The sequence below is a fragment of the Myodes glareolus genome, chromosome 16 (genome assembly GCF_982192425.1).
Source record: "Myodes glareolus chromosome 16, mMyoGla1.1, whole genome shotgun sequence".
Taxonomy (NCBI): Eukaryota; Metazoa; Chordata; class Mammalia; order Rodentia; family Cricetidae; genus Myodes; species Myodes glareolus.
This window is the reverse complement of record NC_142041.1, coordinates 58,639,225-58,927,582: the sequence shown is the minus strand read 5'-3', so window position 1 is coordinate 58,927,582 and position 288,358 is coordinate 58,639,225. Positions and strand designations below refer to the sequence as shown.

The following is a 288,358-nucleotide window of genomic DNA, read 5'->3' as shown; positions in this document are numbered from 1 at the left end:
TATGCCCTTCACCTGCGACTCAGCCAGCTGGCTGCAAGTACAAAGGTCGTGCCCGATGAGCTTTGGAACTGCCAGCACCAACAACAGGGAGATGCATGGAGGCCTGGAGCTCCTCTGGAAACCTGTCATTATTGAATAGGGTGAGCCCTAGGCCCTAGGCCAGCTGGCCCCCAGCATGGAGCTGCCGAGGCTGCAGTCTGTGCTGTTAGCTTTGCTGGGAGCCGGAGCTCTCGGGGCAGTGGTGCTAACCACAGCCCAGAATCTCAACATTTGTGCCTGTTGAGACTCATGGTAACTGGCACTGAGGACAGGGTGGTGTGCAGCAGCCTGGAACTTCCTCGGAAACATGCCATTACTGAAGTGGGCTGGTTCTAGCTCACCGGCTGGTTGGTCCCCAGCATGGAACTGCTTCAGCTGCCACCCATAATACTTGCCCACCTGCAGGCTTCAAGCACAGAGATCGAGCCAGGGAGACTTGGGGAGGCAGTCACTGAGGGTGGGGAGGTGTGTGGGAGCCAGGAGTTCACACAGAACCTGTCCCTGATGTCCTGCCTCGCTACTATAGCACCCTGACTCTGGGCAACAGCAGAATATCCAAGATGAGTCTCAGGAATGGTCCAGTATTCATGGTGCTTCAGAAAACAAAAACATTGAACCAGACCAATGACCCATTGCAATAAATACTTGCTTGTAAATTGTTTGGGCAATATACGCACACACACACACACACACACACACACACACACACACACACACACTATGTGACACACTGCGGTTTCCAGTGCCACTGCCACAAATGAGTATGTGATGGAGAGGTGGGAAGGATGAAGGAATGGAGTGCTGAGTGGAGAGAGAGGGAAACTATTGACACCATGGCGGTGACAGGCGTGAGAGAAGGCCGAGATGCCCTTGCTGAGCAGGGCTGACAGGATGATGAGAAACAGCCTGGAGCTTGTGTCGGCTGAACCCCTGAACATGCTGCCCAGCCTGACAGCGGCCCTGGTTCTGAGCAACAATGGAATGTCTGAGGTGAAGAACAGTTCATTTTCTGGGCTGGACCTCCTCAAAGACTTCTATGGCCCATGCTGCCTCTCGGGGTCATGTTGATATCTGTGGCCTGCTGCCCCAAGCTGAGGTTCATGTGGATGTTTGTGGTCCTGCAGAATCCAGGGGTTGTGTTGCGGTCAGTGGTCCACGTTACCATCAAAGACCATTTGGTTGTCTGTGGTTTGTGCAGCCGCCTGAATCCATGTTGATGTCCATGGGCCACGCTGCTGTCAAGCGCCACGTTGATGTGAGTGGCCCGAGCAGTCACCTGTGGCCATGTCTGGGTCTGTGGTCCTACTGCAGCTGGGGAGCGTGTTGGTGTCTGTGGCCCACGTTATCACCAAAGGGCATTCAGATGTCCATGGCCTGTGAAGCCACCTGAAACCATGTTGATGTCTGTGGGCTCGGCTACCACTGGAGACCATAGTGGTGTTGTGGCCTGTGTTGCACCAGACGCCATGTTGGTGTCCTTGGCCTGGGCTGCCACCAAGAGCTATGATGGTGTTAGTGGTCCATGCTTTGGCAGAGGGCTGCGGTGATGCCCAGGGTCTGTACTGCCACTGGAGACCATGCTTTGGTTCACGGCATGTGCTGACGCTGGAGACCATGTGGTTGTCCATGGTCCACGCTGTTGCCAGAAGCCATATGGAAGTTCATGATCTTTGCTCCTACTGTCTATAAAGGGCAAGGAAGCTACCTTCACAGTGGCGTTGATGACTGCAGACTCAGTTAAGAAAGGGGGGCTTAGAAGGCTTCTGTGAAAACCCCTACACCATTCCCCCCAAGAAGTCGCAGCCAATACAGAAAGTCATCGAAGAGAACTCTTAAAAATTGTGATAAGGATGCTAAGTGTCACTCTCCTCAACTAATGGCTTCTGGTGGGGGTGTGGCTGGGGAAGGACTTTAGTTTACTTTAAGGGCTGGCCACTGGGAGTTTGACCATGCTCCAGTGAGTATATGGGTAATCAAACTGAACTTTCCCCCCTCCTCCACCTCCTCCTCCTCCTCCACCACTTCCTCCTCTTCTTTTTCCTCTTCTTTTTCCTCTTCCTCCTCTTCCTCCTCCTCCTCCTCCTCCTCCTCCTCCTCCTCCTCCTCCTCTTCTTCTTCTTCTTCTTCTTCTTCTTCTTCTTCTTCTTCTTCTTCTTCTTCCCCTTCTTCTTCCTTTTCTTCTTCCTCTCTCCCTCCTCCCTCCCTCCTCCCCCATGTGTGGGAGGTCACAAGGGTGGAGGGGCAGACCTGGGAGGACTGGGAGGTGGCAGTGACAGAGAACTTTATGTGAAGCTCCCGAATAATCAGTACAAATATTATGTAAAATAAAAAACAAGAGAGAGTTTATTTTGCTTCACAGTTTGAGGGTACAGTCTGTCATGGTGGAGAAGGCACGGCAACAGGAGTGTGAGGTGCCTGGCCACACAGTATCCATAATCAGGATGCAGAAAGAGACGAATGCTGGTAATCAGCTCACTTGACCTCAGCCCATAGGATGGCGCTAGCCAGACATCAGCCCATAGAAAAACACTAGTCAGACCTCAGCCCATAGGATGGCACTAGCCAGACCCAGCCTAAGCGCCACATTCATGTTTTCCCCTGGCTGCTAATCCTTTGTAGACACCCTCGCAAAGTTTTCCAGAGGTTTGTTTCATGCTTTCCAATGCTGGAGGTAGAAGATGAAGAAGGGACTAAGTTTCACTATCTTTTCTTTGAAATTATAGATTACCCAAGGACACGAAGTGCACGGGGTAGGAGGACCATATGCGGCAGGGCTGCTACTTGGCTGGTGGCCAGGCCTGATGCTGGTGGAACCTCCAAGAGAGAAGGAGTCTTGTATCCTGGGATGGCAGTCGCTGTTCCCAAGATCCACCTAGACTAAAGAGCGGGGCCAGGCTGGAAATGAGAGCAGGCCATGTGATGGGAATGGGAAGAAGGGGCTGAAAAGCAGGAATTATTGGGCATGGTTAGCCCTGTACTCCTGTCAGGATGTAGAATGTCCTAGAAGGCATTTTGATTGTACGCAATATTTATGACATATATTTGGTGTCTCCGATTTAAAAAAAAAATAAAAGATTGGCCCATTGCCAACTTACAGGTGATAGAAAGTGAAAATAATAAAAGTGATTGTACATTATTCTCCTGTCTATATTAAAATCAGCCAGGTTTTCTGCTTTATCATTGAGAATATAGCCAAATAATTGACTTGTGATGAGAAAGATTGTGTCTGTGTGTTTAAGTTGTTCATGCATGTGTGTGTGGTGAATGTTCTTTATTTTGGAGGAACGTGGCCTTGTTATACTTTAACTGTTCTGGGGTAACTTCTATTTTTTCATTATAGCAGATGGGAAATTGGCCCTCGAGCATTTTGTGGTAGCTGATAAGCTGATTAATTCTCAGTGGGATGTTGTATGCTAATTAAAGCATTATTTCTATTGGCGGGGAAAGCAGTGTGTTGCTATATATGATTTTCCGAGCACTAATGGAACTAGAAGTTTGGTCATTCCTCTGTCAGATGCTCTGAGTAATAGAAGAGATTGCTCACAAACAACGGAATTCTAGAATTCTGAAGAGATTGCCCACAAACAACGGAATACTAGAATTCTGAAGAGACTGCCCACAAACAACAGGATTCTAGAATTCTGAAGAGATTGCCCACAAACAACGGAATTCTAGAATTCTGTGATTGATTTATCCTGAAGACGTCTTAGGACAGGCGCTCTGCCACTAGCAAACACTGGGGTCCCTGAGGACTCCGATGGCCGCTCTAGGGTGGGAACTGAGAAGCTGCATTCCTAGTGAGAGACTAAGGGCACAGAGGCCAGAGCATGACAGCCACACCCAGGCTTCATCTGTTTGGCAATGGCAGAGTCGTCCTGCTATCTAGAGTGGCTAAGCAGCGGGGCTACATGGTGACAGAGGGAACCCATTTTAGTGCAGCTGGCAGGTGGCAACCGTGTACGTGGCGCTGTGGAGAACCACGTCAAAAGGCCGAATTTTAAAGGAGTTTTCTGGGGAACGGGGTTTGTTTTCATTTCGCCAACTCCATTTCTCTTATGCGCACTAAAACTCCCAAAAGGAGAATAGGCTCACTGTGTCACGATCTGCAGGGATGGGGGTTATGAAAAAAAAAACACAAGGGGGACGCCTTGTAGTAGAGGCCAGCGACGACCTCAGGGGGCAAATGCTCTCTCTTGACAATGGCTTGGGCCTAGAACCTGAGGCTAGAAGGCATTGGACATGTTCGAACTCACCAGAAAGGAGTATAGTCTTGAGGTAGAAAATGGCAGGAGTGGAGACGGAGAAGGCGACAGAAGAATACGACTCACTCTTGAGAAACAGTGCCCCAATCAAAAAGTGCATAAAGTGCTGTGTCAACAACATTAAACCTCAAACCCCGATACAGATGACTGGGGTGCCTATTTCTCATCAAAGCTGACCTGACCTCCAGGTTCTCCCAGCATCCCTCAGTCCCTACCTGTTACAGGTATGGCTCGCATACTCTCCCCTCTCCTCTCTCTCCTAAACTTTTCCAGACCTGGGCCTGGGCTGCCCTTCCCCCAGAGGCTCTTGCTGATATAATCCAGACGTTTTGATTACAGGACTCTTTTGTACCTTTCCCCTCTTGGCTGCTGTACCTGGTCCCTCCCCTCTCTTCTGTTCCTGCTCTACTTCCCTCATGGCCCAGCTCAGTCTGGTCGTGTCCTCTCTGGACTTCCAGATGTCCCTGCCTCTGGCTATCCTCTCCCTTGTATCTACAATAAACCTGCTCCTCCTCCATACCTAGGAGAAACCATGTCCTCTCCTTTCCTTTTAATTTTATTTTTCATTCAGGCAACATCGTTTTTATTCATCTCCTTGTATTAAGTCTATCAAAAACTGCTGTCATAAAATACTCAAGGCTGGATAATTTATGAAGATGATAATGTTTCAATTTAACTGACAGTTTCAGCAGCTGAAAATCCATGCAGTATGTATTTCTCAGCCTCTGGCAAGAACCTCCTTGGCTTGTCACCCCAAGGTTGAGAGAGTCATGGTGGATAGAGTGTGTGGGGGAGGGAGATCTCTCATGGTGATCCACAGACCAGAAGGAAATCGAAATCCCACAAGAGCTGTGTGGATTCCTTCTGAGGGCAATGGCCCACATGACTTAAAAACCTTCCACTCCCACCTCAAAACTGTCCCAACACCTTGTTTGTTTGTTTCTTTGTTTTGTTTTGTTTTTCGATATAGGGTTTCTCTGTGTAACAGCTTTGTCTGTCCTAGAACTCACTTAGTAGACCAGGTTGGCCTCGAACCCATGGAGATCCACCTGCCTCTGCCTCCTGAGTGCTGGGATTAAAAGCATGTGCCAGTACTGTCTGGCTCTAAATAAATAGAGTCTTTATTTTTTTAAAAAAGACTTATTTATTTTCATATTTTATGTATATGAGTGTTCTATCTGTATATACACCTGCAAGCCAGAAGAGGGCATCAGATCCTGTGATAGATGGTTCTGAGCTGCCATGTGGTTGCTGGGAACTGAACTCAGTACCTCTGGAAGAGCAGCCAGTGATCTTAACTGCTGAGCCATCTCTCCAGCCCCCAACACTTCTTAAGATCACCACACTGGGGACCTGGATTCCAACACAGGGAACCATGGAGACATCCTGTATCAAAGCCACAGAATCTTTACTGCACGGATATCACTTTAATCTAAGATATTTACTTTTCTCAAATGTCTGTGACCATGAAGCTTTTAGTCCCACCTCCACCTCAGAAGCTGGTGTCCTTTGAAACCCACTTGGGAACATCTTGGTCTAGTGGGCCACTATCAAGTGACCTGGGTGACAGCTGAACAGCAAGGACCTGAGTTTGTAGGACTAGGTTTTGGGCTGTGCTCTGATGTCAGAGCATTGTGAACAATGGCTACTGATTTTTGCCCACCTCTTTGTTACTTTGGGTGAGCTTGTCTAGAGAGGAAACCCTGGCAGAGGTGAGGAGAACCACGTTCATCGGAGGCTTCCTTGGAGATTATCTATAGTTTGCAAATGAATTCTTCCCAGACAAGTAATTAAAATAAAATCTGTTGGCGGGTATGGAACTCTAAGTCATGAGATTGTTGGTGAAGGCAATGAGGAACAGATCAAGAGTCAGTTCTGGGGCGATGCGCGGTGTGGGGAAGTGTCGTCACACAGACTTCCGGTGTCATGAGGCTCCTAGCTGACGGGAGCACAGACAGTGGAGCGCCCGGCAGCGCCATTTTTCTCCTTCCTCTGTGCTCACAGCAGACTTTCTTTTTTCCTTTTCCTTTCCTCTTTTTGGGGTGGAGGTGATGGGTTTAGGGTATCACATAGCTAAGGATAACCTCGAAGACCTTATCTTCCTGCCTCCACCTCACCAGTGCTGGTTGGCACACCCAGTGATCTCTGTGGAAGTTTTTGGAAGCAGAAAATTAATATTAAATAAAATAAAAAAATAATAAACTCTCGGATGTTAGTGTTTTGCCAGCTGGGGTTTCTTTAAATTGGTATTTTCTGGCTTCATTTGCCTCAGATACAAGGGGATGGGTGTGTGGGTGTGTGGTGGGGGAGGACACGGCGATATTAGTTAATGATTTAAATTTAAAGCACTTGTATTTGACAGTCTGCACCTTGATACATTGGCAATAGAATTTCATTCAAAGTGTGGTTGGGACCTGAGGGGACCAAGGGCAGCTCACGTAGCTGACCTGAATCAGAACGGCTCATGGGTCTGAGGTTTCCTCTCGTCATCTTGATGAGCGTGAGAATTGCCTGCCAAGTTAGGTTAAAAACCACCCAAGAGGAATCCCCTCTCTCTACTCCAGAGGGGAGAAGGCAGAAAGGCCGACACACAGGCTTTCCCTTCTCTACTTCTTGCTCACTGTTATTTGCACTGCCCTGTCCTTCCCACCACCATGGCCAAAGGCAGCTGTGGCCGTGAGCAAGAGTGAATCCAGTTGATCAGAGAGCTGTGGGTTCAGTGAGACCCTGTCTCAAAAAATAAGGTGAGGGACGTCCAAAAAGATACTCAAACTGAACGTCAGTCCTCCGCAAGGACACACATGGACACCCACACACCACACACATGCAGAACACACCGTGGCTGGACCCTGAGGAGCCACATCTAAGCTGTCTTATGGCCTCCATATGTGCACACACACATATGAATGGACCAAAACAAGATCTAGAATGGAGGTGGAAAAAATGAAAAATATATTGGAGATTGTGTGTGGGCTTGTGTGTTTGCGTTACTCGAATTTAAAAACAAACAGAAAGATAATGGAGATAGCTCATGTGACTTCTTGGTCTCATTACTTAAAAAATTGTATACTTTCTCTCTTCTAAGTGTCTCTCACACCCATCCTTCATCCCAGCTCAGCTCCGATCTTACTACTTCATACCTGGCCCATTGGACTCTCTTGTCTTTTGCTTTCCTTTATGTATATATTTTTAATTTTTTTAAAAAAATTAAAATAAATGACATCATCACTTCTCCCTTTCCCTTTATGTCTCTTCTCCTACCTGAGATTCTTCCTCTCAGATGCACGGCTTCTTTTTCTCTGTTGCGATTGGATCTATATGTGTAAATGCATAGACATACATACACAGCTTACTGAGTCCATTTGGCATTGCTTCCCTGCGTATGATTTCAGGACTGTCCACTTGGTATTGGATAACCAGCTGAGGGCTCGTCCTGGGGACGACTAAGTCGCCCTCTTTCAGCAGGTGTTAGCTGCCTGTAGTTCTTTGTCTAGGGAGGTAGTTCCATGAGAGTTCCCCCTTAACGTTAGCTTGTCTGTCTATTGGTGGTGCCATTGTTCAGGCCCTGTTTCGGCAATTCTATTGCTGAGGGATTATGGGTAAAATTTCCTATTATTTCTAGGAGACAGTCTCACAGCAGACTTCCTGGTCTTCTGGCTCTTACAGTCTTCTGCCCCCTCTTCTGAGCTGTCTCCTGAGGCCAAGGTGCAATAGCTATGTTTTAAGTGTATCCACTGGGCCTGGGATTCTGTCCCATTGTCGGCTATTCTTTGCATTTTGACCAGTCATGGTGTTCCATAAAGGTTGCAAAGAGAGCTACACTTAACTGTGGGTATAAGTCTAAGTGCTAAGGATACAGTTTGGAAGAATTTAGCTTTAGTAAAGGGGTAATCTTTTCCTGCTATAGTTTTTATATGACCATCTTTACTTTCATAATGCTTTGTGCCCAAATCTTATCCATCCTTCACGCTCTTGCTAAGATCTTCAAGCTGCTTTTTGAAATCTTCATAGCGTTTCTTTCCTGGCAAATTGCAGAAGCATTGATCTGTTTCAATCAGCCATTAAGCTCATGCACGCCTGTGATTTTCTGTCATCTAAATACTATTTTATTATTCCATACCTTTTAATATTTTATATGCCTGCTTCCTCCCTCTAACTAGACTGTAGTGTTTCTGACAAGGCTCACCTTTACTAACACCCAAATGCTTTGTGGAAGGAGAGAGTCAATCAATGGAATTCTTGATAGCCTAACAAAACTTTTTCTATTTTGTTTTGTTTTAAAAATTGTGAAGACAGAATCTTGCTTTACATACTTTTCTTCTTGACTTTATTTCTGACCTTTGCACGTATGCTGCTGTTTATCCTGACAATCTGGGCTTATTTTAATAGCCAAATCAATGTTTGCTTGACAGCCCTCCAAGGCAAGCCTTTGGAAATTGACTTACTAGGGAAGGTCATCACATTCATCACATTGTTGAACATTTTTTTTTAAGGCAGGGTTTCTCTGTGTAGCCCTGGCTACCCTGGAACTATCTCTGTAGACCAGGCTGGCCTTGAACTCAGAGATCTCCTCGCCTCTGCCTCCTGAGTGATTAAAGATGAGTATCACCACCTTCCAGCTTGAGTGATGGATTTTTTTTTTAAGTGAAGTAAACTCCAGTTAGGAAGTTTTCAGTGACAGGGCTTCTGTGTTAATGACCTGTTACTGTCCTGCTGGGTATGAGCTCCTGCGGGAAGTTGTTGTTTCTTGTGTCCCCTGAGTCCCCTGTCCCTAACGGCCTTTGGTACAAGGTGGCTGCTTACCATGTGTCAGGAGAAACTGCGTTGAGTGGCAGCGTAGGCATGAGAAGAGACAAGCACTTCAGGCCAGCTGCCTACTGTATCAAATATGTATCCTGATTGAAATAGTTTTTGTCTTCAGTAAGCAAAGCATAACAGATAGCACCTATAGTTTAACAACTTGTTATTTCCAAAATATATCACTTCTCACTCGACTCAAACATGTGTTGGACTTCCCCAGTTTACACACGCTGTGAAACTGCTTCTGTTCTGATTTTATGGAGGTTTCGGTTTTTTTTTTTTCTCTGTTTCTGCGACAGATCATGGTGTCTTAGTTTCTTGTCTGTTGCTGTGGTGAAATACTCTGGCAAAAGCAACTTAAGGGTGAAGGGTTTGCTTTGATCCATAGTTCAAAGGGCATAGTGCATCGTGGCTGAGAACTCCATGCGGCAGCAGCTTGAAGCACTTTGTCCCATATCTACAAGCAGGAAGCAGAGAGAGATGAATGTATGCCGCTGCTCAGCTCTCTTTTTCCATTTAGTCCAGATGCCAGCCCAGACACTGGTATTTCTCACAGCAGGTGGGTTTTTCCTTTTATCCTGGTTTCTTTGTAGGGATGCTGACCTTGCCATACATCGCCTAACCTCAGCTGCTCTCTACTGTGCTGTAAGACTCATGACCCTCTCAATCACATCTTTCAGGCTTTGAACACCACTACCACTGGATACCACTGCCAGGCTCTACTGCCAGACTGACATGTATCCTGGACCTCTTGGACCACAGTTGTGTGGTGCCTGGGGAAACTCTTCCACAGGCAGCTGGTTTGAAGAACTGAGAACCCCTTCTATATCAGTTTAGGCTCTCTCCCTTTGAATGAATTGAGTCTTCAGTGGTTCTGATCTCTTTAACAATTATAGCTGCTTTCTCAGCACCATCATGAATTCCCTCCTGTCTTAATATTTCCTCCACCAAAAAATTAATCCATTATCTTTAATTTCAACTTCACTTAAGTTCTCAGGACACAAGCAAAATGAAGCCAGATTCTTGGACAAAATATCACATAAATGGTTCCAGACCAAGTTCCTGATAGAGTTTTTGTTTCCCTCTGAATTCTCACGAACCTGGCCTGCATTGTCTACATTTCTTTCAGCATTTTTGTCTTTACACTCCCACCAGGATGGCTCTTTAAATCATTACACTTGTAAAAGGGGGGAAATTGAATTCCAGAACACATTTGTTTTAAAGATTTTAGACTAAAGGACTGTAGACCTGACTTCATGCTATTATACAGTCTAGGCAGCCTTGTTAATTATGATGGTATATATATATAATCCCATGACATATTGAAGGCTATCTGTGAAGCTAATGGTTTCTTTTAAGCTCAGTGGTTGAACACAACTCAGTCAAAATTATCAGGGTTGGGGGCTGGAGAGATGGCTCAGTGGTTAAGAGTACTGCTTGCTCTCCCAAAGGTTCCTGAGTTCAATTCACAGCAACCACATGGTGGTTCACAACCACCTGTAATGAGATCTGGTGCCCTCTTCTGGCCTGTAAGCATTCATGCATGCAGATCACTGTATACTTAAATAAATAAATCTTAAAAAAAAAGGACTGTGGTCAACAACTATTTTTTTAAAAAAAGTATCAGGGTTTGGGTCTTCAGTGCCTCCCAAAGGCCATGTGTTAAAGGTTTGGTCATCAGCCTATGGTAGCGTTGGGGGAAAGTGGACCTTTGAGGAGGTAGAATGAGTGGAGGAAGTGAGGTCCTTGTAGGTGTGCCCTTTAGTAACCTCCGACCTCCTTCCTCTTTCCCTTCTCTCCTCCCTCCTCTCCTATTGCTTCCCAGCTTCCCCAAGACTGATCAGCTTGCTTCCCACCCACTCCCCACCAAGAGATTCTGCTTCACTACAGCCTCAAAAGCAATGGAGCCAACTGACCATAAACCTAAACCTCTGAAGTTGTGAGGCAAAATTATTCTCTTCTCTTTCAGCCACTGATAGGCGCTTAGGCTTAATCCGTATTTTGTCTCATGAATCATGCTGCAATGAGCATGGCATTTTACCTGTCATAGTGATTTTAAAGCCAATGGATTTATATTCAGTATTTCAGTATTGTGATTATTAAGTGTGGTGATCTGAAATAAAATGCCTCCACAGGAAGGTGGCGCTATTAGGAGATGTGGCCTTGCTGGAGCAAGTATGGCATTGTTGGAGGAAGTGTGTCACTGTGGAGGTGGGTTTGAGGACCCTATATGTTCAAGCTACGTCCAGTAATACAGTTTGCCTCTTGTTGCTTTTGGATTAAGATGAAGAATTCTCCAGCACCATGTCTACCTGCACACCACCAGACTCCCAGTCACCATGTTCCCCGCCGTGATGACAATGGGCTAAACCTCTGAACTGCAAGCCTCTGCCTCAGTTAAATGGTTTCCTTGATAAGAGTTGCCATGGTCATGGGGTCTCTTCACAGCAATAGAAACCCTGACGAAGACACCAAGTCATATAATTATTCTGTTTGGATTTGCTGAGGACTCTCTGTACTGTTTTCCATAATAGCGATATTAACTTCAGTCGTTGCCAGTGGTGCACACGGACTCCTTCTCCGTAGCCTTCTGGATATGTTTTCTTGCCGTCGTATGTGTCTCTGTGAATACTTGATAGCTTATGAAAAGGTCATTTGATTTAAACACTTTTTTTGTTACATTTATTTAACTATGTGTGTGCTTCTTTATGTATTGTAGGTGCACATGTGTGTGTCAGAGGATAGCATGAACGAGTGAGTCACTTCCCTCCTTTTTGCGGGGCTAAGGAATTGAATTCAGATCAGCAGGCTGGACAAAGCGTCTTTACCTGTGAAACCACCCATTGGCCCACTTTCTTCTTTTGGTATTTTATTTTGCATTTATTATTTGGTGGGTCTATGTACATGTGTGGGTGTGTGAGTTTGCATATGCCACTATGCATGTGGAGACCAGAGGATAGCCTGTGGAATTGGTTCTTGACTTCCAGCATGTATGTGACTTTTGGGTATTAATTCAGGTTGTTGAGCATAGAAGCATCTTGAGCCATCTTGCTGTCCTAGGCCTTCCTTTTTGTGGGTGTGGATAATCGGCTGCTTTCAGAATTTCTTTCTGATGAGCACATTACTGAAACTCCTCTCACTGAGCAGTGATGATGCATGACAGCTATAAAGAGCTGGTGCAGACATTAGTTAAATGTTGCTTTTAAGCACTGAAGCCTGCCATGCAGAGTTTAGAATTATTTTTTATTTTTTATTTTTCTTCTGACACAGGATCTCACTATGTAGCCCTGGCTTTCCTGGAACTCATTATGTAGAGAAGGCTGACGTCGAAGTCAAAGAGATCTGCCTGCCTCTGCCTCCCACCATGCCCAGCTTAGAATTATTATTATTTTTTGAGTCAGGGTTCCTTTGTGCAGCCTTGATGATCCTAGAACTAACTCTGTAGACTAGGCTGTCCCCCATCTCACAGAGATTCGCCTGCCTCTGCCTTCCAAGTGCTGGGATTAAAGGTGTGTGCCACCATTGCCCGACTAGAATTATTTTTTAAAGCCTCATAGTAGGTTTTTCCCTACCCTTTGGCACCATACTTGTCATTGATGAGATGCACTGAAAGTAGTTGAAGGAAACTATCTAAATTGTAGAGTTAATAAAATAAGGATTGTCTGTGTGTTGAGAATGGATTAAAATGGTAGCGGCTCTACTTTGGTCAGTGATGTCGCTTGATTCAGGCCATTCTTGGTGCTTCTTCCCAAGAGCAATTCTGGTGTTTGCAGTTGACATTTCTACATGCTAGCTCCTTAGGTACTTTTAGAACTGCTAAATTCCCATTTTGAACTGTTAAATATTACATGACAGCTCTATTCTCTCTAGCCAGTTCTCAGAATCAATGCTTTGTCAAGTGAGACTATTCTAGAAGTGTCCCTGAGAGCTCGACAAGGCATATGCGTAAACAGGAAAAGGCAACATCACAAATTCACAGGAACATCCAAAGATGACGTTGCTGTGAAGATTATAACTGTTTCCGTGATAATTCAAATAATTCTGTATAAAAGACAATGGCTTAGTGTTGAGATTCCTTATTTGTTACTTGCCCATTACACAGATTGCTTATTTGCCCATTGTATAGATTGCTCTCTTCCTATCGGTAGAACACTAAGGGTAGGTTAATTGTTTTTTATAATTTGATTTTTATATTTATTAGTTTAAGGTTTCTCTCACTCATGATTTATTCATATCACACAGAAGGCTATCTGGCAAAATGTAAATGCTTTGACTTAGACAGAGAATGGGTTATACCCATGCCTTATTAATATTGGGACGGGGTATATATTCATTAGTGTTTCAAAGGTCGGATTCTTTTATAAAGTAATAAGCAATTAAAGTCATCTTTTAAGTACTGTGCCATGATTGGTTGTTGTATTAAAAAATATATGTTTATAGAGGGCCAGCACAGTGGCTCGGGGATAAAATGATTGGTCCCCAGGACTCACATGGTGAAAGAGAGAACTGGCTCTTGAATGTTGTGCCCTGTCTTCCATATGTTCATGATGGAATGTGTGCGCCTACACACACACACACACACACACACACACACACTGAATAAATAAATGTGATATAAAAAATTAAAAATGTTTATAAAAATAAAACATAGGAACTGCAGTGAAGACACTTAGTATGTGTTCATTACTGCCTTGCCTTTCCCTCTGTCTTTAAGCCTGTCTTCAGTTACTAAGAGAAGGAAGCAGTGTGTAGCAATGACCACTGGGCACCTTACGTTGTCAGTTAGTCAATATGCCAGCTGTTTTTCTTGATGCTCCCACAAAAACAGGGAAGTCACAGTTTATTTTGGTTCACAGTTTGAGGGGTCACGGTTGCCATGGTGGGGAAGGCTCGGGTGGATCATGAAGTGGCTGGTCCTGCCGCACCTTTAGTTAAAAGCAGAGAGAGCTGCTGGTGCTCTCTTCCCTTTGTTCTTAAGTCTGGGATCTCATTCCCTGGGATGATAGCACCCTCATTCAACCTGAGACTTCCCTTCTCAATTAATCGCCTTTGAAAAATGCCCCCAGAGGTGTGTCTCCCAGTGATTCTAAATTCTGTCAAACTGTCAATCAAGATTAACCATCACAAGTAGAGGGGCTGGAGAGATGACTCAGGGATTAAGAGCACTGGCTACTCTTCCAGCCCAGGTTCAATTCCTAGCACCCACATGGTCACTCAGGATCATCTATAATTCTAGTTTCAGGGTATCTGATGCCCTCTTCTAGACTCACCGAGCACTGTGCTCACAGACATCCATGCAGGCAAAATACCCCACATATAAAAAAATAGAATTAAAAATAAAACAAAACAAAAACCCAGAGGCAACCCAAATATGCCCAAATAAATTCTTTTTAACTGTGAAATTCAGTTGCTGGTCCTCAAATGTTTATGGTTATCTCTTAGTGCAAAGTCCATCTATGCAACTGTAAGAGGCCCCTCCCCACACTTTAACAGTTCTAAAACTGTTTAAAAGCCCCAGATCCAAAGTCTTTTCTGAGACTGAAGGCAATCATTTAGCTATGAACCCTGTTTTAAATTTTAGCCATTATGGTGACAGTAGGTTGGTGTGTGTGTGTGTGTGTGTGTGTGTGTGTGTGTATATCTGAACCTAGGCAAGTATATTACCACTGAGCTAAATCCTTAGCCCACAAACAAACAAACAAGAGACAGGTCCCATGCTTCTAACACACATTGGTACAGAGCAGAAATTCTCAGTAAAACAGGAGGGATGCGAGGAGAGCAAAGACTGAACCAAAACAACAATCAAAACCCAGCAGGCAGGCAAAATGCCAAATCCTCCAGCTCCATTATCTACCATCTGGCACTGGGCATTGTATGAGCTCCAACAGACCTGGGTATCCCTGTTTCTCAATTCTGCTGTTTATAACACACTGAACTCTCTGGAGTTGGTTCTAATCTGGGCGTGTGGTTCCCTCAGTGGATAGCCCCTGGTCCCGGCACATCCAGCATCCTGGGGTTTTCATTGCAATTTAGGTTTCCCCTTCACAACTTAATGCAATGGCTGCTGGGGCTTCCCTGCAGGGAATTCAACCCTGCTACACATTGCCTGACTCCAGCAGCTTTCTGGAATCCTGGTGAAAACCCCCCATGACCCTGTAGGTCTTGAATTTGTGTGCCTGTAAAATTACATGGACAATGGAGTCCCACTGCCCGCTAGCCCTAAGGCCTCTACCATGGTTCTGTGTGTTTTATGTTCGAACAGGGAACTCTTTCAGTGGTATTCTCAGTCTGGGTTCTCTAATTTTTTTTCCTGAAAATTTGCATTTTCGGAAGTTGCAGCTTGAGCTGGTGGTGATACACATGTTTAATCCTAACACTACGGAGGCAGAGGCAGGTGGATCTCTGAGTTCAAGGCCAACCTGGTCCACAGAGATAGTTCCAGGACAGCCAGGACTATTGCATAGAGAAATCCTGTTTCAAAAAAGTGTGTGTGTGTGTGTGTGTGTGTGTGTGAGAGAGAGAGAGAGAGAGATATGCAGCCTTCGTTGAATGGGATCTCAGGCCACCTTTCTCATTCTCTCAGTGAAGAATGTATTTCTCTTAATAGCACTGATTTTTTTTTAACAGTTACAGCTTCTTTGACACATCTGCTGTGTTTGTATCTTTAAACTCGCTCACACCCCTTTCCTTGCCAAGCTTCCCATTCCTCCTCTGAATTCTCCTATTAACTACAATAACACTGAACAATAATCATGCCACAGCCCAAATATTATGATGTTTTGACGTCTCTTCTGCCAGACTACTCAGTGCATTGCTTTGGAATTCAGCTTCACTCCGATTTTCAGAGCACAAGAACACAGCCGCTTCCTTTGCCAGAACGTAGCCCGAGTGGCTTCCCGCTTAGTTCAGAATGCGCTTGTTGCCTCCTGAAGTCTCAGAACTGGTCTCCGTCTGTCTGCTTTTCTCTAGCTTTCCACACTCCCACTGGAATGGGCATTGAAACTCTGTTTACAGGATTCTAGGGCTTCTCTAGTCTAAAATTTCAAAAGCATTGCCAGAATATTCCTGCAAGCCAGCTCTGAAGATGCAGGAACCCCACGGTCAGGCCTATTACGGAAGTCGCCTCACTCCTCCCTCAGTCTCGCTTCCAGTTCCCCGCAGTAGTTGTTTTCCTTGGTGCTAGGACAAAGCACCCGAGCAAAGTTGCTTTAGAGAGGGTTGATCTGGCTTCAGTCCGCAATGACGCGGCAGCACGGAAGGAGTGTGAGGTCACCTCGTGTCACAGTCGGGGAGCAGAGAAGGACGAGCTCTGGTGCTCAGCCTTTTCTCTTTCATTTTATTTAGCATGGGATCCCCCGTCAATGGGATGACGCCTTCCACGTTAGGGAGAGGTCTTCCCTCATCACCGCCTGTCTGAGAGGTGCCCTCATCGACGTGCACAGAAGCATGGCTCCTAGGTGATTTCAAATCTAGTCGACAGAGAGGACTGACCGCTGCTTCTTGCTTTATGCTTAGATGTAGTGAGGTGTGATTTCCAGCACATAGTAGGGTCGATCAATCAACTTTAAGGCTAGCATTTGGTGTATTTTCCAGCACATAGTAGGGACTATCAACTTTAAGGCTAGCATTTGGTGTGTTTTGGCAGATGTTTACAGTCATGCAGTTGGCACCACTATCAGAATACAAGAAGTTTTGATCATGCCCAACATTAGCTTGGGTCTTTACCCAGCATCTTTTCTTCTTCTGCCCCTGACGATTACTTGAGAGGCCGTCTAGCACCAGTGATGTCAACATGTACGTTAATCCCTTTTGGGTGACTGAAGGATGGAATTGCCAACTCTTAGATGGCAAATCTATGTTTATCTTGAATACATCCACCGTATATCCCCCAATGTGACTGTACGATTTTGTATTCCCAGGAGCAGCATGTGAAAGTTTCAGGGTATTAAATTAAATTAACATTGTATTTTATTAATCAGTTTTATTTAATTTTATTTTAATTATTTGGTTATTTAATTAACAACCACACCTAGGCAAGTATATTACCACTAGGTTAAACCCTTAACCCACAAGTTGAAAGAACTATTTTATATGTCTCATGGGCATAAATCTTTTGCCAAACATATATCTTATGTATATTTTCTCCTAAATTGTGGTCCAGTGTTCAAAAAAAAATGATTTTGGAACTGGAGCTAAGAGTTCAGCAGTTAAGAGTATGTAATGCTTTTTCAGAGGATTTGAAATTAACAATAAATCTGAAAAATAATTAAAAAATAACAATAGGTTAAAAAAGGAGTTTTAGGTTCACACAAAGTTTGGAGAAGGGCACAGGGTTTCCCGCCTTCTCCGTGCTCCCAAGCACAGCTCTCCCCATCATCAGCTCGCGCCAGAGTGGGAGGTTTGTTAGAACTGCTAGGCCCATCCATGTATCCTTGGCTCCACTAAGTATAGCAGGAAGAGAACAGCAGCTGCCTGCCCCCAATCCATGTGTCAGTTGTCTGACACTTACATCCCCTCTGCAATGACGCTGATTACGATGAGGTTTATCACCTCAAAGGCCACGATTGGACTTCAGTGGTGGGAGCAGAGTATTAGACAGAAACAACACAAAAATGGAGATCGAAGCAGGATGGACTCTTAAAGGAAAGGAGCGCACTCCCTTTAACATTTGTGAGAGGGGCTTTGTTCAGAATGATAAAGAGGCGGCAGAAAGGCGGCTCAGTGGTCAAGGTCACTGGCTGTTCGTCCAGAGGACTCAGGTTCAATTTTCAGCACTGATATGAGAGTTACAACATCTGTAATTTCAGGTCCAGGTGATGCAGAGTCTCTTTTGGCCCCTACAGGCAGCAGCCATGCATATGGGACACAGGCATACATGCACATGAGAAACTTTTAAACATGAAATAAGATTTAAAAAAATTCTAGGGAGGAGTGAGAATAAGAGAATTGGATGTGAGGAATCTGAACCAGCACCCCAGGCTCACAAATTCTTCTTTTAGGAAAAGACTTTATTATCTGTAATGCTTAACCTAGTGTTGCATTGACTTTTACTGGGGAGATATAAGCAAATATCCAATCACCCCAGATGGGCACCAACTGTTGATCAAGATAAAATTTCCCGCTGAGTTTTTTTGGTTTTCTTTCTTATTATGGGCATTTTTCACGGCTTCCTGCAGCTTTCTCTGGGACAGAGAGTCAATAAGCAGTCTATGCTATTTATGGTACCTGGCTACCCCATGTAAATCACATGGTGTGACCCCAACTAGCTATACCATTGTAAAGTTCCACCCCTGAAAAGACTGTGATTGATGGAAACTGCCCCATGGAATTCAGCCTTTAATCAACCTTTACTTGCTTTTCCCAGGATCACTTGTGGTGGGGTGGGGAGAGTTATAGCTAGAATTCCAGGTAGGGTTTTCTGATCCTCCCCTGGGAGAGTCTATGGCTCGATTACCATTGTTAAAGACTTGGTTACTGATCTAGTAGCCCAGTCTAGTTGCCATGGCAGCAGGAACAAAGTCCAAGAACAGCATCTTGTTATGACCAGAGCAAAAAGCTCCAATCAAAGTGTAGGTATGTCGTGTAACTACTGGTTGATTAGTGGCTAGGAAATAAGGTGTTTTGTGTAATTGGAAATTCTGGTTATTAGAAAATCAGATATGTAATTTCCACATTCATAGACTTTGACCATGAAATGACCCTATATATGCCATTATTTGTTGTCATCATCTTTGGTGGCTCTGAGAATACTCTAAAGTCACTTACAGACCTAGCCTATAGCTGTGGAATCAGACATGACAATAGAAGTCATAGTAATAGCAATCACTGCTATAGCTGATGCTGACTGAGCACTTAGAGAGTGTTCAGGGCCTTCTCTGCATTATCTAATTTTCTTGCCTCGGTAACTGCTGTAAGTGTGAAAAATGGTCTTGCTTTTTAAATCTAAGGTAGTTAAGGTAGTTAATCCAACTAACTCGTTTTTTTCCTGAACCTTTCCCTTTGCACTGATTAGCCAATCACATTGGTGGAAATCAACCTTCTATCAATGGGATAAGACCCAGTTCGCCAATATCAGGGACGAAATGGGAGCTATGTTGCCCATGGAGGTGTTGCGAGTCCAGTGTGAGTCCTGTCACACCCTTTTTACAAAAAGAGTTGCCTTGCAGACCACTGTTGCTTTGTTTTTGTGTTCTTTGTGTTTCGTGTGACACAGAATTTATTCTTTTATTTCTTCCTTCTTTCTTCTATTTCTCTCTCTCTCTCTCTCTCTCTCTCTCTCTCTCTCTCTCTCTCTCTTTCTGAGATAGGCTTTCTCTATGTAGCCCTGGCTGTTTTGGAACTCACTTTGTAGACAAAGTTGACTTCAAACTCACAGAGATCCACCTGCCCCTTCCTCCTGAGTGCTGGAATTAAAGGTGTGCACCACCACCACCCAGCTAGTCTTTGATTCTAACAGAAGCATTATGAGCTCCTATCAATAGACAAGGAAGCACAGCAGTGAGATTGAGTAAGTTTTTTTCTGGGGTCACAGAACTAGTCCCCCAAGAGACCTACATGGTCATCTTAGATGTACCTGAACATCTGAATTCACACTAGTCTGAATTCTTATGAGCCATTTCAATATTGGGTTGAGTGGTCTTTGACCATAGAACACTGAACATTGTTTTAATCATGACTGTTTTGAGACATGCATCTCAAGCTGGCTGTGAACTTGCTGTGTGTTCAAGGGTGAACTTGAGATTGAACTCAGAGCTCTGCACATGGTAGGCAAGCATCTATCAACTGAGCTCTTTCTCATCCCCCCCCCTTTTTTTAAAAATAAAATCCCAGTCTGGTCACTTGCCATATTTCCTTTACTGTATCACCAGGAAACTCTAAAAAAAGCTAGGCATATTAGACTAAGTAATCTGTGTCTAAAAAAATCTTTCTCATTGTTAGATGACTTGCAAAGTGAAGTGTTTATGAAGGAAAACGCGTTAAACTGGAGTAATTAAAGCACCGTTCACATGTTGTTCTGAAGATTACCCAAGAAGATACATTTGAAGTTGTCAATATTGTATTGTATAATAATAAAGGTCCAACATTGTCTTATAGAATTATATTGCCATCCTTCCAATAACTGTAGATTTTGACTACTAACAGTATATGACATCACTCCACTTGTGCCTAGGTGTTACCATGGAGATGGTGCTTCCTCAAGTGCCCAAAGAGATGGCTGTGTCACTCCGCTTGTTTACCTGGAAAGTGCTTCCTGGCAGTGACTTAATCATCCCAGGAGATAAATTAAACACCTGGCTGCGCTGCTGAGTCTTCCCTGTAATTACTGGAGAAATGTCACGCAACATACTTTCAATGTGTTTTTCAGATAATGTGTCTTTTCCTGCCATCCTGTGGCAGGCAATTAGTAATAAAAACTGAAGATGGAAATCTGAATGAGCTTCCTTTTCATTGAGGATGCTCTTATGATTTCCTCTGCTCACAGTTCCAAAAATATTTAGAAAACTTCAACTCATGTTTTCTTGAGTCATAGACACCTGTATGCTATTCATATGAGTGTGTCTGTTAGTCTGTGTGTGTGTGTGCATGAGTGTATCTGTTAGTCTGTGTGCCTGTGTTTGTGTGCATGCGTGTGTCTGTATGTCTGCGTGTTTGTATCATTGTATATCTTTGTGTGTCTATGTCCGTGTGTGTACATGTGTGTGTCTGTTAGTCTGTGTGTGTGTGCATGTGTGTGTATGTCTGCGTGTTCATGTCTGTGTCTGTGTGTGTGCCCTACTTCCAGACAAGGATATGAGCACCGTGCTACTGCACCAGCACCACGCCTGCTGCCGTGCTCCCTGCCCTGACGTGAAATGGACTCACCATCTGGAACACTAGGCTCCATCTAACTCTTCATTCTCTATGTTGCCTTGGTCACAGCGTCTTCTCACAATAACAGAAAAGTGACTGAGACAGCCAGTGTGCTGCCTGCCTCGTGAGTATGGGGTGCTAGGGGTGAATCCCAGGACTTGAGTGTGCTAGGCAAGCACACTAGCAGCTGAGCTACACCAAGACAGGAACTGATCGTTGGACTCTCTAAACTGGGAAGAATAACTTCTTGTTAGTGTTGGATGGCATAAATGATGTGTGCAGCACAGTTTCTGAAGCCAGTCTTTAATAACAGTCATGCTACATATTACTCCGACATGATTATAGTTCAACTAAAATAATACTTGATATAATACCCTTATAAATTGGATGTTTGAGAAATTGCTATCCCTGTAAATATCGACTTAACAAACAAATTTTATTTTTGTATAAATTGTCTTTCATGTTTACTTTCACAACTTCCTTGGAGGCAGGGTCTTACTATGCAGCTTAGGCTGGCCATATACGCTGTAGAGCTGGCCTTCCTGAGTGCAGGGAATACACACACCATTGTGCCTGGCCACACAAATCAATTTTTATTCTGCATGAGCTTGCCTGTTAAAAAACATAACATGTAAGCTACATGTGGGGGCATGAACCTTTGGCCCCAGTGTTCTGGAGGCAGAGGCAGGTGGATCTCTGTGAGTTCAAGGCCAGTGTGATCTACATACTGAATTTCAGGTTTGCCAAGGCTATATGTAGTGAAACTCCGTCTAAAAACATTTTTTTTAAAAATAGAAAAGTGACTTTTTGAGAAATGCATGTAATGGAAGCTCACTCAAACCTCTCTGTGACTTGTAACTCTGTTGAAGGAAAAATTGAAAAGATTTTATGTGGAAACAGCTTCTACCTAGAACACAGCAAACAATGACTGCTGTTCTTCCTTATAAAGGACTACACGTGCTTTCTATAAAAGGCTAGACAGTAACTGTTTTAGGCTGTGTGAATACCCCATTTCTGTCACGACTCCTCAATTCTGCTGTTGTGATAGGAGAACCGGACTCCAGTATGCAAATGAGTTTGTATAACTGCATTCTGACACAACTCTATTTACTGAATCTGTCCGGTGCTTTGCCGCCCCCTGATTTGTGTACCAGCTTGACCCAAGAGAAGGCACTGTGACCATTAAGTAGATAGGGGAACTTGGAGGATTGCTTTCCAAATGCTGTCTGCTCATTTCCCAGGGCTAGGCTCATGCCACCGTGTGTCACCTTGTGCCTCTGTAGGATGCTGCCGACAGAGGGACAGGTTAAAAAACGGCACTGAGCTGACAGTCTTCCTATGAACGGAAGCATTTCATGGTTGAACAAATAAAATATTAACTCCAAAAACTGGTTTTTCTTTTCTTAATTGGAAAAAATGGAAATTATGAAAAATAATGGACACACCAAAAGACTCCCATTAAGGTTGTACTACCTATGGGTGCGAATTCCTGAAGGGAAGCTGTCTTTGTAGGGCGATCAGCTGTTGAAACTGAAGAGATGTGGAGAGGCTGGAGTGCGGCCAGTCCAGAGACTAATTACAATTGATCCTGGGCCATCTTTAGCCTAGCCATTACTTGTCTCCCTCTAGGTTGAGCATAATATCCTGCTAAACATTCTGTCCAACAGATTTTAAAAAGCTTTTTGAATGTATTAACTTAACAAAACCCTGGCTCCCCCCACCCTTATCACAGGGTTAGAGTTGTGTCTGACAGCAGCTGAGGCCAATAGCGGAGCTTTCCCCTTTTGCTATCAGTCCCTGCCTTGTATACAGCAGTGTATTGGAAAGGTGTCTTGATTTAAGGATTTCTTTGTCCTGTTACCATAAATAAACAGAACTGCTTCCATGTTGGAACATGGAACATGGAGTAGCCTGGATCCATGATCATTTACTTTTGTTTGACTTCTGAATAACCTGTCTCTTAAGCCCTTCGAGGTGGGAGCGGTGTTTTTGGTTGACATACCCAAGCTATTAAATTTGAACAAATGAGAGTATTCTGTCTAGTTTTAAAAATTACTTTTACATACCAGAAAATTTATTTCACTCTGTGTACATAATTCAGTAATTTTTTTTTGTGGGGAAGGGATGTGGATTTATAGAACTGTGCAATCTTGACCAGAATCCACTTTTAGAACTCTTACTTTATTCCTTCTAAAGTAAAAGTCACATAAAATAGGGAGGGCTTGGCAGCTAAGAGCCCTGCTCTTCCAGGGACCCACATTAATACCCGGCACCCACACTGTGTCTCACAGCTGTCTATAACTCTAGTTCCAGGAAATCCGATGTCCTTTTCTGGCCTCCTCAGGCACTGTACCCACGTGGTGTCCAGCCATACCATACTGGCAAACACCCATGCATAAAATCAAATGAAAGAAAAGAGAAAAAAGTTTTAAAAGTTGACATAGAATAAAGTGTATATAATTACATATACAGTCTGAAAGGATTTAGCACTCCCCCAGCTCACTGAAATGACCTGTGATCATAGCTAGTGCCATGGAATCTTCTTTGTGCATCTTTGTAACATAGTCCCCAGGCAGGAACAGATTTGCCATTCTTACCAGGAACTGGATGGCATTATCTAGAATTTCCTAATGTAAATCATGTAGCTTGTGTTTTTAAAATGTCTTTCTTTCCCTTACCTTGGAGTTTATCCAGGTTTTAGTGTGCACCACTAATTCATTTCCTTGTGTTGATAGCCAGCATTCTCGTGTAAGAAAGCAGTGTGATTTTTCTGCTCCCTTTGAGGTAGACACTTAGGCTGTTTCTAGTTTTACTGACTACAGATCGAGTGTGTCTATTCTGCCTTTGTGGGCACATACACTTTCATCTCTTGTGTGAATACACCCAAGAGTACCATATATATTAGGTGTGTGTTTAGTTCATTAGGACTTTACCAAAATGTTTTCCAAAACAACTGTACCATTTTATATTCTTGCCAGCAGTGTGTGAGAATTCTGGTGACTTGAGTACTTTGAGAATTAGCCATCTGAATAGGTGTCTGGTAGTATTTAATTGTGGTTTTAATGTGTTGTGCTATTTGAACAAGGCTTGTGTAGAATCAAGAATTGAGGTGCTACTTGGGGAAGCTTAGGAGGTGGAGGCTTCTGGAGGAGGTACATCACCAGGCTTTGAGGTTTACAACCCCACCCCACTTCATTCTTTCCCTCGGCTTTGTTCTTGTGGTTGAAGAACTGAGGTCTGAGCTTCCTGCCTTGCCTCCCCTGGGAGGGACTTTGTTTTGGGGGCCATAAGTTCTTCCATCTATATGTTTCCTTAGTTATGGTGTATTATTGCAGCAATGTAAAAGAAAATGGTAAGAGTCTGAACATTTTCGCATGCTTGTTTGCCATCCACGGGTCTTCTCTGGAAAAGTGTCCACTCAGATGTATTTCCCCCAGTTGTCTTCTAGACTCAGGACGTCCTGGGCTTCACAATCAGGTCTATGATCTGTCTTGGTGTTACATGTGGAGAGCTACTGGCCTCAGTCTTGTTTCTTGAGAATACTGTCCCCTTCCCAGGGAATTTCATTTGTGCCCTGACGAAAAGCCAGTGGTGTCCATGTTTATGTTCATCTGCGTCTCAATTTCATTTTCCACCTCTTTACTTTATCTGTCTTGGTATGGGTCAGTATGAAACTGACCCAAGAGTGACATCTAGAAGTCTTGGCATTAGGCTGTCTATGTTCTCCACCCAAATTGCTGGACATCCTTTGTTCTTTGTATTTTATTTTATACAAATTTAAGAATGAGTTCATCAGTTTCTGCAAAAACCTTGTTGGAATTTTGACTAGAATCACATTGCATGCATTTGCCAATTTTGGGAGAATTGATAATTTCACAATATTGAATGTCCCAAGACAGGAATCAGGTATACATCTTTTACACTTTATTGAATCTTTAAGTTCTTTCAACGTGTTTTTACATTTTTAACCCAAAGCTATTGTATGTTTTATCTGATTTATCTCTATGTTAGATGTATTTATATTTACATATTTCTAAAGTTTAAAAATTTTTATTTAATAATATTATTATGTATGTTTATATATGGTGTATGTGTGTGTGTGTGTGTAGGTACAGGAAAGCCAGGTATGCATGTGGAGGTCAGAGGACAAGTTTCAGGAGATGTTTCTCTCCTTCCACTTTGGCTTTGAGCAGGATTTCTCTGGTTTCTGCCTTTCTGTGTAATTCAGGTCAGGTCACAGCTTCCAGACTCCTGGCTCTGCTTCCCACCTCACTGTCGAGTGCTGGGATTATAAAACCCTGCTACTGCATCTGACCAGGGATTGAACTCAACTCACCAGGCTGATGTAGTGTGTAATGTTACCTAGTGAACCATCTCATCAGCCCCTCCATGTCTATGTATGCATACATATATTTATATAGATACATACATGTAACACACATATATATATGTACCAATATACTTGGAACCTTTATATTTTTGATGCTTTTATAATAGTATTGTGAGTGCCCAATCATATATATATATGTGTATTTATACACACACAGTTGATTTAAATGTTCATCTTGTATCTTTTGCACTTCTCAAACTTACTAATTAGCTCTATGAACTTTGTTTTAAACATATAGTTTTTTATTTAAACATGTATTTTTGCAAAAATGCGATTACACTGTCAATGTATTATGTATTCTTTATTTTCTCTCAAACATTAGAGTCAAGTATTTTCCCAAGGCATAAAACTTTTCATAAATATTAAAATTAATAGCCACACTGTGTCTTCACACTTCGTTAGTCTCCCTGTTACTACTGCTATCTCTGTTTTTCTGATATACAGAATGTACTGATGAATATTGTCTTCAGGCATGGATGGATGTCAGTTGGCAGAGTGCTTGTCGAGCATGCCTGAAACCTGGTTTCAATCCCCAGCACTGCAAGAAGCAAGCAGGAGGATAAAGACTGCAAAGCTGTCTTTAACTCTCCAATGAGTTGAAATGCATGCTCACTTGGAAACCGTGAGCTCTGTCTCCAAAACACAAATGATAGATCTATGTATTTATGTCTATGTCTGTATGTATAAATATGTTAAAAGCCTGATTGCACAAGCCGTCACCAGTATCCTGTAAGAATGACCAGTCCACTGACATCTGTGAGCTGCCTCAATCCTGACCTATTCTATGCTTTGCTGGCTACTGACTAGCTTCACACTTTACTGTCTGCATTTTCTATTTCTTTGGTAACTTGTGACGGTCCATGTTTTTCACTAGTGTTTTGATTAGCTTCGTGCGGTTTCTTTTCGAAGTATCAGAGGATTCATTCTTAACTTTTTATAAACTTGTTGAATTTCCTTCCTACTTGTTTCCTGACAGCCATCCTTGGAGTCTGTCCTGAGGCACTGAGAGTGCACACTCACAAGTGGCCTTCATGATGCTTTGAAGTCACAGCACAAATGTGACTTAATGTTTGAATGGCTTCCTTCTAGGCCCCAGAGATGAATTAAGGGCAAATGGATTCTTTTGTATGCACTTGTACATTCTCTTTGAGGGGACAAGTTATACTCTAAATCATTTTCAGATTTCTTTGAGAATATTTCTATAGGGTTCTCGATATGAGTCGGTGGTTGCTGCTGGAAGGAAAGGCGAGGAGTCTATTTAAGGCCTTTGCCTCGCTCCTTCATGACCCAAGATGCTCCCTAGACGCCCCGGCGAGTGATAGACTGCTCCCTGACTGCTGTGGCAGCTGGTCTTTTGCTGTCAAATCTCTGTCAAAGTAATTTAATCTTTTAAAAGGAAAAAAACCTCTTCTCAAAATAACTGAGAATAAAGGACCCTTATCCCTATGCTGGTGGACGGAAGTAATGAGGGAAGGGGTGTTTTCTTTAAGTCTGGTGCCCTGGTACAATAAAGTGTGCTGGCAGTCTCCCAGGAGCTTGCGTGCAATTGGAATGAGAGTTGGTATCACTGGTGCACTACTGCAGTGGTGTGTGGACTAACTTTCATGTCTCTCATCCTCAGTAGTTGCGTCCCCATGCATGTGCAAGAGGTGGTTTCCCGTCACTGTGTCCCATGCTGGCTTTACTAGGCATTTGAGGACAGCAGGCATGTACATAGAACACAAGCCTGTGGCCTGGTTCTAGGTGCAAGCCCAGTTTCCGAGCCTGGACCTAATTCACATTCATAGTTAGTTCAATGGCGGCATTGGTTCCTGGGGCTAGTGATGGGGCAACTGAGAATGTGCGTCCTGGTCCAGCGGGAACACAGGTAGCTATTATACACAAAGAGTGATGAAAAGCTGGAGGCAGAGAACGATATCAGAAGTTGATAAGTGAAAACTCAAGTCTAGATGCTGCTGCAGCAATCCAGTCCCATTGCAAGAAGGCTGCGAGACCCCAAGAGAACCCCAACAAAGGAAGGCAGTGAACTGCGAGTGAGCCTGGCGAAGGTAATGTGAGGACTTTGTGACTTTAAACCACAGGGATCAACTTTGTGAGTCTCAGACTCTGGGGTGAGAGGAGAGATAGAGGCTCACAAGGATAGACGGGGTCCTCAGAGAGCCAGCACACGGCTGTTCAGATTCTGTTGTAAGGATGAGGCTCACAAGGATAGACAGGGTTCTTGGGGAGCCAGCACTCGGCTGTTCAGATTCTGTTGTAAGATGAGGCTTCAGCTGCTTTTGTCTATTCACTCGAGATACACGGCTTGCATCTCTGTCTCTATTCAACAAATCTTCATCAGTTTAGGGACGGCAGTCCTCAGCCCTTGATAACGAGGCAATGAAGAATAGCCCCTGGTCCCACAGACCTGACACACGGCGAGAGAGGTGGGTGGTAAGAGATCAATGAGTGCACACATGTGGTTGCGTGAGTGCTGATGGTAGCTCCAACAGTGAGGGCAACCAAAAGTCCCGATGGCAGGTGCGGAACTCTGTGTGTAGACCCGTGGGGAGCCATGGCTACTCTGGGGAATAGTGTTTCAGCAAGGTTCTGGAAGAAGTCTGAAAACTGGGCCACATGGCCACAGAGGGACCCTGTGGAGAGAAAAGAGCATCTGACTGTACCCAAGGCCTGGGCACAGCAGGATGAGATGCCCAGAGAGATCTCTGACACACAAGGTACTCTGGATTTTCAGAATTCCACTGACTGCATCAGGAGAGACCTAGCAAGGCAGGAAACAGACATGGAGATGCCCTTGACTATGCCTGCTGGCCCCTCCTAGGAGCTGCATCTGCTCTCCGTGTCCCAAAGGAAGGGACTTACTCCTTCAAAGCCAACGGGGCTGGAATTTTCACAGGACGCTGTGCACTGTGCAGTGGTACTGTGGGAGAAGCCAGCGCTGTCGCTAGCAGGTCTCACTGTCCTTGGGGAAGCGGAGCTGGCAGCTTGTGCTCACACAGGTGCCTGTGCACTGAGGCCCAAGGATGGGACCAGGGTATAGGCAGCGATGCCCATTCTCCTCCATCTTTCATTTGAGATTTTGAAATGCTTTAGCTCATTCTTTAAGATGGATAAGCAACATTCTTTTTTTTAATTAACTCAACAAACATTTATTTCCTCACTATGCATTATAGGACAGTCCAGAAGCACAAACTCTATGAACAACTGCTGTTTTAAGGACTCTTACACTCTCATGGGAATCCTAATACAGTGCAACACTGAGCTACACAAGATCATGGGGTAGTAAGAAACAGCCCTCCCAAATCCCAGGGACTTAATACTACAAAAATTTGTTTCAAGTTCATATTCCACATCAAAGGAAAGTAGGAATCCTCTTCTTAGGTAATTAGGGATCATGCCTTTACAAGCTTCATGTCCTCATGTGATCCCCACCATGGAAGGTTGCACTCTGACTTTTAAGAGATAACACTTCAGGAAGTATAGAAAGTAGAACCCCAAAAGGAAAGATGGAATGTTCACGAACAGGCTATGCAACCACATGTGTAAGCAGACAAGTACAAAGCAGAGAATGGACATGCTATCAGCACTAGGAGATGCGGGTAGTGGTGCGTGTTTAAATGCAGGCTTGTACAGGGCACTGGTAAATGATGACATGAATGGAGCCTCCTGTCTGGGCATTTACTATCGAACCATAACTCAGAGTGTTGCCTTGGCAATCTCTTTACCCACAAAGCCCCCTAGAATCCCTGGACCTCTCAGGAATCCTTCTTGCATTGCTCATGGCATTCATTCTACCCCTGCCTGCTCAGTGATTTCTTTGGAATTTATTTGTTCTGAAAGAGTACAGTTTTCATATGCCTATCTCCTTCCTTCCTTCCTCCTCCCTTCCCTCCCTCCCTCCTTCCTTCCTTCCTTATTTATTTATAAAACAACCTTTTCTCATTTTACATACCAATCCCAGTTTCTACTCTCTCCCCTTCTCTCAATGTCCCCACCTTTTCCCCACCCACCCCTCATCCAGAGGATAAACCTTTCCCATGGGGAGTCCACAAAGTCTGGTGCATCACTTTGAGGCAGGACCAAGGCCCTTCACACTATATCTAGGTTGAGCAAGGTATCCCTCCAAAGAGAATGGGCTCCAAAAAGCCAGTTCATGCACTAGGGATAAAACCTGGTCCCACTGCCAGTGGCCACACAGACTACCCCAAACCACACAACTGTCACCCACAGTCCAAATACCTAGTTTTGTCCTATGCAGGTTCCCCCACTGTCAGTCTGGAGTCAGTGAGCTCCCACTAGCTCAGGTCAGCTGTTTCTGTGGGTATCCCCATCATGGTGTTGACCCCTTTGCTCATATTATCACTCCTCCCTATCTTTGACTGGACTCTGGGAGCTTGTCCCAGTGATAAACAAACAATGGTCTAGTCCATTTACCCCTAGATCTTTTACTTATTTCCAGTTTTAGCTGCTATAAGTAAAGTACCATGGATTCCCACAGCTTCTTGAACACACTTCTAGACATCTCTGTGCATTTGCCCATGCAGGTGGCTCTGCTTGCATCCTGAGATGGTTATACCAAAAACCATCTTTTCCCCCAAACAATCACCTTTCTCCTTTGTCTAATTACCACATATCCTTCCTCCCCATCAGTCCATAGCATATTGTTGAACTCCCATCAATTTATTGTCCTTGAATCAGTTTTATCTGTTTCTTCACTGAGGACCCTTTGTCGGTCGTATTACCTTTGCAATGGCCCTGACTTGCCCAAGTGACTTGTCACAGAGTGATTGAAGGAGTGACTTGGTATCTAGGCTGTGAAGTCAGAAAGACAGTAACTTTGGAGGCTGTCTTCCTTGGTTGTGCTTAGGCTACCCAGTTTCCCACATCCCATGAGGCTCATGGCTGGCTGGCCAACTGCTGTTAGGAATTCTGGAATCGCTTCTTGTGATTCAGGATGGGGCATAGAAGCTGGAGGATCCAACTGGGACAATAGAATTTAAAAGGCTACACTCTAGAGTGAGAATCGACTCCCCAGAGGTATGATGTCTGCAACCCTCTCGAATGGCTTTTATGATGAAAGAGGAATATCTTTGACTTCTTGAAACGGAAGTGGCAGCTTCACAGGGGTTGAGGAAATGCGGAGGGAGTGGCCACAGGCACTTTCACCTCCTCTCTCTAGTCTCTGTTGAGGTCTCTCTGGTTACTTAGAGCTGATGAACAGTGTCCTGGTTTGTCTAGTGCCAGTGGTTCCTTTTCAGAGCCCTTGGGTTTAGAAGTTACCCGTTCCCCTAATGGGATGGTATGAGAGAGAATCATCCCTCTAATTAACCAGGTAGGCCATGTGTGAAGTTACCTGCTAAGACATCACTCTACCTTCCACACAGGAAATGTTTTAGAGAAGGTAACATCCAGACTCTGGCATGGTTATCCTGCTTTAATCCAAACTTAGAGTGCACAGAAAGATGAGCAGAAAATGTGAAGAATGTCGTTTGGCAAAGCAAGAAGTGTGAGCTGATTTAAAGTTGACAGGTAGCTGAGGAAGAAATAGAGATAATTATTAAAAGGATTTGCACAATTAAAGGTAATCCTTGCCTTATTTGGCACTGGGATAATAGGATAAGTACCTGGAGGGGAAGACCGCACTCATGAAAAACTCCAGCATGCAATAATATCACCCATTTGGAAAACTTACATTTAAGAAGAAAGTGCTTGAAAAGCAGAGGCCTAAATAGGTAGGGCAGGGTCTCCTTGTCCCAGCAAGACCACCTACAGCAATGTTCCTCAGCTACAGCCACCCAGACTCTCTACGACCCTGCAATTGTGGAGAAAAGGGGCCAGGTTACATCTTGTACTTATAGCAAAATTTGATGTCATCTCCACTGTACTACTTGCTTTGAAGTCATGCAGAATGCAAGAGGTATAGGGTTATAGAAACTTGTACCAAGGTTTCAGAACGGTCCTGAAGCCAGCAAATGTGTCACAGGGTTAGCTTTTCTGCAATCGAGGAGGCCCTGAAGGCCACTCCACGATACTGTGACGATGAAGCCTAACTTGTCATGGAGATCCTATGACGCTGGTGATGCCAGGACTGTGAGATGTCATCCAAGGAAAGCTAAAGTTCTGAAACGTTGCCAGCCTAAGAGAGAGGACACGTGCAGTAGGCAACATTGATTGTACAGACTGGTACCTGAGACTTTTAAACTCAAATGCTTCCATCAGAGACCTCAGATGCTAGACATGGAGCTAGAGGGTGCTGTTGGAACTATAGGACTGGCACTTTTAAAGTTAGGCTGGATGCATTTTGCGTTATGAGATGGCTGTGAGCCTATGGAAATGACTGGAATGACTGATTGGAATATAACATGTCTCCCACAGGCTCATGTGTTGAAATTTGCTCTCCAGCTAGCGAGGCTATTTCGGGAAGTTTCTGAAATAGGAGGTGGAACCTTGACAGAGGGAATGGGTTACAAGAGGGCAGTATCAATGACCGTACCTCGGTCTCCTTTGGAGTTCTCTTGGTCTCCTGATCCACATGAGTAGTCATAGTTACACACTTTCACAGCTGTGAACTTTGTCATGATAGACTGGATCCACTCTAGCCGCAAACCAAGTAAAATCCTTCCTTGGAAAAGGTCTGTCAGACATTTGACCATGACAGCAACAAGGAATGTACACAAAAAAGTCAAAGAGGACAGGTTGCAATCGAGGCTAAATCTGTCCAGGAGAATGTTAAATGTGTGAGGATTGGTGAGCGGGCTTCAGAAAAGCAGTTCATATGATATAGTGTAAAAAAGCAGAAATAAAATGATCAGGTGGAAAATAACTTAAGAACAAAGCGAAACTATAAAGTCTGAAGGTAAAAAAAAAAAACACAAAACAAAACATGGGGACACAGACAAGTGCCAGAACCACTGGGAAGAAGCAAACAACAGGACAATTAGGAAGGTTTTGTTGGGTCAAGCTTCCCCTTGTCCTTACTCAACCTGCTAGAATGTCCAAGGAGGCTGTTGGAGAGCTTGGCAGTTGAGGGTGGCCTTTCCAGTCCTTCCGCATCACCATTGGTTCCCTAGCTCCACAAAAGACCAGAGAGGGTTTTGAATATGGTTGGGAACTGGAGGGCATGATTTTTTTGTTGGTGCTTCAGTCGCACACATATGACAAAGCATCAAATAGACGAATCCCGTTTTCTGAAGAACAACCTTAACGACCCGCCTGTGAATCAAAGTAGTACCCATGAGGGAACATCAAATGCAGTGTGGCACAGCCATATGATGGCACCAGTTAGCTACATCAAATGTTATCGACCAGACATGTGAGATATTTATATGAGAAACATAAATAATAGCTACATTATAAATCTCCAGATGAAGAACGGAAGCACCATTAGTGAAATCTTATCGTTATATGATGATTCCGTAAAATGAGCGCTGTGATTTCTATTTGTAGTGGTGTAAAAGGTGGGAGAAGGTACTGAGTTACCATCCTGGTCCTGTCTGTGACTTTCTGTAAGAGTGACAAAGTCAAAGTTTATTTAGGTGTGGATAACAAAATAGAGTGAAGCCATCTTGGTCACTTTCTGGTAAAGATGTGCTGTTTAAAAACCATATGTATATAAACATCGTCTCTATGGTGGATGCCAAGGAGCAACAGTGATGGGAACAAACAACGCTTGCCTCCAGTGTTTCTTCCTCACGCCTGGTGTGCACCTGTGACCTAAAAATGTCTATAGATTTGTCCCCAAGGATGGAGTCTGAGTAGCGGGAAATGCATGAGAAGTATCTCTAGAGTCTTTAGTGACTTTTAAGAAATTCCATATTCCACCTCAAGATTTCCAACCTGGCATTTTAGAAGTGACAATAGAAATATGGAAAAAGTGGACCAGAGGCAGGAATAGTGGCATGCACCTGTAGCTCCATAACCTGGAGGCTAATGCAGCAAGAGGAGCCCAAGTTTAGGGCTAGCCTGGTGTAGTTCCCTGTCTCAAAAAACCCAGAAAAAGGATACTAATAGCATTGTTCTCCCTCCCTCCCTCCTTCCCTCCTTCTCTCTCTCTCTCTCTCTCTCTCTCTCTCTCTCTCTCTCTCTCTCTCTGTTACAATCCATCTTGACAGTAAAAGTTTTTTGACTCCAGCAACTGCCTTTCTGACCTGTGTAAAATAAGACGCCCTCACCCTGCTCTTCAGACGAGTTCTAACAAACTAGTTTCTGGTCCATCTGTGGTTGATGCTTCCCGCTTGTACTTTCTGAATGATGTCATGTAAACTAGCAGTGAACCAAAGGCATCCTAAAATCTCATTTGATTCTAAAATTAGCAAAAATGTTAATAGGTGGTGAGCACTTGGGCAGTGCCCGCTAGTTACCTGCTCTTTGAACTGCATCCAGTCTTCAGGACAACTCTGCCTTCCAGATTTGCCATCTTGCTAGAATATTCCAGCTGTGACAAATGAGACCCACTGTTTTTCCACTTGGAGGATCGCTCCTCTGCCTCTTCCTTTCATGTCCCATGGCTAGCCAAAAATGGCCTTATTAACTAGCCCGGGTCTGTACTTTCAAACTTTGAATTTGAATCTCTCACCTAGGACCCTGTTTGAAACCGTGATGGAAATTTTTAAGTCATAAAAAAGATATGAAAGTAGAGGAGGGGCTGGGTGGGAAGAGGAGGGGATCAGCATGAAGGGAATATGAAGCAGTAAGGGCTGTGATATGATAAAAATGCATCATAGGTATGGAAATGCCACGATGAAACCCGTTATCACAGACCAGAAGTATATGTTAATAAACCAGAAAGTTGAATTTAGTGGTTCTAGGGAGTGGCCTGGATACTCATATTAAAAGTCAAAACAGATGTAACCGCAAAAGTTCGCTAAGTGATTCTGACGCTGTAGAAAGGCAGCAGGAGACAGTGCCTTAAAGGGCAAAGTTTGAAGCCCAATGTCAGCGAGAACATCTCAGAAGACGGGCACGGGACCTAGCTATGACATATTTGGTGTGATGATAAGGTCCGAGAACTTTCAGCTCTTGTGTAACGTTGTCTACCTGATGTCTTTCCCCTTCTGTCTCCTCAGCCATCATGTACGTCATGGGAGCACTTGGCCCCGCAGTAGGATATTTACTAGGCGGGCTACTCATTGGTTTCTATGTCGATCCCAGAAATCCTGTTCTCCTTGATCAGAACGACCCTCGTTTCATCGGAAACTGGTGAGTGGTGTCTCCATTTTGGACAGTCAGTACTACTTTGCAGTTACAATTTTCCCAGTGAAGAAGACGAAAAACTGTAGCTAGGCATTACCTGTAACAGATGGTAGGCAGGGTGATTTCCTCCACAAACAGCCATTTCCTTGTCCCCAGAGCTTATGACTCTGGGACCAGCTGTGGTGAGGGGACTTTGCAGAGATGATCAAGTTAAGGATTTGGAGAAGGGGAGAGTATCTTAGGTGAAGAGATGAGGTAAGGAGCTGGATTCAGAGATCTGCTGACTGAAGTGGAGATCGCGGAAGTTCACTAAGAAGGTAGGGGAAGGCTATGAGCAAAATAAGGCGGGCTGCAGGCCCAGTGGGGGGGAAGACGGGGCGGGGTGGGGAGAGAGAGAGGGAGGAGACGGATTCTTCTCTAGCTAGGACTTCAGATGGTGTGTGTAGAAGTCTTGAGGCCCAGAGTGAGGAGCTGAGTCCGTGTGTAGCTGGAGTCGATGCGCTTGTGTTGTGCGGGTCAGTTCGTGTGGGATAACTTTTTATAGCAGCCACAGGAAATCAACACAGAGGTGTTTTGGGCCACTGTGTCTTAAGCAGAGTGCAGGAAGAGGGCTTCTGTGACCCTGAGGGGACTTTCCGAAAAGGTCTCTTTAACTCTGTCTTCCATCTTCTTTTTTGTGCTTTAGAGGAAAAAAAAAAAACCTTTCTGTCCTACTTAGGTTTTTGTTGGTGTGATAAAACACTGACCAAAACCAACTGGCGGGAACAAAGGGTACGCCAGTTTGCAGAGTACAGCCCATTACCAAGGCAAGCTAAGGAAGCTTAACCGGAGCTTGAAGCAAAAGCCACAGAGGAATGCTGCTTGCTGACCTGCTCTTTGTAGCTTGCTCGGCTTGCATCCTTAAGTAACTTAGGGCCATCTGCCCAGGGTGGAGCCACCCACAGCGGGCTGGGTCCTCTCACATGCATCACAAATGGAGAAACTACGCACAGACTTACCCATACCAGTGTGGTGGAGGCAATTTCCCAGCTGAGATTCCTGCTTTCCCGATGACCCTGGCTGGCATGAAGTTGACAAGAACTTAGAATTGCATGTCCTCCCTGGCTCAGATCTCCAGCCCCGCTTTCCCCTTGCTCCACTGGACAGATCTTTTCTCTTTGGAAATAGTTTGTGTCCCGACATGTGCTGTACATTTAGCCTGTCTCTCACTTGCTAGGCTGTAAGAGTCCTGCCGCAGCAGCGATGCTCACAATGCCGGGGAATTTTAGCATGGTGTGGTATACTGTTTGTGTTCTTGCCAGGTGAATAGTTCTTCGTAGTCCTCAACTGGCAGGAAACAGGTTATTTCTTCGTGACAACAGAGCCACTGACAGAAAATATTGGTGTCCCGAATTCATGTTGCTGGGTCAGTAGCAGGTATATAGTGACAGATTTTCATTTTGTGGCAAACAACTTTTCAGTACTAGAAATTACATGTGTCACACAATTCCTTTCAGGAGAGGGGCTTAGAGTGCTTTATCCTGTTTTATTGTAAGATAAGAACCCTTTAATTCTGTGATTGGTGGGAAATATACTTAACACAAACTTCTAGAAAGTTAACTGATATTAATGAGGCAGTTTGACAGTTCTGACTTTTATCCTATCCCACACTGAAGCTAGACAGGCTAACACCCAGGTGAGCTTGGTCTGTAGAGTGTTTGAGTCATACAAAGAGGAGAACTCTTGTCAGATGGGGTTTTGAGTTCTTGACTGATAGTGAAAATTTTGATCTCAGCTGTTTTCATCGAGGTTCTAGAATGAGTCAGAATCAAAATTGCTTGTCATCATTTGAAAAGGAATTCCTAAAGTAGGCTGATGAACATCCAGTGTGTTCCCAGCATCCTCCTTAGATATCCTGAGATGAGTGTGGTAGGAATGGAGCCTAGGGATGGGAAGACAGAAGCACCAACGGACGGGCAAGGGGTAGGGAGGATGGCAGAAGCTCTCATCTGACCTGTGCCTCGGGCTGTTGTTTATCAGTTTTCTAGTGGACGGGCATTTACTCAACTGGTGGTTAATGGTTCAATGTGGAGCACGGACCCTAATGTTGCATTTTGCTAGTGTGCTCCACATAGCTATGTGGACTTGGGGGAATTTCTCTGTGCCTTGGTTGTAGGGTTGTTGTTAGGAATGAGTTGACTATGAAGAGCTCTGAGTTTATCCTGTTTTGCCTTTGTAGCAAGTCCTAGCCTTCAGTTGTTTTGTTTTTGTTTTTGTTTTGTTTTTTGCAGTTCAATAGGGGATTCAGTGAAGGGTCTCACACATACCCAACAAGTGCTCTATCTCTATGATACACCTCTTCTAGATTTTTCTTTCTTATTTTAATTATTTCTTTGAGCTCACCAAGTTGCTCAGGCTGGCCTTGACCTTGCAGTCCTCTGCCTCTGCCTCCTAAGTAGTTAGTTAGGATTATGGACTTGCACCACCTGACCAAGGCATCTTCAGGGCTTTAAATTTTACCAATAGTTAGATAATTATATCTAACCACTAATGGCTTAATCCTAATTCTATAAATTATTGTCAGTTTAGAGTTAGCTGAGTCTGTTTAAAAATGAATTTGAATGTTTTTCTGTTCAGTAGTCTTGCTGGTAATTGTTTCTCATTGAATGCAATACCCAGCACCAAAGGTAGATTTTCATTAAATAGAGGATGAAGGAGTGAAGGGTGAAATTATGGCGGTATTTATTAGACACTCAATGTGTGTCAAGTGTTATACTAAAACTTTACACATATACTCGTTTAAGCCTTTTAACAATCAAATGTAGCTTTTAACATCGTGCCCATTTTATAGGAGAAGAAATTAATATTTGGGGAAGTGAATTACTTGCAGAAAGCCTCTGTGCAGCAGGCTGGGTTAAGGAACTGAGAAGGGCAGAGCTGTCGTTGACTGCCTACTTTTTGACGGGGTTGAGTAATGGTTCATGAAAGGGGTTTAGATACCTGGGCCTTTCAGTGTTGACTGTGATTGAGGTCTCTTCCTAGTGTATGCTGTACATTCCCCTGTCATCTCTTCTCTCAGAGTCCTCCTCAGCAGGGCCTCAGTGGCTTCCATTATCTCGTGCTTCATAAGGCTATTTCTTGAAGCTAGTGAGGACTCTAACTGGTTTGCTTTGCTTTGAATTGATCACACGCTGTCCCGCTTTTATTTGCTTGAGGTAATGCTTCCCTTCTTTGCAGCTGTTACAGCGTATCTCGAGAATTGGAAAAAATAGCTCAGTGGGCAAGGTGCTTGCTCTGCAAGCCTGGCCACCAGAGTCCACTGCCCAGAGCCCATGTGAAGGCTGAAGGGGAAAACCGATTCCGCAGAGCTGTCCTCTGACCCCCACACATATAATGTGGCAAGCACACTACCCCCCACATCAAAACACACTTGTAGTAAATAAACATCTTAAAACATCTGAAAAAGAGCATAGCAATTTCATGCTTGCATGAAATTCTGTATCATCACAGGCTGGGTGAAGGTTGAAGATCTAGTCTGAGTGCAGATCTACATTAAAAAACAGAACCAACGTAATTACTGCTCATTAAAACATAAAACATTAAACATCAAACATAAAACATTAAAACATAAAAATCAGAACCGAAGTAGCTACTGCATATTAGGTCTGGTGTAAGGATCATCTTTAAATTTGAGGACTCTCAGAAGCATTTTTTTACCCCCTTTCCAGACGAGAAATTCAACTAGGAGAAGTAAAATAAGTCCCCAAGATCTCATAGTTAGCAAGTGGTAAAGACAGAATCCAAACCCGGATGTGTCTAAACCGCAGCTCATGAATATCCTGACTCTCCTGCCTGCCCTCTCAAGGATGGAGGGTGCAGGGCTGAGATAGTGAAGCAGCTTGGGGACTCTAATTCCAGGGGGTAATGGGGAATGATTGACGAGGGCCCATAAGCATCCAGGCTCTGAAGGAGACATGTTGACCTAGCTATGGTCCCCAACACTGATACCTGCCACCTTTGTAAATCCACTTCTTTCAATTTATGTATTGGGCAAAATTTTTGAATATCTAACCTGTCCCAAACACTAGATAACACATCTTCTAGGAAGCTTGCTGGAACACAAACTACAAAATAGAATTCAACGCTCAGTTGTCTATCTTCTTGCGCTTCTTGGTGGGTGTTTCTTATATCTTTGGCTTACAGTAGTCTTAAGTTCTTGATGACAAAGACCAACTATGAATGTCTTGCTGTCTATTATATCAGTTAAATACTGTGAGGACTGGATAAGTGGGGGGGGGGTGCGAGCAATACATTCTTAAGTACTTGTAAAAATATGGAAGCCCCATCAGCAATCAGAAATACACTGCACATAAAGTTAGGGTGTAGCTTCAATCTCCATCACAAAATGACCATCAAACAAAGTACATTTGACAAGAGCTATTTGCTTTCTTTCAGTTATATTGCTCTTCATAGCAGGTGAGGTAATCTATTATTTTTTTCTAATAAATTTATTGTAGCCAGGTATGGTGACTCATGCCTGTCATCTTGGTATTGGGCTGTAAAGGAAGGAAGGTGAGACAGTCAAGGTCACCCTGAAATAATAATCGGTTGAGGTCAGTTGGGATTACATGAGACTCAGGCTCAAACAAAGAAAAAGAAAAAAACTAATGAAATGCATTCTCTAGCAGAACTGATTGTACGCAGATTTCTTGAATGGCATTCTAACCAAGTTGCTGAATATAATAGTCACTAAAATCCGCGTATAACTATGAATTTTTCCATTCATGCCACAGGAAGGCAAATTACCTTGATTTTCTCAGTTGGTTCAATTTTCTTCTGCCTTATACTTGACGAAGGTGCAATGATGTCTTTGCAGTGTTATCACGACAAACCCATCTTTATGATTTGTTCTTGCTCCAGACCGAAGCCAAAAATGCTACTCACATTTCCCAATTTTTTAGGTGGAGTGGATTCCTCCTTTGTGCCATGGCAATGTTTCTTGTGATATTCCCAATGTTTACTTTTCCAAAAAAGCTTCCGCCTCGGCACAAGAAAAAGAAAAAGAAAAAATTTTCTGCTGACGTCGTTAGCGACGATGATGTCATCAAGGAGAAATCAAACATGAGTGAACAAGTGAACAAAAAGCTTTCCTCAATGGGCTTTGGAAGGAATGTCAGAGGTAAAGTATATCTCTTAAGTAAATATATGCATGGTACTTTAGGCCAGCGCTCTGCCAAGTGTGGGTCCCAAGAAGCTCAATGAGAGAGGGCAATGCTGGGATCTTGAGTGTGATGGTCAACGGGGCCCCGAAATAGGAACTGTGTGGCCCCACACCAGGGTCGCTCACAGATATCTGCTGATGGCTGGTTAAATTTGAAAGGAAATACTGCAAATATCACTTCAGAAATTTGAGAGAATGGCCTCTTTGAGAGGAGGTGGGAGACAGTGACAAATAAGAACGAAGCAAAATGTCACACACACACACACACACACACACACACACACACACACACACTGAAACCCATTATATTGTAAGCCAACTTTAAAAAAGAAATTTAAGGGAATAATTTTATCGATTAAATTTGACAGTAGTAATTAAAAGTTAGGCTTATGTTTTCCAAGTCTTTAAAGTGATGGTTGGCATGAAGACCAGAGTCCGTTTCTGGATTCTATGTTGGAAGAAGAGACACACTCCCAAAGAAAGTCCTCCAACCTCAACACACATGTGGTGACACAAGCCTGGCATTCATGCACACACATGGTACACACTTATACACACTGATGATGAGAAAACCAAAATGAAACTCCAGAACAAACAAACAAGTTTCTAACAATTTATTTGAGTGTGTTTTGCAAACTTATTGGATGGTAACAGATGAAATAATATAAGAAATGGCCCACCCTGCAGGATGTTTGAACATCACTGCTTCAGGTCGTGAGGATACCCGTATCTGGATGTAGCCTTTGCTGCAATTACGGATGTCTGATTACTAACACTGTGATTGCATTGTGTAAAGGATGGTTTGTTTTAGGGGAGCAGTATGGTATTATGAGGAGATCCTTATGCAAGTGTGAAAATCCACTAGAAGGAAATATTCTTCCTTAGTAACTGTGTCAATTGTCCCTGTGTAGCTGTCTTGGAGAAAGGATGTCTGTGGGATGGACTGTCTTGCTTTTCCATTTTTATTTCTCTTAAAAAACAATGAGTTTAGCATTCAGCACACCTGTAATCCCAGAACTTGGGAGACAGGGGGCGGATTTCTGTAAGGCAGAGTCAGACAGGCAGATTTCTGTCAATTTGAGATTAGCATGGTGTATATAAGGAGTTGGAGGCCAGCCAGAGCTGGAAGGTGTGACTCTGTCTCAAACAGGAAGTGCTGATACTAGAAATAATAATAATAATAATAATAGAGGTCATTAAAGATAGATTAAACATTCTAAAATCTAAACATCTTAAATTGTTCCTAAGTATGTAATCTTTGTTCTGTTGAATGACAGCAAGTCCCCTTGTTTAAGAAAACTACAGTGACTCCCATTGTTTGTTTCCAGTTTCATTTCCTGAATTCTCAGAGTTAATATTTATATAAATTATAGAGTATGCGGTTTATCAGATGCTCATGATGAAATAACTGTGGCATTTTGACCAGTGAGACAGAGGTATAAGATGAAATTACTAATACATCACAGAGCTGTCACTACAGTCTCAGAAGGATGATGATGATGATGTTGTGTGTGTGTGTGTGTGTGTGTGTCTGTGTCTGTGTGTCTGTGTGTGCTTGTGCATGCGCATGCGTGCACCTGTATGGGTACAGATAACTTTGGAGTCCCTCTCCTGGAGTTGAAGTTAGAAGTGATTGTGGGATGCCAGATGTGGGTACTGGCAACTGAACTTGGGACCTCTACAAGATCAGTCTACACCCTTAACCACTGAGCCATCTTTCCAGCCCCCACAATTTATTTTACAGCTGAATTGAGATGAAGTTGGTGTTAAATAATTTAAGACATATAAATATATTTAGAATTTTAATTTGGAGAAATACAAAATAGACTCAAGGGAAGAGATGGAGGCATGGTTAGAGATATTGATACTTTGTAAATTAGGACTTCAAAGTGAAATATACGAATTGAACGGTAAAAGGAGATATTGATATCAAATCCATACAACTGCTGAAGTTCTTTCTAAAGATCTATCTGTTATATTTTATGTATACGCGTGTTTGCCTACATGCATGTCTGTACATCACTTGCATGCCTGGTGCCTGCAGAGGCCAGAAGAGAGTGCCAGATCCCCTGTGACTGAAATAACAGGTTATTGTAGGCTGCTCTGTGGGTACTGGGGAACAAAGCCAGGTCTTCTACAAGAGCAGAAAGTGCTTTTAATGGCTGAGTCATTTCTCCACTCCCGAAGGCTTTTTCTAGATACTTTGGTCGCCCTTTCTTTTCATGGCTCTCTGCCATATTCCCTGCCCAGTGCTTCTCAAAATGTCTAGTGCTTTTTCCGAGGGGTTCTACTATCATATAGAAATGAGAAGAATCCATTCTGAGATTTAAGACTTATTTATGGAAATTTAAATGCTAGTTTTTTTTTTAATTTTTAAAACAATCTTATTTTACTTACCAATCCCAGTTCCCTCTCTCTCCTGTCCTCCTGCTCCCCCCATCTTCTCCCCACCCCACCCCCATCCTTTCCTCAGAGTGGGTGAGGCCTCCCATGGGGAGTCAACAAAATCTGTGGATACCCACACCCGATCCAGGTGCGCGCCTTCCCGAACTCGGGCCCACGAGAATGGACGATTGTCCTGAGGGTTTAAAACAGACACACACAAAAAAGAGACCTTTGCTCATTTACCAAGAGTAAATGGCCACTTTATTAAACTCAAGTCGGATATTTATAGAAGTGGGCAAGCGGGATCAGAAAGGGCAAGGCCTCCTCCCAACAGAAGCAGGAAGGAGAATAAAGGCCCTGACGCCTCAGGCAGAATCAGCTGGGGGAGTCCAGGCTATGGGCCCACTGCTAGAACCTTGAATACAGGTGGAATCACCATAACAAAGAGAGCCAGGTTCTTGCTAAGCTATCCCCTCAAGCCAGTGCTAGTGCAGAATCTCCAGGGAGCCGGAGGTCACACGGTCCTGCGAATCGCCAGGAGAAGGGAAAAAGACCTTGGTAGCTACATCTGTCACATCATTTGAGGCAGGATCAAGGTCCTCTCCCATATATCTAGGCTGGGCAAGTTCTCCATCCATAGGGAATGGCCTCCAAAGAGCCAGTTCATGCACTAGGGATAAACACTGGTTCCACTCCTAGTGACCACAAACTACCCAGGCCATACAACTGTTACCCACATTCAGAGGGCCTAGTTCAGTCTCATGCAGCATCCCCAGCTGTCAGTCCAGAGTCAGTGAGCTCCCACTAGCTCAGGTCAGCTGTTTCTGTGGGTTTTCCCATCATGGTATTGGCCCCTTTGCTTGTAATATCGCTCCTCCCTCACTATGGCTGGACTCCAGAAGTTTGCCCACTGATTAGCTGTGCATCCCTGTATATGCTACTTTTTAGTTTCTTGAATTGCAAGGGATTGTGGGTTTCTAGCTTTTCCACATTGGTGTGGATCACCACACACACACACACACACACACACACACACACACACACACACGTAGGGGCGAATAAGAGGAGTCTGAGCATGTTGGATAGTTGGTTTATGAAATCAGTGTTCAGTCTGATTTTCTTGCTCATATTTCTGGCACATTCTCCTTTTCACTTCCTTTCTGGACTGTGATGGATGATCCCACTCTTCTGTAAATCTGGGGCACCCTGACAACTCATTGCTCTACTTGTACAAAATGGATTCTCCAGCTGACTGTAGATTGGAAGTTCATGATGGCATCTCATGTAGCTGGCCATAGACAAATTAGATAAGCTGGCCTTGGACCTCTCTTTCTCCTGTCTCAACCTCTGAAGATTCAGATCTGGGCACATGTCACCACACCCTACCTAGTTTACTTTATCTTGCTAAACAGAAACACTGCTTTAATGGGATATACTGAAAATCTTTTGCTAAAAATGTCTTAAAACGTACTGAAGATATTGGAACACTATTCCATTAGGGTATTTAAATCAATTTATTTGATCACACACATTGATATTCCTTAGTGTTTTTACAACAAGGCAACTGTTGGAAGTGACATTCTGATAATTTATTCGGCTTTCAGGGGATAAAGGACACCTCTGGGGATAAACTCGGCTTGGCGTGGTTTACATTACAGAGCCAAGGCTCATGGTGAAAGTCTTGCATTATGGACAGTTTAGATTTCATTCTGAGTTAAATCTGTGTTTGAGTTCCACACTCTCTTTTGTTTGCTGGAACAGGTTTTCCTTTTGTCTTTAGTTTTTCTGTGTTCATCAATACCAGCTCCTTTCAAGAGGAGCAAGATAGCTTAGCCATCGATTTGTACTCCCTTAAAAAGAAAACGATTTGGGCTTTACAGAATGGTATCTTTCGCTTTTTTATTTGGAGGCAGGGTCTTGCTGTGTCATCCAAGCTGGCTTTGAACCACTGAGTTCAAGCGACCCTCTTGCTTCAGTTCCCCAGGTACCAGGGACTGCGGGGCCATGCCGTCACTCCTGGTTAGCGTGATGGCCCTCTTAGCGGGGCTCTTGCTGAGAAGCTAGAAGAAAATCCACTGGACTTTCTACTTTCTGCTTCCCCTCTCTGATACAGATATTGGGAAAATCTGACTCACGTTTCTAGGGCCTTATAAATTATGTAGAGCGAGGCTGCTGTACAACACCGCAAAGAGGAATGCCAAATTGTCAGTGTGTCTGCGTTACCTTTCCGCAAGGAGATTAACATTGATTCCATCAAAATCCTGACAAAAATAAACACTTGAAATATTTAAGTGGATCAGCTTTCCTGTGGTTTGTGGCTTAGAATTTTAAAGTCTTCCCCATTTAACTCAACATTTTTTTTTAAAAAAATGGTGGCAGCTTATTTTCCTTTATGCCCATTTTTAGTCTTGTTTGGCATTATTATAAGTACAAAATAGAATTTCTTTTGGCTAGAACTTTGTCTGTGGTGGTATGCAATATGTTTATAAACATAACCAAATAGCCAAGTTATTCTGAGTTGATTTTAAAAGATTATTGAAAGTTACAAATTGTTTCGATTTTTATTACTAATTTCAGTCATTAAATGATAATGTTAGGGTCTGGGGAGATGGCTCAGTCAGTGAAGAGTCTGCCGGGTAAGTAGGAGGACCAGAGTTTCGATCCCCAGAATCTGTAAAATTCTAGTGTGTCAGTGAACACTCAGAACCCCAGTGCTCCGGGTGTGGGGTAGGACTGGGGTGAGGATAAGCAGGTCCCGTAGAAGGTGCCAGACTGGTTGTGGCTGCTGTGAAATGAGTGAGCAATGTCTGCAGACTTTGCTGGGAAAGACTGGAGAAGCACAAAGTGGGTACATTGAGAACCACATGAAGGCTAGGGTGTGCCTAGCAGTGGAATGCCTGCCTAACACACGCGAGGCTCTGGATCTGGTACCCGGCACCACAAAAGAACCATAAAGGGGGGGAGGGGAGGGCTGAGAATGGCTGAGGGTGGGAAGAAGCAGGAAAGACCCAGACAGGCCTCCTGCACCCTGTGGAGGTGGGTGCAACCCACGTAGAGAACGGAGTACAGAGGACAGATGTGTTTGGAAAGGCCAAATAGGTTTCCTGTGTGCAGCACATTGGGCATCTGTGGTAGACACCTGGGTGGTAAAGCTTGGGAGGTTTGAGAGTGTGAGAGTGTGTGTGTGTGTGTGTGTGTGTGCGCGCGCGCGCGCGCGTGCCCGCCCGCATGTTGGTCTTATTGTGGGGCACCTGCCCGTAGGCATCCCAGACTTTCTTGGAATTCCTCCGTCCCAGGAAGCTACCAAAAACATCCCCAGAAAGCAGGTCTGGTAGGTAAAGGAGTGGGATGGGAGGAGGGGCCCGAGGAGAAAGCTGTGGACAGAGCTCAGGTGAGGTTCACCCAGAACACAAGGGAAAGACAGCCTGGTACATTGGCGCCTGCCTCTCCCCTGCCTGCTTAGGCTGCCAGAGGAATCTGGTAAAGGTAACTCCTCAGCCCCCAGCCCCCACCCGCTCCCGTCACACTCGTAAGAAAGCCACCAGCCCCGGAGGACTTGGTGGATCTCATCTATGGCTATGGTTTCCGTCCCATCTCCTTTCAGTCTCATTTACAAACGTGATTCAATCGCATCAGACTCATCGCTGGCCCAGCTGCATGCTGACCTCTGCGGCTGCCGGTCCTGTTCTAGGAACGCCACCCTCACAGCCCCCCTCCCCCGTTTTACTTCAGAATGCTTCTCAGTGAGGCCCTCCTTAATCTATTTTTTAAAAAATCTCCAAGCCCTCTCCCCTTTTAATGTTTCTGAGCTCCCACCCTCCTTTATTTCCCCTTCAGCTCTCATCACTGGCCCGTGCTGCACAGGTACCCTGAGTAGCTGTGGGAGACTGGCTTCAGGAACACCCAAGACTCTTACATAAAAAAGCGCAATTCTTTGCCACACCCATTTTGACACCCTCCTATAGACCTTCGATTGTCTCTAGATCGCTGACAACACTCTTCGCAGCATAAAGGCCCTGTGAATAGGCTACATTGCTTTGTTTATGAACCATGACAAGGGAAGTCCCCACATGCTCAGGAAGGATGGAATTCTTCCTGTTCGTTTTGATCTGTGGTTGGGTGAGATCACAGGTGCAGAACCCACCATAATTCAGGGGTCACTGGAACTTCCTTGTGTCTTTACTTTGCTGTCTCCCCAGTGAGAAGTCAGCCCTACCAAGGCAAGAATTCTCCTCCCTCATCACACATATTGCTGAGTTAACCCCACCAGATTGACCTCAGCAACTATTTAATGAATGAATGATTGTTCAACTTAGCATTTATTTTAAGGTTGGAAACATTCAGACTTACCAAAGTGGATCTCTATCATTTCTTATTATATCTCAACACATAAATTAAGTGGGGTACTTCCTAAAAGCCATGGCTATTTGGTAAGGACACAATAAAGTATCAGGGACCTCCATATGATCACCGAATTTATCATTAGCAACAAGTGACCCCAGATCTTGTCTTACACTTTCCATGTTTGTGTTGAGCTTTTTAGGCTTTCTGTGGATTCTGTTATCCACACGTTGGCGCCATATGTAACATGAGGGCCGGCTTGTTGGGGTTTCCGTCCCACCCGGTACCCCAACAGCCGGCAAATCCCAAAGAGAAATTACACACAGGACTCCATAAGGTTATAAACTGATTGGCCCTTTAGGTCAGGCTACTTATTAGATCTTGTAACTTATATTAATCCATTATCATTATCTATGTTAGCCATAATGGCTCAGTACCTTTCTCAGTGTGACAGCTTACATGTTGCCTCTTCGGTGGTCTGCGCAGGAGTGGCAGAGGAACCTCCTTGCTTCCCAGAATTCTCCTGTTCTCATTGTATCACCTCTACTTCCTGTCTGGTTTTCCCGCCTATACTGCCTGCCTGGCCAATCAGCGTTTTATTAAAATATGATTGACAGAATACAGACAATTCTCCCGCATCATTGAGCCTTGCCTTATAAAGTCACTGATATTGAGGGCTCCTTCTAGTAGGAGGTTATAGGATGAAAATTGTATTGTCAGGGATGAGAATGTAGCTCAGTAGCAGAAATGCCTGCTTAGCTGTTCAAGGCCCTGGGTTCCATCCACAGCAACACACACACGCACACACACACACACACACCTCTTAAAAATAATTCTCCGTACACTTAAATGAGTTAGTTGTTGAATGAGAGGAAGAGAGGAAGGTCACTTCTGTCACAGATGATGTGGGGATGATGGCGTCTCTGTTACTTTTATCATGGCTGTGACCAAATACCTGACAAGAAGAAGCAACTTGAAGAAAATAGGGCTTAATTTTGACTCATCATCTGCAGGGCTGCCGTCTATTATGGCGGCAAAGGCAGGGCCGCGGGGGCATGAGCCAGCTGATCATATGACACTCGTCGTCAGGAAGCAGAGAAAAAACTGGTTCAGACTGTACTGGCTTTTGTGTCCCTCCCTCCCCCTGCACACTGCTTTGTCTCTCCCCAGCCCATGGGATGGTCCCTTCCTCATTCAGGATGGGTCTCCTCATGTCGCTTAAACCTCTCTGGGAACAGCCTCATGGACAAGCTTTAGGTGGTTTTCTAGGTTAAGTTTAAATCAGTCATGTGGACAGCAGTGACCGACCATTACAGATAGGCAGGGAGATGCAGTCGGGGCTCAGGATCAGGTGAGAGGTACAAGAATTAGCAGAAAAGGGCAAAATCGAACTTGATTTTCCAGAGACTATCCGACTGTAGTGTGTGTGGCCTTTCCTAGTGTTGTGAAGAAAGTAGAGCAGTAGAATGTCAAGCCAAGGTTTCGGTCATGGCCCTCTTGTGTGTGGGGTTCACTGGACTGCACAGTTAAAGGTGCAAAGCCTAAAACTATGGTCGAACCCTTTCTTCTCTATCATCATTCAGAATATCTGTACATTAAAATCACTTTAGAGCAGCTTTGTTGAACATGCCTTCATGAAATCTCCTGGCTCCCTCTTTGACAAGTTCTAGATGTATGACACTTTGTTCCTTATTTCAAATTCACTTATCATTAATGTACTTTTAAATTCACTGATAGATCAAAAACACTGGTGGAGACACTAGCCAGCATCAGACTTACCTTGCAGTATGAGACAAATATTATCTCTACTTCCTACACACTGTCCTTGAAATCAATGACCCCATGGGGTCCCCCAAAAGAAGACCCCACAAAAGCCAATGCCCCTGAAAACATGGGCTGCCGTACCTTGCAGAGCCCTTAGGCATGGAGGTCAGCAGGTTGACCAGGAGGCAGAAATAGGAGTGAGGCCTGAAGTTGGAGCAGAACTGTTTGCTACTGGGATTCCTTTGGGAAAGTAAAATTTTAAAAAGATGTTGAAAGAATAAAACTGACGGGTTATATTTAGTTTTAGAAAAAGATGCTAGAGAAATGTTGACCTGGAAGCTGAATGTCAACAGGAGGGAACAAACATACAAGCAGCTCACAGGGAGTGAATTTTCTCGCAGAAACAACAACAGGAACAAACTAACAAACACCAGGATGTGAAGGGAGGTTAAACTATGCAGAAACAAGCATTGACTAATTAGCGTTTGTTCTCATGAATCCAAATCTTGAAGAAAATGCCAAACTAAATTATGGATTGTCTAGTGATTCTGACTAGCATATCAAAATCCCAGGGCTGCTGCTTAGAGAGGTGCTTACAACTGGGGCTCATAAAAAACTTCTCCCTATCTATGGGCTGTATAAACAAAATGCTGTGTTCATGAATACTGTGTTCTCTGAATAGCATTTCAATTATTTGTTAATGGAATTTTTAATTGCAATCTTATCTAAATCTGCTAGGGATTTTTAAGCCTTCTTCTGTCTTTTTAAAATTAGTTTTGTAGGTTAGTATAGAAAGTGATGGGTTTCTCCAGCTTTAAGAGTTCCGCCCTCCAGATGACTATGGACCAGCCTTTCTTAGCTCTCAGTGTGCTCCACTGCACCTCAGACCCCTTCACCTTACCATGCATGCTCTCTGAACTCACCGTTCTCCACAAGGAAACGGTCCATCCGTGTCATTCATTTCATTTTCTCAGACACAGATGTTTTTAGTGTACATTGCTCTTGTAATGTAATAAAGCATACAAATGAATGAATGCATTCTAAGGATGTTTTAGTGCTGTGGGCAAACGATAAAAACCACTGTGACTTCAGCAGAGATAGTGACTGCGAGAGATCTTTAATACAACACACACCCATAGTTCTCTCGAGAAAGGGGTCTATTTCTCACTAGGATTAAACTCTCAGTAAGCACCTCTCTTTTCCCCTTGGAAAGACAGTTGTACCCTTTTTCTTTGCTGCAGATGATGGTCATTTGCAGCCTGCTGCTTTCAAACATTAGTCAGACAGACGCTTCAGACCATAGTCGTACTTAAAACACTTATATGCGCTAGAGCATTCTTGCCTAATGGTCGGGTCATGGCAAGCATGCCAATGTCTGTTATCCACAAGGCTTCAGAGAAGAATCAGCTGAAGTCCCAGCTGCACTGGGACTGAGCAGAACCACCTCGTTCCCTGAAACTGATCAGAACCAGCTGTAGTCCCACCTGCACTGGGGATGTTCAGAACCAGCTGTAGTCCCACTTGCACGGGAACTGAGCAGAACCAGCTGTAGTCCACCTACCCTGGGACTGATAAGTCTCTCATAAATAATGTCCCTTATCAATTTCCCCCAAGAACCCCCTCATATCACAGATCTCAGCTTTCCTAAAACTTTGACTAGAGATTTGCTAGGCTGTTGAGAGGAACCCCATCAGGTTCATTTCAGAGTATCCCTTTTGTGAGGAGAAGACAATTGCTCTGTTTGTCTGGATGTGTGTAGTGGTGGGACCAGCCGTACTGCCATTGGCTAAGGTTTGGAAGAAACAAAGGACCTGCCAACACCAACACCATTAATATGTTTTTTACAAGTGTTTTCTTTTTTTCTTCTCTTCTTTCTTTCTTTTTTTGACAGAAAACAAACCAACAAGAAAACCAAAAGAAAAACAGTCTCACTAGATAACCCTGACTGACCTAGAACTCAATATTAGATCAGACTGATCTCAGATTCACAGAGATCTACCTGTCACTATCTTCCAAGTGCTGGGATTCAAGGCATTTACCACCAGGCCTGGCTGCAAGTGTTTCTTAAGTATTGTCCACTTTCTGTTACATTTGCTTGAGTTTTGCCTTACATTTTTCTTCCTACATTACTTCTATATAATACAGAAGGTATCTCCTGGCTTTAGTGTTGGCTTCTCCTTAACACTGAATTTGGCTTGGTGGTAGACACTTTTCTTTACCTGCTGGGTTGTCTTGTCAGCCCTGAACTTGAAAAATTTCATAGTATCAAATGATCAGACACCAGATCATCATTATCATTACTCAGTATCTCTCTCTCATGATCTTAACGACATCTTTGATTGCATAATAACACATTTTACATGACACTGAGGAATGAATCTAAAATAAATTCTGGAGCATTAGAAATGAAGTAGATGCTGGGTTGCACATCCATAGATTGAGCAATTTCTTGTTCAGTTCACTCATTAAAGCTATGCTTTTGAAATAGTTTTGGGCATGCACATAAAGCCTAAAAAAAGGCACACAGAGTCCTGATTACTTGGTGCACTGTGTTGAGTCTCCAATAATTACAGTAATCACCCTGGAAGTTGGAGACATGCTTGGCCACTCCCCATACTCCCCTGTGTTTTTTCTAAGCTCAAAGACTCTGTTCTGCATGACCACTGAGCAACCATCAAAAATCAGAAATGCACAGTGAGTTATTCCCATTGTCTAAGACAGTCCTGTCTTCCCAAAGATGCCCTTTATGTTCAAGGCCCAATTCAGAATCACATGTATTTAGTTTTGGGGTCTTCTTCAGTTTCGGGCAGATCCTCATCTGTCTGATCTTGACCTTTTCTCAAAATCATAGGCAAAAGTTATCTTCACAGATGATTCCTTAGCTGGGGTTTGACACTGTCTTCTGATTTATGTACTCTTTAAGGTTTAGCACACCAATGATGCTATGCTCATTACACCCTAACTAGTCAGATAGTGTCAATTTGTCCAATAATCTAGTAGGTTAGCTATTTAATCCCTGGATGAGGTTGCATTTTCTAGGTTACTCCATCCAAAAGTTAACTAGTAGACTGCAATAAAACCAATAAATAATATACAAATGCTTTATGGGGGAATATTTTGAGGCTATGTAAGATCAACAAACTGCCACTCTTCCCAGCCATTATGCTTTGTGACGTCACCATGATCATCAAACCAATGATCATGGAAATACTGTTTCTAGAGGACACACGGGGTTGATTCCGCCATGATGTGTTCAACAGCTCATCTGTACATGATTTCATTTTTAAACGTTTGTATGTAATGACTGCTGTTGATTCGTTAATTTTGAGGTCATGCCACATGCCTGTAATTGGTGCCTCGTATCAGCATCTCTGATGTGTGTATTTCTTCTGAGCTCAATCATCACAGTCAGCTGTAGTACCACAGACAACCACGGGAGGGCTAGGTATTTTACCTTTAATGTGTTGGAGGTGAAGTCTTGCTGTATTAACAAGGTTGCTCCTCCACCAGTGGTTCTTGCACTTTCACCTCCAAAGGACTGGCACTGTAGTCATGTGCCACCAATGCTTGCTATTAGGAACCTTTTAAATAAGTGAAACCACCAGCAAGAAGCACAGTGAGAAAAGTATGACAAAGGCGCAGTTTATCATGGCAGAGCTACAGGAAGGAGACAGACCGTGTTTGCCACCTCTGCCAGTGAAGGAGACACAAGGGTCTCCTATGGGATGACGCAAGGGTCTCCTGCTGAGTGTGGCTGTGAACGAGCTTCAGATAGTAACTTTAGGCTTACAAGTACATTTTAGCAAATAGCTAAATTGACTAGTAAAATAATCCACAGATAATGAAGATTGGATGCATATTGTTTCTGTTCGATTTTCACATAATTCTTTTAGCATCCATTAAGTTCAAAGTTGGGGAATCTGTCCATTGGAGTGATTTTTGTCACTTTTTTCTTCAATAAGATTATCTGAGTTCATTTTGTATTTTCTCTCATCTAACTCTGAAGTCAGACTTTTTTTTGTTCCTTTCATTAGAAAATGACTTTTAGAAACCAAGAGATGCAAACTGGGTAGGCTCATTCCTACTGTGTGTATCATATTGCGATAACTCTAAAGAATAGCACATACACACCTGAACACGCATATACTTGTATGTCTGTTTGTAAGCATCTATCTGCTTCCTGTCAGTCAACCTATCATATTATTTACCTGTTATATGTCATCTTCCAATCAACTTGTCTATTATATCTATCTGTCATTTATCTATAATATATATCTGCCTATCTGCCTGCCTATCTATCTATCTATCTATCTATCTATCTATCTATCTATCTATCTATCTATCTATCTATTCATTATCATCTAATGTATTTCTCATTTTTCTATGTATCTGTTCATCTAACTGGCTCATATGGGCACATTCAGTTCTAATCTAGCAGCTATCTGGTTCTTCTTTCCACAATGCTCCTTTCCTGGCAGTTACATGTCAGATTTCCTTTGCTCTTTGATGTAATTATTAGCTTAGTCCCTATATGTGAGAAACACTCAGTGGCACCAGCCCAAAATTTAGCCCTAAATTCTTTGACTCCTTCAGGGCATTTGGACAGAAAACTAAGCCTCAGTCAATGGATATGGAGGGTGAAAGATTCATTGGAAATCTGAACTGTGTTGATTCGACTTAAATATCAACCACCTTTGGCTTTATTTATTTATTCAGTAACTTTCAATGAGACGAGAGAACATTCATATTTATTTTACCCTTATTCATATTCATCTTACCCTGGATGCTAAAAAAACATTTTACCAAACCAAATGTCTCTAAAAGAAAAATCGTTGTAGGGGCTAGAGAGACGACTCAGTGGATTATGAGTATATGCAGCTCTTGCAGAGGACCAGAATTCGGTTCCCAGTATCTGTATTAACAAGGGTCTATAACTCCAGATCCAAGAAATCCTGATACCTGTGGTCTCCAAGGGCACTTTGTACTCATGCATATCTACCTATACATAAATATACCATATACACATAATAAAAATATATTATAAAAAGATAAACCATCTTGAGGTGAGGAATATGACTTAAAATATTCATGTGATACAAATATTATTTTCCTCTTTTTCCAGATGTTTTAAGTTCAATATTTTGCCTTTTAATATGCCAGCTAAACTTAATTTGAATCTTTGAATATTGATAATCTCAACTTATCAACTTTGAAATTTTGGATATGACATTTTAACTTAACATTTACAGGAAAAATCTGAAATAGTTTGGTTGTTTTTCTCTGGTGTGTGTATCCACATTAAAGGTCAGGTCTGCATATTAGCTTTTCCTTAAGGTCTTAAACCTCACAAGATTAGGTAAGACCTGAAACATTACATTTAATTTTATTTTGAAATGACATGAGCAAAAACTCTCTATTTTTTAAGTTTTAGATTTTGGTAAGTGGGAGGTTATGAATTATAGTGTCAATAAAAGTTGAATAATTATAACAGAATAACTTTACTATGTTGTAACCGAAGGGAAAAATATTTTCCAAGATGGTCTTCATGGAGGCACAGCAATTATGCAGATGTGCATCCATTCATTCTATAAAAATGAAAAGTACAGAAACTGATTGGCTACAGAGTTTCCATTTATTTCTCTTTCAACTTTTGTCATGATTGTACAACTTAAGAATTTGGTGTTAGTGTATTGTGAAATCATCACTTGATCTCCTATGAACGTATTCTTTTGGCTTGTTTTATTTTTACTCAAATACAACTATATACACATTTAGGTAGCTTGCTGTACTTATCTATATAATACTTCTGTAACTCTTTTGTCCATACAGATGCTTCACTTTTAATGACCACCTCGTATTCAGTTATGTGGCTGAACCAGTTTGTTTGAGCATTGCGCATCGGTAGTGATTTAACCATCCACATTCTATATTATAAATGATGTTGTATCCGCAGCCCATTCTGCTAAGTAAATACCTAGACTTAAGGATGAGATCTTCCTCCCTAAGATGCTGCTTAGTGGGTTCCAAGGCTCGTCTCTGTGCTCTTTCATTTTAGGATAACATGGCCTTTTGTTCTTCAGTCCAAAGTGCCTGACATGATGTTCTCAATTTTTTTTTTTGTTGCCATTTCTTTAGTTTTGATTATTTTCTGTTTCATAAACAAGGCTGAAAGTTCAGATGCACAACATCATCTATCTGTTGATCTTCTTTGGGCATCTGAGGTGTGGCACCAAAAACATACCAACTTTGAAATGCACCTTGGGCTTAAGAGATGGTTCCGCTTTCAAGAGTGCCTGAGGCTTTCCTGAGGACCCAAGTTCAGTTCCCAGCTCTCACTTTGGGTGACTCACAATCACCAGTAACTCCAGCTCCAGGGGAGCTAGTACCCTGTCCTGGCTTTCTAGTGCACCCACAATACCTTTATGCATACGTGAACTTTCTCTCTCTTTCACACACACACACACACACACACACACACACACACACACAGAGTAAACAATAAATTGAATTTTAAAAAGAGAAATACATCTTTTCAGGATGGCGGTAGCTGGGTGAACTGGAAATTATAATGTAGGATTAGACCACAGGTAATTTTCATACTGAAGACCTTATATGGTCTTAACGGAGAATGTATTTTAACTAACAAAAATGTAAATAATTTTATAGACTGGATGCTGTTTATGAAGACATTTGTGTCTGGGTATGATTTTAGATGCTATTTCCTTCATTATCCTGGTTGAGAATTAAAGAAACCCAACTCTAAGAACAGGAGTGGTGTCAAGCATCATCAGAAGTGGGGCATGGTGGTGCATGCCCTTAATCCTAGCACTTGGGGGAGGCAGGGGCAGGCGGATCTCTGTGAGTTCGAGGCCAGCCTGCTATCGAGTGAGTTCCAGGACAGCCAAGGTGACACAGAGAAACCCTGCCTCCAAAAAACACCAAAACACAAAAAATGAAAAACAACAACAACAACAACAACAACAAAGCACCATCAGAGCTTTTGTCTGCTCCCTGAGGACGATTTTCAGTTCATAAGAAAAAAAAAAGTTCAATTTTCTTTTGTTTCTCATCCATTGCTTATAACATTCATGTATCATTTTTGTCATTTTGTAGACCTCCCAAGAGCAGCTGTCAGGATCTTAAGCAACATGACATTCCTTTTTGTGAGTCTGTCATACACAGCTGAGAGCGCCATTGTCACCGCTTTCATTACCTTCATCCCCAAGTTCATCGAGTCCCAGTTTGGCATCCCCGCTTCCAGTGCCAGCATCTACACTGGTAAGGACTGCCACAGGGCTCCTCCAGCACGTGGTCGTTGTGTCTCTAGGCTGAAGTGGGGAGGAAGTGCAGGCTCACTCCCAGTGTTCACCAGGTGCGCTGCCAGCTCCTGCTGCCCCCAAGTCGGTGAAGGAAAGCCAGGGATGTGCTTTCTGAGATTCTGATTGTATTCGTGTGATACATTTCCTAGCTGTACTTTGAAAGGGTAGAATATTACATATTTATGGATTTGTGGACCTCAGTTAAAATGAAATAAACTGTGAGCTTCACATTTGGATTAGTGTTGATCTTCTTGTGAGTGGACATGGGTCTTAAAATGTTACGTGAAGCTGATGATGTAAAGTCCAAGTCAGTTCCATGGGATCAGAATTTTCCATTCATAAATCTGAATAGATTTCAGTAGGATTACTAGAAATGCATGGTGTTTAAAAGGATGTTTTATGTACTTTATTTTAGATGTTTTATGTCTAGTCAAACAGAGATTTTAGACATCTTTGGTATGTATATTTTCAGGACTTAGCATTCAAATCATATTTGATAGTAAATATGATGGTAATGTAGGAAAACTAGCTCTCAACTATTGGGGAAATTACAGTGTTAAGTCATATTCTAAATCCTTCCTTAGTGATTTCAAAGATGGCCAATCTGCAGAAAGCTTTATTTTTCAATAAAGGGTAATTATTTTTGAATAATAGTAAATTTTTCCATAGCTTTATTTTCCACATTTTCCTATTTCTATGAGCTTGAATTATCTAAAAATGAACAGAAGAAAATATCACTGTAACAAGAGCAATTGATTTGAAATATCTGTGGGCTTGACTGGCAACCAGCCTGTTTGCTTCTTCTTGTATATAGAACTATAGGCGTAAAAATCAGTTGCGTGCCCATGGCTGCAAATTGTTTAATAAATAATATATGGCTACATAGGGTGAAAATGTTTGCTTTCTCTAAAACTGCTCTCCTGTGTCGATGGTGACATTCCCAGATCACATTTCTGTCAGGTTGGCTAACAGAAAGTGGAAGCCCCTCATTCTTAGGTTAACTCTTGCGCAGGGTCTTCTCTGAACAGGGATCCCTGGGCAGGGGAACCTGGAGATGCTGGACTGGACTCCAAGTGAAGAGTACTTTCACACATTCTCTAGGCTTACTTCCGATATGAAAAGGTGTGACTAGGAAGCTGGTTGTAACCCAGCAAATCTGGGGCTTCCTGTGCTAAAGAAAGTGCTACAGGGTCCTCAACACAGGCCTTCTTTTTAGGTCACCGTCCCTATGTCAGCTTGCACCGTGAGCCTCTCAGAGGCTGTGTTTCTCCAGGCTTATTTGACTATGAAGCTCAACTTTTTATTTACTCATCAAGATACACATCTTTATTTATTTATTTAATTTTTTAATTTGTGTATGTGTGTGACATTATCTCAGTATTTTATTTCATTTCTTTTCAAACTGATCTCACTGTGAAACCTGGGATGATCTGGAATTTGGGATCCCACTGCCTCGGTCTCTACATGCAGAGATTATCTACGTGAGCCATTATATCTCACAGAAACCTGTCTTTCCGACGAACAGTTTTCCTTTGGTTAAATGCGGGGATTCGGTCATGGGGATTCAATCGAATTCCAGCCACACTAAACCGTCCAGAGCTGTCTAGGTCATCCCGTGGCCGCCACGTGCAGTTTTCACGGCAGGGCTCCAGGGCAGGGCAGCTGAAGGGGCTGTGGACGGATGGGGCCATCTCTGAGTACGGGTCGAGCAGAGACTAACTAGACAACTCTTTGAGGAAAACTGGAGGAAGAAGTTCAGTGGGATCTGAAGGTTTGGGTGTGGCATTCCCCAGCGACAGGGTCGAGACGCCTGTGTAAATGAGGCTGTGTCCCCCTTAGCCCACGCTAGAACTCCGGGATGAGAGAAGGCACGTGACAAGGTGAGATTCCATTCTGGTTGCAGCATTCATCAGGATCCGTCCGTTGTCACCAACAGTTCTGTGTTTCAAAACCTCGGTCAGGGCTTCTCGGTTTCATAGTCCGCTGTGCTTTCCAGTGACTCCAGCACTCGCGCTGGACTGTTGTCGTTTGATTCGAAGACAAGAAGTAAATTCAGGAACAATGCCGGCTGGGCGAGAGCAGAGGGTGCCTCATTAGGCTACAGTGAGATTAAAAGCATAATAATTTCTTTAAAACTCTTCTTGAGGTTTTGCCTTGTTTTAAATCAGTTCCTTCTTACCCGTGCAGATCGAAGTGGAGAATTAAGAACTTTTTCTGGGCGGGGGGCGGGGGGAGGGGGGAGGGGGGAGAAAGACAAGAAAAAAGATTTTTACAATAGTGTGAATTTCGTAAGTGACAGTTTCTTTTTTTAAAAAAAATTAAGTTCTTTTTTCATCATTGATTGAACTCAAGGGCATCATATATGCTGAATGTTCTCCACCACTGAGCTACACCCCCAGACATACTATTTATTTTTGAAAAATTATTTGAATAATTGTCTCAGCCCAAGCAATTTCTTGTGTTGTTATCAGGTCAAAAACTGTTCCAGACACAATCCAGAAGCTGGGTCTGTGAAAACGGGCTCGTTGATGTTGTCTTTCGACACGAGCCCTGGATGGCACTCTGTGTCTTGGAGAGGACAGTGAGATATAAAGACTCAAGCCAGCGTTCCCATTGCTTCTGGATCTGATAGGAGAGACGAAACCTATGAACTGAGTTAGAAAGGGCTCCTCAGGAACTGATTGTACAGAATGGTAGCTACAGTTAACATTTCATATATACTTAAATATTGCTCAAAGGACATTTTAAATGTTCTCATTACAAAAGAACACCACGGGCTGATGGATATGTTATTTTATTTAATAACTATGCAATATGTACATATATGAGTGTATCACATTGTACCACATATATAATTTTTTATCAATCAAAATCAAATAATTGAAAATAAACCTCCCCCCAAGCTGCTTTGATAATAGAAGATTTTGGTTCCAGAGATTATTTTGGCTGGTAAGGTAATGGTATTTGAGTGTTCAAAATATCTTTAAACAGGCTCTCTCTCTCTCTCTCTCTCTCTCTCTCTCTCTCTCTCCTCTCTCTCTCTCTCTCTCTCTCTCTCAACAGTCAAAATTGTCTGTCTGGAGTCAGAGGAGCAGAATGAGTCAGGCAGGATGATGGAGGGTGGGGGAGAGAATAAGATAAGGCTGGTTTAGTGGGAAAAAATAAGGAAGAAAGAAAACAAGAACAGTTCATGGGCAGGTTTAACAGAGGAGTCAGCCAGCCAGCCAGGCAGATATGGCGATGATCTCTGGCATTGGGACCTGGACGATTTCTCTTCGAGACTAGCACTGCTTAGCTTCACAACAGTCACCCCGGAGGTGACACCCATGTGTCCAGGCACGGGTGACGATGTCAGTCCCTGACGCGAGTGTCAGCACAACACTCCGCTCAGTCCATTCCAGTCTTGTGTGGGTTTCTATCCAGAGCAGGTCTGGGCCTCAGGGCCCATGCCCTGTGTACTCAGTCTCCTTGCTAACCCAGTCAGAGTCACACTGCTTGAATAAATAAAATATTATGAAGTTGATGTTTTGGTGAGAAGAATCATGAAATGTCAGTTGGACAGTGTGGCCCTGAGTCCTTTCCCTACTTGTCTCTGGCTGTGCGACCTCGGGCAGACCATTTGCCTCCCGTTTACAGTAGGATCTCTCTTGTGTCAGGAGGACCAAGCACACTACTGCAGCTCTCTCTCTAGTGAGGTGACTTCAGACAGGTTCACAATGCAGTGGAAACTCACAGCTCTGTCCCAGTACAGGAAAGTAAATGACCGTTTACTGATTGCAGCTTACACGTATAGCTCTATAAATTGAACAGGTCTGAGCTCGAAACTGCTGCAGTAATGATTATGAAACATCTATTGACATCTATTGATTTTTTCCCCTTGTAAAAAAATGTTTAAATGACTTAAAGCTAGCATAAAGAATAATGGACTCTGTTGTGGCATTTTTATATATAGGTGTCAAGCTTGGTTCTACTTTGTCCTTCTCCTCCACTACCCCCAGTTGTTTTCCCATCTTCTTGAGTCCTCCTTTTGCTGGTGACTTCACTTTGAATAGACTCCCCCCTTCCGTTTTCATGTCACGAGTGTCTGCATTTTATATATAGGTGTCATGCTTGGTTCTACTTTGTCCTTCTCCACTACCCCCAGTTGCTTTCCCATCTTCTTGAGTCCTCCTTTTGCTGGTGACTTCACTTTGAATAGACTCCCCTCTTCCGTTTTCATGTCAGGAGCGTCTGCAGCTTCCTGGTCCCGCCCTGTGAGTTCTTCCTTCTCTCTCATGTTCTCACTCCTCATTTCATGGCCTACACATGACATTGATTGTTTTCAAAGTATGAGACACTAAGCTTCTCATATGAGTGGCATAGTCTAGTTCATGTTATTAAAGTCTATTCTGTAGATGTTAATTATGCTCATTTTTCTAAAGGAGGAAGCAACATCCGGTAGGCTAACTAACCCACTTAAAGGCAAATAAATGCTAGAGTCGTGTGTTTCTTGAGACTATAGTTGTTCCACTGTCAAACTGAAGCAGTAGGAGACGCAGTGCCATTGTCATTGTGTTCATTCAGATTTTCACCATTCTGACATGTTCCTATGCTGTTCTGCCTCTGCCCCGCTCTGCAGGAGCCCTTGCTGCTGAACTGGCTCAGTAGATTTGTTTTTGTAGCATGGTGAACTTTCTGTGTCACCTTTGCCTGGGATCCTGCCCTTCGGGGGACACAGTGACAAAAAGACACAAATGCATGCTGCACATAGACTTGGAGAATTGTTCTGCCTGTTCAGTCTAAGATAATCAAATCCTCTTCTGCAGAAAGGGGATTAGGTTAGGATATTATTATCATTATCATTGTTATTATTATCATTATCATTTTGCTTTTCTGTGCATCTTAGTTACTGTCTTATAGTTTTGTGGCTGAAAATGTAAGGCAGTGCCCCAGAGCTTGGACCACAGCTTTTGACAATTGCCACATCTTAGATGTAGGGGCAGTGTGAACCTGTTACGACTTATATTATCCTTTTGTGTGCAATTGCAGTCTTTCTAAAACTCCGTGTTATAAAGATAGCTAAAAATTCAGCTTTGGGGTAGTTTTAGATCAGCATAGAATAGACTTTCTTTTTAATTCTGATGTTAAGTTTTAAATACGAATAGAGTGTGGATGGCCTCAGAAGCCTCCCCATTGTCAAGGTTAGGCAACGGCATTGGCATTGCCATAGAAAGCCTAGCTGTTAGCACCTAGGAACCCCTGAGAGAAGGGAGGGGACATGCTTGCAAATCAGCTTTCTGTGGCAGCTGCTGCAGTCTGCCCTCTGCTAACACTTCAGCCCATGTGGAAACGAATATGGGCTGTTAGAGACAGAAAAGCAGTTATAGACTCTGTGTCTTTTGAGATATTCATGACACCAAGATATATTTATCTTTAGTGCTCAAAAAATTTTTTAAGTTTTATTATTCTGTAGTGTGTGTGTGTGTGTGTGTGTGTGTGAGAGAGAGAGAGAGAGAGAGAGAGAGAGAGAGAGACTAAGAATGCTCGCATATCATGACTCATGTGTTTGCAAGTTAGAGGACAACCTTTTACAGTTGTTTCTTTCCTACCATCTTTATATGAGTTTGGGGGATTGAACTCAGGCCGATCCACAATCAGGCCTGGCTAGTAAGCCTTTCTCCCCACTGAACCATTTCACTGGCTTCAGGAGGGTTTCTGTAAAAGGTCACAGTGGAAAACACCAAGATACTCTTTCTCTTCTCTTTCTCGTTAGTCAGTTAATCAAGGAAATGTCTGCATACTACCACATGGCAGGCCATGTGACAGATGCTTAGCCAGTGCACAAAGAACCGCAGTGAAACAGGTGTTTGCTAGAAATGACTCAGCAAACCCTCGCGGTGTGCAGACAAGGTCATGTTGGTGGGGGAAGGATGGTGGCAGCAGTAAGCATGTGCCCCTGGCAGCCCATCCTACAGTAAAAGCCTGCTTCCGGCTGGTCCCACTTTCTCACATTGACATCTCCCCGTTGGCATCTGTGTGGAACACCTGGCAGCCATAGTCCAAAGGGTGTCTTGACTGAAATGTTTTATATTTAAAAATACTCGCTAAATTCTGAACTAATGCAAGTTTTCTATATTTTTTTTCATTCCCTGGGTCCCTTCTGTATAATAAACTTCAACAACAGAGCTCTCCAGAGATCTTAGGAAGTCAGAGAATAAACCGTGTGAAAACTCATCAGGCCGTGACCACACAGCTGGCCTGCAGGAGGCAGTGTTGTGTTTCAGTGGCCAGGTAGCAAACAGAAACAGCCAAGGAGCAGGGTCCCAGTGTCCCCTCCCAGGGCACACAGCACTGCTTTGCCCTCCTTCTACCTGGCTCCATATCTTAAACGTTCTGAGACCTCCCAATCGCACCAGAGATTGGTGACCATGCCTTCACCGTGTGCACATCAGCGGACATGTTGATCTGCCTGAACCAGGGGCCCTTTCCCTCTGGGTCTATTGTATAGAAAGCAATAACGTGAACTGGAATGAACTCTATGATTCTTTTTGCTTTAAAAATTTTAGATTAAATAATTTTTCTAAGGCCACCAGATAAACAATTTGTGTGCCATATGGATGGTTGCTCACACATTTCTCAGAAAGTTATATTGCTATCTTATAGGGGAATTTATTAACTAATTCGTCACTCTGGCCTTGATGGTACTGTCACGGCCCACACACTGTGGCTGTGACTAGCTTCCCTTTGCAGTGGGTGTTCCCATATCATCCACAGACCCCACCTGGATCCTGTTAAACACCCCCATTGTAAAAACTGAGTTTCATTCCTGGGGTTTCTATAAAGATACATAGGATTATTTTATCCTCCCATATTTGGTACATAATATATGCTCAGCAAACTATTTTTCTTCTATTTATATTCTGCCATTTATGTTTCCATTAGAAGACATCATTGGATTTTCTAATGCCAAACAATTATACTAATCTAACTTAAAGTAGTGAACTGAAGCTTTTTGACGCAAGGTCTCACTATGTAGCCCTGGATGGCTCGGCATTTCTATGGTCCAAGCTGTTTCTAACTGATGCCGATCCTCTTCCCTCAACTTCCCGAGTGCCATAGTGTTTGGCTTTTGTGCATGTTTTTAAATAATCTTACCCCCAGCCAAGTAGGAAGGTGCACAGGCAAATTAAGCTGGAAAAGGGAAGAGCTTTAATCTTTGTATGCATGCCAGGGAGTGAATCTAGTCCTCTGTGCATACCTGAAGATTATTTAAATTTTTTTAAGATTTAAATTTTTTATGTTTATAGGCATTTTTTCTGTTTGTATAAGTCTATGCACCATGAGTACCTGGTGTCCTCGGAGTCCAGAAGAGGTGTCCCACTCCCTGAAGCTGGAGTTACAAATGATTACGAACCACCAAGTGAGGGCTGGCAATTGAACCTAGGCTCTCTGGAACAGCAGCCAGTGCTCTTAACTGCTAAGCCATCTCTCCAGCTTCTATTATTTTATTTTTAAATTTTGATCTTTAGACCAAGAAACATAGAGCAGCAGGCATCATCAATGGTGGGAGACAGCAAGGCATTTTGGGAGGATGCTCATGCTTACAGTGAATTATGGTTCTCTCTGTGTGTCTCTGATTGCTCTTCATGAGGTCATCAGCTGCAGCATCCTGTGCAGCCCGATTAACAAATTACCAATTTAATATTTGTCTCTGTGTGTTCCTTTCTCTGTATTACTCAATTTTGGAGCCAAATCTTGCAATGCTGGCAGAGTTATGCAGTGACCAGCAAATTAAATTAATATTACTGTGGAAGCTCCTGATCGCCTGTTTGATGTGCTCTGGTGGCATTGCAGTGGTCTTCATGGTCTCCGGCTGTGTAATCTTTGGGCACCAAGCAGACCTCAGCACAACTCCAGTGGTCTTCATGGTCTCCGGCATGACAAAGATAGCTTTTGTCTTGTGTATTCCCAGCCCAAACCTGGGGCTCTCAAGGAATCTTGGTCTCTTTTGAAGAAAGTGGTATTTGAAAACCACCATCTATCAAGTCTCTTCATTGCTACAAGACTGTTATATATATATGGGCATATATAATTAAAAAGAAAAGAACTGAGGATGTGGCTCAGATTTTAGAGTGCTTGGCCGGATTCAATCCCCAGTATCATATAAACTGGGTGTGTGGCCCATGCTTGCCATACTATGCCTTAGATTTCATAATGACAACAAAGGGGTCAGAAGTTTAAAGTCAGCTTGGAGTATACGAAACTTTAACTCAAAGCAATAACAACCAAAGAAGAGATGAAATCGGACTGGAGAGGTGGCTCAGAGGTTAAGAGCACTGACTGCTCTTCTAGAGGTCCTGAGTTCAATTCCCAGCAACCACATGGTGGCTCACAACCATCTGTAATGAGATTTGGTGCCCTCTACTAGTTTATAGGATAAATGTAGGTAGAATACTGTATGCATAATAAATAAATCTAAAAAGAAGAAGAGATGAAATCATTTTTCCTTATCTATTCTGAGGTTATGGAGAGCTATTATTTTACTTCTTTGATAGCCATAATGGTTAATGTTGTCAACTCAAGGGATCTAGAATCAGAAAGGAGATAAACCTCTGTGCATCCTTGTGAATGGTTCTTAAAATCATTGGGGAAGTAATTGGGGAAGGAAGCCCCACCTTAATTACCTTGGGTTGCACAGTTTCTTGGGCTGTGATCCTGGACTTATTAGAAGGAGAAATGCGAGCCTGTCATAAATATTCATCTTCCTCTGCTGGTAGACATGTGACCAGTTGCCTCAGGCTCCTGCCTGGTGACTTCCCTGACACAGTGAACTGTACCCTCAGCTTGTGACCCAGCATAACTCCTTCCTTAAGTTGATTTTGTCAGTTAGTTCATCGCAGAATTGATGTGATCCAGTATCATACTGTATATAACATATATACAGTATTAGATAATACCATATTAACTAACATGTATATAACTATATATATTATATGTGGTATATATGGTGTTTATTGTACTGCAATGCCTTCCTCTATGCTGGAAAATCATCTTCCGTAAGGACTTTAACACCATCACTCTATCGAAGTGTGTGTGCACACATGTGTAGTAGTTCAAGCACCAACTCTCAGTTTGAGAAACAATGGAAAACCAGCTGAAGCTTTGAGGATCCTCCAGCTTATTTGGATTTTGAGGGCTCCTCCCATGGATGCGTAACACAGTGCCATAATTTGGCTTAAATAGTCCTTCTTTGGTTATGTTTCTCATATTGTGAGTCTTCTGTTTCTAGCTTTGAGAGACGACATTCTTTTTGTGTTTTGAATCACAGAAAGTATTGAATGATTTAAAAATAAAAGTCATACAACAAAGTATATTCAGAGAAGCTTTGGTTTCATCCTGGTTCCCTTCGATTCCTTTCTCCCTCAAAAGCTATTTTTACTGGTTTAACCTTCTTTTGTTTTTGTTTGATTACATATAGTTTTTCCTATATGTAAATTATTAATAAATATGCATGATTGTACTACAGTATGTATATCATTTTATTTACTTTTTAAGATTATAATATAATTATATTATTTCCCATTTTTCTACCTCAAAAACTCCCCTTCCCCTCTCCTTACTCTATTTCAAATTCATGGCCTCTTTATTCACTAATTGTTGTTACATGCATATATACTCATCCATATATATGCAGAAATATATATGTGTGTATATATATATATTCATTCATTACTAAATATAAACTGCTCAGTCTGTATGATGTTACCCATATGAATGTTTTCAGGTCTAACTACTTATTATTGAATAATAAGCTGGTGTGCTCTTCCATGGAGAAGACTATTTCTCCCACTCTTAGCATTTCTTAGTTGTCTGTAGCTCTTTGTGTAGGGTTGAGGCCTCCTGTGCTTTTCCTGTCCACTTCGGCACACCTAGTGCTGTCATCCTTGTTCAACTTAGATTTAGGCAGTCATGCTAGTGAGACTTTATGGGTGTAGCTTATGACATTATGAGGAGATACAATCTCACAACAAATTCCCCAGTCTTCTGGTTCCTAAGACTTTCTGCCTCTTCTTTTGCAATGTTGCTTGAAGTCTGGGAGTTGTTTTGTAGATGTTTTAATTGGGAGTGTGTTCCACAATTCTTCATTTTGATTGGGTGTGGTTTTGCATTGTAACATCCATCCATTGCAAAGAGGAGTTTCCTTTTTGAGGGTGAGGACTACATGTATCTGGGGTTATAAGGGCAAATATTCAGAATGTAGTTAGGAGTTATGTTGTTTTAGTGATGAGGTAGGTATAGGTTCTCTTCTAAGACCCATTACTTCACGAGCTCTGGGTGGTTGGCTTTGTTTCCAGTACCAGGAATGGTTTCCCACTTCGGGAGCAAGTCTGAGTCTAGTTAGAGAGCTGTTGGTTATTGCCAAAGTGTGTATGCCATTAATGCACCATAATGGCCATTATTGTGAGTCATAGGGGTCAGACTGCATAGGACTGTTGGTTGTTTCCCTCCTTTGGAAGCTTGAACGCGCATCATTTTTGATATTTATGTTAGCATGCAAAATACTGGGTTTCACTATCACATTTTCATAATTTGTCATTTTACTTTGGTTTCATCCACCCTACCTGCCTTTCCCAGCCTTTCCATTCCCCTCTTTCTGGTTCCCCCAAATGTCCTCCCCTCTAGGTTTTTCCTCTCTCCCTTCTCTTAGGGCCTCTTTCCCTCTTCCCATGATCCCCTTTCTACTTTCATTAAGCACATACAGAAGACTAGAGTAAGAAAGAAGGTGGAGGACAGAGTGTAATATCCCAGTTGTAGACAAGTTTAAAAAAGAAGCAGGAGCTTATCGAAACATCCATAGCTCACAAAGCGCTGGCCTTCCAGGACTAAAGACTAGCTGTTCCCACTTCCAGCCCATCCACCATCTCTCATTTCCTCAGAAGTGATTTCTGCTAACACATGAAAGTCACATCCAAAGCTAATGAGTACCTTGGCTCTTAAGTGTAGACAGGAAATGCTTATCACCACACAGACAGGAAATTTGTTACTCTTTTTATATAAATAATAAAACATGTGATAAGCCATTATTAGAAGGTGAAGTAAAGTCCTTTTGTAACCTGAACCATCGTAGAGCGGACCACAGAAAAATCCCTTTGCTGGCATACTCAGTTTCTGCTCGTGGTGTTTCTTCTATCAGCCAGAGGCAAAGCATTGCTGTCTTTAGCTATGCTATTGTTAAACCAGGTAGATTTCAGCATAACAGATTCACGTCCTTGTACTGAAAGTCCTCTCATAACTCTATTTGAAGAAAGATGGCTATAATTTGTGTTTGATCTTTAGACACAGTGTAGGTGTAGATTTCTCTTGTAGGGTACTTAGTATTTATTTTGTTAGTTTTATACAGAGTAACAGTAACATCTTCCCTAAAATTATTTAAAATGTTTATTATGGAAATACTAAATTCTTTAGAAGATACCAAAAGTTGAATAGATGCCGCTGTGGCATGGACTTTTTTTTTAAATGAGTCGTTATGTAGCCCTGACTAACTTGCTATGCACCATCACCAACAGCAATGGCATAAACGTATTTAACCTTTTTATTGCAGCATTTATTTTTCCATAAATACCTACATTATTAAAAATAATAATTTGTAAGTTTCGAAAAGAATTTGGGGTGCTAGGTGAAAAATTATTCTAAAATCCTTTTGTTTTTGACATAGATTTTAGATGACTTGATTGTACATCAGGTTTCTATAACTAAAAATTTTTTTCTTTCACTAATTAAATTGAGTACATATTCCTAGAGAAAACAATAATAAAATGCTTGAAAAATATCACCAAGAGAATGAACAAAGCTTCATGATTTAAACATGTGGTAATGTATGTGCTAGCCTCCCATGATGCAGAAAACATACTAGATTTACAGTCACAGTCTTGGAAAGTCAGGTGTGAAGGCCTGGGCCTGTAATCTTAGCACCCAGGAGCCTGAGGCAGGAAGCTCCCAAGGTCTCGGCCAGTCTGGGCTACACACGCAGATCTGCCCCCCTTTTCTTCAGGTAGAATCAGAACACTTGAGAGCTTAGCTGTGGCATTCATGAGTTATTGACGGAAGAGTCTAGTGCCCTGTTCAGCCTACTGCATGTTTTTATGAAGCAAACTTTATTAGAATGTAGTTCTGCCCCCATGGGCACATGGCTATAACTGCTTTCCCGCTACAGCAGCAGAGACAGTTAGCAAAGCACACATCTGGGTCCTGCTCTAGGAGAAAGAAGAGTAGTCGTCAGAGGGTAGGAAATGATCTTTCTTATCACTTCCTTCCAAAGTCTGTGATTAAAAACAAACAGAAGCAAACAAGAGGAGCTGGAGAGATGGCTCTGCAGTTAAGAGCACTGGCTGCTCTTCCAAAGGACTTAGGCTTGATTGTGAGCACCTACATGGCAGCTCACAACTCTCTCTACCAGGTCCAGGGGAGTCAATGCTCTCTTCTGGCCTCTGAGGGCAACACAGGCACATGGGTCACAGACATTCATGCAGGCAAAACCCCATCATCTTCATCATCATCATAGTAGTGGTAGTGATGATAAATAAACCAATAGTATGTATGAACAATAAGAACCAAAAGTCAACAAATTAAAAGAATAAAAAATTCCTGAGCCAGTTCCCCTGATGTGGGAATGGTTTTTCAAAGGCTACACGCTGAAGGCGAGCCTCTGTCTTGTTTTCTCCACTGGACAGAAGCGTGAGCTGCCTCTGGAAATCCTTCTCTTTGTTCTGCCCACTTTCCTGCCTCCCAGGTTCCGGGCAACTCTGAGCTGTCAGTAACCCATCTCTCTCTTCAGTTGTGGAAGCAGTGTGTCTGGCAGTTGCCTTGCAGCCTTCATTTTGGTCAAAATGAAGATGTGTAAAGACCCAAGCTCTCTTTGATCCTCCTGAAGGCTCCTCTGCCAGCATTGGGGAGGAGCACTGGGGTTGTTGGTGAATCAGTGACTGTCACACTGTGAGCCCAAACGTTGGCGTTTAGTTGGGGGATAATTACACCAACAGCCTGCCCTCTACTTTATTCCTTTGTTGGTTCCCCTATGTCTCTGAGATTAGATGTAAAGTCTTCATTGCATTTACTTTATTTTTAGTTATCTAAGCTGTATTTTCACATTCCAAAGAGAAGGTATGTCTGAAAAATACATGATCTTTACTATTCAAAACTCAGGATAGAGGAGGTCTGAGCAATAATGAGAGAAGAGCACTGGGTAATTAGCGAGGATTGCAGATGTGTCTGCAAGGGTGCCTGGCAACCACGTTCTGACTCTGTTCTGATGCTTTCTGACCAATCGTTACTCTCTGTAAGACTGACTGATTCATTAGTATGTGAAACACATGTTCTCATCGATGTAAAGCTGTTGTTCTCTATGGATGAATGCTCAGACCATGAAGTTACTAGAGTAAGCTTCTGTTCTTAATCAACTTTATTATTAGAAATCTTTAGTGTAGTTTTTATTGTCTGATATAATTATGCATGGCTCAAACAAAACTACATTTTTCGAATAAACAATCCACCTGGGCAGTGGTGGTGCACATCTTTAATTCCAGCACTCAGGGAGGCAGAGGCAGACAAAACTCTAAGTCGGAGACTAGCCTAGTCTACAGAGCGACTCCCAGGTCATCCAGGGCCGCACAGAGAAATTCTGTCTTGAAATCCAACCAACCAGACAAACACTCTCCCCTCAAAATATCCAGTTCAGCATGTAGCTGCCGGGTCTGGTTTTTATCCCATCTGTTACTGCCTTGCCCTTCTTATGCTTTCTGGTTTGGATCATTGCATTAGAACAAAGAAAGAGGAGTGATTTGTTTAAAGGTTCCTTTAAGTTATAAAATTTTCTGAGTTTTGGTGCCTCTGGGTTCTATTCATGGATAGATAAGTTAAGTGTGTAACTGAGGTATGACTTAATCCTCGTGAAAACCGAGTTAAGATCAGTGTATAAGTGTGTAAGTGAGGTGTGAATTAATCCTCGTTTTAGGTGAAGACTGCTCGTTTGTTTCCCAACTGCCCAGACCAAAAATAATCAAGCAGGAACTGTATTAATCAAAACACTGTTTGGCCTATTAGCTTAGAATTCTTATTAAGTAACTCTTATATCTTAAATTAACCCATTCCTATTATTTTGTATTTTACCACGAACCTCGTGGTTTACCAGTAAGGTTTCGGCTAGTGTTTGTCACCTTTGGCAGCTCCATGGTATCTCCTTGACTCCACCTACTTTCTCCCAGTATTCAATTTAGTTTTCCCGCCTAGCCCTGTCATAGGCCCAAGCAGCTTTTTTATTCATTAACCAATAAAAAAATACATATACAGAAGGACTTCCACATCATCTCATGAATACTGAGGAAAGACAAGTATATAAGTGTACAAGTGAGGTGTGACTTAATCCTGTGAATACTGAGATAAGATCAGAGTGTAAGTGTGTAAGTGTGTAAGTGAGGTTTGACAGTCCTCGTGAATACTGAGGTGAGATCTGTGTGTAAGTGTGTAAGTGTATAAGTGAGGTGTGACAATCCTTGTGAATACTGAGGTAAGATCAGTGCATATAAGTGAGGTGTGACAGACCTCGTGAATACTGAGGTAAGATCAGTGTATAAGTGAGGTGTGACAGTCTCGTGAATACTGAGGTAAGATCAGTGTATAAGTGAGGTGTGACAGTCTCGTGAATACTGAAGTAAGATCAGCGTATAAGTGTGTAAGTGTGTAAGTGAGGTATGACTTGATCCTGATAAACACTGCCCTCCCTTTATTACATTACTTTGGCTCAAATGACCCTCTGTCGATAAGACCTTGTCCCACTTAAAAATGCCACTGTTCCCTACACACTTTGTTCCTCTTTATACACTGAGAATAATTTTCACTGTGATTCTTTTTCCCTTCTATCACTTGGGTAATTTGCTTAGTTATTAGTTTCTTGTTTTCCACATTAGACGGTAAATTCAACATGGGCCAGAACCCATGATAGTTTTATTCACTATGTGTCTTCAGTTGAGAAGAGTCTCCATTGCACGGTTGGTTCGATAAAGGGTTTCTAGTAAATATTTGAATGCTAGATTATTTATTGAATTTATTAAGGAACTAAATTAAAAATTATGTTCCTGTAAGTTTCCTAAAAATTATACTTAATAATATTCTTGCAAACAATGCACAAATATTTTTTTTGGTAAAGTTCTGCTTAAGTAGTTTGGAGATTGAAGACACCCTGTGATAAAGGGAATCTATGGAAGAACACAGCTAGCATGCCTTGTAGTAATTGAAAGACACCTTCCTCCTTGGGTCAGGACAAAGATATATAAAACTTTCCTATTGCCCTGGAGGTTCTCGTCGGATCACTGTGTAGGAAGGGAAATAATGGCCATTCATGTCAGGAAGGAAGAATGAGAAGGGCTCTCCTCACACGTTACGTATTTTTCATGGAGAAAATCCCAAAACATTCATTAGAAAAACTTCCCTAATCGAACGACTGAGTGTGCTCAGAAGAACTGCAAAATAGAAGATAACGATACCACAACCAACTGTATTTTTATACATCAGCAATGATCCCAGAACAAGCTAAGGAAACAGTTCCATTAACACTGGCAGCAAGAGAATGAGAGTCTTAGGAATTTAACAAACTTGTGCAAAGCTTGTATTCTGAAAGCTATAAAATATTGTTTAAGGACAAGCTCATTAGAAGAGGATTTTACTTACGTGGAGGAGTAACTAAAAAATATTGTCATGCAAAATGATACCTACCGTCAACCATAGTTACAACAATACATCAGATTCTGAAAATTGTGGGGTAGACCGTGTGCTCTCAGCACAAAAATGGTGTGCGTTGAATAATGCATGCCAATTAGCTTAATTTAATCACTGAGCAAAATATACATATTTCAAGACAACATGTTATACATGATAAATGTATACAACTTAGTCTACTAGAAGATTAATGAGATTAATGAGAAACTATACCTTAGGGGAAATATACTTTATGCTCAAGGACTGGAAGAATTGATATTATTCAGTTGTCAATATTTTTCAAATTGATGGATAGATTCAGTGCAAACTACATTAAAAAATATCCAATGGTCAAAATGGTATGAAACTACTGGCTTAAAAGAGATAAAAGTATTATGGAAATAGAATTGGGAACCCAGAAATAAGCTTACATACTTACGATCAGTAGAGTATTTTCATGTGCTGTGTATGTTCATGTGTGTTCACATTTGTGTGAGTGCACATGCATGTGTGTACTTGAGTGTGCTGGCTAGAGGTTGATGTGTGTGTGTGTGTGTGTGTGTGTGTGTGTGTGTGTGTCTTACTGTCCTCTCTCTGCTTTGTTTACTAAGGCAAGGTCTCTCACTGAACCTAGAGTTTGCTCATTGGATAGTCTAACTCAGTGGTTCTCAACCATCCTAATGCTGCAACCCTTCAATACAGCTCCTCATGTTGTGATGACCTCCAGTCATAAACTTACTTCCATTGCTGCTTCATAACTCCAATTTTGAGTTACAGTGTAAACATTTTTTGGACATAGAGTTTTTTCAAAGGGGTCATGATCTACAGTTGAGAATCACTGGTCGAAGGGTCAGCTTTCCCTGGGGATCCTGTATTCCTGATCTCTGGGATTACAGGTTTACTACCATGCCTGCCTAGCTTTTATATGGGTGTGAGAGATCTGAGCTCCAGCCCTTGGCTTTGTGTGGCAAGTAATTTACCCACTGAGCTATTTGCTCAAGGCCAGTCTACAGGCTGGTCAGAGCATCAAGATTATTCAATGAGAGGTATGAATAATCATTCTCACAAGTCACTCTGGGACAAGCAGGTAGGTACCTGAGGGAGAATTAAATTTACCTTTCATAACATATTCAATAAGTGCAAAATGGATCAAAGTGTAATATACAAGACTTACAATATCCCTAGAAATAAGCCGACACACAAATCATTGTGTTCTTAGACTAAACAATGTAGGCAATAGGGAAAAACAAACAAATTGGATTTTATCAGTATTAAAAACTTTTGTATCAAAGGACAACATCAAGAAAGTAAAATAGATACCCCATAGAATAAAGAAAAATATTTGCAAATCATATATCTGCTAAGGCAGCTGTGTCTATAATAGTTAAAAACCTATGGATCGATAATAAAAGGAAAAATATGCCAACTTTAAGAAATGGGGAAAAGATAAATAGACATTTCTCCAGAGAAGGTATCCAAACGGCCCAAACAAGCAGAGGAAAAGGCATCTGATGTAATTAGTTACCAGAGGAATGCAAACCAATCTGCAGAAAGTTACTATGAGACTCTGTCATTTGCACTTGTTTGGCCACAATCAGATATTGCCTTTAAAAACCTTTGGTAACAATGTGGAGGAATGGAATCCTTACGCATTGTTGATGGGAACATCAAATCACGTAGCCACTTTGGAGAACAGTTCAATGTATCTTAAGCATATGATCTGGACATTCCACTCCTAGGCATGCTTCCAAAGAAATGAAACTTACAGCCACATAGGCAAGGCATTCTATATGAATTCGCACAACACTATTCATAATATCCCCAGTGTGGGCATAACCCACACAATCTGTGAGTCCATCACCTGATGTATGAACAAAGAACAAGGTATGAATCCAATGCAGTGTCATTTGGCCCTCAGCAGAAATGAAGAGTGAAGCCATGCTCTAACATGGACAAGCCTTGAAAACACACAAAAGTGGCAGGAGACTGGGACATGTTTTATGTGACTCCATTTGGACCAGCTAGGGAAACCTGTGGAACCAGTCAGGAATTTTCTGTGTAGGGAAAGTTGGGAGGAGGTCATCATGATGGTCGCTCTTCTCAGTGGGAAAGCTCTGGGAGTGGCGGGATTTGAGCAACAATGAGCAGAGAACAGCTGGAAGTTGCTGAGAGAAAACAGACCTTTTCTGAAGGGCCTCCAAGGGGGACTTTGCGTTTGGCACAGGCCCAGATCTGTGCCACGAACAGGAACTGAGTGTGGACACCTAATGCTGACTTCTTCGCTTGCAGCTTATTTTTGGTAGCTGAAAACGTTAATGAGATCCCACTGCTGTCCTGTGAGTTTCCTCTACAAAAGGCCCAGGTCTGCCCCCCACCTCTGTGGTAATTCGCTTAAGGCGCTTTCCCCTCCTGTTTCCCAGAGCCAGAAGATGAAAAGCTATCTAAGCATTTTCCCGTTGATCTCTGTGGTTATGTGGTATTGACACAGACATCTCTGCTAGGCTTGAAAGCCATAAAAGATGAAACGATATCAATTTGATTTTGGAGTCCCTGTCACGACACAGATGGGCATTGGTGCTCATGCACCGATTTGGCTGAGTTCATCAGAAACCTGGAGTGAAAAGTGTGATTGTTCTCTCTGAATGTTGCTTTTAATCACCTTTCCTCCAGCACCTAAGACTTCAAATCCTTAAGATTAGGCTGCTGTGTTTCTCTCAGGGCTCCCTGTGTTGGCATAGCTGATGCTGTGTGATGAGATCAGTGGGGCCTATGAGGCCTACGTATGGACCACATATAGGATCTAACCTGAAGGCAGTGTGGAGACAAGATTTTTGAAAGCGTTTATTAATCATTCCAGCAAGGTCATACTAGAATTCAAAAACTTTCTCTATTGTTTTGGTTCGGTGATTCCATTTGAGCTATGCAGTAGCTGCTACATGACAGAAAGTAGAGGCCCCTGAGGACTTCTTCGAACACTGTATTCTCAGACTAAGAGCTCTAGAGGGGAAACTGAGTCAGCAGCTTGACAGTGGCCATGTGCCAGGCTGCTGTTCTGTCAGGAAAAGTCTCAGAAAAATCCATAAAAGTTCCTGTGTGGCCCCACTCTGCCTACAGGCCTCTCTTTCTGTACCTGAATCTTGTACCATACCAGTTTTATACAAAGAGAGAGAGAGAGAGAGAGAGAGAGAGAGAGAGAGAGAGAGAGAAGAGAGAGAGGGAGAGGAAGGAAGGGAGAGAGACAGAGATACACACAATCCCTCTTAGTATGAAGTCCACAGCGATTTGAAGTTATGTCATAGAATATGATGGGTGGAAAGAAATATTTTTTTCCTCTGTCTTAAAACAGTCACACAATTCTAAGGGAAGGGATTCTGTTAATTAATTCCAGTGCCACACCCAGCTGCTTGCCTTTGAAAGGGTTCCTGAGACAGTGAAGATGAGACATTCCAAACTGAAAGAGATGCAGGTGTCTTACATGGTTATTCTGTAGACTGATGCACAGTTTAGGGCAAGGTGAACTTACTGTGTTTTCTATTCTTGGACCATTTAATAGCTGCCAGCATTTGAGTTTTGGATTTTTAAATTAATCTCTTTAGTTGTTCTGCCCTGATGGTAATGGATACTTGCTCTCTAAAAGAAAATGTTTGTAAAAGATGGTGGGAACATTAAACAATAATTTATTCTGGGCCAGAGGCAAGAGGAAGGCTTTTATTTTTGTGCTATAAAATTAGAAGCACAGGCTTTTAATTTTTTATAAAGCTAAGTAAATTTAATTGATTTGTCTGCACTACCATTCCAAAAGTGTGGTGTGGACACAATACTCTCTTCCTCCCTAAGACCCCTGTACAGAGGGTAGTGTGGTGTGGACACAATCCTCTCTTCCTCCCTAAGACCCCTGTACAGAGGGTAGTGTGGTGTGGACACAATCCTCTCTTCCTCCCTAAGACCCCTGTACAGAGGGTAGTGTGGTATGGACACAATTCTCTCTTCCTCCCTAAGACCCGTACACAGTGGGTAGTGTGGTGTGGAGACAATCCTCTCTTCCTCCCTGTCTAAGACCCATGCATAGTGGGATGCTGTGTTAGTTACTTCCTGTCTCTGTGCTAAAATACTACGAGCAAAGCAGTTTACAGAAGAGTTTCTTCTGTCTTACGGTTCCCAAAGGATAAGAGTCCATGAAATCAGAGCGGAAGCATGACAGCAAGCTGGCATTCACATCTCAGTCATGAGTATGATGGAGAGAGAGCACACTGGGCATGGTGTGAGGCTTTGAACTCTCAAAGCTTGCCGCCAGTGACACACTTCCTCTCTCAAGGCTGCACCTCCGAAACCTCCCTAAAAGCTCCACCAACTGGAAACCAAGTGTCCAAATGCCTGAGACTATGGGGGACATTCTCAAACTCCCACAGATGCCCATGAAGTGGAGCCACCGAGGGAGGAAAACACTTCTAATTAAACTGAACCCTGAACATGAGTTTCTTCTCTTTATAAGACGTACTCTGATTCTGCCTGTTGAAATCCACAAAAGGTTGAGAGTGAAATGAATTGCTATAGAAAAGGTAGTTATCATAATACCTGACAGGTAATTGGCATCAGTGTGTGTGTGTGTGTGTGTGTGTGTGTGAGAGAGAGAGAGAGAGAGAGAGAGAGAGAGAGAGAGAGAGAGAGAGAGAGAGAGTGATATGGGAGGTCCTTCTGTATATGTGTTGCTTATATTGGTTAATGAATAAGGAAACTGTTTTGAGCCTATAGCAGGGTAGAACAGAGCTATGCAGGGAAAACTAAACTGAATACTGGGAGAAAGAAGGCAGAGTCAAAAAGAAGCCAAGTAGCTCTGCCAGAGACAGAAGCCAGACAGAACCTTGCCAGTAGGCCACAACCACGTGCTGATACACAGATTAATAGAAATGGGTTAAATTAAGATGTAAGAGCTAGCCAATAAGAAGCTAGCGCTATTAGGGCAAGTAGTGATTTAGTTTCTGTGTAGTTATTTCAGGGATGAGCAGTTGGGAACAAACAAGCAACCTCCAACCTTAGGAAAGACAGAAACAAACACAGTAGGCAGTAGTCAGTATGATGCCGGGGCTAGTGTCATGCGTTGTAGAAACACATCATTCCTAATTCAGTGACAGCACAGCAGAGCTCTCTGAGGGGTGAACTGTTGCCTCCTTTTCCCCTCTTTCCTTCAGTTCAGGGTTCTGTGGATGCTAGGAAGGCTCTCAGCATAGGCATATTTTATGTGTCCATTTACAACTCTAGCTAACAGTGGCATCAAGAGGAAAAGTTCATCTAGTTTCTGAAACATTTGGAGATTAAGTGACTCGTTTTTTCATGGAGTTGCAGCTCTAACTTTATAAGAGCAAGGGAGATCATACCCTGAGTAAAAACGTCAAGATCTGCTTGGGGAGAGTGGTACCTGACATTGGAGGAGGAAAGGAAGCAGAGCAATTAATGCATCAGTTTCCTTTAAAGATGAATATTCCAAAGATTTCCACCTAAAAATGGTAGGGCATTCCTAGAACGCTTATCCCAAGGCAGAATCTTCTGCTGTGTCAACGCTGAGCACCTTAGTGGTATGTATTATGATATTACATATATGTTACAGACATGTATTGGAGTATTACATACATGTATCAGATATGTGCTATAATATTACATATATGTACAGATAAGTATGTGAGTGTTATAATTAAGGACACATATGGCTAAGTATCAAAGGTTTATTAAAAATCATGTACAAGCTTATGTTGGGCCACATAGGTTGCTTAAATTCAGTCTTATTCATCAAAATTTGCCCAATTAATCCTTGTATGTTTGTGCAAATGTATCCAGTTCATTAATATTAAGTGTATCGCAGCAATATTCACAATTTTAAAAGTGGTAGTGATGATGGGCTGGTGAAATGGCTTGGCAGCTAAAGGTGTTTGTAAATGGCAGCCTAAGGACCTGAGTTTGATCACTGGGACCCATGTGGTGGGTAAGGAGAATCAGCATCCACAGTTGTCCTCAGACCTCCACATGTGCCCTGCGGCATGCACACACACACACACACACACACACACACACACACACACACAGGCACACAAATATAATAACATTATTTTTCTGTTTGTTTTTAGGGACAGGGTGTTGCTGTAGCTTTGGAACCTGTTCTGGAACTAGCTCTTGTAGACCAGGTTGGCCTTGAATTCACAGAGATCCGCCTGCCTCTGCCTCTGCCTCTTGAGTGCTGGGATTAAAGGCATGCACCACTGCCACCCCAGCTAATATCATTATTTTAAGTAATGGTGGTGGTAACAACAGCCCAGTGTTTACTGAGTGCATATGGTGGGCCAGACTCCGTTCTCTGGACTTATTATGTCCTAACTCATTTGCTCCTTACTGTTCTGTGATGATGGTATTATTAGTGTGCACACTTGACGGGAGGAGAAAAATCTGAGTTCTGGAAACGCTGCAAAATTTACCAAGGACATACATCTTGCAGGTGACGGGGCAGGATTTTGTCTTATTTGGACTACTCAGACACCAGCAATTGCATGGATCTCTTTCACCTGAACTTAGGTCTTTGGATCCTGGGCTGGGAACAAGCAGCATTTCCATTCTGCCCTTTTTCCTCTCCTGCAAGCATGCTAGAGATGTTCACATCTCTGCAGAGACTGAAGCACTCCCACCCTACCCACGGCACACATGCACACTATGATACCCCGAGTTCTAGGGATCATGGTCCCTAGGGAGTGCTTGAATCAGAAGCTTAAGGACCACAGAACGGTCCCCTTGAGGGCTAGACGAGAGGCAGTGTCAGGCAGAGGCTACCTCTGGGGCACTGTGGAGCACAGTTGGCTCTTTGAGGTCTCAGGAAAAAGAAGGAGGGTGCTAGAAAAGACCATGAAATCACGTTCAGACAGCTGGTAGCAGGACAATAACTTCGCCTTAGAGGACCTGCTTTTGTATTTCACCTCACGTAGAGAATAGAACCATTAGAGAGACCAAGATGGTGGTGTGGTGGTGATGGAGGAACTGGGCCACCAGCCCCAAGATAGTCCAGACATAGTTACTTAGAAGTGCCTGGAAATGATTCTCACATGAAATGCGGACCCCTGCGTGCTCACGATTAGTTGGTTACTTTCAGTCCTACTACGACATTTTTCTCCCCTGGCTTTCCTCTTGCCTCTGTCTGGTTTTCAGCTTTCTCTATGGGCTCACCTCTTCATCATAACCCATTAACCATGGTTCTTTCTTCTTCTCTCACTGCGTCATCTGAGAACATCCTCCCTCTCAGATTGAACTCTACCAGAAATATCTCAGCATGGCTCTGCTTACAGCTCCTGGTGCCCCATGGGAGGCCTCCACCTCCTTCTTCTTCGGGCCCCTCACACTCCTGTCTGCAGCAGAGATTGCTGAACTGTTGTCTATACATTGTCCTTCTCTCCGGGTCCCTGTTCTACTGAGTTTCAGACACTAGCTTTCCTGCTCTCCCCAGCCTCTTCATTTAATTTACTGTGCTGTCAGTGCGGTGCTTCCCTGCGGCTATCCCGGGCCCTTGCAATCACCCTTCTGACCACTCCAGACTCTAGTTCTCACCCCTTCAAGGCTATCTTGCATCTCACTTCAGCAATGGTCTTCACCACACAGAACTCTCACCCGACCCAACTCAGAATTCCCCGGTGGCCTCTCATTGCTCGGATGTATAATCTGACCTCTTCTCCTGGTCTCTTAGGGTCTCATTTTTCCTAGGCTCTCTTCCTGCACCCCATCACCTCCCACCATCTTGCATTGCACACTCTTGGCATTTTTGAAGTGCCGTGAATACCCAATGCCATGACCTCGTGCCTTCAGGTGTATTTCCTTTTTCAGATGTTTGCTCTGTGCTGGTCCATTAGATACATTCGACCACTTCTAGTGAATACCTGCTGAAAACTGCCTCGTGAGAGCTCGCTCTGGTCTCTCCCAGGGGAGACTCAGCTCACCCCTTCCCTGTGTTTTCCTAGCACCTTGTAGAATTATTTTACTGAGATTTTCTATTAGCCTGTATGTCTCTCATTTAGTTTGTAAAGGTGGGGGTGACGTATTCTGTGTCTTTATTTTTTCATTGTTTAAAATAAAGATTCAATTTATTATTAGTTTTGAAGTGTCTTCATTCACTCATGTGAATGCCGATGGCCCTGGTGGTCCGCAGGGCCAGTTCTTCCTGGACTAGGGTTACAGGTGGTTGTGGGGCTGTCCATTGCTGGGAATTGAACTTGGGTCCTCTGTAAGAAGAGTACGTGCTCTTAACAGCTGAGCCATCTCTCCAATCCCATGTCTTTATTTTTCTACAATGAAATATCATGCTTCCATATAGTTCAGTGGTCACAATTTTAGAGAAAAGGAATAAGCGTAAGACTTGCTTGGTCTATTCAGGCTGATGTAACAGGACTACCATGCACGGAGTGGTTTGTGAGCAGGAGGGACGGGTTTCTCACAGTTCTAGAAGTAAGGAGTCCAAAATCAAGGGGCTGGTGGATTTGGTGTCTGGTGAAGGTCTGTTTCTCACAGACGGGACATTTGCACTACACGCTTATATGATGGAGAGAACAGGGCATGCTCAGGTCTCTTGAGTTAGAACACTAATCCTGTTCGTGAGGTGTCCACTCTCTGAATGCCAACCCTTTGGGGGTTAGGATTTTAGCCTATGGGTTCAGGGAGATGTAAGTACTCACGCCGTGGCAGTAACCATGGCCTACTCTATGGAACGGAGCGTTTTCAGGAGTTCAGGAGTGCCTCTGTCCTGAACCTCTCATAGCCCAGCTACCTTTGCTTTCACGGCAATGACCTTTTCTTTATATTGATACCTCCTGTGTGCGCATCCTCGAACATCAAGTTTTGTTCACCTGGTTCTTGAACTTGATGCAGGTGTGAGCATGTGCACATTTTGTTGTGTTTTTTTCCTTGTGTCATCCTTGTAAAAGTTATTCATTTTATGTGTGTTTGGTTACACGGCTTCCTTTGTGTTGCTGTGTGTTGTATAGCCGTGCTTTGTGACGGGAATATTCCATGAATAATGTGTCCGTTGTGGGATATTTTCAGCTGAGGTCTATTAGGGTGGCTTGTGCGCACCATGGATTTCTTTGAGGGTATGAATCTTGGAAGGACCTGCCTGTTGCAGGGTGTGTTTACCTTCAGTTCTTCCGTGTCATGAAGAACTGCTTTTCAAAGTTGGCCCTACTGCTTCTAGTCCTCCACTGTTGAGAGTTCCCAGCACTTTTATCTTGACCAGCCTGTGGCATGGCCAAACTTTAAAATATTCACCTTCCGACTGGGATGTGGTGGAAGTTCACTGTGGTTTTAGCCTACGTTTCTTCATTTGCTTAGAACATTTGGATTTTCTCTTTGGTGAAGGGCCAATTCAGATTTTGTCCGCCTTTCTCGTGAATTATTTGTTTTGATGCTATTGCTTTGTAAAAGTACTCTTTGTATCTTCTGGATTCGAAAGTTGTAAGCCATAAAGTCACACACTGAATATTTGTGGACTAGAGTAGGTCTTATTCTTTACCCTGGAACTAACGAGCAAACAGAAGCAGAACAATTACAGGAAGCAAACTCCAGTGGATGCTAGCACACACTAACGCCCTCTTCCTCCCCTCTTCAGGTGTCATCATTGTCCCCAGCGCTGGTGTTGGCATCGTCCTGGGAGGCTACATCATAAAAAAGTTGAAGCTTGGTGCGAGAGAATCCGCTAAACTAGCAATGATCTGCAGCGGGGTGTCTTTGCTGTGCTTCTCAACCCTGTTTATTGTGGGATGTGAAAGCATTAACCTTGGAGGCATAAACATCCCGTATACGACAGGGTAAGTACCTCTGCAGAGCATCCTGCATCCGCAGGCTTGAAGCGCCCAGCTCTGTATGGTTCATACCTGGCCCAGTCTCTCCCTCCCACCTGCTTTATGTGCTTTGCCCCTCCGCTGGAACTCAGGCTCCTAGAGGGTGGGTGCCACAGGGTGTCACCTTTGTCTGTGTCCCTTTTGATCCTCACAGGGTGGCCTCCAGGGCATTGTAATTACAGACAATGAGAGGATGCTTATTGTATTAAATAAAATGGGGTTTTTTTTGTTTTGTTTTTTGTTTTTCCTTAAGTGAGTATTCTTAATGGCTGGAGAGGTAGCTCAGTCAAATGCTTGTCCTGCAAGCATGAGGAACTAAGTTTGATCTCTGGAAACCATGTAAAAATGCCAGATGTGATGGTGCACACCTACCATTCCTGTGCTGGGGAGGTCGATGTAAGCAGACGCCTGTGACCGGCCAGCAAGTCTAGAGTAATTGGTGGGCCCCAGGCTGGTGGGAGACTGCTTCAAAAACCCAGGTGGAAAGTTCCTAAGGAGCAGCGTCTGAGCGTGTGTGCACACGCATCTGTACATACATGCACACACGTTAACCTGAACCTTCACCCTCACCAAAACCTCATCGAATTTATGAAATACAATTTGCTATGGCAAGTTTTGCTTTCACTCGAGTCCTCCATCCACCCACTACTTCTCCTTTCTCCAAATTAAAGCAAACCGGGTGATACATTTTTTTTCTTTCATTAGCTTTTCACAGAATGCATTTCCATTATGTTCCCCCTCCCCCAGCCCCCTCACACCCTCCTCATCCCCGTACTCACCCTACTCCATGCTTTCTCTTTAAAAATCAAAACAAAACAATAAGACACAAATACCAGAACAAAGCAAAAATCTCACAAAAAATAAAAACCATGGAATCCAGTTTATGTTGTCCAACTCCTGGGTATGGGGCTTGTCCTGGATTGGAGCTGGCACACCCAGTGAGACTTCCCTGGAGAAAGCTGCTCTCCTCCTCCCAGCAGGTAGCAACTACAGATAGCTTCTTGGTTTGGGATGGAACTATGTACACTTCCTCTTCTCGGTATTGGGATTTTGTCTACTTTGTGTGTGCTGTAATAACTTCTGTGAGTTCATATGTGTGTAATCCTGTTGTGTTGGAAGGATGCTATTTATTTAGAGTATTCATCAACTTCTGGATCTTAAACTTTTCCTGCCTCCTCTTCCATATACATCCCTGAGCCTCCAGGGCAGGGTTTGATGAAGACATTCCATTTAGGACTGAGTGCTTCAGAGTTTCTCACTCTCTGCACACTGTCCAGTTGTGAGTCTCTGTGTTCTTATCTATTGCAAGAAGGAACTTCTCTGCTGAGGGCTGGGCAATACACTGTTGTAACATGAGGGCCGGCTTGTTGGGGTTTCTGTCCCTCCCCCAACAGCCGGCAAGCAACAAAGAAAATCACACACAAGACTCCATAAGGTTACAAACTGATTGGCTCATTAGGTCAGGCTTCTTGTTAACTCTTATAACTTATATTAACCCATTATTCTCATCTATGTTAGCCATATGGCTCTGTACCTTTTTCAGCTGGGCAGGTTACATGCTGTCTCTTCGGTGGTCTGCACAGGAATGCTGAGGGAGTTTCCTCCTCCCTAGTCTTATCCTATTCTCATTGCCCCACCTCTACTTCCTGTCTGGTTGACCCGCCTATACTTCCTGCCTGGCCAATCAGCGTTTTATTAAAATACATGATTGACAGAAAACAGATAATTCTCCTGCACCACACTGTTATATGGATATTGCAGTCTATCATTTGGATTCGTTATACTGTTATTTTCCTTTAGCAGAATAACAGTAGTTAATTTCCCTTAGGTCTATGACCTATCTAGTGTCAGGTTCTTGGGCACATTAGCAGTGATGGGAATGGGATCCTTCTCATGGAGTAGGCCTTAAAATCCAATTTTAAAAAGTGGTTGGTTACTCCCACAACATCTGTGTCACTATTGTGCCTCAAGCTCACAGAGACCCTCTCTCTGCTTCTGCCTCCCAAGTACTGGATTATAGATGTGTTTAACCACACCTGATCAATATTTTCATTTGATTTTATGTATTCTTCCAAAATTTCTCTATGCATAACACTAAGAACATGTGTTTTGATTTTTTTTTACTGTTTTATACTTAAAACATAGCTTTGACAATAGATTTTCTAAGCTTTGTTATTATGTGCCAATATGTTTGAAATTTTTTTCTCTACTTCGGGGCCTCACATATTTCATTGGCTTTAAAGGTTCCTCCCCCTATTTACTTACAGTGAACTTTCCAGACTGACTGAACCCAGGCTATCCTTTCTCAGGGTGTGTCTGTTTCCTCCGCCACCCTCAATGCAAGAATGAGAGGGTTAGTCTGGTGGCCAGCATCTAGAACAGGCATATAGTGTCTTGAATTTCTGACAATTTTCCTCAGAGAAAAGCTTTGTGATGACCTTCTTTCTGGGATCTGAAGTGGAGCTGGTGGTAAGAGTACAGATGAGAGTTCATTCATGGCTTATCTCCCTGGGTGGGGGCCCACTGTGTTCCCCTCTACAGGTCAGTTTTGCTCCCAGCACGTTTGATGACTTTGAACTTAGAGTCTGGCAGAAATTCCTGTAAATCAGCAGCCAGTCTGTCTGTCACTGCTGTCTGCTTGCAATTGTCATGACGCTTGGTGTCACTCTTTCTATTTCTTCAGTACCATCTATGTGGCTTTATTTTTTAATTCTAGTGCACTTTTGTTTTAAATGTATTTTTAGAAGATCTGGAAGCCAGACTTTGTATCCTACCTGCTTTGGAACTAACGGTCCTCCCAAGTATTCTGAAATCCTTTGAATGCCACTGTCCTGCCAGCCCAAACCGACTGCTCCTAGGTCCCCAGCAATGCCAGGGGACGTTATGTAATTGTGCTGATTGGCTTCATAACATATTTATGAGTTCCAACCTTAGCAGGTCCTCATCTTTGCCAAATAATCCATTTTCTTAGGCACAGTCAGCTAACTTTTCAACACTTGTAATGATGCTTCCTTTTTCGCCTTTTAATCCCTTTCCTCCAGTCCTTGTAGCTTCTCTTCAATTTGCTTTTGTTAGTGGGCAACCAGCTCCATGTCAGGTAGGAAATGAGTTTCTACCTACTTTCCTTGAGAACTGTCTCATCTATAACAGCATTCTTTTCAAAGGCAAGTGTAACTTTCACTGCTTTCCAGCTGTGTGACACCCCACCAACACACACACACACACACACACACATACACAAACACACACACACATACACAAACACACACACAAACACACACACACATACACAAACACACACACACATACATAAACACACACACAAACACACACACATACACAAACACACACACATACACAAACACACACACACACAAACACACACACACAAACACACACACACACACACACACACACACACACACACGACCCAGTGTTGCTGTGCCTTCACTTCCTCCTGCAGAAAGTTGATGAAAATGTCAATCTCAGCATGTCGAAAAATTAAAATAACACAGAAGGGAGAAAGTGAGATGTCACCTCCTCCCATTTCCAGCCTCCAGCTTGGAGCATTCAGCTATTGTTAAACAAATGCTGGTTGTCCTTACAGGGTATTTAAGACTCACTTTTTCTTACATAGAGTGAAGCGCTTAGTGTGTTTCCTTCTTGCTTCTGTTCTGTTTTCTTGAGATCCTGCTAAGCAGCTGCATTTACTCTTCTCGAATGCAGGTGGATGCCAGGCCCCTGCCTGTGCATAGGCATATTACTCTGGGCTGCTGAATTTAGCGGCAACGCCATGTGAACATACATCTTAGCTTCTCAGTCCATGATGTGTGGTACCCCTCATCTGACTGTGTTCAGTCAAGAATGAGCATCCTATTCAGGGGCACTGGGCACTGCAGCAGGGACCCAGGATCCCAACACTTGGACACTGACTTTAATGACATTTGTGAATTAATGAAAGAACCCCCCCCCAACTTTTCATGGAGAATTTCTTTGGCTTTCCATATGTTTCTAGGAAGATACTCCAAGAACGGGTTAGACCAAACAGTTTTGAGTGGCAGTGCCTCTTCGGCATAACACTTTCAGAGCTTTCAGAGGTAAAGTGAGACCATTATTATCTTGGATAGTTTTCTTCCTCAAAGATACAACCCACTCAAAGATGTGTGGTTGGCTACCTCAGTAACATTAGTTTTCTATCTGTTCTTTAGACTTACACATCTTTCTCTTTCTTTTAAAATTTATTATTTATTTATTTTAGATCCCAACCGCAGTTCCCTTCCCTCCTCTTCTCCTCCCCCCTCAATCAAACCGTCTGTTTCTGTTCAGAAAGAACAGGGCTCCCATGACACATCTTTCTCTTTTAAAGATGGGATCTCTTTGTGAAGCCCCAGCTTGTCTGTAACATACTTTGGAGACCGGGCTGACCTTGAACTCACATAGATCCCCTCACCTCTGCCTCCCCAGTGCTAGGATTAAAGGTTGCACCATCATGCCCAGCACACACTGTAGTGTTTTATTTTATAAAGTAAGTAGAGGGATAAATAAAGGCGAGGACACTCAGACCTTTAAGTGATGGGTGGAGAGTGTGGCCCAGCAGAGCTCACAGTATGCCCTCAAGTCTAGCGTTAACTCTAGTGTTAAAGTGATCTAACTCTAATAAAGAATGAGGGAAATGTAACGGGACCTTCGGATTAAGGCATTGATGCGCTTTCCCTGTGAAAGGTCCCGGGAGCTGCAGCTGCTAGCCCGATCCATTCCCAGGTCAAGCCGTTACATCCCCAACCCCACAGTTTTCCTGCAGTTTAATTAAACAATTGCCCTCTGTAGCTCGTGACTTGCGTTCTTCACAGATGAGTCTTAATCATCTTATAGTCCAAAGAGTTGGCATTTATCATCGTAATCATGATTAAGACTTAAATAAACGCATTGTGTAATGAGATTGACCACCTTCCCCCCACTCTACCTTCAGTTAGCTTCTAAAAGTTGACTAATCTGATGGCCAGCTCCATTTCCAACCACTACTGTCTCTCGAGACGTCAGTTAACAGCTCTGGCTTTAGTTCCTTTGGCCTGTCGGGTGTCACCACTTTGAGCTTGCAGTCAAACCTGTTACATCATCTTCATGTCCTCTTTGATCTTGTGACTTCAGTGACTGGGTGAAACTAGCGGTGTTCTAGCGGTGTCTTCTTGAGCTACCAAGGTCTGGAAAAGGGCAGGTCCCTGTTTGTGGCAGTGACAGCTGAACAGGACATCTTAGAAGAGAAGTAGGTGGCGCCTTGTTTGAGGGTAGCAGTCTATGCTCTGGTGAATGAATGCCAATCAAACAAGACATTCTTCTTAGAAATAATTTTTTTTATTTTTATTTCATCTTATTCTCATTCTCTCTCTCTCTCTCTCTCTCTCTCTCTCTCTCTCTCTCTCTCTCTCCCCTCTTTCTCCATATAGGTCTGTTGGGTATATATTATGGCTTCCAGTTTAATGTTTTTATGGGATTCCTAAATGCGTGAGCAAGCAGTTCTCTGTCTCTTGCACCTTTTCTTGGGTTCTTTTCCTTCTGTTTGTTTGTTTTGACCTGTTCTGATGGGCTAAGCTTTCATTGTGCTCTTTTTTATTTTATAATCATATTTTAGATGCCTGTTTATTTTTTAATGAAGAATAGAAAAGGGGTGGATCCAGATGGGAGGGGAGGTGGGGGAACTTGGAGAAGTAGAAGGAGGGGAAACTATAATCAGGATATGTTATGTGAGGAAAAAAAATTCTATTTTAAATAAGGAGAGAAAGAAAAAGATTCTTAGCAAATTAGCCCAATGCAGAAGACAAGCCATGCTGGCCGCCTTTTCTTCTAATCCATGGTGACCTTTCCTCTGAATGACTCTCTCTCATGAGTACCTACTTCCTTTCATGATAATTGTGTTGGTTGCCTTAATGAATTTCCTGTTTTCTTTTTAAAAGTATTCTTATTGTTGCTGCTACTATTTCTGCTGTTGTTATTGGAGACATGATTTCACTCTCTTGTCCCAACTGACCTGGAAATTGCTATGTAGACCATGTTGGCACTGAACTCACCACTCCTGTCTCCTGGGTGCTAATATTTAAAAGGTTTATTTCACACTTCATGTATACATGTCTATGTCAGTACACGTCACTGTGCGTGGGTGCTTTGGTAAGTGTGAGAGGTGGCCGTTAGCTGCCTGGTGGGGGTGCTGGGAACTAAACATGGGTCTCTGGATGAGCAGCAGTGGTTCTTAACTTCAGATCCACCTCGCTAGACCCCTAAATTTATTTTTTCTTAGAGTATTTTACTATTATATTATTTCTTTGAAATAGAGGCCAAGAGAAAAACAGATATAACGAGCAAGATAGGCCTGACAGGAAAGGTCTTGTCTATGTGTTTAAAGCGTATGTTGATGTTTGCTTAGGGTTACTCCTCTTGAGTGGACATTCTCTTAAGTGACAGGCACTTGTTTAATTTTTTTTTTAATTTTGTTTTTCAAGACAAAATTTCTCTGTGTAACAGTCCTGACTGCCCTGAAACTCACTCTGTAGACCAGGCTGCCTTCGATCTCACAGAGATCCACCTACCTCAACCTCTCAAGTCCTGGGATTAAAGGTGTGTGCCACCACCGCCGGGCTTTTGACAGGCATTTGTAATGTGTGGCTGTTATCCATGAAGGCAGAGCAGGCTGTCAGAGGGAAAATGCCAAGAACTTCTAAATAGCAGCACTAGCAGCTGCTGCTCTGGTATTGAAGCCTGTCAGTTTTAGTGACTAAGCACACCCTTTCGACAGGCTCCTCTTTCTTGTCGTGGCTTGCAGTTTAGTTCCTGAAATCTTGGTGAGGTGACTGTACTATCCTTCATACTTCTGCATGTCTATAGCTAACACGGTACTGGGCTTCTACAGCCCCCGCTTCATCACATACAGAATGTGCTGATTGGTTTGAAGTCTCATCTGCAGCACCACTGACATTTGGGTTAGGTTGTTCCTTTTTGTGGAAGGTGGAAGCTGTCTCAAACGTTGTACGGTGTCTGGAGGCATCCTTGTATAACACGAACAGATGTTCACAGCACCCCTTAGTTAGAGCAACGCAAACTACCTTCCAACACTGACAAATGTCCCCTGGGTGGGAAAACAAGATTGTCCCTGTTGGTAACCACTCATTTGGAATGACATTGAGGGTGTATTCAAATATTAAAATGTCTTAAGACTAAGAGTTTGTAAGTATAATGATTGTGTCTTGAGATAATTTCTTATGTGGAGGACAGAATTTATTTGACTTTTGCTTTGTCCGGGAGTTTTCCTGATACAACTGTAGCGTTGCTTTGAATTTGGTTCTTCACCCATCAAAGCTATCAAAGTGTGAGAAGCCGTAGACTAGAGAGTGTATATGTTAAGTTTGTAGAGCAGTGCGTGCGGCTGGGCTGGGCTGTGTTACTGGATAAGCTGTGCTAGCACGGTCCCCGAAGAAAGTCCAGACACGTCACAGGTGAACAATGGATGAACAATGGATGAAGGGACAGACACATGGAACATCTGCTCCTGCTGACATATTTAGCTCTAGGAATGGCGTTTTACCAGTACTGCGTAAGAATGGTAGCAAAGCGTCAAGTGAGGCTGTCTTGGTTCTGAGCTTTTTAGAGCCAATCTCGTTCTTCTGTGCTCCCCCAACCTGCCTGTCCCGCTTTCACTGCTGTTTTAGACCATCCCCCCCATCTCCATGCCTTTTCATGTCATATTTCTCCCCATGGTTTGAAAGGATTTCCCTCGAGCTTTCCTATTGCATCTTTTCTCTCTATTTGGCACTGCGGCTTCATGGGGAAACACGTCCATTATGTTTGACTGTGAATTGCATCTGGGTATTTCTAGTGATTTCTGCTCTTTTCTTTTGTTGTTTCTGTCAAACTAGTGACAGAGTCCCTAGCCAGTCACCTTTAAGAATCTCTTCCTCTTGGTGTCCTAGAGTTATTCTATTCCTTTGGTAGATTATTCTAGAACAAGTCAAGTCTTTAATAGACAGAACCTACACTGGCACCTGGGGCTGGTGGATGGATTTTATGTCCATGTGCTCACAATGATTTTAAAGATTCGGTAATGAAACATATTTTCTCTATTTTATGGTTCAAAAACTCAATCAATTTTAAGACAAAAGCTATGGTAATTAGCTGATTGATTCATAATGTAATATATATGTGTATTGAAATAGCACACATATACCATAAATTTGTATAAGTATTATATATAAATAAAAATAAACAAAGATGAGTATTGGCTTAGTGCTAGAGTTCAGACATTATACATGAATTGCTGGGCTTAATCCCTAGCAGGTACCAAAATCAAATCAAATGAAATGAATCATGATACATACTTGTTAAGACTCAGAGCCTAGTGTTTCCCAGTGAGGAGTTTTATGAGAGTCCAAGTCACTAGACTCAGACCTGAGGTCAGTCTCTCGAATCGAGGTGGACAGTGGGATTGAGTTAGGATAGACAATTTGATTTTAAATCAATTCCATCTATTCTAATGAAAACAGAAATATTTTCTCTATATTTTGTTACAAGTTTATGGAAATAGCTCTGGAGGGTAACTACTTCATGGTACCATAAGTTTGATTGTTGGGAATGATATCTCTAAATTAAATTCACTTGCTATCAAGAATGTTCTTTTTGTTTCATTCTCAGTCTTGTTTGATTTTTTTCATTCTCTCTCTCTCTCTCTCAGACCTTCTCTGACCATGCCCCATAGGAATCTGACAGGAAGCTGCAATGTTAATTGTGGTTGTAAAATACACGAATACGAGCCAGTCTGTGGATCAGATGGAATCACGTACTTCAACCCATGCCTGGCTGGCTGTGTTAACAGTGGCAATCTTAGCACCGGGGTGAGTATACTCCATAAGTCTCTCTCCTACTGTTAATACACCATCACGAGATAAGGACAGGATGGGACTCACATGCACCCATGCTGACTTCAATTTCCCTTGAACATGAGGCTCCAAATAGCTCTCCAAGCGCCTCTGAAAAGCTCCTCATGAGAGGCAAACTGTGTGGGGCTATCACTGCTGTGGGGGGTGCTGGGAGAATCTGGGTGTAGAGCTCTGGTCCTCATCAGCTGGCTCCTACTTGACATTCCAGGCCAGCTCAGGGAAACTTGATACGGCTGGACTCCGGGTTTCCCGTTTTTTCCTCTGGCAGGGTCTTTGTACTGGATGTGAAGGTCAAGGTGACCAGTGTTTGTGCTGTGGAGGCTGGCTCTCTAACAGGTGTCTGTCAAGATGGGTGATGCCTATTTTTCATAAGACTATCTGGCAGTTCACCCCCTACACCCCTGCTCCTTAACTTTCAGAGTAAAGATATTTCTGTCAGCTGAAGAATGGTCTATTCTGAGAATTCTCTTCCCCGTGAATTATAAATAGGCTTTAATACTGTGGGAGAAGGCTTTTATATTTTACTCTATTCTTTACTGAGCCCAATTTGGCTGTTGGCATGAGAACAGATTGGAGGTGATTGCCCCAATTTGAAGGTTAAAATGCGATTTGCCTGTTCTGTGTAGTCTCTAGAGACTACACCGTTGACCTAGAATTTAGGTACCCCTTTGTTCTCTGAGTTTGAAACCAGAGAATAAATAGGAAATTATGCTTTCAGGTTCCCTGTGGCTTACTTGGTGAACTCTGGAGTATGACCCTGCTGAACCCATGAGATTGTTTCTTTGGAATGATCCATGCGGTGTTGTATGGCACTGAGTAAGATCTCCTGGGCCCACTTTTTTTTATTAGAAAGACTGGAAGTCCTTCCTGCTTACATGGCCAACGCCCCACCAACCTCTTCTTAGTCCTGTTTTAAGTAAGCAGTCACCATGCAAACTAGTTCAGCTAATTTCCATTTAGTAAAAAGTAAGACACCAGCTAGACAAAGATATGGTTGACCACGTTAGCCTTTGTTAGCTTGTTTGAGTCCTGACTAGACCACACCAAGAGGAGTTTCATTTTCATCATTGTGTTTGGGAAGTCTGGGAAGTTAATGGAGATGATTTAGTCTTCTCTGCTCCTCTAGTGCAGTATCATGTATCAATAGGGTCTCATAGATATGTGTTGGGGAAAATGACCAAGGGAGACTGAAAATGACAAAGGGAGACTGGAGTCTGTCAGAGTCTGGAGCACTGGGCTGCGGCTACAGTACAAGATGAAGGGATGCAAACTTCCACACACACACACACGGAGACTGCTAGCCTGTTGAAGGGAATGACAGGGTGTTTAAACTGGGGCAGCCAGAGGAAAGGTCATCATCGGCACTTGTAGGAGATTCTTCTATCTATGTGTTGCTTTCATTGGTTGAATAAAGAAACTGCCTTGGCCTTTTGATAGGGCAGCACTTAGATAAGTGGAGTAGACAGAACTGAATGCTGGGAAGAAGAACAATGTGGCAGACACCATGGTTCTCCTGCCCTAGACGGATACTTGGTTAGACTCATGCCAGTAAGCCACTGTCAAGTGGTGATACACATTAGTGGAGATGGCTTAAACTAATACGTGAGAGTTAGCCAATAAGAGGCTGGAAATAATGGGCCAGGCAGTGATTTAATTAATACAATTTCTGTGTGATTATTTTGGGTGTAAACTAGTGGGGTAGGAAAAACAGGCCCGCTCCTCCTGATACAGGCACTGAAGCCACCGTTCCTAGGCCACAGCACTCTGCTTGTTAGAAGCCATCACACATGTGATGGAGTTTAACAGATGTCTACTTTAGGCCTCACTGTGTGCTCAGACTCGTGCTAGGTACCTTGGTGACCACGAATAAAAATCAAGCTGGCTCTGTTCTTGAAACCTCTCTAACAAGAGAGTCTACAGGTTCAACAGCCATGGGAGTCGTGTATATTTATGATCCCAGATGAGCACATGGCATGCCAATGTCACAGAATTGAGTGTTTAAAGCTTCTCGGGGAAGTTTAGGTTTAAACTTTGACTAGCAGGTTTTGATATAATTAAGGCCAACTTTGACCCTTTTTTGCTGTTAAGAAAAGTAGTGTTTCGCGTGCAATACTGTGCGTTTAATTTCATATAGTTCCTTTTCAGCACTTTTACTTTGTCAGCATTCCATCTCCGGGTTTTAGTTTTGATTGACATACAGCTTATTGTTTGCTCCTTAGGTTCGCAATTATACAGAGTGCGCCTGCGTCCAAAGCCGACAAGTGATCACCCCACCCACGGTGGGCCAGCGCAGCCAGCTCCGTGTGGTCATCGTGAAAACTTATCTCAATGAGAACGGCTATGCTGTGTCCGGGAAGTGCAAACGCACCTGCAACACCCTCATCCCCTTCTTGGTCTTCCTGTTCATAGTTACCTTCATCACAGCCTGCGCCCAACCGTCAGCCATCATAGTGACACTCAGGTGAGAAAGCACCCGCAAGCGAGCACTGCAGACGGCGTACTGCAGGGGGACCAAAGCGAAGCAAACTGTGGGATGGTGAGAGTAGCTTGCAGGAGGGTGCCCCACCTTTCCTGCTAGGCTTCTGGGAGAGCTTTGACATCAGAGAGAAAAAGATGGCTGACACATTGCCTACTCTAGAATTTCCTTTTGTCAGCTGGGCTTGATTCCTATTTTTATCAAACTTTCTTCCCAGTGCTTTTAGTGTCTGAAGTCTTTGTGCTATGAGGTTAGATAACTTGAGTTGAAAGCCATCTCTATGTTAGCTCCAAGAAGCCAGACCCTCGTGGAGGGTGGAAACGGTTTGGCAAAGTGGCTAGATTGTGAATATTGCAAAGGGTTTTGTCTCCGGCCTCATGGATAGTTAATACTGCACCTCTGGGATCGATGAGGAATTATGCTGGGTTTGCATTTCAAAATGCTGAGTTCATTAATTTTACTGTTGTATAAAGTCCTGGAGCTGAATCAAGGACAGATGAGGCTTGGAAATGTGAACTTCCAGTGGTCAGGCTGCGCTTTCATTGCTGGATTGCAGATCCTGGTTTCCCCGAAGAGAACACGGGAGGCACTTTTGTTCTGTTGAATTCAAATCTACTTGTTATTCCTTGCATTAAAGGCTGTGGTGGACAGAGAGGGTACTGTGGCAAAGGTAAAACCCTGTGGGTTAGAGGGGAGCATGGGCGTGGCCCTAGGACAACATGAGGAAGGGAGTCAGTCCTTGCTCTTCCTCCTGACTTTTCCAAGGTCACCGTGCTGGATTCCTGGCCAGGAGCACCATGCTTGCTGAGAGGGCATAGCCTGTACCCTTCACACACTCTGGCTTCTTCTCTCTGGATGCCGAGATAGACATTTCCTGAATGGAAGAAGCAGGGCATGGAATGCCTAGTGGTTTACTCACTGTCGGTAGATGTTGATGGCCTAACCATGCATTCAGAGCTGGGAAATTGCTGGAAGACATAGAGAATATGAGGAAAAGACAGTGAGGGCCCTGGGCCTGGAAATATTTCCCATCCATGCCTAAATCCTCTGTGAATGAAATGAAAAGCATAAGGCACTTCATCCTGTAGAAATTGTGTGAAACATCTCACTCTTTCTCCTCTGTGATTCTATAGGAAGCCTTAAATAGACTGTATAAGGGCCACTCGCTTTACCAATGCTCAGAAGTGTTTCAGCTTGGCAATTTATGAGTTTTCTTCTAACACCAAATCTCTAAAGAAGGGTCTTTTAACCTCTGATAATTTCAAAATTAATAGGTTCCAATCTTTCTACCACATGGGAATTTCTTAGAACATCAATTTTATTTTGGTGGGGGATATGATTTGGATAAGCTTACTTCTCTGACTTTTCATTTATATGTATGTACATATGTGTGTGTACATTTCTGTTTTTACTTTGTCTTAGTTGGGGTTTCTACTGTGGTGATGAAACACCAGGGCTATAAACAAGAGGGGAAGAAATGGTTTATTTGGCTCCCACTTCTGCATTATAGTTCATCTTTGGAGGCAGTCAGGATAGAACCTCAAACAGGGCAGGGACCTGGAGGCAGGAGCTGATGCAGAGGCCATGGAGTGTGCTGCTTCCTGGCTTGCTACTCATGGCCTATTCACCCTGCCTTCTCACAGAACCCAGGACCACCGACCCAGGGATGGCACTACCCACCATGGGCCGGGTCCTCTTGTATCAATCATCAATTCAGAAAACGTCCTACAACCGGATCTTATGAAAACATTTTCTTAATTGAGATTCCCCCACTTTCAGATAATTCTAACTGGTATCGAGTTGACCAAAAATTAGCCAGGACATAACCCACATCATCTTGGAGGAGTTATAAGAATGATTTTCATTGGGTACACCTTCAATTCTGGAACATTCTGACAGAGGGAGAGAATAAGATTGCAATGGATAGGACAAATGTTTACAATATGTTCTTAGTAGAGGGGATTTCAGGGGGCTTATTTAAAGGAACTTCCATCTCTTTAGCCAGGAGCCTGGTTCCTCCTCCACTATTCATTTAGAAATGGAATTAATCAGTCTCTGGTGGAAACATGTGTCATCTGTGATGCACCCAGGGAGTCTGGGTTGGTGACTTAGTACATCATGGTGGACTAAATATTTTGGGAAAGGTTCTTATGGCTATGCCTAAGGCAGACTCGATTTTACTGGCATTTTCTTCGCACCACTGTTTTGAACCATTTTTTCCTTCTCCTTCTCTCTAGGTCCGTGGAAGATGAGGAAAGGCCCTTTGCGCTGGGAATGCAGTTTGTTTTGTTGCGAACACTTGGTATGTCCCCAAATTCCCAAGTGTGCCCTTCACCCGTCTTTGCAGCAGGCAATGCTAGGGTTCTTTAAAAATGCAAACTGAGTCATTGGTGCTGAGGAGCATAGGACTGGACAGGTTTGTGGTTGAGAAGACACTTACACTTCCTCCTTATTAGATTTGAACTAAAAGTTGACAAGGTCATTGGACGAAACAATAGAAAATGGATTTTAGGTTAGTTTCTTTTTGACTCTGAATACAAACTTGTACAAAATTCCCCCAGAGTTTTATACAGTAAAAAAAAAATATGAAGTCAAGAAATTTTTAATGAGTTGACTATCTTGGCCTTCTTGTCTTTTGATGCCTTTTGACACAAACGTGAGAGAAACTGGGGTGCCTATTACTTATGATGCCTTACTTGTGATATTGCTTTCGGGTAATTTTATCGGGTTGATTGAAGTGTATACTTGTAGAGTGTGCTGAGAAAAAGATCTTAAAAAGTGAAAAAGAGAGGTCACAAAAGTACAGAGAGACCACACACACCAGCAAGGAAAGCTCCAAGTGTCAGTGTGGACAGAGCACATGAGGAAAACACAGCAGTCCTTGAAACCTTGGGACCCTGAATGGGAAACAGCCCCGGAGGCTGCCCACTGCCTGTCGGTTAGGCAGTCCCTCATCTGCATCCTCAAGCTAATTTCCCCTTACAGTCTGTCCTGTCAGCTGTGTTTCCCCTGGCTAATCGTACCATTGTCCGTGGGTCAAGGGAAAAAGAACTGGTTTGTTTTTTAACTCACAGTTTGGTTTTGAAGGGTGACATATCTGTAAAGGACACCTTCCTCCCCTTCTAGGCCTCTGCACTCCCTGGAATTGTTTGTAGTGAGTCAGGGTTGATGACTACAATACCCTTCAGCAGGGAAAAGTCCCTGGTGTGGTTTGTTGTTTGGTGCAGGCAGGACTTTGAAGGTCTTTGAAGATTCTACTGTTAAAAGTATGCTGATTCAAGAGGATTCGGATCCAATCGCACACAGTTAAGAATTAGGCCTTGTGCTTTTCGCTATAGACTAAAAAGTGCGGCTTGTGTTGTTGCTTAGGGTTTTGCCTTTATTTACTAATTTATTTATTTTTGATTAGGTTTTGCTATGTGTCAGCCCTCTGTGTATGGCCTGGGATTTCCTAGGTACACCTCATACTTACAGTGATTTTTCTGCCTCCTCCTCCCAAATGCTGAGATCACAGTTGTGGATCACACGCCTGGTTTAAAAAGATATTTTCAAAGACATGAATTGGTCAATCAAAGTGACGACTGAGTTGAAAAAGAGGGGGAAAAAAGTCCTTATTTTGGCTCAGCTGGGTTATTTGACATGAATCTGGGTGAAGGAGAGCCACCTGCAGAACGGTTAGTAAGCCAGGGAAGAGCGACACCTGGCGCCTGCTGCTCAGCTCAGCTTTGTCTTCATGTGTATCGGGGTGCAGAAATGTAGTTAATCTAACCACCCGCATTTGATTTTCCCCAAAGTTCAAAGCAGAAGACTCCTTAGTCCTTCCCGAAAGTGGCCAGTTAATCTGACCAGCAGGTTTTGTTTTCAAGATTTATTTTTATTATTTTTAACTATGTGCATTTATGTGTGTCTGTGCATGGGACAGGTGCCAAGGAGGCCAGAGGCATCAGGTGCTCTGGAGTTGGAGCGAGGGTGGTTGTGAGCTGCCTATGTGGGTACTGGGTACCTAACACATAACTCTGAAAATCAGTCAATTCTCTTAACCACTGAGCAATCAATCTCTCCAGACCCTAGATCTCATGTTCAATAAGTAGAAATTACTTTAAAGCATCCCATTCACAAAATCAGAGCTACTAGATATCTCTCTCTCTCTCTCTCTCTCTCTCTCTCTCTCTCTCTCTCTCTCTCTCCCTCTCTCTCCGAGATGGGGTTTCTCTGTGTAGCCTTTGCTATCCTGGAACTTGCTCTGTAGACCAGGCTGGCTTCCAGCTCACAGAGATCCTCCCGCCTCTACCTCCTGAGCGCTGGGATTAACGGCGTGTGTGCCATCACTGCGTGTGAGCCATCACCACCTGGCCCTTTATGTCCTTTCTCACTTCATCCCTCTTTCTTCCCTTCCCTCCTTCCTTCCCTGCTTCCTTCCCTTACCTCTGTACACTGAGCAGTCATGGGCTGTCACACAATTCTTAGGGTGCACAGCACGAAAAGGAGTAGGTGCTGTGTCAAGGACTTTATGGGGTGAGAAGTGGCAGAGGCTTTAAGCCAGTGCTCTTTGGTAGTTGAAAAAGCAGCAGTACATACAAGACACAGTGCAGCAGAGAGAGCTGTCCTTGCGACCCAGGGGTTGAAGGGAGAAATGGCCAGCCGTTAGCCAGATGAATGAGTTAGAGGTGGGGGCACATTTTTTGGCGAAGGGTGTGAGGGTTTCTAGCTAGTTAAGCTTGCTTTCTTTTGTAGTGGGAAGAGGCGTCTGTTACACACAGCCCAGACAGCAGAGCTTCTGCCCCTCCCCGATCTTTGAGAAGCTTCGGAGATGGACTGTAGGCCACAGTTATCTCCACACACCGAATACCTTGGTGACGTCCCCATTTGAAGTGGGGCTTGTCAGCTGCAGTGGGGCTCAGGGGAAGTTGCAGCTCCACGCAGTATCTTTTAGTAGCCCGCCAAGCTCACTGCGCTACAGCAAAGCCTTTCAGGGCGAGTCAGTAGGAAGTTCAGCAGAGCTATAAGCAGACATGCGATCATACTTGAGCATGGCCCATGTTAGCGGGAGGCGCTTAGGACAAAGACAGTCGGCAGGCAGGTGTGGTCCTGGACTTCTCAGGAGAGAGTTGCAATCTAATGTCTTACCAGTAGCCAAATATCCAATTTTGGTGTTTTGTGAACTTACTGTGTTTAAGAACTTTTAAGAAACTTTTTTAAAAAGTTTTTTTTTTTCAGTAAATGAGATCAGAGGGTGGTTTCTGAAGTGTATTGAATGGGATTATAGGCTGATTAGACAAAACTCCAGGTCACGGGGTTGAAAACCCTCATTAGACTGGATGTCATGGAGTTAAGATGTTTTCTGACTATAAACAAGGTCATTGAGATCTTGTCTGTGATATTCTCAAACAAACAAACAAAAAACAGGTGTTCAATTGAGAAAGAGGGAAGTTCCTTTACATGAAGGCCCTTTGCATGCCTTATTGCTATTTTAACATTCTTTTTTGAAATACCTCTATATAAGCGAATATTATCTTTATGTAGAAAATCCTTATAGTTTATTTTGTTAATTGTGCTGAGGTTCTTTATGTGTTGACATTTAGAGATCTTCCTAATTGTTTCTTTACTTTATTTATATATTTATTGTTATAGGGTCTGACTACATAATCCCCATGGGCCTGGAACTTACTATGTAGACAAGGCTAGTCTTGAGTTCACAGAGATCCTCTTGCCTCTGACTCTGAGTGCCGGGATTAAAGACATGTGCATCCACACATGGTTCTATCGTCTTTTTTGAAACATGGTTTCCCTGAACCTGAACTAGTTGAATATTTTGGCTGCACTTGCTGGCCAGGGAGCCCTCAGGGAATCTGCCTGCCTCTTGCTTTCAGCTCTGGGGTGTTAGATAAAAGTTGTCATGAGAAGCTTTTTAGTTTTTTAATGTGGGTTCCAGAGATCTAAATTTCTGTCCTCATAAATACTCAGCATGCCCTTTATCCACCGAGCCACCTTCCCAGCCCTTTGTGCTGAAATTCTTGACTCTAAGCTTCAAGAGACTTAGACCAGACCCCAGTGCAAAGGGCTTCTGTTCATTCCCACGTCCCCTTAACATTCCACATCCTGCTCCAGCCTGACTTAAGGGGAACAAGAACCAATTTTAAGTTTGAAAATATTTCATGTTGGCCATAGACAGTTCTTTCAACTCTACTGAAGTCTCACTGTCAAAATTGTATCTAAAGTGTTCAGTGTAAGGACTTGGTAACCATAGAAAGCAATAGTTATTTTTAACAACCTAAACAGCACTAAGGCAGTCTGAGCTGTCAAGCGGAAGAAGCTAAGTACTTGCTGTTTATTTTCATAAGTTGCAATTAAATACAATTCACTGCAATTAGATGAAAAATGTCTTTAAGAAAATTCCAGGGCTGGAGAGATGGCTCAGAGGATAAGAGCACTGGCTGCTCTTCCAGAGGTCCTGAGTTCAGTTCCCAGCAACCACATGGTGGCTCACAGCCATCTATAATGAGATCTGGTGCCCTCTTCTGGCCTGCAGGAATACATGCAGGCAGAACACTGTATACATAATAAGTAAAAAAAATAAAGAAATTTAAAAAAAAAAAAAAGAAAACTCCATTAAACAAGAATCATTCTCGGCATCGGACAAACCTTGCTAATGACAAATCTGTTTTCTCCTATGGAATGTGCTATATCTTCGTGTTTCTCTTTCTTCCCATGGCTGCAGCGTACATTCCTACTCCGATTTACTTTGGAGCTGTGATTGACACCACCTGTATGCTCTGGCAGCAAGAATGTGGAGTGCAGGGGTCTTGCTGGGAGTACAACGTGACGTCGTTCCGTTTCGTCTACTTTGGTTTGGCGGCTGGCCTCAAATTTGTGGGCTTTATTTTTATTTTCCTGGCCTGGTACTCTATCAAATACAAAGAAGATGAACTGCAGAGGCGGAGGTGCAGAGAATTCCCGCTGAGCACTGTGAGTGGGGTAGTGGGCCAGGCCAACCAAGCGGAGAAATACGCCCGGACTACATCCTGCCCAGCCTTCAGCACCCAAGCGGAATTTCATGAAGAAACTGGCCTGCCAAAGGGATTCCCGGGCACTACACAGACCTATCCTGGGCCTTTCCCAGAAGCAATAAGTTGGTCTGCAGATCCGGGGCTGAACGAGAGTCCCAGTTCTGCTCTGTAGCATCCCTGCGGAAGCCTGGAAAAGGAAAACCTGTTTTGTTGGTTGAGTTGAATATGGCGAGTTGAGAAACACCTGTGCCTTCTTACTTTCTTTTTTTTTAAAAAAAACCTCTACAGACACAATCCTCAAACCAACAAAACTCAGTCTACACGGCCACTGTTGATTGAGGGCTGGATACCTCAACAAGACTGACAGCTTTCCCCTCTCTTTTTCCAGGGTGGAGCTTAGATACGTCGGTTACCACTTTCGCTGGGTTCACTTCATGCTCCTGTATGGTAGAAGCCTGAGGCCCGTGGCGAACCATGGGCCAGGCTGTGACCACGCATATCATTAGCTTACCCTCCAGAGGAAGGTGAGCTGGACCATGACTTTGCATTGGCAAGGCGGAGTTTTTAGGTTTGAGCACCTACCGTGTGGGTTCCGCTCCAAAGCACAATTTGCCTCAACTATGCAATCTGATCGTAACAATAGAAGTGTGGCGTGCCCCTTTGGCTTTCACAGAATAAAGCAGATGTTTTTGATAAGTGGAAGCTGAATGTTCCCTAAAGCGCTGTTAATAGCATTTTAAGCCATAGCAGACTTATCAATCAGGTAGAAAAAATTTCAAATGCTTCAAAGAACTGTATGCCACAAGGTAATGAATGACAACCAATTTCCTAAGATCTGTTTTTCTTCTTAGTCTGTTTACTCCATCATAAGGTAGATCAAGAGGCTGCTGAATCATACATCTGATAGCTTGACTATTTAAACTACAGTATTCTTTCATAAGGGGCTTTAAAACTAGTGTGCTAAACAATATGGTTAGAACCTATAATTTGAGATGCTTCATAAGGAAGGAAACGGCTTTCCCATCTGAGGAAGTGACTGTCAAAACCCAGCTATGAAGGACCCACTAAACGTTGCTAAGAGTTACTACTATCTTGACATTCAAAGTAGTGGATAAAGGAATTCCCGGGGTAAGATTGAGTCCCTTCTGGGGATTTATTTCATGATAGCCTCAACATACTGGCAAGTCTCTACTGTTTTTTTTTGGATAGAAAATGATCGTGGTTGCTTCAGAAAATGAGTACTTCAGTCAGGGAAGCTGTACCTGGGATATTACAGTCACTGCTGAGGAGATGAGAGATTTGTTAACGGAACACAACATGTGATCCTACGTTAAGTAATGAGTTTGAATGGTAAAGCAAATGAGTCTACCGTACTGAATCCTCTTTCTCCACGTTAGCCTCAATTCACGATCCTCCTTGCATCTCTGTGCTCATATTCGTTCTGTGGTGATCCTGAGAAAGGACATTTCCCTTCCGAAAGACACCCTGGGTTCTTTGACAGTTGTTCATTGACAACGCTGTCGCTTGTCTTTGGCATTGCTCGGTTGCTTTCTGTATGGGTCTTAAGACAGAGGTCTCTTGACGGTCTTTGAGCTGCAGGGGACCAAAAGGCCCAATGTGTCATAAAGCTGAGACCTCTCTGTCAGCATCTCATGCCATGTAAGGAGAACTTGGGAAACGTTTCCTTGTCTGGAAGAGAGGTGGCTAGCAGACTGACTATGAGTCAGGCCTTTGCACCGACGTTCTTGATGGGCCACACAAGTAGACTTGTAGGGATATTCCTAGGTATATATATGACTTCCTGTCATCCTTGTAGCAAGGGCACTATTCAAGTGATTTTCTGGAGACATGGAATTTGTGGAGGGGGCATTCACTATCAGGCTGAATAATGTATATAAAATAGAGTTAGTGACCAGGTGGGAAGGACTTCGCTTGGAATCCTGGTCTTGGCTGTTAGGGAGGTGTGCAGCCGTGCTTAGCTTAGTGTATCAGATTTTGTCTGGTGTAACAAACATTAAAGGATTTCATAAAATAGCGCAGATTTCCCGAGGGTGTCCTCTAGGGACTCAGTGTCCCTCTTTGCCATCGTAGGCCTTTAGAAGGGATAGTTTCCTTTAATGTTGATGCTGAGATTTGTAGATTTGGGAGTGGTAGTGCTTGCTTTATTTTTCTGTGATAATTAAGATTTACTTAAGAGACTTCTGGTGGAACCGGTCCTGGTTTGGCATTAGGGTGAATGGATTCACCAGGGATAATTTGAAAGGCCCTCATTCCTTTCTTCCTTGGATTCAGTTCAGCAATTGCTGCCTGGGCACCAGTCATGTGTTGATACACTTACTGCTCTTTGGGATGCTGAGGCCAGAATGCAGAGACGGTGACCTGAGATGCGCATGCCCGTTTGTGAATAGTTGCTCCTGATACTGTGAATGCGCTGTTGCTGAACGTGGAGTGAGTTGTGACGTCAGAAGGGAATGAAGTTCTGGGTAGTTAGCAATTAAAGGTTGCTCTCCAAATGTTTTAGACTCTGGTCGCGTCGTCAGAACATTACATAGCCAAGGAGTTGACTATTTCGTAGTTAGCACCATTCGGTCGTACAATAGAAGAGGTCTTCTGTGTTTCTGGTACCCTGGCTGGTCACTTCGAGCCACAGCTCCTAACAAGAACTTTAATTGCTGCTCTTGGAGCAGAGGCTTTGAATCACTTGTTTTGACAAAAGGACTCCTTGCTCTCCCTTCAGCTCTATGAATTAATGTGTTGTTTCGCTTTAATATGCAAATATAATATCCAGATCATTGATTTAGAAACTCCCAAGGGCCAAGGGAAGAGGGTGTTGGAGAACATATTTTGATTTTCTTCCTTCGTGTGATGTCTTGTTCCTTGGAGGTGGAGTTAATGCTTAAAAAAAAAAGTGGTCAAAGTCCTTGGGAACACTGTGGGGATGGGGAGAAGGGGTGGTGCGGAAACAGACTAACACTTGGTGTGGTGGCTGTTTCCAGAATAGTTTCCCAACATTCAGCATCCATTGCGTTTCTCTCTTCAAGAACACGCAAACACACTTCTCTTCCGTGGTGCTGGCTTGAGCTCAGGGCCTTGCATACGCTACGCACGTGTTCTTCCTTGAGTAGCGCCCCAGCCTTCTCTGGAGTGGATTTTTGTCCGTTTGTTTGTTTTGTAAACGGATTTGAACCTGAGGCTCAGAATGTTAAAGTCAGTCACTTAGGATGGCGTCAAGGGGCAGCGACAGGCTGGGGCAGCGACAGACTGAGACAGCTCTCTCTGACTAAACTGTTGGCTTCTTACGAGATTGAACACAGGTCACCACAAACAAAAGGAAAATGTAAAGTAGGTGAGCACATGCCACTTTCTGATGTACTACTGTTTTGGAACACTAGGGACATTCTTCAAAATAGAGACATTTCCTTGTATAAGTAGAAAAAAAGCATAGCACATACCTGTGGGAGCCATCCACACTCAATGTTTCACTAGATTTTTCAAGGTAAATTTCATTTATGTAGCCAAGTATGATATTAAAATCATTTATTATAACATACCTCAAATGTTTATTTATAGGTTGTGTTTAATTGAGAACACATCCAGTTTTGGTATTAATTAGGATCTTAGCAGAATTTCCTGAAGTGAATTTTTTATGAAAAAAAAAAAAGCTTAGTTTTGATCAATTGTATCTCAGCTTTGGGGTTATTTATACTTTTCTCTCGTCAGTAGATTAACACTTCTGCTTGTAGACAACTATGAGTTTTCAGATTATTAACAAAGACTCAAAAAGAACATAGGAAATATACACAAGCCACCGACCCCGTCTGTTACCTCAAGTGACCGTGGCAGTACCCGTATCCTTGCACTCAGGGAACTAACACCGCAGAAGTTGCTACAGAGTAGGGCTCCCGAGGGTCTCAGGAATCCTACATTTCACCAACCCACCAGAATTTCCTGTGTGGTCCACAATTCCAGCTCAATCTTTATTGAACTTATAACCAGGAGGTGTCTTTTATTTTTTGAGGCTGCTTTGTAGACCCCTTTGTGCACCAAGGAACAGCCGCACAGTGTGGAGGGACCCAGAGGCCCTGTGGGAACTCTCCCGTGAGCCCCAGAGCAAGGCAAGCGCTTGCCTAGGGTGCGTGCGTGTCCCTGTCCCAAAGGTGCAGAATGTGATTTGCTGCATAGGTACATGCTGAGTATTCTAAGTAGCAGATAGAAACCCCAATACTGTAACCCCCAGAATAGCCTGGAAGGCAGTCTCAGTAATCTGCTCTCCAGACTTGTGAGGAATCTCTCACGTCTGTGTTTTCTCTTCCACAGTTGGGGGTGGGAGGTGGCTGACAGGAGAGGCTAGTAGCCGGGTGCATTTTGTCACCCCCGTCCTCTTTAGTCATTTTTAATGGTAGCCCTGGTCTACTCTTCCGCCAGAAGTGAAGAGGATGCTGCCAGTTTTGTCTGTCCCAGACTTCCTGCGGCATTGCAATCAGATTTGTGTTGGTCGGAAGAGGTTTAATTTAAGCACTTCATTTTTACTCAGCCTTAAGGAAGGTCAAAGGTGACCAGAAGCTCACCTTATCGCTGTTGGCGTTGACAACATTAAAAGCAAAATGCCTTGGTGCTAAAGTATTAAGAGATGCATGTTTCTCTCTGAATTCAGTGTTTCGACGACAAGGGGCTGCATGTGCTTTGTGTTTGGAAACCTGGGGCTTCCCCCAGAGAACAAGCCCCCTCGGCTCTCATTGCCACAGCCCACCAACTCTACACTGCAAAAATGAGAAGCCTATGGGAGAATCCTTTCCTACGGAAAAGTCAGTGCTTTTGATATTTAGTTTAGCAAGAACAAACAGATGCTAAAAGTAATTTCAGAGAGATAAAAACCTATTTAGATAGTCTTCTATCTTCTCCAGGAAGCTTTAAGCCCTGTGAGCTATTTTTTTTTTTTTTTTTGCATTGGGGTTCAATGCTCTCGTCTTTTACTGGTAGTTTACTGTACCTGTCAAAAGTTAAGAAAAACTGAGGTAATGGTAAGGGTGCATTAAACAAAACGAAAGGGTCAGGCTTGGCAGTGGGCATTTTTCATAAAATATATACCTCTACCCCAAACCCAAATGTTAATCTAGGAGCATGAAGCCCAAGTCAGCCTTTAACTTTGTAGGATAAGGAAACGTGAAGCCGTGGCAAACGCATTAGGATATCTGCAGAGTGATGTATGTGTGTGTCTGTCTGTACCCGTCTGTCCATCTGTCCGTCTGTGTGTTTCTTTTTAGAGGCAAGTCTGTGATGAAAGGTTGCTTTCAGTTATTATGTAGAGTTTGATTTTGTGGTTTTTTTGAACCAATATTTATTTGGAAACCTGTTATGGTAATGTCAAGGGGTGTATGACTTATTTCTTTATGTTTAATGAAACTGACTGTCAAAGAACTAATGAACCTGGGTTTACAACACCATGAATACTTGATCATTGAAAATAAAAAAAGGTGGAAAAAAAATAAAGCGTGCTGGATCGAAGTTAGGTTGTCTCTCAATTTTGTGTTGCTTGAAGTGAAGCAATGATGCCTGAGTGACCCACAAGCCAGCTCTTCGCCTGATAACTGACTGCATTTGGAGGCAGAATATTCTACATAGAAACTATTAAGACTGCTGTTTAAAGAGCAGTTTCCATGGACTTCCTAAGGGTAATCATAGGTGGTTCATCGCTTGTTCCAGTGCATAACAGATGTTTAGACGGCAGCACTCTATGCTGGCATGTGTCTGGATAGTAGAGGATGCTTCCCCCTCACTCGGCAAGGTCACAGCACACAGACCTAAGGCTTCTGCACACCCACATCCAGGCGGGGCTGTAGGGCAAAGGCCTCTCCTTGAACCCGCACCATGAGGAACTTTATGGCTGTTCTGGTTTGCTGGGTTGAGGCAAGAACAGTCGGAAGAATGCGTGATCCGGAAGGAACACACATCACTGGCTTGCGTCCCTGGCCCACGTTAGTCCCATGGGTTTGTCTAACTTCCTGGGCTCCAGAGAAGAAGGTAGGAGCAAAGGCGAGCATTTTCTGGCTATCGTGGCCACAGGAGTTGGCTGTGACGAGTGGTTCTCAAAGGTGCCCGGCTTGTTCTTTTACAGATTTGCAAATACAAGGAAAGCTTCAAGTGCAGGAAGGAATGATTCCCCAAGGTGAGATGATCAAACCTTTGCCAAGAAATTAGCTAGAACACCCCACCCCCACTCCATGCGCTGCTTTCGAATGACAACCCCACCCTGTGTTCCAAAAATAGTCTGGAGCCAGTGTCTGGCACAGAATCCGTGCTCAGACTTCACCTGGGTGGAATTTAAAACATAATGTATGTACGTGTTAAAAATTTTCATCCCCTGGGGTATGACAAACCACTAATGTGAGGCCCCTGGAACGTTGGGCTGTAACCTGGAATTGGGAGCAGAATGATCCCTGTCACCCCTAAATTGTATTTTTGTCAACATGTTTTATCCCACCACAGAATTAAAATTAGAATGGAAAAAAGTCTTGTTCATCCCCACATAATCATCAGACTAAGTTATGGAGGCCCCAGTATGCTAGGCAATGATTAAAGCGGAGTAACTGGGATGTCTCTTGACTCAAACACTTACTGTTTTTTTATGTTGGAAACATTCAAACCCATCTCTTCCAGGTATTTGAAAAAGACAATTCAGTGTCAAATAGCTACCGTACCTTACTTCGGAATGTTGGCAGCTGTTCCTGAAACTAATTAAGCATCTCCTCCTCATCCTCCCCGCCCCACACCCCTCCCAGCCTCTGCTCATCCCTTTTTGAGGCTCTACTTTTTACCAGATCAAAAGCTCCAGCTTCCACACCCGAGTGGGAGCATTGCGCTCCTTGTCTCTCTCTGCGTCTGGCACCGGATTACACTTAACATACTGTCCTCTGGGTCCAGCCAAACACTGGTTCGGGTGTCTCTCCTGGCTGACAAGAGTTTTCCAGATGCACTGGCATCTGAAACTTCTGGGTGAGAGGCGGAAGGAGGTGAAAGCGACGTGAAAATAGCAGCGTGAGTCACGGGCTGAAGCCCGAGGATATATTTAGTCCGCCTCGATCACTCTTGCTGGGAGAAGAGGACTGTCCCATTTTGCATTCCCCCTCCATGCTTTCTGGCACCCTAACAGGGTCAGTCAGAAGTGATGGGAAGAAGGGCAGGAGTGGCTGGCACATGAATATGTGTGCCGACTGGGGGGGGGGGGGTCCTTCCTGCCTGCCTACCATTGCACATCCATCAAGAAAATCACTCACACAAGAGTGAACGATGCTACCTCCCCCTTAAGCTAGTAAATGTGAAATGTGACCAAAGATATTGCTTCTACTGGGTTTCCTAGCCCCCATACCAGGGAAGGTCCCGAGCTCTCAGGCTCAGAATTCATACCCTCTCTCCCCTCCCACAACGCACAGACCCAGTGAAGCAGGCTCAGGGATTTAGTGGAACTAATTCTGTTCTAATAGCTTGTGGCAGCTGGTTAAAATGACCGTGGTGTGTGCAGAGCGAGGCAAGAGGATTTCTCCACAGTTACATAAACTTTCTGTAACACACACACATGCACTTGCAAACACATACAAACACACATGCGCACGCACAAGCACACAGGCACACACATGTTTGGCTTTAAAACGTGAGCTGTAGGAAAGGGTGAAGGGCTAGAGACTTTGGTCACTTCATTTCCTTGCTTTAACTCCAGGTTTTAAGAGCTTCTGAGAAAGCTTCTGGTTTCTTTTCTGGCTGTAAGGTTGTCAGCAAACCAGAGATGGTATTGGTGGCTTCAGTACATATGTGCTAAAGAAACACTTTTAATTGCACAAAGTCCTAGTGAAGTTAGGCGACCACACTCCCTTTGATTGCAAATGCCAGCATTTGACGCAGTTCCGATTTATGACCCCAACATGAAACAGTAGAGAGCTAAAACCGCACTTGGATCTACTGGAATGACTGAGAGCTCAGGCCCCAAGGAAAGGGCAAACATGCCATGGATCACGATATTTTGTAAATGCTTATACATGAGAGCAAGTATCAGGATAAATTGTCATTTTGCAGGGGAGGGCAGTGAAGACACGTTTAGCTGTACTCGAGTGCCATCTAGTGTTAATTATGGAAAACACATGCTCTGCTTCTATGCTCCTGCCTTCAGAGGAGGGCCGGTTCCCACATGGATGATCTGGGACCTTTCTTCTTCTGCTGAAAGCTACTAGTGAACTGGTTCCACTTAATTCTTGAATCTGCCTGGTTGGGCCTATGTGGTGGGAGAGGGGAGGGGAGGGAGGGTAGAGATTTCTAGCCTGAGAGTTTGGGACGTTTTTGGTATGAGGGCTAGGACACCCAGTAAACAGCAATATTTTGGGTCATAGTTCACATTTCTCAGATTCAGATCGAGGCATCAATCAGCTTCAGGGGTCTCTGCACACAGTCTCTGTGTGATGTTTCTACAGCAACAGGGAGCATCTGAATTTTAAAGGACATTCGCTGTACATGTTTTGTACAACATCATACATGTCATGGCAAAGTCCTCAGCAACACAGTTTAGAGAAAGATCGGCTCACTACGCCGAGGAATGACGTCACACTACGGGTGTTTCTTGAGTGTTGGATGGGTTGGGAGGTGGGAGAAGCCACAGGTGGGCTTAGGGGGCCGCTGTAGCTCTTAACAGCGGTTTTGTGGGTCACGGGGGACCACAAAGACCCAGGGTGGAGCACACGAAGTTTTGCTTGGGGATTTACTTGCCACCCAAAGATATGTTGCCTTCAAAATTCGACTCCATTGGGAAACTGAACAGTGGCTACACCCCAGCCCTGCTCACTCCCATTTTAGAGAAGAACAGGAGTAGCCTCAGGTATGGTCTAAGTGTGGTGCTGTTTCTTTCTACTCAGATGCCAACGCCTGTCAGGTGGCATCTGTCAGGGGAAGTAGCAGCTGAGCTGGGGCTCCCAAGGCCACAGACGCTCAGCAGAGAGTCCTGACATTTCCCCTGGACAGTTGGGGAAAAGAAAACACATACACCGAGCAGCTGCCATTGCTAACCCAAAGCCCTTGCTTATTTCTACAAAACAGTCATCTTAGAAAGGCGGATAGTACTTCCCTATGCTCACAGAAATCATGAAAAATAGACTTCAAAATGAATTTAGGGTGCCAGGAGCCCTCAAACTCACCATGAAGTGAAGGATGACCTTGAACTTCTCTTCCTGTCTTGGATGCAGGTGTGCATGGCAGGTGTGCAGTGCCACGCCATCTGTGCAGCACTAGAGATCTGCCCCAGGGTTGTGCAGGCTTGCCATGCACTCTACCACTTGCGCGGTACCCTCCCACCCCAGCCCCAGCCCTGGCCCTGGTCCCAGTGCAGTTTAGGTGTCCTTGAACATCCTGATCACTCCTGTTCTTACCCAATAGGGCTGTTTCAAATGGGGTCCTGCTATGGCTTTTCTCATCTGTGACTGCATGGATGTATGCTGGGAACGCTCGTATGCTGCACATGTGAAGAAGCAGAGAGCCTCTGACCCTCTTTCTTCATTGTCTTAGTCCATGGCAAGCAGGAATGGACCATGGCGGTCCGCCCAGTCCTTCTGCTGCCATCTTCCTCACAGATCAAAAGATCTGACCCCAGGCAGCCAGCCTCTAAGGGTTCTTCTGTCCTTGAAACAGGTTCGGAACACAGTTCTGGAGACATACGACCTTTTTGCATGGTTTGGACTGCATAAATATTCATTGAATTGTACCCAAGCCGAGTTGGTTTTTTTGTTTTGTTTTGATTTCAACATGTGACCTGGGAACATTTTACCGGAAAGAAAGAAGAAAGGCACATAGGCAGGCTCTCTGCATATGTGGAAACTTTAAAAAAAAAAAGTTGGAGGGCAAGCAGAATGATAATTACTGCAGACTGGGAAGGTCTCTTAGGATGGAGTGAGGTCAAAGGGAGAGTTGGCCAGGACATGCATGAGTAAAAATATCACACTGGATCTCTTTCATATACACAACTTATTGAGTTATTTAAAGAAGAAGCACGGGACAGAGATGTGTTTTTGAACACTGTGCCCTCCAAACTTGTTAGCTCTTTATGATGCTGTGTGTGTGTGCCTCAAGGACCGATGGGCAAGTCTTTCAATGCTTTGCTATGGTCCTCCTTTCTTTTAACCGCTAATCTAGACATTTCACAGATTCTTAGTTTCTTCTCTGAAGGCCATTCCAAGCAACCTTCTACGCAAGCATTTGGGATTTATCAGTAACAAACACAGGAGGTCTTCCGGGCAGTCAGGTTTGCCTCAAAGCTCGGGGCTCCCTCCAAATTCTAAGGCGCTGCTCACGGGTGAGCCTTCTTGCTTTTAGAAAAGTCTATCTGTGCCACCCAGGACCAGTGAGGGCATTTGCAAAGCCTCATGGGGGATTATCAATGTGGGGCCCCTTGCCTAAAAGTTAATCAGTATTTTTCTATGATGAAGATGGACTCGGGGCTCTTGCAGCTTCTCAGGTTATGTACAGAAGTGTTCTGCCTCAACCTCCTGGACTTCAAGGAGGCAAATCCGCAAAGGTCCTTACAGAGAACGGTCTACAATGCATGGGTCTGGGGGTAATTTGACAAGTATCACTAGCACTTAGTCATGTAAGGTGAGAACTAGACTCAAGTTAACTTGTAAGGAGTGTGTGGCCCACAAAAGCTGACTTAAGGTTACTTACTTCTCTGAAACGGGTAAAATGTTTCAACACCTTTTATTCAAGAAATGTTGCTTCTAGACTTTCCTGAAGCCAGAATTGTTCTATAAAAGTATCACAGAGCATTACATAGGATTTTCAAAAAAAAAAAAAACATAGTATGCTTCTTAATATCTTGAAATCCCTTTACAAAGCACATCATCCAGGACCATAAATATGTTTATTCTTTCAGTTGGCAGCTGCCAGCCACATCTGATAAACAGCTAGTTAGGTTTAGCCTATGCACAGACTATGATGAAGACTTAAAGTTACCAAGGATTCAACTATGTCACATGAAATTTTCTTGAAAAGTGTTTACCTCAAACACTTAAGGAAAAGACAATGTATCTCCATGTTTGAATTCTTGAAAAGTAAAAAGGGAATTACTGTCAAGCTAAACAACAGCAGCAACAAGAAGACCTTGAGAAGTGGAAAAGGTCGATCAAATGAGGTAATCCTTCAACTGGTCTCTAAAAGTCCAAGAGAGACAGGATGATATCCAGAGTACAGATTTTCAAAAGCAGTTTTGAACTATGTCTTTTGGAAAACCCAGAGTTTGCTGACAGTTTTAAAAATATTCACCTACCACAATGTTCATAAAACAAACCTTCTCTACGGTGGGTTTAAGTGTTACAGCATTCATGATTTCAGTTTAGCAAAACTGTCTTGGAGAAAGTCAAAACTGCACACATTTCCCCAACGCTTAAGCTTATTAACCAATCCAAGAAAAAAAAATTAAAATAAAGTGGTCTTTGCCCTGTCCCTTCTTTTAAAATTTAGTGGTATTGAGCACACAGTAAGCACAGAGAGAGAGCAGGTAATTTTTGTCTTGTTTATTACTTTTTCACTTATTTTATTTTTTAACCACCAATATTGTGAGTCATGCCTTTCTGCTAATCAATCTTAGCGCGTCGAGGTATAAAATACATGCAATGTTTTCTCAAAAAAAGCATACATTAAACAATATGTCATCCATACTGTGTGTCATTGCTGGGAGTCTATTCTTTTGTCCTACAATAGGACAAACAGTGTGATTCTGACAAGCCCACTAGAAAAAAAAAACCAAAAAAAAAAAAAAACCAAAACAAAACACTAGCATCCAAGAAGACACAGTATTCCAAACTCAAAGTGCAAAAATCACTGAACCAAAGATGATGATGTCGAAAAATTCCAGTGGTTAGAAACTAATCCAAACTTCATGATGCAGGCAGGGAAGGTGTGTTGACAGACTCACCAAGGGTGTCAAGCTTTCCAAACTTACAAAGGCACAATCCTAGCCATTTTGACCGGATAGACTTTATATACGCAAGTCCCTACAATATTCAAAAGATAATACTGTTTTAGTACCAAAAAACAAAGCAACAAAACAGAAAATGCGCCCCACCGTTCTCTTCTTGGGAAAACCGTGAGTTCCAGGCAGTCCATGTGTGAGCATTTTCCACACGTGTGCCCACGGATTTCTGCTGCGCACATGTACCCAGGGGAGTCCCGAATGTTGGCAGTTACGATTGCCGCCACTAGTTTACTAATAAAAACATAGAAAGGTTTGGGCAACATTTCATCTAATCAGAGGGGAGAGGGGAGGAGGCACTGCCTTCTAGGTTCGGCACCCGCTCCTTTGTGCCATTCTTCTGTATCTTGGTCAGTGTTCCCTCTGTGTGGCTGGAGTGAACAGGCTGCTCCACACTGGACACACTGAACACTCGATGGACATTAGTTCTGCCAGAAGGAACACAAAGATGCCACTGATCTTCCGGCTCCACATCCTGGGGACGTTCTCGTTGACGTCGGCTGTAGGGCTGCAGCCTGCCATGAGACCGGAACACCAGCTCTGTCCTGCCATTGCCACTGATGTCACCTTCAGGATAGCGGATTTCTTCCCATCCCGTCGGGTTTTCAGTTCTACTTTTTCTCCAGTGTTCAGAATTCAAATGGTTCACTTCCGGAATGTCATTATTCCATTCAAGTCTTCTCTCTGGACTTAAAGTTGGTCTGTTCAAATGCAGGGTTTGGAGGTTGACTGGCAAGGTCAAGGGAGGCGCTTCCCCAACCACGTGACTTGGGTCTTCACCTGACTCTGCAGAGGCCATCTCTGCTGACACCAAGAGCTCAACAGAGGTGACTGAGAAGCCACTGCTTTGAGCAGCTGGAGTCCCATTTGCTTTGTTTTGCTCGGAGTGAGGGTTCAGCGGTGCAAATGTTCTGTCTACAGCCTTCAGGTAACTAGTCCAGTCCTCCAGACTGAGTCTAGGGTTATGTCTGTACTCACTGGTGTCGTCATCCACACCGGATAACTCCTCCAGGCCTTGCCAGTTGGTGTCTGAAGCAATGCTGGGCTGACTAACCTTCCCATCCATCCCATAATTGTCCTCTGTGAAAAGAGAAACCAAGGGACCTCATTAGGGCAACAAAATGATGTTGACTCAATTGGATGAGCAATGTAATTGTTTTACAGATTAATTTGAAATGCAATAACGAAAAGTATTCTCTCCTAGTATTGGTATGTTGAGGAGTGATCTTTACATGCAAAGGTGGCTGAATGACAGAATTGGAAAAGGAGGTGACTGGGAATGGAAGTCAGTTGGCAAAGTGTTTTGTAGCATGCACAAAAGTCTGGGTTTGATCCCTAGACCACATAAAACCAGATACACACCTGTAATCACAGCACTCAAGAGGCAGATGCAGGAGAATGAGAATTTCAAGGCTATCCTTGGCTACACAGAGAGTTCGAGGTCAACCTCAATACATGAAATATCATCTTTAAAGCCAAAATTGGAAAAACTATCCAGCAACTGAAAACCTCTGCCAAATAAGCATGCCTAGTGGGGAAATGACACTTCTGCCCGATGAAGAGACTGAGCCTGCTCACCTGGGTCCCTAGCTGTCCAATGGGAGAACAGTTACAGGACAAAGCCATTTCTACTCATTGGCTTCCAAGAAATTGATAGCCTACAAGGTATTTTAAATTAGTAGGCAAATACTTAGGGCAATATCTGCATTTTATAGTCCTTGGTACTCAGTGCAAAATCGATTTTGAATGTAAATACAACTAACTCAGACATATTTCTGCAGTTATAAGACTCTTCACAGACGTCTGCTTCCAGGGAGTCTCTGAGCAAGAGGGTTTCTTGCGTGCGCATAGCATACCAGCTTTCCCTGACTCCACTGTGCTCAGATGAAATCTAGGAAAAGGCACCCCAGACTGGTGAAACGAATTCCTCACAGCTATGCAGCAAAAAGGAAAGTCAGAAGGCTACACAAAACCCACACCTTTGGAAGAACTGTAAGAGAGACGGCTGGGATCTTCAGGTTACCTGTAAGCTGGAAAGAAAAGAAGGATTACCCAAGAATGAACACCCACCCATCTCCCGCCCCCAGAGTTTGTGCACCACACTCTGGCACCAGCCTTGGGGGAAGAGTAGGGCAGAGAAGTGAGGGCAGAACTCAAGGTTGATTTGAAGTTGCCTGGAAAGAAATGTCATCCTCACATGTGAGACACTGTCAAGAGTCCAGGTGAGTCAGGGCCCTGATGGCAAGGGAGGGTGCTGGGAGGGGCTCAAGCTGGCAGTCTCTGTAAAGCGTGATCCAGGGAGAGAGGAAACAAAGAGAGGAAAAAGGATGCTTCCAGGAAGCTGGTGCGAGAGGAATGGGGCAGCAAAAGAGAAGGCATTTCGCGTCCAATGGAGGGCACGTGACTTCCCCCACCCCCAGCTCCAAGTAGTTAAATGGTAAGAATATTGTATATATTGGGTCATACTGACAAGAAAGATGCCCTTTAAACCAGAAATCTCATAAACTCTACAAATTAATGAGGTAAGAGCAAACTTGATCTACACACAAATACTCTAAAAGAAAAATATTTCTAAAAGAAATAAGAATAAACAATAGCATCTTGATAAAAGTGTCCCTGCCCAAGTCAGCCACACTGCAGCAGTGTGGTCAATCAAGCATCCGAGGATGCGAAACTGTCTTGGGTAAGAAAATAGTTTGTACTAAGAGTCTTATAGTCAGCCAAGCTCTCCTTCAGGTCCCAAGGCTGCAGAAAAACAGTCTGACACCACAAGAAAACAAGAGCGACCAATTAAAAGGAATGTAACCCTTGCTAAGTTTCAGAGGGGGAAAAAGAGCAACTATCTTCATGAGAAAGGAGTGACGGGAGACGCAAGGTGAAACACCTGGGCACGTACTAAAAGAAGCCCCGCCCCCAAGACCAATCAGATGGACTGGAATAGGTACGAGGACTTCCTGGAACATCATTGGCATCACTGAGGGGCCCTTTAGGTGAGCCTCCGTGAGGTACTAGCCATGTGTATGACAGGAGTGGACGGGGCACGGGCTGTAGTAATGTGGAGATGGTCCAAATCTAAACGTACTATCCTCACACGCCTTCCGTCAGGGGTGATGATGAGAGCTTTCCTATAGCCCACCAGAAGTGAAAAGGATGTAGATGGTGGTGGGGAACATTTCCCCAGGGAAGGCTCTGTGCACCTGGACTACATAGGGGTCACGGTGCTTCTTGGGTCTGGACAGTAACAGATTCTCGAGACTGGGCTCTGCAGTTCCAGCGCTAGATGAAATGTTCAAAAACATCATCAAAGGTTTGAAACAGGGACTGGAGAGATGGCTCAGCAGTTAAGAGCGCTTCCAGAGGTCCTGAGTTCAATTCCCAGCAACCATATATGATGAGATCTGGTGCCCCCTTCTGGTCTCCTGCAGGCACACATGCAAGCAGAACACTATACATAATAAATAAAGAAATCTTTTTTTTAAAGTTTGAAACAGAAGATATTGACCAATTTGAACTGCTGAGTGACATATTTTCACACCCATAGAAACTTTCTGCTTCTTAAGCCAACAGCTATTTCTCCTTTCTTTCCTTTCCTTTCCTTTCCTTTCCTTTCCTTTCCCTTCCCTTCCTTTTTTTCTTTCTTTCTCTTTTTCTTTATTTTATTTTATTTTTTGGTTTTTGAAGATAAGGTTTCTTTGCGAAGCTTTGGCTGTTGTAGAATTAACTCTCTGTAGATAAGGCTGGCCTTGAACTCACAGAGCTCAGCCTGCCTCTGCCTCTGCCTCTGGAGTTCTGGGATTAAAGGCCCGCGCCACCATGCCCAACTGCTGTTCCATAGTTTAAATAGATCCATTGGATACACAGTGTACTGCACAGACTGTTCAGAGTCCTGGTTCCATAGGGAATTGGCTGAGAAGTTGAGAATGAGAGGAGAAAATGGCACCATCAAGGGAGGCTGACGGAGGACCGCCATTGGGAGGATTCCAAGCTGTCTAAGGAAGAGTGATTAGGGGAGAGGCTGGTGCAACTGTGCAGTCCTTCATGTCACCTCAACCTCCTCTTCATCCAGGTCCTTCAGATGCGAATACTTTATACCTGCTCAGGAAGCAGCTTGCTCAAGCTGACCTGGCAGTGTAGCAGTGATAGGAAGCTGAAACAAAGCAGTTTTCATCCAATAAGAGGTTTTTAGAAACCACTCAGTAAAGAAGCATTGGGTCCATGTGGTTTCTCGGGAGGATGGTGCCCCACTAGAGCCCTGATGCTCTACAAACTGTTCTAGAAAACAGAAAGGAAGCGAAGGCATCAGGACACCATTGGTGAAGCAAATACAACACCGATGGTGGAGTAAGACAGAAGAATGGCTCCCTTTACCTCATAGACGCCCACATCCAACTCCTCAGAAGCCGTGGACACCACCTTAGGAGGCAAAAGGGAGCCACAAGTGTGACAGCGTCACGCATCTTGATGGGGAAATGTTCAGGTGAAGTCAAGATAGCCACCAGGGACCTTAGGGAGATGGCCGTGTGGAGAAGCAGGACAGCCAGAGGAGACTCGGCTGTGGGAGAGGGATGGAGGCGGACAGGAACAATAGATGCTCATATCGCCGCCTTCAGAGATGAAGCTGTGGTCGAGGAATGGATGAAGCCACTTAAGAAACCAGAAAGGACGAAGTTCTCTGAAGGACGGAGTTCTCTGAAGCCCTGAAATGAATGCAAGCCTACTGACAGCTTTAAGCCCGGAAGAAACATTTTAAACTTCATGTCCCTGGAAACATAAGGGAATAAGTACATGTCGCTGGGAGATGTGTCCGCAGATTTCTACAGTGACCACAAGAAACTAAGATCATAATTGAACAGTAGTGCCAGCACCAAGAGCAGGAAGATTATAGACAGATATTGCGGGTAAATGTAGGTTCCTCATAACCTCTAGTGAAAAGAATTCAATATTCTATTAAGAAAAGCATGCACAGCGACTCTCAAAATTTGGGTCCAGGAATGAAAGGTTTGTTTTTCTTAGTAGATAAATTCATAGATGTAACTTACTCATAAATCAATAGAGAAAAAATTATCTGGGCATCTCATAGATGCTGATAATCAGTTTGACACATTTGGTTTTCACTGATGGCAAGGCACTGGCAAGAAAATAGATGACTGTTTCCTTAGTGTGACGATGGCAATCACACTCGGTCCCAAATTCTAACTCTCTCTTGATGGTGATAGCCTAAATGCTCCCTCATTAGAACTAAAGATAAGGTGAGGTCACGATGGAAGGACAGTTCACTTCTGAGACACTCTGCACAGGTGAAGGGACCGGCGTGCATGCACAGACACTTCGGCAGCAGCTGTGCAATCTGGAGTCCACATCTGGCACTCACTTTCCAGACGTCCCAAACAGGGATGGCTGCTGCTGCATGTTGGGTAACAAAGATATAAGATGACCCTGGACCTATTTCAGGGTCCCAAACAAGTATTCAAAAACAAGGGGAATCTTTCCAGAATCACACAGAGGACTTAAAGAAACAATAGTGGTCATTACATGATAGGAGAAGAATATCCCGAGGAAACTGAGAAGCTTTGCTCCATCCCTACACAAGTGATAGATGATATGGGAAGTTACTTTTCAAGGTAGAACACATTGAGAAACACAGGCGGAACAATGGAGTTGGGAAAAAAATCCATTTGCAGCCATCATATTAATAATAAATAACCTCAGGCTGGAGTGGGGCTCAGGCATACAGTGTTTGCTCCAACATCAGACAAAATCAAGCACAGTGAACGACCAGGCAGAAGTCTCAACTGCCCGCCAAAGCTAATCGGCTGTTCATCAGCGAGAAAGGCAAGCAACTGCACAGAGGACTAGTTTCCCAAACAATGTGTTAGCCAAATAACAAAAACCCAAAGAAGATATTCCCAGGGCACGGCGCTGTTTGCAATAATAGTTCTCTCCCAGACAGACAACTCCCAGTTAGATGTGCAAACTCTAGACAAACCTCAAGTTGAGAGCATTTTATGAAAGAAACTGGCTGGCGGCCTATGAAATGTCACCACCAACAATGAAAAGCTGGGAAACTGTTCCAGTAGGGATGACACTTAAGAAAGGCGACAATTTTATATGATATACCACTCTGGATTGAATCCGAGACCCGAAACCAAACACCATAAACACGACCTGATTGGAGCATTTGGCAAGATGTGGCCTCGGAATGTGGATTAGATAATGGCACTGGTTCGTGTTGATGGCCTGATTTAGTTAGTGTTCGACGGTCATGGGCAAACATGTCCTTGGGAAGCACAAAGTAAAACATTTCTACACCAAGGGACACAATACCTGCAAATGACCCAGAGCTGATGTAGAAAGCGCGTTTATATGAGAAGAGAGAGGAAATGGGAGACGGGAAGCAAATGGGGCACTTAGATCTATTCCAACAGCTTTTCTATAAATGCCATGTTAATAGAACATTAAAAATTAGTAGACATTAGGGAGGGATGTAGCCCAGTTGACGGAGTGCTCGCCTTGCATACATAGAGCCCCGGGTTCAGTCCCCACAAGATGTAAAATGGATGCGGTGACGCATGGTCATAATCTTAGCACTTAGAAGGAGGGGCAGGAGGGTCGGAAATTCAAGGTCATCCTTTGGGGTCACTGACTAAGTTCCAGGCCAGCTTGGACAGTGCCTCGTTAGCCTCTTCTTGGGGACAGCCACCTTAAGGTATTGGCTCCATCTTGCATATATTTTCTGAGGATGGCATAGGGTTGGTACAGGAGCAGATGAAGGATGGAGAAGCAACCATAAAATGCCCAAAATAGCCCAGGTTTTTCCCTGCCTTTCCTGATGTCATTTAGCTTCTCTGGATCAATGAGCTGCTTCCAAAGGGAAGCATGTGAGATTCCAGCTCAGGAAGTAGGTGGGAGGTATCCCCGGAGGCTCTCTAGTTTCTCTGAGGAGGTATCAGAGTGGGTGGTGCCAACTAAAGCATCCCGCTTTGGTAGGAAGTTGGGCCTTAAACAAGTGCATTGCCTAGAGTTTGGACACACCAAAGCCCCAGCATTGATGGTAAGGACAGTCCATACACCCCAAAACTGGCACGTTTCAGGTAAGTCCTCCAGAGCCGAGGCTCAGTGAAGAAAATCAACAATGGTTGACATTTCTGGGTGATCAGTGGATAAACTCCCGGGCATATGCCTTCCTCCATGTAGGAGAGAAAGATGTGGGTTGGGGGTTATATCAAGGTGAGGTTATTTATGAAGCTCCATGTGTCAGGACTATCATTCTTGTGTATGTTAGGAACTTGCTGTTTGACCATGACCACCTTGCCCCTAACTCCTGACACCGTCTCTTCCTTTCCCTTCATCCTGCAGAACCATCTGAATTCTTCTTATGACCACTGCTTTTGCCACCAAAGTTAATCAATGACTGCTCACAGGGAAATTCTTTGTTTCTTCTGACTTCGGCTTCAGAGTGTTCTCAAATTTTCCCTTAGTGCTTTTTTTTATTTTTTTTAAAATTATTAGCAGTATTCTTAAATGAAAAAACAAAATCTCTCAATCCCATGCAGCCTCTCCATCCAATCGTGGAAACAAAACACAGGAAATCCATCTCCATTCTCCTGTCCCAGCATTCCTTGCCTTAAAGCATCATTCAAAAGGCAAACAGGAAGGGCATGCAGGGCAGAGAGGAACTGCTCAGAAGGGCATCTCTTGGGGGGGGGAACAGCTGAGTTGATTTAGAAGCAGGATGGGTCTGGAGCCAGGGACTGGATGGGAATGAGGATGGCATTACGACACACATGCACCACAACCGGCACTCTGTGCGAGATGGCAAGAAACAGAAGCGAGCTGAAATGACGGGCCATGCAGTTACGGGAAAGAAGCTGTTGAGAATGAAGTGTGAATACCTGTGTAGGTCATAGCTTCCTCCGTCTTTAGTTCCTGATACAGGGAAACAGAAGAGGAATCAGTTAGCTTTAGAACCCATAGGACCCTTTACTATGCAGCTTCCACGAACACATCTCAATCCTAGAAAGAAACGTACTGTGTTAAATACAGGCAGCATCGACATCCAACGGAGAGTTTATTAATTAGTCTCAAAAGGATTGAGTGCTAAGAATAAAAAGGCTTAAGGCAAAACAATATGGAAAAGGACAAAACGGGCTGAGGACAAGAAAACGGCGAGAAAAGTGTTTCCAGAAGTTCATGTAGTTCTGAGTAAATTAAAAATATTTTTGCGGTGGTGGAGGGGTGGGGCGGTGCTTGAAAAGAGAGGCCAATAATAATCTCTCTCAGGAACAGTCTAGATGCCTAGAGAGGGTACCACAAGTGCACGGCGATCACTAGGTCCCACCCGGCCTGTCATTTCACCATTAAGGACCCTATCAGGTTTCTCACAGTGGATCTGGCGAGTCATCTCCGACAATGTAGGGTCACAGTGGAGCTGGGAAGTCATCACCGATGACGTAGGGTCTTAGTGGAGCTGGGAAGTCATCACCAATGAGGTAGGGTCACAGTGGAGCTGGGAAGTCATTGCTGATTACATAGGGTCACAGTGAAGCTGGAAAGTCATTGCTGATTACATAGGGTCACAATGGAGCTGGAAAGTCATTGCTGATTACATAGGGTCACAGTGGAGCTGGGAAGTCATGGCTGATGACGTAGGGTCACAGTGGAGCTGGGAAGTCATGGCTGATTACATAGGGTCACAGTGGAGCTGGCCACTCATCGCTGATGACTTAGGGTCACAGTGGAGCTGGCCACTCATCGCTGATGACTTAGGGTCACAGTGGAGCTGGCCACTCATCGCCGATGACGTAGGGTGTTGTATTCTTTTGGAGAATGCTATTTCTACTGTCTCTAAATAGTTTGGCTAAGATCCCAGGCCTCCACAGGTTGGCTTTCTCCCCCTTTTCATCCCTCTTTTCCTTTCTTTGATTTCTGGAAAAGGTCAGCATAAAAGCAGGGTGTTTCCAAACCTTCACGCTGAGTGGAGTAAGAAGCCAAAAGACCCACTTTGCAGGCCTGGTTCTTGACTGGGTCATTTCCCCTAGACATGGATGGAGAACTGAGCCACGACATGTCGCTGGACTCTCTTGTAGGCTGTTTGATCTAGGATCCTTTGGTGATGGAAATGACAAGCAAGTGGACTGATTGTTTTGGGAGAAGAACCTCATTTCTCCCTTCAAGTCTGTGATCCCCCATCATTTCAGATGTTTGAACACCTGGTCCCCAATTGGAGGAGCTTTTGGGGGAAGGTTATAGAACCTTGGGGAGATAGAGCCTTACTAGAGGAAGCATGTCACTGGTGGTGGGCTTTGGGCATTGATAATGTCACTGTGATGGCTGTTCTCACTGTTTCTTCTTTTTGGTTCACAGCTTCCTGCTCCAACCACCTTGCCAACCACTTGCTGCTATGCTTCTCTGTCATGATGGGCTCTTATCCCAGGAACTGTAGAGCAAAACAAACTTTTTCTTCCATAAGTGGCTTTTGGCCTTGATGCTTTATCACCAAGTGACATGACCAGATGGCTGCCATTTTTATTGCTAGAGATGCTGGCTCTACACACAACCTACAAATCACAGGTAGAGACTTGATTGCATTAAATATGCTCCAGCTGGGATGGGAAAAATGGCCCACTAGTTAAGAGCACACAGTGCTCTTTAGGCAACCAGAGTTTGTGGCTTCCAATTGCCTGTAAGTCCAGCTCCAGGGCATAAGGATATTCTCTCTATTCAGCCTCTTCGAGGGATTGCACTCATGTGTACAAACTTATATACAGACACAGACATGTGCACATAGTCAAAACGAGAGAGAGAGAGAGAGAGAGAGAGAGAGAGAGGTTGCAAGTCAGGCATTACGACTTATACCTATAGTCTCAACACTTGATCGAGACTGGCCATACTGGGTTACACAGTAAATCGGAGGTCAGTCCAGCTATGTGCAGTAAGAACGCATCTCACAAAGTGTGTGTGTGTGTGGGGGGGGGGGGGGACTCCTGCAAACTGCTTTCCAAAGCCAGTGACTTGAGCTTGTCATTCTGTCGGGATGTCAGGGTAGTCTCCAGTTCTTTTTCTTCCCTCCTGTGAGTAACTGACATTTACATTTCTATAGAAATGGTAGACAGTGACTTTTGTTGGTGAGGCAAAGGCTGAGCGAACAGAGCAAAGAGCTGCATCGATGCAAACCGAAAGGAGAAAAGCATTCAGGTGCACACACCGGGGTAGAATGGGGACATCTTCGCAGCACCATCTCAGACTCCAAGTTTATGAGCTTTTCAAATGGGAGACGGTGGTAAAAGCTCTGGAACTCCCTTGTCCTGGGCAGGGATTCAGATAGGGGTGGATGGTTCTGGATGGTGACAAGAAGCAGGTCACTGTGTGTCTCTACCAAGTTACTATAACAAGAGCTTCAACTTAAGCTCTCAAGCTCTGTTAAGGGGAACCATAAGAAATCCCCAAAGCCTTGATCTCACCTTCCCATGGATGCTTCTGTCAGAACTGAGGTTTTCTGATACAGCAGACACATGCAAGAGAGTGAAGGGTTACTCACACTTGGTCCTTCAGTCAGTTCAGCTTCCCATCACTGTAACCAGGTGAGAGACTGAGAAATCAAATTATGTTTGGAGCTGCTCGCAAAGATTCTCTTGTAAGTGCTCTAAACTATATGCTTATACATGGAAATGTTTCGAAAGGAGAAATCTTGATAATACAAAGAGTTTTATAAAGAAAACAGAAAGAAGCAATATTTTTTCCTTACCAATGTCAAGGCTCTTGGGTCTTGGGTTGCACTGCTTATACCCTTGGCAGCTTCGGAGCTCCATTAACTGTATGTGCAGCTGGTTCAAAATGCCCCGTTCCACTGTGTGCACTGTATTTGTGAGCTGTGGACAGAGTGGTCAGGACAATGGACGTGAGCACGTGACTGGTTATCCCGTTTCCAACCGCTCTCAGCAAATGAAAGCATATTGTCTTACCTGATAGGGATCTGTATTCATGTCAAAATACTCCAGAAAGCCGGTAGCAAACTCACAAAAGAGAAAATTGTGCGTCTCATTAACTGTACGCAAACACCAGTATGTGTTATTGTTAGAACTCGTGCATGCGCAGAAAGATCCCACTGTCGGGGAAAAAAGAAAAAAACAGAACGAGAAACCTTCACAAGCTGGCCATGTCAGTACCTCTTTACAAGCTTCAGGGTGGCTTTCTAATAAACACTGTGTGATTGGCTGTCCGAGACAATAGCATCCTTCCCTCTCTGCATCCTGGGAAAATGCAGGGGACTCTCACAGGCTGGAGACCAAGGTCAAGTTGCAGGCCCCTTAGTTAGTTACCCTCCTTAATTCTAGAAGGTGGTGGTCTCCAAAATGGAATGAGTGGTTGGAGAAGAGCGGGTGTTTTTATGTTTTCTGGAAGAGGAAAACAGGGCTGTTTCAGAAGGTGACAGAATTAGTGTCCCCACTGTGTCTCAGGGTCACACAGCCAGTGTCACAACTATGTATTGGGACAGAGTCTGAGACGAGGGTAGAATCCAGCTTCATGGAATTGGAGGTGGTGTTATTTGCAATTATGGAAGGCCTCTGCAGCCCTGTCTGTGCGTGAGCGGGAGCATGCATGCTCGCATGTGGGAGGGTTCCCATGTGTATATATGTAGAGGGCAGAGGCCAACTCTGGGTGTCGTTCCTCAGCTGACACTCGCCTTGCTTTTGGGACAGGATCTCTCTTTGGTCTGGAACTCCCAGACCAAAGCAGTCTACACTGGCTGGCCTCAGTCCCAATTTTCTCCCCAGCAATGAGATTGTAACCATGGTTACCAAGGCTGCTTATATGGGTCCTGGGGATGAATTCCGGTCTTCATGTTTACATGGTAAAGCACTTTACTGGTTGAGTTATCCCAAGACCTTTCTACAATATTTCAATATGCAATGAGATTTATCCATCAACACCTTTTGGACATAGAGAGGCTCTCTGGCTAACTTGTAGAAAGTATTTAAGAGACATCAAATTTTACAACCAGCCACCCATTCTTCTTCTTGTAAAAATGGAGGGAGAAATAATGGGGTTTCAGAACTGGTTTCAAAAATATTTCTTAAATCATTTAAGATAGGTACAGTCAATGGAATGCACCTCTGATGTAGAATGTTTGAATGGCTTAGCTCATTTAGTTCTCAAAGAACTGTTAGACACATTATTGTATCCATACCCACTCATAGATGGGAAAACTGAGGCCCAGAATTAGGTGACTGACAGCTGACAGCAGGCACTCTAGTTGGAAGGCTGACTTAGCTGTGAGACATCTGCCCTTTGCAATATTGAACACACTAGATCTGGCCCTGTGAGCCAAAGTGGATCTTTGAAACAGTGACTGAGAGGGGATTATGAGTTCAAATATTTTAACTGACCAGATTTGGGGGGCAGTTAAAAGCTGAAGGGGAGGTACATTGTGCTCCATAACTGACCATTATGGGCTGCAGCCTCCTTATTGCTGATGCCCCTCAAAAGGGCTTACTTGTGTCAGCTGGCAAACCTACACACACTACTCTTGCTGCTGCCCAGTGTATGGATTTGGACCATGCTGCCCAGGCTAGCCTCAGTCTCACGATGATCCCTCTGCCTCTGCCTCTGCCTCTGCCTCCTGCGTGCCAGGTGAGCCTGGACAATGACATGTGTCAGTCATGATGGCACAGAGATTTTGGTCTTGTTGATCTCAACTCCCCTGTGTTCTGTGTGCTCCGCAGTCACCTCTCCCTCATCCCAGACACAGTTTTTACAAAGGAATATCTACAAAACAGAGTATATTTTCATCTGTTTGATTTTTTTATAGAAGGTGCTCTTAGTATTTCACTCATAATTTTTATTCTTTTTATATGAACATTTAGTTCATACCTACATACTAAAATCCAGGCAACCAGTATTTTCTAATTGATATAGAAAATTTCCAAACCACCTAGGCGGTGGTGGCGCACGCCTTTAATCCTAGCACTTGGGAGGCAGAGGCCAGCGGATCTCTGTGAGTTCAAGGCCAGCCTGGTCTACACGAGCTAGTTCCAGGACAGGCTCCAAAGCTACAGAGCAACCCTGTCTAGAACCCCCCCGCCAAAAAAGGAAAATTTCCAAATCAATAATTTAAACATGTTGTGAACTTATTTCATAAAACATACAAGTATAAAACTTCTGACCCCTGCTCACAAGCTCACTCTGCTGGGATGCTAATCTTTTTCATCTGGACAATCACTATAACTCTTTAGGTTTCAGCCTAACCATCACTTTTGTAAAAAGACCCATTGCTGGATATTGACTGCCCCTCAAGGCCCCCCGTGCAGTGCTATTGGGAAGCAATCAAACCTTTATGAGCTGGGACCTTGTAGGAGGCAAGACACCCCTGGGCTTATGCTTAATGATGACTACAGGGGCGGGGTGCGGGAGGAGGAGGGGGCTGCCTTCCTTCTTTCTCACTTTGCTTCTGTGACTCACTTAGATACCGTGAGGTGGATAGATCCCTCTATCACGTGCTCCCCTGTGACTCCCCACCAGGGATAGACAGATCCATCTATCACGAGTCCCAAAGTAAGAAGATCGATCAACCAAACAAAACCTCTTAAGACTCTGGGCTGAAATGCAAGTCGACTCTCTCAGGCATCAATTCCACGGTGGTGAGAAGATGGTTACCACAGGTACTATCTTCTTCATCTCTAAAGGGTACCCTCAAACGCTTTAGTCACCGTTTCCTTCATTCCATGGCTACAAAGTGTAATTATTTTGCTTGGCTCATTTGGTTACCTGCCTTCCCCTTCCCACTAGAATCAAAGTATGATGAGGACAGACACCGAGCCCTCAGCAATCTGAATAGCCCACAGGGACATCCCCTCCCCCAACTCCATTTCAAGAGTCACGTTAAAAGCGGAATGCCATGACTAAGAGGTACTTGGCCTCACTGTGATTGTGAACACACAGGTAAAGACAGACCCAACTCAAGCAGGGGCAGGACGAAGAGCCACAAGCTGCCCGGAGCAGGTCTGCCATCTCAGGGGACCTCCACAGGCCAGTTTGAGAAGCTGCCTGGCTGCCCTCCACTGACCCTTAGAAGACTGGGGTTTTTATCTGTGCTCCTGGTCGGCCTTCAATCAAGGCCACTAGATCCTGGGCATGATCCCTCTACTGCTGTGAGCTCCATGCAGAGACGCAAGGAAACAAAAGCACTCTTCAACAAGACACGGATATTCTGCATCTTCTGCCATCCCAGACAAAATGGAAGACTTTTACGGACCCCATGGTCAAAGGGGCACAGGATAAGCAGGGTGTGGGCTCTGCATTGACAGTATCTTTACTGTGTTTTTATTTTAAGACACATGTGTTAGGGTTAGGGCGGAAACCAATTTTCTTGGGGCAATACTTCACAGGTGTTTATTGCTACTGACCTGGGTGGGTTTATTGGGAAGTAACCACCTTGGGCAGCCTCTGTGTGAGACCTCAAGGAGAGACTTGGTATCTCTCAACAGAAAAACCAAATCTTTCTAGGAATCAAAACCAGTACACCCGTCACTCCAGCATTTGAGAGGGCAAGCCAGGAAGATTGTACATGGGAGGCCAACCTGGCCCACACAGTTCTAGGCCAGCTCAGAATTCATAGGAAGACGGCATCTTCAAAAACCAGAACGAAAATTAACACAAACAAAACAAAACAATAGATTCTAAAGGAAAACTTGTTTCCTAGCAAAACGATCTGAGCACAGAACGATACTGCAGTTTCCTTTTGGATCATGTGCTGTGTTCTACCTGTAGGATTCTTGGTCTACGTTGGTACAGAAGAAGAGGTGCTCTCTGTACCCAGGAGGGGGCGCCACTGGGGGACTTACGATTCCAGAAGGGGGCGGTCTGCCAGTGGTTGTTGTCGTGTGTGAAGCAGGTGAGCCCAGGCAGGCTGCACTCCTCCCCCTTCCTCTGGCGTTTCTTCTCCTTCCTCGCCTTCTTCCTTCGGCGGTTCTCCTTGAAGAGTTGCAGTTTGCTGTCCACCTCCTGGGCAGCAGCCTCCCTGGACCAAGACAAGGAACTGTTTGGATGACCAGGAAGGACTTTAGGAAAAGCCTTGCACAAACGTGTACATGGAAGACACACAGGTGTACATGGAACCCGACCTCAGGTGACCTCTGGTTCTCACAGACGGCTTCAGATATAGCCGGTGTCACGGAGGCAAACTCACTGAGTGGCAGTTCTCTCATAACTTTAATAAGCCTGACAGTTACTTATTCTTAAGCATTGACGGAAATAACCGTTGGCATGTGTCAGTGTATCACAACCCGTGGACAATGATGTGCTCTCCTAGCTCTGTACCTGTCAGGCAGCCAGAGTCAATGAATTGTTAGTTGGATGGGATGGCTTAACAGGTGGATTAAAAACCATTTGGCAAATTATATATGATACATTTTTAAATTAAGTATTTTGTCATGTTTCTTCTTTAAAATATTTATTTTTTGGAATTGCAAATTCCATCGATGTATACGAGATATGATCATATCTACCCCCTGCATGTCCCCCAGATCTCCCTCCACACATCCTCTTCCCAACTTCATCTCCCTCCCTCCCTCCCTCCCTTCCAGTCACTGAGGTTAATTAGTGCTGCTCATTTATATGTGCAGGGGTGGGAGCCATTCACTGGAGCATGGGCAACCTACCACACCCCTACAGAAGAATGATTCTCCCTCCTCCAGAGGCTATCAACTACCAATAGCTCCTCAGGGGTGGGCCTGCTGAGCTCCGCCCTCACCCATGCCAGCACTGTGGTTGGCTTGATCACATGCCTGTAATCACCAGGGGACCAATAGCGAAGTCACGTTCAAAGGATGCTATTTCACAGCGCTCCTCATCATCTTCCAACTCATCCACTCTTTTCACTTCCCTGAGCCTTGGCAGGCGGTTTGTTTTCCCACACAGTTTAAAGTTTGCACTCAAATACAAACGCTCTTACACGTACAACTTCTGCTAGCACTTTAATGTCCGCGGGCTTCCTTACTTTCCGAGAGGTCAGCACTATTGCGGGCTACTCTGTTGAACACCCTAATTTAGTCCAGGGTCTGTTACTCTCCATCGATCCCTCTAGAGGACCAGGCATGGAGGAGACACCCCTGTGGAACCCAGGAGTCCCTCCAGTTACTGTGGACAGTCCCCGACTCCTGGCAAACATGACAAACGCGGAGTTACTCACTTGAAAGGGTGAAGATGGTTTTTTAACTTCTCCTGCCTTTTCACACCTTTCTCTTTGTTGTAATAGCTGCAGGCCAGAAGATTAAAAAGTCAGTTAAAGTCAGTTAGTCTCTCATTCATATATATATATATATATATATATATATATATATATATATATATATACACACACACATACACAACACATACATATACATACACACACATATACACACATATACATATATACACACATATATATAGATATCATGTATATATGTACATATATATTAGATATATCTATATATCCCTTCATTTGATTAAATGGCTCATCACACAAACACACACACACACACTAAGTGGATGAATATTTAGTTTGACTTAAGTGGATGAGAACAATACGCCTTGTGGCGATGGATTCATTAAGAAAGAGAAGTGGCCTCCAACTACCCCGGCTCCTCGTTTGTGCCGGGAAGTGAAGTGACCCCAGGACGCGTGCTCACCTCTGCTTACCGCAGCTACACTCCTCCGGCTTCCTTTTCTTCAGGTGTCCCCTCACTTCTCTTAAATTCTTAATTTTATCTTGCAGAACTTCAATCTGGAAAAGACACATTCCCACAATTCCCTTCGAAGATCAGGGTTTTCTTAACAAAAGATCGTTCACCTTCTTTGCTGTTCCAGAGAACAGCTGGGATGAGCGAGTCAGAGAACACACACATATCCCACCTACATCCCAATCAATGCACCACAGAAACATTAGCAGACGGCTCTTCATAACTGAATATTTTTCTCAAAAATATCCAAAAGACTATTGCATTCATTTCTGGTTTTGCCACGCTTGCTTTCAGTAGGACTATTGCTATGGAACTGGAGGAAGACAAATACCTTGGAGGATTTTCCAGGTTTTTTTTTTTTAATATAAAATGGTTTTTACAAGAGCTTTAATTGTTTAATCTCATTGAAATTCAGTTGAAATTCTAAATAATATAAACAAATTATCATACAAACGAACACACAGAATGTCAAAAGACAGAGGCTATAATTTTATTTAGCGTCCTCTAGAATACAGTATATACTCAATATATGTGTGCTCGCTCGTGGGAAAATACTAAAGCACTGTGCTCATCAAAGGAATTTGGATGAGGACTTTGGTAAGGATTTCCCAGTTTTCAGGCAATTACGAAAAGGAGGACAGGTGCACACAGAATGTTCATCCACTACAGCACAGAGCCACATGGGTCAGCCTAGCACAACAGGGTTAGACTGAGCACACAGCCATGCGGATGGCTTTCCGAGCGTGTGTTCACCTGCTTGCGGTGCTGGGCTAGAACTAAGGTCCTTGTTTACGACTATCAAGCGCTCTTCACCGAGCTCTACCCCAGCCCAGCACTGACCTCTTTATCGATGTAGGCCTTATGGTCCTTCCACGCTCTGGCCGACTGGTACAGCTCTCTCTCACAATGGATTGTATCATTTGGAAGGATGAAGCATCTGAAAACCAAACAGGACCAAGAGAAACAGACTTAGGGTCTAGTATCAGGAAACACCAGAGCTAGCAAAGAGAACTCAATACCTTTCAACCTCTTCGTATAGATACAAGCACCAAGCTTAGAGCGGATTCTACACAAGGGTAAAGGAGAATGCATCCTGGCCAGTGGCAGGAAGAGAGGTGAGGTCACTGCTTTTCATATTCATCATCCCTTGAATAAACTCCACTCTCCAGCTCAAGCTTTTAAAGTGTGTGGGGGGTGGGGGGTGGATTTTCAGTCACAAATGCAAAATGACTTCTTGAAAGAAACATATCATCCCATTATTTGCCTTTTAAAAATACCTCAAGTATTTCCACCTAGACTCTGATATTTTCCTTTTCCTGTTTTGACATGCTAAGGCTCTAACCTGGGTCTCTGGCTAGACAAGCATTTTACACTGAGCTGAACTAGACCCTCAGCTTCTCCATTTAGGGTCCCCCCCCCGGCTGGATTTTTGAGATAGGGTCTCTGTAGCTTTGGAGTCTGTCCTGGAACTAGCTCTTATAGACCAGACCAGGCTGGGCCTGTCTCTGCCTCCTGAGTGCTGGGATTAAAGGTATGCGCCACCACTGCCCGGCTAGGTCACTCTTAAGACAGTTTCGTGCATCCCAGGTTGGACTTCTGATCCTGCTGAATTCCCGAGGGCTGGGATCATAGGTGTAATACTGGATGCCTAGTTTATATAGTGTGTGATCAACTCCAGGTCCCAGGACTTATTTTACTGTTTATCTAGTTTTAGTTTGTGTGTACAGGTGTTTTTCTGTATGCACACCCGTGGACCAGGGACATGTAGCATCTGTGGAAGCCAGAATGGGTGTTGGATCCCCTGACACTGAGGTTATAGACAGTTGTGAGTACCTTTGTGGTGCTGGGAGTCAAACCTGGGTCTACCAGAAGAGCAGCCAGGGTTCTTAAGCTATGAGCCAACTCTCCAGCCCCAAATCTAGGGATTGTTGCCAACTAGGTAAACATTCTCTCAACTGAGCTAGGTCCCTAGTCCCACACACCATTAACACCATAAGTCTTAAAACAAAGTAAGAATCCAGGGATAGAACTGGGTGGACATGGGTGTGTGATTCTAACAAATCTGAATTCAGGGTGAACTGGTATTCCATGATGATGGCACTAGTGATAAAATGAAGATCTAATAAATTTGACGTTATGGAAATAGTGTTTGTTTCTTGTCGGTAGGACTTCCAACCCTTTTTGTCTGCTTTTGTGAGGCAGACCAGGTTTTTCTGTGTCTTACATACCCATTCCTAGCCCACAACTGTTTTCTAGAAGTTTCTTTGGGACCCATTGTCTTTCTCCAAGGTGTATTCAGTTCTTAGGCCGGATTCTGCAATGCTCTAACTCAGGGGACCATGGAGCATGGAACAGTCTCCGGCAGTCCCCAGAATTGTATACACCGATTTCTAGACACTTCTGTAGGTAACAACTCGGGGATAGAAACTTAACCGCTAAGTTAAGATATGGAAGACTAGCTCTGACTGGGTTCCTGGCCAGTTAGCTAAATATGAAACGGAACCCGAAGAATATATTGAGGTTGCTGCTGGTTCTAGCTTCTCCCTGCTTCCCCGTGCCCCTTGTGCAGGCAAGCCTTTAGGCATTGCTGAGTGCTAGCTACTTTCCGTTAAGTCCACATGGTGACTGTATGGGGTGTGAGGTAACGCTGACCTCCACCCTGGAAACTACAGACTCACTTGTGTGTCACACGGACAGTGGTGGGCAGCCCCACCGCATCGTTGCTGTCTGCCAGCATCTCATTCCTGATGTCACCAGCAGCAGCCTGAGGGCCTCCCAGTCCCTGGCGGCCCTCATTGTGGCGCTTAGCAATGCTTCTCGGTGGTAACACTTGCAATTCTTCTTCTTCCAGATTTATATCGTATATTTCACCTTCAAATTCGACAGACAGGGACCGAGTCTGCCGGGTGTGCACAAATCTGGGTTTATATTCTGGAACGAGAGGAAAAGCCACAATACAGATTAGCTGGTGAGCGTGGCAGGGAAAACACTATCATCCGTCACCTTGGGGTCTTAGAGAGGGACAGCCAGGGCCGGCTACATTGCTACAGGGCACCTTGATACCTGGGATAGCTCCTGAAATCACAGGTGCAAAAGCAGGCTCTCCACTGGTTGTGTCCTGTGACAGACGTCACACGGCTGTGGCCTCAGGCCCCTCCCCCATCAATCACAGGCTATGTGGTTTCACATTCAGTTTTCAACATGAATGGCTCTAAGCTATGGCTGTTAATGAAGAACTGTATGTTCCCCATTTGTTATTTATAATGATGCTTTTTCCCTTAGCTTTAATTATCCGTAGGACATGGTAGATCTATCTTGAATCCATAATCTTGAAATGTGGTATTGTCATAATGGTCCTTACGTGAGAGAACGCATGAAATACCAAACATGAATTGGTGCTCTCGTCCACGGTTTCTGAGGAGGGAACCAAAGCCTTGAGTTTTGCTTGCCTTTCCCTGGGTTCCAGAACCGGGATGTGCGGTGTGCGCTTACATCTCACCGCTGCCTTGGGCTGCCTTTTCAAGTGGATGAATGCCCTTAACACCTCGTGTTTACACAAATACAGGGGAATGCTCTAAAAATAGTAGTCTGTGAATGCTTGCATTGGCCATGTAACGTTTAATCACACAAGGCGAAGAGTAAGGGTCATCGTGCATCAGGACCACAGGACGGTACAGCTCTTGCTCACTGGGTCCTGGAGGAGAGATTTAGCGTGTAAGCTCTGACCTTTGTTTACACACTCCCCTGGTCTTTTCTAAGTAAGAGAGAAGCCTGGTAGAGATGGGGCAACGGGAATTGTCAGCCTCCTCCAGGGGAGACTGCTCCCTTGGTTCCCAGGTGAGGAGGTGGCCCCCATGACAGAGGATGACTTACATAGCCATTATGTCAGGGAAAGAGGAAACCCACTCCTGTTCTAGGTCACACGAGATTCCACACAGTGAGAACTTTCTGGAAGGGAAGGGTGCCCCTGTCACTAAGTGAGATGTTTGACTCAGGGTGGCTGTGTCGGCGGTGATTTTCTTGTGTAGTTTGAATATGATCAGTCTCCTTCCAGGAAGAAAGACAAACCCATAACAAGGTGGGGTTTTGGGGGAGGGTTTCGAGACAGGATTTCTTGATGTAGCCTTGACTGTCCTGGTACTCGTTTTGTAGATCAAGCTGCCCTCGAACTCAAATGGCGTGCACCACCACCGCTGGCCAACTCAGTGGTTCTGAACTTTTTTGGTTATGAACCTCTTTAAGAATTTGTGGGGGCGAAGGAAAAAATGTGGAAATTTGGATACAAATCAGGGATTTGTGATTCTAAAGTCCACTCTATTCAGCACAAAATGTCCTATGATTTTCTTGAATAAGTTGTGTCCAAATCTTGGACAGGTTTAAGAATAACTTTCCTAACAGAAAAGTTAACACAGAGTTGAGCCACTTCTCACATATGTCACTAGGTGGCACTAGACTCACACACTTCAATGGATGGCTGCCCAGTTTGTTTTCGTTTTTTCTGTAAATCTATAACCTCACGTGTCAATCAGCTACCTGAGAGTTTTTAGGATAGAAATTGTCAGCAGCAAATGCATGCTATGTTGAGATGAACTAATTTGATCCTGCCAGTCAGCATAATAAGCGGTTTGACAACATTTAAAGGTACAAATATGAAAAATAAGCCTTTAAAAACTGCTCCTGTCTTTTCTTCATAGGTTCAAACACACATGAACTGATACCTGAAGTATAACTTTTAAAGCAACTTAAGGCAGACAGACATATCAGGGCATTACCATGAAGGTTCAGTAAAACGGACCCTAAGCCACCCACCCTGGTCCGGCAGAATATCCACTGCAGTTCTTTCATTCCAGCCGCTCTGCGGCCTGAGGGGATTTTCATTCCACGCTAAGTGAAAATATTCGCAAAGTAAAATTTCTAACCCGTCTTTACTATCTTACTTTAAACGAAACAATGATTTTGCTTTTATTCTGAAATCTAGGCACCAGCACTATCTAAGTTGTGCCGGAAGTGGGAGGGTCTCAATAGCCGTTGCGCCTGCCACGAGGTATGGCTTACTTGGTGTTCCTTGGTTCCTCAGGAACTGCCTTTGATTCTTTCTCTGGCTTCTGCTGGATCGATACCCGGACTCCCTACAATGGCACTCTTTGTCTTTGTCGTGCAAGCCGCGAGAGTAGAGGTTGCGCGTGCTCTGACGGACGGTGAGCAGGTCGCTGGGTCCTTTACACTTGTGGATTCGGAGCTTGCCAGATGTGTCCTCGATGCATTGCCACTTCTGCAAAAGCCAGCGGGAAGCAGTTGGCCATGCTGAGCCAGGTGGTATTTATTAAGTACTCTAGCACTAGGGTTCCCCTCCCCCACACACTGGCAATACCATTAAGGAGTATGAATGAAAAGGACACGCTTTTAAGTGACCCCGCAGTAACTCTGCTCTCGGTCCCATTTCTTTTGGGGCAGGCACATACAGATGATAATGAAATCCCTGGAAATCAGAACTGCCTCCGTGACACTAGAGCTGAACGCTGATAAATGAATCCTCCGCACCCAGACTAAACAGTCTTGAATGGAACACGTTAAAGCCCTTAGTGTCCCAAGACACAGAGCCGGCTGTCAGGGCTGTTTCCACCAGGACCCCAAACCGCCCCATTTGTTCTGGAAAAACAAACTTGCCTGCTTTTGTTTCTCTGCCTCTGGGGTTCTAAAGCGATCCTGGGCAGAGTGGCACGTGAGGAACACAGAAAGGAATTTAGTTTGAGGCCATGACAGGCAGAGCCGACGCGGGGTATCCCAGACCTTGGCAAACTCGGCAATCTTTCTTTTGGTTTTCCTTATTCCACAAATCCTGCATGCCTGCATGCGGGGAACCCCAGGGGGAAGGAGTCCCCCTTCCCAGAAAAACGCAAACAGGAAGCGAACCCCAGGGGGAAGGAGTCCACCTTCTCAGAAAACGCAAACAGGAAGTCGCTCCCGCAGCATGCGGCGCACCCCCCAGGGGGATGGAATCCACATTCCCAGAAAAAACGCAGACGGGAGGTCACAGTGGGGCTCCTAGCTCCTGTTTTGTACAGGGCTATGGGACCGCCACTGCAGGTTCAGGCTTCTGAAGCGCCATTTCCTCACTCCGGGAGACCCTTCAGGAGCTCCACTCCCTGTGAAAGCCCTAAAATACTCATTGGTTAGCAGGGAGGATCCTGGCCTTTATCTGAAGTTGATCTGTTAACGGAGTGAGTAGGAGTGGGCACCAGTACGGTTAAACGTATCCTTCTCTCCCTCCCACATACAAGCACTGCCTGGGTATAGATTATGTGTATTTCAGTGCACAGGTTTCTGATTTGTGGCCGGTGCCATCTACTTGTGCTCTAGAGAAGCATGTGGCTGTGGCACGTATAATGCCAAAGTCTTAGAGTAAGTTATGTCTAAAAAGGCCACCCACTCTAGCCCCATCTATGGGGATCGTGTATCTCCCACAGGTCTTTGGTAAGGCAATAACTTCGAGAGGTGTCTCAGAAGCAAAACTTTTAATGTGCGAGAGGTAAAGTTTGGTCAAGGGACTTGATGGCGTTTGTTAGCAAATAAATGAAATGTGCCTAAAATGGTACCTAAACCTCCACAGTGACAAGGGTCTTGCAGTCACCATTCGCTTTCCTTCAAGGGAATTGCTTGCCTTTGGTATGTGTTTAATTTTTAGAGCTGGACCCCAAGTATCTAGAGCTCCCTCTATGGTTCCACTTTAGCCCTCAGTACTTCTGGTGTTGCCAGATGATGATGCCAAGCCATGTTAGCTTTGTCTTCTTTCAGCGCTTGCCTGGAATGCTTGGAAGGTTCAATAGCTCCACCCAGAAATGTAGGTTGTCTAAGAGAAAATGCAACTACCTGCCAAGCAAGCCACGAAAAGGCAACACAAACCACAACAGTGTAAGAACTAAGCTGCCGAAGGTTTAACTTAAAACAGGTGGGGGTTGGAGAGATGGCTCTGACTTAGTCCTTTCTGCTCGTCTAGAGGCCCAGGTTCAGTTTCCAGCACCGACATCAGGCAGGTCACTTCCACCCGTAACTCTAATTCCAGGGAATCCCACACTCTCTGTACTCCCCGAGCACCAGGCCCACATGTGGTGCACATGAACTCACACAGGTACAATACACACCCTAAAATAAATCAGCAAATCTTAGAACACAACTGAAGTCTGTCAATCCTGGTGACTGACGCCTGTAATCTCAGCACTCAAGAAGCAGAGGCAGGAGGATTGCTGTCTAGGGGCAGCCTGGATTGTAAGACTCTGTCTCAAACACACAACCATAGGAAAATATAAAATCAATTTGTTTGGGTCCAAAGGAGCCATGTCATATGTGTGAGTCCGTACTTTGCAACAAGTCCTAAGTGATTCTGATGCGTCGTTCAAAAGCCTGTTTGTAGCTGGAATCCACGGAGAAAGCAAAAGGAAAATACGGAAGTCTCAGTAGCTCAGGTGCTTGAGTCTTTGTGAAGGATGCAAATATTTAGGTTGTGTTGTGTGAGAGGGAAAAATGTGTCTAAAAATGTGCGGATGCAATTGTCTCAAAATGATTCTGGAAGAACAGAAACTGCGAACTGCCGTTTCTCAGTCAGGATGTGTGCTCTGTTTAAAAGCAGCCAGCTTGCCTAACCCCCTCTCCAGTGAGTGGACAAATGGCTGAGTTTTAGCTTCAGAGTCTGCTCCAAGTAAAGCGAACCCACCAGTTTCCAGGCAGGATTCTATGGCACTCAGAGGAGACACCATGGAATTTGGGAAAGTGTTGTATGTGTGCAAGACAGAGAGAAAGAGAGAGAGACCCAAAAGAAGTTCTGTGAGAGACCCCCCCAAAAGTTCTGAGAGACCCCAAAGAAGTTCTCAGAAGCTGAAAGACATCTTCACTAGGAAATAACTGTACATCGTATAGGATTCTTGCTGATGAGTACCGCCAAGAGATAACATTTCAGAGTTTGAAGATTTGGGGGTGGTGATTCGGTGTGTCTGTATATGTCTGCTTCTGTCTTAAACCTAAATGGCTTACGATGAAGCCACCCACCTGGATAACATCCACAGCCAGCACCTGCCATGTCTGAGACCTGCAGGAGCAGGAGTGGGCAGTGACGCCTTTCACAACCAAATGTAACCCTGGACAGTACTCCAGCATCGGTCACACAGAAAACCGGGGCTGATGATTTCATTCCTAAAAACCAAGGTTCCAATTCACACCCTCTCCGGAACAAACAGCAATAATGTCCGAAGCTTGGTCTCAGCTGCTGGGATCAAGCGATGCTCCTGCCTCAGCCTCCTGTAACGGGGCTGCCGGTTTGTACCACTGTGCGTGGCCAAATAGTTCCTGCTGGACCCTAGGGCGGTGGTGCAAGCTTTCTAATGCTCTTGGCCACAGCCCATAAGAGGTTTCCCACCTTTTTTTCTTTTCAGCTCAGAGGAGCTGATAGTGCAAGTAGATTCTTGTAGGGCGCAAAGGTGTGTGTAGAATTTCCAGTGACTGCCTGTTTGGAATCTAACCCATTTTGCCATCAGTCAAATTCCTCGTGGATTTCCTGAGAAAAGGGAATGGGAGTGCTTTCCGGAGGCGTCTGTCTAAGAATCCTGGTGTCTGGGAACTATCTCTGGAGCAGACAGCGATTCACACAAGACCAAACACATATACATATCTGCATGTGTCGAATGCTCATGCGTGAGCACACACTTCCACACGCACGCGCGCACATCCCCCACAGCAAATACTTGCCTCCACACACACAGTTGGATAAGGCAATATCCCTCAACAAATGTGTCAATTATCTTTCCCAGGAAGGAGGAAGTCACAGACCCCTCCGCGTAGTGTAATTAGCTGGAGGCTCAGGCGGTCTTCTCAAGGCAAGCATACTAGGAATTTCAATGAAACAGAACCACTTCAGTGCCTCTTACCGTGACACTTTTTATGACTGTGCAATAAAGCCCTGAAGCAGCCGCCGTTAGCATGGCGGCTTCACTGGGTGAGTTTATACACAGGTGGGAACAGAAGCAGAGAAGGACTGTTCTGAAATTAACACTGCCAGCTGTTCAATGGTCGAAGCAAGAGAAGGCCTTTGCCTCCCAGCTCCTCTGTGAGGCTCAACTTGAATTGGGCGGAGGCACCTGCTGATGGGAAGTGGAGTCTGCTGTGTTCATTCAACAAGCACCCTGCAGAAGCATGGCTGTCCCTGGTTGACTTTGATCTAATCCTGAGGCTCCCGAGCAAATTAATTCATGGCTCTGTCCACCTGTGTGCAACGCAGCAGCCATTCACTGCCTACACAGATCTTTCCCCTGCTTTCTGGAATTACAATGCTCCTTCTGCTCTCTGAATTTTAAGTTTGTGTCCATAACTTGCCATACACTCCTCCCTCAAAGGGTTCTGAATACTGTCAGCGAGGTGCTGGATGAAATTATTTGTGGAACCTCTTCAGTTGTTTTAGCCTTCCCAACAACCCTGACTTGGAATTAGGGACAAGGACCACGTGCCATGTTCCCAAATGGTCCCCCAAAGTTATCTCAGTGGAGAATCGCTGAGTTGAGTATTCATATGTGCATGCCTTTGGTTGTTTCCGCCTGCCTGTGTGTAAACAGCACCAATGAAGAAGGCGGGATCAGTTATTTTCTTATGCGCAGGACCCAAGAATACCACAGGTAGCTAAGGCTCATAGAATGGAGCCAAGTGAGAAAAATGTCCCATGCCTTTTGAAACATTTTCATTCTTTACGATCAACACTGCTGAGTGCTTGCTTGAAGCTAGGAGCTGGTTACGTGAATTTACTCCTGCAGTCCTTACAACTTACCCAATGTGTTGCCCCTGCTCCTCCACCAAAGCAAGAAACGTTACCGATAGTCTGTCCTGGGCTTAGGAAGGGTTTCATTTACATATCAGAGTAGCTTGACATAAAGCACTGCCTTATATGCTAGAGAAGCTGGGAGTTCTGCAGAATCTGCTTCTCCGTTCTCAGGAGCCCTGATCAAGGCTGCACGCCAGGGAGCTGGGTGGGTGGGAGCATTAGTGGAAATGCGTAGCCCAGGGACAGCCTCCCCGTGAGCACCCTCCGCTCAGCAAATGCTGGAGTTACCGCAGCTTTTCCTGCATTCTGATGTGTTATTCCTAATAGAGGTGGAGGTGATGTGAACTTGAAACACAGCAGCCATTTTTAATAGAGGGAAATATTGGGTGGGGTGTCTGAAAACCTCGATTTTAATTATCCTTTGCCCCTAACTCTGGGACTTTGAGCAAACAACAGAACTTCGGTTTTCTTCCAGACTCTGCATCTGGTAAAATAATACCTCACCGTCTTAGTCCTGAAGATGTGTTCTAAAAATTATTGAGTGCTTTGGGTTCTAAAGAGAAGATGTGGGACGTGAACCCAGGCCAGTGCTATCGAAGTTGCTTTTTAAAAGTGTGTACCTAGTCACTGAACAACCTACTCTCTGGCTATACATTCTGGAATACAGCAGCTTTTTTGTTTGTTTATTTGTTTTTTGTTTTCAAGACAGGGTTTCTCTGTAGCTTTGGAGCCTGTCTTGGAACTAGCTCTTGTAGGCCAGGATGGCCTCAAACTCATAGAGATCTGCCTGCCTCCTGGGTGCTGGGATTAAAGCTTATGCCACCACTGCCCAGCTATTCTTATTTAATGGTTATGACTTTTTTTATTTTTAGTTTATTTAATGTGTGTGTGTGTGTGTGTGTATGTATGTATACACATGCCGTAGAACTTGTGTGGAAATCAGAGGATAATTTGCAGGAATTAATGGTCCCCTTCTACCACATGGATTTCCGAGAAAACTCAGGTTGTCAGGCAGGGCAGCAAGTACTTTCATTCATTGCGCCCTCTCACTGGCTCATGTATGTTTTTAAAAGACCAGGCTTCAATGTGTACTCCAGTGTGGCGGCTTGAATGTAACGGCCCCCATAAGCTCATAGTGGGTGGCACTCTTAGGAGGTGTGGCTTTGTTGAAGTAGGCATGGGCTTACTGGAGGAAGTGTGGAGGTTTCATATATGCTCAAGATACTACCCAGCGTCTCAGACCACTTTCTGTTGTCTGTGCAAGATGAGGAACTCTCAGCTCCTCTCCAGCACCATGCCTGCCTGCCCGCTGCCATGTTCCACCATGATGATAATGGACTGAACCTCTTAACTGTAAGCTACCCAATTAAATATTTTCCTTTATATGAGTTGCTGTGGTCATGGCGTCTCTTCAAAGTAATATGTACCCCCAGAATACCGTGGACTCAAGTGTGATTTTCCTCCCTCAGGCTCCCAAAGGCTGGTGCTATGTAGGAGTGGGTTATTGGCCCAGAGGGGTCTATGGCTTTGATTCACACACATCTGGGTTTGAACGTAAACTTCCAGTTCTGTTTTGGTCCACTGACTTCTCCTTCTGAGCCTCGGTCTCTCTGTCTGTAAATTAAGTAATGAATGCCCACCACAATAGTTTGCGATGTGGTGGCTCCGGGTACTTCTTTCTGGAATAACCACCGGGTGAGCATCGTGGTCCCTTCCTTCTGGCTGCATATATCCCGCAGATTGCACAGGATGCTTGCTTTATACTTCAGAATACACTTGTTTGGTTAAGAAGCAAACAAACAAAACATGGGCTTCGGCTTCTTCTTTTCAAATGTCTGCTGTTGTCCAGGGACTAGATAAAAGCTGAGTTTTATATACACAAGCTAATTCTCCAAAGTGTGCCTTCTTATGTGTCATAGTATAGGTCAAATCATGTTCTCTGCAATGTGTAGTAGTTCTAGGATGACCTGATTAACTTTCTGCCAGTGTCAGCACCCGAAAACCAGATGTGCACTGAAATTTTCAAACTTAGTGTTGGGGAGAAGGACCATATAAATGTCTCTGTCCAAACGACAACTTAGTTCAAGCCATTGCAAAATTTTCTCACAAGAGTGAACTAGAGTTTTGCCCAGGAGATTCAGCTCCTGTTTTCTTGAGATGAGGGGAGATGGATGGATGAAAGAAAGAGGTATTTCGGGAGGAGAAACAGAAAAGAGAAATTTCAGTGTGGACAACCACCTGCATAAGGCAATGCCAGATGTGGGGGACAGTATGGTTCTGGCACCAGGTCAAACAGGACAGTGGACAGACAAACAGCTGGAAGCATTTGGGAAGTGCTTGTTGTGGGCCAAGGCATCAATCTGGGTGTCTGACTACACAGAAGTAGATGTAACCTTCACAGTGACCTCTCTGGCTGGCACGGCTGTGTCCACACAGGAGATGAAGGAACTCAGACAGTACATTTAAGTAACTTGCCCAAGGACGTGTAGACAGCGATGCACTCCCAAGGCTCCGGAGAGTGACTAGAAGAAGCATATTGGCCTGGCTCAGGGTATGGAACTTTAGGTGGGCCTCAGGTGAGGGGAGAGCATTTGGGCAGGCAGAGGTAACAACTTATGAGCAGTTGAGAAAGAGGGGTGAGCGGGTTTGGAAGCCAGAGGAAGCTGACGAGGCTAGGCTATCCGGGTATGACGGGTATGTGATGGTTATGGTACATGTTGGGATGTGAGGGTTATGGTACACGTTGATCAGGGTGGGGCCACCTGACACAGTTTATGAATAAAGAGGTGTCCCTGACATTTCTGTCCCTGTCCTGGGTGGAACAAACACACAGAAGCAAATTATCTATGCAGGTGCAGACCGCTCAGACGTGACTGCTATGTAGGCTGGAGATGCTGGGCGGCCAGGAGGAGAAGCTGAGTGGCCTCAGCCTTGTATGGACAAGACCCGGAGCAGTAAGCAGAAGCTCCACTGCCCGTGATCAGGTGACCCAAGGCAACATCACAACCCTGCTGTGAATCTAACCAGAGTCCAGGGGCTCTGAAATAAAGTGTTGCTTCCTGGCAAACTAACAAACCCAGTCAAATCATATCGGTAAATGTCCCTGTATTCATGCCCGATGGGTAGCCACAGTGTGAGAGGGGCAGACAGGCAGAAGAGCGAGCACTGGGTGAGAACACGGACTTCATTCAGAGCTGAGCAGTTATGTACTCAGCAAACGAATCCCAGTTTCCTCACAATCCTGGCAGCTGTCTGGATGCTGGGGACCTCGGAGAGTTTTTCGCACATCCCCAACTTCGTACATAAAAGACAAGGGAAAGACAAACTGAATTGCAAAGATGCTGGGATTCAACAGCTCAATGAAAGGACAGGAGATTTGCTCTCCTAAAACCAGAGCAAGCTGTGAAGTATCAGAGAAAAAAAAAAAAAACAAAAACGGTTTCTCAGGAGTGAATGACCAGAGCCTCTCTCCTTTGTTTGGCTTCTGTTTAAGGAGGCAATGTCTCTACCTCGAGGACAAACAGGAAGAGCAACTGCCCAATAAAGCTCACTCGACATCCGTGCTCCTTGACTTTGCCTGCTCAGAAGACTCTTCCAGAAGCTTGAAAGAGACCTGACAGCTAACCTTCTCTTTCCTCAGAGGCGTGGATTTAATTTGCCTGGGTGGACCTGTGCACTGGCTTTTGCTTCTACAACGCAGTCAGGACTGAGAGCCAAGGCCCAACGTGGAGTTTTAGAGGGAGAGTCTACTGCCTCAGGCTGTTGTAGGGACAGTTACCAGAGAGGGACACCAGGTTAGAAATGAAGAGATGTAAATTAGCTTCAGTTTACTGGATCGAAATGATCTCATTCAACTAGGAAATTTCTAAGTTTCCTCCAACTTTGGTCTTGTCTGATTCTAAGGTTGGTGTTCTTTACACTGGGAAAACCAAACCAAAATCACAAGGGCTGGGGGCTGTGATGGAGCATGTTTGTAAAGGGGATCCTTGGGATGCTGAGGTAGAAGAACAGAGTTCAAGGTTAGCCTGGACTACATATGGGCACCTTGTCTCAAAGAACAAACAGTGAGCAACAAACAAACCAACCCAGAAATCGCCCAGATGCCTTGTTGTCGCCCATATACATTGTGTCTGTCTGCTCTGTGGGCAGAAGGTACATTGATGGCTTCCAAAGCTTTTCCAGGTGAGAGCAATGTGCAGCAAGAACTCGGCATCACCTTTTGATTTTACACAAGCATGTAAGTGTGCAAACGTGGTAGTTGTATGTGTGCATACAAATGTGCTGGGGGCAGAATTCCTAACTGAGAGGGTGGTGGGAATTCACACTTTGTCTTGGATTAATGCAGAAACGGGGAAGCTATGCAAACACATATGTCCATGTTGTCGCAATTAATCCCTGCTGGTGGTTGTGTGCACACAGTCAAGGAGTCATGCCAAGTGTCTGGGACTCCAGCCCGGTTTTATCCCCGGTTGGCTCCATAGGAATCCAAGCAACAGGTAGGACTGACAGTGACAACAGCTTCACCGGGGAGAAATTGCTCCCAGTTCCTACTCCCACGATATTCATAGGAGAGCACTTGCTCTTCACAATTCAAAGGTTGACTTTCTCTAGTCTAGAGACGGAAAGGCTGAGACCTGGGAGAATTTAAATGGCTTGTTCAGGACACATGACTAGGAGGCAGTGGCTACTGTATCTAGCCCAAACCTCTTAAGCGCCAGCCTTTTTTTCTTTAATTATGTTGCTCTATGCACTCACCATTGCTCCCTAGGTGACCAGGTAAGGATAGACACTCACTCTGGAGCCTGGGAATGTCAAGCAGAGAGCTGACATTGCTGAGTTTTCTTCAGCACCCCACAAAATGTCAGACCAGAGGGTGAAGGCTGGTAACCTTGGCAAAAGGAAGACACAGGCCAAATATGAAGCCGAGGATCTAGAGTGGATGCTGGGTTGGTAGTGCATGTGCCTGGCACACGTGAACCCCTGGACTCATTATCCAGTATTAGAAATAAATAAATGGCTCCAAACTAGTCAGCTCTAGCCTGAACTGTCTCCTGAGCTGTCATGCCGGTCCCAAACAATACACTTTATTATTCTGGAGTCTTTCTCTTAAGTCAGTGATACTGTCTGCAAAAAGATAATCTTCAGTGTAGTGGATAGAAAAGCAAATGGGAGGAGATCAAGGACTCTGCCCAGCTTAGAGAATCTCCACAGTTAGAAGTTCACCACTGAGGCAGAGCCTGATTCTTTGTTCATTAGTTCAGGTGCTTCTGAGAGGGGCTAGCTCTCAGATTCTCAAACACCCTGGTGAGGAAATCTAAGTTCAGGCTGTTCCACACGGTACACACGGAAAGAAAGCAACAGGGGAACGTTCTAGAGGGACTGCCAGAAAGTCATTTCACGGGAACAAATTAAGTTTGGAAAACTATGAAAAAAAACCCCCCAAAATTAGGTTTTCAATATTGTTAATGGGCAGCAGGAAAGTGTGAGGCTTTTGCCAAAATAACATGATTGTGTTTATTTATACTCCATTTGCCCTCTAGGATGCAGATGGAAGTTTCAGCACAAGCCATAATGAGAGATTTCCAGAACAGTATGCTTAAAATGGGTAAGCAGCGTGCCTCACTTCCAAATTCATATCTTGCTCACCACACGGAGGCCTCAGATCCTAACGAGATTAGCAATCTTCATAAGATACACTAGTGAACATTTCCAACTCCAGAACAAAGTGCCTTAGCCCATTGAGTTAACCATCTGGGAGCTACAGAAGAATCCTGAGGTTGCCCTCATAACAATACCTAAGAGCGTCCGTGTGAGATATTGAGACGTTGAGTTAAAATGTGATGAATAGGTCTAAGCTTTTCTATGAACCACTTGAAAACTAAGGCTGACTAGACTAATACACAAGTATTATTTTATCCCTTGAGCCCCTTTTCCTCCCCAACCTTTTATCCTTCAAAGTAACCCTGAAAACAAGAAAGTGAGAGTTGGGATCAAGTGAGTTGGGATCAAGTTGTTAATCATGACATTGCATTTAGCCTACTGGGGACCTTTTAGTAAGACCATAGTGAATGAGGCCATTTGATAATAACTAAGTGGCCCATTTCTCGTGCCTAATATCTTTAGATAAAGTTGGCTAACTATGTGGATCTCTAAAGTTCAGAGAAATTTGTAACTAAAAAGAAATTACCCATAGGATTTCCCAGAATGTGAAAAGGAGAGACAGGTGAATCTCCTTGAGTTTGAAGCCAGCCTGGTCTACAGAGCTAGTTCCAGGACAACCAAGACTACAGAGAAACCCTGTCTTGAAAATACCAAAATACAAAAAACAAAAAAATACAAACAAACAAGCAAAAAACCCCTTTCTTTAGTTAAGGTAATTTATCTTGGAGAGCAGCAAATGCACTTTGTTTATTTGTTTAGGTTTATTTCTGTTACCTTTAATTATGTGCGTATATTTGAGTCTGTGTGTGCGCATGTGCACCTGAGTGTAGGTATCTTACTTTGGAGGCCAAAGGTATCAGATCCTCTTGGAGCTGCCCAGTACGGGTGCTGGGAACTGAACTTGGGTCTTCTGAAAGAACAGTTTGTACCCTTAATTGCCAAGTCATTTCTCCAACTTATTGTTCTGTGTTTTCTGAATTAGATAATTCCTCTGAGATACTAGAGTTGTCATCAAACTAGCCATCTGTTTGTAAGATGGAGATTCCCGTGCCTATTGACGAGAAGATGCCCAAGTTCCAGTCAAGAGGCATACACAGACATCACACACTGAGCCTGCAGGAGCCAGAAGTCTAGGAACAGTTGTATCCATGTATCCGTCCTTCTCTTCTTTCAACACCCTTTTTTCCTTCCTTCCTTCCTTCCTTCCTTCCTTCCTTCCTTCCTTCCTTCCTTCCTTCCTTCCTTCCTCTCTTTTTTTTCTTTTGCCATTCCATTGGAACATGGAATTTTCCTTTAGTCTGTATAGATTTCCTTTTATTGGGCACAGTTTACAACCAAAGAGTTTTTAAAATTGTTGGTGGCCTCATGTCCCTACTTTTCTTCTTCTTCTTGCTTTCTCTGTGTCTTTCATTTCTGAGAAATGAATAATTCCAGGCCATGTAGCCACGGCTGGCCTGGAATTCATGTAGACCAGGTTGGCTTGGAACTCACAGAGATCCACCTGCTTCTGTTTCCAGAGTGATGAGATTAAAGGTATGTGCCACTGTGCCCAGCCCTATTTTCTTTTATGTGGTGTTAATTCACTGTATAGAGTTTTCCGTTCTCACTGATAACAGATATGTTGACCGAGATTAAATATCATAATCACAGCTGATAGCAAAAAGTTTGTGAGCACTGGGTGGTAGTGGCACACGCTTTAATCTTAACACTTGGGAGGCAGAGACAGACGGATCTCAGTGGGTTTAAGGCCAGCCTGGTCTACGAAACAAATTCTAGGATATTCAGTGCTGTTTCACAGAGAAACATTGTCTCGAAAAACCATTTTTTTTTTCGTTTTTGTGAGTTAAAAATGAACACACAGACTGCTTTTCTTTCCCAGCTTTGGTATAGATCCCATCATGCACCCTGGTTGGATGACCTCTTGCTTCTGTTTAGGTCAGATAGGTCCTATCATGTCATTGCCCAGCAGCCACCTCCATCTTGAGTATGTGATCTTAAGAACACAGCTAGACAGCCCACTCTGGTGGTGCTGGTGCCCTTTGGCACAGAAATCCCTCCGAGAGCCATCTTTGTTACAAAGGGGCCTGGATAGCGATGAGAAGGCCAAGCACGACCAGTTGACAGTCCTGGAGGGGCGGAACTGTCACTGAGTTTGCCCTCACCACCCTATGGAAACCTTAGGGATACACAGATGTCTGAAACTTGTTTAACTTAGAGGTGGGGAGCCCAGAAGAGGCGGAGAAAACAGCCGCTGCACTCACCTGCCCAGGCTGCTCACACGCTGTCTGGTATCTGGCCTGCTGGCACAGTTCTTTGACCCTCTCATATTTGGGCAAGTGGTTGGACTGTTGGATGTTCTTGCTGGCTTCCTCCTTCTTTCGTAAAAATTTCCTTTGACAGGAAGAGGAAAGCATCTTACTGGAGAAGCACCCGATCACCTTCCAGATCCCCTCAAGCCCTCCTTCCCCTGTCAGCAGCTCCTCATTCCTTCAGACAAGAGGGTGTGGATGCTCCTGCCATCTGAGGGAGCCCAACAGACAAGTGGGGTCCTATGAAGATGCAGAATCAGCAGAGGAACCATCACTCTCTTGGAAAGCATTGTTTCCAAACACAGCTCTGGATAAATACTCAGGGTTTGCTGGCTGGCCCGGGGTGGTGCACACGCCTTTAATCCCAGTACCCGGGAGGCAGAGGCAGGCAGATCTCTGTGAGTTCCATGCCAGCCTGGTCTACAGAGAGAATTCCAGGATAGCCAGGGCTACACAGAGAAACCCTGTCTCAAAAAACTAAGACCGACCAAACGAAACCATCCAACCAAACAAAAACCCTCCAGGTTCTCTTTGTAAATAAACAACTACATTAATGCTTTCCTCTCTCTCTCAAATTTACACAAAGAGAAAAACAAAGCAATGTATATCACAAAACAGATACCCCAGAAGTAACTATGGAAACAATTACCGTGGCAATAATGCATAGAAGCTAATAGAAATGTATATAAGTCAATAGTTCCTTATGAAAAGAACATAAGGAAAACAACATATGGAGTAGGGTACAGGCAAGACTGACTGGGGACTATGTCAGACAGTCAGTTGACAAGTTAAGAATCCAGGCTGAGAAGTGCCACCATGAATCTACAGCCACGGAGAGGTTGCAGTCCCTCCTAAGGGCAATTTGCTCTTCAGGGTTCTACTGTAGTGATCATGTCTGCCAACTGGCGGGGAATAGACAGTTATTCAGACTATGGGGCTAGGGCCATGCTCAGCAGGCAAGTACTCGCTGAGCATGACTGACAGCCGGGTTTGCTCTCCAGAACCTATGACAAGAGAGAACCGATTCTTGAAACTTGTCCTTTGGTCTTTCTAAATGTGCCACGCATGGTAACGTCGGTGTGCGCACACACACACACCTGTACACACTCACTTGTAAATAAAGTAAAATAGTAAAGTCAAACTTGCAACTGGGTTTGTGAAATCTGCAGGCTTAGCAAACCAAAATAAGAAGGGGAAAAAATGCCCAGCAGGAAGAGCTGCCCACTAGAACCGGTTCCCAGAAGCACCCCAGGAACCAATAATTACCCTCTTTCCACTAGGAATGTATCACGCCAAATCTTGGCCTTCTTGTTTGTTCGAAACCTGAAAGCAAAATAATAATATTTACTGTTAGCATCTGGATGTTTCCCCAAGTGGATCTGTGCTAACAGTTTATTTAAAGAAACGCCTCCCATTGCCCACAGACCGTGACGGCATTGGCATCAACGCGCAGTTCACAAACAGCCGAGAAGGGCTGAGTTTGTAGGAATCCTCATGGGGGAAACTTGTTTTACTTCCATGGTTTTCAGCACTGGCTAGCTTTGGGTACCACCAGGAACCTGGTGTCCGTGGGGGCTGGCTGGGAGGAGACATGCGGACACACCTGTTACCTGGCTTCTCCAGGTCTAGAAGTTTGAGGACAGACTTGCCATCCACATCAGGAGGAGTGTCAAGCCCTGCAATATCCAGGATGGTAGGGGCGAGATCGATGTTCAGAACAATCTGTGGAACTCTGCAAGAGAAAGATGGTTCCAGGCTAGATCTAAAGCAGGTAGCAGACGGCAACAGAGATGCTTTTTTCACAGCCTTGGCTCATCGATCTTTGAGCCTCCCCTCCCTCTCATCTGTTCCCCAAGGGAAGGATGAGTGGAGTGGTAGGGTAGCAACATTTATCAACAGGGTCAGGGCTGAAGAGATGTCCCCTAACCACCGTGTCTTCAATACACAGCCAGGCAAGATATGTATTGGTACCTGGTGCTTTTAATTCTTTTATTATTATTTTCTCAATTTTTTATTTTTTTATTATTTTATGTGCATTGGTGTTTTGCCTACATGCAGGTCTGTTCGAAGGTGGAAGTAGACTTATAGACAGTTGTCAGCTGTCATGTGGGTGCTGGGAATTGAACCCGGGTCCTTTGGAAGAGCAGCCAGTCTCTTAACCTCTAAGCCGTCTCTCTAGCCCTTCATTATTTTTAATTATGTGTGGATGTGTGTGTGTGCATGTGGGTGTGTGCACGTGAGGTGTCTACAGAGGCCGGAGGTGTTGGCTCTGTGGAGCTGGAGTCACAGGCAGTTATGGGTTGTCTGATATGGGTGCTGGCAACTGAAGTGGGCTTCTCTACAAGAACAGTGAAAGTTCTAAACTATGGAGTCATCTTTCCAACGCCATGGCATGTGTGTGTGTGTGTGTGTGTGTGTGTGTGTGTGAAGATATGTTTCTTCTAAAATGTGATATTCCAGAACGCCTCTTGAACTAAGCTGTAAAGTAAATATTGTAAGAAACCACAGTTTTTAGTTTGCCTTATGACTGAGACCTTAAATGTAAAAGCTAACTACAGATGACTATACCCAGATGGTTCCTATGGAATTTTCAAAATTAATTTTAAGTTAACATACAAAGGAATGAATCTCATTATGACATTTTGATATTATATTCCTGATTTCCCTACCTTTACCCCTTTTCGCTCTTGTTGGCATTCAAATAGTCTCTTGTTTGCTTTCATGTAACATATATTCCATTCTCTCTTTCCTTGTAGTGATCTTTTTGTTGTTGTTTTCTTTTCTGAGACAGGGTTTCTCTGTGTAGCTCTGGCTGTCCTGGAACTAGCTCTGTAGACCAGGCTGGCCTTGAACTCACAGAGGTTTGCCTGCCTCTGCCTCGCAAGTGCTGGGATAAAGTAATGCACCACCACCACCAGGCTTGTCTTTTGGTTTTGGTGGTGTTGTTATACTTTTTTCCCCCACAGCCAAGTACTAGGCAGAACTGGGGAACCATGCAGAAGAAGGGGAGGAAGGATTGTAGGAACCAGAGGAGTCAGGACACCAGGAGAACATGATCCACAGAATCAATCAAACAGGGCTCATAAGGCTCACAGTGACAAACATTGAGCCTGTATGGGTCTGAACCAGCCCCTCTGCTTATACCTTATGGTTGTGTAGCTGAGTGCTCTTGTGGAACTCACAGCAGTGGGAGTGTAAGGGGTATCTCTGACTTTTTATTTTGCTTGCTCTTGCGACCCTTTTTCTCCTACTGGTTGCCTCATACAACCTTGATATGAGACTTTGTGCCTAATCTTACTGCATCTTGTTATGTGGTTTTGGATGATAGCCCTTTGGAGGCCTGCTTTTTTCTAATGGGTAATGGAGAAGCAGTGAGTGTGGGGAAGGGGCATGCTGGGAGGACTGAAGGGAGGGGACACTTTGGTCAGGATGCATTGTATAAAAAAAGAATAGATAAATAGAAAAAAAGATGAAAAAAAAACTATCAGGAAGTTTCTCTCTGCCTGTATGCCTTCTTGGTTTTGCCCGAGTCCATGGGTAGACACTGTTTGGAATTCTAATTCCAAATTTGTCTTTTGCCACTTCCATAATTTTCCACACACACACACAATCTCAGTTTACTACAAAGCAAGTTAATATGGTAGACAAGGGGCATGGGCACCTGTGTCTGTGAGGAGGACATCGGCAGAGAGAGGGATACAGGGCTTGTCTCACTGATGGAAACAACTCATTTAAGTCCCTTTTCTCATAAAATAAACCAGGCATTTTAACACTTGATTAGAAGCTAAGAAGATGACATTGGGCCTTATAAAAAGTGACAGTGAATCTCTGATTCAAAGAGGGACGGTGTTCTCCAAGAACACACACTGGCCATATACACAGGGCAAAAGGACATGGCCTGTTTTCAACTTGAGAGAATCAGTCACGGATAGTTTAAGCAGTATAGTTGAGTTACTAGGTGGCAGGGAAGGCACATTGCCAACCCCTATGTCTTCCTTCCTTAGTTCTGGGTGGAAAGAAACAGACATTGAGATTAGGATCTGAATTATCTTAGATGCTGCAGACCAATACGTACATGGACCCTGGTTCTATGCTTGGCCCACGGATAAAGAAAGGCACACGGATGTCAAAGTCATATGGCATGGATTTCCCCTTGACCAGTCCGAACTGTCCGATGTGGTACCCATGGTCGGCAGTGTAGATGATGTACGTGTTGTCCAGCTCTCCCGTCTCCACCAGCATGTTGTACAGCTGCAACAGAGCACAGGACAAGTCAGACCCAAGTGGTGCATGGGCGGTGACACATCAGAGCCTTGCCACAGCTTCCCCCAAAGGACCAGCTGGTGTAGAACTCACAACGCTTCAGCTGCCTCTGCCTCCCAAGTGCTGAGATTAATGATGTGCACCACCACGCCCGACTCCCATCATTTTTCAAAAGCCAAGAGTTGCCTTAGTAAGACTGGCAAACAGGGATACCATCCACATTTTAAAATACTTAAGATCCCGGTGGGGAAATGTCCCACAGTACAGCCAAAAACCTTTCTTTCTTTTTTTAATCTAGCGTATTCTGCTTACGCAATTTGTTTCCTGTTTGCTAAACAAGCAAACAACGAAACAAAGTCATAAGCCACCTATCCCAACGAACTCTCTGGATTTCACTTTGAAAAATCTATGACTAGAGCAAAGTTGAACTTCATCACTTTCATTTAATCCTTTCATCCATTATTTCATCCTTTATTTAATTTATAAGTGTAAATAAGACCTAATCTGGGCAGGCTCAGTCTTTATTACAAAGCCAGAAAACAGCCGGGAGGTGGTGGCTCACACCTTTAATTTTGGCACTCGAGACAGAGGCAGATGGATCTCTGTGAGCTCAACACGAGCCTGGTCTACAAAGTGAATTCCAGGACAGCCAAAATCCAGAAAACATATCATACTTAATCTCCATTTTTCTACTGCTAAGGTTAACTGGAGCTGATTTGCTGCTGTTTGCATTAGGGAGGGTCCTTGATTTTGCTTTCACCGCAAGCATCGCGAGTCTCTACTGCGTTATATTAAATCTGCCTTACTCGCTGACATGATTTGTTTAATTTCTGAAAGCTTTTAAGAGTTTTATGGACCCTGATTTATAATAGTTTGATTTTTCAGTCCTTTGTAACTGACACCTTAAGAAGCAGACTCAAAGAAATGGGACAAGGGGACAGGGGTGAGGATGTCACTGAACACAACGTTTCTCTCCCTTAACATAACATTAAGAAAGCTGGATTGACTAGAGCAGATCTATGAGAGGAAGTTAGATGAAAACCTGTCGCTGAGGGGGGAGGTGGCCTTACCCTCTCTACAGAGTCGTCCACTGACATCAGGGTCTGCAGTCGTTTGCGCTGGAGGACATTGGTGAACTCCATGTGGATGGGCAGCATGGGGCCTGTGTACTGCATGATCCAGTGTTTGTCCATGTTCGGTGCATAGTTATAGCTTGGAGTTCTGAAAACATGCAGAAAGCAGTCTTATCATATACACTTTTTTTTTTTAACCAAAGCTTAGCCATTGGGGAAGCATTTCAAGCTAAAGATTGTGAAATAATCACTTCTGAAAGATAATTTAGTCACTGCTAAAGTATTTGTCTCTCAAGCATCATGAGATCTCTTTGAGTTCTGAGACTGTAGCCTTCACCATCCCAAACAGTACACATCCTCTTTAGGGATGTAAACTTAAACCTATAATACTCTGACTGATCATGCAATTAATGCAAGCTCAGTTTATTCCGTGAATAAAACGTGTAAGCGATACATGGTGAGAAGGGTGGTTGCTTCAGGTTTACAGATAAAATAGAAATGCAGAAAGGAATGTTCTTGCTAGTTCGTGAAATGTTTATTGCTAATGAGCCTAATAAAGTCATCAGCAATCTATGTGGGTTGATGCTGACTTACAATTTCAACACATTAATCTCTTAAAATAATCTTATCGACCACTCGTACATCTTCAAGAGATGTGCTTGTTCTTCATGTTGTATATTAAAACTGTTAATTCAGTTATATTTGCTGGAACTATAGCCAAGACTATGTCTGCAATTTACACATTTATCAATAAAATACTTGCTTCGAAGAGAAATCAGTAGGGGTAGGGCACAAGGGTTTTGTTAACTATGGAGAAGTGGGCCCTTTGGCTGTAGAATAGTCCCATTCACACTTACATACAATGGGTCGCAAAGATCAGTGACATCAGTTACATAGCCCTGAACACTCAAAATGGTCATGTCAACGGCTTCCTTGATTCCCATAGATACACTATCGTCTAAGGCATCTGAAGCACGGACCTGTTAACAAGATTCTTTTGTGTTTGTTTGGTTGGTTCTGTTTTTGTTTTCCCAGACAAAGTTTCCCTGTGTATCCCTGACTGTCCTGGAACCCACTTTGTAGACGAGGCTGGTCTTGAACTCAGAGATCCGCCTGCTCTGCTCTGTGGATAAAGTAGTGTGCCACCACTGCCTAGGGTTAGCAAGATTCTTTCACCAAGACACTATTACTCATAGGTTCAAACCTGCTCTCCACAGGCTATTAAAGCTCACAGAAGGTGGATTGACTGTAAAGTATTATGCAACTTATTATATATATATATATATATATATATATACATACATATATATATATATTTATTAACTAATTTGATTGTCTCAGTTCTTTTGGTTAACAGGTTTACTATCCTTAATAATCTACTACTATTTTATAGATGAGAAAACCAAGGCAGGCAAATAATTTGCAAAGTCTAGCAAGGACAGTGGAATCAAGTCTGGGTTTTCACAACTCACATATTTCAACAACGTGACCAAAGGGATGAGCAAGGGGTGCTCTCTCGGTCTGAGAGTTTTTAAGCACAGAATTCTGAACAGCCAGGCGCACAGAGAAAGCCACCATCTGTAGTGAGCGGGGGATCCGTTTCCCTGTCTCTGTTTTGGGGGTAGAAGTCTACAGTTGAAAGACTATAGACAAGAAAGTCTGAAGGGGAGTCTGGAAACAGTCTCCACGAGCCAGGTGAATGCAGGAGACCTCAGCGAGTGCCACACTGAACTGGTAACCTCCCATAGGTCACTTGTGGTTGTCCTTGGGGATGCTCTTGCGTACACTGAGCCACAGAAAGGCCACCTGTCTTTCACATTTCCTCCTGCCAGGAGGGTCGCAGAGCCCATTCGTACTGTAGAAAGTCTGACGTGACAGCAAGCATCAGACTGTTACCGGTAACCATCACACTCACTAATTAGGCTCTGAAGACACCATCCCCAAAGTACTAAGTATGCTTGGTAGAGAACGTGAGTTCCCACTAAGGGGACAAGACAGCCTAAGAGTGGACGGGGACAGTCAGCTTGCACATCTGTGAACGGCTAAGGGCTGAGGGGCGTTCCTCTAAGACTGGAGAACAGAGCTGAGGAGTTTCCTCCACAGGTCAGTAAGCACATTCTTTTCATGTAAATGTCTGGGAAGAAACAATCCTCTAATGGCAGATTCTCAGTTCTATCTGCCATCCTTTTCAAGGGAAATTTCCAACCCTTCCTTCCTTTCCCTTTCTGAGACTATGTCAAAAAGCAACTTTCAGTATCAATGTTTGCTCCAGATGATTCTGGAACTAACTGGTCCAGAGTTTTGACCTGGAAGAAGTCCTCCTTTCTAGAAATGGGTCACAGTGAGAAGGGGGCATTGACAAGGACTGAAGTCTGCCTTTCTCATCGTCTATGCAGAAGGGCGCGTTACAAACAGGATTAGACTTAGAAGCTGAGAAGGGCAGAGGGGCTTTAAAATCCCCACGCAAGGGTTTTGCACCCATGGAGGGGGGCGGGTATGAGGTCAGAGAAAGACAGCACATTGGTCATGAAAGGTCTCCTAGCCATTTACCAATTGTGGTCCGAAAGGGAATACAGCTGTAAGAGATTACACAGGGGTTCTATATAATACGCATCGTCCCCTCACTGCCTTTGAAGTTAGGTCGGCTTAATTTAAAAATAAATCTAGTTCCTTTTTTTTTTAAAACCACAAAACCTCAACGCAAATAAAAATTACAATAGGGAACCGACATGCAGGCTCACAGTGGGCAAATTACATCTTCCACCAGCTACCTTGATGTGCTCGGAGCAGCCCCGCCTCACTTTGAGGAGCCGGGAAGCTTGCAGCAAATTACAAGCCTCAAATTGGACTCCCGGATTTACCGAATGACATATGTTAAATCTGGCTTATATTAAAAGGGAGAGTTCAGGGCCTCTTGTCAAAGCTGTCCACCCCTCTCCCTGTAGTTTTCTGACTTTCTCAATATGGGAGATGACCTCTAGCTCGGAGGATGACATTCCAGGTGGGATCCCAGCGGGTAGCGGGGATCTGGGGCGCACATTTGCTTTTTAAAGGAAGGCAGACAGCCACTGCTCCCCCGCCCCCCCCCCCAGCCTCCAGAACAACAGCTGTTCAGGGACCTGCAGGTGGAGGGTCCGGGTTGCTGGAATTGACAACATTATGGAAAAGTGATGTTTGCCAAAGACCGTGGTTGCCCCCTGCTGAGGTCTGCCAAATTCCTTGAAGATGCAGCCTTCTGTCCCCCAGTGATAATTAAGGCTTGCTTGCCTAAGGACTGACTTCATCTTCCTCAAAGAGGGCCCGGAGCTGCCACAGGGACAGATCCACTAACAGAAGTGGAGACCTCTTTCAAACGAGAAAACTGTGTCTTTAGTTGTCTGTTTGGGAGTTGGATCTAAATTCTTTGTTCCAATTTTGCAATGTGCTACTACTATATGATTCTGGACGGTTCTTCTTTTGAGGGGGGTGATGCCTCAGGTTCTTCATTTATACAATGGGAATAATAACTTTGCAGAACTTATTGTGGGGGTTGACAGATTTTTGGGACTGTTGAATACCGCTTCTGGGGTCCCATTCTACTCTTGCCTACAGGTAGCCAGGCTAGTTCACTAGGGTGTCCTGCTTCACTTGGGCTGCTCAGACTAGTAGTAGCTCAAGGCCACTGGTTCCCTCTGACTGGCACATTGTCACACTGACCCAAGCTCCCAAGCACAGAGGTCCCAAACCCCAGCTGTTACAAGATCAGGCTGGCGAAGTTTTCCCTACCAAAAGGGAATCCTTCCACTTTAGCCTTTTACCCAATTTCAAGTGTTCTGTTTCCTGCTAAGGAACTTCCCACCCACCTGCATATCGATTTAAGCTGCAAATACAGAGAAACACCCTAGGAAGCCCATTGGATGTATCACAGAAAAGTGTGCAATACTGATTATCACTTTAAAGTCAAAAGGACAAAGGGTCAGATCACCATTTTTGAGTTTCTGATCCTTCAAAACAAGACAAAAAACACCAGGAATCTATTTCAGAGATGTCTCTGTCTCAGATGACCAGGCTGGTGAAAATTTCTGTCTGCGAAATGAGCGTTTCAAGCAGGCAGATCTGTGGATCTCAGAAACACATCTGTAGCTCCCCGCAGGCTATTCCTGGCTATATTTGCCGTAAGAGGACTCCCTGCATGTTGTTTTCCCCTGGTCTTGCTTTTTTGGGTTTCTAGCTTGGACAGCATCACCCGCCTGGCCACACACAAGTTCCGTCTGCCAATTTCCTTGGGGTTGGAGTCACTTTCCAGTGTCACTGGCTGAAAAAAGTAGGGAAAGGGATTCTAAAAAACCAGCGATGCCACCTCTCTCTTCAGTGGGTAGGCATTTTTAAAAGAATGATTCTTAGTAGCCAACAAATGGCTTCAAGAAATACATGTGTTGTATATTAAATCCATATTGGGGAATTGTGAACTGCGTGGTTCCTTTTGAATATTGATGGCCTGTGTCGTTGGTCCGGTGAAAACATCTTTCTTTTGTTGATGTGCTGAACATCTATTTTCTTTACTTGTTTTCTAGTTGCAAGCATCAAGAAAAACGGTCACTGACAGAAGAGGCAAGTCCATCCCAACGCTCAGCGCAGTCCCCCCTACAGAAGTGGCAAGTCAGGCCTCACTGCTCAGCGCAGCCGGCTCTACAGGCTTAGGACACACTTGCAGCATCGCATTGTAAACTCTATACCCACTCTCCCAAGCCATGCCGTCTTCAATTTCATTAAAATTGAATTTACTTAATTGACTTTCTGGAGATATGCCCCACCTGACTTCAAATATCTTTAGGCAGATAACATTTGAACACAAGCAGAGTAAGACCAAATGATCTTGATTATAGGCATACAATAAAAATAGAGAAGCATTTAATGATGCTGGAAATGCCTATTGGAATTACGCAAATACCTGACACCCACTCTGATATTCACTGTGGCTGTGACATGAACGGTGACATGGCCTGGTACAGTGGGAAGTGGGAGAAGGAAACCTGGTACCTAATTCCAGCTTTGCTCCAAACCCTTCCTGTGTCTGGAACTGAAACACTTAGGCTTTCATTCAAGTGAGCACATGGGACTTCATTTCACTTTAATTTAAAAAATTATGGAACCAAGAGTCTCGCTAGATGCTCTTTGAACTCTTGATGAATCCTAATGCTATCTTAAAAATATTTTCATGTCAGTTAGCTGGTAAGATCAACATTATTTGGTAAACAGAATTTAACTTTACAACTAAATGAGGAGCCAAGCTCCTCGCCCTAGGAGCTAACAAGAGAGAGAGAGAGAGAGAGAGAGAGAGAGAGAGAGAGAGAGAGAGAGAGGCTTTTGTCTTTGAGTTGGGGCAAAGCTGCTGAGACAGGGTCCCTAGCAGGGCCCATGTGGTTGTGCTCCTCTGGGGTCATGCCCCTAAGCTCAGGAATTTGGGCATACAGGGGTTCATCATAAAGTGGAAAGAACGGAGTAGGTTTATAGAGAAGGGAACAAGTCTTCCCAAATTGGAAATTTATATGGAGTGTTGAAAATTTTTCATCTTCATAAGTATAACTTTTATTATTTTTTGTGAAAGGGATGAAAATACAAATTCTTGTTAAGTCAAGACATTTTATAAAGATTCGTTGTATGTTTAAGTTGTGTGTGTATGCCTGTGTGTGGTATGTGCACATGACTACAGGTGCCGTTGTCAGAGGCCAGGAGGGAAACTGAGTGCCCTGGAGCTGGAGTTACAGGCCATTCCTGGGCTTGGGTGCTGGCTGCTCTGGGAAAAGCAATAGGGCCGCTTAACTACTGAGCCTTTCTCCAGCCCTCAGAGGAGACAATTCTTTACTGCTCCAATTAGCAGCTCCACGCCCCCACACTCCTGACTCTCTGTGTGTGTGCGAAGTATGGAAGAAAAACCTACTGAAACAAAACAATTAAAAAACAGTTTCCAGAGTTGATGGGCCACAGTGGGTGGCAGGGGCGCATTATCACACGGGATGGGGAGTTTGAGGCCTGAAGTATTTCCTGAAAGCTTAGGAGAGTCTCTGCCATCGTGAAGGGCTTCATGGTAAGAGTTTTATGTGGATTTCCTAGTTGGAGCTTTTCTTGAATTTTTTTTGGAGGCCAAGACAGGCCGAGCTACTGTCTGATTAAACAGGACCCCCATGTGAACAAGAGAGAGATAATCCGCTCCTATTCTTACTTGGGAGGCATAACCTCTCCCCTCGGTTTGTAAAGCCAGTGTGCTGATTTTGAATGGGCCTCTCTCTTTGTCAGGGAAGCAAACACCATGGAAACTTGATCCACTCTCCCCAGTGTAAGAGGGTCAGATAGCCACAGCCCAGGGCTGCATGAAAGGGAGCGGGTGATGTTTGGCCACCTAGGAAGACCTGAAGCAAAACGTCCTCATGACTAGCTTCCCGCGCCGAAGGCCAGCTCCATGCTGTTTCCACAGGGCCTGCCAAATATTTCTGCAGAGCCCTTCACTGCTAACGGCCCATTGCTTGACTGCGTGGCTAATGTTTTCACTAAGGGAGCCAGCCATTCAGTAGCTACCATGCCTCGCAGTCTGCAGCTTGTCTTCAATTTGTCTTGCTCCTTTTGTTGAAGGACTGAACTCTGAACCTGGGCACTCATTCCCTCCCTCCCCCTATCAGCAGTCAGGGAGACCTGTGTAAGAAGGCAGCCAGGGACTCAAGGCTCCTGTGGCCTGCTGGAGGCATGTGAGTCTCTCTCCACACACTGGGTGCACAAACCAGAGTCTTTCACTGACTGCTGACTGCACGCTCGCTCCCCATGGCTAGGAATGTTCTCCCACCCAGAATTTGCCCAGAGCAAAACTGCACATCTAGAAAAGATGATAGCCCAGATCGATTCTTTGCAGAATGGCCAGGTGTGCGGGGTTCATGGCAGTAAAGTCTTAGCTTGTCAAGGGATTTACCCTGTCACCAGGGGCAAGTGCGGGCTTAGTTCTCTGTCAGCTCTCTTCAAACCTTGAGTGAGACAGCGTGAAATTACACTATTTGTGGGCCAATCATACTGACATTTGCATATGGCTGATCTTCATAGAGAGTATCAGTAAGGATGCACACCAACAGGGTGGCTTCTATGTGCCTCTGTGGGAACGTCACCTCTGCTACTTCTCTAAGGTCTGGTTCCTGACATTGCACCAAGGCGACTCATTTATTTCCACTCACAGCTGAGCTCCTGGAGAAGGCTCCTGGGGGCCTTAATGGACAGGCGAGTCAGGCCTGAAGACTTTCATTCTGCCAGGCGAAAGTTTGGCTTTGTTGGATCAATGCTGGCCTGTTAGCCGTAGAGAGGCACAGCTCAACCCTTTCCCATGTGCAAGTGATCATATTTTCTTACCACCCTACTTATGTACTGACTCACTGAGCTGCCCAATATTTTGCAACCATTTTCCCTTTAAGCTTTATTTCTTATTGCTTTCTTTGTACCCCGTTCTTCAGCTGCTAGGTCACGTATTAGAGCAGTGGTTCTCAGCCTTCCTAACTCCCTGACGCTTTAATGTCTGTGCTATACTCTGTCCCTGAAAGCATCCACTTCATGGCTGGAGAGTCTCCTGCATACCTTCCCCATCTTTCCAGGTCCACTCCGGACCCTGTTGGTCATTTCCCCCAAAAGGTGCGACTGCTTTCCCCCAGTGTTCTGCGGGGCTGGGACAGTTGTCACACCTGACACTTCTGGCCCTCTAATGCTATGGCTATCTGGACACTTACCCATTCTCCCTGTCAGACTTGGGTCTGGGCAAGTTTACTGTAAGTCTTTTAAGTTTTACAGACCACGCCACAGCTCCACTTGGCTGGTCGGTCTCAAATGTGGCTACACTGTACACACAATGAATGAGTAGCTGTGTTTCAGTAAAACCTTAGGAATCCAAGCTGAGTTTGGGACTGCCCCCCCATCCTAGTTTATTGGTGTTTAGGGGGCACCCATTGAACCCTTCCTTAACTACCTTAACTAAGATTAATTTCCTCAGTCTGTGCTGTATGCTAGCCGGATACATATAATTTCCAGTGTACTCTTCAGAGCTACCTCCCCCAGTCACACCCCCGCCCCTCCATGTGCATTTACTGTCTGTACACGCCACATAGATGTCAGGGTCTCTAAAACTGCTGGTTTTCATATAGGCTTAGGACCTAGCCTTGAAGTTTCAAAGGCAGGCTGACCTCTAAAGAACCATGAAATGCCACATTTAAACCCCTTCTCCGCAAACTCTGAGGAATGCCCTTAAGGTATAAGGCTGCTGAAAGCCATCCAAGGCTGGGATGGAGCTCATGTAGCAAAGGGAGCTACACAACCTGAGTTCTGATCAAAAAAGAGAGAGGGAAAAGGTGAGCTCCAAGGTATTACTGAAGAAGCCCAAAAGACATTTTCCTCTTGCTACACCTGCTGCTTACTGAATTTGTAAATGAGCTACAATAGGGGGCCACCTGCTAAGAGGCGCCATTCATAAATCCATTTTCAGCGTCAGTAACAAGGGAAGGATTCTGTCCATTTAGTTGAGTTCAAAACAGTGCTCACGGAGCCCAGACTCCCCCTTGTCGCTGGAGTGACCGTCTTGTGTGTCTTTATCTTCCATGCAATAAAATATTTGCATCCTCCTGGGCACAGTAGGTGACCCACTTTGCTTCTTATTTATTGTTAGTTTCTCTTCTAAGTGAGCTCTGACCTCTTTCCTGTTAGTCTTGGTCATGTGACTGAGTAAGGCTAGTGACAGAACGATACTAAGAATAGAAAGGAGCCCAGTGCCTGGCAATTCCGTCAATAGTTACTTCTCTATCCCTAAGGCTCTTTCTGTCTGGAATCTTGTTTAGAAAAGCCAGGCAGGGGCAATATTCCAGCACAACTAGATCATGAACTAGTTTCAGGGACTTGTGATAAAAGGTGCCTTCTGAATGGGTGTGCTTTCAGCAGACCTGATCCCAGCTACCGCATGCGGAAGGCTACATATAGGGTGTCACGGTTGGGAGGAACCGTGTTGACAGAGTCAACAACAAAACCGTGTTCCTCGCTGCCAAGGCACCTAGACTTTTCCACCCTTGGCCAGGGAGGATTATCAGCACACTGCAGCTCTCTTCTCTCCCTCCACCCCTCTTAGCCACCAGGGCCTCTTCTGAGCCTCCCCAGCCCCCCTCCTCTCAAGACATTAGGTTATTTTAAAGCCGTGACCTGAGTGGGCCTCCCAGGCAGGCTCCTTCAATTGCTTTCTGCACACACCTAATTGCACATCTGCAGCCAAGCTGCTCCTGTGCTCCCCAGGAAAGAAAACAAAGCCACATTTCTATAGCCGGAGCAGAGAGGGGCCGCCCCGTGCCTGTGAAAAGCGAACCATTCCACCCCATCAGTACTCTTAGGTCATACTTCAGAATATATCATTTAGAAGGCTGGAAGGAGCTCTCGGGGAAAACTGCTTCCATTTCCCTGATGTGAGCCTCTTCATTGAGCTGCTGGCAGATTCTGGAAATGTGACTCCCAATCTGAACCCCCAGCACCCTCTACTGCAAACCTGATGTCTTTGCCTGTCCTATGCTGTGTCCTTCAGTTTTCATGTGTGTTGGGGGCTACACAGAACGGAAGGAAACAGGGTGAAGAGGAGGGTAAATTGGGAAGCACAGGCAAGGGCCACGTTCAGCAAGGTGCATTGAGGTTTTTGTTACTCACATGTGTTGGGAGGCATTGGGGTACAGTTTTGAAAACTGTGGGGCGGAGTCTTCAGGGCCGTGGGGTGCTGCGTGGCTGATCACCATCATAATGGGCCTATGGGGATACATTCTCTTAGATAGTTTGAAGTAATTAATGCTCTCGTTAGTGATTAAGTCTGTGAAGTAGTCCTGAAACATACATTTGACACAAAACAAAAATTACAAAAGGTGACATTCAAGATCACATTAGCACACTGCTTTCCTCAGAATCTACCCACTGAGTATAGAGACAATGTATAAACCTGACAGGGAGGAGAGCCTCCCAAGGAGCCAGCCACCTTCAAGAGCTGGAAAATATCTGTGACTGTTCACTTTCAGGGTAGCCAGCTTAGCAACAAGGGTAAAAAAGATAAACAATTCAGCAATTAGGGAAAAGAGGCCAGTTGTGTTTGCCTAAGATAATGACTAAATCTGGATATAAATTCAAGAACATAAGAAACACCGGATATGAATCTCATTCTCAGCTTTCACTGATGCAATTCGTTGGCCAAATTACTCCAAGGGCAGGAAACACCCACACCAACTTCACCTTCACAACTTCAGAACACACACACAGAAGGAGACACACGTACAGATTGTGCAAACCCAGGAAACTATTGACGTTTTGAAAATTCTTTAATCTACCTGTAAGAATAATACCACCACCAAATCAAAGACATCACCAAAAATCATAGATCCAGAGACAAATTGCGACATTTTCTCAAGTCATTCCCTGGGAACACTTAAATGCAGGAGCCTTTGATTTCCTGAGTTTGACTTGCTGATAGAATGACTTAACCCGCAGTGTAGGGGGTGAGGCCCGGTGCAAGTTTGGAAGTGGGCAGGGAGGACGGGGAGGGAAGAAGAAAGAGGAGACAGGAACTCTCACTAAGCCACCTGCTCTTCTGTGCATGTCATTGGCCTGAAGCTGGAGTGAGCACAAGCTTTTGTCAGAAACTCCCAGGCAGTGGTCACAATGTCAAAGGCTTCCAAGCACAGCTGGTCACATGTGGTGGGTTTAAGGACCAGATCAGCTGCAAGAGCAGTGCTGGGGGAAATCTGTGTCTCGTCCTTGTTAGGACAAGTCTAAAGGCCGCCCCCCTTTCCATGTGTGGGTCTTTTTAATTTCTTTACAAGCACACATGCGCATAAACACACACACACACACACACACACACACGTGCGCATGCACACACGCACACACACTTTCCAACACAGTTGTCTTTGACACCTAATCAGCCGTGATAATGAGCGCGCTGCGTTGATTTAGTGTTTGGAGAGAACCGTGATTACTTTGTTCTCCTTAGGACAACAGGGACTAAAAGGTTAATGGCTTGAACAAGGAGCATGAGAAGCATCCCCGCAGTTCGAAACGGATAGTAATGACAATTAGCGTGCGTGGCATGCATCATTTGCCTGCAAAGATTTCGTCCCCAGGCAGGGCAATGACCCAGGATACATAAGTGGTTGAACCACACTCCAAGTGGCGTTTCCTTGTCTTTCACAACGAGGATGTGGCTCAAATTTGCCTTCAAGGTTCCTACCTACCGACTGACTGACTCTTAGCTTTGATGTTTAGATGCTGATCAGCGGTGTTAGTGAGTTCATTTGCATTCATTATTTTCAGGAGGGTCGGAAGGACCCAGCCTTACACCTTGTCTCTCATCAGGACAGGCACAAAGACAACAACATTCCAGAAACGTAGCCTAATCCCTGCTCTCTTTCTACCAAACGCCTGAACCTGTTGAAACAGGTTGCAAAATCCAGCTGAATTCTGGCGTTTCTAGGAGAACGAAATGAATACATGCAGAAGGAAAGACAGTATTTTAGAAAAATGGCCAACTTGAATTTAAAGGTAGTCTTCCCTTTCACTTTTATGATCTCAGTTTTTTATTAATCTAAGTTAGTAATCCTAAGAAATTTTTTTGTGATTGCTGTTGATTCAGCTGAGGTCTCACCAAGCATCTCTCCACGTTCGGGGTGCGCTCGCTGTGTAGCCCAACCTCTCCATCTACCTGCCCTAGCCTCCTACGAGCTGGGATCATAGACAATGTGTCTGACTTATTTGGTAAACTTGAAACTCTAGGATCTGCTTGTTTGGGAACCATTGGTCGTTTCTATAGATTGATATAGACATCCTAAGGCTGAGAGCTGGAAACTGGTGTGAACTCTCACTGCCGTGGGGCAGATGTACTGGTCACAAATACTGTTTGGTCAGATGGGAGTAAAAGCAAAAAGCACAGAGTCCCAAAGTTCCTGGGGGCAACCATCTGTCTTATTTTCATGTGGAAGGCTGAATAAAATGTACTTCCAACCACTGACAAGCAACAGTACAAGACGCACATTTGATTATGCGGACTAGCTCTCGAGAGAGGGGGGACAACAAAATTTATCACAAGACTGAAAGAGGAGGTATGATTTTCTGGGTGTACTTTCATCAACGACTGATTGCCTTTCATCCTAATGAGGGAGAAGGAAAAAAAGGCTCACTAGACAAAAGCACGGAGCCGTGAGAGTCTTTCTTGTCTGGAGCTGGAAATTGCCTTAAAATTTTTCGTTCGAACATTGTGAGAACACAGAAAGCCCATCTTGTGGATAGTTTAAGTCCCTGGAAATGCCGCCGTCCCCCTATTATGCGCAAGAGCAAATTGATGCAGTTTTACACTGGAAATTACCTTTGCATAATCAAATCCATGCTTTTCTTTGATGCCGTTGCGACAAACAGTGTAATTATAGAAACGAGAATTCTTGATTAATCCAAGCCATTCTCGCCACCCAGGAGGGATGTAGCTGCCGTTATATTCATTGAGGTATTTTCCAAAGAAGGCTGCAATGGGAAAGGAAAGATCATTTTTCTCATGTGAGATGATTAATCATAAACAACTGCAGAGATATGAAACTAGGACTTCAGAAGTGACGGCGAGGTGAAAACTCGTCAGAGGAGAGCGTTGTCGCCGTACTGCGCGGCAGAGCTCCTCAGGCCACGTCAATGTGACACTCGTTCCCTTTACCTTTAAATAAAGAACTGAAATACATGTACTGTAATGGTCAAAATGCTTTTGGGGATCCGCTTCCTGGGGCCAGCCTGGAATCAATGCAGGATATATTCTTTTGTTCAATTGGCAGGCAGTGTGAGATCCTGTGTGTGCTTGCTGTATGAGGACCGGAACACCAGAAATTAGTCTTTGTGACAAAATTAAGTTTTCTTACTTTTTATTTGACTGACGAATCACGAACCTTCACTGAGAAGTTTACCTCGCTCTCCACACAACCACAGAAGAAACGTTTCCTAGTCTGTGAAGCCCTTCCAAGCCCCTGCTCACAGAGTATGGTTCCTCAGTTGGCACGCTGGCTTCCACCCGGCTTCCATATCCACGTCTGGTCTTGACTCAAGGCCAGAGTAGCTCCTATTTCACTCAAACGCTTGTCTCGAGCCCACAGTTCCATACCCCGTAGTTCTAATGCACCTTCCATGCTTTCTAGTGACGTAGAGTCATGCATGGTCTTGAGTAAGCTTTGGTTGCTTTGATGGAAACTTTCTACTTTGTGGAGTTTTTTGTTGTCGTTGTTATTTATTTATTGAGTCATTTATGTATGTGTGTGCTTATTTTTTGAGGCAGGGTGAGTCTGGCTATGTGGCCTAGGCCAGTCTTGAACTGTCAGTCTTCCTGCTTGTATCTCTGTGTCTACCTCCCAAGTGCTAAGCTTATAAGGTTATAGCCATGAATTTCTACGTTCGCCTTTGCCTCACCCTGTGGCCTGCCCCCCATCCCTGCACAGTGCAGGGCTCCACCAGTATTTCTTATACTGAGCCTCATGAACCTGTATATTCCAGAGAGTTTGTAAGTTCTGGAATTCTGAAAAAAAAAAAGAGTTTTCACTAAATTACAAATTTAGAAGTCTATTTACTTTTCTAACATATTTAGATAGAATATAGTTTTTTTTTTTTAAAGGTGTTTTAGGTTTATATGACTCCTTAAACTGTTTTCTTTGAAAACAATCTGGACTCAAGGCTAACCGCACTCTGGGGCTGGAGAGATGACTCAGTGGTTAAGAACACTGCAGCTCTCCCAGAGGACCTGGGTTCAATTCCCAGCACCCACCTGGCTGCTCCCAACTGTCTGTAACTCCAGTTCCAGGGAACCTGACACCCTTACACATGCATGCAGGTAAACACCAATGCTCATAAAATAATATAGAAAAACAAACCGAGAGAGAGAGAGAGAAAGAAAGAACTCTAGTTTCTTTGCTTGTGGATTCTGAGAGTGAGTGACCCATATTGCTCACCTACCCAGTGCCTGGTGCTTGAGGATCCTGCCTGGTTCCCAGGCAGGTTGCTGAGTGTAGGATTAGGTGTAAGGGCTCCGCCCCCGTAGTGCTTCTGGCTTCCTCCACCAGCTAGCATCACAGAGGGAACTTCCTTTGCTAGCAAAATGCAGTATAACTTGGTGTCAGGAGAAGCAGGCCAGAGCCCTGCTCCTGCCAGGTCACAGTTCAGAAAGGGGTTGTTCTGGGAGCTCGTGCCTAATAAACCTGGGCCCTACTCTCTCTGACGTCCTCCTCATCCCTAGGGGCATAACCCCACTTTTCTGTCCTTTTTGTTTGCAAAGAGTTTTGTAAAGGAGCATAGCAATTGGAATGTGTAGCTAAGAGCAAGCTTCCCTAGCATCTGCAGGCCAGCTCAGCTCTTCCTCCCTGCACTGCCCTGGAGAACCTGCTTAGGAGAAGCCCAGTGGCAGGGATGTTGTTGGGGCTAAAGAGACTGGTCCAGGGGAAAGCACTTAAAACAGTGTTTGACAAGTGCAGGGGATTTCTCATGCAATGGTGAGGACCACTGTGTGATCCCACAGTGTGAAATACCATTCTGTGGTCTGAGGGCACCTTGTTCTCTAGTTTTGCTTGGTTACAGGTGTTTGTTTGTTGGGTTTTGGTTTTTATCCCCCGATATGACTTATTTTATAGAAACCAATTCTCTCCCATGTGGTTTCCATTTTCCTTAATTACTCTAAGACCTTTTCCTGCGACTTTTAGTGCTTCCCCACCTCTAGGGAAGCCATGCCCAGTCATGCCTGCCCTTCACCCACGGCTCTATTTTTTAGGTCACTCTGTACCATTTCTAGTCATTACCACGGTGATTGCCCTTCGCCTTAATCCTTCCCTTATAAATGACTCCTTCAAGTCTGTTAATAATTCTTGCTATTGCCTTCAGAACTGCCTCTGGGCTTTCGGTGTCTTTGTGTTAATGGAGTGTGAAAAGTGTGCTCGGGATTCCAGATGTGGCATCACCCACCACATTCACTGCAGGAGAGCCCAGGCCCAGGACCCAGCACCCAGAAGTGGCAGCAGCCGGATGTGGCCCCAAAAGCTTCTCTGGTCCTTCTGGAGCGTCCTGCCTTCTAGCTCATCTCTAATCATCCCTGGTTTCTTTGGACATTACTTTTTTATTTTTTGCCTGTGCTCTGCGCTCCATTATCTGGGCTCCTAATCATTCTGTTCCGTGTGTGCTCTCTATCCATGTCTTTATATAGGCTGCTTGATTTTCATCTCATTTCCATATTATCATGCCAATGACTTGGTTAAAAGCCTGAATTTTCTCCCGCCTTTGGTGACAGCAACTCAGCTTGGCTAGTGTTTCTATCAGAGTCACCCCATATCCGTCCAACCTTCTGGACCATTTTTTCCTTTCATGATATCACCACTTGCCTTCACGGCTGTTTAGGGAGGTGGTTGGGGTTGGAAGGTGGGTAGAGAGGTCCGAAAGATTGAATTATGGATCACAACTATTTGTGTGTGTTTGGTTGTCATATTACTTCCCTCTGGGACCACGGGTTACATAGTACTTAGAAATGTGCCTTGACTAAAGAAAACACTTTTGGGCTGGAGAGATGGCTCAGTGGTTAAGAGCATTGCCTGCTCTTCCAAAAATCCTGAGTTCAATTCCCGGCAACCACATGGTGGCTCACAACCATCTGTAATGATGTCTGGTGCCCTCTTCTGGTCGGCATACATACACACAGACAGAATATTATATACATAATAATTAAATAAATAAATATTTTTTAAAAAAAGGAAAACACTTTTTTCTATATCAGTAATAGTAACTATTAAAGATCTGATGCATAGGGAAATGAAATCTTATTTAGTATAGTGAATGATATATTTATGACCATTTTAATGCTTGTGACAGGATTTCATTTAGTGACTAAAGGTATAATTGAGAACTGAGCTAAATTGTGATTTACACATTTGAATATATAAATTTGGTTTACTCAGAGTACAAGCATAGTGAAGACAGGACTCTTACTTTCTGTCTCTTTATATCCCAGGGTCCAGTGTATTCCCAACATCCTGTGGTTCAGTAAATGTATGTAACGGTTCATATTTATATGCTTAACAAAAATCCATGACATCATAATCAAAACAAGTGAGTATATTAGCTTGTCTTACCCTAGAAGACTCTAAATTTAATGAAGTCCTTTACTAGAGAGAAAATAAATAAGCTTGTTACAAGTAAAGTAAATCTTATGCAAAAGACAGAGGATTTAAAAATAGATAACTTTATATAAGTTAATTTATTACAGAAAAAATGCACAGCAAAGCTAAGTATGGTGTCATGTGTCTGCAGTGGAGGCTGAGACAGGAGGATGGCTTGAGAAAGGCAGCTGCAGGCCAGTCCAGGCAGCATGGTAAACATACCAGCATGCACTTAATTAGTTAAACATTTCATTGCAGATTTCAACTAAATATTGCCCCTTCCACTCACAGTATGGAATAGAACAGATGTGTCGAAAATCCAGTTCATGTGATTAGGTAATTTTAGTAAGCATAGCAGACCTGCAGTGTAATTTTGGACAGGAAAGAAAACTCTGTGTTGGGAGACTGGCTTGAGTCCTTCAAATAGATTAAGGACAGAGTAGGCTGTGGCCACAGCCCCTTCAGCTTCTTTCCTTTCCATTCAGTGTAGGCTGTCAACCACGGATGATTTTCTTTAACCTTATAGTTTTGGGATAAGTTTTATATTAGCATCTATTTTGTCATAATTTTTAGCAGACTTTAGGCAGCACTCTGTTTTTTTTCCTCTGTGATAGATAATCCATGGCTTTTCATTTCACTCCCCAGGACAACGTGCAATAGACACAGTGTTGTGTTTTTTCCTCCTTGGATATTGAATCTTTGCTCGACTCACATTTTCCATGACTAAAGTTAGAAACATTTAGGCTACAACCAGTCCAAAAATATGCCTAAGTTCTGAAAGAGGAAAATCATGTCATACAAGGGTAAATATAATATTGGATCAATTCATTTCATTTAAAGCCATGTATTCTGGATGCCTCCCAAAACAAACGTCTTTGTAATTTGTCTTCTTGGAGTTGCTTTTCACAAAACTTATTGCACTTTGCATTTCTCTCTAGATGGATATTTATATGTGTCACGTTATTTCCTGCATTATTTTTCTTAACTATACAGGCAATTAGTCCACGTAATATGTTCATAATTAGGAAAACAGCAACTGATTAGACTTTTTTCCCCAGCTCACTAGTTTAGTGCCTTGTAATCTTCTCCCACATCCCCTTAATTTTGCAGCCACTATTCACAGTTAGATCACTAACTATTGTTACAATGATGGTCATATTTCCTAATTTCCTGAGAAACTTTAATCTTTCTCATCAGAGATAACTTTAAATTACACAAGTCTCTAGCCTCATTGTGCTGCTGAACTCAAACCTAGGATCTCATGCACGCTAGACAAATACTCATCCACAGACCCACATCCCACCCACCTGGGTGAATGTTATACTCTTTTAGCCCCTATGTTTGGAAGGGTCCTTGCTTCTCTGAAAGAATTCCTTATACATGGGAGCCTGATCCTGCACTATGAATTCTGTCACCACCTATACGTCTCAGTGTTGGCAAGATGTTAGCATTAGAATCAGTCTTTGTTTCTAGGAGCTGATCTGCTGTCCCTGCAGAAAACCCCACTAAGGCAGGACTGCTGGACTGCCAAGAATAACACCCAGTCTTTATTGGGGGTGCCTGATGGTTGGTGCTCACAGCTTTATCCCAGGTCCAACTCTCCTAGTGGGGTAACATTCTGAGCTGAGCCCCGCCCTCCAAAGCACTGGTGCCAGCTCTATCCCCAAGAACACCCCTCTCTTGTAGGTATAAAGTTTATGCTGGGAAATTAAGAGATTTGAGTCAGTGATGATGAGATATGGTGGTACATGCCTATAACACCAGCATTCAGAGGCTGAGGGGTTAGAGGCTGAGGGGTTAGAAGTCAGCCTGTGCTAGAAAAGAAACGAACAAAACTCCTAAATTAATGATCTCTAGTTTTGGTCAACCCAGCACAGGGTGAGTGTGACGTGATACAATTAAAACAAATCCAAGAGTGCACTGTGCCACCTACAAACAAATGGTTGGTGTTCGTGCTGGCGACCCAGTGAGCTCTGCAAGGGATTCTTTTCAATTCTGCTATGGCTACCAGGAAGCTTCCTTCCTTCAGGCAGCCTTTCCCTACTGCACGGCATGTACTTTAGAGCCACGCTTCACCAGAACTTTAGGTAGGCGGCCTCGTTTGTTTCTGCTTGCCAGGGTACAGATTGTTCTGCATCCTACCTGGTTCTGTGTCTGTCAGGCACTTTGGAACAAGGCAGGAGAGAATAGCATGCACAGAAATGTGATCCTGGAAACAGCCAGGGCCAGCAGCACATGCCTGTGTCCCCAGCACTCTGGAGGTAGAGCAAGGATGATCAAAAGTTCAAAGTGGTGAGTTCAAGGTGAACCTAGACTATAGGAGATCCTGTCTTAAAGACAGACAAACAAAAGGATCTTGGAAACTGCGCACTCAGATATTCTGAGCTCTGTCCACCATCAGTGGATTGACTTTTGTCCTCTGACAATGAGCCCTTGTGAGTCTGGTTTCTTCATTAGTACCACAGCCTCCCTCCAAACTTTTTTTATAAGAAGTAGGCGAGATAACTAAAGTGGCCAGGACAGAGAGGACAAGCTGTAGAAGCCCATTTCCTTTGCCCTCACCTTTCCTAGGCTTGCTCCAAAACAAATCAGCACAGCCTGGTGCTGCTCTAAGCCCTCCCCTGCAGCTCCATTCCTGAGCATGATTCTATCCTATACTCTGCATGTGCTGTGAGTTCCAGTCTTCCCAGATCCATGGTCTCCACTAGGGACTAAATTACAGGGTTTCTAGGAATGGCAAAAGCACTGATTTCATGTGCTTCCCGTGAACAGAACACACTGGTAATTATTTGAGTAAGGAACCACACACTAGGGGACTGTTATAAACCTGCTTTGGAACTGGTTACAAAGAATGTAAAGCCACACTCCAGTATAAAGCACAGTCAAGCACATCTGCCATCTTGGAACCCTGCAAGGATGCTTAGTGGATTTGCTAATTGCCTGAGAGTCCTGGAATGAAATTTACATCACTAATGTAAGAAGACACATCAGGAGGTGCCCTCCATAACCCCCTCTCAAGACCAGTTTCCCTAACCGGAAGCAAACATTCTTGAGAAAACAGAGGGGAAACCTCTGTTTCCTCTGTGAATGGGATCCTCAGGTGCCTGTATGCTGGAGCTATCATTGGTAAAATCAATACTTTCATCCATAAATAACAAGAATTAAGTGTCCATGGGGGCTTGCTGAAAAAAAAGCAAATGACTACATATTTTCTGATCCCAGTGGGAAAGATTAAAAAGTGATTTAAGAGACCATGTATCTGAAATCTCTTAGTTTTAAACTTTAAGAACAGATAATCTGTAAGTCTAAAAATAATTTTCAATAAACGTTTTTGATGACACCTTTTTATTAATAAATCTGTTTCTTGGGGTAGGGATCCAAACCCCACTAAACCCTGCAAGTGAACACTGCTTCCATATAGTAATGCTTACAAAACTGGGGTGCAGTACCCAGGGCTGGAGAAGGAGGGCTTTGAGGATAATGGTCCCAGGAAGTCTTTTCTGTTATTCCTTGCTCACAGTGAGCCACTCCGATCCCTACCCAGAGAGCCCAGTTTTAAAACCCCAGTCACCCATGAACCTTATTTTGCTGTGTGGAGGCTGAGGGTAGATAACTCATGCAGTGAAGACTGCTTCCTTTCCCGGAAGGAATGGCGAATGTCTGGTGACTTTGACTTCAGCTGAATCTACTGCTAGAGTCCCGTTAATCACATATGAATAAATAAACGAATCAGCAAAGTCCACAAGGCTGGCTTATTGATTCATTCAAGAAGTCATTTGGCTCATGCCCTGGGCCTGGGGCTCTGGAGTAGGCACCGAGTGGTTCAAAACAACGCTTAGTAATTCCCCTGAGTCATCACCAGGGATTACCTACATCTAAGCAAACCCCTGAGTTCTTCCATGATCCCGAGATTTGTGAGTGGAAACCTCATTCAGGACCCGTTACCCTGGACCATTTCACTTGCTGGGGGCCTCTGTGGGAACAATTTCCCATTGCATCCACAGAGAATGCTGAATTTCCTAGAAGGGACTTCACATGGGTACATTCTCCGGAGTAAAAAAACTTTGCATCCTGGTGTTAATGCAGCTTGCCTTCTTTAAAATCTGAGTGTTTTTAGACTTAATTAGGCTGCCGGGAGTTCCGTGCCTTTCCAGGGGTGGATGATGCCTGCAGAGCAGGGGGTTAGAAAGTGAGGCCGCCCTTGGGCTTGTCTGTCTGCTGAGTGCACTTAACTCGTCCTTTCACCCTTTGCCATTATGATAGAGAATAGAAGCTATGCTGGAAGCTGCCAGCATGTTCTTGCAGTCCCAACCCACTGAGCTGTGAGCTACTTAGACCTCTTTCTTCAATAAGTTACCCTGGCACGTGGATGCGGTTATAGCGACAGAGCACAAAGCACAGCAGAGATGGGAGAAGTAGACTCCTCATTTTTGAGTGTCCTGGAACTTCTCATCCACCATCCTCTCCTGCATCACTTCCCTCCTCCGAGACTGTTGAAGAAGAAAGAGCATCCTTTACCTGTTCTGTAGCCAGTGTTGTTGAGATACACAGCAAAGGTCCGAGGCTCATGCATCGCCTGCCACGAGGGGGAGGAGCAGTTCTCATTGTTCGTGTAGACGTTGTGGTTGTGCACATACTTCCCTGTGAGCATGGACGACCGTGATGGGCAGCACATGGGTGTGGTCACAAAGGCGTTGGTGAAGGTGGCCCCACCGTGCTCCATGATCTTTCTCGTTTTGTTCATGACTTGCAGAGAACCTGAAAAGCAGAGTTCTGGCACCGGTTAGCAGAGCACACCCCGTGGCTACCCACTTCCGACCTGACTCTGAAGCATCTCTGTCCTCTCTGCTTGTTAGTTTCCCTCCCCTTGTGTGAAGGAGCCTATGATTTGGTCGGTCCTCATTTCTAGAACAAAACAGGCCTGTTGGGATCTGAATATCTCAGACGTTCTGTAGAATAATCATCCTGCTTCATTCTCTCTCCTCTTTAACCACAAAGGGAAATGCAAACAGGCTAATCATGTAATCAAAGCCAGAATTTTAGATATGAGGAAGATCCCAATGTCAGGTGCCTTTGAAGACCATTAGAGAACAATGGCTTGTAACACCATGTCAACACCCTGGGAAAGTCTAATAATACCAGAATTTAGCCCATATGGCATTTTAATTTTAATTCCATGGCAGAAGAAAAAACAAAGCAAACCCCTTATTAAGCAAAAGATCCTCCAAAATATATGTAATCAGTGAGCAAGGAGTGCAAGGAGGGAGAGGGGAAGGGGCGGGGGAGGTACGAGGGGGAGGGAAGAGGTGTCTCAGAGTAACTTGGTATCCTCTAGCAAGTTGATAGATGTCTGCCTGTGCTTCTATCCAGATAAGACTATGTATGGCCTTGTGCCTTGGCCAGGTTATATGTCCACTCTGTCCAGAGAAAAGGAGGAAGTGTAGGGTTTCCAGCAAGGAAGAAAAGTGGAGTTACACAGAGGCAAATGAAGAGAAGCTGCAGTTATCCCGAATCCTTCACCTTAGCGTTTTCTGTTCACAGGATGTACGAGACAACAGTGGGGAGGGGAGGGAGGCTTCTAATCGGGTCTCACTAGAACTTAAATATGCTTTTGTAAGAGGTGCTCCTGACTGCTCCTTCTCTCTGTGGTGTGGGAGGTCCTACTGCATATGTGTTTCTTTTATTGGTTAATGAATGAAGCTGCTTTGGCCTGCGGCAGGGCAGAATGGAGTAAGGCGGGAATTCCAAGCAGATAGAGGAGAAAAGAAGGAGGAGTCAGGGAGATGCCATGTAGCCATCACAGGAGACAGATGCTCAGGAATCTTACTGGTAAACCACAAGCCTCGTGGTAAAATATAAAATAATAGAAATGGGTTAATTTAAGATATAAGAGCTAGCTAGAAAGATGTCCAAGTTATTGGCCATTAATTACAGTGTTGTAATTAATACGGTTTCTGTGTGATCATTTTTGGTCTGAGCATCCTGGAAACGAACAAGCAGCCTCTGCCTACATCTCTGACTATCTTCTGGTGATTGAGCACCTTTTTGTAGGGCATGACCTACAGTGCACACCCAATTGTGCTGAACATCTTAGCAGCTTCGGCTCTCTACACCCATTCCCCTGTAGTATGGGCAGGGCAGGGGAAGAGGGGAAGAAAGTACAATTCTCTTTCTCTGCTATCCACTACACACAACATGGGTGAGAACTGACATGCAGAAGTTGCTTGTGAATATTTGCAAAGCCCCCCCCCCCACCCGCCACAGCACACATATAAGAATGTGAACATAGCTAAAGCAAAAATGGAAGCCAGGGGAGGACTGGAGTGAATGCTTAACACGAGAGGTGAAGACAGGACAGGAGAAGGAACTGTCAGGTGGGTAGGGTGCAATGCACTGTTGGGGACAAAGGGAGGGCAGCATGGGTAATGCTCTCTGGTGACCAGGAGAGCAGTAGAGCTCCGGGATGGCTCGGTGTTTTTCTGACATGGAAAAGAATATGAAATGTTTTCTTAAAGAAATGTGACCCGAGAGGCAGTGCAGACATCTTGGCTGCTGGGCCGACATTCTAGGATCTGACGAGAGACATAAGATAAGGCAGAGTAGAATTCGATGAGCAAAGAATACGCTGAGCAAAGTTTCGAGAGGCGTTGTTGCAGGAGCGGTAGTGTGTGAGTAGAAGACTGTAGCCAAAAGGCTGTGGAAGCCATCCTGGCCTGCTGGAATAAAGCCTCCCTGCTCCCTTGATAGACAGGATCCAAGAAGCAGATTCAAGGCACGCTGTAATCCGTGGAAGAGAGCTGTGGGTTGACTAATGGCTCAGATTTTCAGCACAAGAAGAAATCTGGAAAGGGAATGGTTTCCTTGATGGTGAAGAAGTAACTGAAAAGAATGCGCCTCCCAAAAGATCAAAGAGAGATGCATTGCAGAAGTGTTGCCTTTTACATTTTTGCTGGGTGATCATAGAGAGGGGACATCCGGACGTGAGCTGATGGTGGAGAAGAGGGAGTTGGAAGGCTTCTGCAGGTGACCAACAGCCCCCTCGCCTCTCCTCTTTAGGTCTAGGTGATATTTCCTCAGAGGAATGTCTTGACTTTCGGAAAAAAACAACAAACATTGCCTAAGAGTCTATTCCAGAGAACCCGTTCTCAGAGTTTCCTTTATGGGCCTTTGTTAGATTCAAATAAAAGAAGGAATGCAGCTGGAGGCCATCAGCCCAGGTCCTGTGTCCCCAGTGGCCACCTCCCGCTTCCAGACGCATTTGGACTGCAAATGTCGGGTGGAGGAGGGGATCTGATTGAAAGTCAAAATAGCAAAGTCTATGGTTAAATTATCTTTAGCCTTGTTAATAGTCAGAATTTCTCAGTCAGAATCCCCCTCTCAACCCCACGGTCACCTTGCTGTCACTATCTGAGCTAAGTGTGTTGTGATCCTAACCACTTCCTCAAAAACAGATGGACAGCATCCGGACGTTGCCAACAGATTGGCCCGAGCAACTCCCTTAACCTCTTTGGGTTTGGGTTTCTTCTCGGCCATGTGGAGCTCTTCTCGCTCATTCCCAGTGTTGTCAAGCAGTGGATGTCCTGATGCTATGATGTGATCCCTTGATGCGGCAGTGCCGTTGCTAGGGCTGCACAGTTGGCATTCCGTGTCTGTGGGTTTCCCGTCGGGCCTTTCAACCAGCTGCAGATCGAAAGCACTCAAAAATATTAAAAGGATCCAAAAAATTCCGTGGGCAAAAAAAATTGTGTCCTGAACATATGAAGACACTTTTTTTGGTCATCATTCTTCAAACTAAATATAGCACAAGTATAAACAAAGTATTTCCATGATGTGGGGGATTATGAATACTCTACGGTAAATAGCAGAATATGTATTCCATTTTATGTGTGGGATTTGAGTATCCAATATGCTTGGTATTTCCTGGAGTTCTATATTAGTTAGTTTTTTGTTGCTGAGATACAACAGCATGACCAAGGCAACTCATAGAAGGGTTTATTTAGTCTTATGGTTTGTGGGGTATATGTGTCTAGCATGGTAGAGAAGCGACAGGCATGGTAGATAGAACAGGATGCTGAGGGCTCATATCCAGTCTCCTGTGGATACCAACTGCCCTTAGCTCACCTCAGCCCACTTGTATGATTACGTAACATTCATACTAAATACTTAGGTTGTTTATTCAATGTAGCGTGATTTTACATATTAACCATTATCACATCTATGGCAAGGAACGCGCTACTCAACAACAATCACTCCCATAATAAACGTGAATGTATTGGTGTAGTGAATATTTTAATCTAAAAATACAAGAAAAAAATCATAAAGCAGTTTATTTTTCTGCCAAAACTATTCATATTCAGTCTTGGGGGGGCAGACACAAGATGTTTTCATTCAAAACCAAGAGGGAAAAATAAGTTGGAGAAGGAGGGAAAGAAGAAAGATAGTAAATCTGCCTGCAAAGTTTCCAGGTCACTAAAACTCATGGCTCCCTTCCCCCACCCAATAAGAGCAAAAGGACCTGAGATGCTAAGACCAGGGGGAAAGGAAGGAGGTTACACTCACTAGAGATGTAGGTTTAGGAACTCTTTCCTGACTGTTCAGTGCAGCAATGTGGGAATCTAGGTAACTGGCAGGCTCTTGGTAGAGGTGCTGGGAGGCAAAAGGGGGCTGATTGTCCTGGGGAGTCATACCCCACTTAAGGGGGTGGCTGGAATGAGGGGGCTAGCCTATGGCTGACAAAAGGGGGCTGATTGTCCTGGGGAGTCATACCCCACTTAAGGGGGTGGCTGGAATGAGGGGGGCTAGCCTATGGCTGGCAAAAGGGGGCTGATTGTCCTGGGGAGTCATACCCCACTTAAGGGGGTGGCTGGAATGAGGGGGCTAGCCATGGCTGACTCTGACAAGTGTAATTCTCGCTCATCAGAACTTTTTTAAAAGTCCAGAAGAAGGAGGAGGAGGAAAGACAACGAATATTTTAAAGTCTTGGTCTTTTGTTGTTATCAAGACAACACCTATGTAGCCCTGGCTAGCCTGGGACTTATGTAGTCTATCCTGGCCTCGAGTTCACAGAGATCCACCTTGCGTCTGCCTCTTGAATGCTGGGATTAAATTCATGTGACACTATGCCTGGCTTTTTAATTTTTTTTAAAGCAAAGAGCAAATGACACATATCTATAGGCTAACTCCAAAGCTCTTCTTTAAATAGCAAACCGTTTCCACATGCTTACAGCTTAATTCCACTTGTGGTTGGAGGGGCAGAGAACCAGCAGGGCAGAGACCTAAGAAGGTGAGCAATGCCATGCTGAGTTAGACGCGTGACTCAGTCCACAGTGTTTTCTTTCTCAAAATGGAACCAAGGAACCATCTGGAAGAGAATGAGCATCTATTCTCCAGCTTTTTCATTCTAGCTGAAGAAAGTGAAAAGTTTCTCAAGTATTTCAAAATTTCTTTCTTTTGATGTGTAAAATATTTGAAAAGTACAGGCAAGAGCAGAATGAATCACACATCTAGTTTTATTAAATCTAACAAAGCTACAGCCCACCCCCAAAGACACACCCAGACACACACACAAACACACACACACACACACACAGAGACAAGCAGGCAGACAGACACAGAGACACAGGCAGACAGATACACAGATACACACACAGACTCACACACACAAACACACACAAACAGACAGACAAGCAGAAAGACAGACACACAGACACGCACAGACACACACAGAAACAGACAGATAGACACAGACACACACACTACTGCACTTGAGTCAAAAGAAAACATGTACATTGTGAATGCTCTTGGAGACCTCTCTCCCCAGAAGTAGCCATTATCCTGAACTTGACATTGATCGTTTCCACGCTCTCAGAAGGGTACGGAAGGGGTGTGTTGGCAGTGACAGCAGGAAGAGAAGGGAGAGTGGGGACAGAATAATCAGAATGCATTGTATGAAGCTGTCAGATAACAGACAATTTGTCAGTAAAAGATTGTTTTTATAAAAAGTCTTCCTCCTCCTAAACACTTGCATCGTTAGAAGTAAAAACAAAATCGGGGGCTTCTTAAATTCTGGAAGAAGCAAATGCCAAGCCAGAGGATGCTCAGTTAAGCCACGACCTCTCCCCAGGGTCCTTTCCTCCTGGGATGCTGACTGCTGTCTCTCCTGCTCACTTCAGTGAGATGCCACGATTCACTCACAGCAGTGTAGATGGGTGTCCTCTGGACCACATGGAAGGTTCTCGCACTTCCGTTAATGAGTTCCTCGTGTGTCTTCTTCACTTTACAAAGTACTAGTTTATTTATTTGCCCTTTTAGCTGAGGACAAACCGAATGCATGCCTTTCCTTCACTGCTTCGTTCTTAAACTGTAATCAGAGCCCTGCTCAGTCTTTGTCTTTCCAGACAGGCTCTGGATGGTTTCATTCTTTCCAAATTAGAAAAATGTTATACTAAAAATTTTATATATTTTTTTTACAAGTATTTTCTGAGTGTGCTGCAGCTCTCTGGAGATGCAGCAGTCAAGAGACTGGATCTTCAGGAGAAAAAAGTTTACCAAAGCAATGGTCTTTTAGAGTCCTTGATAAACAAACTCACATGGAAAAGTGAAAATCAACATTCACTGCAACTCATTCAAATCACAACAAGATACAGCCTGCACACTGGACAAACAAACACAAGAACAGACAAACAGAAAAATGATAAAATGTCGATAAAGATCTGGAGGAATTTTTGCTCTTGTGCTTAATTAGAAAGAATTTAAAATGGTATAGTTGCTATGGAGAACACTGTTATTTCCCATAATATTAAAAATGAAATTATAATATGATCCAGCAACGGATCCCATTCCCTGGTAAAACCTTTTTTTTTTGCAAAAAATTGAAAGCAAAGCCTTCATGCATGTTCATGGCAGTATACATGCGTGCTCATAGCAGTATACATGCATATTTATGATAGTTTACGTGCACGTTAATGACTGCATGCAGGCATGTTCATGGCATTATACATTCATGTTCATAGCAGGATGCATGCATGCTAATGACAGTATACAGGCATGTACATAGCAGTATACATGCATATTGATAGAAGTATTTTTCACTTGCACTAAAAGAAAGAAACAACTCAAATTCCCAAAAGTAAGCATACAAGAAAAACAAGTGTGGTTCATGTAGTATGCATGGATGGAATATTGTACAGCCCTAGAAAGGAGTTTCTCACACATGTTAGAGCAAGGATGGACATGAGGATGCTATGCTATGTGAATTTCAGGCAGTTGCAGAGTTTCAGATATATGATTTACTCACAAGGTATCTGCTGAAGTAAAATTTTGAGACACAAAGTATAATGGTGACTGGCGGGGCTGAGAGATGGTTCAAACAGGGAGCTGTTTAGGGGTGGAAAGCTTCAGCTTGGGTTGTGAAAAGTGTTCTGAAGATTGCTTCCACAACAACACGAGTGTACTTAACGGCCTGAACTGATTAGAAACGATGACAGTAGTAAACACCAAGGACAGCCAATGCTACAACAGTGAGGTTCGGGAAGAACTGTGTGTGTCACTAGGATCAAGCAGTAACCACCACCAAAGACACAGTTGCCCTACTGAGAAGGGAACATCTGAGCCCTGCTTGTCTGTGCTCCCTAATCACCAGGTTCACAAGTCGGGAAGCAGGGCCCATCTTTTGCCTCAATGTGGCTCTCTTTCAGAGCGCTACTGGGAATTGACAGGCTGAATTTTTGAAGATCATAGTGAGCATTCATTTATGGATCAACAGATGGAAGATACAGCGGCTCAGTCTGCAGCTGATGACCTAAGACAGGTCCCGAGACAGTGGCTCAGTCTGCAGCTATGAGGACCTAAGACAGGTCCCGAGACAGTGGCTCAGTCTGCAGGTATGATGAACTAAGACAGGTCCCGGATTTGTCATCTACTAGCTACGACGTCTCTAAACCTCTCTTCTGCTGCACAGAAGCCAAGGGTAGTGATGATTGCTGGGAGAATGAAATGGGCTAATGCTTGGCGCATCACCAGGCTAGGAAATGAGGAAAGAGAAAGAGGACAGGTCCGAAGGCACACTTAACGCTTGCATCTTGACTGAGTTGGGTCTATCACTCTAGCTTTTAAAAGATTTTTATTTATTTATTATGTATATAGTGTTCTGGCTGCATGGATGCCTGCACACCAGAAGTGGGCACCACATCTCATTATGGATGGTTGTGATCCACCATGTGGTTGCTGAGAATTGAACTCAGGGCCTCTGGAAGAGCAGCCAGTGCTCTTAACCTCTGAGCCATCTCTTCAACCCCACCACTATATCTTTTTTTTTCCCTAACAAACCAGGAGACTCCAGTACTTAGTAATTACATTGTAAACATTTGCTAGATGAATATATTGTAGGACAAGGCAGAAAACTTGAATCTGATTTTAAAATAAGTGTAGCAGATAATTCTTCCTTAATTTCTTTTAAAGTCAGTACTGTAGTGTAGAAGAGAAAGGGCATGTTGGACGCCTACATTCCTTTCTGGGAGATGGGTTATCTATTTCAGAACCAATGTGCACCTATCCAAAGTTTATGAAACATCTGCTACAGTCTAGCATGTAGAGTGGGGTGTGTGGAAGGGACAGGCTTAGGAACGTATGGTGGACCGAGTCATCCTGGAGACATGGGGGTGGAGTGCAAAGAAAAACACCCTCTGATGGGTGGGGTGGTGGTGGTTTTGGGTAGAACCCCAAACTCAAGGGTGGGGCACCTGAGCTCCTTAGGAACAGGTAGTGCTTCACCAGGTAGATACAGGGGAGAGGTAGAGACATGGGATGGGAGAAGGGAGCACGCGAACCAAAACATGATTCAGTAGGCAAAAGTTGCTTCTTGATGCACTGAGGGAGATGGTAGGGGAGTGGAGGAATTTCTTGAGAGTCACTGGGGCTGGGGGCCTCAGTTAACTTGCCTACAGAGACAGGACCACATATGATAGTTCAAAGGTAACTCTAGCCACGGGATGTAGGATGAGCAAGAAGGGATGGAGAAACTGGAGAAATAAGGAGGGTCTAGAGATCTCAGTTGCATAGGGAGTCAGGCATGAGCCCCACCTTTCCTTGGCCTGTAAGTAAATGAAGACATTTAAATATCCAGAAGCATTCCTCCTAAAGCCATGTGTGCATGACCTTTCATTAGGGAAAAAATACCTGAAAATCAATACACTTTTTCTTTTTTGTTAAATGGGAAATGAGAACATAGACTCAGTCATGGTTCCTCCTACTGGCCTTTCGTATACCAGCTCCCAGCTGAAGCCTGGCAATTAACTTTGTTCTGATTCCATGGTCTGATCCTCAAGACCAAACCTTGGAAGTTCCCTCTCTTATCCTCCCCATAGTCAAATTGAACTGCATAGATAGATACCTTTGGTCAAAGCCCTGCAGCAAAGAAAGGGGGCTACAAGAATGGAAATGGGGATGCAGATGACAGCCTGCGGGGGGAAAAAGTGCAGCTGTCTTAGGGTATTCAGGAATATCCTGCCTATGAGCTTCCAGATAAGACGCTAGGGCTAGGTTCTTACAGACAGCAAGAGGTCAGAGGTGAGCCAAAGCCACTAAATCCTGGCCCACTTCATTTGAGTGCTCTTGAATGAGCTCAGGAGACATGTCCAAAGGCACAAACCCAGGCATGGTGAGTCACCACAAGGGTACATAGAACACTGTTCAGTTTCAACTACATCTCTTTGGTCTGGGCATGGTGGTATATGTTCTCAGTTGCAGCACTCAGAAGTCAGGGGCTGGCAGATCTCTGTGAGTTTGAGGACAGCCTGGTCAACATAAGGAGTCCCAGGCTAGCCAAGGCAACACCTTGAGACTGTCTCAAAAAAAAAAAAAAAAAAAAAAGAAAGAAAGAAAGAAAGAAGAAAGAAAAGAAAAATTCCTTTTATCTATCTTTTCTATACATTCAGAGAAAGTCACACTCATGTGCTCTGACACACTTTGATAAATTAACTTCTTTCTTTTCACCCTCTTTTCTTTTCCATACAGGGTCTTAAATTTCCCGGGCTGGTTCCAAGTTACTCTGTAGTTAATAAGAGCGACCTTGAACTCCTGGTTCTCCCCTCTCTACTTTTCAAGCCCTGAGATTACAGGAGTGAGCTACCATGCTCTTGGCCAAGCCCTTGACCTCTGCGGCTTCCCAGGCTCACCCATCCCCCATCTTCTTATCCTTGCACACTTTTTAAAAAATCCATTTTAAAATCATAAGACCAGAAAAGGAATGTTGAGACAATTCTAATAGTTTATGACCAGTACGAGTTCACTGTGTAAGCCAGATGACTGTCAGACCCAGCCAGCCAAGCACCAGTCCCCCAAAGGCTGGCTGATCACCTCTGATACAACAGGCTCTGGAAACCGTTTGAATCAGGAAAGACTGACAAGTGAAAAATCTAAGGTCTCACCCAGCTCCACGTCCTGGTCATCGGTGAGCACGAGAATAATGTTGGGCCGGATGTTCTTGCGTTCTTGCTGTATCCTTCCTCTGAACCTCTGGGACCTCGCAGTGGAGCACAAGCTCCCCAGCAGTTCAGCGCCCAGAACAGCCAGCAGCAGAGCCCAGCAGGCACTCTTCATCGTACTTGGTCCAATGTTGCGAAGCTGACAAAATGTCTGTCTTCGAGTTCTGGTAGTTGGGGTGTCGGGAATGGGGGAGGTGTCAAGACAAAAAGAGAAAGGGGGGGGAATGAAAATGAAATCCAAACCCCAAACGCAGTTGTAGCGAAAAGGCTACAAAGCAGCCAGAGCTGACACTTGGGCTGGCGGCACAGGGCTGCTCAGGAGTCAGAAGGAGCAACCCTCACTCGCACAGGGGAGGTTTTTAAGTACTTGATTATTTTGCAAAATCGCTTTTGTCCTTTATTCTCTGGCCAACTTTCCCTGTTTCCATTCATTGCCAAAGTATAATTTGCAGCACCGAGCGCAAACGTAAAAAGCTTTCTGACAAGAGCTAATACCTTGAATTAGGTATCCTGGTTGAATAATCAATTTCTAGACTCAGAGGTTTTCAGAACATCTGCAGACGGGGTCCTAGAGAGGAGAGAGGGAAAAATACAGAGGCAGCGTCAGTCAAGGGTTTCAAAACAGACTTTTGATCTGAACTAATGTTTTCAAGCAGCACGTGACACGCCGATATTTCCTTCATCTCCTGCAGAAGGCAGAGAGGGCAACACACGCAACTGCTGATCAATGGCTCGGAGAGCATCTCCGTTTCTTAAGTGGCTGCATAAACAGTGGCCAGCGCCTCATCTCTGCTATTAAAAAACCCCCAACTAGACTAAAAAAGGATGAGAGGAGCCAGCCCCGGGGAAAGTGCAGCTGCGTGTGCAGAGTGGTTGGTGCAGGGCGGGCTAGAGGAGCCTTAATCACCTGCAGCCCTTACTATCTACCAAGCAGAAGAAAATGCGAAGCTGTCATTAGTCATCTGCACTATGTCACTCACTACCCATGAGAGTCATCTGCGGACAAAGACTTCTTAGCAAGTAAGTGGCAGAACCACCTTTTCCAGCCACTGAGAAGCTCCTAACTGTCCCCATCAATCACCCGAGGCAAAGCACTTCTTGACAGCGAGGCTGGTCCCTCTGTTCAGTCCTTGGTTCCCACAGTGGCGCCTTAGATGACAGAGTCCCCTCCAGCAGTCAGTCAGTCGCCAATCTGACTGTTGTCAGGACAGAGTTCAGAGTGGCTAGCACAGGCATTGCCTTTGCTGCTATGGATCTAAGCCGGCGGAAGGAGCTGCCTGATTGGCTCAGAGGCTGGAGGTGAGTGGCCGCCCTCCCCGCATTAGAAAATAAATAAATGAAATCCGGAGGGGAGCGGAGCAGAAATCTTTGCAAGGCTGTGCGGGAGGAGACTTCTGAAAGGGTTGGGAAAAAAATGTCCCTCCACTTTGGAACACTAATCTGCAGAAAGCTCATCTCAGACTTCTGAGAGACAGCGAGGGGCTCTTTTATTTCCCTCGCTTCTGTTATGCCACAAAAGAAGCTTTTCATGAAACTAATTAGATAGCAGCCCACTCCGTCAGCCACTCCATTCCCCACACCTGAGGGTCTGTATTTTGATGTGCAACAATAAACTGGCATAGGATGAATGAGCAGGACCGCTTAGACGCAGGCATCCCAGAGCAGGGGAGGGGCTCCTCCCGCATGCCCATCCTCTGTATTCTGGAGATGGACACGAGGCAGCAAAAGAAGAAGGAACGCGTTCATCCCATCATCCACATTGCTTGCTTTGTGCAAACACGCGCATATTCGTGTCCCTGTTATTTTAAAACTTTATAAACTGTTTTGTACACAGTTCCAATGTCTCTCCCTCTGCAGCCTATAATTACCCTGTGTGTTCATGTGTTTGCGTGTGTTGGGGTGGGGGGGAAGGGAGAGCTCAACACTCAACAAGCAATAGATTTTTGAATAGAGACTTAATGCCTGCACTGAGTCTCTCCTAGGTAGCTAATTGTCTGAAGGGCACATGCAAGGCAACTCCAACTGATCCTGTTCTCTGGGAAGTCAATAAGAAAAATTCTTAGCTTTCCCCCCTTCTCTCAGGGCTGTTGCAGCAATTGAAGTGCATGCTAACAACCCCAAACCTGCAATTATTTTGCACTGACTGCCTGGTTTCTGTGCACTTGTTTTAAATCACTAGAAACCTGATCCAGGCACGAAAGAGAGGGGGAAGGAGAAGAAACTAGACAGCAAAGAGTGGCTTTTTGCCATGAGCTACAGGTCAGGCTTAGCTGTTTAATATAGACCTTCCCTACAGGGCTGGTCCTCTAAGTAGCGTGGCTTTTCTCACCTCCCAGAGGCTGCAAAGGTGTATGAAAAGAGAGTGAGCTGGAATTCTGCTCTTTTTCCATGGCTGCAGTGTGACCCACCCTCTGCTTACAGGGGTCACATGAAACCATAGCTCAGGGCAGTGACAGCTTTGAGTACGTGGGGAACGGAAGACTCTTGACAATTAAGATGCTGATAACCCTCTCTGGAACCCAGACAACGCGGCTGGTTATTCTTTTCTTTATCTTATTTCCTTTACCTCTTCCTTTAGGAAGCAGAAAATTAGCACCTCGCACAAACCGCATTCGAAACCATGTTCTAATAAAGAACAATGGAAACAAAGCAATGTAGCTCCTGCCTAGTGCATGACCTTCCGTGAGCTAAAGGTGCAAAAGAAACCTACATGAAGGGTGCTTGCTACCAAGTCTGAGGACCTGAGTTTGATCCCTGGAACCCACATGGTGGAACTGACTTGAACAAGTTGTCTGTTGCCCCGCCCCCATACTCTCACTATGACGCATGCACAGTCCCCACCCCAAATAAATAAATGTTCGGAAAAAAAAAGTATTAGTTGACTACTAATTGAATATCTGTGTGGCGTATAATGTGATGTTTTGGCATATGTGTGTACTGTGGGACAATTATATGAAGTTAGCTAATATATCCATGGTATATGGTATATATTTTTGATAGTGAGAACATTTGACTTCAGCAAGTTTTGAAATATACAGTAAATGTATTAGTGGTGATTGTTACAACTGCTGTGGTGAGCCTGACTGGGGTGGTGGGAGGAGGAAGAAAAGACAGGAAAGCAGATACATGGACAGGAAGGTAGGGCTGAGTGAGCTGGGCTCCTGAATAAGGAAACCTCAGCATCCCGGGAGCTCACTATGTATGTTTATTATATACAGACAAACAAGGAGGCAGGGTTGATAGTATATGGCTGGATCGAGTTGATAGGCTTAGCTAACCTCAGTTGGAGCAGTCTCTGAAGGGTGGTGCGGGATAATTGTCTGTATTCTGTCAATCATGTTTTAAATAAATGCTGATTGGTCAGGCAGGAAGTATAGGCGGGGAAACCAGACAGGAAGTAGATGTGAAGCAAAGAGAACAGGAATATTCTGGGAAGCAGGAAGCTCCCTCTGCAGTTCTGCCCAGACCACCGAAGAGGCAAGATGTAAGCTGCCCCACTGAGAAAGGTACTGAGCTGTGTGGCTAACATAGATAAAAATAATGGGCTAACATAAGTTATAAGAGCTAGTAAGGAGCCTGAGTTAATGGGCCAATCAGTTTTATATGGAGATCTCTGTGTGATTTTCTTTGGGACTTGACTGCAGTGGGGTACCGGGTGGGACAGATACCCCAACAAGCCGGCCTTCATGTTACAGAAGGGGAACAGTCTTCTGGCTATAAATATCCAGGGGTGAAGAGAGAACATTATGGTGGATGTTTTCTGTACATACTATCAACACCCCCACACTGAAGTTCCGGAGCAAAGCAGAACATTTCTCAGAGATTCACCTTGGGTCTCTGCCATTCTCCCAAGGGTCTAAGGCTTTGGGGTTCTTGACATGGTTGTGCCTATGACAACAGCATACACTCACTCAGAACTTCCTTTGCACCCAACAATCATTGTAGTATTTGTATGTTTCTTTCTTTTTTAAAACAGGATCTAGCTGTGTAGCCCATTCTGGCCTTAAACTTTTAACTTCTTGTCTCAGTCTTCTGAGTGCTGGGATTACAAATGTGTATCCCAGCTCACCATGTTGTTAGTAGCAGAGATCAGTTTGCTGCGTGGTACATCTAGAAGGCTCATTCTTTCTGGGTAACTTTACTTTCTTTGGGGGGGACCCATCCCCAGGAGGTTATGAGTTTGGTCACTCCTAAGCATATAAACAGAGTAGTAAAGACAAACTGAACTCTGGAACGTATCTATTTAGAAGGAATTCTCCTTGGGACCCCCATTACTTTCCCAAAGCACATACTGTAGGACTCTAGAACATGATGGGGGCCGGAGAGATAGCAAAACTTCATGGTATTAAAGGAAACATGGGGGAACTGGTAAGACAGCTGAATGGTTAGGAGTGCCTGGGGCTTTTCCAGAAGACCCAAGTTCAGATCCCAGCGTCTACATGGGACAGCTCCCAGTTATCTATTACTCCAGCTCCAGCTGATCTAACAACCTCTTCTGGACTCAGTGGGACTCTGTACACATGTGTGCGTACCCCTCCCAATATAGACATAATTTAAAAACAAATCTCAAAAAAACTATTGTAGGGTCAAGGGCTCAGTAGTAGAGTACTTGCCTAGCGTGCATGAGACCTTAGCTCCATTCCCAATATGATGTTGTTGTTTTTAACAACCAAACCAACACTGTACATAGTTCATTCTTTATTCAAGGGTGACCTTTGAGAACCTGTCATCCTCTCCCCGACTTCTAGCTCCAGAAGAAAATGAAGAGGGAAGAAAGAACCCCGGTAGGAAAAAGAAATGCAAGACTTGACAGCAGAGACAAAGGCGCCATGCTTGAGTTGGATGCTTTGTGGTGGCTGACATGCGCTTAGAGACTAGCAATTTGTCTGGGAAAAGGGTGGAAAATGGGATAAGTGTAAGGGGGCGGGGCTGTGCCTTTTATTCTCACACATGGCAAGTGAACTTGAGGGATGGCGTTGCCCTCTCAAATTAAGACCAGATCCAAGTTGCCTTTCCTCCAAACTCTAAGATGAAAACCTCAAATGTGGGTGAGGACACTTGGTGTGTGGGGTTCAGGGGATTTGTTTAGGGCAATCAACCCAAACTATGCATGTGGCATTCTGTTTGAAGTCATGTAGAAAATCAAAAGGAAGACTATGGAGACTTCAAGCCAATGAGCGAGCGTTTGGCTGTGTGAGGGCGGTGCAGCGAAACCTCAGACTGAACTGGATCCCTTGTCTCCGTGATAGGGTTAAGGGGGTTCTGGATCACGAGCTGTTAGTGCGGACAATTAGTGGTGAGACTTCCAGGGCCTGGCGCAGCATTGGCCCTGCTCTTTAAAGGTTCAGTGGCAGAGCATCTGTCTAGCAAGCACGGGGCCCTGTGCTTGAGTCGCAGTACGACAAAATCAAATTAAGGAGGGATGGAGTCAGAAGGCTCAGAGGGCCCCCGCTGTTACTCGCAGAAACAATTCTCTATGTTGTCTGTGAACTTTAGGGTTAATCTTGAGGTTTTTGCCAGAGGTCTTGGGGTCAGAATTATTTTGATGATAGTTTTGATACATGATCTTTTTTGTTCTGCCTTGGGGATTACTTGTCCCAAGGCTGGAGGAACAAGGCTGGGAGAGCTGCATTTGCCTTAGAATGAATGAAGGAGGCTCCGTGTCCAGTTTAAACTTGCCAGCTTCGTTTAAAGCAGTGGCAGGATTAATCTTACTCAACTTTGAACTTGAGCACACATTTTCCTTTTACTGCCCTGTTGATAAGTTGGGAGGGACACAGAAACCCCTGTCTCCACACGTCTGTGGCTTTCTCGGGTAAAGCACTTGGGTTTCTGAGCCTCAAGCGAAACTGGCCGTCCCTTTATCCACGGAACAGCGATGCTCACTTAAGACAATTATTTGTGTTTGGGCGGTTTCAGGCATTTTCTCAAATAGTGAAACGAGCCTATTATTTCAAGGACCAAAAGTGACATTATTTGTTACTAAGGACAGAAATAAAAACTTGTAGCTTTCAAGGCTAAAATTGGTAGATCAGAAAATATGCCCAACCTATAAGCTCGTCAGCTTCCTAAAACATAAAACTTAATTTCAATCACAGTAGTGGTGATATTAATAAGTTCTTCTTACAATTGCTAAGTAAAACGTGACAAAATTTGTAATATGTGTATAAATAAGTGAGCCAACGTCTTCCATTGACCACTATGCTGCTGATCACACATGAAGGAGAAACAGTTTGTCTACAGGTACGCGGTGACCACTAGGGTCTGATGTGCAGTGGGAAGCTGCCTGACCTTGTCCTCAGACTTCTCACTGTAGCTTACCTTCAAACTCTTCAAGAGGGGCTGTACTGTTAAAGAGTATCTCTGAGGACCTGGACATGCTGCTAAAAGATTTCTGCTTTCTCAACTACTTACTCATGTGAAACCAGATTCTGTTATGATCTGTCTACCTGAGTGGTAGATCTCAGCCCAGCAAAGCAGACACCGTGTGAGAATCGGCTCTGTCTGGTGAGGCCGCACACTCCTGTGATCCTAGCACTGGGAAGGTTGAGCCAGGACAGCCTTAATTTCTAGTGACCAGACCTGTCTCAACGACCAATGAGCACAAATGAAAAAGCAATCCATTTCTTTTTTTTAAGCATAACATTTATTCATTTTACTTTATAAATGTATTTATGAATATTTTATATTTTTAAAACTAATATTTATAAAATGAAAATATTTATTCATTTTATTTTAAAAATTACATTTCTTCATTTGATTATATAAACTATAAACAACAAACATTTATATTTTTAGTTTTATTTTTTAGCCTATCCTTCACAGACTTGGTGTTATTTCTTACTCTAAACACCCATTATAGGATTTCTCCAGTAACCTGTTGCATTGTTGAAATAATCAACTTAGGTTTTCTGGATTTTTCTCTTTGCTTCTCTGTGGAGGAAGAGATTAGAAAGGAATTGAAATGAAAGATCATAACGACAACAAAAAAAAAGTACTTTTGAGAGCTCAGAGATGCAGTACTTGGCATGCTTGCACAGAAGGCACAAGACACTGGGCTTGATCCCCAGCAAAACACACACACACAAACACACACACACACACACACACACACGCACGCACGCACACACACATGCATGCACACACGCACGCTCACGCGCTCCATAACAAACAAACTTTGAAGCTCAATATTTAAAATCAGGAATAAACCACAGGAAGAAACAGTTTTACTTGGAGCAAGAGCTATAGCTGGGTGGAAGAATGTTTCCCTAGTATGTGCAAGGACCTGGGTTCAATCTCCCAGGATACACACAGAAAAAAAACAAAAACAAAAACAAAATACGAGAATTAATTTTGGGCATTTTAGAGACTGCAGAAATTCTGGACAAACACTATTTTTGCAGGAAAAACTTGGGAAACAGAGAGATCTTAAAGAAACAAGCTGACTTAGTATTTCTGAAGTGGATGATACAAAGTATCACAAGGGTCTGACACTGTGTATCTAGGGGTGGCAAGGAGACTTAAGAAAGTGTCTCAACTCAGAATGGGGACTTCTTCCCTTCTACTTGGTTGCCTCAACCAGCCCTGATACTGGTCTTATGACTAGTTACGCCATGTTTCATCAACATCACCCGTAGGTCTGCTCTTTTCTGAAGGGAAGTGGAGGATTTGATCTGGTGGAGAGGGGAGGTCCATTGCGGGTACTAGGAGGAGTGGAGGGAGGGAAAACTGTGGTCAGGATGTAATGTATGAGAGACGAATGAAAAAAAAAAAAGAAAGAAAGAGTAAGAGAGGGAGGGAAGTTGGGAATTCAGTTATAACAGTTATTAAGGCAATGATTTTGATAAAAAAGGAAATAGAAATAGTCTTGAGAACCTTAGCTAGGTCTTAAAATATACAGTATGTCTATTAGATTTAGCTTTGATTTTTATATATTTATATAGCCAATTTGTGTTTTATTTATAAACACAAATTTTATCGAAAGATTTTTATTTGTGTGTGTGTGTGTGTGTGTGTGTGTGTGTGTGTGTGCAAACGTGTGTATGTGCATGTGAGCATGCGCAGTTGCCTGGAGGCCAGAAAAAGGTACTAGAGTCCTTGGAGCTAGAGTTATAGGTGTTCGTGAATTGCCCTCTACAGGTGCTGGAAAACTAAGTAGGGTCTTCTGGAAAGGCATCAAGCACTCCTGTTGACCCACATCTCCAGTCCTTCTCTTTGTATTCTGACATTTAAAAGTTCAGCATTCGTCAGAGGAGTTTGCTTTGGTAACAAATAAACTGCAAATATCAATGGCTTTCTATAATAAAAGAGGAATTGCCTCTCAAACACAGATCCCATGCACAGAGGTAGCGGTGATGTGCCTGACCTGTCTCTCATGGATGCTGTGCCCGGCCCATCTCTCACAGATGTGTACTGGCCAAGCTGTGTCATACTGTTAATTCAGAAGCTGGACCAAGAAGTAAGGAATGAAAAACTCTAAAGACTCTTTCAGGGCCATTCATGCTACCAACTTGGAAGGCTCTTAGAACATTTGAAAACATTTCATTGACTGTCCCCAACTAGACATGAGGCCTCACCCTTCTGCAGGGGCACTGGGGAGTCTGGTGAGAGGAATTTTGCTGGGCATTGCTGCGGTTCCATATATGTATAAATACTTCATGCTTATTTTTTGTCTGTGTGTTTATGTGTGCATACACTGACACAGGCATGCTTAAGATTTGTGCATACATCTTTTTGCGTGCAGACTCGTAGCATCTTAAGTAATGAAGAAATGTATTTACACATAGATTTATGATATCAAGTAATGAAAAAATATAATCACAACTTAAAATTCAACCAACCTTGAGCACTGAAAACGTGCTGTCCAAGGACTGGCTGTAGCTCAGCGGCGGATGCATGTTTCATATGCTTTTAGGACCTGAGATGAAACTCTGGTGCCTCCTAAAGAGACTGACAGTATATGATGCTAAAGAGACAACGCTTCACTGTGTGGCACGGATTGCCCTGAAACTTGTTAGCCCAGGCTAGCATTGAATTTGCATACCTGTTAGGTAGCCCAGGGTAGCCTTGAATTTGCATACCTGATTTCAACCTCGGAAATTACAGGATGTGAAATTGATTTCAGCTCAGATTTGAGGGATTTTCAGACATGCTGCATTTTGGTCTGATTCTGTAGCAAACACAGATCTAGCCCAACAACATTTATTTTATGATTTTATGATGCTTATGATACGCTTGCTGAAAGAAGTACTTATTTTCATAAGACCTAGATGGTACATCTCTGTTTCAGGAGTAGGTCTCCACCTTCTTATCTCATAGGCAAACTCTGTGTAGGACGGGAAACACTGCCCTCACTGTGAGACTAAGCTCCAGCTGAGTGAATTCCACTGACCTACTTTCTATGGCCTCCAGGCCTCCACAGGTGTAGCTGCTCTCAGAGGTTAAAAGGTGGCTGAGCGGAGATGCACTGCTGGGCTCACAGGGTGGTGAGCAAGAAAGAGATCTCAAGGAACGGCTAACATTTGAAAAGAGGCAGAAGAAATCTATCCCAGCTTCTTTGGATTCTAGCCCCCAAGTCGGGGCAGCTCACGGAAATTAGTGTCATTTCCCCAAACAATCGCTACTTATAGGAAAACTTAAAAAAAAAAATTCAGTGACCATATTAAAGTCAAAGCTTTCGTTCTGAGACATTTTCCAAGTAAACTTAAAATCCAGGCTAGTTTTCTACAGGTAGTTCAAAAAGTCTGCTTCGAGACCCATACCAGGAAATATTAATTTCAGATCTTTTCTTCCATTTGTTCAATAGATCATTCCAAGTCTTCTCATGGCAAGGCCCCCGTGCTTGTCACTTCGCAGCTGTGTACTTAACCCCAGTGACTAATAAGCATAGCCACTCATGTGTTAGGCAGAGTGCGAGCCTGGCCTGAGGTCACAGAACATGCCATCACAGCACAGCAAATGGCACTCGGAAAATCAAGTCATTCGTCTAAGCCATGAAGCATATAATGAATGCAAATTGTCCACCTATTTTTATCGGCACCTGTCTTACTTACAGCATTCTCGGCCAATCTACTTCATCGATCTGCCTCAGATCACTATCTCGGCCCACAAGCAGGAATAGATTACTGTTAAGAGGCTCCAGCAGGGCAGGGTTGAGAGCCATCCCTTCGTTGACATTTACAGGTTCACAGGATGCTGCTCAGCTCTGGGACCTGTAGTGACATGAAACTTACCACATGACTGCCGTGGTGTACTGTCTGAGCAGAAGAAGGAATAGCTTATCCATACTAGCACCTAAAGCTGTTAACTGTCTTATTACTAAGACAAGTCTTCCTGGGCTTTCGGCTCAGATTATGATCTCTGCTCATGGGTGCTTGAACAAATTGATGTCTGTGATCCCTGGAGTATTTATAAATACACGCTTACTAGGGGAGCGAGCCTTAACATTCACCCGGACTTCTTAACTTCCCACACCCAGTGGCGCTTCACCCCTAGAATCTATTTTATCACTAACGACAACACTTGGTTTCCGACTTTCATTTCTCGGCATGCAACAAGAGCAGTGCTCGCCACACAAAGGCACTGATATAATTAACCAGATGATGTGGCCCACAAGTAAAACCAGCCATTCATAAAAGCTGGTCACCAGGAACCATTCTGAACAATGTGTATTTCAAAGCTGTCCAAAGCAATCGCTTCTCTCTACCGATTCGGTTCCGTGAAGACTTCTCGCCACGAAAGGGAGGGATCACTGAAACCTGATGTGATATTGATACTAGAGATTACAATTCATGGGGATTGGACTGATTGTAGTGTCCAAGCTTTCAAAACACGAGGCAGCTGTTGGAAATATCTGAAAGCCTCCAGACACACAAAAGGTAAATGATGCCTCCTTGTTAATGGGGAGAAACAAAAATAAACAAGCTCCTCTGTGGTTTAGATTAGGTCTCCAAATATGATTTGTACGTAAAAATGAGCAGGAAGCAAAATAGCTTTCACTGACGGGCAGATGAGTACAATTCAGAAAACCAGTAGCTATAAATAGTAACAAGATTGAGCCATTAAGAAAAAATTCTTTATAAAGTTTGGATCCCAAGCACATGATTCTGCTGGCTCACTCCAGTAAAGCTCTGTGAAGCAAATGTGACAAATAACATCTGACCAGCTCAAAATGCTCATGGTCATCATTGGCCAAAAAGATTCTTAGCGACCGAGTTTCCCAGGGCCTCAGCATCTACCATCATTGCTAGTCCTGATGGATCTCAGGATGTCTGTTTATGTTCTCTGTGAACTGTCCGTTCCTTAATTGTAGCTTGTCACAATTATGGATAAAAATATACAGGATTGTATTTTATAAGTTTCTGGATGGAAGGCCAGGCTACTGTAAATCAAATGTTTCCAAAATCATGGAAGAAAATTTCCATATGTGTCATTATTTTTGTCTTGATCCAGATCAGAAATCTTGGAGAATTTGCATACTTACATTGCTAATTCATTTTCCTGGAGAGTGGAGCCAGATCGGAAAGCTGAAGATCCCAACGCCAGTCATAATCCAAGTACTGGCTTTAATTTTTCACTTCCTGGCAGCTAAGCCATTGACTTCTCTCCAGCTCCTAGCCTGTGAGGAAGCTTTCCTTCCTGGAAGAAACATCTCTACCACATTTGGCTCTTAGCCTCAAAGCACTGGACTCTATCTATAGTGGAGCTGTTCAAGAGATCAACCATTCCACCATAAAACAAGGGCCACAAGATCAAGTGCATAATTCAAGAATTACAGCAGGGGCTTATGACGGTCCCCTGGAAGTGTGGTTGATTATTTTACTTCTACTGATTGCACAATGGGTTTAGAAAGTCCCCAGGAGATGCTAATAGTACTGGTCTACCGCACGGCAATGGAATCTGCAGCACTACAGGGACAGAGCGAGGCAAGTACTTCTACTGCTTTTTGTGAGGTTGGATTTCTCAGATTAAATACTAGTCAAGGCAGTTGGGTGATCACAAGGTGGGGTACTCCTGATTATGTTTGTGAAGTGACTGTTGTAGATCATGTACTTCTGTTTAGTTAATATAGAGGCAGAACAGATGACTTGTTTGTTAATGGTATTCCCTTCCAGCTTTACCTCCTCCCTCCTCCCCACGTCTTTCCCTCATTTATTCCCTTCTTTTCTCTTCTTCCTTCCTTTTTTAAATTTTAGATAGCATTTTGCTATGTAGCTCTAGCTAGTCTGAAGCTCACTATGTAACCCAGACTGACCTCAAAGATGCAACAATCTTCCTGCCTTGGCCTTGAGAACGCTGGCATTATTGGAATGAACCATTGCACAGTTCCCTGTTCAGTTTTTCTTCTTTCTTTTTTTTTAAATTTATTTTTATTTTATTTGTGTTACTGTTTTGCCTGCATGTGTATCTGGTGGGAGTTACAGACAGCTTTGAGTTGCCATGTGAGTGCCAGGAATTGAACCCAGGTCCTCTGGAAGAGCAGCCAGTGCTCTTAGCCACTGAACCATCTCTCCAGGCTTCGGTTCAGTTTTCTAGTCATGTTAAATTGTCTCTGCCAATCACTCCTCCTGTGCTCCCCTCTTCATCCACACCTTCCTCTGTGAGAGGCTGTCTAATGAAAGCAATTGCATTAGAAAACATTCTCTGAAATTAGATAAACCAGTCAACTCATGGTGGTGTGCAAGGCACCACTAGTGATTGGGGCACCCTGAGCTGAGTTCTTGTCACACTGTGGAAGACTAGAGCAGGCAAAGATGAGAACATACAGAGAGAGCGAAAGCAGGTGCCAAGCCCAGTGGATGGGTCAAGTCAAAGCCAAGCTTGCAAGCTAACAGGTTGCATTGTCTACCCCAACTCCCGAGGCAACAGCACCTTCTAGAGCAACAGGTGATGTGCATGACCAGATCCCACTGTAAAAGAAGAAATAATTTGGGTTTTTTACCTGCTACCCAACTCAGGGCAGAGCTTTCAGCACAACGGGGTTGTGCTGTGCACAATCACAGAGTGAACAGCGTCTTCTCTCTTTGCCATCTCTCCTTTGTTCACTGAATGCCCACCCCACATTTGATACGTGTCTCCTTCACTCCTCACCTGCCTCTATCCTGCCCCTGTGACTTCTAACAGTCCCATGCCCCTGTTGCCCTTGACTCTCCAGAGTTCCACCATCTCCAGCATGGTCATGCTACCCCATCATCCTTTACCCGCAAGTATTTTTCACTAATTCACCCAGAGAAAGGCCATGTCTTTCACAGTGAGGACTTTAGCCACACACCGACATTAGATTTGAGGAACCTCAGGGCTCTTGTCCAAAATGACATACATTGGTGGCAGAAACTGAATAAGCCCACAGCAGAGTCTTTGTTTGTAACTTTGTTTTTGTGTTTTCTCTTGGAGTGCATTTTCACTTCCAAGGTCCTATGTATCTAAAGATGTGAAATTAATGGGAAGAAATCTGAGTTTCTGCTGCAGGTGTTATTGGTATTTCCAGGCAACGGTGGTGAGTTTTTCAGAATCTCTGAAGGGAGCAAAACACGGCATCAGTATGGAAGCCACAAACCAAGGCCAACCCCCCACTTCACCTTGCAAACAGAAAAGGGCCCCTCTGAGCCTGGTAAAATGGAGGGTGGTTGCTGGGAGAGGGTGTGGACTGGCATGGTTAAGCATGAATATGCAAGACCACGCATTACAGCTCTGTGAACCAGAGGGTCTCCTGGATTTGTATTTAGCGTTGCGGAGTCGCGAGACAACTTGCCATGATTAATTAATCCTTGGTGCTGAGGCAGAAGGTGAAATAATTTGTGCATAGTCACGAAGTCAGTCAATCTCAGGCGCAGGGTTAGTACTGGAGTCTCCGCTTTCCAGAGACAGAGAGAAGAAAGAACGGGACTTTTCCTTTTGTGTCTGAGACTCTAGCGATCCATCCTTCTCACTCCACAGTCCCCGAAATTGTCTAAAACGAGGCAGGTGGCTGCCAGCTGTCCTTACCTCATACCCCAATGACATCATCGTCAATATCTCTAGGCCATGGAAATTTCATCCATTGACATTCCTTTCAACAGTTCCCAGAAGGACTTGTTCCACCAACCCGAGCAGGGACACCCATGGGAGCCCTCCTGAGGCTTGGCTTCCCATTGCAGGGTGGAGGCGGCTCAATCTAGTTAGGATATTATACTTGGCTGTTTGCATCTGTTTTTCCACCATCTCCAGTGAGATTTTTTTTTTTTTTAATCGAGGCTGTGTTCAGTGAAGCCTCAATTGCCTAGCACAGTAGGGGGAAGGAGGAATTTCAAACACACGAGTTCCCATGATTCCTTCTGTTAACTCCAACTCAGAACAAGCTAAAACGAACCATTTTCAGGAAGGGGCCATTTTTCAAGCAGAATTTGTGTGACAAAGAATGACTCCTTACTTTGTTACTTGGAAACTGTCGGGTGTAGTAACTGCCCTGGTCAAGGTCCTGTCACTGCCACCATGTGCTCGCACTGAGTGACTCCAGAGGAGGCAGCAGACCACAGGCGAAAAGTGCCCTTCTCACGGTACCAGTACCGCTGTGACAAGCGTGCCAGAGAACCTAGAAACGCTGCTACGCGCATCTACTGGGCTGTGCATCCAGCATGCCTGCGTGCCGGTCATTGGTTCAGCACTGAAGATGGTTGGAGAGAAATTCTGTTTCCCTGGGTGAAAATACTGTTCTGATAGAGGAGGATCAGAGATAATTGTAGACAGTGATGTACTTGACCAATCCTCCTTTAAATTAATTGCATATTTCCCAGGCTTCACGGAACACTGCAGACAGCAGCACTGTTTTGTGGACCTAGGTCTTCCTTATTAACATCATGATTGTAATACTTCAAGTTTTCCTTAAGGGCTCTAGGAAATGGATGCCAAGTGCAGACACCAGACAGATTGAAATTCTTTAGAGTCCACGGTATTGTTTTGTCTACTTGGCTGTCTATGACCACTTCTTGTCAGCATATTTGCCTCTTATGACGTCGCTCTATCTCCCGTCCAACATGCTTGAGAGATACAGAAAGATAACAGGCTAGGCATCACGAGACCTGTGCTTCAAACCAGGAAAAGACGTGGACAGCTCTCTCAAGCACCGCATATTGGAAGGTTAACAACACGAGGCCATTTGGGTTTGGGTCCTTCATGGGTTTTCGAGGCTCCTTGGTTTTCTTCGTGTTTGCCTACTTTTTTACTAGCAGGTTGAGAGCATTAAATAAATGTAGCTAGGAAAGACGGATTCCTACATTCCTGCTTTACAATTTTCCACATTCAGCAGAAGCCCCCACACCCGCCCCCCCAGACATTGGAGTGCATGGTCACACTACCCGCGACGTCTTGTTCAGTTCCATTTGTTCTAATTTCCATAAACATTTTAATTGAGCAGCCTTGGGCTGAGCACCTGCGTGAGGCACTTCATTAGGCACTAGGGAGATAATGGATGATTGAGAAAAGTGCTGCCGTTGAGTGGATACTTACGGACAACACCGGATGTGACACAGTTTCAAAGTGTGTGCAGGCAGCTGCTTTCATCCTGTCAGAAGGGCAGGCTGGCACTTGGTGCAGGAGCAAGGTGCCCTTGAATTGTCCATTACTCAATTCAGGTTAATGATGCTCTGAACCCATGTTGGAGTCTGGCATGTATCTCTTAAAGCTAAGAAACATACTTGCCAGTCAAGTCAGATGAGAGTCCAATGTGGCTCCCGGGCAACTATGTGTCAGCCTGTGCTTTCCTGTGCTGTGCAACCAGTTAGCAGCCATCAGCCTAGCTTCAGGTTGATAACAACTGAGTCAGAATTGTGAAATGGTGAAGTGATTCCTTATATCTTTTTTCTTTTAAAGGTTTATTTATTATGTATACAGCTTCTGCCTACACTGAAGGCCAGAAGAGGGCACCGAAACACATTATATAGATGGTTGTGAGCCACCATGTGGTTGCTGGGAACTGAACTCAGGACCTCTTAACCTCTTAAGAGCAGCCAGTACTCTTAACCTCTGAGCCATCTCTCCAGCCCTGTGATTCCTTGTATCTTATACTCCAATGCAACATACATTTATTCTCTCCACAGATAAATCAACTTTCATATTCACAGTGTTTCGCAGGTCTTTGACTTAGTTAATCAACTTTATTTTCAACTCAGTTTGGGAGGAAAGCATGATTATCCCTCCCTGCTATGCCTCCCCCTGTTCCCAGACAGAGAGAGCCGAAGCTGAAATCCACATTCAGGTCTCCTGACTTGGGAGTGGGTGGCTCTTATCCTGATCAATTAGATTCTTTTCATTTTAGCATGTTATTTTGTAACTAACTACCAACACAGTCATCCAAACATGGGTTGAAAGTGTCCAAACTAATCTAATACACACACACACACACACACACACACACACACACACACACACACACACAAAGAGAAGATATACTTTGCCCTAATTTTCAATCTTTTCATTGGCACTGTTCACTATAACTCCATCAAGTAATGGTTCCAGGCTTACTTACTCATCTGCATAAATACTCCAGCGAAAACACAGACAAAGAAATAGATAAAAAGACACAGTAAAAGAGACAGTGACTTCTCTGAGATGACAGTCTGCTGAAATAGGCGGGAATGCTGTTGCCAATGATTTCAACACCTTTAACAGAATCCCAGGTTTACAAAAGGCACAAAAACCAACTTTCAGGGGAAATATGTCCATAAAATAAATGAGATTCAATAACCAGGAGAAAGCTTTGAGAGTGCTGGTTTTTAAAATTTCAAACAGTGCTTTAATAAAAGTGATTAGGAAACTTTGATTACCCTGCTGAAGTGCACACACTTATAAGACACGGAAAACCAAACTTTAACTAGGAAGGGAATGATCTCTGGCAAACTAGCATTCTCCCATTATACAGAAACTGGGAAGTGTAATTTTTTTTGAGGTTAGAAGCATGGATGAGAAGGCAGTGAGCACTGCCATTTTTTTTTTCTAGAAAATTCTCCTGGCCTTACATCATTGTTTTGCCTGACCACAGATCACAAGACTGTACTTGACAGAGTGACCACTAAGAACTTTTTGTATTTAGTATAATGGGTGACATCTATTTTTCTCCAAATTCTGAGCTCTTTCCATTTCTGTTCCCATTTGCTAAAGAAAACGCGTTTTCACATTTAACTAGAATTGTTCTAAATTATACAATACCAACTGCGGATTGCCTACATTATCATTCATTATCTTCTCCATTCATAAAAGGAACCTGATTTAATTTATAGTGGTAACATGCCCAGTTTTAGGTACCATTTCTCCGTTTCCTAGTAGTGAAATATGTTTCCATGCCTGAATGCTCTCCAGTGAGGTGATGAAGGAAGGCTGTTTGGGGCTACTGGGCCCGTTTTATGAGAGAGTAGGGGCTGTTTGGCAAAGACCATGGCTTCAGCTTCAACAGCTATCTTGGGCCCATGAAGGGCTTTCACAGGTGAAGAACTGTGCCATGCTATAGACAGAGAAAGAAGGCCTGACTCCGTAGGGACTGATTTTCCAACTGCGCTGTGGAGTAATACCTTTGTACACTGTAAAGATTTGTTACTCGTATTGGTTTAATAAAATGCTGATTGGCCAGGAGCCAGGCAGGAAGTAAAGATGGGGCTACCAGACTAGGAGAACTCTGGGAAGAGGAAAGGCAGAGAGTCAGTCACTAGCCAGAAGTAGAGGAAGCAAGATCAGAAAGCCTCACTGAGAAAAGGTGCCAAGGCACATGGCTAAATATAGACAAGAATTTTGGGTTAGGCTGTTGTTTTGTCTTGTTGGCCGTGTCCTTTGCTTTACAGAAGTTTTTCAGGTTCAGGAAGTTCATGTATTAATTATTTCTCGCAGTGTCTGTGCTACTGGGTTATATTTAGGAAGTAGTTCCCTGTGCCAATGTGTTTAAGTGTACTTCCTATTTTCTGTTCTATGAGGTTCAGTGTGGTTAACTTTATGTTGAGGCCTTTGATCCATTTGGACTTGAGAAAAAAATCTTCACCAACCCCACATCAGACAGAGAGCAAATTTCCAAAATATACAAAGAACTCAAAAAATTGGTCATCAGAAGAACAAATAATCCAATAAAAAAAAATGGAGTATAGACTTAAACAGATACCTCTCAACAGAGGAATCTAAAATGGCTGAAGGACACTTAAGGAAATGTTTATCATCCTTTGTCATCAGAGAAATGCAAATCAAAACAACTCTGAAATTCCATCTTACACCTGTAAGAATGGCCAAGATCAAAAACAATGATGACAACTTATGTTGGAGAGGTTGTGGGGATAAAGGGAACACTCCTGCATTACTGGTGGAAGTGAAAGCTGGTACAGCCCCTTTGGATGTCAGTGTGGTGATTAGGAAACAACCTTCCTCAAGATACAGCAATACCACATTTGGGTATATATCCAAAAAATACTCAATTGTGCCACAAAACATGTGTTCAACTATGTTCATAGCAGCATTGTTTGTCACAGCCAGAACTTGGAAACAACCTGGAAACAACCTCAACTAAAGAATGGAATAGGAAAATGTGGTACATTTACACAATGGAGTACTACACAGCAGAAAAAAAAATAATGACATCTTGAAATTTGCAGGCAAAAGGATGAATCCAAAAATTATCACATTGAGTGTGGTAACCCAGACCCAGAAAGACAAATATCATATGTGCTCACTCATAAGTGGCTTTTAGACATAAAGCAAAGAAAACCAACCTACAATTCACAATCCCAGAGAACCTAGACAACAATGAGGACACTAATTGACATATGTGGATCTAATCTACATGGAAAGTAGAAAAAGACAAGATCTCCTAAGTAAATTGGGAGCATGGGGATCATGAGAGAGGGCTGAAGGAGAGGGGAGAGGTAGGGAGGGGAGCAGAGAAAAATGTATAGCTCAATGAAATCATTTTTTAAAAAAGAATTATGAGTTAGTCTAGGTTGTAAGAGCTAGTTAAGTTAAGCCTGAGCTAATAGGCTAAACAGTTTATAATTACTAAAAGGCTCTGTGTTTCTTTAGGTCTGAATGTCTTCAGGACTGGGGGGAAGGGGGCCCAGAAAGTTCTGTCTACACAACTATGCTTTCCTTTTTGTGTTAGATCCTTGACTTCCATTACTCTTTTATTTCTTTTGTGTGTCATCAGAATCTCACTGACATTTTCTAACTAAAAGTAATGTTTTTCTTTCTTTCGTTCTGAAACCACTCTAGGTTTAAAATGTTAGGAAAAAGTTTATTTTTTTTTTAAATCAAACAGAGGCATTTGGTTTATATTTGGAGTAGGACAAACAATAGCCTATGTTTAGTGAGAGATCTGAAGAAATAAAGAATTGGATCCTCGAGGGATAACTTCGGAGTTAAGAACAATGGCTGTTTTTCTAGAGGTCCAGGGTTCAATTCCCAGCACCCACTTGATGACTCACAATCTATATAGCTCCAGTCAAAGGCAATACAAGACCCTCTTCTGACTTCTGTGAGCACTAGGCATATATGTGAACAAAATAAATATATATGTGGATAAAATAAATAAATATATATAAATAAAAATATATATGTGGATAAAATAAATAAATAGAGAAATACATAGATAATGTGTAATTAAAACTTAGGGATGAGTGGAACATGAATCCCTCTTAGTAGGTAGTAAGCTCCTAACTACATTTAACTAACAGTTAAAGTAGTTTAAGGTTTCTGGGTCAATCAAGGAATGTTAGCAATCACTTCCAAGCAATAAAAATGAACAACAGAAATGGACTCTTTATAACCCCCCAGATTCATGTGGAATTTTATCATGGTATAGATGACTCTTTAGCCTCCTTAGTAAATGGTGGCAGTGACAGCCAGCGGTGAGAGGCAGAGAGCCTGAGCTCATCTTGTGCTTCCTTCTAGAGGTTAACAGCTCTACAGCCAGAGCTGTGGAAACTATCAATACATAAAATTCAAAAACTTCAGGATTTTCAGAAAATACTGACACCATTTTCTTACCTAAAGGGCAAAATATTTGTGTTGAACACAAAGGCAATAACACAAAGAGCTCCTATGCAGAAATTGTGACCGATTCTTATTCACTTTTCAAAATTTTATTGCATTACATTTAATTTGTAGGGAAAAACTTACTTCCTAAGTTCCTATAGGACTCCGGAAGTTGAGGCAGGAGGATTGTGAGCTCTAGGACAACGTGCACTATAGCTATAAGTGGTTAGCTATATAACCACTGGTTAATAAAGAAACTATCTTGAGCCTGCACAGAACAGAATAGAGAGAAGCAGGTGGGGAAAACTAAACTGAATGCTGGGAGAAAGAATGAGGAGTCAAAGAGAAGCCATGTAGCTCCCCTGGAGACAGATGCTGGAACTTTACCCTGTAAGCCACAGCCTCGTGGTGATACACAGATTAATAGACATGGGTTAAATTAAGATGTAAAAGTTAGCCAAAAATAATCTAGAGCTAATGGGATAAACAGTGATTTAAATAATATAGTTTATGTGTGGTTACTTTGGGAATCTGGGTAGCAGGAAAACAAACAAGTGGCCTTCTACTATCTCTCGGATTTAGCTTTCAATTGCAAGCAGAAACATTGCCTTTACTTGAACTGTAAGGTTATTTGTTTTGTTTTTGTTCTTGTTTTTTTTTTAATTCAATCTCAGACAGGGGCATCAAATTTTCAGTACAGGAGTTAAAAAGGAATTTGTTTCGCATGTCTCTATTGTGCCTCCAATTAAGATTTTATAAACTCAAATGAATATGCAGTTGGCATTCTATTCTTAGATGTGTAAACCAGAATCCACTGCCAATTACTAAAATCCAAAGTCATCACTGATAAGCTAGCAAAATTTATGAGGGAAAGCACATGAATCCAGCGGCCAAAATATTTCACTTAATTGGATTTATGTTTATTTGACCACCGTGAAATCGTTTGGTAACATTGACGAGTCTAGACCATAATTCTTGAAAACCATTTCATGCGGTTTCCAAGAAAATAATGATACTGGTGACCCACAGTTCCTTGGGCTAAGCAGACATGGCTACCGATAGCCCCAGACACTGGCTGCTCTAGCCATGCTCAGCCCCACTGAGGCAGAGAAGGGAGATACCTGACGTACCAGTGTGTGCAGCTTGACACACTTCCATCTGTCTGAGCTCCAGTCAGCAGAGTGGCGGTTGCTGGGACACCGTGGTCCAGAGACAAGTGAGCTGTAAGTATTTCTAAGTACTGTGGCAATCATTTGCAAATATATAGTACAAAAGCATTAAAAATAGAAGATTTTCTTACAGGGTTTAAGATTGTTATATTTTCAACTTTTTTTCTTTTTTTTGGTGATGGGCATTTAACACAGGGCCGTGGAAATAAGGCCAGTGTGCACCGCTGGGCGACAGTGTCACTCTTTTTTAAAGGTAAAACAGAAATGGTGTGATCGGGCAACAGCAAGGATCAACAGGCTGATTGTTGAAGTCTCTGCCTCATGGAACAGAAGACCCAGAGGACATAGAAGCTGGAATAGACTAGATAGTGGTAATTTGTGCCTTGTTCTAAAACGGAAGTGGCTGAAGCCTTGAGGAATCACCGAGCATGCTAAGGACATTCTACTACAGGACTTTGCTCCCCGGCCTCTTCTCTGGGACTTTACACAGAACACACACTCATGATTGCAGTGGGGATGTGTATTACACATAACTCAAAGCAACAGCCACCCATATTTATTTATTATTATTTTTTACTACTTTCAGTTTTTCCCTCATGCCTGTTCTGTTTCCAATGGAGGGACTTAATCAAACGAACAAGTTGTATTTCTCCTGTGAAGAAATGTTTTTGGCTCCGTCACTCACACACACCCTAACTTCGACACACCCTTTTCAACATTCTGGAGTCTGCAGAACCCCTGGCCTTTTAGAGTAGTGACTTCCAGAAGACATGACATCAACGAGTTAGGAGGGAGAAGGAGGAAGTCATTTGCCTGTGGGTCTTAGTAAGGGGAGATGGTGTCAATAACCCTGTCAGGCCATCACTCCATTCAACAGAACCCAGAGACTGTCCAGCTCCAGGGGCCTCAGCCCCATCAGAAGGGGCCCTGCCTTCTCATGCTCTCCCTATTCCCTCTATCTGTCCTCAGCATCAGTGTGACGGACTGAGATGGATTAAGAACTAATGGGTGCTTGAGAGTTTGGGACAATCTACAAACTGGTGTCCCTACAGTCCTAATCCTAAAGTACTTGTATCTCTATGCTTTTACGTTTAATTAAAAAGCAAACGTCGGAGCTGGCAAGATGGATCAGAAGATAAACACGCTTGTTGTGCAGGCCTGACAACCCGAGTCTGATCCCAAGAACCTATATAAAAGTAGACAGGGAGAATAAAGTCCATAAACTTGTCCTGTGACCTACAATCACACACATACATACACACACACACACACACACACACACACACACACACACACCCTCACCATTCTTGCGCACTTTATCAAACAGCTTGCTCTCCCTAACACAGGCTCAGAAGCAAAGACATTCTTTGCAATTTCAAAGGCATTCTTTGCAAGTCCATCTTCCTCTGAGAGCTCTGGGTTTGGTTTTCAAGTTCATGTTCAGGATGGCTGTCCTTACTTTAAGGGTTAAAAAACTATCCTCCCTTTCTACATTCCCATGTGTGATGTACTCACTAGGTCTGATTTAAAAAAACAAATGCCCTCAGTAAGGCCAAGTCATGGGAGGAATCCCAGGCAATCTTGGATTAGTGTGTTAAGGTAATCTGCTGGGACCAAAGCGAGGGCACCTCCCTTACTTGTACAGCTCTGGCTTCTCTTGGGAAAAGAAAAATCTAGTTAGCTATCATGCTTGTCAGCGAAAATGCCAAGTTCCTCCCTGAGACTAGCTCAGCTCTGGGCTCATGGGTTAAGGGTGGGGTTTTGACATTGACAGTCTCAGTGAAAATTAATTCACATACTTGCCGCTTTTCTCTCTGTTTCTCCTCAAATCCCACCACCAATCGGTCTCCATTTCTCTTTTGTAGAGACACCCAGATCTGTTTCCTTCTTCCACTTTCTCCTAAACTCCTCTTTGTATGAACACTTTGGCCATGTCATATAGGAAACATTAGGGGATTCTCAGGCTAGAGATTTAGGGGATCACAGAGAACTTCGGTTCATGCTAATCTGACGAAATCAAGAGTGACCATGCCCGGTGTGATGCACACATCTTTAATCCCAGAATTCAGGAGGCAGGCAGAGCTCTTTGAGTTTAAGACTAGCAAGTCCTGACTGTGAGACTTTGTCTCAAATCAAACAGACAGACAAAGAAACGAGCGAAACTAATGAAGATGTTGGTATATGCTTAGCACCAGCTTAGATCTTGAATGCCTCCCATGGGTGTTGAAACTTTGGTCACTAGTCGTCACTCTTTGAGAAGTGCTGGAATCTTTGGGAGACAAAGACTAGTTGAGAGGATGGCAGGTCACTGGAGCCATGACCTTGAACCCAGTGCCTTGGGATCCTGACCCTTTAGCTTTCTGCTGCCATGAGGTGAACCGTCCTCTCCCGACACAGACTTGTCGGCACCAATTGCGACAACACTTGCCCGTTGCAGCAGGTAGGACCACAAGCCACGAGTCCTGACATCAAGAGACGAAATATCCTTCCTCTTAGAGGCTGGGGTGCAGCTCAGAGGAAAGTGTACACAGCGTGAGAGAGGACCTGAATTCAATCCATAGCATCAAAAAAGGCAAAAGAAAGCAAATACTATTTGGCTCATCAGACAGTGGCGCACGCTTCAGTGCTGACTTAACCATGATTTTACCCTGCTGAAAACCCAGGGCCTTCTCAACACTGGATCTCTTACTAACACTTCATGCTTTAATGAATTTCCTGATATTTGGCCACTCAGTTTCACCTCCACTAAAAAGGGGGTTCTTTTTGGTGTGCTAAGAAAGTCCAGACTTCAGTGAAGCTTTCTTTAACTTCTGTCTGTCCCTTATGCATCGACCTCATTTGCTTAGGAGCTCTGTCCCTTTCCTAGACCCTCTAGGGACCGTACATTCCTCTGCCACAGGACAGCCATTTCCTCTTTACAATTCTCTTGGAATATGGAAACTAGTTTAAAGGGGACTTTTGAAAAAAAATAATGGCCCAGATGGTGATATACCATCTTTTAGGGGTATTTTCTCAACCTAATTGTACCATTTTACAAAGTGAGTTGACTATCGAGCGGAGGGTGGAATTCAGAGGCAGAACACTGGCTTGGCATGCGAAGGGCCCTGGGTCGAGTCTCCAGCATCAGAAAGAATAACATGAATCAGCCTTTCATATGCTCAGCCATATTTAAACTCCTGAAGACAAGATCTTTTCATATTTGCATATCATTGTAGGCTGTGAGAAGATTGGGGCATTTAAATACCTTTTCAAATAGTGTGAGATCTTTCATCTTTAGAAACCTGCCTTTCTCTTTCCAGTAAGCCTCAATTTCAGGACCATTTCATTCAGTAGACCAAAAAAGAAGAAGAAGGAAAAAAAAAAAAAAGAAGTCGGGTTTTATCTCAATCTTTCTGAAAGCCATTTAGTAACTTTTAAGTTGTTCTCTCCCTAAGCAATGGCTGAGGTATTTTGATTTAGAAGCAGCCCACAGCCTTGCAGACAGTAGGGTGAAGGCTGAGAGTGCAGAGGGAATAACTCCCTAACATGTATCACTGTTGTCTTTTCAAGGGCAGCCCTGGTAATGTGAGGTATCCAGCTGTAGGGTAAACCTGCTTATTGTGCTTCGTTTTAGAAAAAAAAAAATCAGGTTCACAAAGAGAAAGGCCATTGTTGGGGATTTCTGCCTGACAGACGCTCTGTTCTCATCTGCGCAAGCTCCATCTCTAGTTTAAAGATGCTCCCCCCACAGACACCACACAGCACCCTCCTTTCTCTCCTAGAAGGGTGCTCGCGGAACTCACTCAATACCCTGTCTAGCTGGGGTGGTTTTGGCCTGAGCGTAGTAGCAGTCTAAAGCTGGGATTCTTTCACTTTCTCTAAAGTCATGGGTGGTAGGATAGTTTGCAAACCTGTGCTGGAGGGTTTTGTTCCCAGACACCCTGTTAGAGGATGTGAGAGAAGCATGTGACTTCATCAACAGCTGGAGGGTTCCAAAGAAAAACAGAAGCAAGAGTAAACTCCAAACAGACAAGCTAGCAAACCAGACAGGAGCGGGCTCACAGGCTAAGATTTTCTTTATTAAAAAAAAAAAAAAAAAAAAAAAAACAAAAAAACAAAAAACAAGAAGAAGAAGAAGACTGGAGAAATAACTCAGTCAGTAAAAGGCTTCAAGAGCTTGCTGTTTAGGCCAGAAGAGTTGAGTTCAATCTCCAGCACCCATAATGGGAATGCCTCTAACCCCAGCACTGGGGAGGCAGAGGCCAGAGGATCTCTGAGCTCAAGGCTGGCCTGGTCTACAGAGATATAGTTTCAGGACAAGCAAAGCTATGCAGAGAAACTCTGTCTTGAAAGAGAGTCAAAGAGACAGAGAGACAGAGAGAGAGAGAGAGAGAGAGAGAGAGAGAGAGAGATACTGAGAGAGAGATACTGAGAGAGAGAGAGATACTGAGAGAGGGACAAAGAAGAGAGAGGGGGAGAGGGAGGAAGGGAGAGAGAGAGAGAAAGAGAGAAATTACCACAAGGGAGAACCTTCTGGAAAGAGTCACACTCTTGAAGTACTCCTAAAACTCTCACATTTATACTTGAGAGGGAAAAGCTAAGTGTTTTTATGTCTGTTTTACATGGCAGAGACTAGAGGCTATATCAGGCATCAGCATATTTAATGATATTTCTGCCAATAGCACTTCATTCCATAGGATCTTCGGATGACGCCATTAAGAAGAATGTGTGTTTGCAACTATGGAGCTATTGCTGTCTTAGGGATAAGAAGCAAGGTTCAGCTTGGGTTCTGACATTCATTCACCAAAACTTTAAGGAGCCTTGCTGTGCATACCCAACACTGCGGGGAGTGCACAGACATCCAGGCCTGGACCTGCTGTGGGAGCTAAGGTCCTTCTTTCCGCAGGGCAGCTCTTAGAAGGTGGGCTTGAGTGCACTGTTCATCCCTTCCTTCCTCAGATGTTCTGAAAGATGAGCACCGTAGAGAACGAACCAGAGAAGTAATGATAAGACCTGGCGCCCAGCATTAGCTGAAAGTGGAGGGCTGGTTCCTCCGTGCTTCCCCTGGAGAAACTGAAGCTGGAGAGGCTGAGCAGATTTCCCAACAGGGTACTTATGGTAAATGGGGCAGGGAGGGGCTAGCAGTCAATTCAGGAAGTCGTGGACTGGGGCCCCTCCCCAGGAAGCCTCCCTGCCTCAGTGGGGTCCCAGCTGGAAATCCTGGGAGACAGCGGAAACTCAGAGTGGAATTTCCCAGGCTTTCCAGTTGGGACCTCTCCACACGTTGTTTCTGTAGCCTGTGCATCTGACATCCGGACTTAAATGATGGTGAATTCACCTCCACTTTGTTCAAAGAGAATAGAACTTAGTGAGTCATACTCAAGACTCTAAGAAAGCATCTGTGGAGGTCTATGCTTTGGTGCACCATCTCTCTCTTTTTTTTTTTTTTAAGAAGAAAATTTTCCTGAGTACTGGAATGACAGGTGTGCACTACCATGCTGGGGTTCGTGCCCAGTCATTTCATGTTTATCCAGTACCTTACAATGTAGCCACTTTAGGGCAGGTTAACAAGTTGCACCTTGCTATTCACCTCAAAACCAAACGAACCCAGAACGCACTGTGTCCTGTTAACTACAGACAATCAACACAAATAGAAAGACGTAAGGAATCTCCAGGTATCTTCTGATGTTCACTACGAATGAATGAAATAGTCACACACACCCCTATCTGGAACATGAATTGAAGTAAGTTTCCCTGCTATTCCCCCAGCAGAAGTGACAGCTTCCAAGACTGACAAATGACCAAGGCTGGATCACCCAGAACCAGTGAGACTTGCTCTGGAGGCTTTGCTGTCTGTGTTGTGGAGCCAGCCAGGGCTCCGCTCCCTACTGATCTAAAGCTGGCAGGAAGTGAGCTGCAGTAGCCACATGTAAACACAGGCACATAAACTTGGGATTTCCATGGCAGACAGCCAGGAGTTTCGGAGAACACAGAGCAGATGCCTTCGCCGAGCTCCAGCGCAGGCCCCACGGGATGTGGGTCTTCTTCCCTGGGACTCCCATCTAGAAACCCAAAAGTTCTCTGGACCTAGGGGGATTTGGGCTGATGGCTTTTTTCATCCCAGTGAATTCTAATATATATTATACACACATTTACACACAGGAGTGTGCTATATTGACCACACAAATTTAGTTTTAAAATTTTGTTCTTTGGTTGAAACAATCCATGAAGTATAACAGGGCTTTATTTCTAATCTTTGTGCTCCCTGATGAATGATGTAAAAAAAAATTCACTCACGTGCTAACTATGAAATGGTAACTTTTCTTAGGGCAACCTTAAAATGCAATTCTCTTAAAATACATGTGGCATACATTTTATCAATATAACACACTCATTTCATAGGCCTGAGAAATGTATCGTCTTATCAACCTTTTAAATTGCCTTGACATACTACTATCTAGACTCATTTCCCTAAGCCTCCTGTGAATGGGGAATTGCAGTTTTCTAATCATCCATTTGTCACAGAAGTGCAGTTTGTGACACTTGGAAGATCAAACTGACTTTACCAATATGTCAGTTTGAATTGGAAAGAAAATGGTACAAGTCACGGGATGCAACATCTCTACCTTCCTAGGAGAAATATTAAGTAATATAAAACTCCATGCCTGGCTATGTTTCCAGAGGTACATCCCTATTCTTCATTGCTGGCATCTTCAAGTGCACCACGATTCATTTCTTATGACACATATATAATTCCTTGAAGACTGAGCTAATCCAAGGTCACCCAGAAAAAGACATTGACTCAGGACCATTTAATACTCTTAAAAGAATTTCTCAAACAGCCATTTGACTCCAAGGATGTTATAGTATATTAAAGACATTTAAGCACATCACTTATAAATGTTCCTGGGTTTTCCTGTTTTCATTTGGTCCTTAGAGATTGCCTATTTAATTAGCAGCTGTTTCCTGTAAGAACTGCAAGCAAGCAAACCTCAGAGCTCAATAATGTGAGATGTGTATTAGGATGTGCTTGGCCTCCACTTGAACTTCCATCACGAAGCCCTCAATAACAGCATCAACACAGACTTCCCCACCCCACCGAAAGTGTCCTCCTCATTCTCATTCCATACCACGGTTTCCATCATTACCATAATTGCTAAGAGTAAAATTCCCTCAAGTCAGAAAAAACGGTTGACTTTGCAAGTCAATCTTGCAAATCTTTTCTCCTAGCCTGCTGTTTGCCTTTTAAACTTCGTTTGTGGGGTCAGGCGACGGGGCTGTTTGTAACAAGCCTTTGATTTTAGTATTACAGTAGAGACAAGCTGATAGTAAACAGATAATAAGCAGATTCTTTCCAACTTGTTCAGCTTTTGGAAAAAATAACCTAAAGGTCTTGAGAGCTGCATGCTGCCATTTTACACTGCCTTCATTCTCTGGCCAGACTGAGGCAAAAGTTCCAGCGCTCACTGTTTCAAGAGCTTTTCTACAAAATGGAACATGTAGAAGTATTTATTATGGAAAATAAGGACCAAGAAAGTCTTCTGAAGCGCTCCAACCTAGGTTCCAATTCATAGCTAGATGTTATTATTAATACAACCCGAGCCATCAGTTTGAATCTGTAAATCTTACCTGGATTCAAAATTATCCTAATTAGAAATAAACCTGTGATCGTCATAGGGCAAAGGGTGGTTAGCTGTTTGTATTTGTTCCTTCCTTCTGTTGGCTGGATCATGGTGCTGGAGTTGGAACCTAGAGCCTCACATACATCAGGTAAGTGCTTTACCATTGAGCTATAGTCCCAGCCTGTTTTCTCTTATATTCTCCCTCCCTCTCTCCCTCCCTTCCTTCCGATTTCTTCCTGCAGAACACATCTAAGGCTCACACTGTGCATTGTCTCCTTTCAGAGAGTGCTGAAGGCAACTGTTCCTTCTTGTCTAAGAGTAGATTTTTCCAACAGTTAATAGAACAAGAGAGGACTCTTCTGTTTGAGGAGGGGTTAGTAGTGACACTTCCTTCACAATGCCAATGGACCTATTGTTTACCTGTTACTGGCAAAGTTTTGAATATGTGTAACCACCCTCCTTCCTTTCCACACCCCCTACCCTTTTTAAAGAATTGTAGAAATCTGGAAATTCTTTTAAGAGCTAGAAAAGAGTAAAGTTTAGAAGCATTATTGAAGACACGATCAAGCAATGCATAAACAAGTTATAATGAGCAGTATAAGTGGGAGATTATATGAAAGACTTCAAGGGTAATTTCATAATTTAAAAGATATGCAGAGGGGCGGACTGGAGAGATGGCTCAGACGTTGAGAGCACTAACTTCTCTTTCAGAGGACCTGAGTTCAATTCCCAGTGCCCACCTGGCAATTCACAAGTGTCTGTACCTCCAAGATCGAATACCCTCACACAGATAAACATCTAGGCAAAACATCAACATACATAAAATAAAAATAAATTTTTTTTTTAAAAAAGAGATGTTAGGGGACGGAAGAGATGGCTCTGAGTTTAAGAGCACTAGGTATTCTTGCAAAGGACCTGGGTTCAATTTCCAGCATTCAGATAGTGACTCATAGCTACCTGCTATGAGTCACTTCCTATGACCTTCCTATGGAGGTCATATGACCTTCCTATGACCTTCCTATGGAGGTCAGATTCCAAGGGATCTGACCTCCATAGGAACCAGACACATATCTGATGAACAGGTATATATGCAGGCAAAACATTCATACAATAAAAACAGGGATATACCTCTTTTTCATTAAAGAGTGTGACGGGGGTTGTTCCCCAATGTTTTGGAATCAAAGGGATGCATTCTTCCTTATTCTTGCACCCTACTGCTCACTGTCTGCCCTAGGAATCCCACTGAAGCTGGTAATGGTCCCATCAAAGCCTAATCTGCCAATAACTGGGGAGCTGTCACTTCAGGAGAGGACATGAACTTTCACAACTGGCCCCAGTGGTTTTAGGGTGGCAATCTCTTTAATCAGCTTAGAATAGGCCCTCTTTCCTGTTGTGGTCCCAAGCTATGGAGCCATTACATAAACAGAAGTGAAGGGCAAAGGTCTCTGTGGCAGTTATGGAGAAAGACAACGAGAAAGAAAGGGCTGTGACTATAATGTGCTTTCATTTATAAAATGCTCCCAAGAAACAAACACACACAAAAAAACCCAAAAAATCCCTCAATGATTGAATGAAGATGCAATATCGCTGTGGAGACTTTCTCATTCACAATAGCACCAACTTTTCAGCTTCCAAGATAACTACCATCATCACAAATCTGGGGCTGACAAACATGACTACGAAGGATGCTGCGGACCGCAGTCTGCACAGTACGGTTTAGGGAACCCGCTTATGTGCTCATGCACGACCCTTGGAGGGTAGAGCCAATAGACGATGCTGTGCTGACTTCTAGGCAGAGATACCATCCACCAAACAGCACACGAAGCATCTTGATTCACCAAAAACCACTGGAAATGGCCTTGGGTAGTTTTTGATTTGTGATGTCATCAGTGGGGAGGGCAGGCAGACTTTACCATGTGATAATAAGCAAGTTTTAGTTTTCTGGATACTTACATTTTGTCACTTACAAGAGTGAGCCTTGGGATTGGAGAACTGGCTCACTGGTTAAAATGTAAGTTCTTGTTTTTGCAGTGGACCTGGATTTGGTTCCCAGCACCCATATGGTGGCTCACAATCATTCATAACTCTAGTGCTAGGGAATCTGATGCCTTACTCTTATCTCTGGGGGCAACAGGCACACACATGGTAGACACATACACACAAACACACACATACAAACACACACACACACAGGAAAAACACTCATACACATATAATAAATTTAATATTTATTGAGATAATTTTAGTTGACTTTAAGACGCATGTAGCAAGAGCCTTCCCAATGGCCCACTATGAGTGAAGTACTGTGCCCTGCCCATCAATATGTTTTCAAGAAATATTTGTCAAATAAACGAATATGGACAACAGTCATAAGCATGTCTACTCTGTTTGCTGAAAGCACACGGTGGCTAAGCGCTTTTCTGAGCCTGCCACCCACAGGCAAGCCTTACACTTGACGTTACAGTCATCGTACGGCAAGAAGACGGCTGAATCTGGGACTCTACGAGGGTCCTTCAACTGTAACTTTCTTGAGACAGACACTGAGGTCAACTGCCTGCTGCAATCATTACTGCATATAATACAGCAAACGTCTCATCTCTCTGCTGAATTTGTACCAAAGCAGAAAATCGTTTCAATTAGTTAATAAAACCGCTAATGAACTGAACGTTTGGTATCCAGCCCCTAGTGTGGTCCCCAGTGACTTTACTTTGTATAGTTTCACATGACACTGGCCATGCCTGGGCTATTGGTGAAAGGACACATAGTACTTTTGGAAGGTTAGTCTTAACAAACTTGGCAGGTTCTGTCTTATTCCCTCAGGTCACCCACTCTGGAGGAAATCCTGTTTTGAGAGCACTGGGGTGGCCCAGGGGAGAAGTTCAGACAGCGTGAAACTGTAAACAGCAACTTAACAGTTGCTGGAATGATACGTCCTGGTTCTGGATTTTGTTTCTTTGAGATAGGGCCTTGCTATGCAGACCAGGCCAGTCTCAAGCTTGAAATCTTCTGACTCTCAAGTACTGAGATGACAAGTGTATGCCACCAAGTCCAGCTTTGGATGACCTTGGAGAAGGGTCCTCTTAGCCAACCTGATCTATGTCTTGGACTATCTTCTCAAAGACCCTGAACTAGAAACATCTATCTAAGCTATTTTCAAATTCTTGATTTGTTCAATGGCTGCCAGGTAATCAATGTGTGTTGCTATTTTAAGCCACTTAGTGGTTAGGCTATAACCTAACCTCTATACTACAAGCCTCAGACAAACATCAGCTTCATGACTAACAGTCGTTATGTTTGAAGTTTTTAGCTGGTTACAGAGCTGTTGATAATCTGTGGGGTTAGGGAACGGGGTCTTTAAAACTTGGCATTGTTTCAGGGACAAAATGAAGGAATTTCTTAGTGGTTCTCTCAGCCTCCGTGTCTCTCTTTGCACAGCCAAGATGACCATTAGCATAGAGCATGGTAGTTTACGATCCTCAGACTTTGGGGAATTCTGACAACTTGGGCTCTGGTGTGGGCTTAGCCACTTGCTGGCAGCTAAGAGACTTCGGATGATTTAATGTTTCTGAATCCCAGCTTCGTTATTAATAAAGTTGGGTAACTGTGCCTACCTCATGGGTTTTGTGAGCTTTCAGTGACCTAGCAGACGCAGAGGGTTAGGCCACCAGCTGGCACATGGAATGCCCCCTCGGAGTATTATTTTTATTACTAATTTATTTTCACAGCCTGATCATTTTAACTCAGCTGTGCTCTCTTTATGTGTGTTTTGATGACTCCTGAATGCATGCGCTCTCCATCTAGCCGGCTCACACGCCGTCCCACTTGCCTTTGAAACTTGAAACAGACAAGAAGGAGCAAGCTGGGGGACCCACTGTGCTTCCTCAGCTGTCCTGCCTGTTTGTTTCTGTTTCTCCATCTGTGGTTATGTCACACCAGGGTGGAGGGCTCCGAAGCCACGCACTGGTGGCCTCACTTCCTCCCCATGACTCCATGCCACTGTGTTTTGTTTGGGATGGATGACTAGCGAGGATTCTTTATTCTAGGAGTTATATTCCCAAAGTTGGACATTTTTTTTTAAGCCAGATTTTGTGTAGTCAGATAATTCTGGTTTTCTCTCCAGAGTTTACAAGTACACAATTAAAAAAAATATCCAGTTGTGTGGGGATAAATCAAGAGTCACTCTTACTGCAAAGTACAGTACTGAGTTTTTAGGAGCTTGGCCTTAATTTCTCTCTTCTTTTATGAGAGAACAAATCAGAATTCACAATCTCCCGTTCCCATCTTTAGCTGGTTAGAGGAGGAAGAATGGAAGCCACCCATCCTCCCAAGCATCCCAGGTCAGGAATGGCTGAGCTGGGGGCGGGAGGTCTTAGTATGCCTCTACCCTCTTTGTTCGAGCTGGATATAGTGGTGAGCAAAGCCAGAATCAAATAGCAGGTGGAAATTCTGAACTCTGCACTTTTAAGGTCAGGAGGCAGGGCACTAAAGGTCATGTAGGGGCAAAGGTCAAGAGGATTGAAAATGATTAGGGGACTATGGAAGCGGAGGGCATAAAAAGGTTGCTGGGAAAGCAAGAAGCAGGCCAGATACAGCACACTTAAAAATTTTAAACTTAAAACAAAATCCTTGAAAAGCTGGATTTCCTTTAGTCTGAGCCATTATATTGAGAAAAGTAGAGGCGAAGATTTTAATCAAACTCCAAAAAAATGACCTATCATTTCCTCCGTCCTTTTTCTTTTTGTCCTTCTCCTGGTGACGTACACAGAAACTTGTTAATTAACTAACTTATTTATTTACTTGTTTACTTAGTTATTGTGGTGCTGTGGAGAGAACCTAGGGCCCTGCATAGGCAAAGTAAATGTTAATACACTGAGCAGTAGCCCTTGGCTCAGAATTTTGTTATTTAAGCACCATTTTCCCTGAAATTCTAAAGGAAAAGAAACAAAAGTGTACACACACACACTCCCACACACATGTACTCACGCTAAGTGGACAGAAACTACACAATGTGATTCTCATTCATTATTAAGCCTGTAATTCAGTATGGATAATGATTGTTTAATTTCCACGAACTCTGTCTGTCTGTCTTATTACCTGTCTGTCCATCTTTCCACTTAACCATTATTTATCAGAAAGAAGCACGTGGGGAAATGCTCCCTGTGGAGACACCTCAGCCCCAGGTTCTGCATGACTGGTATTTGAAGTAAACTAAAGGTGGTGCCTGCTTAGTCCCTCCGCTGCACAGAAGCCCTCTGTTGAGACCCTAGCTCTGGTCAGCCTGCGTCTTGGAGTACAGGGGTGGAATTTTCATCCCCTTTGCCGAGTCTTTGTGCCTGGTGACCTCTGCTTCTTCCCTCGGGCACCACTGGCCAATAGCCTTATTTTTTCCCAACAATCTCACAACAACATGAGATTGTACAGGTTTTTTTGTATTCTTTTGGTTTCTACCTCAAGGCTTTCAAGGAGACAATCTTTTAGGTAGAATTTTGTTTTCCTATTATAATATCTTTTGCAACCTTTTTGTTTATACTCAATTTTCAAGTTGCTGATATGATAGTACACTTTTTTTTAAATTCTTCTCTCATATATTACATCCTTACCACAACTTCTTCTCCCTCCTCTCCTCTCAGTTCCTACCCTCATCTCAGATCTCCCCCAGATCTACTCCTCCTCCATTCCCCTCCAGAAAAGAGGGAGCCTCCCAGGGATATCAACCAAACACATCCTAGCACGATGCAGTAAGACTAGGCACAGAACCTCACATCAAAACTGGACAAGGCAACCTAGTCAGAAGAAAAGGGTCTCAAAAGCAGGTAAAAGAATCAGAGATACCCCAACTCCCACAAGCTTTACAACCATAACACATATGCAGAGTACTTAAGTCAGACCCATGTAGGCTCCCGGATTGTCATTTCAGTCTCTGTGAGTACCTATGAGCCCTGCTTAGTTGATTCCGTGGATCATGTTCTTTCAGTGTCCTTGACCCCCCTGGCTCCTACAATCCTTCCTCCTCCTGGGGAACCACGGGGTTCCCCAGACTCTACCTAATGTCTGACTGTAGGTGTCTGCCTCTGTTCTTATCAGTTGCTATGTGAAGCCTCTCTGATAAAGAGTACAGCAGAATATCATTAGGAATAATTTCATTGACTTTTTGAGGGGGTAGGGCAGTCATGGTTTGTTCTATCCTAGGTTACTGGGCCTCTGGTTTGATGGCAAACTTCTAAAACTCTAAATCGACACCACTTTGGAGTTCATGATGTCTATGCTGTGTAAACACCTTTCCAGTCCCAGCCTGGGGTGCACGGTAAAGACAGTTACCAGCAAACATGAAGAGAAGGCAAGGCCATGGAGTTGTTAGCAGAAGACAAACAAGAATTATTCACACACCTCCCACTGTTTAAACTATCCTGAGTTATTCCCCTTTAGACACAAGAATCGGTTATTATTTTCTCACTAGCTTTATTCTAAAGCTAATCTTAGATGAAGTGAAATTCAGGTAGTGTTTCTATGGGCTACTTGGAATGAAAATTTTGAAATGGAAGCATAAAAATTGTCAGCTATGAACTCTATGAACTAAAATACCAACTTGCCAAGCAAGATGTGCCCACTGGGGCAACTATGGCAATATTGTTATGAGTTAAATTTGATTTCAACTCCACAGGGGAAGTCATGCCTACTACTGTAAACCTGTTTAAAAAAAACTAGAAACTAAAAACAAAACAAAATAAAAAACCCAAAAACATGACTGGGAAGGCCATAGGCCCTAGGGAGGAATGTACAACTGTGGTTTAGGTGATATAGCAGGCAAGCGAGCTGCCTCAGCTGGGAAGGTGCTTGCATCTAAGTCTGAACACGTGGGTTCAGTCCCTGGGAATCACATGTCTGACTTCCACACATGAGATGAGGTACACATACTCACATCTTGAGACTGGGCGCAGAAAGATTGGACAAGATACAACTGTAGCAACTGGGAATCCACAGAGGCTGTGTTTGCCTGTACTCAGACAGTCATAAGACTGGGACTGTTAACAGTGAGACGTGGATGGAAGAGAGGCTCATGGGGCCCCACTTGTTTCTTGCTAAACCACTAGGGAAGGGAGACACTGTTTTCAGTTGTGTACCCATGGGTGAGCCCATAAGGCTCCACTGGATAATCCAAATCTATACGCACACAGACGTTCCTTGTTAAATCCAGTGGGTCACAGAGCAGGCAGACATGGATATAGAAAAGGGTCATGGAAAGAGGGGACATTAAAGGCCTGGGAAGGAGATAAGAAGGCCTGTCGCTTGAGAGTCATCAGAATGTACTACACACATGCATGGAATTGTCAGAGAACAAATTTAACTTATTAAAAAAATGTTCAAAATTGTCTAACAAAATAGTCAACCAACAGATCGGCCAATGAACAGAAATGAAAACCAAGAAAAATAGATTTGTCTTTGTGAGCATGAGTCCATAAATCTAGTTGATTTTTAGATGTGTGTGTTAGTACATAGTCCAGCCTGGTTTCAAGCTCTGGATCATCCTGTCTCAGTCTTCCCAGAAAATGGGATTACAGTCAGCTGGCGTGCACAAATTTAAATATTCTTTCATATCTAAACATGGTCAACAGCCTTGGGGAGGAAGTTCTCTTTCATTCCAGATTGGACATTGCACGTCCTGAACTCAGCCACCCACGGGGTACTCTATTTACAAGCCTTGGGTGGCGAGGTCCACAGGACTTGCTGCTACTGCGAGCCTCCAGAGCTAGAGACAGCCGCAGAAGCCAAGCATTTGCATAGGTATCAACCATAGTTTCAAACTTTTCAGTTCTGGGAGAAAATTCTGCTAATTTTCACACTAATATCTAATCACCTTTCTGAAGTATGCGCGAACAAGCAATGGGATTCTTCAGGAACCTTCTGGAGTCTCAGGAAAACTGTGACAAGGGCTCAGAGCTCTTCAACTTCCCCTCACCCACCCTAAAACATTCACAGTCCCTAACAATCACACCAAGGACTTCCATGCCTTTCCTGTGCAGTGACAGCTTTAAGTGACATCATCACAACAACATGGTCATTTTAGGATGTCAGCCCTAAACTGTAGAATATCCTTTACCCGTATCCAGGTCAATGCCCAGCTCATGGAAGCATAGATTGAAAGCAGAGCATGGCGTGTGTCTGTGATCTCAGCACTCTGGAAACTGAGCCAGAAGAATTGATGTGAACCCAAGGCCAACTTGGCTATGTGGTGAGATTCTATCTCAAAAACCACACCAAAGAAACAAGAACAATGAAAGCACGCATTGTGTGCTGGTTAATATTGTCAACTGGACAGGTTCTGAACTCACCAAGAAGACAAGTGTCTGGGCAAATGGAGGAGGGGTTATCTATATCAAGCTGTTAGATGGGAATAGTCACATAAACTGTGCCCGGCACCATTCCATGCGCTATGAAAGGAAACTAGTACACATTGTCATCTGTGGGTTGGATGAAGGAGCTGTCATGTCACATGAAGTCCACCAAAGCTATCGACCAAAGTCACCTAACTGTAAAGTCTATTGCAATTTTTTTAAAACTAGTATTGCCATTTATAAGAAAGTACAGAGTTAAGATTCTACTCCAGTAAACTCTCCACTTAACATCCTTTCCCCCATTCGAGTGTTTTCTCCCCCTCCCTACCTGCTTTCCTAGAACAAGAAAGAGATTTTTAAAAGGATCCACCTGCTGTCATCCTGGCCTCCACTCACCACAGGCAAGGATGTAACTCATAAACATGAAAAGAAAAATTACTCCAGGGAAATCCTACCTGGCCACCTTTCTCCACTTGACTCCAAATAAAAACACAGTTCTTTGCCACTAAGAAACTGAACTTGAAGGCTGAGTCCCACTGAGCACTTTCTGGGTGTCTGCAGGTTCGGACCTGTACAGAACAGGCCCACTGTGCTGCTGCTGATTTCCAGACAATTAAATAAAAATCTTCCGGCGTCAAGAGTGGAAGACGGCACAAGGACCAAGCTGCAAAGCTATGGCAAATCCTCCTTGCAGTCACAGGATCAATGCCATGAATGGCTTTCGTGGGAATAAAGCCTGCGCAGGGGTCATTGAAAGAAGGCCCTGTGCTGAATGATCTTTTGTCAAAGCAAAGAGGCCACGTCAAGCCACAGAAGAGTAATCAGACCACTGTTCTGCATAGAAACCACTATCCAGCGTCCTTCAGAGAGCTTTGCTTTCTCCCAGGGAAGATGCTTGCTTCATTATTGCCATCAAATAAGCCTATCCCTTCCATACCCGAACTGGATTCCTTCTGTCCCGTCACTCAGCATATTTCAAAGGCTTTTACTGTTTATTTCACTGCATAGCTAGAAGAATAAGTTACTGGGCATCTTAATAATTCTGGGTTAGAAAAGGGGAAAGAATTTCACTTTAGCAAACTGTGACTCTGTATATAATGCACTGATTTATCTAGGTCTCTGCTGAATTCTACTCTCTTCTTTAAATAATCTAGAAGATTTGAAGCGATGTTGGGTGTATCAGTGCCTTGCTAACCAACTCTTTCTTTAAGTTTGCTGCCTACCCCTTCCTCTCTCCATTTCTCTGGTCGCTTTCTTGAAGTCTGTTGCCTTCTTATTTCTCATCTTACAGGAAAATTAATTCCTATCATCGGATTCCACAGCCTGTCCCTTCCAGGTATCAGCTGACCCCAGGATGTGCTCCTCAGGTGTAAGCTGACCTCACTCCATTCTCACTTTCAGTCCTCCCAACGTTATCCATGCTTGAGTGCTTGCAGATTTTAAACTGGCTGTGAGATCAGCAGCACCCCTGACTCTCCTAGATCACTTCTCTTCTCAGCTTCTCCAAAGGGTGCTTAGCCTTTATCTGGACCACAACTGCTGCCTCTTCTCATCAGTTCAATTTCATGCATTCTGTTCTCTGACCAGTCCTTTCGTGCATGTGTGTGATATGTATTTGTGTGTGTATTTGTACATGTTCATGCATATGCATGTGGGTGTGTATGCACACATGTGGAGGCTAGATGTTGAAGGTGTGTGTCCTTGATGGCTCTTCTCTTTGTGGCATACAATCTCTCAGCAAACCCAGACATCCTTGGTTCAGCTAAAATGACTGGGCACTGAACTCCAGGGATCTCTTGTGCCAGTCCCTGACAAGAATTATGGGTTACTTTAAGATGTAAGAGTTAGTTAATAAGAAGCCTGAGCTAATAGACCAACCAGTTTACAATTAACGTAGGCCTCTATGTGTTTCTTTGGAACTTAGTGGCTGTGGGACCGGGCAGGAAAGATACCTCTGTCGAGACCTGCACTGGTTACAGATACACACCGGCATGGCAAGCTTCATATTCATGTGCTGAGCACCAGAACTTGGTCCAAGCCTCCTCTGATCATTACTTTGCATAGCCAACTCCAAGTCGAGCCCACCCACCATCATCCATCCTGCCCTGGTTCCTGTAATATTTTTACTCTTCCTTCCCAGGTTAAACTCTGGTCAGAAATTATACACAGACCTCTGAAACACTCTCAGCTCCCTTCTGTCTCTGTCACCTTGTTCTCCGTGGTTGGTACTTCTCAACTGCCTAGCTATTCTTACTTGCTGCTGCCTAACTATGGTCAATCTAACTCCCTGCCTAGTCTGCTGGTCCACTGGTATAGCGCAAACCTGGGGAAAAATCGCCAACTCACCCTAAATGTTCTCAGGGCATACTCAGATATGAACCTGAGTAAGCCCTACCATTGCTGGGCAGTTGTCCTTACTTCTCTTCCATTCTGATCATCCTTTCGTTCCTTCAGTTACCTACTTTAACTAACTTTCCTCTCCATATTGTTTCCTGGCCTTCAACACAGCCTTGCTCCATGCTTTACTGAATAAACAGAAGTGACAGCGGAAGATCCCCATGGCTCTGAGCCCCACACCTGCTCATCTGCCTCCACCTCGGGCACCACTCCCTTCTCATCTCTGTGAGCTTGGGAAGAAGGTGCTTTCACATTCTCAGGCAGATTCTCCTGTCTGCGGCCTGGGTGCCATATTCAGATTCTCAGCTGCAGGAACACTCCTTTCTTTTGTAAAACACCATATCCTCCCAACCCTACCCAACAAACAATGCCATTTTCACCCCTGTATAAACATGCTGCCATTTCTTGGTTTTTTTTTTAAGATTTATTTTTATGATGGAATATTAATTAGTATCCTCTGCAAGAGCAGTAGGGGCTCCCAACTGCTGAACCACTTCTCGAGTTCCGCCCCATTTTAAAAACTCATGTTTATTTAGAAATATGAACTGTCCTGTGCCATTTCTCTTCTTCACTGGCAGAAAGATTCTTGTGAGAGCTGCCATCCTTTCGTCTTTGCTTTCGTTCTGTATTTCATCTTACACTTTCGGCAGGCTCTCCCCAATGCCGCCAAGGCTGGGCTCCTATGAACTGCCCCACGGTGAGCGACAGGTAGGACATCAGTAGTTATTGCTCAGTCTTAGTATAGAGGACCTGTCAGAATCGATACTGTCTTCTTGAGGTGCTGTGCTCCTTATCCAAGGAACAGCTTGTTCGTCTTCTTCCTACTTCCCCAGAGCTCTTGTTAATATTTTCCCCTGGTTTTTGTTTTGATCTCTCATTGAATTTATTTAGTTTGTTTTGAGTCAAGGTCTCCCTGCAGCCCAGGGTGTCTCTGAACTAGTAGTGATTTCCTGCCGCAGCCTCCTTAACACCGAGACTGCGGTTGTTTCCTCACCGCACCTGGCTTCCTCCTCCTTCTCTTCCTTCTCTTCCACCCGTGAATTCTGGATACTTTCTCTGTCTAAACCAGCACCACCATAGACATCATGCTAATGATTTCCTAAAGCAACCATCCTTTCTGAATATAGACTCGTAACTCTAAATTCCTAATGATATTTCCATTCAGGATTAACAGACATCTCCAATTCAATTACCGAAACCACTAGCCTCCTGAGGTCAGTGGCTCCCTCCCTCTCTCCTTCCTTCCCCGTTCTCCCTCTCTCCTTCCCTCCTCTAGTGTTTTCACATGAGATCCAACTGATTGGGCGATACTGCTGGCTCGTTCTTTACAAACAGCCCGTTTCTATTTTCGCTGCTTCTATTGCTATCAGTTGAGTGTGAAGTTCTCTCATCTATTTCAATAGCCCTGTAGTAAATCTCCTCTTGTTGCTGTTGCTCAGCTACCATCTGCTTCCAGCGTGGCAGAGAGAGCCTCTGGAAAAAAGAGTCTGGATGCACTGTTCCTTTGTATAATATTCAATAATGATTTCCCCTTTATCAGAAAAGTAGCCCCAGTCTTCCCATTGCCTATGGGTCATGGGCCGGCCTGTGGTGACTCTGACATCATTTCCTGCCACTGCCCTGTGCGCCGATTCTGTTTAGCGTCTTTCTGTGGCTCCCATACTGCATTGCTCCACTTCTTTCAAGAGAGGCTTCCAGCTTCGTCTATGTTCTCTCTGGGGTGCTTTCTCTTTTAAATATTAATTTTTATTATTTTTAATTATCTATGTGCATTGGGGAGTGGGGCATATGTGCATGTGAACTGAGAACCCTTAGAGCTGGAGTTGTGAGTGGTCGTCAGTGCCACAAGAGTGCTGAGAACCGAACTTGGTTCTTCTTTGAGAGCAGTGTACGCTCTTAAGTACTGAGCCATCCCTCCAGCTCTTAGGTCACTCTTCTCTAAGATGCTTGGCTGCAGCCTGGCGTGGTAGCACACACTTCTAACTGCAGCACGTGGTCTACATAGTGAGTTCCAGTACAGGCAGAACTACACACACACACACACACACACACAGAGAGAGAGAGAGAGAGAGAGAAAGAGAGAGAGAGAATTGTGACTTTTCTACCTCCTTTAAGCTCAAATCTTTTCTCAAGTCCTCCCTACCCTCCGGCTGAGTTCCTTTTAGCATTTCAAGCTACCTTAATTGTTAATTTTGCTCTCTGTTCTAATAGATTATATATGTGTGTGTACGTATTAGATACAATTAGATGTGTACATATATATGTGTGTGTGTGTGTAGATACAATTAGAAGCATTGTCTTTCTCCTCTTGCTAGAACGTGATAGCCACAGAGTCCTGGATCGAAATATTTTGTTCACTAATACATTTCAAATTCTTAGAATAAGGCTTGGCATATTTAATTTTTTTTCTGTTTTTGTTTGTTTATTTTGCCTTTTGCTTTTTAGACAGAGTCTTATTAGGTAGCCCAGGGCAACCTTGAACTTGTGATCCTCCTGTTCTGGCCTCTTGAGAGCTGAAATTCTGGGCATGCACCACCCTGACTGGTTCCATAGTTTGGTTCTTAGACGCCCTCCAAAGGCCTTATGCTGAAGGCTTTGTTGAACATCTCAAGTGTTCCCAGGAGGTGGTGGAACCTTCAGGAGGCCAAGTCTAGGGGGAGGGACCTAGGACATTGGCGACTTCTCTTTGAAGAGAATTTTGGGATCTCTTTCCCTTCTGTGTAAGGAGCATATGCTTCTGCCCTGAAGTACTCTCCTGAGTCAGGCCCCTAACACAGGACCATTAGCTCAGACAAAGCCTTTTCCTGGTTTTCTCAGGTATTCTGCCCGGTGATGGGCATCTTAAACACACCTGGCAGGTAGCAATGCTCAATGAATGTAGGTTGCATTGACGAATGCTTAAGTGAAGGAAGAAACAAAGCCAAAAAAAAAAAAAAAAATGAATTAAATGGGTCTCTGAGCTATTTACTTGAAAATCCTTTTGTTGAAACATCAAAAGAAATTCTTTCCTCCAAAAACTTTGCCTGACTCCAGAGCTCTGTTCCCCAGCCCGTCTGGTTTCCCAATTAGAGTGAATGCCAAGCGGCTGAGAAATGCTCCCCACCTTACACTATGAAGTGTCATTACACCTCGCTCTTAGGAAGGAATGAATATACACACTCTGGGGACATTACAATGGCAGCCTTTGAAAGGGGGAGCTGGATGAGTGGGCCTCCTTTTAGGGTCTGATATAAAATCAAAACTTCAAGCAGGTTCATCTAAAGGCTTGGCCATGTTTCCTGCAAGCCTGGCCCACCCTGAAAGAGAACCCCAGCTGCTAGATCATTTCCAATGGAAACTATGCAAAATGCAGTGGCTTCATGTGGCTTCAACCTCAAACCAGGTGGAACCTGAGGCTTTGGCAAAGGCCTCCATTGAAATTCTTAAGTGGGCAATGTAAACCAAGGGGAGAATGTTTGGAAAAAACAAAACAAAACACACACATACACACACACAAAAAACCCAAAGTGAAATTAAACCCTTAGCTTTAAACAGTTTTGCAACCATGAACTTAAATCTCTGCTCTTTTAATGGCATTTCACCCTGCCCTGAAACAGAACAAGCATTCCACTGAAATGAGCGCCACAATAACGCACTAGGTTTTTGCTCTGCTGTTAGAATTGCCGGGGGTCTTAACCTCCATGAAGAGGTCAAACTATTACTTCCACCTGGCAGGTTGTGTCACCGAAGGACAGAGTTAAAAGGGTGACTTGCCAAAGATGACTAGAAGAAGCCAAAAGCGTGGACAGTGTACTCCGGGCAGACGTCCTTGACATAAAATACCGCTATTAAACTGAAAGAGGCTAGAAATACAGCAGGGGGGCGGAAGGACAAATGATTTTTAACACACTTGTAGATCAGTGGTTCTCAACCTGTGGGTTGGGACCCCACAGGGGCCGCATATCAGATATCCTGCATATCAGATATTTATAATATGATTCATAACAGTAGCAAAATTACAGTTATGAAGTAGCAATGAAATGATTTTATGGTTGGAGGTCACCACAACGTGAGGAACTGTGTTAAAGGGCTGCAGCGTTAGGAAGGCTGAGAACCATTGCTCTAATCATAAAGGGAGATTAAATATTTGAAGGCTGTGTCATATTAATAATGACAATATTGTGAGAACAAGATTTTAACTACAAAGCAGATGGTATGTGTACATCATACAATTGGAATACTCTGAATTTTAGGGACCCTTCAGTAATGAAAAGGAAAGATGTGCCTATATTTAGAGATATTTGGCATCACTGATTTTTTAAGAAACGTCTATAAATCTTACATTTTTTTCAGCTATGGAGATTATTTTGTATTAAAGCTATTTTTATTGTATTTTATCAATATTTTAGAGGGCTGGAGAGATGCCTCAGAGCGTAAGAGCATTGGCTGCTCTTGCAGAGGACCTGACGTCAGCTCCCAGCACCCACATGGTGGCTTACCCTCCTGATCCATAGCTTCGGTTCCAGAACATCTGATGCCCTATTCTGGCCTCTGTGGGCAATAGGCACATGTGCTGTGCACATACATACATACATGCAGGGAAACACTCATACACACAAAATAAAAACAAGCAAATCTTTTAAAAAGATTTTAGAAAAAAACCTTGGCCATGAAAATGGAGGGATTTCTCCTCCTTCCCTGTCACTCACGGCAATTTGACTAACTTTTCTTTTGTGTTGACTTTTTGACATAGGAAGGCAGCAAGTTAGACAGTCAAAAGGCCAACCAAGTTTAACTCAGAAAGCCACCAGAATACTTCGGAAGACTCTCGAAGTTGTAATCCAGCTATTCATAGTTAGAGACAGAAAGCCCCGAAGGCAGATGCTCCGTTTGCCAGCTTCATGTCATCGCTGTCCTATCAACCCTGGAAACATGACTTTTTTCTTCTGGGCGCAGTCGTAGAGTTTTGAAGAATATTAAGGAAGCTTAGCACAGAATTAGTCCAGTCCCAGCACTGATTTCTAGCTTCTTGGCTTTGGTTGCTCAATAGACTTCTCCGTTGTTGAAAACAAGCACATGTTACAAAAACACATAGGCATTTAGATCAGACTCCCCTAATATACAGACCTCAACCATTATGGAGAGCTTTGACAACAGTCATTCATTTCCCTTATTCAATATTGTCTGTGATGTGTGCAATGTATTAAACGTTCTGTTCCCCACTGGGAATGCAGAGCTCAGTAAGATCCCTGTAAGGATCTCAGTGCCTAAGGGGACAAGATGAAAATCCCGGCTAGGGCTGTAGATCTGTTGGTGGAGCCAATAGAAACGTGGGAATAAAGAAGCTGGGTCTGCCTCTAACCCCAGCTGTTCAGAAGGAGGGAGCAGGAGGGTCTGAAGCTCAAGGCTAGCCTGAGCCATGTAGAGAGGCCTTGTCTTAAAGAGAAGTTAAAAGAGCCAGGAAGGCTAGGGACATAGCTCAGTGAAGTACTGTGAACGCATGTGAGGCCCTGGTTTCAATCCCCAGCATCCCAGGGAAGGAATAAAGAAAAAAGAAAGAGAGAGAGAGAGAGAGAGAGAGAGAGAGAGAGAGAGAGAGAGAGAAGGAAAGAAATAAATAAGGAAAGAAAGAAAGAAAAGGTTTAGGATCTAACTTGGTGGGCAGGGAGGTGGAGTTAATTAGCCTATGAGAGGACTTGGTCATGTTGCATATCTGCTCAGGAATTTGAGAGAAGCTTAGCATGGCCTTTAATTTCAGCACCCAGCAGGCAGAGCCAGGCGAATCTCTGGGAGTTCGAGGCCAGCCTGGCTTATGCAGAGTTCCAGGCCAGCCAGGGATATGTATAGTAAGACCCAATCTTAAACAATGACAAAGAGTTTTAAGAAAAATTGGACCATAATGAAGTAATGGCACTGGAAAAAGCAATCAGATAGAAACACTAAACAGAAAAAAATGCGATACTGGAGCAGAAGTCTGTGAAAATATGAATTCTGTCTCAGTGACTGGTGGGCTGACTGCAGCAGTAGCTGCGGTTACACATGGAGTTGGAGTCCAGAAGAAAGTGGTGGCAACAGAAAGATATTTTAAGAAATAATTACTGAAAAAGTCAAAGGGTCAATTAGCTATAAACATGGTGACGAGAGTATAGCAGATGCCCCAAACATAGCTTCTTGATAAATTTAAAATTCAGAATCTTCAACTTGTAACACCCACACTGTATGACACGCAGAAATCGAAGCCATTATTTCATGGACACAGTTATCAAAAATATTGCAAGCAATTACCATCAGGCTGTTTACATGAAATATAAAGCGTTTTGTGTTTAGACTTGAGCCTCCCTCACCTCTGAGATCTCGTGATGTATGTAACTATTCCAAACTTAGACAAAAAAATCTGAAATCTATATTTGTGGACAAGCATTTTGGATAACTCCTGTATACAAAACCTTCTTTGTTTAAATTTTGTGTTGATTTTTCTTTGTCCTGTGCATATCCCTGGAACACTTCCTCTTCTACCAGCACCAAGATGACTGGAACCTCCAGCATGGCGAATAAAGCAAAGGCAGAAGTTGACAGGAAGCACAATGGAGAAGCAGAGATTCTTTTCTTGCTCACTGCCTCATTCACTAGATTTGTTTTTCTCTTCTACTAAAATTTCATAATTAATTTAATCAGAGGTCCAAGGGCCTCCCATGCTCAGTCTCACTGAATTTCATCCATCAAAGCCCCGTCCGTCTGTCTATCTCCTCAGTCCTTTGTGGTAACTTAGACCTCTTTCTTCTTTCCCTGCCTTCCTTTAACCTTCTGTGTTGGTCACTGTTTTGTCCCCAAGACGAGAAACTTAGAGGAAGAAGATTATTTTCCATTGGACAGGGTGCTAGCACCTTCAGTTAGTTCATGGCCAACTGATTCCAATGCTTTTAGATTATGACAAGGCAAGACCATGGTAGTAGAGGAAAGTCTCTATGCCCAGGGCACCCAAGAAGCAGACCAAAAGTGACAGTGAGAGGCTGAGGGAGAGAGGTTAAGAAAGAGATGAAGGGATGGATCAGGAATGATGTCTACCCTTTATGGGCAAATGCCTAGTGACCTTGCTCCTCCAGCCAAGCTTCCAATTCTATCATCAGATATGGATCCACTAATGGGCTAACCTATTGATGAGGTCAGATGCTTCCTGATCTAATCATTTCCTGAAGTCCTACCTCTGAGCACCACACTGAGGATGTGATTGAGACTTTCAGCAAGGAAGTTTTTGAAAGGCATTCCCATCTGTTGTATGGAGGAGTGGGCTGTGTCCCACCATCCAGCTAGCTTATACCCAAAATAACCACACAGAAATTGTATTTATTAAAACACTGACTGGCCCATTAGCTCTAGTCTCTTACTGGCTAACTATCACATCTTGATTTAACCCATTTCTAATAATCTGTGTAGCACCACGAGGTCATGGATTATCGGGACAGAGTCTAACCTATGTCTGTCTTGGGCCGAAGCTTCACGGCGTCTGCCTATCTCTGCTTTCTTCCTCCCAGAATTCTGTTCTGCCTTCCCCGCCTACCTGAGTTCTGCCCTATCAACTAGGCCAAGGAAGTTTCTTTAATAACCAATGAAAGCAACACAAATACAGAAGGGCCTCTTACACCACCTTCTGACCCATAACAAAGAAACGAAGGCCCAGTTTAAAAAAAACCAGCAATGCGGGGATCCAAATGCAGGCAGCAATCTGCATTCCTAATCTCTGTTCATTTATCTTACAGGTCAGTATAAATTAGGGATATAACAGGAGGATTTGGATTTCAGAAAAGACATCTTTGCAGGTGGTAACTCCTGCAACTCTTCTGAAGTCTCCTTAAAGTAGGAAGGGTTCTTTATATGCCACTTCAGTGGGCACCATCATGTATATTGCCAGATAGCCACCAAAGCCAATATCCTAGTCTAATTATAACCAGGTCAATTGCAAGAGTCTATTGCCTATGAGTTGCTGATTAACAAAAGCCCAATGTTTTAATCGTCAGAATTATTGCCTGTCACTTTGAGGGGCTAACTGTTGCTAGAGCGGATGCTCATACATGTATATGCAAGTCATGCCACAGGATCTCTGCCTTAATACTTTCACACCTGGGGAGAAAATTCATTAAACTGGGTAGACTTCCAAGTGAGAACTATAAACTGCATTCCTCTCTTTTCACCCAGAAGGGACGTTTCAGCACTACTAAGCTGAGATCCTGGATGTGATCAATTTGAAAGGAGTTCTGTTAATCAGTGCTTGAGGGTAGGAAAAGCTAACATGAAAACTGAACATCTCCCTGGGAGAAAAGTCCATGATAGACACTGAGAGCAGGCTGGGGGGATGTCATTTTTTTTTTTTGAGTTGTGTTTGTGTGTTGGAGGGAGTATGGATCTGTCAGAGGATCCTGATAAAGATGGTCTTCCAACCATTTTTAGTGGGTAGCAGGAGCCAATCGACAAGCAGAACCCCTCCCCTGAGAGTTGGTCTTATCATAGTTTTCTTCCTAACGTTCTGTTCGGAGCCGGTCCTTAGCTGGACTTCAACAACTATGACCTCATGTGTGTCCTTACCAATCCTCTTCTCTTCCAATGCTGAAGCTCATAGTCTTCATTCTGTTTGATTGACTTAGAGTTCTCTGGCGCTGAACATGGAGTTGGAATCCTGGGGGTTACACGGCTTCTCTTCTTTGCCAAAGAGTTTTGAATATGAGCCAACCATCAAAAACACACATTGGGATTAGTTTACCGGCAGACAGACATAGAACTAAAAGAATAATGAGGAGCAATAAGGTGCTGGGAACAACACATTCTGATGGGAGCTAATCATCATCACACAGTGCCTTAGTCTTTTACAACAAGAGCGGGAGGTTAGGTTTGAGTGGCTTCCTACGCTGGTTCCCCCTAAAGTGCTTTTGCATTCTTTATTTACAACATCCCAGCTAGGGGAAATGAGAAAAGTACATTCTAATTCCCTAGAAAGTTGGAGGCTGAGTGCCTAACACTAGATCCAGCATACTTCTTGGTTCTCAGTTCCATACTCCTATCTTCAGGAGACAAAGTCCCTGTGATTCGTATAGCATAGTACTGACCACTCAGAATGGCTGCGGGCCATATCTCATGTAGTGCTAAGCACATCACACAGGCTCTTCCGGCTAGACTAGGTACCTATGAATTGTAGGATGAGAATAGATTAATTAAATGCCTGGGTCATTTAAGCTTTCTTCTCTCTCTCTCTCTCTCTCTCTCTCTCTCTCTCTCTCTCTTCCCCCCTTCTCAATATACAAAAATCCATCAAGTCACTAACTCCCTTATTGCTAAAAAATGTAAAAGCTAATAGCTCTTAAAATTAATTTTATTGTGAATCTCATTAAAAAATGCCAGGACTAAATTACTTGGTTTGTAAATAGATTTGCTTAAAGAACTAAGTGCATTTTAGATGCTGGTGTGCGCTGATGCTGAACAAGGAACTTAGATGTCATGCTAGAACAAATAGGAAGGAAACCGGAAGTGGAAATTTGGGAGCTTATGATTGTGCTGGCAGTTTGTTCAGAAATATTATTCACGTTTACATTGAAAATAATTGCCCCGGGGCTGGAGAGATGGTTCAGCCATTAAGAGTATTTACTGCTCATGCAAGGGACCTGGGTTCAGGTTCCAGCAACAGGATCAAAATGCCCACCCCACCCACAACTCTAGCTCCAGGGAACCCAGTTCCCCTTTCTGGCCTCCCTGGGCACCTGAACACACATGTATATATACACACACATACACATTAATAAAAACAAAACTCATCTTTTCAAATTAATCTGCCTTTCATTTCCAAATATGGGTGGTATTGTTTGCTTTAGGATCAGCCCCTCTTTGCACTTCAGTAGCAGTGACCAAGAGGGCTTTCAAACACATTTGCCTCACACAATCACAGTGTCTCCAAACCTTAGATAACAAGGTGAGACTCCTGAGTAACTCAAGAACAAAAGCACCAAGTGAAGATGAATTCCCACGTACGTCATGATCTTTCTCTGACATTTTCACATACGCTACGGCACAGACAAGAATCGGGACGCATCCACGCCCCTGAAGACCTTGGCTTCACTAAGAATGAGCGTTTTCTGCAGGCTTCCAGCTGTAAGGCACCTGCACAAAGTCTTCCCATTTTTACTATAAAACCACATAGAAAAGTCTTGGCCAATGGCTAATTTCTCTGAAGCTGTATCAGAGCAGCGTCAGCAGGTTGACCTGTCTGCCTAATTATTCTGGGCACGGCTGCTCTGAAAGTCTACCCTCCACTAGCAAATATCATATCAAATATCATATCAAATTGTGAAATTTGAGCAGATAAATGAGGTCAAATTGGATATTCCTGAGAGAAGAAATATGAAATCGAGTCTATTTGTCACGGAAACCAGGAACACGGGATGAGCCACACAGACCAAATGGTTCTTTCATAAGCAGAATTGGTAAGCCCTGAAATAACGCTCTAGCCCGTCACAAGGCAGTGCCCCTTTGCAGAAAGTGCCGTCCTGAAACTGTGTACGGAGGAATACATTCCTTCTGGACTAGAGTGTGCCAGTCAGACGTCTCCTACAAGAAGGAACACTGATTAAAAACACTGGGTCTGGTACCAAGCTGTGTGCCTGGATTGTTTTCCTGCAGAAAACATGCTGTAAGAATCAGGTCGCTGTTTTCTATAGTGAGTTGTGACACTGTCAGCTTGAACAAGTGACAGACCCCAGTGTGGGTCATTTCCACATCAGATGGAAAGATTCTGCCTGTCTCGTGTGCCTTCAGGGTTTAGGAGGAGACATGATCACGTGAGTAGTGGTCCTGAGATCCCTTCTGAGAAACACCGCAGCACAGGAATCTGTTCTAACGACTTCTGGCTCCAAGCACAGAACAGGACTATTGTTGTATGACCTGATTTCATTTCAGGGATTGTCCTGGCAAAGAATGACATCATCCCATTCTTTTTCTCCTGATGGTCACTTGTGAATGTCTCGCAGCCCCAACCCTCAACATAATTGGACTGCATTCTCTCAACAGGGAAATAGCGCTCTTCCTGTTAACTTCCTGTCAGAATGTATCATTACGGCAAGGGCAGACAGGCTTTCCTTGGCCCGGCGGAGTCCCTGTAGCTGGCGCTTTCTGTAAAACAAAGCGCTGTTCTATTGGTAGCCAGAGCTGCTGAGCCTTGTTGAATGATGGGACAGGTTTTGATTTAATGAGAATAAAAGTTGTGTCAGCTAGCGATGGCACAACCCAAAGGGACCAGGTTTCTCACCCCATTGGTATCTACTATTTTCTTTGAATGCAAACTCACCAGGCTTCAAGTGGAGTCCAGAGTAAAGAGATCCACCTTCAGAAGATTGCATCCTCAGCATCACAAACAAAACCCAGCAAACCCTGCAAGCTCACTGGATTTGAGGATGTACTGTCTAAAGGGACCTGCTTAATGTCTACACATATGTACACAAATATGTGTGATTTTCCTTTCTTAGATTTTTCTCTTCGAATCTTATTGAAGTCACATGTCAAAGTCTTTTAGCCTCCAAAGGGTTAAAGGACAGTGCAGCATTGGAATACAGTCACATAGACTTCCTATCCACTGTGCTTTGGGAATGTTGTGTCTTCTGGGGGAAAAGCAAAAGCAACAAATGTGTCCTTGCTCATGTAAGAGAGTTATGCCCAAGACAAGTGGAACTGAGAAGGCATTGCACAAACTGTAAGCTGTGTGTTACCAAAAGAAGGACCATCAGAATAAAATTCTCCATCTTCCCTGTGTGCAGTTCTATAGTTCTAGGAGATGCTGAACACTACCGTGTAGAATTGCTGCTTTGGGAGGAAGCTAAAGTGCTCGGGCAGGAATTAATCCCCAGCAGGGTAACATCTAAAGACAAATAGTTAAAACTAAGTAGCCATGCAGCGGCAATTTTCTGTTATTATCCCAAATGTATATTCACACAGAAAAGACTGATGTATTTGAGTTGTGGGTAGTTTTTTGTTTTCTTTTAATGCTTTTGAAAATTTCATGGCAGCTATTATGCTGTCTGACAATTAATGCACACTTTTAAATAATATTGACATTCTGCTGCCTCCTTTAATGAGAAAGAGTCTTCATAAACAAGAGCATGTATATATCGGCATGAATTTGGAGAAACATTAAGTGCTTACTAAATACCAAGAGGAATGATTTTTAACAGGGTTTACAGTCTGCATCAGTTTCAGGCTCTCTGAAAAGATATGGTTTAATAGTATAGTTGATGAGAAATTGTAAAGTCACTTAAATTTAAATTAATATATTATATGTGACTTTAAATATTGTACAGAATAAAGTGTCACAAGCGCAGAGCTGTCTATGTGAGGCATGCTTGTAAGGATGGGGTTGGGGGAGGGATGGAGAAATGGCTCAGTGGTTAAGCAGTTATTGCTCTTCCAGCAGACCTAGGTTTGATTCTCAGCATCCATATGATGGGTCAAAACTGTCTAACTCCAGCTCCAAGGGAATTTATACCCTCTGGCCTTCAGGTACCCACGTGGTACCCATAAACACCCTCTGTCTCTTTCTGTCTCTCTGTCTGTCTCTGTCTCTGTCTGTCTCTGTCTCTGTCTCTGTCTCTGTCTCTCTCTCTCTCTCTCTCTCACACACACACACACACACACACACAAATAAACAATTTGAAAACATGTCCTACCTTGGTGGCAAAGTATTTCATCTGGATTAAGGCACTTGTTGCCAAGACTGACAACCTGAATTTGATGTCCAGGACCCATGTGGTAAAAGGAAATAACTGAGTCCTACACACACACACACACACACGCACACACGCACGCACACACGCGTGTGCACACATACACACACAGAGTAAATATAGAAAAAATATTTTTAATTTCCACTCCAGTTAGGTGTCGTCAAGACTGGAGATGTAGCGTTTATGTGCACAAAGCCCTGGGTTCAATTCTCAGACTTTCTAATTGGGCCGAGGAACCCTCCTAAAATCCCGACACTTCGGAGGTGTATGCGGGAGGATCAGAAACGTAAGGTATCCTTGGCTACACAGTGAGTTTGATGCCAGCCTGCACTATGGGAGACCCCATCTCAAAACAAAAGCAAGCAGCCGTCAGCAGAGCTACACACAGTCTTAATTTTCTTAAAAACAACCAAGCCCTTTTTGTAAGTTAGCACACCTAGGTGCACCAACCCTTGCCCAGCAGGGCCATATCAGAGCCCAGAAGGGACAGAATCAGCCAGTTCTGTTTGGGCAGGCATATTTCTAGCTGGAAACTGTGCTCAGCAGACGTTAATAATCTGTTCCCACATGTTAACACTTTCTGTGTGAATGCTGAGAAGTCCCCAAGTGTCCTGAGACAGTTTTCAGGGTTCTTTCAGTGACTTTCACATTACAACCTATCTGACACACCCACATGGCACCCATAAACACCCTATTATTCTCTTTTTTTCTCTTACACACACACACACACACACACACACACACACACACACACTAGCAATTTGAAAAAAATTTCTAATTTTTCCAAGATGGCTCAGCACTTAAGAGGATGTGCCGCTCTTGCAGAGGACCTGAATTTGATTCTCAGATCACACATGGTGGCTCAAAATTGTCTGCAACTCCACTTTCAGGGAACACAATCCCTCTCCTGGTTTCTGTGGGCACCAGGCATGCAGGCAAAATATTCATATACATAAAATAAAAATAGACGAATTTTTTTTTTTTTTTAAAAAAAAGTCCATCTTCTGGCCATCCAACTGTAATGCTTTAAATGTGAAATGACCTTCACAGGCCCAGTGTTTAAACACTCGGTCCTCAGCTTTTGACACTGTCTGCAAGACGGTCTAGCAGTTGACACATGCCTTAAAGGTGAGTGACATCTAACTCGGTTTCCACACAAACTCTCTTCCTGAACTGCCAAGATGTGACCAAGTTATTCTGTGAGATCTCGCCCTACAGAGGACAAAGCTGTTGCAGCCACCGTGCCCGACCAGGCTAACTCTGAAACTGTGAGTCAAGACAACCTGCCTTCCCTTAGGTTGTTCCTGTCAAGAGCGCTGCTACCTGACAAGCCGGGCAACTAACACCCCAGGTCCGCAGGGGCTGGACGCTTGCTGACTGTGTCCCCTGGTTCAGTATTTTGGAGAAAATGCTAACTTGTAGAACTAGAGAAGCAGATATGTTTAGTTAGTGATGCTGGAGTATGAACCGGGACCTCTCTCATGCTCGGATTGTGGTCTAGCACTGAGCTACATCCCTAGTCCAAGAGGGTCGTGTGCGTGTGTGTGTGCGCGTGCGTGTGTGTATGTGTGTGTGTGTGTGTGTGTACATTTATTTAACCTTAATAGCTATTAGGGCATGAACATACTTGGTGTGAACAACTTTGCGGAGTGCCCTCTTTCTTTTCACATTTACATGGTTTTGGGGATCATACTCAGGTATTAGGTCTCAAAAGCAACCACTTTTATAGGCTGAGATACCTCTCTATTCTCAACAGGTAGCTCTTGACGCTGAGGAATATTAAGTTCATTACCTACCAACAGCATGAAGAGAGAAGCAAAGGAAATGCCACAGGCGACCCTTCTGAGGTCTCAGTAGTCAGGAAAATGGTGCCAACTGTCCAGACCCATTCTAAAAGGAACCGTTTCTTTCTACTAAACTCGCTGAACGAGAGGCTCAATGGGACATGAATGCAGATGTGGTTGGGAGGGACAGCCATTCAGGCCGGAAATTTGAATTTTCCTGTCCAAATATGGAAAAAGGAGATTGATTGAAAGCAACTCTCCAGGGAGCCCGCAGGTTGTTAAGAAATGCGCATCCCGCATGTTAAAGCTGAGCAGAAGATGGTGGTTCAGTAAAACAGAAGGCAGGCTACTTCCTCACAAAAAGAGTATGCTGAAAACTGAAAAGGGCGGAACGTCTAAAGGGGAAAATTTCTCATGAAAAAGAGGCAAGTGTGACAGGAAAAGTGACTGGTCAGGTGAAAAAAGAACCGAATTCCAGAACAGAGGCCATTTCCTAGCATAGACCCCCCCGAAGATACTGTGAGGTAGCTGGGAAGCAGCGGGCAATGCTGACGTTTCCAACATTAGTTTCTGTAATTCTGAACATTATCTTCTGTTGTTAATTTTCGGGGACATCATACTCAAGGCCAACCTTGGTCCCTAAGAACCTGACACACAGGCCTTGAGGTTCACAAAGAGATGCTTGGCAAACTGATTGGAGAAGTAGAGAACTCTAGAGAGGCTGCAGTTTCATTTCCAGAACTTTCTCCTACGTGTATACCTTGTTTTCCTGCTTGGGAATGTTTTCCTCCCATTTGCAGGAGGATTTGTTTTGCTAGAGGCCGGGTGTTGCTGGGTAGCCCAGGCTGACTTTCCACTCTCGGTCCTCCTTCCTCATCTTCCAAATCACGGGATTGCAGGCATGTGCCGCCTCGCCCAGCTGCTGCCAGCTTTGACATAAGGAAGGCTCCTTTCCAACATCTCCCCTTTCTATGGATTCCACGTGCAGATGACTAGCGAAGGGACCTGTCATAGCGATATCCCGCCCTCTCAGCTCCCAGACCGAGAAGACCTGCTGGAAAGTGTCTAGGATGGAATACTGAGACAGGGCAGTCACCCTGGGTGCCCAGACTCTCTGACCATGCCTCTCTTCACTTGTCATGCACAGAGAGACTGAATAAAACACCCTCCGAAGACAGACATGAAATCCAGACAGAGCAGAAGAGAAGATTTCGCTTTGTTTTATTTCCCCGTGTGAGATTCATGAGCTTTCTGGTGGCTAAGGGACTGTTTCCAGGACAACCTGAGCCAATGCGAGTCTTTGAGGGAAAACCAAGCAAGAGCTGATGGATGCTGAAGAGGAAAAAAAAAATCAGAGACCAAAAGAACTCAACATTTTCTACTGTGGGAACTCAGCAGTTTCTACTGCATACACTTGAACTGGGGTTGAATTGGACACTTGAGGGATAACGCCTTGGAGTGAATTCAACTCCTGAATGTGTTTTGGGGACCGGTGTCTAGTCGCTGTGGCAGGTCTCCACAGTTCTTCCCGTTCCCATGACATTCTAGGTGCTAACACTTATCTTCTTAGGCAAGAGAGTGTGAAGACAAGCTGTGAACAAGACGGATGACGTCTCTCCACTTCTGACATTTGCAGTACACTGGGGTGACTGAGGAGGCTGGCCCGCCATGCATTTCTTGACCCTTGTGAGACAGAACTCACTTTTGAACAAACAGATCATGTTAAGTCATGTGACTCTTTAGAGTCCTATTTATTATGTGCCGTTTGTGACATTCCTTAGTACTGATGTTATGACCTGACTGCCAAATTCAAGGCCTCTTTTGGCTTTCTCCGCCAAGATGAACAAAGGCATGGGAAGGGGTCGGACCACGGACTCAGGTTCCTGTTAGCTCTCAAACTTTCCCATCTACTAGCCAAAGAGGCACACACCGCTCAGGTGATCCCGCTTCAATTAGTTAAGAGAGAAAACTTAGATGAGTACCTTTGAAGCTTCCCTGCAGTGAGTCTGCCTTGAGGAACCGTCATGTCATTTGCCAGATTCACCTTCTCCAGCTGATGGCGGCTGGCCCTCAGCACCTGGGATGGGGAACAAAGGTGTTAGCCACGGCGTTTCTGTCAGCAATGTCTGTCATCTCTCAGATGTCATGCTCCCACAGCCTCAAAGGGAGAATACCACGAGGAATAATCTTCTGACAAACACACATTAATTCTTTGAAGCACACCGGGTAATCCAGCCCTTTTCGAGACGCTTCCATTTTGCCTTTCCTTTAAGGGAATGGCTTCCCATTAATACCATTTCATATTATTCTTTGCTTGAATTTCATAGCTCCAGTAAAGGAGAATTCCTTTCTATAAAGATTTCCAGTGTGTCTCACATTTAAAAGTTGAGGGACGTCTAATTTCAGGTCGTGGGATCGACTCTTAAGGGAAACGCGCAAAATCATAGGATCTTTCCAAAACTGTTATTTGATGAGTAGCAAAGGAAGCCTTCACAAGAGGTTCAGTTTGTTTCCGTTCTGCATTTACAACAGGTGAAAACATGTCCCAAGTAAATGCAGACACGTAGCATAAGAAGCAGCACTTGTTTCAATGCATTATTTCATGAAGCTTAGCATATCACATTTTAACAAGTACACGGGGGGGGGGGGGCTGGGTAAATGTGTGTGCAGTGTATAAGTTAGACGAGGAAATTGCAGGATAGAATAGGAAAATCGCACACCATTTAACAATTCACTATTTCCTTTCCCTTTAAGTTCTTTCTCATGGAAACAACAGTGTTTAAGAGGGATCTTATGTAAAACTTCAAGCTTTCTTACTTCTCCTCGGGTGAGTGCAACTGTGGACCCCCAGAGGCCGTGGCTGCAGCTGGTTTGCCTTCACAGACCTGTAATCTCTTGTTCTGGACTGGCTTTTGAGATTTGTTAAATGTGGGCAGTTCTAGGAGCCACCCTCAGGGCCCTAAGCATCTCATCTATGCTGAGGTTTCTGCGGTAGGGCCTCTGGTACCGGCAGGTTTCTGTGCCACCTTCTTCTTGCTACTCCACCCTCACCATCTCTCCTCACCTTCAGAGAGTGGCTAAATTCCTGATGCTACTCTCTGACCTGGTACGCCCATGCATTAGGCCTTAGAGGACCTCTTCTGCTTCTCATCCGGGAACTTGGTAAGTTCTAGAACTTTCACATAGATGATTATATATACATGTATACATATCTACTCCTTGAGAGTTTCTGAAGGAGAAACGTACAGACGAGGGGCTGGGTGCAACATGGCGCAGTGGAAGAGAGTGTGTGCGCAGTATGAGTCAGGCCCTAGGCTCAATCTCCAGCTTACCTGTGGTCAGATTGGCATAGCCTAGCATCAAGGTAACACTACATGTTTCTGGACACTGCTCTGGACATGCTACTGGAGGCAGATGGTGTAGTTTCGGGTGACACCATTTGCTGGCTACGTGACCTTGAGTGCGTTACTTAGTCTCTACCTCGGTATACTCTTTTGAAAAACAGGGCTTCAAAGTATGGGCACTTTCTGGATCTAATAAAAGGGTTATATTCTCTTGAAAAACGATGAGGAGTTTCTCCCACAAGATATTATTTCTTGGGCTAGTTTGAACGATTAATTCTAGGCTGCCAAGAGATTTGACTTTTCCACACTTGTTTCCACATACACCTTTGTCCACGGTTGAGCGAAAACATATGCAAAGGTTTTCCTAAGTCATATCAGCACAGACTTTGATGACGTATGCCGAAAATTACAACTTAGCAATTTGTTACAGGCAGTTGCAAAGAGAATGCAATAGTCTGAATCCATGCCTTCCACACGCACATCCAGTGTCAAACCCGCGCCCCTACACTGTAGGAAGACTGGCACAGTTCTCAGTGACATCATCTACACTAGGAAATGTATTTCACAGATATTTTTCCAGGTATGTCGGATTCATAACTGTTACTGTAACTAGGCACAGCGCTAAATACATAACAGAAATTCATTAAGCTGTTTCTTGGTTCTGGAGAGATGGCTTAAAGGTTAAGAAAACTGTCTGTCCTGTCAGGGAAGCGCTCAGTTTCAGGCAGTCACATAGTAGCTCATAACCCTCTGTAACTCCGATTCCAGGGGTTCTGATTCCCTCTTCTGACTTTTGTGGCCTCCAGCATGCATACAGTATAGATATATAGATGCAGGCAAGACACCCATATACATAAAGTAAAATAAATATTAAAATTAATGTTGAAACCTTCTAATTAATTCCTGATAAAAATAAATTTGTTTCATAGAGTCATTAAATCAGCACCATCTGGCAAGTAGAATTAATATTATTTGCTGTTGTTCATTTATGGTTGTTAACCTTTAATTATAGTTACTTTAAATTTCAATGATATATATGCAGTGATTTGGTTCACCATGCCTGTAGATTCTGTACCCTCAGATTGAACCAACTAAGGATCAAAAATGTTTCAAAAATAAATTTCCTGTGTACATAATATACACGGACTATATTCATGGTCATTTATTCCCTAGGTATTAGGTATTATTAGACAGATTATATTAGATAGATATAACAGCTATCTGCATAGTGTCTGCATTGTGTTACAATCAGCCTAGTAATTTAAGATGTACAGAGATATATGTATACATTACATATGAACACTATACACACTCTTTTATATAAGGCACTTGCGCATTCAGGCTTATATTCATAGTGTGCGTATGTGTTCCAGAACCAAACACCAGGGATAGACACCCAAGGAATAACTGTGGTGCTCCACAAGTAGAAACAGCCACCTAGTCTTGCTAGTATATATGCCGGTAGCATTTTCTTATTGTTTTGTTGTTTCTGAGTTTTGTATATCTTTCCATTCTCATTCATTCTTCGTTTTCTGTTTGTTTGTTTTAAAGATAGAGTCACACTGTGCAGTCCTGCTTGTCCTGGAACTATACTACTGTCGTACAGACTTTGAACTTGATACAGTCCTCCTGCCTCTGTTTCCAGAGTGTTGAGATACAGGCATGAATCACCATGCATAGTTTATCATCGTTTTTGTTGACAGGTTTTGAGACAGGGTCTCATTTTGCAGTTCAACATGGCCAGAACTCATGGCCAGAACCAGGTTAGGCCTGAACTCTTATCAACCCTCTTTCCTTAGTTGCCTCGATGCTGAGACTATAGACATGAACCATCTGCACCCCATCTTTGATTTTTATCATTTTATCTGATAGCATAAAGCAAGGCCAAGGTTCTAAACCCAGTTAGTTGGTCAGGGTAATATGTGACTAAAGATCCTTAGTCCCACTTCCTCAGGCTGTTTAATTGCTGTGACAGGATACCATGACCAAGACAATTCATTAAAGAACTCCTTTATTAGGCTACAGTTTCAGAGTTAGAGTCCATGTTGTCGGAGCAAAGGCGGAACATCAGCAGCAGCTAAGAACCTACATCTCTGCCCACAAACAGGCAGAGAGAGATGCTGGGAAATGGGACTATTTAAACATCGGCATGGTCACCAGTGGCCCACCTCCTCTACTAAAGCCACACCTCCAAACAGTTCTATGAACTGGGGACTAAGCATCCAAACAGATGAGCCTATTGGGGCCATCCATTTATTCAAATCACTAGGACATCTTCTTCCAGTTTTCATGTCTGCTCTTTCTGGCCTAGAACTGTCTGTTCTTTTCTGCTCCCCACGTTAGCGTCATAAGTACCCTCTTGCATCAGCACAGGGCCCATTTTCGACAACCCCTCTTTTCACTCACTGCTCTCGGCAGTTTAACCTGAGATGCGCTACAGCACTCACTGGGTCATCTGTTATTGTCTCCGTGGCCTCTGATGGTCGTGTCTCTCCAGCCAGGATTGAAGATCATTCACGGAGGGCTATGGTATAGGCTTCATCTTGGTCTGACCCTCTTGCCACAGTGTAATGCTGGTAACTGCCAGGCAGCCGCTGATCAGCACCATAAAAATGCAGCCAAGCAGTCAGGGTATGAATTGCATATTGATCTTTGGTTTGTCTTAGGGTTTGTTCAGATTTAGCTTAAAAATTATCTAATTTTAGTGGTATTAAAGACTATAAAATTAGTGGCTGGAGAGATGGCTCAGCAGTTAAGAGCACTGGCTGCTTTTGCAGAAGATCTGGATTCAATTCTCAGCACCCACATGGTAGCTCAAAACTGTCTATAACTACAGTCCCAGGGGATCCAGTGTCCTTTTTTGGCCATACATGCAGGCAAAACCCTCATATACAGAAGATACAAATAAACTTATCTTTGAAAAAGATGTAGAACAAAGAATTAATTCTTAGCCTACAGTGAAACTAGACCAGGAAGTAGATGGTCTTACTCCAAGTCATTTGTCCCTTTCTCTTTATCAAGCAATGAGTTTGGCACAAAATTCAGGAGGAGTGTTGCGTGAGGTGTGTGAGAGCAATTGTGTGTGTGGTGTGTGTGTGTGTGTGTGTGTGTTCAGGAGTCTGTTTTCTGTCTCTAGAGTGAAGAGATAAGGCGAGACTGGAAGACCTCTGCCATCTTGGTCCAGAGTCTGATGAAGTTGCCCTACACTGACCAGTGCTGGACTCTTGCCTATTGGTAATCTGCAGTGAAGTAGAGCTGGGTTTCCTAGCTGCACCTGCCAAGTTTGGATCAACTTTTTTTGGGCCATCACGTTTCTGCATTTGTTGTTTACCAGTCCCTGCTATAGAACTAGGAGAATGAAGTCCGCTCTTTTCTTGCCCCATGTCTCAGATGTTCAGAAACAGAGCTGCATTTCCTGGCTTTCCAACTTCACCAACTTGCTAGATTTTGCTGCAGAGGAACATCATGAAAACCCCAAGCCTTGGTGGAAAGCAATAGCATTGTTCATGGCTAGTGAAGTGCTGTGATGGTGACAGAGTTTTTGTACGGGACCTGGAGAGATGGCTCAGTGGTTAAGATAACTGGCTGCTCTTCCAGAGGTCCTGAGTTCAATTCCCAGCAACCATATGGTGGCTCACAACTGTCTATAATGGGATCTGGTGCCCACTTCTGGCCTGCAGGTATAAATGCAAAGCACTCATCCATAAAATATAACTTTAAAAAAAGAAGAAGAAAGAAACACACATAGAGTTAAGAGTTCATTCTCACGCAGACAGATGTCCTTGACTAATCCCCCTGTGGTGGCTTCAGTGTTGATGTTGAAACACACTCTGCCTTGGCTCCTTTGGCCCTGCAAAATAGTTCCAAACTGCTTTCCCTAGAGGAGGATCAAAAGGTCCAAATTGTCCTCAATAGAAAATTGCACCAAGTCACATGAATCTTGGCATAGCGAATGGTACATGCGTGTGAGATTATTAGTTCATATGCAAAGACATGAGACCAGAAAACATGAGAAGTTCAGAAGCCAAAAGTGAGAGGAGGGAGCTTCCGGCTTTCCATAGAGCCTAGAAGTAAGCAAAGACCAGGATCCTTGGCACTCAGGCATCTGGGAACATCTACTCCTCAGATGCTGTGGAAACAAGCAGCCCAGATGAAGGAAGCCCTTGTCAGCAAACCCCAAGAAATCATGGAGGTGCTGCAGTAGCTTAGGAAGGCCCTGCTGCCTGGCCTGCTTAGCCTCCATGGAACGATCAGCACCATACACGGTCAGCACCACACACGGAACTGAATAGTCTTTCCACTGTTCTTGTGCTTTTGGCAATCGCCAACGGTCTCTCTCCCTTTTCCTTGCCTCTTCATCCCCTTCCCCTCACTCTTTCTTTGTTGTGGGAAGAGGTGACACAGGGCCTTAATCCGTAGCCCAGGATCACTTGGAATTTGCTATGCACCTCAGAATGACTGTGAGCGCATAGAAATTCTCCTCCCTTAACCTTCCAAGTGCTGAAACGAGGGCCGTAAACCACCACGTCCTGCTTCAGTCTCTCTTGCTCTTCTCCATCCCTCCTTCCCACTTCTCTTTGTTTCAGGGCATGTGCAAGGTTTTGTTCTGTAACCCAGGCTGGCCTGGAACTCACTAGTTAAACTCATGGCAATCCTCCTGCCTTTCTTTATCTCTGCTTTCCTACTTCCTACTCTCTCCCTGATGCCGACCTCCCCCACTTCTCCTTTCTTCAGTTTTTTGAGATAAGAACTTACTGTATAGTTCAGGCTATTATGGTCTGATAATTTCTACTTAGCCCAGGCTGGCTTGGAGCCCACAATCTTCCTACTTCAGCCTCCCAAGTACTGGAATTACAGGTGTGTATCATGTTTGCCTCATGCCTGTTCATTACTTTTATATTTTTAATTAGGTTTTTATCTTCTCTCTGTGTGTATGCACGTGCACACATGTGCACACGTGCTCACATGTACATGCATATAAAATACCTATATACGAAGGCCAAAAAGTTAGCTTCACGCACACTGACAAATGCTCTTCCATAGAACATGCCCACCCCTAGAGTCTTCTCCACCACCACTCAATGGTAAAATAGGAATTTTTTTTATCATATCAAAAACCAGACAGGCTTGAAATGTAACTTCATGATAGGGTACTTATCAAGGATCCGTAAAGTTTTTGTTCAATCCCAGCTCCCCACTCCCTCGAAACAGTCAAAGATAATTTCCAAGCTTTAGTAATTGGGGGCTGGGATGGGAGTGAACCACTAGAAGGCTAGTGGAGGCACAATGAGGATCAAATACTATCTAAGAAATGATTTTTAAAATTTAATGTTAGAGGCAGAAATCACTTCTTAAATCTGTGGTTAAATACCGCTCACCTACCGAGAGGAAATATTATATAACTTCACAAGCTGAGCCAGTGTCTGGGGCTAAGTCCCTTTCATAATCAATGGCATTTACTCTGAGTTGTTCAGGTGGGGTAAGAGCTCAGAAATCCAGGAAATCGGAGATGCTTTGCTGTGGGAGATTAAGTGCTGAGCTTAGATACGCTGAAAGGCTTTGAGAAACCCACGGCTATAGAGTAATCAGACCCCGGGATTGAAAAAGTCGCTGCTTCCTGTCTGTTAAGCAGGTTTTTCTGTTTGCTTAAAATGTTCAAATTTATTCCCAATTGCCAGAGCTGGAACGACGGCTTAGTGGGTCAAGCCCACATTGCTCTTATCGCGGACCCGAGTTCTGTTTCCAGCCACCCTGTGCCCCTACTCCGGGGATCAAAGAACTCTGGCCTCATGCACACATCCCCATGTGCACAAACATGCATAATTATTCTTAAAATAATAAGGCCAAGTCTTTAAAGAAATAAATTAAAGGGTTGGAGAGGTGGCTCAGAGGTTAAGAGCACTGACTACTCTTCCAGAGGACCTGGGGTTCAACTCCCAGCACCTACATGGCAGATCATAACTGGCTGCAACTCCAGTTCCAGAGGACTTGACTCCCATGGCAAAATACCAGTGCACATAAAATAGAAATAAATAGAAGAAGAAGTGAGTTATAAAAGTCACCAGTCCCTCCTCTGTGTTCCCACACTATACCGGAAAATGGCAGGAGATAGGTTGCAGACCTCTTCTAAGCCAGGCAAGCAAACATAAGCTTTGTTCTGGTCTTGGGGTGGGGCCCCTACCTAAGTGAATGAATACTGCTTAAGGAAAAGCCTTCTTTTCGATGGGCAAAGAAGACTGCTCTTTGAGTGCATGGGACCCCAGGGACCTTCTCACTCAGCTCCCTGCTGATGGCTTGGTGAACATAAACATTCCTCTCTGGATGACATGCTAAGATTATGGCCTTCCTCTTGTGAACTTAATGAGAACACAACCCACCCGGGCAGACAGCGGGACCAGAAGGAAAGCATCAGTTCCAGTGAGCCCGGATACAGACATTTCTTGGGAACATTAAGACATAGGAGGGCTTTGCCTTCACATTTCCACTCAAAATTACATGGAGAGGAAAATCTGTCCATTTTATGCTCTTAAAAATCTGTTCTCGAGATGTGGCAGGGAGACAGTTCAGTCAACAAAGTGCTTTTCATGCAAGTGTGAGAACCTGGATCAATCCCCAGGTTCCACAGTAAAAAGTCAAGCCCAGTGATGGTGTGAGCCTGTAATTCCATAGCTGAGAGGATCCCTGGGAGCTGACTGAGCAGCTGGCGCAACCTGATTGGTGAGTTCCAGGTCCCACTGAGAAACCTTGCTTCAAAGCTGGACCAAACCAAACCAAACCACACCAAACCACACCAAACCAAACCAAATCAAACCAAGGTAGTAGATGCGCTGCCTGAGAAGGAAGAATAACCAAGGCTGTCCTCTGGCTTACACACACACACACACACACACACACACACACACACACACACACACACACACCTTTGTTTTTATTCAATGATACGATCCTTTACTAACAACATTGCCAATGATACCTCAGTGAACTCTATTTCTTCTTTGCTTGCTCCTTTCTTCGTTCTCTTGTGTCCCCCTATAGCTCCCCAGTTGTTTAATCTGAAACTACTCTAGAAGTTTCCTGTCTTCTCCTTCCATCCATCCAGGCCCAAGTCAGGAGTGTTCTACCTTCTAATACACCTGGACTCGTAGGCTGTTGTCCATCTTCCCAACAAAGGCCTCAGCGTTTCTCATCTGAGCACAGTGGTCTCTTCACTGTCCTGCTGGTTTGTAAAGTTCTACCCACTGGCCTTTGAACAATCCATACTGTATATGGTCACTGGGAGACTGATATGAAATCTTTCTCGGGCTTGGAATACCTCTCTGGGATCGAGACCTTGTCCAGCATTTAGAAAGTCCTAGACTTCAACTCCTGTACTACAGAGACAAATAATCAAGACTGTTTCCAAGACATGAATCACATCCGCTTTCCATTTCTCAGTTCTACACAAATTTGTTTGTCTCTCCTTTGGGTGAAAATCAGATCCCAAAATGGTGAACGCAGAAGAGTAGGAGCTCTGGGCCACAGATGCCTCCATCACTGACCTGGGTCTGCAGCAAACGCAGCAGCCCAAAGAAGCAACATGGTCCACAGAACCAATGTCTTAGTGACATAATGAATTAACACTGGTCCTCTTGATAGAACTAGAAACACCTGTTAATTCCTTAGAATTAACAGGACGTATCATTGTACTGAAGTAACTCTCTTGGGTTCAATATTCCCAATATTCAATATTGGGTTCAGTTCCTTTTCAGAGGCTTCCCAACACCTTGCATTGTGTCGACAGTGCTCCTCCTTTCTGGAAGGTTCTTCCCCACTAGCTGCTTGTTCTTCGAAATTCAGCTCATCACCGTCAACTTCTGAAAAGTTCCTGACTTCCTGAGGCAGAAATCCCACTTCTCAGCCTCTCAATCCCGAACATACTTCTTCTGCAGGTATGAATATTAACTGAGAGGGAATTATCTGTTTTCCTCGCCTCTTCCTCAGACTAACAACTCTTCCAAGACAAGAGATTTTTCCCACCTGTGCATTGCTACTGTCTGACACGGCCTGCCATCCATTCATAGTAGATGCTCAAGAGGGAGGGAAAAGACAAAATCCAGGATGAGGGAGACAACTCAGTAGCTAGGAAGGACCACGTACTGCTCTTCTAAAGAACTTGAAGGACCCAAGATCAAATCCCATCATCCACATCAGGTGACTCATAATCACTTGAAACTGTAGCTACAGGAGATCCAATGGCCTTCTCTGGCCTCCATGGGCACCCACGAATCCATGGCAGACACATATAAATAAAAATAAATCTTTTTTTTAAAATAGTTTTCAAGACAAGGTTTCTCTGTGTCACTTCTAACTGTCCTGAAACTTTGTGAACCAGGTTGACCTTGAACTCACAGAGATCTGCCTGCCTCTGGCTCCCAAGTGCTCAGTTAATGGCATGTGCCACCACTGCCCTGCTAATCAAAACAAATATTTAAAAAAAGAAGATGAAAACAAGAATAAATGGGAAAGCTCCAATGATGCATAATTAATAAAAATTCAGGGTCAGAAATTGGGCTTCAACCTGAAAATCCTAAAAGCAAAAGAGTCAGCCACTGACTCTTACCTCGACCTCTGCCTGAAACTGGCAATACTGCCTCCCGGAATCTCAGACTGAGGCTGTGTGTGAAGAGCTGTCTCCTCCCATTTTATAATCCTCTCTAGGACTGGAATTAAAGGTGTGCACCACCCAGTTTCTATGGCAACTAGTGTGGCTCCTGGGATTAAAGGTGCACATTACCATAATCTAGTCTGTAATGCTGACCAGTGGGACTATTCTAGTCTCAGATCTTCAGGCAGTCTTTATTTATTAAAATACAATTAAAATGCCACTGTACTCCAAAATGTCCTGAAACATTGCTATGTTCGGACTCTGTGTTAGATGCTTTTCCTATATTATTTCCCATGCTTGATACATTTCCTATGTTACTTCCCGTGCTAGATACTCTTACTACGTTACTTCCTTTCAATCTTTTCAACATTCTTCTCTTGGGGATGAGCTCTGGTCTTATTTCACAGAGGTCTTGCTGCTAGTCCTCAGGTGATTTGGGTCTTATCTGTCTTTGTCCCTTCTGCTGTGATTGGGAATAAGATCGAGATGATGGGGCTGGTCTTCTCAGAGCCTACTATTCGGTGTTGGTGGATCCCTCTCAAATTTAGAGGTAAAAGAGCTAGGATTCAGCTTTAAGAATATCTTAGAATTTCTTGAGAGTCACAGATAATTTGAAGTAGAAATAACATCTAAATAAATTTTGTTTTTTGTTTTTATTTTTGTTTTTTTCTCCACAGGGTCTCTCTTTGTATCCTGGGCTGGTCTTGAACTCACAATCTTCCTGGCTCAACTTCCTAAATGCTGCAATTATAGGCATGGACAACCACATCTGACTTAAAGTGACTCTTTAAAACAAACATAGTTCCATTATGTTTCCCGTGTTTATTAAATAGAGAATAACTATCACAATGTGAAACTTGATAAGAAATTTCTCCATTTGGTCCATTTTGCATATCATATTATCATGTAAAACAGAGAGAGACACAACAGATAGGCACGTGTGCGCGCACACACACATACACACACACGCACACACACACACACACACAAGCCTCTCATGTAGGGTATATGCCTGTCTAAAGTAACAGCAGCTCAGTGGATTAATCACAGCACTTAGGCATTCAAAGTTAGGCATTTTGTATATTCCTTAGTTTTCTTCCCCGAGACAGTACCGAGCAATAATACCTTTTCATTTCCCATGATATGATGAGATACAATCATGGTTCTATAAATAAAAATTGTACAACTCCCTCCAACAGATCTTTATTCCTTGACTTGGTCAATTAACAATAATAGTTCTACCTAGTCTATCTTCCTTCTACTGTTCCACAGGGTTGTAGAGAGGTGACGTCTAAAAGCCACAAACATCACCCCTGAGCTCAATATTTAGTGAATGAAGCATTTTCTAATGGAAACCAAGTTTAGTAATTTGGCTCTGGACTCTGCCAATGCCCTTGTCCGCGTTCCTTTAATATTAAAACCCTTTGGTCCCCGCCATGAAAAAAAAAAAAAAATAAAACCGAACACGCCCACTGAAGTCAGTGTTTGTTACAGTTTGTAGAGTGGCCAAAGGAAGTTCCAAGCCTCCTGTGAAAGTTGCCATTTATTTCCTAGTGTGAAAAGAAACGTCCAACAATTATATTTACCTGAAATTATGAGTAGTCAAGAGAAAGAAGCAGTCAGAATGTCTGCACTGCCTAACAAGGCAAGTGACTAACCAGGCTTCTTCCTGTGAGGGCTGGACACCCGCATGCGAGCATCCAGACTAGGCTAGACCGGAATGCCCGGAGACTGGTCAGTCTAAACACTCCTTCTGGATGTTATTTTGCCAAATGAATTATCAGCTGAAATCTCTTTTCCCTTTCATTATCCGTAGAGGAGACCAAACTGGGAGGGTGGAGGACTTTGGCCAGAGACATGTTTTCAATCGTCTGGGCATCGCAAATAGGGGGAAGATCACAAAAACACCAACTGCACCAGAGGCCGGAAGGGAAGGCTGTTTGCTCCCTGAGGAAAAGTAGATCACCGTACTTACAAAAGTCGCCTTGAAAGTTTTCTCCCGAGAAAAGGCACTGGGAGCAGGGGGGAGGCAGAGGAGCAAAGATCAGGTAGCTGCGGGACTTCCTTCCTCCTCCAGAATGGGAGACTCATTGTTCCTTATCGCTCTGACCTCTGAGGGGCTCCAGCAGCCAGGGAGGCCTGGCCTCTGATCCCCACTGCCCTCCCTCCTGGCCTCTGAGCCTCGGATTTCCAACTTGCAGATAAAGCTGTCCGGCCTGACACCAGCTCCGAGCCTCATTAGGGGCTGTCTGCGAAGTGCTTGCAAGATGCAGTTATATAAGGCCCGCGTATTATTATCATCACACACCCCCGGAGACCCAGCTCTGCCAGACAAACAAAAGGCAGTTCCAAGAAGAGGAGGGGCAGAGGCAGAAGTTCCACTGGGGGTGAATTTCGGGACACTGCTGAACTGACTGGAAAGGAAAAAAAGAAAAAAAGGCAACCCAATACGAGTATGCAAACCTCGGCAAACAAACTGTGCCGCAGCTGGCCGGCTGGGAGGGGAGGGGGCGGGAAGGGAGTCAGGGTTTCCAGGCATGTGGTTCTGGCGCCTGGAGCACCCGGTACAGTAGCTGCCTGTGGCAGGATGGAATGGATGAGGAAGATGTGGGCTTTGGAAAGCCAGGCGTTCCAGAGGCCAAGTACTTAGTAAACACTGATCTTTCTTAGACCCGGACCCGGTGCCCTGGCCTCTTGATTTCTGGTTTCTTTCTCCTAATGGTGGTTTGCAGGGAATCTCGCGTGCTCCGTGGAGTCCCCCGTTTGAAACCTGTCTGGGTCTCTGTCTTTCTCTCACCCAGCCAGGGACATCTGAGAAAGTTCCCTGCCACAGACCCCATCTCAGCTTGCTACTGTATCTTCTTTAGATTGCTATTATCTTGCCCGAGGCACACCTCCTGGCGTGAAGACTCCTTCCCTGGCATTTAAAGTCCACAGTTTTTGTCTGGGCGCTAATTTCTCACTTCTGGTAGCACCCTCCAGTATCAGCACCCCTCAAAAGGTGAATTCATCAGCGCTTGCGTTTCAGGAGGATTTAAGAGTCCTTGCATTTCAGGCTTCATTCACACCACATCTCCCCTTCTCAGTTCAAATCTCTGATCCCCGGTGAAAGGTACCTGAATTTCTCTGCTTTGCTGCTGGACACTGCTTTTTGTTACCATTGTTCACCAGCTTTCCCAAACCTGCCTTTTCATAGCCTTGGGAACCCGTGTTGTTCCTACTGGTGGCTTGGGTCAAAGCCTGAAGGATAACAGTAGCATGGTGAGTTCGTTGCATTCGCTTGAGATCCGGTCTTGTTATATCGCCACGGCTGTCCTGGGCTCACCTTTCTTTGCCTCTGCTTTCCCAGAGCTAGGGTTAATAGCATCGCATTATCTTACGACTGACTACATCTCACCTGTGACTTCTGAGTTATGCAGCAACCTCCCTGTGAACTAATTCAGATGTTGGGTTGCTGGGAATGTCTAATAGATTCATGTGGGTTGGTGGTACCCTTCACTTCTTTGAATGATTGAATGTGTTCGTGTTCAAAGGGGAGAGGTTGAGACTTGGCTCAGTGCTAGGCAGAATCCTTGCCTAGCATGCTTGAGACTCTGGGTTCCATCCTTGCACTGGCCAAAACAAAAGCACAGTTTTTATCAAACATTAAGGGGAACACCTTAACTCGAGCTGCCTTTCATAAGTCTGCAGAGAAGCAGGGCAGCTAGCATTTGTGACGCCTTGCTGCCCACAGAAGGTGAGCTGTAAACTACAATTTAGGGGCCAGTGAGGTGACAGCTGGTAAAAGCACTTGCTGCTAAACCTTGCAGCCCTGAGTTCGATCCCTGGAACCCATTGTGGAAGTAGAGAAATTCCAACAAGCTGCCCTCTGACCTCTGCAAATCCCGCCCTCCTGACGTACATAAATAAATCAGTGTAATTAAAAGGAAACAAAGTACAGCTTATTTCATACAATCCCCTGAATTTGGGGATTTTCAGCACTAACACACTTGGGGATGCACTTATGGGAACTCTGTGGGTTCTTAGAGATAAGCACCGGCTCTCTGGTTTATGACCTGGGGTGAATGCAACCTTCGTGAGGCTTCTAATTAACATATTCTCGGTGACATTTCCTCTCTTGTTCTTTGACCGAAGCAAGACGCATTAAGTTCCACGCCTGGCCAGGCTGGAACCTCCGTCCTGTTATTTAGGAGACTCAGCAGTTTCTACACAACACACGCTCCCCAGGGCATACAGAATGTTCAGTGGATTAGAAGAATTTCCCCGCCTCCTTTAATTTGGAACAATCAAAACCAATTCAGGTTCTAAAGAATTTCAGCATCAACTGGAGTCTTTGGGGTTTAGGGCTAGATGTGCCCGTGCATTCCTGTTTTGTATTTTAGAGAGAACAGGGACCCAGGACCTCACTGGTGCTAACTCAGTCGCAACTCTAATAAGCTCCCTTGAAAAAAAACTTATTATTTGATTATTTGGTATGCTTGGGTGTTTTTCCTACACGTATGCAGCACTCTTGGGAGGCAGAAAGGGGCACTGGATCCTGAGAATTAGAGTTATTGATAGTTGTGAGCCACCATGTGGGTGTTGGGGTTAGGATTCGGGTTCTGTGAAATGGACTCTTAACCCCTGAACTATCATCCTGCTGCCTAATAAGCGTTCTTGACCTACCCATATCCTTATATAAAATTATTTAATCTTTATGGTACCAATGGGAAAGCCAAGTTTGGCTGTGGGAGCCCATTTTCCACCCGTATCACACAATCCCTGAGAGAAGCAACTTTTCAGGAGGGAAGGTTCATTACGAACCAGGGTTCAGAGATTCCCACCCATGCTGGGTTGGTTCTGTTGTCTGCAGGAAGCCTGTGATTGGTTTAGAACATCATGGCACGGTGGTGCAAAGCATCCTACATAAAGACACCAAAAAGCCAAAAGCGCAAAGGAGGAAGCTAGTGGCCAAGTCCCAACTTCAAGAGCGTGACCTCAGTGACCTGATGCCCTTCACTAGGCCCCTACTTGAAGGTTCCAGCACCTCCCGAGGATCACAGGCCAGCCATCTTGCCTTCAGCCCTGAAGCCTCCAGGTGGTGTTGCAGATCCAGCCCACAATATTAATTACACAGCTAAGGCAGTGTCTAAGCCAAGATTTGAACCCCAATTAGTACGACTCCACAGACTCCATTCCTTCCATATCTGTAAGGAACCTTACGTAAAAAGAATAGTATCTTCTAAGTTTAAAACTGGCTTTCCAGGAGCCTGAGGCTTTCAGCCCATGTCTGTTCAAGTGCTTTACCATGTGTGGCATGGCGGATGTAAAGTAAAGCCAGGCTAGCCCAGTAGCCAGGATTCAGATTTTAAAAAGCATCATTTTGTTCTGGATGTCACTGGGGTTTGCACATGCACGCACGTGTGTGTGTGTGTGTGTGTGTGTGTGTGTGTGTGTGTGCGTGTGTGTTTTGTTTGTTTGGCTTTTAAACAAGTATTTGTCTTGACGTGTCTGAATGTTTTTGCCTGCCTGCATGCCTGTGCACAACACATGTGAAGCGCCCCCAGAGATCAGAAAGAACATCAGAGGCCCTAGGACTGCAGTAACAGATGCTGGAAGCTGCTGTGCGGATGGTGGAAACGGAACCTGGGTCCTCTGGAAGAGCGGCCCCTGCTTTGAACTCCCTAATTGTCTCTCCAGCCCCTGGTTGGTTTTTATGAAACAGGGCCTCACTCTACAGCCAGCATGGACCTAGAACTCACTGTGTGGCTCAAACTGCCCTCAAACTCACATGACCCTTCTGCCTCCCCTTCTGAATGCTCAGTGAGCCACCACCAAACCAGGTTGATTCCATCTGTTTTACAGTGACGGTAGGTTTTGTTTGAAAATAGTTTCACTACTCAGAACAAACAAACAAACAAACAAACAACAACAAACCATTTCATTTAGGTTGCACATTGACTCCCACTGTTGTTCCAGTTACAAGTAGAGACAGGCAGAAGGTTCACTTGAGCTAGGTGTTCAAGACTAGCCTGGACAGCCAGGAGACTCGAATAAATATTTAAATTATGATACTTGAGTGGCCTGGCGACATGACTCAGCTGAGAACGCGGCTGCCTGGCATTCTGGAGGCCCTACATTAGTACAGCACACAGGAGGCGGAGGAGGAGTACGCCAAGTTCAAGGTCATCCTGAGCTATATAATGAGTTTTCTCAAGGAAAGCCTGGAATAAGACCCTGTGTCAACCTAAAACATAAATTTTGTGAAACTTGGGAGTGAGAGAGGGATAAAGCGCCTTGTCTAAGGTTTTATCACTGACAGCCTAGATACTCACATTAGATACCTAGCCTGTCCCTGAGACTACTCCACCTTGTCCTGTTAGCTCAGCACTTGCTACATCATGGGGATATCTGAGCACGTTGATGTGACAGTGTCTTGAGAGTATTATCCTTGAGGAATGGAAGGTAGGAAGACCTTGAGATTGCAAGGCTTATATAATTTCTAGGGCATTTACTGTAAATCTAAGGTCAATCCGCATATACTTCATGACTAACTACAGTGACGACGAAAGGGCTAAAATGTAATTTGCATGATTCAGGGTCCTTTTGCATGAAAGCAAGCAAAGAAGGCGATTTTCAAATGCCCAGCTAACACATGACTTCGGCTTTACAGTTCCTGCTAGCAAACCTGCTTAAGCTATAGTTATCAATCCAGCCAAAAATGACTATTCCCAGGGGACACAGTGGGCACAGGCAGGGCATTATTCATAGAGCGTAGGGAGGCATGGCCGGGGAAAGTGGGCGTCACTCCAGCTGGTGTGGCTGTTATAGGTGACTCGCCTTCGAAGCCTTGGGTTGCACATGCTGCTGTGACATCTTGGGTCCTCACTGGGCCCTGCTCAGGCTCAAACTCATATAAGCTCTTCTGTGTCTTTCTCTCGGTTTGCAGCCTCATTAGTAGGAAAGCCTCTCCAACTAGCTTGGTCTCCTGTCAGTGACGCTAGTCCTACTTAGTCCAGTCTTCAACCCAACTCAGCTTCCTGGGCTTCGCTTCACTCCCGGCCCAGGAAATTTGTCAGAGGAGCTACTCCCATCCTCCCTTGCACGTCCTCTTCAGCTAGACACAGACAGCCCATCCTGGCTACAGCAAAGCCAGCCTCCCCCAGTGCTGGGGTTCATTGTGTTCCCAGGTCCAGAGTGTCCTTTGCTTCTAACAACTACTGTGCATTCTCTCTGCGCAGTGTCTGGGGCAGGGAACTCCAGTGTCCCCAGAGCTCTAGGGCAAGACTCCCTCCTTCCCCGCCCTGGTGAAGAGAGCAAAACAATGACCAGACATTAATACTAATACCAAAAGGAATTTATTACACAGACCTATTGCCAAACAGACCATTTTAGGACTTTCGTTAAGCATTTGTTCTTCGCAAACAGAAATGAATTTTAGCTCAAATAATGCCAACCGGACCTGATCTTTATTAATTTCAACACCTCTGAGCTTTGCCATCTACTACTTCTAATTTTTATTTTTGCTCACCTAGAGGTCTTGGGGGTCAGTTGCGTGTTCTCTTTCGTGAGAGTTTTGACTACAATCCTGCCTGCAGGCCAAGGATAAAAAGATGACCCTTCCATGTCTGTCGTTTAAATCCACTAACTACATTCTTTCAGGAAAATGCAGTAGAAAGAATTTTTCTCATCTCTGTAGATGGAAGATTATAATAAACAGTTTTTGCCCATCTGAGACATCCTATCATTAATATATTTCCAAATTCCCTGCCCTAGAAACAACGCTCCTGATGTAATTTCTTTCCTGTTCATGAGATTTACAATAGAAAGGTCATGTTTGCACTAGACTTTGGTGGGAAATTAATCTTCTTCTCTCCTTGTATTTCTGTGGAATCCAAGCAGTTCATTATTTAGTCATTTCCAAATATGAAATGCTTGTCATTCTTCGACAACGACCTAATCTTCCCTTTCTGGGTGGAGAAGCAAGTCGTTGCCAGGGCACAGATCACTCGGAAGGTTATGAGGGGCCCTGCAGAGCTTCCCTCCACATGTCCCAGCCAACCTACCAGGCAAGATGTAAATCATTCCATCCGTGGCGTGTACCATACAGTCTCCTCCCATCATGGGAAGGTGTTCATGCAAAGTCCATCTGCAACCGGGCAGGGTCCCTCAGGGCCCAGTGGCAGTCGGACTGCAAATGTGGGCTAGACCAGCCTAAGCAGTGAGCTCTTTTTTCGTTTTGCTTTGAATTTTAACTTAATTCATTTGAAAATGTTTGTCATTCTGTTTGGTTCATATTTATGTCCTGTTCCTCACCCTGCCCTCTGCGTCCAACAGTACCTCTCTTCTTCCCAAACAGTGCCCTTTCTGCTTTCAAATCACTCATGTCTTCGTTAAATCTAGGCCCCGCTAATGAGAGAGAACAGTAGTAGCAATGTATGTCTTTTCCCCCCTCCCAATTTACATAGTTGAAGACCAGCCTGGGTTACGTGGCCAGTCTCTGTCTCAAAAAACCCCAGAAACAAAGTTCACTTGGAGTCTATTGTACCAAATAAACATCTTCAGACGGCCCAACTTACTTCAATATGGAGGTTCTGCCTCCTCCAACCCTCTCGTCTTTCAGATGGTGTGTCCTGTATATGAACACACAGTACATGAACAGGGATTCATTTCAACCACATCCGCCGTTTCTCAAACCTCTATTTTAGGGGTAGGGACTAGCGCTCATTAAATTTCATGTCATTTTATCGACGTCCATACAGCGTGAGCTTTTATGTGATTCTAGAGGCAGACAAAACCCTGCCCACCCTTCACTTCAAAGGATTCCGCAGTTGACCAATTCTAAAGGGTAAATTGATTTTCTCATCATTTGCTGCCTTTGACAATAGGAAGGCTGACGCGGCAACATTGCTAAAACGGCAGCTCCCCTCCACCCAAGGGGAAAGAATGCGCGTTAATATCCTTAATGACTGGCATCTTTATGAGAAATGTGAAATCATTTATCCTCAGCAATAACCTGCCTAGGATTAAAAAGTACTTGGGGCTTAGAACGGAAGTAATCTGTCAGGAGAAATTATTCAGACTGATGTGAATTAACCGAATCAATTGGCTTCCGGTAGCTTCCTAAGGACTGAAGGACATGTAGATTCAAGTTGGTTAAAAAGTCAGCAAGAGCTGCTAAAGAATCTGGAAAAGTACTGCCATTCTATAGGAGGAAAATATAACACATTTATTGGACAAATTCCTTTTGCGAAAAGATTGCACGTTTACTTGACAAATTCTTTCTCATCTACTAGGAATGAGAAGTGATTTCGGAGGACATGGGTAGCAAAGGGACACGTGGGATAAGCAGGCAGATGGCTTGCCTGCTCAGAACAATAGCGGGATCTCACAAAACCATCTTCTTGGGAGGCCCTGATTCTAAACAATAGTACTGTTTTCCTTTGGGCACTGGTCTAGTCCTCTCAGGGCTGTCTTGGGCATGAGGATGAGGGACCAGCGTGGCTCTAGGTTTGTGTCCTGTGGGAGCGCCTCCTCCTACTCCTAATGGCCTCAGCGCTGTACACCAACTAACAAGTGTTCATCAGAACCTCACTCCTCTCTCTTGCCAGCTTCACAGCAAGCTCTTTCTCCTCTTTACCTAGAAAGTCTGGTAAATTATAGGAAGAAGCGTGGTAGCCGCATGGGAAGTTCAACTGGCCTGGGCAAAAGGTGTAAACTGTTGGAAAATGTAAACTATATCCATATGATTGATGTCTAAAATTTACTGTTTAAAGAGAAGAATAGAGTCTGAGCGTCCTGAAGGCGCTGGTGCAATAGCACTTCTAGGGAACAGAAAGGCATCCTGAGAGAGGTTCCTTCAGCGGCCTGGGTTTACATGTTTAAACATAAAAACAGAAAGGCATGGGTCAGTGGTATAGGTCTGTGACAGGGCACTGGCCCAGCAGGAGCCAACCCCTGTCTGCTACCCAGTACCCCACCCCACCTCAGCTGTGTTATAAATAAAAGGAAGCAGTAAGAACCTCGTTAAAAAGATGGAATTGGACAATTACCTACACGGTACTGTGACTTTAGACCAGGGGACCATCAAGGGACCAAGTACTTTGATGGTCTAAGAAATGAAAAGTTTTGTGTGTGTTTATGTGTGTGTGTGTGTGCATGCATGGAGATACCAGAGGTCAACTTCCTCTGACACACTTCAAATCCCTTCTACCTTGATTGGAAGAGATAAGCGTCTCTTACTGACCCAGCCAGTCATCCTGCCATCTAACTTCCAGGCCCACCTGTCGCTGCCTCTCCAGCTCTAGGATTAAAAACACACCTACATTTATATGGGTTCTGGGGCTAGGGGTCAAGGCCTCAAGTACTTTCCTGACTGAACTATCTCCTGAGCACCCAATTCAACATTCTGGTGTTAGAATTTTAGAAATGGTGCATTGGGGGAGGATATTTCATATAAAATGAGTTAGGCTTATCACCTGGTTTTTGTGCAAGCAAGCAGAGGCACAGATTGCAAATGCAGCACCCTGCGCACCAATGAGCACGTATTGAGGGGGTGGCAAGAAGGGACTAGACGGAGGCTGAAGAGGAGGAAAGAGGACTGGACCCTGATGCCATCCCATTGCAGTGGCTGCAGAGTGAGAGATAGATACTCATCAGGATGTATTGAGATGCAGTGAGGAAAAAGCAGAATCTGCAGGAGCACCTTGTCCGGAGCTGAAATCGGAGGCTAAGGCTGGAGCCAGGGATAAAGGTGACAGGCAGGCAAAGATGTGACGAGGGACAGACTTCTGCAAGCAGTCCTTGAAGGTTTTACGCCAGGCCGAGCCGAGGGACCTGAGTGAGGTTGTCTGACTCCAATGGATGCAGATTTTACCCACAGTTCCCTCACGTTGCTATGAAGTCGGGTTGTGCACTAAGGTGTCCGTCTATGTGCTGTCCGGGAATCCCTGGACTAATGCAAAGGTGGCTTTGCAGAAGTAAGTGGGGATTGCAACATTCAGAAGGCAGAGGCGGGCAGATCTCTGTGATTTCAAGGTAGCTTGGTCTACACAGCAATTTCCCGACCAGCCTGAGCTGTATAGTGAGATCCTATCTTACTTTTTTTTTTTAATGAAGGAGGGGAAAAGGGTGGGGTGGGGTGAGATGGGAGAGATGCTTGTCACCCTCTGTTTTTAACATACATATTGCCTCTGACTAGTCCCTGCCTGAGTCACAGGGATGGACACGAGGACCACCTGGGAAAGTGCCTGTCTCCTAGAGATGGCTGTGCCGCTATATTCTTTTCGAACTGGCTAGAGCAAAAGGAAGGAAGAAATCATGAGTTCTCACCAGCAGCATGTGGGACTTTTTTTTCCCCCCTTTCCTTTTGTCACACAGACAAGCAGTCACTAAACAGTCTAAACAAAGCAGTCAGTCAAAGGCCACACCTGTCAGATTACCACGAGGGCAGTTCAGCCTTCCACAGGCTGACTTAATCACTTAAAAGTGAAATTTGTTCGCTCTTTCTTTCTTTTTCTGGCTTTAAAACTACGCCGTGCAATAAAGCTGAGGTTTGGTGCCTTGAGCCAACTTAATTTTTGGGTCTTGTGTTTAAGTATTTAGACCGTAATGTCTTAAAAGCTTTTTAATAGAGAACTCTAAACATCGCCCATTCGTTAAACAAGCAATTACTGAATGTGCCGGGGACTGCTGTGGATTGAGATAAGATTTTTCAATCTGCCTTTTAAAACAAATATATGTCCTTATGACTATGTTCTTAAAAAAGAATTTTGCAAGGTTAAAATCATTAACAAATATAAGGAAAAGAAATTGGTTAAACTCTCAACTAGGTTTAAAAGGAAAAGGAAGGGAGAGAATGACATTTGAGCAAAGCTCTTGCACAGGGTTGAGTGAATCGTGGGTTCAGTCCTCAGCACAGCAAAAACAAACTCACACACATACGTCCACACACGATTCAGTGAGCTGGCTCAGTGGGTGAATCATTTGTTGCTAAGCCTGACAACCCGAGCTCAGTGCCTGAGACCCACATGAAGGAGAAACCCAACTCCTGACAGTTGTCCTCTGACTTCATACACCTGCACGGACAAATAAATAAATGCAATAGCAATTTTAATAAATAAACACACAAAGGGAATGGTAGGAATATTCAGGCAATGATAGGGAATGTAGTATCTAGTGTCTCGGGATCACTCCTTTGGTGTATCTAAGTCTACAGCATTGCTGGAAGGGTTTAAACTCCAGAATTCAGCTTCTTATACAGACGATGAGGAGAAACCAAAGAGAGAGAAGGTGAGAGAGAGAGAGAGAGAGAGAGAGAGAGAGAGAGAGAGAGAGAGAATGTATCCCTTCTCTCAAATGCACCGGAAGTCATTTCTCCACATCATGGTACTATATCACTCAATATTAATATTTCAGTGTGGTTTACCTAAGAATACAAAATATTACATAGTGTATGAGTTTGTCTTTCATAAATTTCAACTTAGTATATATAAAATGTAGACATTATTTTTGGTTGTTTGTTTGTTTTTTAAGTGAATGTTTTCTTTGTATTAACAAAAGCAACCTAATTCTAGACTTTTCAGAAAGGCATAGGGAATTGAACCAGGACCTTGCCCACACTTGGCAGATGTATCATGGACTTATATATAGCCCCAACCCTTCAGAAGGCCTGGGATATTAGCAGAATATACTAGATGGCTGCAGTAGTAGCATACCTGCTTAAAGAATGCACACAGCCCCTGGGTCAGTTCTCAACATCACATTTCCCCATCATAGCTAAATAAAAAATCTCCTAGAGAGAACTATGATTATAAACGTCAGGAAATATGTCTTTATCTAAGTCTTGCCAAGTTCTGGCTATGGGCAAGAAACCTACGTAGCCTACTCCTTATATTTGGTAATCCATAAAATGCATGCAGTGAGATGCATTCCATCTAGTCTTCATCTAAGCCATCGTGAAGATCAAATTTTAAAAGGGTCCACAGAGATGATTTGCAATGGCGGTGTGATATGTAAAAACGGTAACTTTTGATACACAATGCTGTATCTGTAGTTTCAGTTCATCCAGAGGATTGTTCAAGTCTGAGTCAAGGCTCACCCTGGGCAACATAATGAGAGTCACATCTCAAAATAAGTAAATAAATAAAAAATTAAAGATGAATTGTCCTTGACCAGAGCTACTAAGGATTGGTGACTGGTTGGGAGACAGTGTGAGCCTGGTTTGTAAAAGTTTTTAAGTACAAGCTAACTTTTCAGTTTATGAAAATAGATACCAGAAAGTGTAGAGAAACAGATCCAGGTCTTAGCTCCCGTTTCTGTTGCTTCACCAGCTCTGCTGTGTGCAGTGACTTCACTTTCTGCATTTTCAATTCTTTACTAAAACCTGCAGAGCTAAAAGGAGTTGCAAAAGTAATGGAAAATTATGAGAAAAGTAGAAATCAGTTGCTCAGATTAATCTGCAGTTGATAAGCTGTCTTAATCGGCTTGCTTTAAAAAGACCAAAATTGCATTCATGCATCCCTCAACTATGACGTAACTGATGGGGTTGCAGGTCCCTCAGGATGCTGAGAACTAAAAACACCAATCGAAGATGCCTTTAATCCATGAAACCTATCAAACATCATTGCCTAGACATTTCTAACATACTCAGAACACTGACATCAGTCTACAGTTGGGCAAAAACACCCAAGCAAAGTCAATTTTACAATAAATAGCTGTCTTAGGTAATTCATTGAGCACTACACTGAAAATCAAAAACAGAATGGTTGTGTGGGTACGCTTTCAGAGCATTGTGAAATCAATCATTAATCATGAATCAGTGTGTCAGGGCAGGAACTCTGTGTGTATGTATATGTGAGTGTATGTGTGTGTGTGTGTGCCCCAACCCTGTGAGTGTGTGTATGTAGATTGAAAAGGATAGAAACATAAAAAAAAGATAAACTATGGTCCCTCTCTTAAAAAATATTGAGAATAATCTTCAGAGATCATGGTCTTGTTGGCTAGATATTAGTATGTTCGTGTGTATTACCTACAAATGTGACTTAGTTTCCTATCCTTAAAAATGGGCACAGGTATTTAATTACATGACATTCTCTATAAGATTCTCTAAACCCAATACAATATTTAAACGTGCTTTATAAAGTCTTAAGTGTCAGCTGTCACATGAAATTTTAAAATGTATATTTGGGGTCAGAGAGATGACACCATGGATAGAAACGGGCCACCAAGCCTGATAACTTGAGTTTGGTCCCCAGAATCTACATGGTGGCAGGAGTGAGCCTAACTCCCAAAAGTCGTCTCTAAACTCCACTGTGTGCTGTGGCATGCCTCCTTCTAAGTAAATGCGCAAATGTAATTTTAAAAAACTAAAAATGTTCATTTCATAAACTAAAATCAAATTTTACTCAGAAGGCTCCCAACTTGTAGTAAATAGAGGCAAGAAGTCCACCCTCTGTACAACAAGCTGATGACTGGGGCCAAACTTGGTGGGTGAACAGGAGAAAGGAGACTTCACCATATTGCTCATCATGTTGAGTTATTCTACTAGAGGTCTTTTTAGGTTCAGACTTTCACTTCAGCAGTTTGCCGCTTCATGTGTGTTTGGGGACGGTGGTACCTGAGCATATTTGAGGAAAGATAGTAGAAAGTACAGAACCAAGTTGGCAAGACAAAGAGACTTTCAAGGAGCGTAGCAACAGTGCAGCATGGCTTCTTCTGTTGCTCACCGTCAGGGACGACAGTGGTGTCCCTCACTGTGGCCAGGAAGCATGTGTAGAGAAGACAGAGCTTTCTTAGAGATGGAGTGAGCACAGCTCCGGTGCAGACAGAAGACACGGCTGCAGAGAATTGTCTCCTAGCACTCACTGTAGCCTACGGCATCTACATGGAATGGGTTATTATTCTGCTATATCGCCTTCGCATTCCCAACAAAATTCACCCATCAGAAGCTGGAATCTCGGTAAAGCCAAACTTGGGCTGATTGTATAATTCTAGCCAGACTTGCCATCACATTTTCCAGTGGGTTAAAACATGACCAATATCCAAATATACCAACAAAACCACTTTTTTTCCCCTATGACATAGTTCCTTCACTGCTCTGAAAATCATAATGGTTTCCGTTAGATACGTGTAACAACAAAGAGGAAATATGGAACATCTATATATAAAGGACAACTTTCAAAAAGTAAAAAAAAAACCCACACTTGCTTATTGTCAAGAAATCTTTTTATTTCAGATTTAATTTGTTTTCTTATGGTGCAAAATGAGAAAAAATGTAAGATAAGGAGTATAACATACATTTGTAAACCAAAAGTGATTAATTTTGTTTTCTTTGCCAAGAGATCAGTTTTAAGCATAGCCAACATGGATGCACAATTGTATCTATACTCTTGCAGTTTACTGCAACACAGTGAATTCAATTCTTCTGTTTCTTCTGGGAAAGCTCCATTGAATTCTTTCAAATGTTCTTTTCCTAATGACATTTTATTACTGAGCAACCTTCCAGCTGCTTGCATTCAGTAAGTCTGTCCACTGATGACAAAGTATGCTATATTTTGAATTACTTTATACTATATTTGAATTACAAGAGCAGGACAGTAGGAGTTGGAAGTCATGAGTTCTCTGAGTAGAGACGAACTCAGTCACTTTGGTATTGGAGGTCCTTGTAATGGGAGCCATGGGGTGGTGGGGACCACGCCCACCAAAGAGTCTTGAGTTCTCACACTAACTGCCCCTCCACCCAGCCAGTGCTCAGAACCAGGGATGTGGTGTTTTCGGAACTTTGTCTTTCTGGGGCACCAGAGTGGCACATCTTCTCTGCTTTCCCAAATGCTGCTACATTTCCATGACCGAGCTCAATGAGGACATTAAGAAGGAAGGATGAGCAGCACGTTGTGGGTGTTTATAAAACAGAATGTCGTTATAAAGAGTATGAGGGCATCCTCCTGTCATCTGAGCACTAGGCAGGGGCGGAGGCAGAGGAGTCTGGTAAGTTTGAGCCTAACTTGGGATACATAACCAGCATGTCTTCCAAGCAACCTCCCCCCCCCAACACACACACCACAAATCAACAGAAAAGCAAAGGTCTTTAGCCTAACAGTTCTCAATAGCAACAGTGCTGGTTATTTGTTTTGGAATGGATTTTTCACCAGAAACGTACCCAAAAAAGAGATGCCCCCACCCCATAATTCTTTGCAGTGTTCATATTTCATCGAATCCGTCATTGAGGAAGAAATAAAGTTCATGCCCTCGTGTCTTAATTTGAAAGTGAACTCACATGAGTCCTATTGGTAATCCAGAGGTTTGGATTTTTAATAAAAGTTTCATTTACTTTGTTCTATGCGCATGAGTGTAAATAATTGTGTGCCCTGCAGTACCCATGCAGGCCAGAAGAGGGCGTCTGGTCCCGCTGGAAATGGAGCTGCAACTAGTTGTGAACTGGTGCTGGTTCCTCTCTCAGAGCTACCACGCCAGTCAGTTTGAACTTGGAAACTGTGTTGTGTAATTCTCCCGGACAGAAACTCTCTCTGCGAGCTAGGGAGACAACTCAGTGACAGGATGCTTGCTTAACAGGCAAGGCTCTGGCTTTGACCCCATCACAAGAAGGAAGGAAGGGTGGCTCACACATTCAATCTCAGCACTTAGGGGCAAAGGCAGGTGAATCTTTGACTTTAAGGTCAGCCTGGTCTACAGAGCGAGTTCCAGGACAGCCAGGGCTACCCGGAGAAATGTTGTCTTGAAAGCAAACCAAACCAAAGAAACAAACAAACAAAAAGGGAAAGAAGAATTCTGTGGTTTCCCGCAGTTCTCTCCACAGATCCACCTTGTCTTTCTTCAGATGTCAAAGCTCCTTAGATGTTCTCCAAGACACACATATTCCCAACCTTCTTCATTTCCCTAACTTCCCAGAACACCCAATTTTAAGTTAGTTGAGATACATCAGCACCCAAGATTCGCTATCTTTGACAGGATATGTCAGTCATGTCTTCTCACGTGGCTTGCTAATTGCCCTACAAAGATTTCCATTCCTAGGCAAATAAATTTATTAACCAAACTCCATTGTCACAGAGAGACAGAGAGACAGAGACTCCTTGAAGTCTATGGTATTTTCACCATGCTGAGCAGCAGACAGTGGATAGGTCTCCCTATCTGGGAGTCTATGGTATTTCCACCATACTGAGTAGCAGACAGTAGATAGGCCTCCCTATCTGGGAGTCTATGGTATTTCCATTGTACTGAGCAGGGGGTAGTAGATGGGTCACCTTCCCTAGCAGTCTGGTCTGGCTCTAATTTTACAGGTCCTCAAAACCACAATTGTCACCATCTCCTCAGTTCACCTCTCAAGAGAAATTAATTGCTAGCATAGAGTTCCAAGCGCCTGGCATGTGACTGACACCCAGCTATAGCATTTCACATCTAATCAAGAAAGCTTCGGATCAGAGTTGGCCTATTGTCTCTCTGAATCCGTTTCTGACTGGGTGCCAGCTCCAATGCAGCCCCGGAGTGTGATGTGGGCAGGAGATGGAAAAATATTCAAACCAGACAGTCGGGGACTGCAATGGTTTCATCCACGTTGTCAGAAGGTGCCTGGGGGAGCGGTGGATTTGCGGCTGATTAGTGTCCCGAAATTCTCAATGACCAAAGTATAATTTCTAGTCCTGTCATCTTTGACCAGTCTAACTGTGGCTGTAATGAGGGTCTGTAGCATGCGAGGATATGTGATATTCAAGTCATGCTTGACGGACATGGAACTAAAACCTCAACTTCTGCCTTAGTGAGTCTAATAACCCAAGGGCAGGGAAGCACAATCTCTGAGGAATGGCAATGAAAGCAAATTTGTACATAACCAAGGGCTAAGGTGATGGCAGAGTTTTACGTGGAAAGAGATCACACAGAAAAGGAAACCATTAATACCTGGAAGAGTTTGAGAAAGAAAGTTCCGTTGAGGTAATGAGGCTGGAATCTTTCCCTTCAATTCAAGATGGGTGAGCTTTGGCATGCGGAACCTTAATGGAATCCAGGGCCAACCCAGAATGCAGTGTGAGCAAGTGGTTTACAACAGAGGTAAGGTGCAGATTCAGGATGCCCGAGACCAGTTTAGTTCAGAGCGGAAAAGTCCATGGAGAGAGTGGTCAGTGGTGTGAAAAGTGTGTGGAGGGAGCGGACAGGTGGGGGGGGGGGGGGATGTGTGGGCGTCCATAGGCGGGAGCTGGAAAAATTGCTGCGAAGAAACTGCTTTAGAGTGGATGAAGGGCAAGACTAGTTCCAAGGGAAGATCTCACCAGAGGTCTGTAAGATCACTGGGGATCACAGGGATGTTAGAAACAGAACGGGCTGCCGGCTATTAACAGCCATCCTAACACTGCTTTAGTTGCAAAGATATCTCGGTTTGCACCATAGAGCTTTATCTGGCATGGAACTTCTTATGTAAACCTGGCAGCCTTGAACTTTCAAAGTTTTGCAGCCTCTGCCTCCTAAGTGTGAGACTGCAGTCAGAGGCCACTATACCCGCTCACAAGAGGAGGGCAATGTGATCTAAATGAAGGGAATGGTAAAATAAAGGCGAAGAATCAACATCATTTTGCTGAAGAATCATCAGTTTGCTTCTGCTCAAGCTGTGGGCAGCAGCCCCGTGCTGGGATCCGGATTCCCAGCATTCCTGCTGTTTACCATTGCTCCGCCCCCCTCCGTTTCCTGGCAGTAACTACTCCCATTATTTAGGACATCGTTTTCACTTCCATCTGAGTCCTGAAAAGTTATCAAGGAAACATCAAAATGTGCATTTTAGTTTATTATTTGCTCAGTGTGAAATAGAATTCGCATGAAACCAAAGAGGCAGCGCAGGGTTCAGATATACTACAGCTCTGTGCTTCTACGCCTGACTTAGTTGGAGTTGAACTCTGAACGTCTCCAATTCAAGAAGCCTTTGTAACTTCAGGATTACAATTCAGAATTGGAATTTGAAATTAAACCATTCAGAGAATCGGGTGAGGCTGTGCACACCTATAGTCCCAGCACTTCTGGGATGGAGGCAAGGGGGTCTAAACTTCACAATCATCCTTGGTGGTACAGTGAGGTTGACGTTACCCTGCCTTATGGAAGAACCTGTTTCTATACAAGTTCCCAGATAGGTAGATCCTGTGCATAACCTCACCATAGCCTTCCTTCAAGAACATCGGCCCTTGAGCTAAGTGGGTGCTGGAGGAAGCGCGAGGGTGTGCAGCCCAGGCCTGTGCCCCTGCTGCATGTGAGAGTTATCGATCTGACTTCGGCATTTATGTTTCAGGGCTTCCACCCTGGTGCTGGATGTCTCATCAGTTTGGTTGCCAGCCATTAATGGCTTTCAAATATAAACTGGCTCATGTCAATTATGCCCTCATGCCCAGCAGCTCTGAGTGAGAAATAGAGGATAGGCGCTGAGATGCTGGCTGGCGTTTCTCCCAAGGGAAGCAAAGTATTCGGTTCAGAGCACTCAATAGAGTAACATAACTCAGGCCCAAGGCTTCATTAAAGACTTGATTGGAACCCAAGTCCCTTTTGAGGAATCCAAACACTGTCAAGTCTTCATGGTCATTGCTATTTCCACACATTCTCACAAACAGGAAAATGCATCTCAGAGACTGGAGAGATGGCTCAGCAGTTAAGAAAACATTACTGCTCTTGCTGAGGACCTGGGTTCAATTCATAGCACAGCACACGGCTCATAACCACCTGCAAAGGGCTCACAGTCACCCATAACTCCAGGGACTCTGGTGCCCTCCTCTGGCCTCCATGAGCACATGCAAACACATGTGTGCCTGTAGGAGCATACACACATATACATACACACATAATTAAAAATAAAGTAATTTTTTAAAAGAATGTATTTCAATTGCAGATCATGTTGGTTCATCATGCCCTATGTTCCTTTGGTCACAGGGTCCAAGGTACAGTGCAAGAGTATGAAATGACCACACAATCGTTCTCTATAAAGAAAACAGTAGCAAGACCTGGAGTCCCTCGACTGCACTAGGTTGGTTCCTGACTAAGGGATGGTTCTTCTGTATTTTAGAGGCAATTACAGGGTTGAAGCAAAAGGAAAAAAAGAGGAAACAAGATCTCCGAGGAGGCAGAGCCAGGAGACTAAGGAATTCAAAGGTCGGTCTTGGCTACACAGTGGCTTCAAGTCCAGCCTGGAAGCTTTTCCCAAATCTTTAACTTTAGAACTGGGCCGGTATGCTAATTATCTTGATTTGATTATTGCACACTGTACGCATGTGTCAAATGTCACACTTGACTCCACAGCTTTGTACAAGTACCATGCACCAATTAACACTTTTGAAAGAATTATTTGTTTTGTAGGGAGGAAAGGCATCTGTGAGTCTGTATATCATTTGGAAAACATGTCATTTATGCATCCTGTGAGAGGCTATCAATCAAGCTCTTCCATGGTGAAACCTGAAGGTTTATGAGCAGAAGCAACCTAAATATTTCATCTCTTTTTGCCTCTGGACTCTTTTTAGGTTTTGCATCCCTTTCTGCCGGCATTATCTTAGTTGAAAGAAGGAAATGATGAGTGTTTTGCAGAAGTAGTTTGGTGTTCTGACTTGAAAATTCATTATTTCCCCAAACTTAGGAATACCAGAATTTTACCTGGCCAACCAATAATCACCTTTCCCCCTCCCCTGTTGCCCTCTCCTCTTTCACCTCGCCCCATCACCCTCCCCCTTTTCTCCTTGCCTCTCTTCTTTCTAATCTAAGATTCTTTTTAATCTAAGGAGAAATGTCTTACTTCTGTAAACACAGGCTGTGTTCCTGTCTCATGTAAATCAGCCACCAGAATTGAAGTTTACCTGTTTGAACTCTATTATTAAGCATTTGCATTCACACATTTTCAATATTTATTTACGTTTGCATGTTTGAGTGTTTTGTCTGCAGTGCCAGATGAGGGCACTGGATCCCCTGGATCCTGAAGTTGCAGACAGTTGTAAGCTGTCATGTAGGTGCTGGGAAGGGAATCTGGGTCCTTTGCAAGAGAAGCAAGTATGGTGTGTGTGCGCGCGCGCGTGCATGTGTGTCTATGTGCATGCATGTACACACTTGTGCACAATGCACAATTGCTGAGTCATCTCTCTAGCCTTATGTTCACAGATTTCACCCATATTTGCATTACAATGTTATTCCAAATGTGATTTGAACGAAACAAACGTCTGCATACTGACCTCTGCCCCTCTGGAAATCACTGAGCCGCACAATGACAACTCCCCGCCAGCCCTGCTGCTTCCTTACTTGGAGTCACCATCCCTGGGGCCCGGCCTCCGTAACTCAGAGTCGTCTTTGCCATTTGGGTATCATTTTACTTACTTTTAATTTAATGTTATTTGCAGGTGGATTTTGCTGAGCTGCCCCAGCTGGTCATGAACTTGCCATCCTCTTGCGTCTGGCTCCTGTGTGTGCAGGGATTATAAGAACAGGCCACCAAGCGAGACTCTACTGTGGCTTCTTTAATAATGTCCCTTCATGTGTTCTGCCTCACTGTTGCTGGGGATAACAATAGGCCTCTTCTAGAGGATATTTACTTTTGAGAGCGTCACAGTTGTCAACGTTCTCTCTCCTTCTCCTTTCTTCTTTATTTTTAATTATTTGATATGCTATAGGAGTTTTACCTGCACGTATGTCTGTGTGCCATGTTTGTGCCCGGTACCTACAGAGAATCGAAGAGGCAGAGCTCTGCTAGATCTGGAGCTACAGATGGTTATGAACCCCCATGTGAGTGCTGGGGACCCAACCCCAGGCCCTAGAAGAGCAGCAAGTGCTCCTAACCGTTAGGCTATTTCCCCTCCACTATCACAACCCCTGCCTCCTTATGTGTGTGTGTGTGTGTGTGTGTGTGTGTGCGTGCGCTTACATGTGCACATATGTGCACCGCACTCCAGAGAAGTTGAGGATAAACATTCTGAGTAGCTCCCTCCTTCCATCTCATGGGATCCAGGGATGGAACTCAGATAGCCAGGCCCATGCAGCAAATCCCTTTGCCTACTGAGTCATTTCACATGACCCCCTCTCCTATTGCAGGCTTCCCTTTATTTCCCGCACCAGCCTCTCTAACTGATGTGTGAGACAGTCTGGACTCTGGCTTGGCTTATGCAGGACACGACACACTGACCACAGATGAGTGCAGACGTGGCGGCCCGCAGATGAGCGCAGACGTGGCGGCCCGGGCCAGCCACCATCCTCCTCTTCTCTTTGCTCTCGTCCTTTCTCTATGGCCCCTTCTTTCTGACAAGGAAATTTGCTCCCAACACAAGCAAATGCGCAAGCACAAGGACTGAAAGGCAAGTGTTGGCCACTGCATTCTCCCCACGCGGCGGGGGGGGGGGGGGCCATTGCAGACCCTCCTGCACCTGCAGTGCACCACCGTGCATACATGATGATCAGTTCACGCTTTAAAGACAAGGAAACTGAGCAAAAGGAAAGGTAAGGAAATTGTCCCCAAACACAGCAGCTCAGAAGTCCTAGGATTGAATCATACACTGATCCATCTGCACAGGGACCTTGGACCATATTCAGCCAACCTCAGGTTCTAACTCCTCTAACAAAGCTTCTGTTGGCATCCCTTTTATTTAATTAGCACTAATAACTGACATTTTATCCCGAAATTCTGAGCCCTACTATGGTATGTGTGTGTGTGTGGTGTGTGTGTGTGTGTGTCTGCTTCCCCACACAGTCAGTCTAGATATCCCTTCAGGGCAAACAGGGTGCCCTATGGCATTCATTACTTTTGTCCACACACGAGATACAACCACGTACACCAGAGGTTCGCGGCCAAGATTTGCTTTCTTACCCAAATTCCTTTTGGGCTCTGGTTCTACTGAGGATGTTCACCATTGACCCTTTCTTAGAACACGGACCCCACTGCTAGGAAGTAGATTCTGCTCTGTTTCATGCTGAGCTCACTCCCAAATCCCTTTATTAAACACAGAGATACAGAGAAAAAAAAACCGTGATATTTCATGGGAAGCCTGAGGTGTGCCAAGTAAAAACGATTACATATCCTAGGATTTTACTATCTGTCGTGTTCAAAACACCTTTGCTTTAACCAGCATGAAGTTCTCAGGGGGAAGTGCAGAACAGGATTTGTGGGGGCCTCTCCTTCTGGGATGTGCTTCCCATAAGATGGGAGGTAGAAGCTGAACTTTCCCACATCCCTGGGTGCTGCCAAGCCCATCTGCCCACCAGGACGTTCTTTCTCCTCGCTTGATGACTGCTTCTTGGCAGGTGAAGGCTAAGGAGAAGGCTTTATGTGGGCAGGAAGTCTATTTAGGGAGCTTGTTATGTGCTAGACAGGTGAATAGGTGCTAGGCCATATTTGTGATAGGAATTTTGAAGATGCACAGGCTTACATTTGTAAAGTATCACCAGTAAGTACACACTCCCTACAACCATTGTATTGAGAATCACTGCCCCATGTGATTCTGTTGTAGCTTGTACCTTAGGACGGTACTAACCATAGCAAGTTATGTTGCTTGAGCTAGAACATTCTATCCACAGGAATCGAGACCCGGCGAGCTCTCATTCGGACTCCACTTTGTTTTGAGGGGTACACTATTATTGCTCCCCCCAAATGGGTAGATACATAGACTGGGTGGTACTGGAATTGTTTCATCAAGGAAATTAAGAATTTTCCCATGTTCTTGAAACATTCTGTACTATCTGAAGTGGAAACTCTGCACGGAGGAAGAATAATAAAAACCCCACCAGATTGGCTAATTGCAAGCACAGAACCAGCGTCTCTCAATTGCAATTTGTAAATCAGGTGAAGACTGACCCCATCGCAACCTGAAAATGGGTTAAATATTAAAATAGGAGGAATAAAGAAAAAAACAAAAACATATGTAAGTAGAGAAAAATACCGGGCTAATTTCTCTCTTGTATTTATTTGTGATTTATGGTCCTGAGTGCTTAGATTGCAGGATGAGATACCACACCTAGCTCCAGCCAATGCCTTAGGAATAGAATCTTTAAACTATATGCTTGTAAAAAATGCATATTATTTTTATTTATGTGTATATGAGGGATTCTGTTAGTTCGTAGATCCAGTACTCATAGAGGCCAGAAGGGGGCATCAACTCCCCTGGTATTGGAATTGTAGACACCTAGGAATCTGGGTGCTGGGAACTAGAACTAGGTCTTCTCCATAAGAGAAGGAAAGACTCCTAACCACTGCGTTATCTTTACAGCCCTCAAATTATACAAAATAATGAGATTAGGTCTCCATCTTATGACCCACACTCAGGTTGAACTCAGGTTGCCAGGCTTGTGTGGCAAATGCCCTTCTCTACCGAGCTTCCCCAGGAGAGCGTTCTTTATTTAAATCGGAGCCCCTTAGCTCTTGGCAGTTCCCGGATTATTCCTGATTCTAACTCTTCACCTTGTGTTGGAGTTTGTACACATGAGTTTCCAGATTGACAATGAAGACATCTCACCCATAAATACAATGTCTGAGCCAACTCAGCCGCTGCCATTGACAGAGGTGTGTCTCTTCGTCCCTTAGAGTCACAGTTTAAAAACATAAACTGTTTCCTACAATTGTGCCTGTGTCGCAAAAACAAGCAAACGAACATAGAAAAAGCAGAGCACAAGAAAAGGTATTGAGGCAGGTGTGCCACAGCAAGTCTGTAGGAACAAGTGATCTCAGAATTTGAAAGGCTGAGGCAGGAAGGTTGTGGGGTTGAGGGCAGCCTTGGCCACACAGTAAGATCTTGTCAAGACCAAGCCAAACCACACAAGGTTTTAACTGTGAAAACAGAGCATTGCCTTTTATAAATTAGTAAAACATTAGTACATTATTACTTGGGAATACAGGCGCCACATATTTTAAGGCGAAGCAGAACAACAAGTTGTCCTGCTACAGCTGAAGTCAGAGTCAAGCAATTAAGTGGCTGTTTTTTTCCAAACTCTGTAGACAGGTCTGCAGGGGACGGGGGTCCACAGGCACATAGCCTGTTGGGGCTGGGGTGGTGGTGATATTTCTAGTTTCTTTCCGGTTCCTGGCCCACTGCAGTGACAGCACAGTTGGTCAGAGTGGAAAGAGAGCCATTTGACCTCTCCAGACTCCTGGGAACCAGTTAAATGACCAGGGCCCACGAGTGCATTTTGTTAAATGGGCTACAAAGCATATGTGAGAGAATTTCCTGGTCAGTTGCACTTCCAGGGAAAGGTACCAATGGAAGCGCCCATGTTTCCTGGTAGTTACAGAGTTTGGGAACTGGTTGATCGCACTTGTAACTGCTTGCTTGTTTGGTCTCGTTTGGTGTATGTGTGTTGTTTGCCTGATGCCTGAGGAAGCCATGAAAATGGAGCTCTAGTTAGTGGGAGCCACCATGTAGGTACTGGAAATTGAACCCAGATCGTCTGAAATAGCAGTCAGTGATATTAACTGCTAAGCCATCTCTTAAGCCCCGTTGTTTTCTTTCTAAAGTGTGTGCCAGAAGTAAGAGAAAGGATCTTGGAGGACTTTGGCTAGCCTTGCTCTTTACTTCCCTTAGTGCTGAACTTGGGACCCTTGTTCCGTAACCAGCATGCAATGGCTCTCAGTATGGACTCTATAGGTTCATCAACACAGATGCTTCACATATATCATTGCCAAAACTACTTGCTCCCTTCCTCCCATCTCTCACTTGTCTGTCTTCTCCTGCTTTAGGAAATGCTAAATGATTAGGTCACATGACTAGATAGCAGGAATGATTGGCATGGCAAAGATGAGCTCATTCCTATGTTGTAGACCTAGATCCATGAATGTAGCTGTCACTTCCCATGGTTACTAATTTATTTACTATTAGACATGCAGTGATATACATACATGGGATATTTTATTCACAACACTCTAAGGTAAGTACCCCTATATCCATCTTACAGATACCCAAGCCACCATTGTTTAACCCTCTGTTCAAGGCCACATAAATAAGTAAAATCTTGAGCCGGGCAGTGGTGGTGCACCCCTTTAATCCCGGCACTAGGGAGACAGAGGCAGGCAGATCTCTCTGAGTTCGAGACCAGACTGGTCTACAAGAGCTAGTTCCAGGACAGGCTCCAAAGCCACAGAGAAACCGTGTCTTGAAAAACAAAAACAAAAAACAAAACAAAAACAAACAAACAAACAAACAAGCAAAGAACCAAAATCTTCTCTGGATTAGAATACAGTCTTGGGCTATCCAGATCTATGGCCATCACTGACATTTTAACTGATACAAGGGCAGGTGATAGGTGTAACTCCTATGAGAGTCATTGTGGAATGTAGAAATAGATGGGAATTTCATCTACCGCTCAATCTTGATTTGGAACAATAATTTCATGTTTTAACTAAAAGTGGTGCTTCCCCTAAGGGTTTGGAAAATAAAACCAATTGAATTCCATCATTGCTCCTCTTCAGTTATGGATGGATGAGAAGGAAGCACAAAGCGTTGATTTATTAGCCAGGTAATAGCTTTTAAATAGTTGATTTAATAGCTGGGTGGCACATGCCTTTAATCCCAGCACTTGGGAGGCAGAAGCAAGCGAATCTCTCTGAGTTCAAGGCCAGCCTGGTCTACATAGTGAGTTCCAAGACAGTCGGGGCTACACAGAGAGACCTTATCTCGAAAAACAAAACAAAGAAAAAAAAAGAGTCGATTAATGACTCTGAAGGGGATTTCTAGAAAGTATGTTCAATGTTTGAGTATCTCTGTGAGTTAGTGAACACACATTTATTTATGACCTCTGTGGAGATGACCGTAAAACAGGCTAGTCTCTGTCATCTTACCTGCAGTCAGCAGGTAAAATAAACAAACCACAAAGCAGGAAATGAAATAAAGCAATTACGCTAGGCACAATCCATAACTCGCTAGCTAAGGACCAGCATCCAGAGAAGGGCACCACCCCACCCGTGTGACAGGCCTATGGGAGGTTGTCGAGATCAAGCTAAATCTCCGAAAGATGAGTAAACAGGCGAGGATGAGCGAAATTATCCCTTTTCACATACAGGCTTATAAAGGGAGAATCGGTGGAAAACACTTCCTTAGCACGCGGAGGCTGCGGGTTCTAGTCCTAGGTCCCCAGACATACAGCATACGTGCTATGAGCTCACTTCCCACTCCACAAGCTAGAATATGAGTCACGAGGACAAACGGACCTAGAAGGTGGGGACACTAACCTGGTCACTTAACTGGATAGGATGGGAATATGGTTGGAAAGCTGAGGCTAAACACGCGTGGGTCAGCATGGGCAGGTGTGGGTCAGTGGAAGAACATGTATGTGGCTGTATGTGCATGAGGCCTTGGCTTCAGTCTCCAGTTCAGTCACAAACAGAGGCAAGCGGAGACAAAGGGGACCAGCTGGGAGACCGCTGCCACAGCCCATGTGGAAGAGAACCATTGCACTGGGGCAGTAGCTGCTGGCCAGATGTGGAAGATATTTTAAAGGAAGGACTCATAGGATTTGATGACAGATTGACTGTACGGGAGAGGAAAATATTGGGGTGGAGGGAAGAGGCTGAGGGGGAGTTCGTGAGCTTTTCCCCTTCCTCCCCAGCATAGTGAGACCGAATTGAAAATATTTTTAAACAGGAAACATATTTTCAGGGATTATTTTTCCTGCAAAAATACCTTCTTTCATTTTTTTCCCATGGAGCTAACATAAAGGTGAGTTCGTCATATGGACTCATACTTAATTTTACACGTGAGCCTCTTCCTCCCAATACCAATAATGATAAAAATACAAATAATTAGAACAGCTTATAAAACTGAAATCCCCTTACATTCCCTCTGCGCTCTGCACAGTTTTGCATGCAGAAAAAAGCACCAGATGTCCTGACTGGACCCATAAGGTGGCCTGGTTCACATGGCAAAGAAGGTTAGGGAGATCTGATAGTCTGCATAGCTCAGTCCTAGAAACACTGTTTTATGGACTGAAAGAACAGAGAGGTTCCAAATCCCAAACATTGTTCCCTACACAGGAAGTTAGGGAAGGAAAAGTGTCGCACTTGCCACTTGGCTGCACCGTGACAACGGAAATGGCTACAGCAATCTGTCTGGTGGTCCTTCAAGTTCCCCAGAAGGAAAGAGAATACAGATACTCCTTTTAGTATCTTGATGAAGGTCCCCATTCAACCTGCCCTGCATCATCTTGATTAATGCCTCTCAGTAACCCCCTCTGCCATAATATAAGTTTGGTAACGTTCGTGAATCAAGCTTTCCAGTCATCTCTCAGACACGTCACCTTAATTCAAATCTAGACAGAAGGACACAGCCACAGGACACACAAAACCCCACTCGGCTCCCCAAGAGGGACCCCTGTGTGTTCGAACACTTCCACAGCTGTCAGAGTGCTGACGGGAACTTCATGTGTTGGGAGCACGATGCTGCCAGGAGAAAACCAAATGTCAAACTGAGGTCTGCAGAAGTTACCACAAATAAGTCTCTCGATGTTTGCCATCTGGAATGGGTAGATCCGGATTTTGACAAGAAGCTGGGATTGCCCTGTGGGTGCCGTCTTTTGAGTAACTGCTTTTACATTGCTTTGTTAGGGAGACAAAAACACAAGTTTGTGTCTTCAAGACGCAAATTTACTATGTCCCAACACTCAAGGTCTTGTTGGCACAAATGCTTCTTTGGATGGGAGAATGGGCATCTGCCATATTATCTACGCCTTAACCAGGCAACTCTGTGGCCAGTACCCAGCACAGCACAAGGGACACGGGCTCCTGTGGGGCATCCATTCGTGAGCAGACCCTTGTCAGTGCCTTTGGTAGAATGCTCAGCCCATCCAGACGACTTTATGCTGTCCTGAAATAACGCTACAGAAATAACGCTACAACGGTAGCAGATGGCCCCCTCTCTTAGCTCCGTACCTGTTCCGTGCTCTCTGATGGGATAGATCAGTCTCCCTTTCTCTTTTCACTTTTTGTAACCTCGGTTCCTCAGCAAAACCAGCACGGAATGAATGGAATTCCAAGCGACTTCAGCTTATGAACTAAGTCCTACTTCACGTCGGTTATGTAATATTGGGACTCAGATAATGCCCTGATGGAAGAATATTTTTTTTTTCACTGATGGTGTCCAAACCTTGGCCACAGGACATTCTGAACAACATCTCAACACCATACTGGTATATTGTTTTAGTCCTAACTTTAAAAAAAAAAAAAAAACAACTTTTTTTTTTTCAAAAGTCTGCTCTATGGCTACAACAAGGCAACTTGAAGCAGAATGTTAGAGTCTTGATGCCGCTGAGCAATCAAAGCAGAGTCCCAGGCAATTAGCCTATGATTCTGCCTACTACACAGCTCCTACTTTGGAACAGTCCAGAGGCAGTGCCATGTACAGAAGCCTCTCACCTGCAGAGGGTAAGGAGCTCCCTGTAGGAGCAGCTTCACCCACAGTTTCTCAGAAAGAAGTCAGCCTCTCAGTTCAGTAAAAGAAGTAACCCAGACTCACCCATCTTGCTCGAGTACTTGAAAAATAAAAATACCATTTTAATCCCTCGAAAAATAAGGCCACCATTTGAAAGGCCCTTTTTTAAATGCCAGAAGACGTAGAGTCTAATGTCCCTTGTTATATATTCCATTCAATTAAATCCTGGTGGGTGATTTTGGCAGAGCCCTTAGCCACACATCAGATGACAGCTCACTTACTGTTGCTCGGCACCCGGATGACCATTAATTTCCAATGACTAATTTGTAATTAAAACCTTCTTGTTTATTTGTTTATAACCCAGGCTGAACATCTATTTACATTTAATTAACACCGTTTAAAGCCTATAAATGCAGTGGCTTTAATGATCCATCCCAGACTCGCTACTTGAGTGTCCCCTGACTTGTAAAACTCACACACAGATCTGCAAGTGAATTACCTCCATCTGCTCTCGCTGCAGCTGCAACCGGGATATGTTAAAGAGCGATTTCCTTTAACCTCCCCTTTTAGGCTATTCTTCCAGCTCTAAGCATTTTTGTTTCAGAGCCGACCTAAACGCTGCACCGAGGGTAGCCAGCTCTTTTTTTTTCAAGGAGTTCCCAGACTTTAGTCAGCCTCCAAAAATGATTAGAAACCCCCCCCCCCCCCCCCCCCCGGCTCCATCACAAATCGACCCAATCTACCTTGCACAAATCCTTAACAAAGCGTTTCTGACTCTGCCAGCAAGCCAAAGAGCCTTTAAAAGAATTTTTACGTACTGAGTAGGAGAACGCAACAACTTCAAAGTGAACTCTTAAGGGTGAAAGCTAAAGCTAACGCTTTCTTGGCCTTGTCCATCCTTGGCGAGCAATTTACACCTACTGTTCCGCGCCTGTACCGGGGATCTCATGGGTACCCGGGCTCCTAAAGACAGTTTCTTCGCTACACCTTCAAAAGCCACGCTCGAGAAGCGTTAGCGCTACAAAGACAGCCAAGCCGGAGCTGTGTGCACTGTTATCTGTCAGCCGTACAATAGCAGCATTGATGGAACGGCGAGCACCGGCTTTGACAAGTGTGCTGGGCTAGCATTACATTCCAAACTACGGCGAGAGAGAAGGAAAGAGGGAGAGGGGGAGAGGAGAGAGGAGAGAAGAGAGAGGAGAGAGGGAGAGGGAGAGGGAGAGGGAGAGAGAGAGAGAGAGATTTGTTTTGGTGTCTTTTACTTTACCTGGAAAATACCGCTTTTCTTGTGCCCGCTGCAAATGAATTTCTCCTCTTCTTCCCCAAAGCCAAGTCCTTGAATGTGCCTGCAACTCTCACTTGGAGAAGACCACACAGCTCCAGCAGGGCAGCCTTCCTTCTCTTAATCCCCACTCGAATGTGATGACACACACTAACCCCAACCATCTGTTGAAACACGTCCTCAAGCCCTCAGCACAGAGCTGTGTCAAGACAGGCTGCCCAATCCAATTGCTGGGGCTGAGCGTCTCTTACGGATTGGAGGCTGAGGGCTGGGCAGGGACGGGAGGTCTGAGAACTCCCCAGTCAAGTAACCTGAGATTTTCGGAGAGAAAGGACGGCCACAAAAAGGAGGAGTGGGAGGTGCGGCCGGGAAGGTAGAGCGAATGAATTATTCTGGTGGCCAGTTGTGCGTTACTTTTCACAAGTCTCTGTGCTCCTGGGGGGATGGGGGTGGGGTGGAGGGGGACGCTCGGTGGGACGCCCAGGAACACTAAAAATCTTTTACAGCCCATCTATTGAGGACAATCTCCTCAGCAAGCCGCTCCCCCCCCCACATCACCCCACGGGAGATAAAAGATTCGTCTTGTCATGCTGATAAAGTGCTAAATGTGGGAGTAGTTTGCACTGAAATGTGACATCTACATTTTGAGATCTAAACTCCTACCTCCTTTTGATTCGGGGGCGGCTGCCTCCAACATTCCTGGAAAGGCTGGGGAGCGGAGGGGGGCCGGTACCGCGGCTTGAGCCTAAACTTCTTTCTCGCTGTGCTCTTCACGTGTCTCCCAGGCTAAACCAGAGACGGTCAATGAAAGTCATTTCGTTCCTACTTCTGTAGAACAGCACACGCTTTCCTAGATAAAGGTGGCTTTTAATCACTTCCTAGATCCACAGCCGTCTCGAGATCGCAGCTCTTGGTACTTAGAAGCCTACACTCTGCCAAGGGATTGTTTTTGTTGGTTTTTAGTTCATTGCGCTTATAACATCCACGTAGCTCAAGCACCTCACTAACAATTTTGCTTTAAAATGTTTTCAATTCTGGATTGTTTAAATACATCCTTTTTAGTTTTTGGTCTTTTTTTTTAAGATGGAATGAACTGTTTTTATAAAAAAAAAAATAATTGCATTGATAGCCTGAGTCAGTAAAGGATTATAAAAGGATATTGAGAAATAAATTCATTACTTAAAAACATCTTATCCTTTCAAAAATTCCATCAGACATCCAAGGAATTTGGCTAATCTTAAAGAGTGAAGAGGAATGTTAAATACCATCTATGTCCCAGCGGTGCCTGTTGGAAGCTAACATTTAAATATTACACCTTTGGAGGTTTTAAAGATGATCACTATGGGAATGAGAGAGGGGTTTAAACTTTCCCAAACCCTTAAAATCCAGATTACAAATAGGCAGCTAATACTTGGCACACCAATGTTCTAAAAAGCAGCATTGACCTGATTGGCTTTTTGTGAGTGGTTGTGGGATGTTATAAGTTATCTGCAATTGCTCCCAGTACAAGTTTCCGAAGCACAGAGAAGGAGAGTATTATTGTCTCAGAGTGATGTTTTCCCCACTGGGCTGCCAGGGGTAGAGTGGGGGGATGGGGATGGGAGTGGGGGGAGGAAGAGGAGGGGGATGGGAGGGGAGAGTCCTGATTTCATTTGCTTATTATCTTCCCAGAAGTGATGATAAGGTCTCTGCTTTACAATATGTCACAAATTCACTAAACTACTGCCCCCCACGCACCCATCTCCAGATACATAGCCAACAGAGACATTGTCAACAATGCAATTGGCAGGACAGGCCTAACCCTTCCCTGGGGCACCATAAAATTTTAATAGTGCCAATTACTGCAGGGCAATTTTATTCCCTCTTGCCTTGGGAGGAGGGGGTAATAGTTAATCCAGCCAGACCTCAGTCTGGAACTCTGGACCGCCTCTTCTGAGTGAGGTGGAAGACCCCGGAGACATTATTAAGGCAGTTAGCAATCTCTTAAACTGTAAATTGAGTTACAAAAGTAAAACTTAAGAAACTGTAAAGGTGTTAAATCAATATGTTTCATGCATGCTGAGCTTGTAACCTCCCTTCTATGAGACATTGCCCAAGAGGCCCTGTCCTTGACTTACGTTATTGTTTGAAATGCTTTTCCATGCGAACATTTCGCTCTCGTCTCCTCTGTAGACCTTTTCATTAAATCTCAGTCATTACTTCTCTTTTATTGATCATTTCAGCTATCCGTCCTGTTTAATACTTGTTTTAAACTAAAGTACAAGGGTGCCATAGATCCCGGCCCTTGCTTGCTTGGCGTTCTGCGCAGTGGCTGGGTGGGTGTGCTGCCCTTCAGGTGGATTGTAAAATGAGTCCACAAAGACACATTTCTCTGAAATGCTTTTGTTAGGGAAAACTAACTCAAACCCCGACCTGATGCTGGTGCTGCAGGCTGCAGTCCCAGCTCCCACTTTCCCTGACGCCTGCTTCCCTGCATGGTGGAGTGTCAGTCTGAGAAGTTAAGAATTTTCCATGACTTCCCTGCCTTTCTCCTTGCCATCTGCAAACAGTTTATTTTTTTTAAAGGGGGGGGGGACGTGAAATTGATTCTGTCTTGAAAGACCTAAACTTAAAATACATTGCATTTTCAAAGGTGATATCCAGCATTTTAGAGTCAGCAGGAGCAGGGTGAAGCTCCGTGGGGAATGAATTGCTTCATCTTAGAAACTGAGGCAGGACACTCCTGAAATGAAAGATTAATAGGTAACGGTGATATCGAAGAGTGGCCCCTCCTATTCTGTTCCCACAGTTAAAACCTCCCTTTACTTATTAGCTCCAATTAGTTCCCATGGTAACCGACCAGCCCTTGTAAACCCGGGCACTCTGAGCGTCCCTCATCTTTGTCTAGACTGGGCTCTCCACCCTTCCTTCCCCGCAGATGGTGGTTTAGCTGAGTCTGTGTCTATAGCCGTGTCTGTTGCACACACAGAACTGGCACAGGAGTGCCCACTCTCACCTTTTTTGCTAGCATAATGGTGGCCAAGGGAGAAAGGAGGTAGTGTTTAATCCCCCAGCTACCGCGAATGCATCTGCCGCTGCATTAATGTTCGCCTCTTTTGGTTATTGTTTCTTCCAGTCTTGTTCTATTATCAGCTGTTGGCTGCTCATAATTTCTTTTCAGGGAAACCAATACAGTATAATAAAAACCTCATTAAGCCGAAACACCTATCAGCCCCAGAGAAAGCCCTAAACTACCTGCTTTGTTGAGGAAACTATTAAGGTGATAAAGAAAAACCACTTGTTTGTCATGCTTGAGAAAAAGAGAACAAAGCCACCATCAAGGTTTACCAGGGGGGAGGGCCTGAGGAGGCGGCTGATATGAAGACTTAGTGTCCCAAAGCCTGGTGCGTGCCTCTCTCCCCCTGATGATGCCAGAGGGCCAGGGAAACCAGCCCAGTGATGGCGGAGGTTTAGAGAGCTGGCCTAGGTGCAGAAGGGGATGACAGTACCAACCCCATAGCAGCTCCGTTCTGAGCCACAGAGGGCTACAGCTGGAGTCTGAAAAATCGGGTCCTGGGACCAGGAAGGAATCAGACAGGGACAAAGAAAAGACCTTTTGAAAATGCTTCTGGTTAGGACCGCTCAGCGTGCTCGGGACAGTCCTCATGTATGCTTCCTTGACTTCTTTGGACTCAACTCAGTTTTTAAAAAACCTTAACGTCATTTGAAGAGAACTGGAGAGACGACTCAGCAGTTAAGAGTGCTGACTACTCTTGCAGAAGGCCTTGGTTCAATTCTCCTCATACCCCAAGTGGTTTCCAACTGCCTGAAATCGGTTGATTTCAGAGGATCTGATGCCCTCTCCTGGCCTCCACTGGCACCAGCACACATGTGGAACACTTACATATACACAGGCAAATGACAGACATAAAATAAAAATTAATAAATCTTAAAAAAAAACACCAAAGTACAGTATTTTATTTATGATTTGTATGTGTGTGCACCTTTAAGTGTGAAGGTCAGAGGGCAACTTTATGGATAGATTTGACCTTTTACTTTTGGGGAGCAGACTCAGGTCATTAGAATATGTACTCAGTGCCTTGCCTGCCCATGCTTAGCTTCACACTCAGTTTTAATCCAGTGCTTTTCCAAGGTGAACAGCCCCTTCAAAATTTAGAGACGCTGCTTAGCAACCAGGCTTTTGTATTGGCCATCTTTAATATTTGTAAAGATCGGAATGGAAGCACTGTACCTTCCGTACCCCATCACCTCTGCTACCACCGTTTTTCTGACGCTGGTTTTGACGTGAAAGAATGATTAAGATTGTGAGTTGGGGAGATGCCTTAGTGGTCAGGTACTTGGTATGCAATCGTGGGAACCTGGTGTGGTGGTGTGAATGAAATGGTTCATTCATATGAATATGAATGAATATGAATTCATATGAATATGGATATGTGTTTGAATGCTTGGTCCCCATTTGGTGGAACTGTTTGGGAAAGACTAGGAGGTGTGGCCTTGTTGGAGGGGGTGTGTCAGTAGGGGAGGTCTTTGAGGCTTCAAAGGACTTGCGCCATTCTTAGTGTGTGTGTGTGTGTGTGTGTGTGTTGTTCCTAACATGCCTTTGCTCTGCCATCGTGGTTGCAGCTCTCTGAAACCCTAAGCCACAAATTAAACTCATGTTTTTATAGGTTACCTTGTCATCTTTTTTTTTTTTGAAAGTTTGTATAAGTTATCTTTTTATAAGTTGTCATGGTATTTTATCATAGCAAGAGAAGAGTAACTAAACCCTTCGGTTTGTTCCCCCAGAACCCACATAAAAATAGCCGAACCCAGTAGCAAACACTTGTCGTCTCAGCGCTGGGGAGAGACTGCAGGGGGGATCCCTGGAACTCACTGATCAGTAAGTCTAGCAAAATTGGCGAGCTCCTGTTGTAGGGTGAGGCCTGTCTCAAAAAGTAAGATGGCAAACACCCGGGGAAGATCCCAATGGCAGTCTCTGGCCTCCATCAGCACAGACACACACCTGCATACGCAGGAATAAAACACCTCCAAATCTGATGCAATGGGTCTCTTCTCTCCTTCTCTTCTACCCCTCCCCCCACCTCTGATAGCTCTGGGCATCAAACCCAGGCCTCAGCATTCTCAGAAAGTATTATCACTGAGATAAACCCCAAATATTACATCTGGGGGCTTGAAAAATATAAATATGAATTGGAGGCTAGCCTGGGCTACATACAAATTCCGGGGCCATCTGGGCTATATAGTATGTAGCGAGAACCTGTCTCAAAATAAAAACAAAACAGTTTTCGAGATTGGCTTCTGAAATCAGAAACAGCGAAACAGCACTGGTTGCCAGTGCATTTGCTAAGAAGTATCTGAAGTCTTCCTTATGCTGCCGAATTCCTTCATTCAGTGAAAACAGGTCTTAAAATTTTTGTGTCCAGGAAATGGCAAAGGCCACGAAAAGTCCACCATGAACACATATAAAGAAACACATATAGGAAGTAGCCCATTGCCATTCACACCCTAATGTGCCCACAGTTGTACTACAGGTCTTGCCATTGGAACAGCCTCGTGCAAGACTGCACAACCGCTGGCATTTTTTTATTCTCCTTCAGCTAAACTTTACTGCCTCATCCACATTAAACCATGTCCTTCTCAAAAAGAGAGAGAAAGTGATTACGTGCCACGGAAATTCATAGGCTATGAGACCCGCGCTAGACTTAGATTCGCAGCGGCTGTATGATCTATTCTGTGGAAGATTATCCTCAAGCCAGTGGGAGCTGTCACAGCAAGCAGTGAGCTTTCTGTTTTTGAGGATTTCTTTGTTTTTATGTACATTGACATTTCATTTATTTATTTATTTGCCTGCATTTATCTCTGCAAGAGTGACACATTCTTGGAAACTGGAATTACGAACAGTTGTGAGCGACCATGTGTGTGCTAGGAGCTGAGCTTGGACCCTCTGGAAGAGCAGCTGGTGCTCTTTACCACTGAGCCATCTCTCCAGCATCTTGATTTTGTTTTTAAAGACACGGTCTTTCTATGTAGCCTTGACTGGCTTAGAACTTGCTATGTAGACCAGAGTGGCCTAGAACTCAAAGACCTGCCTGTCTTTGCGGGGATTCATGGCACATGCCACTCTGCCTGGCTACAGAGAATGGTTTTATCCACAAAGCAAAGCCTGTCCAGCAAGCACAGCTTCAAACAGACTGAAAAGTATATATAAATGAACCTGAAATTATTTGAGGAGGGTGAGGTGGGGTGGTAGATGACTTAGGAAAGAGTGACCCACATATGGATTAATTTAACACAAAATGTTGGGTTTCATAGAATAATGGCAATACAATCCTAAATGTTTTAGGAATCAATTCTAAATCCATATTTGTAGAAAGCAGTATTGGGGCATTGGGCTTTCATCCCCTTTTAAGCAGAGAATTAAATGTGTGAAAGGTAATAATGGGATTTCAGCAGAAGGATCTTGAGGCTTGGCTAGACTGACTTGGGGTTGTGGGTGATTGGATGGAGCAGACTCTATGCCTGCAAAGCCAAGTTGTAATCTTTGCTCTGTAATATGTACATTTAGCAGTCAATGTAAAGTGGATGAAAGCAGAAAACTGGGGCCATGGATTTGACTCAGTTTTGAACTTCCCAACACATGTGAGTTGTCAGATTCTATCCCCACCAAGTGGGGGAAGTAGGAGCTTGAATGCAGTCACAGGCATTACTCAACATCTAGTATATAGTAGAGGGTTTTTAGTTTTGTTTTGTTTTCTGTTTTGGAAGGAATAATAGAGAAAACCACTACCCAGGAAGGCACAAGGGTACTATCTGAGCCATGGGTAGACTACTAATAAGCTCCAAGAATTAATCTATTTGAGAAAAATAGAATTCTCTATTTTTCTCTAAAAAATAATATCTAATTTTCTCTAGAGATAAAATTCAGAACTGCAAACATTTTCTTAGAGTGATTATATTTAACTCTGGCTGTATTACATGATTGAAAGAGCCAGTGTGAATTCAGATGCACAAATATTGCAAGTTATTTGGTCTTTCTTCTTTCAGCTATCAGAGTGATTAAATAGATGTGGAGATTGTTGGGTCAGTAAGGACAAGAGAGCTTGTTTCATTGTTACTGGACAAAGTGTAATTTCTTAAGGCCATGCTTTATTGTAAAAAAAAAAAATGGGACAGGTCCCGAGAGACCTCATCTTCCTGTCTACTTTCTTGTACTCTTTTCATAATATAGAGATTTGGGGATATATCAGAGAGATAAACGCTACGTAGATGGCTTTTGAAGCAATGGGCATCAGATCCTGGACTGCAGCTCTTCCTTCTCTGGGTCATATGGCAGCTTGAATGTAGGGCAAGACTATGCCCCAGTTTCTTGCTTAATGAGTAGGAAATTAACAAAGGTTTGCAGCTTTTCATATAGTATCATATTTAAAAAAATAAAGAGTTCACAGCTTTTCAGACATGTGCCTGAAAAAATTTAAAATATGAAGCGGAGCTTCGTATGAACAGAAGAACAAGAACCAGTGGGTCAACCAGTAACTGTTCAAGCCTCACTGCTGCAGGGAACAGAGAACTGTGTGTGTAAGGCAAAGAGAACAAAGCAGGACATTCCTGTGGCCTTGAGAAGTGGAGGCAGGGGGTCCTGAATCTGAAACCAGAGTTGGGAAAGTCCTTCTCATAGGTCCCCAAAATGAATTTATTTCCAAATCCTAACAGTTTGGGGGACAGATACTCCGTTGTCCTTTGTATCTCTTCTTTGCCAACTCAGCACATGTGCTGACATGGTAAATCACTTTGTATGTGGTGTGAGAGAGGGTGGTGGGGGACGGGAAGAGAGAGAGAGAGAGAGAGAGAGAGAGAGAGAGAGAGAGAGAGAGAGAGACCCCTGAAGCCCTCCCTCCAGTCTCTATGTTATACCAGAGGATAACCTTGAACTCCTTATCCTCCTGGCTCTACTTCTCACATGCTAGGAAGGCAGGAATATGCTACCACTGGGCTGATAGGCAAACTTTTAATAAAAATTGCAGTATTGCAGAGCACCTGCTTATGACACACGCAGATGCTACTTCTGGAACAACAGCACGTCCCCATTGGCCTGATTGAGCATCTAGCAAATACTCCTGAGTGCGCTGAGCTGCTGAGAACACAGTCCTTCAAATGCAGACGTGGTTCTTCGATACACCCTCCCTTTTTATTCCAGGAGTGGCAGTCTGGGAGTGGAGCCTTATGGTTCAGATGGTACAGCGTTGGCCTACTATGTACGAAGGCTGAGGCAATGAAGATCAATAATCCCAACACTGGGGAGGTGGAGGCAGGATGCTCAGATTTCAAAGTTATCTTCACAGCAAGTTTAAGAATAGCATTGGTACAGCAGACCGTGTTTAGAAACGAAAACTTAAAAAAATACATATAAAAGGAAAATAATGAATGTGTTGTGCTCACCAGTATTGGGAAGTGGGCAGTCCAGAAGTCTGTGAGAAGCAGATGGGAAACAGCTGCCCACATAAACTCGCTGCTGTGATCGTCTTCACCAAGCAGCCCAGCTTACAGATGGGAAAAATTGCCCTCGACTATGAAGATTTAGTGGTTCTGAATTTTCTTTATTGTTGTTATGTTTTCAGTTGTTCTCTTAAACAAGCAACTGTGTTGGGTTGTTTTGGGGATCCCATATGAACTCCACCGGCTAAATTAAAACTTCGATTTTCTTCAGATGCTTTTGAAAAGATAGTCAACAAATCGCTGTTAGTAACCTACCCATGTGAAAATCATCCTTAGTCATTCACAGTAGGCCGTGCAGAAAAATAAAAACTGCAAAATAATGGAACATGGATTCTTCTCCTCTTGATAGTTATACAATATAGTTTGCTTATTATTTTGACAACCACAACTTCTTTTCCATTGGCTGAGTTCCCTGGTGAGTCTGCAGAAAGGACAGTCGCCATATTTTTGCATTTAAAGGCATATTTGACCAGTATTTTCGGACAAATCTCTCTTTAAAAAAATTAGGACACTCTTATGCCCTATGCTGGTGCTAGCCCTTTCTTATGCTAAGTAGTTCCCTCTGGTATAACTTACCAAAAGCTTTGATGTCAAGTAAATATGTCAGCAGCTAATGCTGAAGTGGCTTCTTTCTTCATTGCTTTGAACCAATACAGATTTCTAATTAATGGTTTAATTACTTCTAATACCATCCATTACAATATTAAAGCCAGAGCTCCAAAGACAATACGCTCCCAAGGTTCATTACCTTGGCTCTTATTTATTTTGAAAACAAAATTGGTTATCACAATCTTTTCTCCTAAAAGACTTTCCGGGATTTTATTTTTCAGTTTCTTTCAATTTTCTCCTGTTCAGGAAAGCCCTGCAAAAGCTGACATATTTTCATAAGTTATAAAGATAACTTCTTTGGTTTTAGCCACCCACCCCCTCCGCCCCAATCAATCACACAAAAAAGGACAGTTTGTTTTTCCAAGTTTTTAATACACTAAAATAACTAATAATTTTGGAACTCAAGGCTTTCTGGCTGATATTTTAAGCATCACAAAACAGTGATGAAGAAGGTCCTAATTTTAGCTCTCGTTTACAGACAGGAGAATTGAGGTTTAGAAATACTAAGAGCTATAAACATCATCTAGTAAGAAGGAGGGTCTAGACATGAGTTCTTGCTTCCAGAATTTATATCACTAATGAGTTTGTCCTTTGCTCAACACTTTGCATCCTGTTTGTGAGTATTT

The 288,358-nt window shown here is 44.0% G+C and overlaps 2 protein-coding genes across 8 annotated transcripts in view; one reads left to right on the top strand and one right to left on the bottom strand.

The window, feature by feature from the left end:
* Slco5a1 (solute carrier organic anion transporter family member 5A1) overlaps nucleotides 1–100,231 on the top strand; it is a 127,067-nt gene extending 26,836 nt beyond the window's left edge. For 3 of the 4 annotated variants that reach the window (XM_048420350.3, XM_048420351.3, XM_048420352.3), the window contains exons 3-10: nucleotides 34,407–34,539; nucleotides 39,474–39,691; nucleotides 55,337–55,501; nucleotides 80,900–81,098; nucleotides 89,848–90,007; nucleotides 92,272–92,513; nucleotides 94,766–94,830; nucleotides 99,247–100,231. In XM_048420350.3, coding sequence (XP_048276307.2) covers nucleotides 34,407–34,539; nucleotides 39,474–39,691; nucleotides 55,337–55,501; nucleotides 80,900–81,098; nucleotides 89,848–90,007; nucleotides 92,272–92,513; nucleotides 94,766–94,830; nucleotides 99,247–99,707 — 1,643 coding nt within the window. In that variant the 3' untranslated portion in view covers nucleotides 99,708–100,231. The remainder of the gene's footprint in view (nucleotides 1–34,406; nucleotides 34,540–39,473; nucleotides 39,692–55,336; nucleotides 55,502–80,899; nucleotides 81,099–89,847; nucleotides 90,008–92,271; nucleotides 92,514–94,765; nucleotides 94,831–99,246) is intronic. The other variant, XM_085677330.2, reaches the window with a different exon arrangement.
* Nucleotides 100,232–111,063: 10,832 nt separating this feature from the next.
* On the bottom strand, nucleotides 111,064–279,044 carry Sulf1 (sulfatase 1). Of its 4 annotated transcripts, none has more exons than XM_048420443.3 (22): nucleotides 278,616–279,043; nucleotides 238,001–238,095; nucleotides 182,519–182,591; nucleotides 181,967–182,187; nucleotides 172,059–172,298; nucleotides 163,742–163,893; nucleotides 161,047–161,216; nucleotides 151,360–151,510; nucleotides 150,102–150,277; nucleotides 147,630–147,758; nucleotides 147,293–147,349; nucleotides 145,979–146,108; nucleotides 133,310–133,526; nucleotides 130,933–131,185; nucleotides 129,095–129,191; nucleotides 128,204–128,298; nucleotides 127,723–127,788; nucleotides 126,377–126,552; nucleotides 122,498–122,640; nucleotides 122,281–122,404; nucleotides 119,429–119,462; nucleotides 112,445–112,616 (listed from the first exon to the last, which is right to left on the bottom strand). In XM_048420443.3, exons 4-22 carry the CDS (start codon nucleotides 182,136–182,138, stop codon nucleotides 112,586–112,588), a joined length of 2,613 nt encoding a protein of 870 aa, XP_048276400.3. In that variant the 5' UTR covers nucleotides 182,139–182,187; nucleotides 182,519–182,591; nucleotides 238,001–238,095; nucleotides 278,616–279,043; the 3' UTR covers nucleotides 112,445–112,585. The 4 variants fall into 4 exon arrangements, with proteins under 4 accessions (XP_048276399.3, XP_048276400.3, XP_087753356.1 ...); XM_087897230.1 differs by lacking the exon at nucleotides 278,616–279,043 and adding an exon at nucleotides 249,982–250,223; XM_048420442.3 differs by lacking the exon at nucleotides 119,429–119,462 and having other exon boundaries at nucleotides 111,064–112,616; nucleotides 278,616–279,044.
* Nucleotides 279,045–288,358: the final 9,314 nt, after the last annotated feature.

What these genes read in the sequence shown, in the direction of transcription:
- Sulf1 (XM_048420442.3), bottom strand. Translation starts at nt 182,138, where the DNA reads ATGAAGAGTGCCTGCTGGGCTCTGCTGCTGGCTGTTCTGGGCGCTGAA. An exon ending in TGTAGCTGCGGTAAGCAGAG is followed by an intron (nt 127,789 to 128,203) that starts GTGAGCACGCGT and finishes TCTGGCCTGCAG; the next exon opens with CTATTACAACAAAGAGAAAG. An exon ending in ACCCAAGAGCCTTGACATTG is followed by an intron (nt 112,617 to 122,280) that starts GTAAGGAAAAAA and finishes CTCTTTTCACAG; the next exon opens with AGGACAATTATGGGATGGAT.